At 45.7% G+C, this 288,358-nt stretch overlaps 1 protein-coding gene across 1 annotated transcript; it reads left to right on the forward strand.

Annotated features, from left to right (window-relative positions):
• Positions 1-86,266: 86,266 nt before the first annotated feature.
• On the forward strand, positions 86,267-218,805 carry BLOC1S4 (biogenesis of lysosomal organelles complex 1 subunit 4). The gene is made up of 5 exons (XM_086965188.1): positions 86,267-86,671; positions 112,144-112,215; positions 150,649-150,750; positions 196,509-196,643; positions 217,906-218,805. The coding sequence occupies exons 1-5, from the start codon at positions 86,291-86,293 to the stop codon at positions 218,005-218,007; spliced, it is 792 nt and encodes a 263-aa protein (XP_086821314.1). The 5' UTR covers positions 86,267-86,290; the 3' UTR covers positions 218,008-218,805.
• The last annotated feature ends 69,553 nt before the right edge of the window (positions 218,806-288,358 follow it).

Raw genomic sequence — 288,358 nt, forward strand, 5'->3', positions numbered from 1 at the left:
ATAGTTACAAGCGGAACTCTGAGCCCCTCTCATTGGAACTGTGTCCATACAGTCCTCCTTCCACACCTTAATGATGGCACGCTCAAGAAAGCAGCTACCTTACTCAACTCACACCATCCTCCATTATGCGCCTGGCCCCCTCTGACCTCCATGGCTCGCTTTCATTCTCTACAGCCCTGACCCTGCAAACGGCTTTGATTTAGTCCCAGAATTAGTTTGGACCTACAAGCCACAGTACTACATCCAGTCAGAAGTAGTCCTGTATCTGCGCCTTCACTCAGGCTCCATCAGTAAGTAGATCCCCGTGAGAAACTTCTGACATAACTTCTCCACGCTGGCCTACCTTGACCCTTTTGGCTTCTTTCAGATTGGAACAGCCTTACTCACGCAAGCTGCACCTCCTGAATCCCTGTTGAAATTACATTCACAACCTCTCCTTGATCAGTACCGCTGTTACAACAATTAGAGAGTAAGTCTGCCAGTAGGTATGCATGACTCAGATTTTGCTTGTTACTGAGACCTCCCTTAAAGCACTTGGCACCCCACATGCACCACCGCACAATGATCGGTCATTGATTGTCCACTGCGTACCTCAAACAGCCTTGGAGGTTTCGCGCTATACACTGGGAGCACCTAATTACTATAAATAGTCCAATCGTAGGGTGCCTATCGTAACAATACATTGTTTCCCCTTTAGTTTCAGACTGCTCACTATACGTTCTGAAGATGATCTTAAGTTCCTAAGATCGAAATGCCGTCGACCCCTGCAACAGGAACTCCCTCTACTGTATACATTCATGTGGGGTTCCAATGTGTGTTGTCAATGCGATGTTATGTTTTAAATGCATTATCACCATGTCACATCACACCCACTTTTCCCTTTGTGTGAGCACCTGAATACCATTTAAAGTACTAAGTTAAAGCGTGTGTAAAATAAATAGTCTATTTTACACTACAATGTTCCCCTACTCTTATGTTCCCTGTATGATTAATTGAAACTTGAATCTCAGTGTCCCCCTTGGGGATCAACCTTTTGCCCTGGACCCATCGTGGCCAACATTGAACCAATGTCTTTTCTTAAACATAAGTCCTGCACTGCACTCATCTCAGCGACTTGTTCTATACCTTACTACTGCCACACCTTGGATTCACTGTATTGTATCCTCCCGGCACCTCTGGGCATCCCTCCCTTAGACTCTTGGACCTCTCGCTTTTGTAAAATGTATATATTTGTTTCCTTGGCCCAAATGTTCCACCCCCTTACTAAGTTCTTGTATATACAAGTTTTAATCTTGTAAAGCGCTCTGATACCCTAACGGGTCAAGTTTACGTTCTATAAAACACAAAAATAAATAAACTAACTATATATATTGAATCCTAATGATCCTGTTGTGTTATTGAATTTTTCCATTTTAATCCTCTTTTTGTATTAATTTCTACCATTATTTTCTTTGGCCGCAATGGATCCCCATCACACTAGACTCCAATGCATGGTAGTTTTCCCCATGGATGGTTTCACACTCAGGTAAGTATTAATCATTATACATTATGTACAGTTTTATGTAGCAGCTTATTAGCTAGACATCTTGCCAAATTAACCAACGTGCCTAAATATTCTCTAATAATGGGTTGTGCTTCCCTATTGTTCAGTGAGGATCTAATTCTCCCTCCTACTCTAGTCACAATTTGTGCACTCTTTGAGTACTTTGTCCGATTTTTAATAAATTCCATACATATCCTCTACTATAGGGCATCATAGGGCATTAGATCAGTGATTAGTTGAACGAGCATTAATTTCACATCCATGTCCCCTTTTAGATTGACCTTGTCATAATTTGGCCTTCTCTGATTTTTTAAATATATTTAGGGTAAAGACTGATACACAAAAGCCTCATCAATGTGAGACCCATGGACCTTTCCCAGCTTGGTTGAAATGTCAATATTTTTATCAGGATTAGATCCCTAAAATAATTATTCACAGAGCACAAATATTCTGATTCTGGTTACTATTTTCTGTTTAAAGAGATCCAGCGTTTACACTCTATGTATATAGATTCAATATATGTACGGTGTACATATATTCACTCAGTCACTATGCTAGGAACACAATGTATATTTAAAATGTATCCACTTATTTGAATACTCAAGAAAGAAAGAAAGAAATACTTTATTGTTTGATTAATAAAAATCATTACAGTGGGGAACATGCATCCATAATAAAAAACGTATATCAAGTAAGATTATTAAGATATTTGAATACTCAATATATGTGAATACATAGGATTTAGGAGTTGAGTATACAATATCTAGATTTACTTACCTGTTGATATTTTCTTTACATTTTTTTGTCCTCAATATTGTGTCCTATCTATATTCTGGTGTCAATATACAAGATTGCACACCCTACATATCATTACTGTTGTATGTACCATTAACATCATACGTACGGTTATTGTCGTATTGTGCCACAATGTTAAAACTGCTACTACATTTTAAAAAAGGGAATTTGTGAGATAATTAAGCCATACAGCGGAGTTGTCACATGGCAGGATCACATAAAACTCCGTAAATGGACTATTGAGAGCATCTACTTCTTCATTTCAGGTAGGGGTTAGGATGCTGTGATATGGAGTCGGCCGTGAATAAGGTCTTCCAGTAGTGAAGGAATCCCTCCACACTATGATCTTGGAGAAAACTATACAAACCATCTGTAAAAAGATTGAGTTTTGTGTCACAAATAAATTATGGATTCATCTAAATACATTACTACGTAGACATCAAAGTGCTCACGTAGCAAACAGCTCCCTACAGTGTTGATATGTCCCTTTGACTTTGCACAACCCCAACAACATTACCAGGGCTTCCTATACTACATGCATATTATACAAGCCTTGGCAAAGCCAATAGGTTCCCCTTTGCCAATGTTGAGATGTTGACGCAATTGCATTTGCCAGTGCTTGACCTGCTGGAAGTATTACTTTTAAGATGGCTGTTGCGTTATGTGATTTATTGTGCATTGCATTTTCATATGTTTTGCAGCAACCCCACAACAAAAGTTGTTTGTCACAATGTGACGGCTATCTTAACATTATAGAAAATATTGGAGCACGTTTACAACCCCCTATTGGTACAGGAACATCACTTTATTTGATGTTCCTGCAGTGATACGGGCTTCCCCTTATTTACAAGGCAGTGTGAAGCCACTTACTCTGGCTTATCGCTGCCTTGTAAATAAGGCAACCTTTCACTCTATACTTAGCATGAAAGGGGTAGGCAATGGATGTTGCGGTGGGCGTTCCGCCTCCACACACATTGATGTTGATGCTGCCCCAGTGCAGCCCTGCGTTTCAAAAGTGGCGGAGCGCGGCGTTAAGCCAAGAAATCTAACACTTTTCTTGTAAATATGTCCCAGTGTTTTCGTTTCTTTCTATACTTACATGGCTGGATGCCACTACTGGCTTTGCCAATGCCGGCGGAGTCTAAACAGCTCGATCACTGGCAAAGTCGACTGTTACTACCTTCAAGGAGAGGCCCAGCAGTGAATAAAGAACCTGGACAACGTCCAGGGCATCAGGAAGGTCGACATCCTGTGTGTAGCATGGAGCTGGATCCGGAAGAAGGGCGGGAGGAAAACGAAAAGGTAAAGAGAGCGTTTAAAGCATAACCAAGGTTTCCATCCATCACCTTGATGCACTGCTGAGGAGCATCAGGCATGAGGGTGAGATAAGATGGATGGGGGTACATGGGGGAAGCAATGTAGCAGCGTGAGCGCCCTCTGAAGACAAAGGAATGCACTGTCATTAGTGCTAAACAAGCGAAGAAATTAAGAAAATAGTTCCATGGCACCAGCAGTTCAAGGCTATACCCCAGCAAAAAAAATCAAGGGTAAACAGGCAACGTTCCAAGGGAGAGACAGACTTAGAATAGGGAGGAAATCCATCAACAAAAAGTAAGGAACTGAGGTTGACAAGAAAGCCATTTAATCATGAGAAAGGGCTGACTCTGTGCAGTATTTGATATACCCTTCAGGATTTTGGGTTTTGCAATCAAACACAAACTTAATGCATTTGTAAAAGGGACACACTTTTTACAGAAGCACCATGAAATATCAGTAATACAGTACTCACTCCTCCTTTCATTGGTCCCAGGACAGTAGCAGGACCAGATGAAAGGATCAGCAGACAGTGTTTATTCTTTCTTTCTTTCCTTTTTGTCAATTCGGATACAATTGATCCATCAACAATACACACATACGATCACATATTTACAATCCATATAAAATTTCATATAATTTACAAGAATAAAACAGAATTAAAACCTTCACAAATGCATCAATTAATATCTGTACATAGTAATGCATGTTAAGTTATTATCCTAACCTCAGTGCTTTGGCTCTTAGTTGCCAAGCCACTTGTAAAACTTTTGCGATAGAAAAAAAACACATAAGGACTAGTATCAAGTATATATATTCTTATAGAGTCTTGATAGTGCCTAAATTCCAACACCTGGCAAAGTGGCTTAGCTTATCTAGAGCTTGGCCTTGTACATCCCATACAAATAAATAAAACATGTTCCTCTGTTTCCTTAAATTGATGGCAAACGGGGCACAGCTTGCTTTCATATTTAAAGTCAGCCACTTACTCGTAAAAGATGCAAATGGAAGGATAAAGAATGTAACCTTTATAAATAAAGTCCTAGTTGAGGGAGGATTGATGTAATCTAGTAATTCCTCAAATTTATAGTCAGGTTAATTGACAATGATGTAGTCTATGGAAGAAATAGATGCAGTATTGGACCAGTATTAGCTCAGTCATAGATTTTCTAGGGTATTATTTATAATACTAGAACCAAGGAATCTTGAGAACTTGTGGTTTTACAATGACCTCACACAATCCCTCCATAAATGATTCCAGCTCTTGGATTGGCCACATTCGAATCCAGTAGGAGAGTTGTTAACATGAAGTTAGCAGCACAGCACGAAAACGTCATGCTGCTGAATGCACAGGGTGACTGAGCTGAGGCCTGGTACACTTGGTTCGTTTAGTGAAGGGGCGGGGGTGGCAACAAGCAGCTTACCTTAATCACTCTGCCTTCTTTTGAATGCTTACTCTCCATGTGTCCTTGTTTCTCTCCTCACAGGTACGAACTAACACCACAAACCCATCAATTCTCCCCCTATTTAAGCTGTTTTCAGTCTGTAAGTAGGCCTCCCCGAGAGAAATTGTTTTTCTGCCATAACACATGGACCAATAAAGTTTAGCACTGCCTTCATCTCCCTACCCCTCACTTACACCATCCCAATGCTGTCTGCACTGAGGAATGGACAGCTTCTTTCAAAAGACAAAAAGGCATATTTACACGCCCCTATCGCCACCGGAGTGTCACTTTTTTGGATGCTCCCGTGGGTTAGTACCATTTTCAATAGCAGCGTGCAAAAGCAGGCGTTTGAATGGCACGCGTGGAGAATTCGTTTATTTCTCCTCGTTTTTGCTTTTTCTATGTGTGCTGCATTCTGCGTTCAACGCTATCTCAACATTATATAGACAGCCTCTTATTACTCCTTAGCAAGAAACAAATGGTGCAATTTTCATAGTTTGATTATGACTCTTGGCACCCATGCTATGCACTCTTTAGAAAGCTTCACAATTTACCAACCACTGATGAGTCTACCAGCCACTGATTGCTGAGCACAGGCACAGGGATCCCATATATATCTTGTGGAAATGAAGTGTCCTGAGTAAGTGGTTGTCAACATCAATATAAATATGTTTGTACATTGTCAAGCCACTCGTATGGAAAAAAAAACCTTTTCTTTGATGAACCTGATCCCACGGTGTCAGCGCCTGATTTCATATACAAGCATCCAGGATTGGAATTTATTTTTATATATATATATATATTCACTGAAAAAACCATAGGTTTCACACCAGTTATAGTTAGGAATTAGCAATTAATAAACCTATTAAATTCACTGAAAAAACCATAGGTTTCACACCAGTTATAGTTACCTGGAAATTTTACTGACATAAAACCATTGAAATTCCACGTTATAGTTAGTTGGACTCACTATAACTTGCGCGTGTAAAGCACTGCTGATGACGTCACTTATTACATCACTCATGACATGGTCAGTGACTGACCATGTCATGAGTGATGTAATATGTGACGTCATCAGCAGTGCATTGCACGCGCAAGTTATAGTGAGTCCAACTAACTATAACGTGGAATTTCATTGGTTTTATATCAGTAAAATTTCCAGCTAACTATAACATGTGTCAAACCTATGGTTTTTTCAGTGAATTTCATAGGTTTTTCAAATGCTACTTCCTAACTATAACGTGTGTAAAACCTATGGTTTTTTCTGTGAATTTCATTGGTTTTTAAAATGCGAATTCAGAAATATGTCGTGTATGCAACCTATACTTTTGTCAATAAAGTTCTGGCAATATTTTTTTCGAAAACAAGCCGTTTTCTTCACTGTTCAAGTTGCATAGAGACTCCTTGTAAAGCGATACACAATTCGAAAGTCTGTACCTTGCCTTTTTTTGAACGCATTAAAATTTGTCTGTAAATAAAAATAGCCTTACTAAACTTTCGTGCGTGACCCGGTGTGCGCACTCTCGGCAACAGTTGTCAATAAAATGGATATCGCATTTTCAGGCTTTCGTGCGCGACCGAGTGCGCGCACCTGCCTATATATTTCGTGAAAACTTTGCAATTTGAACTTATTGAATTTCTTCATACACCCCTCAAAGAACTTATAGTACGTCAAAGAGACTGTACCTAGACTTCTTTTTTATTCTTAGGAAACTTTTCAGTAAATGGAGCCGAATGTCTTTTTAAACTTTCGTGCGTTACCGGATGTACACACCTTGGTATTTTTTTTAGAAATATAAAACGTTTCATACTTTAACAATTGTGTGCTTAAATCCAGCTCAGAAGATATACAAAATCAGGATGGTAGTTGGTTCAACCCGGACCGTTTATTAGAGGTAGATCGTCCGACTCCACCGGAGGACACCCCTAATAAAAAGGACATATATATAAAATGCGGACTAGCCGCTGTATCGTGCTAGCAAACTATAACATATAAATCGTTAGAAAAAACAAAAGGAATCGAGCAAAATCAGTAGGCCACTGATGGGATATCTTTTTGACTTCGCTAAAATAGAAAAATTAGGAACAACCCCTCATGAGAAATATGAAACTAGTGAGAGGAACCGAGCTCGACGCCATGATGGCTGCAAGACAGCTCGGCTCCGCCGCCCACCCCACCCAAAATAACGACAAACACTATGCAAATATTATAAATATATACAACACACCAGCAAAGTAACAGGGTAAAACGTTTTATTAAATAACTATTTACATGGCAGCCTGCTGCAACATGAAAACAACATTTTCAATTGGTTCTTAATAGTTTCAATTCTGGAATTTACACGCAGCACTCCACCCACTTCCCTCACTATCTTTTCTACTCTCAAGAGAGAACAACGTCCTACATCTTTCGGAAGACTTTGGTGAAATGGCTACCGTATCTTATTCATCTTCCGAATCTGACCAAAATGATCGACTACCTTTAATAAGAAAAAATAAATCTTTCATCTGGCAATTTTTCACTTATCCTGAAGATCAAAAGAAAGTGAATGCACCAAAAGTAACCTGCACGATATGTGACTTAGTTCTCTCAAAAAGAAATCCAGCAAAAAAATATTCCTTTTCCATACATACCATGGTGCGGCATGTCAAACAAGTGCACCCTGTGCAATTTGCAGAGGCAACGACAAGAGCCCTGGCCACGCTATTACCATTAGAGGTGGCCAGCACATCTTCTGATCGACGACCTGTATCTCCATCGAGTGCAGAGATGGACTTGAGATATTTAACTATATATGGTCTATAACCTATGGTTTTTTCAGTGATTTTTCAAGGTTTTGTAAATGCTAATTCCTAACTTTATATGGTCTATAACCTATGGTTTTTTCAGTGAATTTCTTTGGTTTTTTAATAGCAAATATCAAAAGCTTTTTTGTGGAAAATGACTAAAATTAGGTATACATAAGCGGCGTTCATTTATGTTCACCACAGCCACTGTTAAAAGTAAAGTGAAAGTCGCGAAACAGTGGCCACGCCATCTAGTCCCTTTTAGGCCCCATCATGCCCGTAAGTAACAGCCATTTTCTGTGTCATGGCCTCTCTGCCCACTGCCAATAGCCTATGATTGTTCGAAATTGGTTCTCTTTGGGTCATTCTCTGTTCACAAATAAGCACAGAGTCGCAATACTCTGTTTAGTTTTTGCAGATAGTGAAGGATAGGTAGTGCACACTTTTGTCCCCTTTGTAACCCGTCATGCCTATCTCTGCCCCGTTTGTTGGTAGTTGGTTCAACTCGGACCGTTTATTAGAGGTAGATCGTCCGACTCCACCGGAGGACCCCCCTAATAAAAAGGACATATATATATAATGCGGACTATCCGCTGTATCGTGCTAGCAAACTATAACATATAAATCGTTCGAAAAAACATGAAACTAGTGAGAGGAACCGAGCTCGACGCCATGATGGCTGCAAGACAGGTCGGCTCCGCCGCCCACCCCGCCCAAAATAACGACAAACACTATGCAAATATTATAAATATATACAACACACACGCAAAGTAACAGGGTAAAACGTTTTATTAAATAACTATTTACATGGCAGCCTGCTGCAAAATGAAAACAACACTTCTAATTGCTTCTTAGTTGTTTCAATTCTGGAATTGAACACCCAGTACATCCAGAGGTGATGTCCGACAAGTTGTGTGGGGGGATGCCTTGCTAATGTCGCCACCCCCACCACCTTCTGTAGGAAGGACTCTGGATATGCTTGGTCCCTGAGAGGCTTTGATGTCCCTGCCTTGCACAAATGTCATAAGTTCTGGATGTTGAGTGCCATACTTCAGGGTCCAAGAAACGGCGTGGGGTGCACTAGAAAGGAGAGGCGGCACGAACGAGCCTCTCCCACCTCCCCAGGTGGAGGTTTCTTAGCTACACCCCAGCGCTTCACTCGACAAGCTGAGTTGCGCCCGCTCCTGCAGCACATTGCCTCGCTCGGCCAGCTGAATTACGCCTGCTCTTGCTATTACAGCGTCTCACCCGCCATCCAGCTGAATTGCACCCACTCTTGCTTGCCGGTGAGAACAACTGATCTGAAGAACGGCTGCCTGCGGTGCCTCCCTGAGCCGCTTGACGGAGGCCCCTGAGAGGCGGTGTGGTGGCACGGACTCGGAGGGGGCGCTTGGCTCCTGCCCCCTTCCCAAGTCTTGTTCCCCTGGTATGGCCTGAGATCGCCCCCGACATAGGCGGCCGGCTCCCGGGGTCAGGCGGAACTTGTTGCCTTTTGATGCCTCTTCCATTCTGGACCTTGTCCCACAATCCGTTTGACCTGAAGACACGTCCTGCGGTGCCCTGGTCCTACCATCACATATACCTGCGCCAGGAGACGGCGTGGGGTGCACTGGAAGGGAGAGGCGGCGCGAACGAGCCTCTCCCACCTCCCCAGGTGGAGGTTTCTTAGCTACACCCCAGCGCTTCACTCGGCCAGCTGAGTTGCGCCTGCTCCTGCGGCACAGTGCCTCGCTCGGCCAGCTGAATTACGCCTGCTCTTGCTATTACAGCGTCTCACCCGCCATCCGGCTGAATTGCACCCACTCTTGCGATACAGCGACAGGCGGCTGCCACGGAGCTTAAGAAATGGCGGTCGGCTCCACAGACTTGGGCCTGGCCTGCAAGGATGGCTCTGGGCAACCCTGGAACTCGGACGCTTGACTGCTAGGGCATGGGCCCCATTCCCAAAAGCGTCCCCTCAGCCTTGAAGATTCTACAAGAGTCACCGAGGCCCCCGACTCCTGCAGACTTCCGGTGGGGAGCGACTGCCAAGAATGCTCGCGGAATGGCCACGACGTAGCCACGGGGTGCTCTCATGCTGACGCCAGCTTCAGTCTGAAACATCCAGAAACACTGTAGACTACCAATTCGATCAGTTCCGGTGGAGCCCCAACGAGGTATCGCGTTGTTGCGTAATGCGTCATATGACTCGCCGCGTTAGCGCACCCGGAAGTGCTCCGGTGCGCGAGGCGCGAAGCGCAGCTTCCCGGAAGCAATCCGGGGCGCGCCGCTGAGCGCGTAACGTAAGCATTTACATTTCAGTTGGTTCTCCCTCACAATATTTTCAATGTCACATAAAAGTCACCCATCACCCACTGCCATCTCTGGCTGTTTCCATGGTAACACCTCATTCTGCACCTGGCTGAAGGCACAGGTCAAAAGTTCATATCTCAACGTTCTACAGCAAAGTGACAACACTGTTTTCCCTCCAGAAACACCTGCCTATCCACAGCTCTGTTACATGTCATTTTTTTCACACCCAATAGTACTTTTAGTTTTACATAACATTAACATGCAACGTACTGTTCAATCTCCACTTATTACAATCAACCAATCATTTTTATTTTTTTAACCACACCCAGCCTCTTCCTTTTTCTTTATTTAGAATTTCAACTTCTAACTACCATTCCACTTCCAGAACCGATCGGAGGACGACTACAAATCCCTTGAAAATGAAGGTCTGGCTTATAGGACACAGTTATATTCACTGGAGTGAAAAATATGCAGTAAGCAGACGAATTTGCAACCTCGGCTTACCAAATGTACACATAACATGGATTGCCAAAAGAGGATTGAAATGTCACCAATTGATTCCAATTGGTGAGAACTTTTATGCATCCCCCAGAACCAGACCTTATAATTGTGCACTGTGGTGGGAACGATCTAGGCACAATCACTGGGGTAGGTCTGGAAATGCTTCTAAGACACCTTTCGACAATTGATGACACTTTTTCCTCGATCTGCCTTGGTATATTCCAATATATGCCAAAGACAGAAATGGAATTGGTCCAATCAACATTGTGCACAATTTGAGAAAGCAAGGAGACATGTAAATAAATCTGTTTCTGCGTTCCTCAGAGATTATAGCATGGGTTCTATTTACCACAACAACTTCTTAGTAGGTCGCGCACCGTAAAGACAGTTATACCACTGTTAACATTTTTTTTTTACTGTTACTAAGCACCGACACAGTTCCGCTTTACTCAGAGTTAATCACTGCTCCCACGCTTCTACAGGCCAGACGCTATGTCGTATTTCTCTCCTTATCACCCTTTCATCTCCACAATAACAAACAGTTCTCCGCCTGCCACCAGAGAACAGACTCAGATGCAGAGGCACCAAAGAGTGAACCCATCACCAACTGCCATCTCCGGCTGTTTCCATGGTTACACCTCATTCTGCACCTTGCTGAAGGCACAGGTCAAAAGTTCATGTCTTAACGTTCTACAACAAACTAAGAACACTATTTTCCCTCCAGAAACACCTGCCAATACACAGCTCTGTTACATGTCTTGTTTTTTCACACCCAATAGTACTTTTCGTTTAACATAAACATTAACATGGAACGTACTGTTCAATCTCCACTTGTTACAATCAACCAATCATTTTTATTTTTTAAACCACACCCAGCCTCTTCCTTTTTCTTTATTTAGAATTTCAACTTCTAACTACCATTCCACTTCCAGAACCGATCGGAGGACGACTACAAATCCCTTGAAAATGAAGGTCTGGCTAATAGGACACAGTTATATTCACTGAGTGAAAAATATGCAGTAAGCAGACGAATTTGCAACCTCGGCTTACCAAATGTACACATAACATGGATTGCCAAAAGAGGATTGAAATGTCACCAATTGATTCCATTGGTGAAAACTTTTATGCATCTCCCAGAACCAGACCTTATAATTGTGCACTGTGGTGGGAACGATCTAGGCACAATCACTGGGGTAGGTCTGGAAATGCTTCTAAAAGACACCTTTCGACAATTGATGACACTTTTTCCTCGATCTGCCTTGGTATATTCCAATATATGCCAAAGACAGAAATGGAATTGGTCCAATCAACATTGTGCACAATTTGAGAAAGCAAGGAGACATGTAAATAAATCTGTTTCTGCGTGCCTCAGAGATTATAGCATGGGTTCTATTTACCACAACAACTTGCGATACCACATGCAAGACGTCTATAGGAGAGACGGTGTTCATTTCACGAATGAGGGAAACAGAATCTTCCTCTGCAACATCAGGCTCTGCATCGGTACTTACTTATAAATGCAGAAAACACTCAATTAACACAAGGGCTCTTTTCAGAGCCACCTTATATCTAAGCACTCAAACTTCTGATTTATCTCCATTTTCACACTCTTGTAAATAGGTGTGCGCGACCGGGTGCGCGCACCCCCTATTTTTTTTCGGGGAAAAATTATATCTTTTTGCGTTTAAGGGCCTTACTGCACACCCCGAGAAAAGCTACGCAGCAAAACAATCTCTACCTTCTCCCCTTTCCATGTTTCAACGCTTTGAAATGAACAATATATTTACTCGCAGTGACAAAATGGCGGACAAAACTTCCTGATTTCCTTCGAATCGAACGTTAACAGACGTCACCCAGCCAAAAAAAAATTCCGCTCACGCGCAGCCGCTTGGGTGCGCGCACGTGTGCGCGCCTATAGATATATAATTGGCTTTAACTTTAATTTTCTCAACAACTACTGAACGGATTTACACCATCCCAAAAAAAGCGTAATCTGCGAACAAGACTCTACAGTTTTGGCAAATTTCTTATAAATTCATTCAGCCGTTCGACCTGTAGCCGAGTCTAAAGGTCCTATGGAAAATAACATGGAGAAAACACGTTTTGGGACCCCCCTTATATCTCAGCCCCCACTTGACCAATCCCCCCCAAACTTTCAGGGAAGGAGCGCAGCGGATCTAGCCATCTTCTTTGAGAAATTCGCAAAGACTCATCCACCAGGGCCAAAGTTATTCCAAATAGAATGTTGAGGATTTCCTATGGAAAACAATCCTAACTATAACAACCTACTGGCGACCGCCAGTAGGTAATATATATATATATATATATATATATACATATATATATATATATATATATATATATATATATATATATATATATATATATATATATATATATATATATATATATATATATATATATATATATATATATATATATTCACAGAAAAAACCATAGGTTATAGTGGATATATAGTTAGGAATTTGCATTTAGAAAACCTTGAAAATTCAATGAAAAAACCATTGGTTTTAGGCCATATATAGTTAGGAATTAGCATTTACAAAACCTTATTTTACTCGCATAAAACCATTGAAATTCCATATATAGTTAGAAGCGCTAACTATATATCGCGCACCCGCAATCCACTGCTGATGATGTCACATATTACATCATTCATGACATGGTCAGTGACATCACTGATGACATCACTGATGACATCTCAAATGACATCACTGATGACATCACTGATGACAACATCCATTGACTGTATGTTTCTGTAAAGTTAAAATATGTCTTACATATTGAATAATGAGTGGATGTATAAGTGTCTGGATGAAGGATTTAGTAGGTGCATGACTGACTGTATGAGTGAGTGATTAAATGTGTCTCACTGAGTGCATGGGTTAGTGACTAAACTGTCTTAATTTGTGCATCAGTATGTTTGTTGTTGTGTAAGCTGCTGCATGTGTTGATCAGTAGCTATAAGAGTGGCCATATGGGTTATTGATTGGTTGCCCAAGTATTTGAATGGGAGGCTGAGTGTGTGTGTGGGTGGCTGGGAGGTGCGTGACTCTGTGCATAGATGTGTAAGCAGTTGATTCACTAGGAGTATGAGTTCAAGAGTGCATGTGGAAACAGCTATATGGGCGGTTGACTATGCATGGGTGTGTTGGTGAGTGAATGGATTTCTCATTGCTACATGTGCAAGTAAGTACGTATGTAAAACACAATACATGTGAGAGTTGAGATATATAAATAACTGAACATAAGAGCCAGTGAATGTGTGAGTGGCTGTATCGATCACTGTGAGCTTGTATCAGGGATTATATAAGAGAATAAATATGTGTTATTATATGTTTGAATAAGTAAGATGTGTATAACTTTATAGTTGAGGAAATGGAGGTGTGATTGATTCTTTGCATGACTGACTAGGTGTGTGAGTAACTCCATGGATGAGTGACAGTCTGTGAGTGTCTGTTTATACTGAGTGTATGTAAGGTTATATTAGAGTCTGAAGAGGTTCATTGTATTATCACATAAGTGATGTGATCAGTGATGACAAATGAGATGTCATCAGTGATGTCATTTGAGTTGTCATCAGTGATGTCATCAGTGATGTCATTTGAGATGTCATCAGTGATGTCATTTGAGTTGTCATCAGTGATGTCATTTGAGATGTCATCAGTGATGTCATCAGTGATGTCACTGACCATGTCATGAATGATGTAATATGTGACATCATCAGCAGTGGATTGCGGGTGCGCGATATATAGTTAGCGCTTCTAACTATATATGGAATTTCAATGGTTTTATGCGAGTAAAATAAGGTTTTGTAAATGCTAATTCCTAACTATATATGGCCTAAAACCAATGGTTTTTTCATTGAATTTTCAAGGTTTTCTAAATGCAAATTCCTAACTATATATCCACTATAACCTATGGTTTTTTCTGTGAATTTCATTGTTTTTTTTTTTTTTAATAGCAAATATGAAAAGCTTTGGGGAGGCGCTAGGGGGCGCACGGCGACATGGCTGCCTGAGAAGCAGCTCCGTCGGGCGATCGCCAACTGTGGTGATTTTCGCCGCTCCCGCCTGAACAACCGGCCCCCCGATCGACTAGCAGGATGTGCGAAGCGGTGGAGCACATGTCGGGATGAGAGCCAGCCACCGGCGAACGAAGACAACCCTGCAATTCGCGATTAACCGTGGCGAGGGATCCGGGCGCCTGACAAGATGGCCGCCGTGTTGGGACATACACACAGCAGGCGAGCGGAGACAAATCGCCACACTACTGTCCAGGAGCAGGGACGCATGGCGGAGGTAGGACTCTGAGGGCTATCCTCCCCACTACCCCTGCATACGAAATTGTGGCGCTGCGAAGCCCCTGGTTATCACATTCAGGCATTGGAGGCACTGCCTGACAAAATGGCGGCGGCAAAACGAAAAACGCGGGCATAATCGAGTAATCCCTGACTCCTGTGGCAGTGGCGAGACACCAGCGGTGGCCTGATGCAGCGGAGGGGAGATCAGCTACCAGACGAGTACCCAGCGTTGTGCACAGTGCGGAGCGCTAGCGCAGAGGTGGACATCTCCGCGCTCCTGCAGGGTGAGTGCTGCTGGCTACTGGAGGTGAGCGCTATGAGGAGCGAGCAGTCTACGGTGGACAGTGCTGCATAATGATCTGCGTGGGCTAGCCCATAAATAGGAGACCTGTGGCCACTGCTGCCAGACCCCATCAGCCCAAGTGTACAGGTCGCTGCATGTTCTTGCGCCAGGGTTGGTGCCTGCTGTGAAAAGCGTGTCCTCCAAGGCGACCACGTGCGAGGCGGCCCCTCCTGGTGGGACACTCGCGGACCCAGAACCTACAAGCCGGCGCGGGCTGCACGGAGAGACAACGCCTGGCATACGTTTGATCTTAGGAGGCGTCGCACCAGCGTGGATGGCTGTCTACCCTAAACACTGAGTGTGAGGGGAGTGCGCTGACCATAGAACATCGACACGCCACCTGGGTGATCAGGAAGACCTGCGATATCCACTGCCCTGCGGGCTGCCACGCTGGGACCATCTCTCTGCACGGTTGGGAGGCCAGAAGTCCACCACGTGGAAAGAGTCTGCTAGGCGGAGATCGCCCCAAGGGTGGGGTTCAACACGGCGTCGGCGACCAGACAGACGAGGGCTTCGGGGTCCACGTACAGGAAGGCAACCTCCCCACCCGCGAGCATGGGCAAACCGGACAAACACCAACAGAAGCTGCCTTTTGAGACAAAGAAAACGCAGAAGTCCCCTGACGGGGTGTCGGAGGAGGAGGCAGGTCAGGCGCCCAACAACAACATCGAAAAGATCCTGCTAGCGATACAATCAAACCTGAGGATATTAATGGCAAGTTAGATAACTTAACTTGTAGAATGGACACCATGGCAGCGCGACAGGAAAAGCATGGGGAGAGGCTGGACGAGGCCGAAACACGGATATCCGCGGTCGAAGATGAGGCGCGGGCCTCCACCTCAAAGTGCGCAGATATGGAACGGCTACTGGAGGTTATCAAGGCGAAGGAGGAGGATTTAGAAGCGCGCTCGAGGCGCAACAACGTACGGATCACGGGCCTGCCGGAGTCCACCAACACAGGCCGCATGGAAACCTACGTGGAAACACTGTGCAAGGATCTGTTCGGAGCTGAGGCCCTGTCGCCCCTCTTTATTGTGGAGCGTGCTCATAGGTCGCTGGCCCCGAAACCACCACCCGGTGCCACGCCGAGACCGATTGTTGCACGTATCCTCAATTATCGCGACAGGGACACGATCCTTCGGCTAGCAAGAGAGAAAGGGAAGATCCAGCATCAAGGGAACTCCTTGGAATTCTATCCGGACCACACAGTTGCGGTCCAGCAGGCCCGGAAGGAATATACTGCAGTGAAGACCAAATTGCGTGAGATGAACATTGTCTACTCCATGATGTATCCAGCGCGCCTCAGAGTGGTATGGAAGGAGAAAGCGACTATACTACCGACTCCGAAAGCAGCACAAGAATTTGTCAAAAGGGTTCAGCGAGAGATCAGAGACAATTTGCAAAATGACCAACGACGAGACTCGGACTAACGATGAGGGGTTGTTTCATGGTATGCCACTGGTGAGTGTACAATTCAGTTATTAAATCATGCGTTCTAGCATGGCCTTTGATTTCCGCACTTGCTAGACTGCTAAGACTTGTTTTCCAGTATGCCCGGTGGTGGGATTGACTCAACATGCGCAGAGAGCCTGGGTGAAGAGGTCCAGTTGGGGCTAAGAGGCCTCTGTTCGGACATGCGGCTCACTACTAACTTTGCGCTGGGAATGCACTGCAACTCATGCACATCACATAGGGCGGTGTTGGCATACGCAATGGAGTGACACTATCACCCGGAGGCGATTACTTAATGCAGGCAAATGCACGATTGGCGAGAAACTGCCCCTTTATCTGAAGCGCTCTGCTCGGTATCATTGCACTATGGGAGGCCTCGGTCACTGACTGTGGGTGAGCCCCAATGCACTCTGTGCGGCGAGCAGTAAGGGTGTGAAGGGAGGAATAATGTGCCTTGATGACGAACTGTTGACATTGCAATGGGGACACACTATGCCAGACATGTTGCTCAGCCGGTGGCTTGGTTGTTGGTTGTTCGGGGGGTGGGGGAGGGGGGGGCGGCGGGTATACACCTGAACTGCGCTTCTTACAGCTTCTTTAGCATCGCCCACACCTGTACACCAGGTGGTGAGTTGTGCCCCTGGCGGACCTCTACAAGGGTATTACCCAATAAGAGTTTGGTTCTGGCACTATGTTACTGTTTATGGGAGTTTTGCATTGGTGCACTGGACGGGAATGGCTTCGGCAGGTTGGGGTTGCTGGAGTGGGTGGGTTTTGGGGGGGCGGGATGTATGATTGTACTGTTAGGCCGACAGAATGTGTAATGTCTTTTTGTACTGATTTCGAGTTGGTCCCCGCTACTGCTGGAACGACTGGAGCACCTAATAGGGAGATGCTCCTGATCCTTATGCAATTGATTTGTATGGAACGCTCATGCATTATGTCATTGGTAATTGATGGGGACTAGGGAGGTGGGTAGACGCAGTTTAAACATACTAACCTGGAACATTAGAGGGTTCTCACAGCCGCGTAAAATACGACAGATTTTTGCAAGCCTGACGAGGTGGAATGTGGATATAGCATTCCTACAGGAATCTCACCTGGCCCCACACTCACAAGCACACCTGGGGGCAAGATGGGCGGAGGAGGTTTTCAGGGCCTCGTACTCTTCTTACTCTAGAGGGGTGATCATTCTGGTGAAACGAGGGGTGGGTTTTGTGAGTCACACAGTCACACAGGACCCTGAAGGCAGGTTTTTAATGGTTTCAGGTACATTGAGGGGGCAGAAAGTTACATTGCTGAATGTATACGGTCCTAACACAGATGCCCCGGATTTCTTCAGGGAGATATGGGGACACCTACAGGAACACAATAGCGCACATATATTATCTGGTGGGGATTGGAACGTGACACTCTGTGATGGTTTAGACCGGTCAACCAATTCGGTGGAACAGCACAAGCACTCACGCACAATGGTGGGACACATGATGAAGGATCTGGGTATGGCGGATCTTTGGAGGTTGAGGTACACTGACGCGCCTGGGGCCACGCACGTTAATGCTTCCCACAACAGCTGGTCAAGATTGGACTACTGGCTGGGCTCCTCTGATCTGGCACTATGGGTGAGACACCTGCAGGTGCTCCCTCGCACGCTGTCTGATCACAATCCTGTCCTACTACAGCTGGACGTTCCACGATACACACCCCCCCCTTTCCAATGGCGCTTTAACGCACGTGCTCTAACTGATGCCATTTATGCCGACACGATTCTGAGGGCGATTAGAGATTACTTTGACCTTAATGCCCCATCGACTGATGATCCTGGCATCCTCTGGGAAGCATTCAAGGCCACGATAATAGGGGTCTGTATAAGCACCACAGTAGGGGTCCTGAAGGATATTAGAACTCAGATACGCAGATGCGAACAGCTAATGAGAGACCTGGAATCCCTGTATGAATCCACTCAGGATATCACGCACCTGGCCAAGCTTCGCGAAATACACACAGAACACGAGACCTTTCTAGACTCTGAAATGAAATATTTAAACCGCACGCATGTGGCTAGAGCTTTTGGGGAAGGAGGTCGGCCGGGGGCTGTGTTGGCTAGGAAGATCTGCACAGGTCGAGGCCAGACTACGATACTTAGGGTAAAGAACGGGGAGGGCGCCACACAAACCCATGCTAATGACATACTGAAATGCTTTGTGAATTCATTTGGTTCCCTATACAAATCCCAACCCACTGCTCCGGCGGATGACACCTACACATACCTGCACGACGTAGCGATAGGGTGGCTATCAGATGCACACAGAGAGTACTTAGCAAGGCCTATCACGGCGGATGAGGTTAAAGAGATAATAGGCTCACTTCCGAATGGCAAGGCACCTGGCCCGGATGGGTTCACCCCGGAATTTTACAAACAATATGCAGACATACTAGCGCCACATTTAGTAGATATGTATGGCACCTCCTTTGAGAAAGGCATACTTCCCCCCACGCTACGCGAAGCCATGATTATCGCTCTTCTGAAACCATCTAAAGATCCGGAGGAGTGTGACTCGTACCGACCGTTATCTTTAATCAACGTCGACTCGAAAATTCTTGCTAAGCTTATAGCCAAGCGGCTATCACCACTGATGACTAGTCTGGTACTACCGGATCAGTCCGGATTTGTGCCCACCAGATCAACAGCACATAATACCCGGACTCTATTTGCACTATCGCACTATCTACAACCTTCAGTCAAAGCTGTAGCGGTCATGCTAGACGCGGCGAAGGCGTTTGACTCTATTGAATGGAGGTATATGATCACTGTCCTCCATAGAATGGGGTTCCCTAAACGTTTTGTGCAATGGGTCACCCTGCTTTACACGAAACCGCATGCTAGGGTCAGAATTAATGGATACATTTCGGACCAATTTGCGATTGAGCGAGGGACGCGGCAAGGAGGCCCAATCTCGCCGCTATTATTTGCATTAGCACTAGAACCTTTGGCGTGTCTGATACGACAGAACTACAGGGAATCGGCACTGCACTTCATAGCCAGGCCGCTTCACATCTCCTTATATGCAGACGACATGTTGCTATACGTCCGGGACCCGGAGACTCATTTGAACGCCATACTCAGGGAATACATAAGGTTCGGGGGACATTCGGGTCTAGCCATAAATTGGTCCAAATCGTCTATAATACCCCTCACGGACACCACTTCTGAGTTTGTGGTGGACTTTCCGCTGGGTTGGCAACAGGACCCTATACGATACCTAGGGGTCATGTACCACAGAGATCCGGATGAGGTGCTCAGGGCAAACTACGGAGTGGTGCTGACGAAACTGGAGGACAGTGTACAACGCTGGATACGTCTGCCCCTTTCATTGGCGGACAGGATAGCGATTGTTAAAATGAACATACTGCCCAAGCTGTTATACCTGTTTAACAACATACCAATCACTCCACCGCAGGCTATCTTCCGACATATAAACTCCTTGGTGCGGACCTTGATTTGGGCGGGTAAACAGGCACGTGTGGATCTACAGACTCTGCAACTTCCACTTGCAAGAGGCGGCTTCGGGGTACCTGACTTTCTCCTGTATTACTTGTGCGCACAGGCACAATATGCGGCGTATTGGTATCACGCAGTTCCTTACCTCACCCACACCGCTATAGAGGAGAGCGACACACACCCTATTCCACTCACGGCAATCATCTCACACACCCGCCCCCCGCTACATGCTAGAGATATCAACACGGTAGATACCACGGTCAAAGCCTGGCATAAATTAGGGCAACTAGCACACAAGACCCCACTATATGCACCAGCCATGATGCTACACCACCACCAGGAGCTCTCGGTAACTGGGGAGAGCGTCGGAATGTCTCTACTGGCCAAAGCCGGTATCGATAGGATGGGTGACGTGTTCCGAGATGGGGAGTTCGTGGGCTTAGACAACCTGGGTTATGTAAATAACCAAACGTCCATGTTTCGCTTCACGTATTACAGACTCACTAGAGCCCTGAGGGAGCACTACCCTACGTTCCCTTCAGAGCCGCAATGCCTTGCACCACTGCAACTGTTAATCACAACTAATGATTTATCACACCTGGTGTCTAGGCTGTATTCAGCCGCACAACTGGAACTGGATGGACAAGGGTTGAAAGCGAAAGGGCGGTGGGATGCACTACTAGACGCGCCATTATCTGATGAAGAATGGGCTAACACATGCGCTCTGACACAAATACTCACACCGAATGGTAATCTGAGGCTGATTCACTTTAAATTCCTCCATCAAGTATATTACACACCAGAGAAATTGTTTAAATTTGGGCTTCAAGAGGAGGACAGATGTAAAAGGTGCAACAGGGAGGGGGCGGGCTTTGCACACTTAGCGTGGGACTGCGCCAAGGTGGGAGGATACTGGGGGCAGGTGACTACTACTTTATCTGTCATGCTGGAAGAGGAGGTACACTGCACACCCAAAGTCTGCTTATTGGGGATAGTACCGCAGTTCAGAGCCTTGAAAAAGAAGTTCTGTGCGATAGCACTCTTATTGGCTAAGAGACAAGTGGCACAATGCTGGCATAGTCGCAAAGTGCCGAAGTTAAAAACATGGTTACATGACATGTCCACCTGCCGTGACAAGTTACAAACTTACGAAGAACTGATGCCAGCTAAGTCACGACCAAAAAACATGTGGGTTTATCTAGAAGATTATCTGACCTCACAGCAGGATAATGAGGAACTTCCACACACGGACTGAATGGGTTGCAGGACTGCATGAGTGCTGATGGGACAGGTGTGAGATGGAGGCGGGGGGAGAGGGACCCTAGATGTATCGACGCGACTGCTGGGTAGTACATTAGGATTACACGATACGGCCGAATTGGGGTATGTTGGTTTAATGTTCTTGTTATAAAAAGTGAAAAAAGTGAGACTCAGTTTCGAATGCCAGCTATTAACCATACGTGCGATACCCTGCAATATTCTGGAATATGTGTAACATTGGATTACGATGATGGTTAATGGAATAAACGTAGCGAGCCGGCCTCCGGGTTGTAGGCTCTTGCTGTGTCAAATGCTTGATTTTCAATAAAGGTCTTGCGCAAAAAAAAAAAAAAAAAAAATATGAAAAGCTTTAAAATGTCAAGTACGTGATAGATAAAAACATTTTCGTATTTATGCACGCTGATGTGCTTTGAACGCTGCACCCCCCCCTCCCCTCTTTTGTCTTAGTAGTACTCTCTCTTTGCAGATACTGAAGGGTAGTTAACGCAGGCCTTTACCACCGTTGTAATCCGTCGTGCCTCCTTGTCTCTCCATTTGATTGATTGTTGTCCAAGCATTTACTGTTTTAGAATTGGTTCTCTTTGGATCATTCTCTATTTACAAACAAGCACAAAGTCGCAATACTCTGTTTAGTCTTTGCAGATAGTGAAAAATCGTGTAAAAAAATAAAAGTAATCGAGCAAAATCAGTAGGCCACTAATTGGATCTCTTTTTGACCTCGCTAAAATAGAAATATTAGGAACAACCCTTCATGAGAAATACGAAAATAGTGAGATGAACTGAGCTCCACACCATGAGGGCTGCAAGACAGCTCGGCTCCATCACCCATCCCGCACAAAATAACGACAAACCCTATGCAAATATTAAAAATATAGACAACACACCAGCAAAGAAACAGGGTAAAACATTTTATTAAATAACTATTTACATAACGTTGGTTTATAAGATGATGTCAGTAGTGGACCGATGTGTGAATAGATCGAAAACAGCACAAGGCTCCAAGATCCGGATGGCAAGCTCCTGGATGTTGGGTGCCATAGTTTAGAGTTCTGAATTTCAGCCTTTTTCAATGCCTGTGCTTTGTTGAATCAAAATAGCGGCTTGACACAAAGCTGACTCAAGCGTTGCTACTGATGCTATGCAGACCAAAACTGGTTTTCAGTTTGTACATTTTTCTAGATTTTTCAATCCAAGTTTGGTTGACTTTGTAGAACGATGGCTTCAGATTTTCAACATACGGTGTGGTGGCGCTGACTGGGAGGGGGCGCTTCGCTCCTGCCCCCTCCCCAAGTAAGATTTTCATACGTGAAAGTACGTTAATTGTTTTGGTCCCTGAGATGCTTCGATGTCACTACCATTCTCAAATAGCATAAGTTCTGGATGTTGGGTGCCATAGTTAAGAGTTCTGAGCAGTGCTTGTAACACTGTCTGAAGCTTATTTCCACCTACTGCAGCTTCACTATTCTCAAAGTAAGTGAGTGTCGTTTGTGGACCTGACTGCATTAGAAAACAATGTGATATGTTACCTTCCTAAACAGCTTGACGGAGGCCCCTGAGGGGCGGTGTGATGGCCATGGACTCGGAGAAGACGCTTGGCTCCGACACCCTCCCCAAGTCTTATAGCACTGGTGTAGCCTGAGATCGCCCCCGACATAGGCGGCCGGCTCCCGGGGTCCGGCGGAACTTTTTGCCTTTTGATGACTCTTCAATTCTGGACCTTGTCCCACAATCCGTTTGACCTGAAGACAAGCTGTAGTGGGGCGCCCCTTTATCGTTTTAGTTGCCATTCCGCCCGCTTTTGCTACACTGTGCCTCTTCCGCCATTCAGCTGTTTACCGCCCGCTCTTGCGCTACAGCGTCTCGCTCACCATGTAGTTGAGATGCGCCCGCTCTTGCGCTGCAGCGATAGGCGGCTGCCACAGGACTCTCAAAATGGCGGCCGGCTCTTCGGTTTTGGGCCTGGTCCACTAAAATGGCCCTGGGACACCTTGGAACTCGGACGCTTGTCTGCTAGGGCTTGGGTCCCATTCTCGAAAAGCGTCCCCTCAGCCGTGAAGATTCTACAAAAGTCTTGGGGGCCTCCGACTCCCGCAGGCTTCTGGTGGGGAGCGGCTGCCATGATTGCTCGTGGAATGGCCACGACGGAGCTACGAGATGGTAGTGGTCTCATGCTGACGCCAGCTTTAGTCTGAAACATCCAGAAACACTATAGACTACCAATTCGATCAGTTCCGGTAGCGCCCCAACATGACCCGGAAGAGAAGAACTTGCCCTCCCCTCTTTGACGGATGGTTCTTGTTGCCTGTCCCCTCTGTTGTCATTTAACAGAACTTTTTGGACTGCTGAAAGGGGTTGTGTTCTGAACGCTGGTTGGTGGAGACATTTAGACTATATTCTTGACCTACGTTGTCGCGTAATGCGTTTTATGACACGCCGCGTTAGCGCACCCGGAAGTGATCCGAGGCGCGGCGCGCAGCGCGTAACGTAAGCATAACAGGTCATGTGACTTGTTAATAAAACTTTTCATTGCTTCATTTTACTTTTGTTAATTTAATGATGAAAAGCTTGGTCATATGACCTAAAAATTACGCTTTTTATTATTTTCGAACAATATTTTTTTTTCAAACATATGTTATAATATTCCAGGCTAATGTACTTTCCCGGAAAATTTACAACTGTCTTGCAAGTAAAATATATTCCTTTTTCGAGAAAAAGGGCGTTTCTTCCTTCCATGACGGAGCCGTTGAGTAAAAGAGATTCGGCCTGCTGTCTTAGTCGCCGATACGCCTGATTATCAGATTCTTATCGATCACTTTATGTTGCAGACATGAAAAACACAACTGCCCTTGACCATTTATCTTTACTGCGTTCCTACATATTATACCTTTTATCCGTCATGTAATTGGACTGCTTTATTTCACTTGCCTTTTACTGATTCGAAAACAGTCACTAAAAGTAAAAACTTTACAAATGTAAATACTACTACCGTGTTTTGTTTTAAAAACCTTTATTGTGAAAATGTCAGTATACAAATACGGGCCTATAACCACGTGGGCCGGCCACGGAGCAAACTGAAATCGTATATGATGAGGAGACATTTACATTGTAGAAGAACGTAACGAGCGGGCCATTAGGTGACAAGAACAAAGGTGTCTAACAGTTGCGGAATCGGTGGACGTACATTTTGTAATTAAAATACGACAGGGCCACTTACAATAAAATTTTTTAGATATACATTTGCGGGCAAGGAGTTACGAGTCCCATTTATACCGGCGCCATTTTGGGCGAGGCCGGGCAGGTCCAAGATATAGTCAAAATGTCTCCACCAACCATCGGCCAGACCAGAACCCCTTTCGGCCCTTTATGCTACAAGATGGTGTCTTCCATTCAGAAAATATTGGTGGCAGCATTTTGAAAGGAAACAGAAACAGCCGTTCTCCTAGTGAGTTTCACATTGTTACATTTAGGAAGAATGTTGAAGAGTAGTATGTGGAAAATCTGAAGCCATTTTTCTACAAACTCTCAATCAGACTTGGATGGAAAAAAAAAACCTGAAGAATGTACAAACTGAAAACCAATTTTTGTCTGTATAGCACCAACAGTAACGCTTGAGTCAGCTTTGTGTCAAGCCGCCATTTTCATTCAATCAATAGCGTCCCCCTGCACACATTCAGGGACCTGGTCGTGTCTTCAGATGAAACGCATTGTAGGAAAAGAAGCAGAAAGGAAAAGGAAAAAAGTTCCGCCGCACCTAGTGAAGCTGCAGCAGGTGCAAATAAGCTTCAGACAGTCTTACAAGCACTGCTCAGAACTCTCAACTGAGGCACTCAACATCCAAGACTTGCCATTCGGATCTTGGTGCCTTGTGCTGGTTCCGACCTATTCACACATCGGTCCACTACTGACATCTCCTCATAAGCCAATGGGGCACCCCACGCCGACTTTCGGCGCAGCATTGTAGGATGGCCACACCAGTGCGGCAACTTGCTGGACACAACATCGGGGCCATCCAGATCTCGGCGCGTTCGACTCACTGTACCGCAACAGTGACCGCAACTCAGCTGGACACGCCGTCTTTCGGCGCAGCATTGTAGGATGGCCACACCAGTGCGGCAATTTGCTGGACACCACCTCGGTGCCATCCGGATCTCGGCGCGTTCGAGTCACTGTACCGCAACAGTGACCGCAATTCAGCTGGACACGCCGTCTTTCGGCGCAGCATTGTAGGATGGCCACACCAGTGCGGCAATTTGCTGGACACCACCTCGGTGCCATCCGGATCTCGGCGCGTTCGAGTCACTGTACCGCAACAGTGACCGCAATTCAGCTGGACACGCCGTCTTTCGGCGCAGCATTGTAGGATGGCCACACCAGTGCGGCAATTTGCTGGACACCACCTCGGTGCCATCCGGATCTCGGCGCGTTCGAGTCACTGTACCGCAACAGTGACCGCAACTCAGCTGGACAAGCCGTCTTTCGGCGCAGCATTGTAGGATGGCCACACCAGTGCGGCAATTTGCTGGACACCACCTCGGTACCATCCGGATCTCGGCCCGTTGTGCTGCCTTCGGCCTATTCGCACATCGGTCCGCTACTGACGCCGCCTCACGTGCCAACGGATTTTCTACGCTTTTTGTAGCCCTATGCCGCATAACAGGTCATGTGACTTGTTTATAAAACTTTTCATTGGTTCATTTTACTTTTGGTTTCCTAAAGATGGAAGGCTTGGTCATATGACCTAAAAATAACACTTTTCATTGGTTTAGAACATTTTTTTTCCCCAAACGATGAAAGCCCCACCTTGTTTCTGGATCATTCAGACTGAAGCTGGCGTCAGCATGAGAGCACCACCATCTCGTGGCTCCATCGTGGTCATTCCGCGAGCAATCATGGCAGCCGCTCCCCACCGGAAGCCTGCGGGAGTCGGGGGCCCCCAAGACTTTTATACAATCTTCACGGCTGAGGGGACGCTTTTCGAGAATGGAGCCCAAGCCCTAGCAGGCAAGCGTCCGAGTTCCAAAGTGTCCCAGGACCATTTCAGTGGACCAGGCCTAAAACCGAGGAGCTGTCCGCCATTTTAAGAGCCATGTGGCAGCCGCCTATCGCTGCACTGCAAGAGTGGGAGCAACTCAACAACATGGTGAGCGAGACGCTGTGGCCGCAAGAGCGAGCGCAACTCAGCTAGATGGCCGCCACCTGGGGAGGCCCGTTCACGCCGGCTCCCCCACGCCCCCCCCCCCCCGGGCCGCCGCACGCCAATTTTCGGAGCAGCATTGTAGGATACCAAAACCAGTGCGGCAGTTTAATGGACATCACCTGGGTGCCTGTCGTACATGTTGTGTCAGCCATGTGACACTGGACACAGACCGCTACTGACGAGGCCTCCCCCCGCACCACCCGGGACGCCCCACGCTGTTTTTCTGTGCTGCATTGTAGGATCCCTAAACCAGTGCGGCACCCAGGCGACATCACCTGGGTGCCGTCCAGAACTCTGCACGTTGTGCTGCCTTGGGACTATTCGCACAACAGACCGCTACTGACGAGGCCTCCCCCCGCCCCACCCGGGACGCCCCACGCAAATTTTCGGAGCAGCATTGTAGGATCCCTAAACCAGTGCGGCACCCAGGCGACATCACCTGGGTGCCGTCCAGAACTCTGCACGTTGTGCTGACTTGGGACTATTCGCACAAAAGACAGCTTCTAACCATTGTTGCTTTTTGTGTTGAGAAATGTTTAAATGTTTTTAGTTTTTGTTCCGTTCGTTAAAGTTAGTAGTTAATAAAGTTTTATAACCTTACTTTGTTGGAGTGTTATCTATTTTTTTAAAAACGGGTGAATGGGGCCTTGAATCGGGTTATTGTCATGTGTGGGCTTTGGAAGTGTGCTGCTGCAGGATCGGACATTTCAAACTCAAATGCACGTTCTTTTTCTTACCTTTCCGAAGCATGGAGCGCAATAGCAGGCAGAGAAAGGGTGATGCACGTGTTGAACACTACCTGACCTGGCAAGTTGCTGGCAGTGCCCCCCCGCCCGCTCCTGAAAGAGGACACACACACACCGCCGCCCCGAGTACTTCACAAATCTTTAAAAGACCATGCGCTTGTTCATGAGGCTTAAATGGTTTATCACCTCTTCTAGAACCCCTGCATCGACCCTCTGACGTTTCATGGAAAAATTACCATGTAACACAATACCAAGCCCTGTCAGCTGAAACCCCCAAGGAATCGTGGGGCATATTATCAAGGGGGTTTATCTCCGCTTTTTTGGCTTTAAAAGCCATGAAAGCGGAGATAAAATTATTTCCCTATTACCAAGCTGTCGCTAACACCAGTTAGTGACAGCTAAAAGGAGATAGCGACCATCTTGGGCCCCGCTTTGCATGTCAGTGATACTTATCACTAATGACATGCAAAGTGGCGTGCCAAGATGTTAGCGACTGGAAACAGTCCCTAACATCGCTACCTTCTATTACCAACTTTTGGAGATATTCGCGCTAAGCGCGAATATCTCCAAAATCTAACACCTGCCCTGAGCAGTTCTTAGCCATGTTATCCAATGGGAGGTGGATAACATGGCTAAGAGCATTAGATCGATAATACATGAATATCGCTGACTTTTCACCTGCCCTGAGCAGTTCTTAGCCATGTTATCCAATGGGAGGTGGATAACATGGCTAAGAGCATTAGATCGATAATACATGAATATCGCTGACTTTTCTGCGATAATAGCAAGGTTTATCTGCGATAAAAATCGCCGATGTGCGGCGATAATTTTTGTCTCTAAACAAGTTAGAGACAAAAATTATCGCTAGTTGTTCGTAATATGCCCCCGGGTTTTTGCTTGCAGAAATCGGGAGGCGGGAGACTAGCACTGAAATCAGTACTCACACGCCTGAATCAGGAGGATTGGCATGTCTGAATTCTCTACAGCTGGGGCCATAAACTACATCCGCAGGGTTAGGTGATAGCCTGGGACCAGCCTGGCATCTAAAATGGCTGCCGTGCACGACAAAATTGTGGCATTCGAAAAAAGGCAAGATGGCGCAGCCGCTGGAAGAGATGTATCAACATATATCAGCCTCCTCAGCCACCCTCAGGAAATATAGGAGATTAGGATACGTCTCCCGCACCCCCTTATACCTAGTACTTTAATTAACGAAGCACAAAATGGCGAATTCCCGTTTCGCTACCAGTTTGCGGCCCAGTTCGCGGCCCGTGAAGCGCTTCTACCGTGAAAAATAATTTTTTTTTTATTTTGCCCACGGGACCCTTTAATAACCCCAACAACATTCCTAGGGGGTCAAGAGGGGGATACCTTGCCCCCTTTCATTAAATTCCCCCTTAGTTTTTCACCTTTTCTTCTCTCTCGATCCTACCGAGAGGCAAGATGGCGGCCGCTCCGGACTGTCACGCAGCAAAAAAAAAAAAAAAGCTCACGCACAGCCGCTGGAAGAGATGTATCAACATATATCAGCCTCCTCAGCCACCCTCAGGAAACATAGGGGATTAGGATACGTCTCCCGCACCCACTTATAACTAGTAATTTAATTAACGAAGCACAAAATGGCGAATTCCCGTTTCGCTACCAGTTCGCGGCCGCGCTTCTACCGTGAAAAATCTTTTTTTTTTTATTTTCCCCACGGGACCCTTTAATAACCCAACTACATTCCTAGGGGGTCAAGAGGGGGATACCTTGCCCCCTTTCATTAAATTCCCCTTTCGTTTTCCACCTCTTCTTCTCTCTCGATCCTACCGAGAGACAAGATGGCGTCCGCTCCGGACTGTTTAGAATGTTGACAGACACCGGAGAGCCAATCAGCTTTCTGCGCGCAAAGTTCCGATAAGCGAAAAGTAAGCGGACCGGATCGCTGCCCAGAGCGCTGTTACAGATATATATCTTGGTTTGAACGTTAATTTCTCAAAAACTACTGGAGCACATATATTGAGACCTAGCAAAGGCACATCGGGCTAACAGTCCCTACAATTTTGCCAAGTTTCGTGCAAATCCATTCAGCCGTTCGAGCTAAAAGTGAGTCCAACCGCCCTATGGAAAAATGAATGGGAAAAACGCGTTTTGGGACCCCCCTTTTTTCTCAGCCCCCCCTTGACGAAACCCCACCAAATTTTCAGGGGCTGCTCAGAAACAAAATGTGCCATTTTCCTGAAAATTTCAGCCGATTCCGTCCACAAACGCCAAAGTTATTAGACATAGAATTTTCAAAAGTCCCATAGAGAAAAAATCCTAACTATATATACATATATATATATATATATATGCAAGACATTTCCTATTTGAAGAGATGGAGGGACAGAGCGGGGCTTCCAAGAAAGTTCTTTATTGCAGCAGAAGTATGGCATGACGCGTTTCAACATCAAATGTCTCGCACCAGTTGAACGTTACACATGCGGGCCTTTAGGGAACCACTCCTATGACTGAGATAAAAAGGTCTGGTCATAACTATAAGATCACTGAAACACAGTATGCTACCATCTCTGCTCTACATGCTACTACTTGTGATAGCGACATTAGCCCATTGTTATTAAAGTGTGTTTGGTGCACCCCTCAGGGTCCAGGACCACACTTGCATCAAAAAGACAAGCATAGGCCCTAGCACACACTCTAGATTAGTGTATTGCTGATGCACAAATCCAAAAATCATGATACCAGACACTGTCCATTGGGCAAGCCAGGCAGGGACATGGCTGTACACTGTGTAGGGGACATTCTTGTCCCATTATAGAGTATCTAGAAAATAGATATTACATATGTCGCCAGTAGGTAGTTATAGTTAGGACCTTGTTCCCATAGGAAATCCACAACATTCTATTTGGAATAACTTTGGCGCCGGTTGACGAATGCACGCAAAATTCTCAAAGAAAACGGCCTGCTCCGCTCTGCTCCTTCCCTGAAAGTTTCGGGGTAATTTGTGAAGTGGGGGCTGAGAAAATAGGGGGGTCCCAAAACGTCTTTTCTCCATGCAAATTTCCAGGGGGACCTTTAAGACGAGCTACAGCCCGAACTGCTGAACGGAATTATACCAAATTTGGCAAAAAGGTAGAGTTTAGTTCGCAGATTACGTTTTTTTTTAATGAGGTAAATCCGTTTAGTAGTTTCTGAGAAAATCTAAAGTAAATTCATAGATATATTTATAGACGAAGTACTGTACGAGTACTGTCCGAGGATAGTGTGCGTACCATTACGAGCACGAGCTGCATGCTAATTGGCTGTCGACTGTCTGTCAACACTCCAAACCAGGAAGTGTTGGCAGCCATCTTGTGCCTCGGTAGAACCGAGTAAGGTGTAAGGTACGCGTCTGATGTGAAAAAGAAGGGAAAAAAACGAAGCCGGCTTTATTGTTAATTAGCCCCCGGGGGGCCAAATCCCAGGGGGAATGTTTTTATTTATAATGGGTGGCCCAGAGGGGGGCCCACTCCTCTGACCAGGCCTTGGCCGAAATCCTCTGTAATGAGATAACTAGTCAAGAGGCACACCCTTCTTGTACATCATGGCCAAGACCTGAAAAGAACTCTCCCTCAGTATCAGTTGAACCCCCACACTGAAAGTAATTCAGGAAGAGCCATAACACCTGCCTTTTCGAATGACGAAAGCCGCACAAATCCCCCCACATACCCCCCCAGCGCTTGGAAATCCTCACATGTGAATAGTGAGGTCTATACATCCCTAATTGATTAATTCATACGCCACCACAGTTTGTGTTTGAGTGTTATGAAAAGGCCCTGCCATTGCTTTGGCTGTCTGTAACTCTTAAGGGTAGTGAAATGAGCAGTACTACCTTCTTTAATATACACAGAATCTCTGAGATTGGTTTGGTTTGGCTTCACGTCTGAGAGCTACTTTTAAGGTACTGGTGAGCTACCAGTAGTTCCCGAGCTAGTAGTTGGAGACCCCTGGTATATATAGTGAGTGGGGAATTGTAGTCCTGAAGCATAAATGTAAAGGTTATTACACCACAAAATGCATAATACATAGCACTTTGAATCAGTGCATTCCCTAAAGCCTGCCTCACTTCATGAGTACATGCTTACTGAGTGAATGATTACATTAATATACGGTAATAAAGAGAACTAAAAAAAAGTTTTAAAAAAGGGAAGTTACTAGAATAATAAGTCGTAAAAAAGAGGAATGAATGTTAATACTCCTATTAAAAAAAATAGTAACCTTAGGAAATGCTTTAATAATAAAATCAAGTTTAAATAAAGCATTTTAGAAATTACACGAAAGTTAACAAGCATGGAAAGAGGCACATTTCATCAACACGTGACATGCTAAAACAGTGGAAATAGGAACACCTGTCAACTGAAAAACGTGACTTAATAGTGGGAGGAGCAATACATTGATCCCATAGACTGTTAAGTACCCAAAAAAACATAAACCACACCCGTGGGATGATTAGTTTTGTTTTAGAGAATCAATACGGGCGAAGAAACTACGAGCAAAGGAATGATTCGGAACTGCAGAAACATCTTCACATTATCTTTCATTTCCTCAGAGAGTACATATTGTTAATGTATATTTAAAAATACATAAAACTTTATGTACTTTCCAGAGGAGTTGGATGAATTTCTACGGAGGATGGAAACAATATCGAAGAGAGGTAAATTATATGAATGGAAATATAGGTTATTTAATAAATTAGTATGTGCAAAGTATTGATTAGGAGCGATGTCATTATCTTCAATTTATTTTTCATTTCCAGAGAGGGATCATATTGTTAATGTATATTTTAATTTATATTAAACTGTATGATCCTTCAACTGGAGTTGACAACCGACAATTTGTTTTTTTTAGTATGCAAGTATTTCTTTATGATTGAAAAATGTACTAAAACAAAAACTCTTTATCTTCCAGAGTGAAATTGGGGTAAAAGTATTTATATTAAGTAGTGCTTTTTGCAAATTTCACTCGTGAAGAATAGGAGGATTATCTTCGGAAGCACTTTTTTGAAAAAAAGTAATATAATTGTGGTTCAAAATGTCATGATTGTAAAATGTAATAATGACATGAAATGTACATAAAAAAGAAAGATGAAGTAGTGAGGGAGTGTTTATCGTAGCACTTCTATTCTACTTTATCTGAAAGTAAAAGAAGCCCAAACATTTATTAACAGATGAAAAGGCAACACTTATATAATGTAAACATAAGGAATGAGTGCTTATGATAAAATAAAATAAATGTGGTCGAACGCGTGATACTAATGAATGTAAAAGAATTTTTGCATTTCACCCATATGATGAATATAAAAGACTTTTGAAAACATGAGCATTTTTTTTTCAAGGATGGTTTGAAAGTTATACATTTTTATAAAAGAACATAGTACTGCACGCTAAAGGAGAAAAGTCAGCACAATTGTGATAGAAAATAAAATAGAGTAATCTTTTAAATACTTTTACAGTCAACAAACTTGTAAGCAGAGTACACAGTTTAAGTTAAAAGCACCCTCCCACAACTAGTTTTTGAAACGCATAGTAAAATAATGTGCAATCCAAAATGGGCTACATACATGGTGACTGTATCGTAACGTCACATAGAAAAAAGAAAGCCAATCAAAATTAGCATGAGGAAGGTAGACGTAAGTACACAACAGTCAATCAAATTTATTTCAAAATCTGCGCAAGGAATGGGATTGGTCGCTAATACATTTTCTTACAATGCTTCCCAACCAATAAAAAAGAGGTGTTGAAAGTTTCTGTTTTTAACATATGAGTAAATGAGATCTCTTTGCATGTACAGGCAGCGACAGGGAATTATTAAAGATGACTTGCTTTCGCAAGACCCCAAAAGGCTTCTTCGTGCATAAGTACGCACTTCACTGCCAGACCCCATTTAATGAATATCCAGGCTCTCAAGCCTAAACACGTCAGAAATCATCTCCCATCACTTTCTCTTCTTTTTAGTGAATTGTGTGTGGCAGACTGCGTGACCCTATGCCCAGAGCCCTCGAAGGCCCTGGTGACTGCCACACCGAAGTCCAGCTTCTGCAGTGTCTTGGAGACGGGTGGCCCCCCTCCCAACATTTAAACGCCCCTGGGGGAGGTGTAAATTAATCGAGACTGAATATGTTAGTACAGCCCACTCCGCTTACGCTACCAGTAAAACACAACAACACTACATGGCCCAGATTTCCATTGTAGTGATTTGTTAGTTCCAGGTCTAGTTGTCAGATCGGCACACACACACTCCCTCATGGTTGGTATACACCCACATCACACCCATCCAGCGCATCCATCACTACACACCTGACCCTATCTATAAAAAAAGACGGAGCACACATGTTGTACGCCATTTTAGAGTTGTTCTCAAACTACCGAACAAGGGGGCCCACTATCGCATGCCTGGCCTCTTTGGTCACTGAGTAGTGGTACCCGAAGCACTGAGCGGGTGAAGAACCTGCAATAATGATGATTGGAGCATGAGTATGTCGTTAGCCATAGAGATATCAAGACTCGCCACCATATATGAGACTTCTTTGTTGCTGATCGGCACTACATGATGCAGAAGGTGTCTTTTCCACGAAAAGGTGAGCAGTGAGGCCTGGGTACGCATTGGAGGGAGTCAAAGGGTTGTTGCAGACTAGATACAAAAAGGCGAAGCAGCGATTTAGACGAACGCACTCCTATATAGTGTATCAATTTACATGTATACATTTTTTTCCCAATAGCAGGAACGTTTTTATAATCGCTGAAACGTCTGGAATATTACCTATACAAATAGTTCATATAAATGTGAGAAGGAACGTGTATGAAAGCACGATGTTATCTAACTGCACATTAAGATGACCAATCATAACATCTTCCTTTTACTATCTTTTAGATGTAGAGCATTATGTCCAGCACGTGGTGAAAAACACCGGTGACAGAAAGTTGAGCTGCAAATATTATTTTTAGTAAATCTCTTATTTCCTATCTCCTTTCATAAAAAAATGACACACAATGATACCTACCTTTTTATCTTACAGGTTGTGTTTTACAATTTGACGAAACCCCCGCAAAAGAAACCTACAAAGCTCTACGTTCGTGTATTCTGCGATGATGCGTGGTCACTGTAACAACGACTGAGAACCCTGCCTAAACACGTAGTGCATCCTCTTTGAATGACGCCAATGGCTCAAGGTGAGCAAAGAAGATTGTTTCCGTTACAACAACAAGTTATCTGTGAAAGGAGAGAATATGTCGTATGCAGCAGGAGCGCAATACCCATAGGCTAACGGTGCTTCAGCCCCCCCACCCATCGTGTGTGTCTCTTCCACGTTTTAATGTCCTTTTTTTTCTCTCTTTTTACTATTTCTCACATTGTTTTTCTTTCTTTTTTACAGTCATGGACGCTGCTGTGTCCACTGTGCCGTATAGAACCTTACCTGAGTTTAAGTGGTGAACTCTGTTGGCTACAGTGAAGCCTGCTTCGAGATGTAGAGCACCCTCTTTTAATCATGCCCATGGCACTAGGTGAGCAAAGAATTTTGTTTCCGAAAGAACAACAAATTATCTGTGAAAGGAGCTAGTGGGTTGTGTGCAGCAGCTTGACTGTGTAGAAATGTATAATTACCTCTGAGCAGTTACAACGGATATGTTACAACAGTCTTAGAAACAGATCTACAATCTTATTGCGCCACTTTTTTTGTCACTTTTAACATGGGAAAAGTGGTGCAAGGAGCTTGTAAATCTGCGACTCACTTTTCAAGAAAAACTCTCAACTCTAGACTGTGCGAGTCAATGGGGTGTCACAGTCTAGGTACGGAATATTAAGAGCTCACATTAAAATTCACTTTTGTCAGAAGTTTCGCAACTCAATTTACGGTGATTAATCAAATGTCCTTTTTTTGCTTCAGCAAACATCCTTCAGAAGCAATCACGGCATATTGAGCAACAGCAATGGAATTGTCCGCAACGCATTGAATATACTTTAACGTGTAGAAGCAGAGTTATATTCAAGTTGTGAACTCTGATGGCCGCAGTGTTTATACAAGGTAAGCACAGCGGCTTAGATATACAATGCCTCCAATTAAATGCATTAGAAATAAATCGGCGTATTTACAATCCTGTTGTGCCACTTTTGTGTCAGTAACGCAGTAGGCACTTCCATATAGACACCACTTGAACGCGGGACAATAACAGAAGTGAAATGTACCAGGCACACTGCACACGTAAAATCGTAGTGTTACCTTGACTTGTAAGGTTTCACCTCATTTAGTCACATGTACATAATTTTAAACTCTAATTTTCTTTTTTGTTTTGCAGATTACCTACGGTACATCTTTTGGAGTCCACATCACAATTTGTTTATAATATTGTTTTATTTAAGTTATTTTTCTAGTTGTTTATTATATTGTTATCTTTAAGTTACGTTTACAGTTATTGTTGTTTTAATAAAAGTTAATTAAAAAACTATATACGTCTTTTTTTTTGGGGGGGGTGACGGTCCACAATAGAAATAATATTTATAATTCGAAGTACTATGGAAAGACATTTGAGAGTAGGGTTGGAAAGTACTGGCTGTACAATAAATTATATTTACTCTGGATGCTCTACAAGACAGAAAGGAAATCAAAGTAAAACAAAACAATGTGTACCAGATTTACAAACCCCTTGCGCCACTTTCACAGGCAAAGCCACCCCCCTACAAAATGAAAAGTGTGTGGGCCTCAATGACACCCTTCAAACCACGGAAACAACAACCCCCCGGAGCTTTCTATATTGTGTAAGGGGGGCTGCGTGGCCCTCCGTCTGGTGCCCTGGAGTTCACCATGCTCAGACCCGGTTCCTGCAGTGTCCTGATGGGGAAACAGCCACTACAACGCGGTCATAACCACGCATGACCATCACCACGAAGCCATTAGCACGCATATGGCTTTACCACGCATGCTTTTATGACTAGTATGCATTTACCACGCATGATAAAGGCATAAGCATGGTAATGGCTTTGTGGTGACGGTCATGCGTTGTAATGGCTGTAGCTTACGTGCTTCAAATTAGTTTTTAGGTATTCGTGTGACCAAGTCTGATAAGATCGGAGGCCAAGGACAAACCCCTGTGGTGTCTTTGGTAGGAAATCTCATGGCTCACAGAGAAGGTAGGCGGGGGGTAAAATAAAAATGAAAGTGGCAGGTATAATAAAAATAACAGAGGAAAACTACTAAAATGGCGGAGGACGGAGTATGTAATCAAAGTTTGGCGCCCCAGGCAATACGTTTCAAATAAATATAGACAGAATATGATTATTAATATATTAGAAAAGTGTAGCAGCTGATGAGGCACACGGCCCGGAAGAAGAAAGCGGCAATGTAATACCTGAAATGAGGAGAGGTTTGCTTGGCGAACTTGCAGAAAAAGAAAGAAGCTTGGTCTTTGAAACTACGCTGCGCATGCATACAGACTACAACTGGTGCAGAAAAAAACCAGAAAGTTTTACATACTATCATAGAAATATAGCTCTTTTGTTGACCAGTGAAGTTAGTTCTGAAAATAACTGTTTTATTTGTCTTTTTTTTAACATAAAAAAATTAATTGGAAACAAAACAGTGTCCAACAGGAACAAAAAAATAAAAATAAAAATTTGCGTCATGAGCAATGGTACTCCTGTTTGCGCTGTTTAATTAAATTAATTGACTGCTCCCCGTAGCAGAGCATCTCATTTCAAAATTTGCAATGGATGATTAAGTCAGCAAAATCCAGTTCAATATTTGGATGCAGAGTCCATGGCTGTGTGGTTGGTGCGCTTGAAGTGCTGGGAACAGCAGGTGATGTATTGCCCCATAGCCTATCAGAGCAAGCTCTTGCATAATTGCGAGGATGGTCGTTTTTCACATGGCAAACCATACTTGCTGTCCCAAATGAGTACTTCTTGCTCGGATATCCTCTTGACAGTGTGGTGTCACAGATTTTGCAGGTGGCCTTTGCAGCATTTACCTTTTTCTGTCCTTCTGGAAAGGTGAAAAATGTCCAGATTACTGGTTCTTTTCTTTTTCCCTGTGACTCCTCAGGTATAACTTCCTCCTCTGAAGAATGTTCTGAAGTGGATTCCAGAAATGCAGCCATATTAAAATTGTTTTGACAAATGACAGGAGCTCCCGACAAGAGATGGTTCTTCTGAGAAAGTCAAAGAAGAATGATTAAAATGGTTGGGGTCTTTCAACAGTGGGAATTGGAAGTGTTATGACCCAATCAAATCTCTTATTTTAAAGTTACATGGCGTATGCGTAGGGTGCGCTTACGGTGCGTGAATGGACGACGTATGCCACCATTTGCGTAATTGCTTTTAAATGTAAGATACGCTTACTAAAAGTTAATAAATATTATTTTAATAATTATCCTAGATAATGTCTTCCCTTAATATTTAAATTAAATACATAGATATATCTTTATAAACATTAGGAAACTTTCGTGGTATGCATACAGTGGACCGTACAAACGTACATGACATCACGCGGAAGCGTCGATGCGATGCGGAACGTAAATGTAAATGTAATGACCACTTATATAGCGCTCCTATCACCCCAAGGAGTATCTTGGCGCTCAACCAACCCAGATAATGTAGATTGGAGGGAAGAAGGCAGCTCGGTGGAATATACTGTACACTAATACTCTGCAAGCAGCATCTGTGAGGGAAAACACCCAGGTTTTTAGGGCTTTCCTAAACTGAATTTCATGGGACAATGACCGAAGATATGGCGGAAGCTTGTACCCAGGCCTTAGCACCCAGAACAAAAAGGGATTTCCCTCCTTTAGTTGCCAGACTAAATCTGGGGGTTATTAGTAGGTTCTGACTAGCAGACCTCAGACAGCGAGTAGGATGGTACCGTTTAAAGCCATTGGACAAATATTTGGGCCCTTGCTGTTGAAAGGCTCTGAAAGTAATCAGAAGAATATTAAATAGGATCCTTTTGCCAATTGGTAACCAATGAAGCGCATTAAGCGCGGCCGAGGCAGATGACTTGCGGGGCCAACGTAGCACCAGCCGGGCAGTTGCATGCTGGACCATCTGTAGCCTGTGGAGTACGGACTTATTAGCTCCAGCATATAGGCCATTACAGTAGTCCAGCCTCGAGGTTATTAAAGCGACTCCAACCGTTTTCCTGGCTGACAGAGGAAGAAGATCAAAAAACTTCCTAAAAAGATTTAATTAAGTGAAAACACATACCAGCTACGGCCACCGCTTGCTGTTTAAAAGACAATTGGTCATCAAATTTGATGCCCAAATTTCGGGCAGACGAGATGGTATTAGGGGGGGCTTCAGCATCATCGGGCCACCAGTGTTTCGGGGAAAACAGATTTTGGTTGCTGAACGGCAGGATTTTCGTCTTGCCGGAGTTGCATTTGAGATGATTGCTGGTCATCCATTCAAACGTGGCCGTCAAGCAATTTTTCAGGTTTTCCTCGGCCCCAGGCAGTTCACTATCCAGCACCAGAATGAGCTGTGTGTCATCAGCATATGATATTGTTCTAATCTGAAATGACGCAATTAGCTCAATAAGGGGTACCATGTATAGATTGAAGAGTACTGGGCTTAACCTAGAGCTCTGAGGGACCCGAGAGCTGATGACTTTAGCTTCAGACTGGAATGGGCCCAACACTGTGACTTGGCATCTGTTGTTGAGAAAATTTCTGAGCCAAGTCAGAACCACCCCTCCTAATCCTGCGGTACCCAGCCGGTCCACTAAGATGGTATGTGAGACCGTGTCGAAGGCTGCCAACAGGTCAAGTAAAATCAGGACAGCCTTCTTTCCCTGGTCCATGGTCATTCGCAGGGTCTCTGCTGTGAACAGCAGGGCAGACTCGGTGGAATGTTTCGACCGAAACCCTGACTGGTTTGGGTGTAGGATATTATTCTCCTCCAGAAAGTTCGTAAGTTGGCTATTAACAAACTTTTCCGCCAGTTTGAACACCAATGGGAGCAGGGAGATAGGACGCAGGTTGGAAAGGGTGGTCGGGTCAGATAGGGCTTTTTTCTGGAGAGGCTTGACAGCTGCGAGCTTTCATTCATTGGGGATTTCTGCCGTGGCTAACGATGAGTTTATGATGCTGTTGATGGTGGGGTTAACCATCTCCACTAACGCCTGCAAAGCTAAAGGTGGGCTAAACGTGAAAACGTGTTTGTAAGGTATGCGCAGTTGAGCGCACAGTACGATTACCCGCACAAAGGATGGTGCAATCACCGTATGCGTAGCATACGAGTACTGAAAAATAATACAAAAACAAAATATATAGAATTTAATTTTAATATATTGAAAAAAAAATATTTGAATTTTGTTTTGTATTATTTGATATTAAAAGCGTGTAATGTAACTTAAAAAATAAAATAACTTAAATAATTATTAGAAAAATGTTGGAAATTACTAAAAAAAGAAATAAATATAATAATATAATAATTAATACATTTAAAAATTATCATTTACATAAGCTTTGAAATTTACTGAAAAAAACATGGGTTTCAGCCATGTTACAGTTAGGAATTAGCATTTAAAAAACCTTGCAAATACATTGCAAAAACCATAGGTTTCAGCTACGTTATAGTTAGGAATTAGCATTTCAAAAACCTTAGAAATTCACAGAAAAAAACATAGGTTTTACACATGTTATAGTTAGCTGGACATTTCACTCACACAAAACCATTGAAATTCCCCCGTTAATGTTAGTTCAGCTAATTATAACTCACGCGCCCGCAATCCACTGCTGATGATGTCACATATTACATCACTCATGACATGGTCAGTGACATGGGGTACATGGGTATTTTAAGGGTTCAGGGCTAGGTTTGGGTTTTGGGATACCGGGGTATTTTAGAGTTCAGGAGTAGGTTTGAGTTTTGGGGTACAGGGTTATTTTTAGGGTTCAGGGCTAGGTTTGGGTTTTGGGGTACAGGGGTATTTTTAGGGTTCAGGGGTAGGTTTGGGTTTTGGGATACAGTGGTATTTTAAGGGTTCAGGGCTAGGTTTGGGTTTTGAGGTACAGGGGTATTTTAGGGTTGAGGGGTAGGTTTGGGTTTTGGGGTATTTGTAGGGTCCAGGGGTAAGTTTGGGTTTTGAGGTACAGGGGTATTTATAGGGTTCAATGCTAGGTTTGGGTTTTGGGGTACAGGGGTATTTTTAGGGTTTAGGGATAGGTTTGGGTTTTGAGATACAGGGTATATTTATAGGGTTAAGAAGGGTTAGTGCAGAGGTCTTCAAACTTTTTGATGCCGAGACCTCCTTGTAAAACCATTTTAGGCGTAAGGACCCCCTTCCGACAAAAGTTTCTAGAAACTGGTACTCCTCATCATCAACTTTTGACAACCATAAATGCGCCTGTTAGACCTCATCACATCCCTCCATCATTCATCCACCCACACTTTCACACATCCATCCATTCACCCTTTCATCCTTCCATCCAAACATCCATCCTTCATCCATCCACCCTTCCATCCATACATCCATCCTTTACTCATCCACCCTTCCTTCCATCCACCCATCATTCATCCACCCACCTTTTCACACATCCATCCATCATTCATCCATGCAACCTTTTATCCATTCATACATCCATCCACCCTTTCATCTTCCCATCCATACATCCATCCTTCATCCATCCACTCTTTCATCCTCCCATCCATACATTTATCCTTCACCAATCTATCCTTCATCCATCCACCCTTTCATCCTTTCATCCTTTCATCCTTCCATCCATCATTCATCCATCCACCCTTCATTCATCCATTCACTCATCATTCATCCACCCACGTTTTCACTCATCATTCATCCACCCACCTTTTCACATATCCATCCATCCATACATCCATCATTCATCCATCCACCCTTTCATCCATCCATTCACCCATCCTATACCCATCCACCCTTCCTTCCACCCACCCATCATTCATCCACCCACCTTTTCACACATCCACCCATCATTCATCCATGCAACCTTTTATCCATTCATACATCTATCCACCCTTCCATCCTCCGATCCATACATCCATCATTCATCCATCCACCCTTTCATCCATCCATTCACCCATCATTCATCCACCCATCTTGTTACACATCCATCCATCCATCATTCATCCATCTACCCTTTCATCCATCCATCCATCCATCCTTCATACGTCCACCCTTTCATTCTTCCATCCATACATCTATCCTTCACCAATCTATCCTTCATCCATCCACCCTTTCATCCTTCCATCCATACATCCATCATTCATCCATCCACCCTTTCATCCATCCATTCAGCCTTCATTCATCCACCCATCGTTTTACACATCCATCCATCCATCATTCATCCATCCACCCTTTCATCCATCCATCCTTCATCCGTCCACCCTTTCATTCTTCCATCCATACATCTATCCTTCACCAATCTATCCTTCATCCATCCACCCTTTCATCCTTACATCCATACATCCATCATTCATCCATCCACCCACCTTTTCACACATCCATCCATCCTTCAGCCTTACATCCATCCATCCACCCAGCATTCATCCACCCACCTTTTCACACATCAATCCATCCTTCAGCATTACATCCATCCACATCCATCCATCCTTCAGCCTTACATCCATCCATCCACCCATCATTCATCCACACACCTTTTCTGTGCCTCTCTCATGGGGGGGGGGGGGGGTTCAGTATCTCTCTGCGTCGTCGTCCTTCTTCTTTCCCGCTCACAGGAGGGCATCTCTGTGCCTCCCTGCTGGGAGCGGGGGACGTGTCATGGGACCCACAGCTCCAGGTGCGCAACATCCATTGAACTCAAAGGGCTAAACTACAGCCACTCCCCCAGCCCCCCCCAGCTCCCCCCAGCTCCTCTATGTGAGCCCGGCTAAAACAGATTCAGGGACACACGGACAGTCACACCCAAGTACTTGAAAGGTCTTTAAAAGACCTTTTACTTGTTAATGAGGCATTGATGTTTTTCACACCTCGGTGTGAATTAGGCCTCCGCCGTGAGCACCCTCCATCAGCCCAATGCCAGGAACTGCACTCTGCAGAATCTGCGACCCCCTTTCCAGGACTCCATGACCCCCCTGGGGGTCGGGCCCCACAGATTGAAGACCGCTGGGTTAGTGTTTAAGGGTGTTGGAGTATTTTAAGGAGTACGGGTGGGTTATGATCATGGGGTGCAGGGGTATTTAAAGGGAGCAGGGTGGGATTAGCACACAATATGAGACATGGCATGAAGGCCGGAACGTACCACACGCCCCCAGTGTTTGTCACGTCCCCAGCACACACCCACAGGACAACGCAGACACGCCCACAAGCGACTACTTTGCTGGCACAGTTCTTTTAACTTTTAAATGTATATGGTGGGCGTCTGCATAGCCTATGTCCTTCTGCTGCAACTGCACTTTCCAACGCTGTATTGGGTGTTCTGATTGGTGCTGTGGTTCCTGAGATTACCCGCCTCAAAGGTTTGGGCTCTCTCTTTATTATATCAGTATGGATATATATATATATATATATATATATATATATCTATATATATCATAGCAATTCCTGTTTTCATTTCATTAAAGCACGCTGTTACCCTGAATTCCCCTCTGGCCTCTGATTTCTTCTTCGAGGGAATTTTTCGAGATACATACTGCGCCAGCCAGAGACGCAGCACAGCAGGCCCTGCTACATCAAGTGTCCCGGACTTTTTACTGGCTCTTCGCTGCTGTCAGCGGGTTTGTCATCGAGGTATCGATAAGTCCGGAGACAGCCAGGAACCTCAGGTGACTGTGGGCAGACGGAGGTATTTTATCTCAGCGGGGGTGAAATGTCTCCATTTGACAGCCCCCACCCACATGCTTACATGGGAGGAGCGGTGGCTTTAGTACGAGGGGACTAAGGGAAGCAGGTGCGGACTGTGATGTGACACGGAAGGCTCCTTCGCCACTCACCTGCAACTTGCACGGACCTACTGTTTTTACTTGCCCCCCCACGCCACCATCTCAGTCAGGCCGACACAGAGCTTGCTGGGAGGTGTAGTTCGATGAACTGAACACGAACTCTACACAGGTGTGCCAATTGCATTAGGGGGAGGAGTCTGTGATGCAAGCACGTATTTTACACGGGAGGAGAACAGAGGTGAAGGACTTTCTAAAGTGTTGGGCGCCGAAGAAGGCCATTATGCCTAAATGCATCCGCCGCAACTGTGGTCATTTCATTAAAGCACGCTGTTACCCTGAATTCCCCTCTGGCCTCTGATTTCTTTTTCGAGGGAATTTTTCGAGATACATACTGCGCCAGCCAGAGACGCAGCACAGCAGGCCCTGCTACATCAAGTGTCCCGAACTTTTTACTGGCTCTTCGCTGCTGTCAGCGGGTTTGTCATCGAGGTATCGATAAGTCCGGAGACAGCCAGGAACCTCAGGTGACTGTGGGCAGACGGAGGTATTTTATCTCAGCGGGGCGAGATGTCTCCATTTGACAGCCCCCACCCACATGCTTACATGGGAGGAGTGGTGGTAGCAGTACGAGGGGACTAAGGGAAGCAGGTGCGGACTGTGATGTGACACGGAAGGCTCCTTCGCCACTCACCTGCAACTTGCACGGACCTACTGTTTTTACTTGCCCCCCCATGCCACCATCTCAGTCAGGCCGACACAGAGCTTGCTGGTAGGTGTAGTTCGATGAACTGAATACGAACTCTACACAGGTGTGCCAATTGCATTAGGGGGAGGAGTCTGTGATGCAAGCACGTATTTTACAAGGGAGGAGAACAGAGGTGAAGGACTTTCTACAGTGTTGGGCGCCGAAGAAGGCCATTATGCCGAAATGCATCCGCCGCAACTGTGGTCATTTCATTAAAGCACGCTGTTACCCTGAATTCCCCTCTGGCCTCTGATTTCTTCTTCGAGGGAATTTTTCGAGATACATACTGCGCCAGCCAGAGACGCAGCACAGCAGGCCCTGCTACATCAAGTGTCCCGGACTTTTTACTGGCTCTTCGCTGCTGTCAGCGGGTTTGTCATCGAGGTATCGATAAGTCCGGAGACAGCCAGGAACCTCAGGTGACTGTGGGCAGACGGAGGTATTTTATCTCAGCGGGGGCGAGATGTCTCCATTTGACAGCCCCCACCCACATGCTTACATGGGAGGAGCGGTGGTAGCAGTACGAGGGGACTAAGGGAAGCAGGCGCGGACTGTGATGTGACACGGAAGGCTCCTTCGCCACTCACCTGCAACTTGCACGGACCTACTGTTTTTACTTGCCCCCCCACGCCACCATCTCAGTCAGGCCGACACAGAGCTTGCTGGTAGGTGTAGTTCGATGAACTGAATACGAACTCTACACAGGTGTGCCAATTGCATTAGGGGGAGGAGTCTTTGATGCAAGCACGTATTTTACAAGGGAGGAGAACAGAGGTGAAGGACTTTCTACAGTGTTGGGCGCCGAAGAAGGCCATTATGCCGAAATGCATCCGCCGCAACTGTGGTCATTTCATTAAAGCACGCTGTTACCCTGAATTCCCCTCTGGCCTCTGATTTCTTCTTCGAGGGAATTTTTTGAGATACATACTGCGCCAGCCAGAGACGCAGCACAGCAGGCCCTGCTACATCAAGTGTCCCGGACTTTTTACTGGCTCTTCGCTGCTGTCAGCGGGTTTGTCATCGAGGTATCGATAAGTCCGGAGACAGCCAGGAACCTCAGGTGACTGTGGGCAGACGGAGGTATTTTATCTCAGCGGGGCAAGATGTTTCCATTTGACAGCCCCCACCCACATGCTTACATGGGAGGAGCGGTGGTAGCAGTACGAGGGGACTTAGGGAAGCAGGTGCAGACTGTGATGTGACACGGAAGGCTCCTTCGCCACTCACCTGCAACTTGCACGGACCTACTGTTTTTACTTGCCCCCCCACGCCACCATCTCAGTCAGGCCGACACAGAGCTTGCTGGTAGGTGTAGTTCGATGAACTGAATACGAACTCTACACAGGTGTGCCAATTGCATTAGGGGGAGGAGTCTGTGATGCAAGCACATATTTTACACGGGAGGAGAACAGAGGTGAAGGACTTTCTACAGTGTTGGGCGCCGAAGAAGGCCATTATGCCGAAATGCATCTGCCGCAACTGTGGTCATTTCATTAAAGCACGCTGTTACCCTGAATTCCCCTCTGGCCTCTGATTTCTTCTTCGAGGGAATTTTTCGAGATATATATATATCTATATATATCATAGCAATTCCTGTTTCCTCGGCGATTCCACACCAAACAGAAAGAAGGACCCCAAGCAGCAGGTAAGTTCTCAGTGGGAAGATGTATTTGCTCTCAAAAAAATGGTATTCCTGGCATCTATATATATATATATATATATATATATATATATATATATATATATATATATATATATATATATATATGTTCACAGCATCTCCCCTTGCGGAAAGAAAATGAGCCGCACACGTTACTTCACTTTTGAGCCATTTTATTTAAAGGGGCCAGCAGGATTAGGACTTGTTCTGACGCGTTTCGTTTCCCCATGGAAACTTTTTCAAAGAAATTGTCCTGCACCAAAAGAACATGCCATAGGTTCCACAGCCCGATGTTTTTAACTCCTTTTTTATTCCCTCCGATGGCACAGATATGTGAAATACCTTCTTTTTTGTTGTTGCTGCATTCTGGGGCTTGTGGTCCGAACGGCTGCTCGCGTTTCAAACCCTCCAGTGGGTGGTGAATTTAATCCTGTTGCTCAGTAAACCGCTTTCTTTGGCAAGAAGTTTCCCCATGTCAGCCTGCTTTGGAGACTGACTTAGGACCAATGCCGAGGTCCAGTCCTCGGTGGCACCACTCTCCCGATCCGTTTTGTCGGGTCTATATATATATATATATATATATATATATTACCTTCCGGCGGTGGCCAGTAGGTAGTTATAGTTAGGACCTATTTTCCATAGGCAATCCGCAGCATTCTATTCCCAATAACGCCGGTCAACGAATCTTAGCGAAATTTTCAAAACTTTTGGCCAGCTCCTGTCCGCTCCTATCCTGAAAGTCTCGGAGTGATTCGACAAGCGGGACCGAGAAAAAAGTGGGGTCCAAAACGTGTTTTCCCCATGCAATTTTCCATAGGAACCTTTAGTCGCAGCTACAGCCCGAACTGCTGAATGGAATTACACCAAATTCGGCAAAGAGATAGTCCTTGGATCAGACTCATGCCTTTTTGTTAAATGGTGTAAATCCCTTCAGTAGTTGCTGAGAAAATCAAAAGTAAAATCACATATATATCTATGGCCGCGGAAAATCTGCGCACCCTCCCGATGACAAGCTGTATGCTAATTGGCTGTCAACACTCCAAACCAGGAAGTTTTGACATCCATCTTGTGCCTCTGTAGTTCTGAGGCACAAGAACCCTAAGAACAAAATGTGAAAAACACGAAAAGAGGGCAGAGTAGAAACTCCCTGACCTCCTAGGCCTGCTTAGGGGGTCCCACAAGGACCCCCAGGTCCCAAACAAATGTGTTATTTTTAAAGAAAATCGGCAAAAAAGCGAAGTGCGGGCTCTTGTGCTTCATTGGTAGTTAGCCCCCCGGCGGGGGGACAGTATTGTAATGTGACTGGGGGGCCCAGAGAGGCCCACCATCCCCGGGGACTGCCACCCCTGGGGCTTTAGAAAATTATGTGCGGGGGCTCACATCCCCCCCAGCCCCTGGCACCACCACCCCTCGGGCTTCAATGTGCATGGGAGGGGGGATTGAGCCCCCCCACACACCCCAGGGACCACCACCCCCTGGGGATTTGTAAGTGGTGGGAGAGGGGCCGCACGGCCCCCCTCCTGGAGCCTGTCATGACCCAGGGTACCGCCACCCCCCCAGGGCGAGCTCCTGCAGTGTCCCTGGGTGCCCACCCCCACGACACTGTAGTTTGCAATGACAGGGCAGGAGCCTTGCGGCTCCCACACTGTCATTGCAAACTGTTTTGCTTCATGGAAGCGAGAGCAGGCAAAGCAGATTGCTTTTTCACATGGAGAGCAGCATGTTAGCTGCTCCCCATGTAGAAAAACAATGTCAGCTCCCGCAGGAGGCGGGGAGCCGGCTGGGACCGTGGGGGAATTGGGGACCTCCTCACAGTCCCCAACTAGAGGCCAGGCCCCGGGGGATGGGGTCCCCGGGCCAGAAGTGGCCAGGGAGGAGGGTAACGCAGCCCCCCTCCACCCAAAAAAAAAAAAAACAAGGCAGAGCCCCGGGGTATGGGGTCCCTGGGGCTAAAAGAAGCCGCAGGAGCGGGACCAGTCAGCCCCCCTCCATAGTAAAAATATTAAAATTAAGGGGCCATGCCCTGGGGGATGGGGTCCCCGTGTCCATAAGTGGCCCGGGAGGGGGGCCATGCGGCCCCATCCCCTAAAATTGTAAAAAAAAAAAAAAGTGAGGCAGAGCCCTGGGGGATGGGGTCCCCAGGGCTAAAAGAAGCCTCAGGAGGGGGACCACGCAGCCCCCCTCCTTGGAAAAAATATTACACATTTTTTGGCCAGGCCCCGGGGCCGAAATGGCCTCGGGAGGGGGGCCATGCGACCCCTTCCCGATTAAAAATTAATAATTAGGGTCAGGCTTTGGGGGATGGGGTCCCCAGGGCCCAAAAAACAGTAAAGGAAGGGATGGCCACAAAGCCCACCTTCTATAAAAGAAAAAAAAAGCCAGCATCTCGCTGTAGGCCTCGCCCCCTCTCACCAACACTATTCAAACGCGCCCTGTGGTGCGTTTTAAGATGAGGAAGTTTTACACCTACAATCCTGAGGGTCCCTGGAGGCTAACTAGCCCACCAGGTACCTCTAGTTTGTGCCACGGGGCAGAGCGGTGGTCTGAGGCCACGCCCCTTTTTACACCTCTCTGCAACGCAGCTTACTGGAGGTACATGGTGGGCTAGTTGACCCCCAGGGACCCTCATGATTGAAGAGGAATCAATTCCCCAACTTTAAACGCAACACGGGGCGCGTTTGCACAGTGGTGAATGGAGGGGGCGGGCCTGAGGTGACATGCGTGCAAACACGCCCTGTGGCACGTTTTAAGTTGGGGAATTAATTCCTCTTCAATCCTGAGGTCCCCTGGGGGGCAACTAGTGCACCAGGTGCCTCCAGTAAGCGCCAGGGGGCTGCGTTGCAGAGTGTTGTAAAAAGGGGCATGGCCTCTGAACACCTCTCTGCAACGCAGCTCCCTGGTGCATACTGGAGGTACCTGGTGGGCTATGGTTTTTTTCAGTGAATGTACATATATATATATTCACCATACGTCCAGAACAGGAGAGTCGACACCGTGTCTTTACAACAAAATATTATTTATTGTCAGCTGTTAATGTTAGACGCGTTTCGCCTGCCCAGCAGGCTTGCTCACTAACAATTAAATAAAGTTTTTTCTGCCATTTTAAACTGTGCAAACAATCGTGTCACATGTGAACTACAATGTAATAGAGTGCAAAAACAGACTTGTAGTTTTTCAATAGTGCGTAAATATTTCAATTCATATACTACCGCACACAAACAATAATTGATCACATTTACAGTGTTCAGGCTAAAAGAATATATATATACATATATATATATATATATATATATATATATATATATATATATATATATATATATATATATATATATATATATATATATATATATATATATATATATATATATATATATATATAACCTACTGGCGGTCGCCAGTAGGTATATATAGTTAGGATTTTTTCTCTATGGGATTTTTGAAAATTCTATGTCTAATAACTTTGGCGTTTGTGGACGGAATTGGCTGAAATTTTCAGGAAAATGGAACATTTTGTTTCTGAGCAGCCCCTGACAATTTGGGGGGGTTTCATCAAGGGGGGGCCGAGAAAAAAGGGAGGTCCCAAAACGTGTTTTTCCCATGTTAATTTCCATAGGGCGGTTGGCCTCACTTTTAGCTCGAACGGCTGAATGGATTTGCACGAAACTTGGCAAAATTGTAGGGACTGTTAGCCCGATGTGCCTTTGCTAGGTCTCAATATATGTGCTCCAGTGGATTTTGAGTAATTTAGGTTCAAAAAAAGATATATATCTGGGCGGAGCCTAACCACACATCTGATCTGATTGGCTGTCAGCACTTCATCCAAGAAGTGTTGGCAGCCATCTTGGGACCAATATACATGATAGCACCTCATTAAAAAGCATTGTAGTTAATAGAGGGTTTTAGGACTTTAGTTACATTATAAATCATTTGTTGATGGTACCATACTCGTTTTAGGAATTGTGGTGGGTTCTAAGGTGATTTTACCATGTGAAAAAACCTTCTGCTGTGATATCATGAATATTGTTTGAAAGAAAACTAATATCTCATGATTTTCCCACAGTGGTTTGGAAGGGGATCTATAAGCTAAACTGAAAGCATATTTTCTGTAAATTCACATTATCTTTCTCAGTCATGTGAAAATGAAGTCTTACATTCTCAGTAAAACATGTACATCCAACAAGGACAGAGACTGTCAGTTGATTCCTTTGTGTTCTTCTGCAGCCTCCTAGAGTGTTCTAAAGAACAACTAGAGCGCTAACAGTCCTACTTATTACAAAGGTATGGCACACCTGAAGCCATCTTGATTGGAATAAAGTGGTAACTCTTAAAACATTTAATTTAAAAAGAAACAACATGAGGGGGTATATTTTGCCATATAAAGTATGATTAGTGCTGCAGAATGAAAAATTTGGGCACATTTTGAGTGACTTCTCAAATCCTTTTCTATTTCATTAAAACATTCTGACATGCAGTCTCCCAAAATGGCCACCAGAGACAAAAGAGCCCAAATGTAGCCCAAATATCACCCAGATGTAGCCCAAGTATAGCCCAATGACAGAATGTCCCAGAGTGTTCTAAAGAACAACTAGAGCGCTAACAGTCCTACTTATTACAAAGGTATGGCACACCTGAAGCCATCTTGATTGGAATAAAGTGGTAACTCTTAAAACATTTAATTTAAAAAGAAACAACATGAGGGGGTATATTTTGCCATAGAAAGTATGATTAGTGCTGCAGAATGAAAAATTAGGGCACATTTTGAGTGACTTCTCAAATCCTTTTCTATTTCATTAAAACATTCTGACATGCAGTCTCCCACAATGGCCACCAGAAACAAAAGAGCCCAAATGTAGCCCAAATATCACCCAGATGTAGCCCAAGTATAGCCCAATGACAGAATGTCCCAGAGTGTTCTAAAGAACAACTAGAGCGCTAACAGTCCTACTTATTACAAAGGTATAGCACACCTGGAGCCATCGTGATGGGAATAAAGTGGTAACTCTTAAAACATTTAATTTAAAAAGGAACAAAATGAGGGGGTATATTATGCAATAGAAGGTATTATTAGTGCTGCAGAAAGAAAAATTAGGGCACATTTTGAGTGACTTTTCAAATCCTCTTCTATTTCATTAAACAATTCTGACATGCAGTCTCCCAAAATGGCCACCAGAGACAAAAGAGCCCAACTGTAGCCCAAATATCACCCAGATGTAGCCCAAGTATAGCTCAATGACAGAATGTCCCAGAGTGTTCTAAAGAACAACTAGAGCGCTAACAGTCCTACTTATTACAAAGGTATGGCACACCTGAAGCCATCTTGATTGGAATAAAGTGGTAACTCTTAAAACATTTAATTTAAAAAGGAACAAAATGAGGGGGTATATTTTGCCATATGAATTATGATTAGTGCTGCAGAAAGAAAAATTAGGGCACATTTTGAGTGACTTCTCAAACCCTCTTCAATTTCATTAAAAAATTCTGACATACAGTCTCCCAAGATGGCCACCAGAGACAAAAGAGCCTAAATGTAGCCCAAATATCACCCAGATGTACCCCAAGTATAGCCCAATGACAGAATGTCCCAGAGTGTTCTAAAGAACAACTAGAGCGCTAACAGTCTTACTTATGACAAAAGTATGGCACACCAGAAGCCATCTTGATTGGAATGAAGTGGTAAGTCTGAAAACACTCAATTTAAAAAGGAACAACATGAGGGGGTTAATTTTGCCATAGAAAGTATGATTAGTGCTTCAGAAAGAAAAATTAGGGATCATTTTGAGTGACTTCTCAAATCCTCTTCTATTTCATTAAAAAAATTCTGACATGCAGACTGAAACATGCACTTTGAATACCAGCAGCAGACGTCCCTGGTGAGCAGTAGCTTTACTACAGTGATCTAATGTGCAACTAGAGTGCTAACATTCAGAATTTATGGCAAATGTGTGTCACATCTGAATGCCTTCTTGATGGAACCAAAGTAAACAAGCATTGAAAATGCAATAGATCTCGCCCTCGTTTAAGTTAAAGCCATTCTGTTTGTAATGAGGTGGCTTTTTAGCTTTGCTTTTATTAGTGTTTTTTCAACTTTCATGTAAATAACATGCATCTGTATGCATATAAGTATATGTATGCATGCATTTATGTTTGTATTTATATAGATATACAGATGATATATGTTTATATATGTATGTATATATATATATATTCACTGAAAAAACCATAGGTTATAGACCATATATAGTTAGGAATTAGCATTTACAAAACCTTGAAAATTCACTGAAAAAACATAGGTTATAGACCATATATAGTTAGGAATTAGCATTTACAAAACCTTGAAAATTCACTGAAAAAACCATAGGTTATAGACCATATATAGTTAGGAATTCGCATTTACAAAACCTTATTTTACTCACACAAAACCATTGAAGTTCCATATATAGTTAGTTGCACTAACTATATATCGCGCACCCGCAATCCACTGCTGATGATGTCACATATTACATCATTCATGACATGGTCAGTGACATCACTGATGGCATCACTGATGACATCTCAAATGACATCACTGATGACATCACTGATGACAACATCCAGTGACTGTATGTTTCTGTAAAGTTAAAATATGTCTTACATATTGAAGAATGAGTGGATGTATAAGTGTCTGGATGAAGGATTTAGTAGGTGCATGACTGACTGTATGAGTGAGTGATTAAATGTGTCTCACTGAGTGCATGGGTTAGTGACTAAACTGTCTTAATTTGTGCATCATTATGTCTGTTGTTCTGTAAACTGTTGCATGTGTTGATAAGTAGCTATATGAGTAACTATATGGGTTATTGATTGGTTGCCCAAGTATTTGTATGGGAGACTGAGTGTGTGTGTGGGTGGCTGGGAGGTGTATGACTCTGTGCATAGATGTGTGAGCAGTTGATTCACTAGATGTATGGTTTCAAAAGTGCATGTGGAAACAGCTGTATGGGCGGTTGACTGTGTGCATGAGTGTATTGGTGAGTGAATGGATATCTCAGTGCTACATGTCAAAGTAAGTACATATGTAAAACACAGTACATGTGAGAGTTGACATATAAATAACTGTGCATAAGAGCTAGTGAATGTGTGAGTGGCTGTATGGATCATTGTGAACTTGTATCAGGGATTGTATAAGAGAGTAAATATGTGTTAGTATATGTTTGAATAAGTAAAGTTTGTATAACTGTATAGTTGAGGAAATGGAGGTGTGATTGATTCTTTGCATGACTGACTAGGTGTGTGAGTAACTCCATGGATGAGTGACAGTCTGTGAGTGTCTGTTTACACTGATTGTATCTAAGGTATATTAGAGTCTGAAGAGGTTCATCGTATTATCACATGAATGATATCATCAGTGATGTGATCAGTAATGTCAAATGAGATGTCATCAGTGATGTCATCAGTGATGTCATTTGAGATGTCATCAGTGATGTCATTTGAGATGTCATCAGTGATGTCATCAGTGATGTCACTGACCATGTCATGAATGATGTAATATGTGACATCATCAGCAGTGGATTGCGGGTGAGCGATATATAGTTAGTGCAACTAACTATATATGGAACTTCAATGGTTTTGTGTGAGTAAAATAAGGTTTTGTAAATGCGAATTCCTAACTATATATGGTCTATAACCTATGGTTTTTTCAGTGAATATATATATATATATTTTTTTTTTATATAGTGATGTTCTACGATATCTCACATATACTTTAAACCTCAAATGGTTACACATTTTTTCGTACTTTAAATGAACAAAAGCTACTGCACAACACGGAATCCTGCCCCAGTGGGCTGACTAATCTTCCATGTAAAAATAAAGTGAACATTTACTTAATAAAATCACATATTAATTCAAAACTGTTGTGTCAGCAGATAGTGACATATTGACCACTTATTCTTCAAACTTTTCAAAGCCTTAAAAACACAAAATACAAATATATATATATATATCAAGGCTACACCTTTCATAGTAAAAAATAGGGCCAATTTTCCAGGTTGGATTCTTTTTTTTTTTTGATAGGGGGTTAGAGGCACACATTAGAGAAGTAAACCACTCTCCAGGGCACATCTCGGACCATTCAGCCATCAGTGTAATTGCCATCTCCTGGATATAGGCCCACCTTAAGGTGAACCCGGAAGCGCTCTATCCTTTTGGACAAGGATGTGGTGCTCGTATTAGGAAGACCCATGTATTAGTTCTTCTCGGATAATATAGGTTCACCTCCATTAGGAGTTGTGTGGGACACATTCAAAGCTTTTATTCGGGGGGTACTGATAAGCCTGGCACATTCAAAGAACAGTGAGGATAGGGTGGAACTGGCTGAACTAGAGAAAGAGTTTAGGGTTTTGGAAGCCACTTTTCAGATGCAGAGCAGATTAACTGATAGGGAAATGCCATTAAAGCAGCTAGGCTGCCACAGTTACATTATAAAATCAAGCTTGACTCCAAGTGCAGGGAAAGGTGGCAGGATGGATGCATGAGGCAGTTTGAGTATGGAGAATGAACTGGGGCCTTGCTGGCATGGAAGGTAAGAGTCGGGAGATCTAGGACTCTGATTAAGGAGCTGGTTGTAAGCCCCCAGATGAGGTTAAAAATAAACTGGAAAATATGCAGAGTCATCTAATCTCCCTCTTCTATGGGGATACACAGAAGATACCTCCCTGTATCCCATAAACTTAGAGAGTGGCGGGGAGATGTGGGCCTCCTCAAGCTTACAGAGGAAGGAAAAGAGTATATGGAGGCACCAATAACTCAGGAGGAAATAAGTGGGGTTTTGTCACACAGTAAGAATGGGAAGGCGGCAGGCCCAGATGCCATCCCTTCGGAACTAAATAAGCTCCTATGGGAGGAAATTGTCTCAGTCTGGAGACTCTGTTTAGCTCTGTGTATCAGGGGAAAGAGTTAGATTCCTGACTCATGGAAGGAAGCTACAATCATCCTGATTTTAAAACCAGCAAAATAACCTAGGCAGGCCAATTCATATTGACCACTATCTCTCCTAAATGCAGATTATAAGGCATTTACAAGCATCTTGGCAGGGGTATTGGCCAAACTTGTCCCCAGCTTATACACTCAGATCAGAAGGGCTTTGTCCCAGGGAGGAATTTTCATGATCTTACACAACAGTCGATATGTTGTATCGATCTTGCTACGGCCTGGTCGTTGCCTTTGGCTGTAGTCAGGTTAGATGCAGCCAAGGCATTTGACAGGGTCTGCTGGGCCTATATGTGAAAAATGTTGGCTGTATTGGGCTTTAGCCCCCACTATATCTTAATTTTACAGGGGGTCTATGAGCAGACAACTGCTAGGACCCTTCTTAATGGCTCACTTACTAGGAGTTTCCCTGTTTCTGGGGGCACTCAGCAGGGTTGCCCGCTCTCCCCATTATTGTTTAATATCTACATTGAGCCACTTGCCCAGCTCTTACGGAGGGATGATCAGGTTATCCCCTTTAGTTTGCCTTTGCTCAATAATAGAATTGCGTTGTATGCAAATGATTTAATCATTTATACCTCGGACCCTGAACATACTATTCCTAGGGTGGAATTTCTGGTAAAGAAATTTGGAGTCCTTTCAGGATATCTAGTAAATAATTTGGAGTCGGTAGTGCTGTGCTGGAATATGCCAGGTTAGAAGGGGGAAGTGCAGGCTGAGATTAGGTATCTTGATATTACAATTCTAAATCCATTGGAGGCTATCCCGAAGCACAACTTGGAGAGGGTGGTAAAGGAGGTAGATGTCTTGCTTAGTAGATGGAGGAACCTTCCCTTGGCAATATATGGGTGAGTCAATTTAATCAAGATGGTGATGTTACCAAAATGGACATACCGTTTTCACTGCATAACTTTAACATTCCCCGGATCTGTATTGTATAAGATTCAGGAAAAAATAGTAACCTTTATATAAGCATCTAGAAGGGCCAGGCTTGCATGGAAAAAAACGAGGCATAGGCTGGAAAAGGGGGTTTTGCCCTACTAGATTTCAAGGTCCACCGCATAGCTTTACAGTTAAAAAACCTGTAGGATGCTCCTGGGTAAACCAGTGGTCTCAACATGGGGAACTGTTCTGGGAGAGATGGTGAGAGAGTGTGGCTCTGAAGGATTCTTGTATAAGTTTGGGGCGAAGATTATTTTTTAAAAGGTCTGCTTGAAGGTTTAGAAGCCGGCTGGCTGCTTTTGTTCGGAGTAAGCAGCATAATGGGTATGGGTTATTTTTCAGATTTTTTACCGATCTGGGATTCTACAGGTACCCCTTAGTGTCTTAAGGATGAGTTGAGCGTTCCTTTGCGGAGAGCAGGGATTGAGGTTGGGGGAATTATTAACAGTGCAGGGTATTTTACCTTGGGACATCCTGGCAGCCAAGACTCAGAACTCCCTCTACAGGTTTAAATATCTTCAGTTGTCTTCTTGGTTCGTGGCCAATTTGATGGTAGGGGTGTCGGAATTTGACCCAGAATTGCAAGACGAATCTACTAAGGCTAAAGAGGTCGCTATGTGGTATTGGAAGCTGCATGATGCCGAGGAAAGAAAACTGAAGGCCTCCCACTCTGCCTGCGAAGAAGGCATTCACGGGTCTGACCCGCAAAAGGATGGCAAAGCTCTCTAAACCTACTTTATTCAGTGGTAAAACCAGCCAATCTGAATTGTAACCACTTCTTCACTATTATTAAATTGTATTAGACTCCCCAAAAGATAGCAATGCTTGTAAAAGAACCTATCCCCAGATGTTGCAGGCGTGGTCTCTTAAAAATTGACATTTTTGTGATGAACATAATGTTAAGCCTAACTTTCGTTTTAATGGGAGTGGAAATCTCTCCCAGACAACTCCAATCCAGATCGCATCAGGCCTTGTAGTTTTACTTGATGGCCTTAGCTAGGAGGGAGGTCTGTATACGATGGATAAGAGCAGTGGAGTGGTTCCGAGCAGTGAGATACAATTGCCGAATGGATATAGACTGAAGATCTGGGGAGGCCAAGCAAAATAAGATCTGGGCTGATTTCCAAAGGTGGAATGGTATGAGTGGTATGAGGGTCGAAACAGTAATCTAATCTATGATTACACCTGGTACAGCCAGGAACCAGGTTCCTGGTTTAGACTGGTGTGACCAGTGAAAGTAAGCAACAGGCAGGGGGCTGGAAAGTGGTTATAGAAGGTGCATGACTTTGCAGTAATGGTGATATGAGGACAAAAAAATTTGATAATACAATCGTAGGATTTCTTTTGTTTGTTATCCTATGAAACTGCTAAGCAGCTAAGTAGGCCCAGTTGCAACAGGTGATCTGTGCAGTTTCAGAGAGGCCACTGAAGCTTGTTCTAAGGAGGTCTGAGAACTGATCATTAGAGTTACGATAGGTTAGCCTGGGATGAAAGAAAGCAGATCCAGTCTGCCTTGTCAGGCAGCAAGGCAGTCCTAAAGCAGCAGGGCAATCCTCTGACAGTAGGCAGTATTTCTTCCGTAACTTCCAGGAGTATTCTGAAGAGTGGCTCCGGAGGTCCAATATGTATACCTGGTGCCAGCCTTTGTGTGGGTGGACTCGCTATCCTACCCTCTGATCTGGTTCTGGAAAGTTCTTCCCCTTCCCGGGCTCCCAATTGTCTAGGGTGACACGAAATGTCAGAGGGGGTGTGGGGTGTGTGTGTCACAGTTATTTGAAGTGCAGGTGGGGCTGGTGCAACTGTTCACACCAAAGCGCTCTTTGTGTCACGGTCTGGAATCTAAACACAATCCTGACAGCATAGACATGCACATTTATGTGAACCAGAAAAGTGACAGAAGGCACAAATGGTTCGCACAAGAAAATGATAACTTTCTAAGAGTGGTATTTTCAGAATTGTGACCTAAAATCCAACTTCACCAGTAAAGAAGATTTAAAATTACAATTTGAGTGCACATAGCATAACTCTATCTGCTCTGAACCCAAAGTTAGCATTAAAAGTAATAAGGTATTCCAGTGTTAGTCAAAGGAGAGACGTGGCTTGGCAGTTTGGGCTGGACTGTTCCCATGAGGAACAGGGTCAAGCCTGATTTGCATATGGCTGGGTCCAAACTGAGGTGGCATGGTGAACAAAAGAACAATGGATTCGAGTGCTATCCGAGTCTCATCATCTTTTCTGTTTTTTATGTATTGCCCAAAGTGGCATGGGTATGCCGAGATGTGGGCCCAGTGCTCACTGTGTCACTGGAATCAAGCTGCACCTGGCTGATTAGCCCACAACTAAGGCAAACCCGGTCCTGGGTTGCTTGTGTTCTGGTTCAGGGAGGACCTGCCTTGGCAATTTGGGCTGGAATGATTCCATGAGGAAAAGGGTCAAGGCTGATTTGCATATAGCTGGGTCCAAACTGAGATGGCACAGTGTGCAAAAGAATGGTAGGTTGAAATGCTAAACCGAGCTACTGCTAGTGGTTAGACTAATTGTGAGCAGCCTCCAATCACCTTTTGCGATTTGTTTTTCAATGGGAGAGATAAGTCTTACAACAGGTAAAATGACTTTAGGAGGTTTTCCCTGCTAGGACATGTAAACCATAAGTACAAATGTCCTACTTTTAAAATACAATGCACCCTGCCCTATAAGCCTTTAGAGGCTAACTTGGGGAAAAGTTGATCATCTCAATGGGGTAACCCAGTAACGTGCAGAACCTGGGGATAGGTACAGTATAGGAACAGGGGTTCTGCCACCTAATAACTTACACTTTTGTATCCCCCATTGCAGATGGGATTTACAACATATGTATAAGTGGCACACAACAGAAAAAATGGCAATTTAAATTCAACAAATCTGTTTGTATTTGAAAAAATCGTAGGTTAGACACAATAAACAAATGACCGTATGCAACATACACAACAAAGTGCATGTGAATATTTACAATAGTGACATGAACTGGTGACAGATTGTTACAATACACACCGCAATACTCCACAATTATTTACAAGGAAACAAAACAATAAAATGAAACATCTATGTTTTCATTATCCTACTAGCAATCACAAAACACCCTAGCAAGACCTCTTCAATTGTATAGATCTTGTTGGGCTAAAACATGCTAGTTGTGGAAGTAGCGGCCCGGCAAGCCTTTCTTGGCGGCCCGGGGAACTTGCAGACATCGTACCTGTGTTTTCTTTTTTTTTTTTTAAAGAGGGTCAGCAAACACCGCCGGTTGCAGCAGCATGGACTTCGAGAGACTCTGCTCTATGGGGACCGGGCGATTCAAGCGATAGTCAGATTGGAGATGCAGGGGAGCTAAGAAGAGGTGAAATGCAACAAAGTCTCATTTACAAGTAAATGGTCTTTTAAAGACCTGTGAAGTACTCGGGTGCGACTGTGTGTGTGCCTGGGACACTGTCTCATCCCGGGCTGCCACACACGCGGGTTGAGGTGACAGAGGACAGCAGGGTGTGAGAGTCGGGTGAGGTGTGGGTTAAGAGCCTGTATTGTGATGTTTCCCGCCAGCCTGTAATCAGACGGTTGAGTCAAGGCCATGGAGCGCAGGCCTGGTGTCCGCTCTCGCACCACAAATGCTCGCCGTCAGGTTGGCGCTATATATAATTGATGCATGCATACCTACACAGGAGGGTGACTGGCGCCAAAGGGGGGCTTTGATCTGACAGCTCGGGGTGAGAGTCAGAATTAAAGCCAGCGACAGATGTGACCCCGGCCCAGTGGTGGGACACAAACCCTGCGAAGCAGCAAATTCAGAGAGAAAACACGTTTGCTTTTACATTACACAGAGAGAGGTGGGTGTGGTGGGGCTGTCTCTGGGCTAGTGACAGGGACGGTTAGACAAAGTACGTGTGCACTGCCCGAGGCACAGAGACAGATAGAGACAGAAACAGACAGAGAGAGATAGAGATAGAGACAGATAGAGACAGAGATAGACAGAGACAGACAGAGACAGGGACAGATTGACAGATAGAGACAGAGACATAAAGAGGCAGTGACAGATAGAGAGAGGGGCAGACAGAGCTAGATAGAGGCAGAGACAGGGACAGACTGGCAGAGGCAGAGACAGACAGAAGCAGAGACAGAGGTAGAGACAGACAGACAGAGACAGACAGACAGAGACAGACAGTGATAGAGATAGAGACAGAGAGAGAGAGACAGAGGTAGAGACATACATACAGAAACAAACAGTGTTAGAGACACAGAGAGAGAGACAGAGCTAGAGAAAGAGATAAAGGCAGGGACAGATAGAGGCAGAGACACATAGAGGCAGAGATAGTGGCAGAGATAGAGACAGAGACAGACAAAGACAGGGACAGACAGAGACAGATAGAGGCAGAGACAGGGACAGGGGCAGACAGATAGAGGCAGAGACAGACAGAGATGGAGAGGGAGACAGAGGGAGGGAGACAGAGAAAGGGACAGACAGATAGAGGCACAGACAGACAGAGACAGAGAGACAGGGAGATGGAGAGGGAGACGGAGAGGGAGACAGAGGGAGAGAGAGGGAGCGAGAGGGAGGGAGACAGAGGAAGGGAGACAGAGGGAGGGAGAGGGAGGGAGACAGAGAGAGGGAGACAGAGGGAGATAAAGGGAGACAGACAGAGGGAGACAGAGAAAGGGAGATAGAGGGAGGGAGACAGAGGGAGACAGAGGAAAGGAGACAGAAGAAGGGAGACAGACAGAGGGAGACAGACAGAGAGGGAGATAGACAGAAGGAGACAGACTGCCTTGCACTAAGACTGGAACAGCCCGGGAGTTCGCTCATATGTGTGCTGATCTACCGCCCCCCTCAATCCATGCCTGACTTCTCTATTCAGTTCGGCAATTTGATCACCCAGCTTACCATCAGCAATTCCAACGTGCTAGTCCTAGGCGACTTTAATTACTGGCCGGCAGATACCCACGAAACTCCTGACTCACGTGCCTTTTCTGATCTTATGCTGAGTCTTAACTGTACCCAACACATACATGTACCTACGCATGTAAAAGGCCATACCTTAGATCAAGTCTGGACCTCCTCTCTTGTCATCTCTGCTCCCCTTGTCACTCCCTGTCTCTGGTCAGATCATCACCTCATTACCTTCTCCTTAGCTTTGTCCCTCCCTCCTACTGTTGCCTGCCAATCCAATTTCCTGGCACGCAACTGGAAAAAAGCGGATCTTAATAAATTTACTGCTCTTCTCAGTTCCTCGTCCCCACCCATCACTGGACCCAACACTCCCACCGATCCTCAGTCCAAAACCCTCACACTTTGGCTTACTAATGCGGCCGACTCTGTGGCACCTCTAAAACTCATCAAGACTAGGCGTAGGCACGATGCCCAAAAGTGGTTTACCGCCGAGCTTAGTGCGCTCAAACTCAGTCTTCGCCAAGCAGAGAGACACTGGCGTCGGGATTATTCTCCCGCATCTAAAGAGCTTTTCTCACTCCGGCTCAAGGAGTATAAGAAATCAATCACTGCGGCCAAATCCTGCTACTTTTCCTGCAAAATTATGAACTCCTCCAATAAATCTAAAGATATCTTCTCCATAGTGGATGAACTATCTAACCCGGAAAGAGTTGCCCTAGCCCCCCTCCCTTCCCAATCCCTGTGCGACTCCCTTAACCAATTTTTTATTGAGAAAATCATCAAAATTAAAACCAGCATTTCCGCTTCTCCACCGGCTCCCACTTTCTTTGGTGTTCCTAGCTATTCTCACACCCACACTCTTGCTCACATCCCTCTCATCTCAAAGGAAAACTTTTTGTCACTCCTACATAAAGTTTCCTCTGGCTCTCCCAGCGATTGTTGCCCTCCCTCGGTCCTCCGAGAAGCCTTCACCTCTTGCCCGGACCCCCCCCTCGCTCTTTTGAACAACTCGTTGACCAGGGGGGAGGTTCCCGGTCCCTTTAAACAGGCTGAGGTGGTCGCTATCTTGAAGAAACCCTCGGCAGACCCCTCCATCATGAGCAACTATCGCCCAATCTCCCTTCTCCCCTTCCTTAGCAAAGTTCTAGAATCGCACGTCACTCAGATTCTTAGCTCCTTTGTGGAAGATTCCGGTGTTCTGGACCCCCAGCAGGCTGGATTTAGACCCGCGCATTCCACAGAAGCCGTCATCCTTTCTGTCATGGAGGAACTGCGCAGGGGAGCGGACGGAAACACCTGTCAGGCCCTGGTTCTCCTGGACCTGTCGGCCGCCTTTGACACGGTCGACCATGATATTTTGGTCGACCGTGTCAGGGAGGCTGGCATCCAGGATACCGCCCTGGACTGGGTCCGCTCCTTTCTGACTCATCGCCACCAAGCTGTCAGACTATCCCAGTTCTCTGCTTCTCAGGTCAAACTTACCTGTGGTGTCCCGCAAGGTTCTTCCCTGTCCCCCCTCCTCTTTAATCTGTATCTCTCCCCACTTATCCGTGCCCTCCGGCAGTTCAATGTCACAGCGTTTAACTACGCTGATGACATACAACTGATCTTTAACATCGATTCCTCTGCTGACTCCATCTCTACTTTTCAAAACACCCTCTGCTTTATCAGCAATTGGATGAGCTCAAACCATCTGAAGCTCAACCCCGACAAGACCGAGCTGGTTCTTGTCGGTGGCCCTTCCAACCCTTGGGACTCCTCCTTCTGGCCGGTCAGCCTCGGCAGCCCACCTTGCCCCGCCAACCGTGCCAAAAGTCTGGGAGTCGTCATCAGCAGTGACCTTTCCATGACGCCCCAGATCAGTGCGGTAGTCTCCTCCAGTCATTTCCAACTGAGGAAAATTAGGAAAATCTCCCGGTTACTCACTGTCGAGGCCCTTACCCTAGCTCTGCTAGCGCTAGTGATATCAAGGCTTGATTATGCCAACGCACTTTACGTTGGCATTCCAGCCTACCAGCTCAGGCGGCTCCAGCTCATTCAGAATCAGGCTGCCCGTCTGATACACTCCCTCCCAAGAGATCAGCATGTTCGTCCCCTTCTGAAGAGCCTCCATTGGCTCCCGGTGGCCGCCCGCTGCAGGTTCAAGTTGGGCTGCACCATTTTCAAGGCCCTTGCCGGCCAGGGCCCCCACTTCATTTCTACCCTCCTCCAACCCTATGTTCCCCCTCGCACTCTCCGGTCTTCCCAACTGGCCCTGTTATCCACTCCCAGATACAAGAGGAAGAAACACGGTGGGCTTAAGTTTTCCTATCTGGCCCCCACTCTCTGGAATTCTCTCCCCCTGCCCCTCAGACTGTCCACTCTGTATCCCAAATTCCGATCCTCTCTCAAAACTTTTCTTTTCACTGAATTCTACCAATAACGTCCTCTGTTGCCTCTTCATCTGCTCTCTTCTTTCTGGCGCCAAGAAACCTAATGGTGTTAGCTGCGCCCTACAAATTTTTTTAACATAACATAACATAACAGAGGAAGGGAGACAGAGAGAGGGAGACAGAGGGAGGGAGACAGAGAGAGAGGGAGCTAGAGGGAGAGATAGAGAGAGAGAGGGGGAGACGGGGGGGGGAGAGAGAGGGAGGGAGAAAGAGGGAGGGAGAAAGAGGGAGGGAGACAACTAGAGGGAGACAGAGGGCGACAGACAGAGGGAGACACAGGGAGACAGACAGAGGGAGGGAGACAGACAGAGGGAGACAGAGGGAGGGAGACAGAGGGAGGAGGGTGACAGAGGGAGGGAGACAGATAGAGGGAGGGAGACAGAGACAGACAGAGGGAGGCAGAGGGAGGGAAAGTGAGGGAGTGAGACAAAGAGAGGGAGACAGATAGAGCGGGAGGGAGACAGAGAGAGGGCCACAGAGAGAGGGAGATCGAGGGAGGGAGACAGAGGGAGGGCGACAGAGACAGATAGAGGGAGACAGACAGAGATGGAGACAGAGGGAGACAGACAGAGGGAGAGAGAGAGAGGGAGACAGAGAGATTGGGAGACAGAGGGAGGGAGACAGACAGAGGGAGACAGTGGGAGGTAGATAGAGGGAGGGAGACGGGGTGAGGGAGGAAGAGACAGGCAGAGAGAGACAGACAGAGGGAGAGAGAGGGAGACAGAGAGAGAGGGGGACAGAGGGAGGGAGAAAGACAGAGGGAGTGAGAGAGGGAGACAGAGGGAGGCAGACAGAGGGAGGTAGACAGAGGGAGACAGAGAGAGGGAGATAGAGGGTGACAGACAGAGTGAGACACAGGGAGGGAGACAGAGGAAGGGAGACAGAGGGAGGGAGACAGAGACAGGCAGAGGGAGACAGAGAGCGAGGGAGACAGAGGGAAAGGGAGAGAAGAAGACAGACAGAGGGAGACAGGGGGAGAGAGAGAGAGAGAGAGAGAGAGAGAGAGAGAGAGAGAGGGAGGCAGAGGGGGGGAGACAGAGGGACAAAGACAGAAGGAGACACAGGGAGACAGACCGAGGGAGGGAGACATACAGAGGGAGACAGACCGAGGGAGGAAGGTGACTGAGGGAGGGAGACAGAGAGAAGGAGACAGATAGAGGGAGACAGAGGGAGGGAAACAGACAGAGGGAGATAGACGAGATGTGCATATGCCGGGTCTGGTGGGTCGGTGGACAAAGGCAGGGGCCTCTGTTCAACCTGATGGTCACAGGTTTTTTTGGCTCTAGCTCCGCCCCCACTGGTGCAGCCCTCGGCCACAAACCAGACTGTAAATTTGGCCCCCGAGAGAACGTTTTTGAGTACCCATGCTCTATCAATGTTTTATGATGCTGCATGGATGTGCCTACTATGTAACCAACCTTTCCTTATGTTGAATCCCCGTCTAAGATGATGCTAAATGCTTGAAGTACTTGATTGCACTTAGCTATCTATTCGCACTAAAGCAAGATACTAAACGTGCTCCTGGAATCTAAACAACGAGCTACTCATGATTAATGTAATGACTGTGAGCATTGTTATCGTTTTGAAGATGGCCAATTATTACATGTTGCATATGTTATGCAGTATTTCACTCCATGATCTGTACGCTAGAACATATATATAAGACATGGGACATATGCCATGCTCAATCAAACGATGAGTTACTCATTAGGAATTTAATGTGAACGTTGCTACCATTCTTTGTGTCAATGGGATTACCTATTGCGGTGTGGAGATGGAAATCATGCTCAAGAAGTGTGGCACTTAAATTGTAAGTGTTTATTTGATAAGTACAAGTTCATGGAAATGAACCCACACCGACTCCTGCAGCGTCCTCGTCGCAACTGCCTTCACAAACCGTAAAGGCAGTTACGACGAAAGCGCAGCAGCGAGGACATATTTTGAAGCATAACAGTGCACGAGATATACAAACATATGAGTATCAACATAGGAATTTTAAATAACAACAGAGTGTGAAGGCACGCTCAAGATGCAGGCAGAAATGACGTGGAGATTGCGAGCCGCTCTTAAAGGAGAAAGAGCAACCCACAACTCCAACACATCCCCTTTATTATCAAATAAAAGAAAAAGAAATTAATAACAAAATGAAATGTCTATTACATAGATACGAGTTTACATCAAATAAAAGTCCTTACATTTCTGGGGAACAGAAACATTGCGATGTGACCTTTGAGGACCTAAAGATGGAGAAGAAATATCAGATGATGTTCGCGCAGCCAGTGGAGAATCACAACTTGTGGAAGAAGTTGGTAATACAGCAGAAGGAACAATATTAGACATAGAATTAGTAGATGAAACATAATCACTATCAACATTAGTTGAAACATGATCCCTGTTAACGTTAGATGAAGATGACTTATTAACACAGAAATCCATACCAGAACTTGACTCATCTGAGTCATAATCATGAAGACCTTTTCTTTTGGTAGAAATGATCTTGGAAGCTTGATCATTAGTAATTTTGACCAAACATCTTCCATTCCACCATCCACACATAATCCACACTCTGGCAGACAACCCATACTGGAGACCGGAGTGAGGATTTTGTACATCCATTCTGTGCGATTTCACATGGCTATTTTAGAAATTGATCTACACTGGGGAGTTTGTAACTTTGTTTATTTTCGATGAGAGATATTTATACTTACATTTATTCAATGAGAATGTACTAATTTTTAACACACATATAAACCTATCAACACAAAGACTGATATCCGTTACGTAGGACCGGAGTGTGAAGGTTTGTGCCTTGGGTCAATTTTGATGGTGCGATTGGATGTATTCTTGAAACGAACCTCGGCTTTCCGCCCTCCGTGAAACCTGCATCTCTGGTGCCTTAGTGACGTGTCTTGCCATGCATTCCGAACATGCCTACGTGCACGCAGTTGCTGGGAGAGCTGCTTGTCTTTATCTAGCAGTGAGACGCAGAGGCTCACTTGCTATCCTCTGTACACTCCAAGCAATCTTGCCGGAGGTAAGTTAAGTTTTTTCTATTTTAATGATATGATTCAGAATATCTGGTGTTTTAAGCAGGATTTGATAAACTTATCCCTGCTTATTTTTCACCACAGATATGGAAGATTAACCTGACAAGTTGGGTTGAGATAGACCTTACGCTGGACCATGTCTGTCATAGTCGATGTTTATTGTGTTTATAGAACTTATAGCCTTTTTCTCCGAGCTTGTGAGCCGGAGGTAAGTGTATTTAATTTTTTTATTAACTGTTTATCTCACAACACATGGAGGAGGTTGGTATCACTTCTGGCCGGCAGGAGTAACATTCTTACTCCATGTCTTTTGGGCACGGTTCGTGGTTTTTCCTCTTCCCTCGTCCAATTTTCATAGCCACACACATGCAGCGGTAGTTTGGTGTCTTGCATAGGATAGAGTTGAAATACTCTATTGACCTTGTCTTTATTTTTCCAGCACACGGTCATGGTGGTGTTGGATTTAATTATAACTTACCGGTAGAGGTTGATATATGTATTATTTTCCAATACAGATTGAGGGGGAGCCTATGAGCCTCTGGTTATTGGAATTCTAATTGGACTCTTGATGTATAATCCGGGATACCTCCGATTACAGGTACAGATTACACCACATCTATATTGACTTATGAACCTGCTATTTGAGCAAGCCAGTAACAGGTACTGTTAGACCTGGCACCATTGGCGTGGGTCTCCCTTCCATTTTCTGCTGTTGCCTCATGTGTTTTTGCTGGTGTTAGATGCTTTGGGCACTGTGCAACTGCTGTCCAGTGCCACAGTGCAAGTGCTAAACTATTGTAAATTGATGTATGGATTAGTGATTCCATGATTGGCTTATTTGGTGTACTTGTCAGACCCTAGTACAGTGCCCTGAGTGGGCCCAGGGCTTGTATATCCAAATGCTGCTGGAGGGCTTGCAGCACCGGTTGTGTCACCCACAGAAGCAGCCTTGTAATATGTGTCTAAGGCCTGCCATTGTGGAGCCTGTGTGCAGTCTGGTACTGTCATGCTGACTGGGCAAGTGCACCCACTTGCCAGTCCCTAAACCTTCCCTTTTCTTCATGTCAGACACCCCTATTGTAGGCCCAGGGGCAGTGTGCATTGTAAGTATAAGGTAGGACAAGCCCTGGTGTGTGTGGCATGTTCTAATAGTGAATTACAGCCATTTTAGTTTTTCACTATTGCAAGGCTATATATAGAATCTTTTCCCCTTTAGGCTTTCTCTTCAGTTGTATTTGGGTGGTGGTCCTGTGTTTTTGTTTTAGCGCTGGGACGCTCGAGGGCAGCCATGCGCTTTATAAATCTCTTTTCATTTCATTCATTTCATTTCATTTCTACCTGTTCCCCATAGGCCAGAATGGGCAGTTAGATTATTACATTTTATAATCCTAACTGACTAAGGGAACATAGTAGAAATTCGAGTTTAGTATGCCTGAACTCAGAATGATAAAATGCATCTTTTAGTGAAGTTGGTTTTAACATTCTGTGTTTGAAAATACCCCTATTAGAAAGTAGGTATTTTCTTGTCCACCTATCCAGGCCTGCCTCTGCTAGGTTGTGTATTCCTTATCTGGAGTTTGAGTGACAGGGCTGGGGGATTCCAAGAGACAGGATGAGTGAGCCCAGTGGTGAATAGAGAGATCTGCATCGAGATGGGAGGGAGGAGTTGCACCTGGGACCTGAATAGGGCTGTGCCTTCCCTCCACAAATGCCGGCTCCACCCCCTGTGGTGCGGCTGATGTCTCTGCCCTGCACTGTGAAAGGAGAGAAGGAATCATGTCAACAGAGTGCTCCAGGGATGTGCATTTTCACCACAATGCTGGCTCCACCTCCTGTGGGGCGTCTGATGTTTTTGCCCTGCTCTGTGAAAAGAAAGGAGTCATGTAAACAGAGTGCTCCAGAACTGATTTGGACTGGGCAAAGGCACCTCTGTCCTCAGAGGACAAAGGATTTTGAGGCATAAATATTGGGACCCTGACCCCAAGAAATTAGATCACTTTTGGACTACAAGAAGAAACCTTTGCTGAGGAGAGGAACCTGGAGAAACTGAGGAGAGACTATCCCTAAGCTGAAGTGCTGCTTGGGAGATTAGCATGCAGTGGTTGCCTGACTGCCAAAGAAAGGAGAAAGGAACTTTGTGTGCTTTATTTCTACTTGTGAAGGATCTCCAAAGGCTTGGGAAAGAGCTTGCCCCCTGACCGAAGTCTCAGGACCAGCAGACTTCACCAGCCTTTGTGGATTGCTGCTGGAAACGCTGTTTCAGTGGCTACAGAGGCAGGGAGCTGTTACCGACTCTTACGACCGGCCCGGTGTCCCGTTGGCACCGCATCGAACAACGTCTGCATCTTGCAACGTAAGCTCGGAGCTCACCTATTCCGTACTGATGCGTCACTGAGCCGTTGCCTGCACTGCGACTTGTGGACACCGCGACGTGCAACGCCTCTCTACACGAACTCGTACTGGTCTGACCGACGCGGTCACTGCTGCTGACTTCGAGTCCTGTGAATGCACTGGAGTTGGGCACCGCTTGCACGCTTCGCGATGCACCGCCTGACTTGTACCGCTGTCCGTACAGATCGACACCTGCTCCCGAACTCCAGCTCTGTCACCGCACAGCAAGCTGCAAGCACAGCAACGAGGCACCGTCTCGCCCTGCAACATACACCTCGGACCCACCGACTCCGTCAACGGGCCGTTGCCTGCACCGCATCGAGGGACAACGTGTCCTGCAACGCTTTCTTTTCTGCAACGCGACGAACGCTGGAACCGGCTCGCAAGCCTGTGCCTGCCGCTTCAAGTAAAGGTACTGTGCCTGAGTATGTCGACACTTGAGTGGGCCTCGACCGACGCGGTCCGCTGGATGTGTTAGAGTCTGTGTTATTTCAGCAACGCTGTAGCCGGACAGGGCTACCGACTCGCACAGAACCTTGATTTAAGCCTTTTTAACAAGAACGCTTGATTAATAGTATTGTGGATTATTTTTGTCGTTTATGGTCTTGTGGTAACTCTATCTAAAAGATACTTATTTTTATAAATATACAACCTGTGTGGTGTTCATTTGTAGTGTTGTCACTTGATTACTGTATATGTTCACAAATGCTTTACACACTGCCTCTGAGATAAGCCTGTCTGCTGTGCCAAGCTACCAATGGAATGAGCAGGGGTTATTTTAGGAGTGTACCCCCTTACCCTTACTAGAGGAGAGGGTCCCTATTTGTCACAAGTACCTACCTGTGCCAACTAGAGACCCTCAATTCTAACAGGTACTCATATCCACTACAGGACAACAAAAAACCCACAGATAATATTGGGACTAATCTGGTCTAATTTTATCAAACGAACAGTGCAATCCATTGATTCATTCTAGGAGGTGAGCTTGTGGTCCAAGCACCTTTCCTACCCCTTTTATTTTACAAATCCACATACTGATATCTAAAACTAGCCATTCTCTTCCTTTTTAAACAGGCCATACACAACAGTTAACTGTCATGAAGAGGACCCCACTGTGATGTTTTCGAAACGCACATGTTAGTAGGGGTCGAAATGTCGACGTTCCAGAACTAGCATGTTTTAGCCCAACAAGATCTATTCAATTGAAGAGGTATTGCTAAGGTGTTTTGTGATTGCTAGTAAAATAATGAAAAAAATAGATGTTTCATGTTGTTTTCTTTCCTTGTAAATAATTGGGGAGTAATGTGGTGTGTATTGTCACAATCTGTCATCATTTCATGTCACTATTGTTAACATTCACATGTACTTTGTTGTGTATGTTGTATACAGTCATTTGGTTATTGTGTCTAACCTACAATTTTTTCAAATACAAAAAGATTTGTTGAATTTAAATTGTAATTTTTTCAGCTGTGTGCTACGTATACATATGTTGTAAATCCCATCTGGAAAGGGGGATAATGTGGCAGAGTTATTAGGTGGCAGAACCACTGAAACTTGGGGAAAGGGGCAGATAAGTATTAAAAACAAAGGTTTCAGCCAGGCAAAAGGTTTATTTTAACTGGTCGAAATGACAGTTTAAAATTGCACTGCAGGCAGCAGTGGCAGGCCTGAGACATGTTTTAAAGTGCTCCTTTAGTGGGTGGCATAATGAGTGCTGCTAGCCCACTAGTAGCATTTAATTTACAGGCCATGGGTTCATGTAGTACCATCCACTATGGACTTACAATTCAATTAAATGAACCAATTAGGTAGATGCCACTTGCACCCGGATTTAGGGGGAGAGCAGAAGCCCTTTACCATTGGTTAGCAGGGAAAAAGTGCTAATGCCAACAAAAACTGGGTTCAGCAACAGAGGGCAAAAATCTGCGGGGTTACCCGGCCAAGACAGCTAGGTCCAACAGGTCCCGATGGGACCCTTTTCCCTTTGACATTGATGAAAACAATATGTTTAAGAGAAGGCAGTGGTTGCATGGACCGCCACCTATTCTTACGCATCCCCTTTTCCTTTATTCCTCAGCCGTCCAACATCCCAGTGATGGCTGGGATTTCTAGTGGATCGCAATTTGCCACTAACCTTATTAATATTCATGAGGTAGATCGAATTCCGACCCACTAGGAATCAGTTTTTGGGAACCGACATATTAGATTAGGGTCACAAATTGCAACCAGAATTTTTAAACCAGTGCTTCGTACATCCTAGGTATTTACCACCATATTGCATCTTGTTGACTATACCAAGAGACTGAACACTTCCCCTTCCTCGTGTAAAATGCAGTTCACATACTTACTAACAGCTTTTATACTGATTCTAAATCCTTCCAATCTTGCCAGAAAGGGAGCAGAGGAAAATGTAATTGCCTGTGAGTACATAATTTGGCTAAATGTGTGGCTGAATTCAAACTTGTGTCTCCTGCTTACACATTTAAGACTAGTCTGCTAGACCACATCCGGGCAGCAGTGATTTTAATTGCAAGGCCAAAAGTCTGCTGTTCATACGGAAATATTACTCTGTTGTGGACCCTGTCCATTTTTATAACACACTATGTATCTTCAGGAAATTTAGATGAAGTGGAAAAACTGAGATTAGATGTCAAGTATCCTAGTTCCATAGCTAAAACGTATACACCGGACCTGGTCCTCTGGCAGTAGCTGGTCATTGGGCAGTATGCATTGTAGACATTGATATTTTACCATTGGGTTTTCAAAGTTTAGGACTGTTTCAACCCATTTTGATACCAGAGATGTTCATTTTCTAAACTGGTCTTTCCAAATGTGGTGTCCTGGGCCCTAGGCCCACATGCCGGGACAAAGACCACACAGACACGATAGTATGTTACTGAGACTGGCCACAAGCACGTGCACCCGGGCCCATTTATTAGCCGGGTCACGTCACTTGTGACACCGGTGGTGGATGGGTGTGGGGTGTGTGTGCCCACTCCCATAGGGAGAGTGGTTATTAAACTAGTGCCTGGCGAGATACTAGAACGTGTCTCGCAGGACACTTCATTCCTTTCCAACTTTATTAAAGTACAAAACAAAATGTTGGTCCAACCTGTGGGGACAAAACAATTAACTAAAACACCACAGGGTCCATCAGTCTTCTGAGACAGGTGGCAGGAAGACGCCAGACGTGGAATGATGACTCTGCCTGCAGCAGGACCTTCTCGGTTGGCACTCATAGTTTAACCTGAACGGTTCAGGACACGACCGTTGGCTTGGAGACGTCCACTGCATAGGGACAGCCCACTTGTGATGGCATGTCTTCCCTTTTGTTGACGTCGGTGTTCTGTGGTGATTTCAAACAGTTCTTTCAATGGGATGCGTCATGAGCATGGACGGAGTTCATGGTGATGGTTTGTGGAGGTGTTGCCTGATCACTTGTCTCTGTGGACCCTTTTGGCTGTAACCACTATGCTGTTGGTGGGGCAAGTCTCTTTTCACTCTCACGTCTGGAGAGGCCCATTGCCGGGGTTGCTGTGGGACTGCAGGAAGCCTAAGCTGGGGCCACTTGTGTGCCGACTGGGGCAGCTGCAGGACCACCTAGGAGCCGTTGCTTGGTCGCACGCACAACCCTCTAGGGTGGAGGTGTCTTGGCCGATGCTTGCTCTCGCTACCACGGTTCAGGGGTGTGCCCGGTTCACAAGTAGCCTCTGGTCTCTTGTCTCAGCTGGTGTGGCAACAGCGTGTGACTCCAACCCATCGATACTCTGGGAGTGGTGTTTGACGCATGTGGTGATGGCTGGCGTGATGGCGGTTGCCAGCCATGTAGTGACTCATGATGACAGGTGGTGGTGACGTGCTGGGAGAGTTGGATGTCAGGAGGGACTTGGTAGCCCTGTGCCTCCCCCTTGCTGAGGTTGAGTTTCAGAGAAGGCGTGACACATAGTGTGTGGATCCTCTCTTGCCTGGCTTGGGGCCACTGCCGACTACGTCTTGAGTTGGTGTGAGGAAAGACACTCAATACCGATCTTCAGACATGGCATCTGCAGTCAGGAGCAGGGATGCCGTTTGACTTAGACTGCTGCACTCTGGGGTGGACGGTCGTCTGGGGAAGCGTTTGGATGATACATGGTTTGCGTTTGCTGCGGCTTATATACGGCTCTCCCTTGAGGCTGTATCCAGGGACGCCAGTTCACGCTCACCTGGGGAAGATTTGGGATGATACTCGGTCTGCGCTTGCTGCGGCTTACTCTTGGTTCCCCCTTGAGGCTCTATCCGGGGAAGTCGATTGACGCTCACATGGGAAGCATTGGGATGAGACTCAGTAGGCGCTTTCTGCGGCTTACTCTTGGTTCTCCGTTGATGCTGTATCCAGGGACACCGATGGACGCTCGCCTGGGGAGGCTTTGGGATGAGACTCTGTTTGCACTTGCTGCGGCTCACGTGTGGTTCTCCCTTGGTGCTGTCGCCAGGGCCGTCGGTCCGCATTGGTGTCTGTCTGGTGTCTTTGAGGGGTTCTTGGGTTGTGTTGCTACTAGTCCTTGGGCTTCTCCTCTTTTTGTCTTTGACGCACCTGCGGGTGTCCAGCTCTTCTGGGTAATACGATTTCCACTTTTCTTCTTCTTCTGGGGCAGTGACATGCCACATGTTCTAACAAGGCCAACAGGCTTATTAATTTCAATGGTCTCGAGACCATTCAGGCGAACCTTCAGTCACTCTTCTCGGCTGCATGGCAAGCCGCTCGTCTTGGGTGCTCCTTCTTCAGGGATAGCTTCCACCGGCAGTGGTGAGCTGTGGTGGCGGCTGGCCACTTGTGGTGTACGACTCTCCTCTTGTCAGCCTTAGATCACGGATGACTTCTGCGTGAGGCGCTGTGAGGGAGGACACTGTGCTCCGTTGTGCCCCTTCCGGGCTCCGTTGCTGCTGTGGAGATGTATGAGATCTCCCTTCTGATTCTAGCAGTGCTTCTTTTCTTTGGAGATGTAGCCTTCTGTCCTGGGCCTTTACTCGTGCTGATGTGCTTCTGGGTGCTGGTGGCGCGCACCTTGGACTTCTTCTTGGGCGCCCTCTTCTGGCACCTTGTGTGCCTGTTCTACCTTCTTTCAGGGGTGTTTCTCTATGAAGATGTCTCTATCCCCAAACACCTGCCTGTGCTGTTACCTTTGCTGGGGCGTCGTCCTGCTCCCTTCTGGCTTCATGTCTCCTTGGAATTTGCTGCTCTCATCTATTTGATGCTTGTCCGCGCTGGTGCAACTTAGGGCTCCTTGGGGCTCTTGAGTGTGGTGCGACAGTCTTTCTCCTTCAGACGGAGATTCAGCCCATTGGGGGCATGTGGTGCATGCAGCGGAATCACTGGAGAGATTGCTTGAAACTCTTGGTTGCAGCCTAGCCAGGCGCCGTCCATTTAGAAGTTCCTGCTTCTCAGTGACTGTCTGCCAGAATTGATGCCTATACTGCAGGGTGTGGATGACTCTCAGCCTTCAGCACTGCATGCCAGGGGCAATAGGAGTATACCTAGTGGTGCCTTGCAGTGAGCACCGTGTAGCTCAGCAAAAGTCTGGTTGCACCAGCTCTTTTTGGTGGCAGCTCTGTCAGTGTGGCACTGGGCACTTGCTTGCTGTCACTCCTGCTATGCAGTTCAGAGGACACGTGTTTGTGGAATGAGTGATCCCTGGATGTGGTCACTTCAGGTGCTGGCTGGCTACTTGGAGTGTAGGATTCTGTACCGCTCACTACAGTTAGGAATGTGGTGACTACTTTTTGTGATGTGGCAGCAGTGCTGAAACTGTAAGCCACACTGGGCAGTATTCTTTTGCTGAATTGGGAGGATATCTCTATGTCCCTGGTTTTCGTTCTGGAGCCTTCATCTGTCATTCTTTTGGGGAAAAAAAACATTAGCTGCCATCCCTTTGACACAGATTGCAGGCTATAGCAATCAGTCCTCCATTTGCTGCAGGCCTGTCCATGCTAAGCATTGTCAGTAGTCAAGCGTGGTACTGCAAATGACCATTAGATGGCACTGCTACTCCTTTCTTTGCATTCAGCTGCCTTGCATTCATGTAAGTCCGTGTCCTTTTTAGGTCTCGCCTGTCGATGCGCATGCGCATCGAGCAAGCGAGACTATGGGGGCTCATCTACTCTTTATCCAACTTGCAAGGAATCGTGGCGATTCCTTGCAGTGCACGAGAAATTTAAGCTCAATGCGCATGCGCATTGAGCTTAAATGCGCGTGCACATGCCCCCAGCCGCCTGCCTTGCCTACTCTCTCTCACAGCCTCCCCCAGCTCCGCCCCCTCACTACTTGATTGCACGGCCGCTAGGCCGTGCCTCCCCTACTCTCCTCCCCCCTCCTCCCCTGCCTGCCTGCCGCTAGGCCGTGCCTCCCCTACTCTCCTCCCCCCTCCTCCTCCTACTCTCCTCCCCTGCCTGCCTGCCGTGTCGCACCTCTCCCCTCTCCGCCCCCTCCCCTGCCCGCCGTGTTACGGTGAAAGGCTTGTTTGTTTATTTTACCCGCCGTGTCTCTGCTGCTTGCCCCTGTCCTGTCTCTCCTCCTCTCCCTCTCTATACCCTCCCCCTCCCCCCCACCACTCCCATCAAGTCCCTCTGGCCCTTCCCTCCTCCCCGGACCCCTCCTCCCCTGCCCCCTCCACCCTTTCTTGTTACCACTTGTAAAGAGAAAGCGGACTGAGCTCCCCTATTTAGTCCTGTGGGCCCATTCACAGTATGGCGTGCAGGCACAGGCTGCACTTTGGGGTCGACCAGATCCACCCAATCTGTTTAATCCTGGCGGCAAGCGGTTGGTGTGTCGCAGGGGTCTCCACAGGTCTCACCAGGTAGGGTTTACCACTGACCGCAGTTCCAGGACGCGTTCAACTTGCAATTGCATCATAGCACGAGCACCGCAGTGTGCTGTTTTCCCTGCATCCCATACTTTGGCCTCAGTGATGACAGTGTATCCCCGTACGCGACTGTTGTGCACGACAGGCCCAGTGCCATAGCCCTACGTGGGCTGGATCCAGCAGCAGCCTCCGTCACAGCTGGTTGGCGGACTCGAGCCGACACGTGTCTCTGCTGCTTGCCCCTGTCCTGTCTCTCCTCCTCTCCCTCTCTATACCCTCCCCCTCCCCCCCACCACTCCCATCAAGTCCCTCTGGCCCTTCCCTCCTCCCCGGACCCCTCCTCCCCTGCCCCCTCCACCCTTTCTTGTTACCACTTGTAAAGAAAAAGCGGACTGAGCCAATATCTCAGACCAGACGGGGCAGGCCAGTTCCGGGTCTGAAGCTGCATGAACAGCATTCGAGGTGATGCGCAAACTGCACTGGGACGGCCCTGGGGTTCAGGGCCAGACCCCCCGCCCACGCCTTGGTTAATAAATAGCTCCCCTCTACCCTCCCCGGATCGTCTAAAGGACAAACAGTAGAATAACCTTTTTTTTTACTGAAAGTAGTCACACAAGCACAGTACACAAAGCTCCCCGGCCTGTAGTTCAAGCCCCACCCCACGCAGCACCTGCAGGGGGCTGCCTGATAGAATCAGACTGCCCACACCCCTCCATAGGCGGTATTCCGGTGCTATTGTGCCCACTCTGGTAATCATGACGCCCCCTGCTGCGTGCATTTACAATGTGATGCGTTCCTTCCGCTGGAGGGCAGATTCGACCACACACTGTTCACAATCACAAGCAGGCTCTGTTCTGCAAGGTGCCGGGGGACCTTCCTGCAGCCCACGCGTTTCTAAAATGTCAGTTCCGTAGGTGTTTCCGACAGCCCTCCCCGCGGCTCACAGCACGTAACTTTCCTTAAGGGATGTTGTTTATCTCGTGTTTTGTTTTCTTTTTATAGGGATATGTTTTTATGCATTTATGACAAGGTCTCGTGGCGGTGTCACCTCGCATCCCAAAATACCTACCCCCTCACCCTCAACCCCTCACCCTCACTCACCCTCACTCACCCTCAACCCCTCACCCACCCTCAACCCCTCACCCTCAATCCCTCACCCTCACTCACCCTCACTCACCCTCAACCCCTCACCCTCACTCACCCTCACCCACACTCACCCTCACCCACACTCACCCTCACCCACACTCACCCTCACTCACCCTCAACCCCTCACTCACCCTCACTCACCCTCAACCCCTCACCTACCCTCACCCTCACTCACCCTCAACCTCACCCTCACTCACCCTCACCCTCACTCACCCTCAACACCTCACCCTCACTCACCCTCAACACCTCACCCTCAACCCCTCACCCTCACTCACCCTCAACCCCTCACCCTCAACCCCTCACTCACCCTCACTCTCACTCATCCTCACTCACCCTCAACCCCTCACCCTCACTCACCCTCAACCCCTCACCCTCACTCACCCTCACCCTCACCTTCACTCACCCTCAACCCCTCACCCTCACTCACCCTCAACGCCTCACCCTCAATCACCCTCAACCCCTCACCCTCACCCACCTTCACTCACCCTCACCCTCACTCACCCTCACTCACCCTCACTCACACTCACCCTCACTCACCCTCACCCACCCTCAACCCCTCATCCTCACTCACCCTCAACCCCTCACCCTCACTCACCCTCAACCCCTCACCCTCACTCACCCCCACTCACCCTCAACCCCTCACCCTCAACCCCTCACCCTCACCCTCACTCACCCTCAACCCCTCACCCACCCTCAACCCCTCACCCTCAACCCCTCACCCTCAATCCCTCACCCTCACTCACCCTCACTCACCCACACTCACCCACACTCACCCACACTCACCCTCACTCACCTTCACCCTCACTCACCTTCAACCCCTCACCCTCACTCACCCTCAACCCCTCACCCTCCCTCACCCTCATTCACCCTCAACCCCTCACCCTCACTCACCCTCAACCCCTCACCCTCACTCACCCTCAACCCCTCAACCTCAATCCCTCACCCTCACCCACACTCACCCACACTCACCCACACTCACACTCACCCCCACTCACCCTCACTCACACTCACACTCACCCACCCTCACTCACCCTCACCCTCACTCTCACTCACCCTCACCCTCACTCACCCTCACTCACCCTCAACCTCATGCTAAAGATTTACAAAAAACCCCATTAACAATTCTAAAAGCACTAACTCTAATGCTGCGAGACCTATTGCATTTCTAATGCTTGTTGATTCAGCACGTTTTCCTAGCTCCGGTTGCTCTCTCCGAGCTCCTGACTCATGGATGGGGCAAGTTCCACCTGGCCGCCGCTCGAGATTATTCACCAGGGCACCTCCAGGCAGCAGGACAGTTCTTTCCAATGCAGTAGTTTATTAGGGCGAGGCCTGCGCCACTTCGTCAGAAGTGGGCGGAGTTTCGAAGCCCTCTTTTAAGGGCTTGCAGAAAAGCAGTTGAAAAATTCCAGACATTCCATTATGTGCGAGAGTTTTCATGGTGTTTTGGTGGCATATGCTTTGCGATAGGTCCTGGCAAGGCTGTGTTATAGTAAGGCAGCACGCCATAGGCCGTAGGAATTTCTCAATCTAGACTTCCTCCATATTCTGTGCGGTTACGCGCAGGGGAGCGCAATTAATTATCAATTACAGCTGTCAGGGGGCCCAGGTAATGGAATCCAGATGTTCTGGGCGCGTTCACCAGTCTGCAGTGAGTGGAGCGCATTCGTGCTTGTTCTGTGTTCTCCTTCTACCAAAGACATTACTCGGGTTTCCTCTTGTCATGCAGATCTGGTTTTCTTTACTGACTACAGCTGTGTTTATATAGACGGTGGCTTCAGTTGTGCAGCAGGTGCAGTGGCACCTCTGTGGCATAGCTACCATTGTGCAGCAGATGCAGTGGCACCAGTGTGGTGTAAGTATCTTTGGTGGAGCAGGTGCAGTGGCACCAGTGTGGCATAGCTACACTTGTGCAGCAGGCGCAGTTGCACCAGTGTGGCATAGCTACCCTTGTGCAGGAGGTGCAGTGGCACCACTGTGGCATAGCTACCATTGTGCTGCAGGTGCAGTGGCACCAGTGTGGTGTAAGTATCTTTGGTGGAGCAGGTGCAGTGGCACAAGTGTGGCGTAGATGTAGCTATCATTGGTGGAGCAGGTGCAGTGGCACCAGTGTGGTATAGCTATCATTGTTGCAGCAGGTACAGTGGCCCCAGTGTGGCGTAGCTACCATTGCTGTAGCAGGGGACCGTAGAAACACAGGTCTGTACTGATTCAGAGTGCAGATTGATTCATAGTGCAGATTCAGAGTGCAGATTCAGAGTGCAGAGTACAGATTCAGAGTGCAAAGTGCAGATTCAGAGTGCAGAGTGCAGATTGGTAGTGCAGAGTGCAGATTGGTAGTGCAGAGTGCAGATTGTGAGCGCAGATTGGTAGTGCAGATTGCAGATTGAGAGTGCAGAGTGCAGATTGAGAGTGCAGATTGAGAGTGCAGAGTGCAGATTGGTAGTGCAGAGTGCAGATTCAGAGTGCAGATTCAGAGTGCAGATTGCAGATTGGTAGTGTAGAGTGCAGATTCAGAGTGCAGAGTGCAGATTCAGAGTGCAGAGTGCAGATTCAGAGTGCAGAGTGCAGTTTCAGAGTGCAGAGTGCAGATTGGTAGTGCAGAGTGCAGATTGAGAGTGCAGAGTGCAGATTGAGAGTGCAGATTGAGAGTGCAGAGTGCAGATTGAGAGTGCAGTTTCAGAGTGCAGATTCAGAGTGCAGATTCAGAGTGCAGATTCAGAGTGCAGATTCAGAGTGCAGATTCAGAGTGCAGATTCAGAGTGCAGATTAAGAGTGCTTGGTAGTGCAGAGTGCAGATTCAGAGTGCAGAGTGCAGATTCAGAGTGCACAGTGAGAATGCAGAGTGCAGTTTCAGAGTGCAGATTCAGAGTGCAGATTCAGAGTGCAGATTCAGAGTGCAGATTCAGAGTGCTTGGTAGTGCAGAGTGCAGATTCAGAGTGCAGAGTGCAGATTGGTAGTGCAGAGTGCAGATTAAGAGTGCAGAGTGCAGATTGAGAGTGCAGAGTGCAGATTGAGAGTGCAGATTGAGAGTGCAGAGTGCAGATTCAGAGTGCAGATTCAGAGTGCATTTGTGAGTGCAGAGTGCAGTTTCAGAGTGCAGTTTCAGATTGCTGATTCAGAGTGCAGATTCAGAGTGCAGATTCAGAGTGCAAATTCAGGGTGCAGAGGGCAGATTCAGAGTGCAGATTCAGAGTGCAGATTCAGAGTGTGCAGAGTGCAGAGTGCAGATTGAGAGTGCAGAGTACAGATTCAGAGTGCAGATTGAGAGTGCAGAGTGTGAGTGCAGAGTGCAGATTGAGAGTGCAGATGCAGATTGAGAGTGCAGAGTGAAGATTCAGAGTGCAGAGTGCAGATTCAGAGTGCAGAGTGCAGATTGGTAGTGCAGAGTGCAGATTGAGAGTGCAGAGTGCAGATTCAGAGTGCAGATTCAGAGTGCAGATTCAGAGTGCAGATTGAGAGTGCAGAGTGCAGATTGAGAGTGCAGAGTGCAGAGTGCAGAGTGCAGAGTGTGAGTGCAGAGTGTGAGTGCAGAGTGCAGATTCAGAGTGCAGATTGAGAGTGCAGAGTGCAGAGTGTGAGTGCAGAGTGCAGATTCAGAGTGCAGAGTGTGAGTGCAGATTGCAGATTCAGAGTGCAGAGTGCGAGTAAAGTAAAGTAAAGTAAATATTTATATAGCGCACTACATACCCAGAGGGTCCCAAGGCGCTTGAGGAAGGGGGGGGGGAATGTTACTTATCGAATATCTAGGTTTTTAGTTGTTTTCTGAAGGATAGGTGGTTTTGTGTAAGGCGGAGGTGGGTGGGAAGGGAGTTCCATGTTTTGGCCGCTAGGTAGGAGAAGGATCTTCCTCCCATGGTGGTTTTGAGGATGCGTGGAACAGTGGCGAGGGCTTGATTGGACGATCGCAGCTGGCGGGTGGGGGTGTAAAAGGATAGGCGTGTGTTGAGGCATTCGGGTGAAGAGTGCAGATTCAGAGTGCAGAGTGTGAGTGAAGAGTGCAGTTTCAGAGTGCAGTTTCAGATTGCTGATTCAGAGTGCAGATTCAGAGTGCAGATTCAGAGTGCAGATTCAGGGTGCAGAGGGCAGATTCAGAGTGCAGATTCAGAGTGCAGATTCAGAGTGCAGATTCAGAGTGTGCAGAGTGCAGAGTGCAGATTGAGAGTGCAGAGTACAGATTCAGAGTGCAGATTGAGAGTGCAGAGTGCAGATTGAGAGTGCAGATGCAGATTGAGAGTGCAGAGTGAAGATTCAGAGTGCAGAGTGCAGATTCAGAGTGCAGAGTGCAGATTGGTAGTGCAGAGAGCAGATTGAGAGTGCAGAGTGCAGATTCAGAGTGCAGATTCAGAGTGCAGCGTGCAGATTCAGAGTGCAGATTGAGAGTGCAGAGTGCAGATTGAGAGTGCAGAGTGCAGAGTGTGAGTGCAGAGTGTGAGTGCAGAGTGCAGATTCAGAGTGCAGAGTGCGAGTGCAGAGTGCAGATTCAGAGTGCAGAGTGTGAGTGCAGATTGCAGATTCAGAGTGCAGAGTGCGAGTAAAGTAAAGTAAAGTAAAGTAAATATTTATATAGCGCACTACATACCCAGAGGGTCTCAAGGCGCTTGAGGAAGGGGGGGGGAATGTTACTTATCGAATATCCAGGTTTTTAGTTGCTTTCTGAAGGATAGGTGGTTTTGTGTAAGGCGGAGGTGGGTGGGAAGGGAGTTCCATGTTTTGGCCGCTAGGTAGGAGAAGGATCTTCCTCCCATGGTGGTTTTGAGGATGCGTGGAACAGTGGCGAGGGCTTGATTGGACGATCGCAGCTGGCGGGTGGGGGTGTAAAAGGATAGGCGTGTGTTGAGGCATTCGGGTGAAGAGTGCAGATTCAGAGTGCAGAGTGTGAGTGAAGAGTGCATTTGTGAGTGCAGAGTGTGAGTGAAGAGTGCATTTGTGAGTGCAGAGTGCAGATTGAGAGTGCAGAGTGCAGAGTGTGAGTGCAGAGTGCAGATTCAGAGTGCAGAGTGCAGATTCAGAGTGCAGAGTGCAGATTCAGAGTGCAGAGTGCAGATTCAGAGTGCAGAGTGTAGAGTGTGAGTGCAGAGTGCAGATTCAGAGTGCAGAGTGTGAGTAAAGTAAAGTAAAGTAAATATTTATATAGCGCACTACATACCCAGAGGGTCTCAAGGCGCTTGAGGAAGGGGGGGGGGGGGAATGTTACTTATCGAATATCCAGGTTTTTAGTTGTTTTCTGAAGGATAGGTGGTTTTGTGTAAGGCGGAGGTGGGTGGGAAGGGAGTTCCATGTTTTGGCCGCTAGGTAGGAGAAGGATCTTCCTCCCATGGTGGTTTTGTGGATGCGTGGAACAGTGGCGAGGGCTTGATTGGACGATCGCAGCTGGCGGGTGGGGGTGTAAAAGGATAGGCGTGTGTTGAGGCATTCGGGTGAAGAGTGCAGATTCAGAGTGCAGAGTGTGATTGAAGAGTGCATTTGTGAGTGCAGAGTGTGAGTGAAGAGTGCATTTGTGAGTGCAGAGTGCAGATTCAGAGTGCAGATTGTGAGTGCAGAGTTCAGAGTGCAGGGTGCAGATTCAGAGTGACTGAGTGCAGAGTGAGTGTAAAGTGACAGTGAGTGCAGAGTGACTGCAGAGATAGTGTGTAAGGGTGCAGGGTGCACACTGTGTTAGTGTGCAGAATGAGTGTGCAGGATAAACAGTATGTGACTATGCAGGGTGACATTGGGAGTGTGCGGGTGAGCAGTGTGTGAATGTGTAGGGGCAGTGTGTGAGTGTGCAGAAAACACCACATACACATACCAAACACACACCCACCATACACACACCACATACACCACACACACATAACACACACACAAACCACACACCTCACTCTCTCAACACCACACACTCGTCACCACTCACCACAACACACTCACCACCACACACTCACCCCCACCAGGCTCACCCCCACAGACTCACCACCACACACTCACCACTACACAGAAAACAACACACACAACAACACACCCCCAGCCGTCAATGAATGCTTTCACCAGGCACAAACACCAACAACCATCAATGTACGCTTTCACCAAAAACAAACACGACCATGCATCAGTGCCGCTAAACACTCACTCACGCACACAACAAACAATGTCAGTGCAACTTTAACACCAACAGCTGACAGTGCACCAGCCACTCTTTCAATTGGCACAATCATCAACAGCTGTCAGTGCACCCTTTCACCAACCACATGCATTACCATCCAGCTCTGTACGCTTGACAGCCACACTCACTAACAGCTCTTACTGCACGCTACCACCAGTCATACACACCTCAAGCCACCACTACACGCTTCCACCAAACACACACACCAACAGCCATCACTGCACAATTCCTACAGGCACACATATCCACCACACATCAATGCACACACCAATTGATAACGCATCCACCAATTAATATTGTACCTATCGCACTATGCTGCACTTTACCTTTTAAAGATATTGCGTTAAACTGCAGCATGCCACCATTGATAACATTCCAATCCAACACACATATCTCCAACACACACCACATGTTTCCACTCCAAAACACATGCCTAAAACACATTGCCATTTACAATGCCATTATCTCTAACTCAAACAAACCCGAGCCCTAATGCATTCCTAATGCTTGTTTCTTTATTGGGAGTGTGTAGGGCCCTCACTCTGCCTGGTGTTCAGCAGCTCACTCACTCACTCACTCACTCACTCACTCACTCACTCACTCACTCACTCACTCACTCACTCACTCACTCACTCACTCACTCACTCACTCACTCACTTCGGGTCTCTCGCGTGACCCGAAACAGCACGGGGCTCTCCCTTCCAGCCGATGCAGCCTCGCGGCCAGCCCTGCGCTTCTTCCAGGCACTTTCTCTACACGGCTCCCTGGGGTAACACGTCGTCTGCAGTGCCAGGATCGGTTAGTCTACACGGACTCACTTGCACTGCCACAAGTGCCTCGGACAGTTAACCCTTCTTTCCTCTACCCCGCCACCGCAGCCTCTCTCGGTTCTCACGCTGCGCGGGGGAAGGGGGCTGGAGGTAATGCATGGAATCTCCAGAACTATGGTATGGGGCAGTGTTCTTCACAGGGTGGAGGGAGCGGGTCGCTGCTCAGCTTTCGTCCTCCCCCGTCAGGTTTTCTTCACTGTCCGGTTTCCCCACCTCGTTCTTCGCTGCCCCCGATGTCTTGCAGTAAGGGCTCACCTTACGCCCACCAGGCTTTGTAGGCAGATGAAACGCGGGGTGGGCTCCCGCTCTGCTCCATTGTCTCTCTCTGCCCTGGACAGGCCTTCACTCCCTGCGAGTCTCGCTGGTCGCTGCTGGTGCCCCGGTGTTTCTGCGGTCATCTACGGGCCGCTTCCGCTTACTTTGCGGGGCTTCATGACCACCCGGTCCAGCACTTTTCGCCGTGTATGGCTCTATCACTTTCTCAGGCGTCTCTCACCTTGTCTCAGCAGTCCGGCCTCGCTCACATTACCTCTGCCATCACGGAGCACACTTCATGCAGGATAGCGCAGCAGCAGGTTCTTCGATGCGGGGTGGGCTACTACCACCTCACTTTGACAAGCACTGCGGGTCCTCTGATACTTCTTCACCTGCTGCAAGTGGTGCCCTCGACACGGGCAGCACACATTCCCTCTTCAACCACCAAATGAGGCGGCTGCACACGCGGGATTAGCCCGCTGGTCGCTAATGTGGTGTCCTGGGATCCTAGGCCCACATGGCGAGACAAAGACCACACAGACACAATAGGTTACTGAGACTAGCCACGAGCACGTGCATCCGGGCCCATTTATTAGCCGGGTCACGTCACTCGTGATGCCGGTGGTGGATGGGTTTGGGGTGTGTGTGCCCACTCCCATAGGGGGAGTGGTTATTAAACTAGTGCCTGGCGAGACACTAGAACGTGTCTCACAAGACACTACACCAAAGTTGAAATAGTAAGAGTCAAGACTTACTTACGAAGGTTTTGAAGGGATTAGAACTCAAATACACATAGCTGCCAAGGTTTCAGATTGCTATGTGTGACATTTTAATAATTTTAGAGTAATTATGAGTGACATTTCAATGACTATGAGTGACACTGTCTTGTGAGCAAAATTAAGCAATGAAGAGGAGGGAAACAATAATATCAGAAATTGCACACATTTGAGGAACGAGAAACTAAGTTAACTGCTGCAAAACGTAAGAAATATAAACAACTTCCATTGATCAGACTCTAGCTAAAATTATAGAAATTAGATAAAGCAGCTTGGAAGTGGTTGAAAATGTCATTATAATCAGCTGAGTGACTCAGTCTCACTCAGCAGCCACCAGTGACCTGAGCTATAACGAAACTGAAAAACAAAGCAGAGACGTACTGTGTGAGTGACAGGGGCATAGGCAAACTCAGAATAAGTCTAGAATGGAGTGCATTTGCTAGTAGGTGTCTGGGTAGGCACGTGATTGAGATGAGCCACACTTCACACATAGAACTGGGTACGCTCTCAGGTATGTTTGTACTGTCTGTTTTTATTAGTTTAAATGGTTAAAGTTCTCTGTAGTTTAAAATGACCATATAAATCGAAAGTAATCAATGGCATTTATTAGAACGACGTGAATAAACACGGCACAGTTTGTTCTATTTAATAAGAAGCTAGTGGGGTTTGATGTGCTGTGCTAGCTGCCCTGACCCGGGCAGACTGAGAGTTTCTGAATAAGTGAAAGATCCGCCGTGGCCTTCATGTGCTGCTTCTTATCTCTTTTCCTCTACTTGTGAGGAAGAGTGACGCTCTGAACAAACAAGAAGGCCTAAAAAAACCTTTCCAGTCGCTTCAAAGCCCCGCGACCTCTCCCAAGGCTTCACCGAGGAGAGATAACCGAGGTACGGTGGAAGGGAGCTGCACGTGGGGGCTCAGCCAGCATCTCAATTTCGCGCACACAGGCTCTCTCTCCCACTAACCACGACCAGTCGTACATATGGCATTAGCAAAATGTCACTAACCTCACAGAAGAAGGGCCCTCCACCTCCAGTCTGTCCAGGCGGCCCCGGTGTCACTGACTTCACTCCGCGACGATCGGCTACAGTAAGATATTTCATGATTCAAAGGGGGCGGTAATAACAATAGCTAGCACGTGGTGCCCGAGCAGATTAAAGCCGGCGGACGGTGCCGTAGTTATAGACAGCACTACCTCTAAAGATGATGACATGCTGCGCCACATGCAAACTATCCAGCCGCATCGAGCGCCCAAAATAAACTGCGTGCGCTTCTGCAGTGACGTCTCACCGTGATGACATCAGCCTGCCAGTAAGAGCCGAGCCGGGGCAGTTACATTCAACCAGGATACATTGTACTAAAGCTGCGTTAGCTCAGCTGAATCCCAAGCCTGCTGGAGCTGCCACAGACTCTGTTTTAATCAGGCTTGACAGTCAGGCTTAGTACTAGCAGAAATATTCTCAATCTTCGTCGAGTTACATCTTTTAAAATGCCTTAACATGTCGGAGGGGGATATAGAATGAAACCTTCGAAATGCACTGCACAACTATTGTCTTCTGCGCATAGTTTCTACATGCACGCCATGCCAAGCGATTTGCCTCAGAATAACTTTATATTCCGTTTTTTTATGTTGACCACGGATGTAATTTTAGTATTCCTCAGTCGAAAATTCGTGCCAAATTACAGTTCTTACATCTTTTGCACGTCCTGTTTTCATGTTTTGCCTACATAAGTGCTTTTCTCTTCGTGCAGGGAAAACCCGGTTAGAGTATGAGGGGCGGGGCTCGGGAGCGCCTAGATGCGTCACGTGACTGTTAACGCCTCTCTGGGGTCATGTGACAACAACTTCTCTCTGGATTCAATTTTGCAGTTTCTAGTTGTAGTTCCCTTAGTATTAGTTTCGAGATATCGGCAAGTAATCGAGAGTGGTGGCTCTGCTTGGGGGTGTCACAAGATGGAGCGTGAAGACAGCTGCCCGGTGGAAGAGACTGAAGAGGAGGGAGAGAGCGAGGACAGTGGCAACGTCTCCCAGAGCCTCAGCAATGCCTCTGGGGTGGGTGACGCACCCGAAGAGACCCCGGGAGTGAGCCGAAGCTCTGCCTGGGCTTCTGAGCCGCTGGTGGAAGCAGCCGCGGAAGAGCTGGCTTCGTATCTGCTGCCGGGCTGCGGCGCACAGGAGGTGAGAGGCGGGCTGTTAAAGGGATCAATTTGACGTCACTTACGGTGCTCTAACTGACGTAACTGGACTCCCTGACTTTTAATAAAGCCTTATACGGGTTCTTCACGTTAAGCAGCGGTGACATTCACATGACATTTTTACAGCGCATCCTTGTTTGCGCAGAGGCGTGACTGAGTCACAAATGTTGTCCACGTTTGGTTCAGGCAGCTGTATGGGAGGCAGCCGTAGCTGCCATGTACCTTATTGATGAGGCAGGATGTTTTTGCCTGATTTTAATATGGCCACCCATCGTGACTGTCTTTGACATGTCTTGAGCAGTAAATGCCAAATTCATACGTTCCATCCAGGTTGTCAACAGACAACAGTGTATCCATGTGTACTTTTAAACACAAAGTGAGTGTGATATTGAACACAAAAGTGAGCGTGATGTTTAGCTGGGGTTGTTCCTTGTGTTGTAAATGGACATGCAGTTTTTTAATTTGAAAAAGAGAGTGCAAGCATTTCTCAGGTGGTGTACAGTACTTGCAATGGGAGAACAGCTGCACTTCAAAGGAGTAAATCGGTACGTTGAGAACTGGTGTATAGTTATCCTTTATAAATCATATGCTTTAAAAGATCACGTTAGGCTGTTCTTTGGGATGTTCTCCCCTGCCAAATACGTTTTTGGCAATGTTAAGGTAAATAAAGAAATTAGGATTACAGTGCAAAGTAAAATAAGTAATACGTCACCATAATAGGCAGACGAAGTGGCCTAAACGGCAGAGCTGCAGACTTTGGAGCTAGGTAACAGGTTTAAGTCCCAGTTTTGGCTCCGCTTCCTAATATTTAATCTCCTGTGATTTAGGGGGAAAAAATAGCTCTTGTGTGCTAATGTAAAGTGTTCTAATGCTCTTGGGCCAATTTCCCGCAAAAAACTGCAAATAAAATAGTTAATGATTTAAGAGGCTGTTGTATTTTGAATATGTGACTGTAGTTATGAAGGTCAGGTAGTCGAGGTGTAGTTTGTAGGTTATTTATTAAGTCTTAGTTGCAAGTTAGTAAATCCAGAGCGCAGCCCCACCAGGAGCACCCTGCCCCCTGCTCATCCCTTTCTCCTACTGCTGCACCTCGCTGGTTCCGAAACATTCAATTAGTCATCACCACTCCAACATTCCACAGAGCACATTCAGACTGGCTGAGCAGCTAGGGACAAAGCAACAGGGAAGATGCATTAATACATATACAAGATATACCATGTTCCCCCTTTATACAACACAAAATTATAAGAATGCAAGATGGAATAAAGCATTTACACAAGGAAACTTGTAAAGAGCAATTCAGTCAAAATAAACAAATGCTAGGTAGAACAAAGCATTACTTTAAGAACCTTGCAAATAAAAAATAGGAAACGTCGTGCATAGATAAATACAGAAGAAATATCGCACAGCCTCCCCTATATAAAAACTCAAAAAATATCGAGACAGCAAACTGGTGAAACAGCATTATCTTCAACATCACACATTGCTGGACAGCAGACTGAGGAAGAACCCTAGAAGTCCCACAACAGCATACTAGACAAAAATAATACTGATCCAATTGTCACCACCAACTGGCCAGGAAAGCATGACCGGAGGCATAAACACAGCACAGCAGTAGGCGGGGTACATTATATTAAAGGTGTGGACAAATAAGAACAAGCTTATATGTCCCTATAATAGCCTCTATTCATTAGGGGCTACTATAAGTGATCAGCAGTCCATAAGATATTATGTACTGGCACATGGACACCCCAGATGAAACCGCTCCATTAAGCTTAACAATCACCCCTGTCATGATTCCAGTGTTAGAGACGATATGGCATGCACCCAGGTAACTACCTTACAGGTTGCCTACCTTGTTGACCCAGCCTTTCCAGTGGCCTGCCTCACTGCCTGCCGCCACCAAGACATTAATATGTCCCCCTGCCAGGAGGTGTGGATTCTTGCAGGAGTCTGTAACAAAGACCTGTACTGGAAGGAGGTAACTCCTCCCTTTCTGACAAGATGGCTAGTGAAGTGGCTCATCAAGGTGGTGACCTTCACAGCTTACACTGCCTCTGATATGCAACCAGGCTGCCTCCCAGCAGAAGAAACAACTGTGCCCTTGCTCCAAGGCACATTTGCATCTGGGCAAGCGGGATAATTATGTAAAGTGGCAGAATAGATGGGTCTTGGTTGCAAAGGTGCCCCCCTGAATGTGCTCACCTCAGGGGTGGATTAGCTGCTGGGCTAGTAGCCCATTGGCTCCTTGCACATACAACCCAAAAACCCTTCAATCCAGGATTTAAGGGACACTCCTGGCACCAGAACCTCAGTTCTAATTCGAATTGTAACAAAGGACAAACAAGACCAGAGTCTGTGACTTCAGGACCTACATAAGACGAAGGAGTGATACTTTGCACCTGTGGCAACTATTCTGATACTGCTTGACTGCGACTCGTCCTGGACCAAAGACCGACTATCCCAGATAGAGGGACCTGTTTGAGAGCCTAAGGCAACTCCAGACTCCCTTGGACTAGTAGCACTAGCCCCCTGCGGTTCGCATGGGAAAACAACATTGGTGTCCTTATCTTCTTCCTTCAGAGCGGCTCTTCGGTTATTCTTCTTCTTGTTTGTCTGAGGAGGCAAGGTTCGGGTTCGCTCATAAATAATACATTTATGAGTATTTTAGGTAGGCACAAGCCGGGACCAATGGGTCCCTTTTTTGGGGTGAGTACACCCCGTATTAGGCCACCCTACTGTGGGAGGGGCGGTGACAGAGAGTTGTGCCTTGCCTCGCCTCCTTCATCTGAGGGGTGGAGTTGGCAAAGGTGGGCACACCTCTCCTCCTATCTTGGATTTCCTGCTGATTCTCCTTCCCAAAGTGGAGGTTAGAACCTGTAGTGGCCAGTTGCTGGGAGCAGCAAAAGGCAGGATTTACTAACAAAGGCGGCAAGCCTTTGAAGCTTCCCCTTCGTGGACCCTGCCCATCTTGGGGATGGAGGCTTGGCACCTCTGCCCAGGATGTGCTTTGTTTCAGGACCCAGAGAGCGGGAGCTCTTGACCCAGGGGTCCACAAACATTTCTGGGGGTATCAGCTGGCGAGCAGCCACTCAGTCAGGACACTAGAGTTAGGTTGTTTTTCAGGGAGCATCTCTAGGATGTCCTCTGAGTGCATTTGATATTAAATCCAACACTGGCACCAGTGTGGGTTTAATGGGCTGAAAAGTTTGATACCCGACTTCTCAGTTTTCAGTAAAGCCTTCATGGAGCTGTGGCGCTCTAGAGTGCCAAACTCCCAACCCATGGTTTAAAATAGCTTCCCTGCACTTACAATACCTGTTAATGGCACTGGTACTGTAGGAGCCCAGGGCTCGTTCCATTGTCCCTTCACCTGTGGTATAGTGGGCCCTGCCTTAAGGCTGTAAGGCTTGTTAGAGGGGTGACAGACCTATTCCACAGGCAGTGTTTTGGTGGGCATGGCACACAGGGATGTGCGTCATGTCGGCTTGTAGTTTTAGGGTATCCCACTGGCACATAGACTGCACTGACAGGGGGTATGGGTCAGGAGAGGAGTCTCTGAGGATGGCAAAATATATGCTTTAGCCCTCACTCAGAGACTTTCTCTGGCTACAAGGCCCTTTTGGACTTATGTGTAGGCCAGAGGAGTGCCAGTGTGGGAGTAAAGTTTTGGGGAAAGAACAGCCCCTGGGTACCTGGTTAGCAGGAACCCAGGGCACACTTAGTCAAGAAGCATCAAGCAAAAAGTGGGGGGCAACCATGCAAAAAAGCGCACTTTCCTACACACCTTCAACCCTCCACCTCAGTGGCCCCATTGTCAACTTTTTGCATCTGCCTCCTCACCAGTACCTTGTAAGCGGTAACTCCATCTCCCTGCAGCTTCCGCTTGAGCACCAGGGACTGCCAGAGCAACTCTGCACCCGGGCCCAGTGAGCTAGGTAACATTCAACTGAGTGTAGAGGTCTGGTCCTGGGACCAGCATCACCTCAACCACCAGTTGGTTCCGAGCAACTCGACCTGTAAGTAACAGATTGTCACTAGTGCTTTTTAGGTCGAGCCTGGGCAGCGCATGTGCTGCTCTGCGAGGTATTGCTGTATTAGAGTATGCTCTTGAAGCTCCGCCCATATTTTTCATTGGCTTGTGTCATAGTCCTTCGTAAATGCCAGCTTCTGATTCGTTATAGGCTTGTTACTTCCTCCTTAGTCCCGCCTTGTTTTCATTTGTAACCTCCCATGAGGACTGGCCCTTTTAATTCTGTTGTTACACCTTATGTGTTCTTTAGTCTGTAAGCACTATTTCTTTAATGAGTTTTTCCTGCTGCTGGAACTAAATGCTGTACTGCAACATCTAGCCCGCCATGCGCGCTTGCACTTTCCAAGCAGCCGGGACAATTGTCTCGCATTTAGGAGAGTTTGAGATATTGGCAATGTAAATGACAATAGCTTAAACTCTCACAAATGCAACACCTATTGCTTTACTAAAATTTTTGGGTCGTTTTTTTCCAAGTGCCCCATGCTGCGCTTGCACTTAACTCCTTGGGCGCGGCCGCGATTCTGCGCCTGTGCGGCCAATTTTAAGAGTGGCCGGGACATGACGGCCCCCAGCCGTCATCAGCACACCAGCACTGTGATGCATGACGGCTGGGGCCGTCATCAGCATGGAAGGGGTTAATAGAGGCTACGCCCCTTTCTTTAGACGTGGCTCGTCTAAAGAAAGGGGCGTGGCCTCTTTTAAGTGCAAGCGCGCATGGGCGCTTGGAAACAAACAATATTTGCAATTCAGTCAGTCTCGCGTTTGCGAGAATTTAAGCTATTGACATTTACAGTGCCAATAGTTCAACTTCTTGCAAGTGCAAGACCTATTGCATTGCAAATGCTTGTTACCATTGACTTCAATGCTAAAGTTCTGCAGTATTGAATTGCACTGATTTTATTTTTCCTTCTAAAATCCATACCTACAGTTATACTTATCTGATTGTTTCCATTTTGGTGTCTCAATTTATTTAAAAATATACTCTATTTTTATAAATTGGTGTCGGATTTCCTTTGAGTTATGTTATGCCAAATACTTATTGTCCATGTTGGTACCGCCACCACAGCACATCACCAACTCATCAAATCCACAAAGAAGAACTTCTTCCAAGACTGAATCCTCTCCAACGCCCACAACTCCAAGGAACTCTTCTCCATCATACAGGAATTTGCCAAACCATACAGCGAAACAACAGCCGTCCCTCCATCCCAAGACCTCTGCGACAGACTCAGCTCCTTCTTTCACCTCAAGATCAGGACGCTCTGTAACAACTTCGATGACCAAGACCTCTGCACTGCCTCAACCCCAACCCCCAGTGACACCACCTAACAGACCTTACTTACGACGACCTCCCTGACAACAGAAGACACCCTAAAGACCATGAAGAGCATCCACGCCGGAGCTCCTTCAGACCCCTGCCTACCACACATCTTCCACTGGGCCACCACGGCCATCGCACCCGAGTTACGCCGTACCATCAACTGCTCCTTCAAGACCGTCACATTCCCCGACAACTGGAAGCGCGCCAAAGTCAACCCCCTCCTAAAGAAAACCTCTGCAGACACGACTGACCTCCAAAAACTTCAGGCCCATCTCGCTGCTTCCTTTCGCAGCCAAGGTCATCGAAAAAACTGTCATCACCCAGCTAGCGTACTTCATCAAAGCCAACAACAACCTAGACACCTCCCAATTCAGATTCCAGAGCAACCACAGCACTGAGACCGCCCTCCTTGACGTTATAGACGACATCTGCGCTCTCTTTGACCGAGGCCAAACGGCAGCCCTCATCCTCCTGGACCTATCAGCAGCCTTTCACACCATCTCCTACTGCCCACTAGCCTCCACGATGTTGGCATCCAAGGAAAGGTCCTAGACTGGATAGGCTCATTCCTCATGGGCAGAACACTGAGAATATAACTCCCGCCCTTCCTCTCAGAACCAACAGAGACCAGATGCAGAGTGCCCCAAGGATCCTCCCTCAGCCCCACCTTCTTCAACGTCTACATGGCCCACTTCGCATCCATCGTCAGAAACCATGGGCTGAACATCGTCTCCTATGCCGATGACACCCAGCTCATCCTCTTCCTCACCAAGTAACCTGACATCACCAGGCACAACTTCCAAGAAGGGATGAAAGCCATTGCAACCTGGATGAAGGACAGCTGCCTGAAAGTCAACTCAGAGAAAGCAGAAGTCCTCATCCTCTGCTCCCCCCCTCCGCATGGGACGACACCTGGTGGCCCCCCGCACTTGGAAACCCACCCTGACAGACCATGCATGTAACCTCGGCATCATACTGGACTCCTCGCTCACTATGAATCGCCAGATCAACAGCTTCTCCTCTACATGCCTCAACACCCTCTGCATACTATGCAAAACATTCAAATGGATATCCTCTGACTCCCAGAAAATGATCACCTAGGCCCTCATCACCAGCATACTGGACTACGGCAATGCCCTCTATGCTGGAATCAACAAAAAACTCCTCTGCATACTCCAGACAATCCAGAACGCCGCAGCCAGACTAATCCTCGATATCCCATGGCACAACCACATCACCCCACACCTCCGCGACCTCCACTGGCTCCCCATCGAAAGAGAATAACTCTCAAGCTGCTTACGCACACCTACACGGCCCTCCACAACATTGTACCACAATATCTCAACAGCCACCTCTCCTTCCATGCCCCCAAGAGAAACCTCTGCTCAGCCGACCTCTCTCTGGCCACCATCCAATGCTTCTATAAGGAACAGAGCGGGTGGAAGGTCCATCTCCTACCTGGCTCTTAGAATTACCCCAACGGAGCTGCCCCCGCCTGCGCCTTGAGACCCTTGCGGGTGAGTAGTGCACTTTACAAACCCCTGATTGATTGATTAGTTGATTGTATTCTGAAATGCTTAACACATGTTCCTCTAGTAAAGCCTTGCCTCTCTTTGCCACATTACCAGGACTGAGCTAAAGGTTTATTATTGTGAGTCCAAGGACCATCTTAGGCATATTGTGAGAGTATTACTTAGTGAACCTTAACCAGCATCACTACATACTACTGCACCTTTCTACACCCTGGAATCACAATTTAACATCCACATTTTAAGTTGCAATTCTGTGAGTGTAATTTGGGCTTTGCGTACCCCCAACCCCCCCCCCCCCCCACACACACACACAGCCAGCCTCACATAATGCAAGCTTAGGTATGACTTGATGGGAGAAGGAGCTGGAACCAACCTCATTTACACCAGAATAGGTTGTGTCCCCACACAAAGGGCTACATACCTCCCTGTAGTTAGTCTGAAGCCAGTGCAGGAAGGGCATGGCTCTGTGCACGTCAAAGGCCCACCTTTGAAGTCTCCCCCACTTCAAAGGCACCACTGGGTATAAATACAGGACCTCGGACACCACCCCTTCAGTACACTTCTGGACCAAGTTGTGGATACTCTGCCAGGAAGAAGGACTCCAATGCTGCTGAAGGCCTGCCACTCTTCTGGCCTGCACTCTGCGAGACTCCTGCTTTCCTGTGCTGCGCTGCTACATGCTGCACTTTTGCCTTGGTGAGAAGTACTGGACCTGCATCACTCCACTCCAGAACCCAGAGTGACGCCAAGGACTAGCTGGCTGGCGTCCTGATCTGAAGCCTCGGGGGCATAGCAGGCTTCCAAACCCTGCACCTGGACATCTTTGAGTCCACCCTGCCAAGTGGTGCCACCCCAGTCCTGAATGCTTGGAAGTAGGCCTGTGGTGCTTGCCAGCTAAACCAACGCATCTTGTCTGCTGAGCGAGGTATCCCTGAGCATAAACTATGCATCTCCTCTGCTGAGCTATGCAACCCCGAGCAGAACCGATGCATTACCACGGCAGTGTAGATTAGATCCATCGCAAAAGACATGCTTCGCTACCACCTTCTGCATCTTGGGCCCGACGCATTACCTTGGGAACCGTCGCTGTGCAACACTTTACCTGGTGCAGGCTCCTTGCATCCTTCGTCTACGGGAGCCTCGACAATGACACTAACACCTCATCGCAACTTCACCGCTCATTGATGCATCGCCTCTGCTGCTCCTCTCATCTTTGACACCGGGCTATGCAGTGCAAGCCTCATTGACAGGATTGTCACCACAGCAGGAACTCCCCCTGCTGCCTCATTGTAGCTTGGAACTGACTCATTGCTTCTCCTGCGCAGCGCATCTTCGACGCAGCTCCACATGATGCTCCGCAACCAGGATTAAAGGAACTGTGTTCAGCAGGCTTCACCGGATCCCTGTAGCCAGCCACACTCAATCGTAGTGGGCCTGAACTTGTGACTTTGTCCCAGTCCAGCATGACCAGATATCCCCAATTGCGCTTGGTGTTATTTTACTTAAAAACTTTGAAATCCAATATTTCCAGTTCTACTAATTGAACTTTTGTTCTTTTTGGTCTTGATGTATTTATTAAAATCATAGCAATTTTTTTCTAAACTGGTGTGGAACTATTTTGTGTGGTGTTTCCACTGTTTTACTTTTGGAAGTTTTGCAGTGCAGTGCAGTGTTTAAGCCTCATTGCTGTATGCCAAGCTACCATGGTGCGAGCACCGGTTAATGTAGGGTTTGCCTTCCTCTTATCCTGACCAGAATTGTAGTTGCTCCTTGACCAGATTTCATATCCCCGTCAACCAACAACCCAATTTCTAACCTATTTATTCATTTTAAAGGTTTTATATAGCGCTGGCTAGACCCGGAGGTATCAGAGCGCTTTACAAGAGCATCAGATCATAGTTACAGGTTACATCATTACAAAGGTTACACAGTTATTAGAGCATGGCTACATAGTTACTTGTAAGATCGAGATAAACAATAAGCAAAAATTTGAAGGGAAAAAGCAGGCAGGGGGAAAGATGGAGGGGAAAGGAGCTGGAGAAGTAGACCGGTAGAGAAGGCGGGAAAGAGAAGGGGAGGGCGAAGGACATCGCATGGAAAGAGGAGAGGAAAGGCGATGGGGACACAAACCGGTAGACGAGTCAAAACAACGTCCAAAGTCCAGTAAGCAGTGATCCCAGGGGAAGAGGTATCACTTCTCTATCTCAGTTGCGAAGACTCCCTTTACGCAGTGAGCTCTCTCAGAGGGGTCTCTGAGACTCCAAGGCCTACATACTGGATCCTACCCCAAAAAGGGGAGAGGGAGTGCTTTGGCAAGGGGTGCCATACCATACCTCAGCTGTGAGTGGCTCCCTTGGCACAGTGGACTCTCTCAGCGGGTTTGCTGAGACTCCAGAGTATAAATATTGGATCTTTCCCCAACAAGGGGAGAAGGAGTGCTTAGTCAAAGGGCACAAAGGACAGGCGGCTAGGCAGACTAGCAAGCAAGATGAGTGATTCAGGGGAGAGAGGATAGGAGCTAGGGAGGTAGACAAACAAAGAAAGAGTACTAAATGAGAACAAATCTAATTAATGAGTTCTTATATAGCGCTGGCTAGACCTGAAGGAATCGGAGAGCCTTACATGAGTAATAATAGTGTTGCAATTTACATCAGATAAAAATATACATAAGTATCAAGAAAAGCATTTAAAGAACATAGGGGACAAGGTGAATGACCAATTGTTTTCCCAGGTAAGTAAAGCAACGTGTGTCGGGCCACTATGGAAGCCATCTTGGGGTCAGGGAGGGGACTGTACTGTACACTGGTGGCCATCCTAAGGTCAGGCAATTGGCAGTTAAAGTCAATACCCAGTACAGCGGCCGCCAGAGAAGAACAAATCCAGCGTGCACACACCATCACACGCACAGACATGCCCAAGCACACACAAATGTGAACGAACACTCTCATATGCGCACTGACGCACATACCCAAGCACATAGAAAACATCCAAGAACACAAGCACACATAAAATCCCATGCTCTAATACAGAAACACACAAATACATCAGCACGCAAACATCATCACATGCACAGACATGCACAAGCACTCACAAAAGCGCTCACACCATCATACATGCAGACACGCACACACAAAAGCACACATACAGAAACTATCAAAGGGGCTATCCCTTCCCCCAAATTGAGAACACCCCCGCGGTTAACACCACTTGGGTTTATGGCACATCAGGTGGGCAGGTGGCGAGGGGCTGCCTGACCCTGGATCGCCCGTAAGATAACCCAACATGTTGGCATAATGATATGCAAATAAAGCTGCAACAACTTTCTCCACCAAAACATCTGTCTTGTGTCTGTTATTCAGATAATGTGTTGTGAGCAGGCTGGGGTATGGGCCGATGTTGGCACTAAGCTCACACTGCTGTATGCACTGCTGCCCATGATATAGCCTGGACCACAGGAGGGTTGGGACAACGTTTAAGCTATCCATGTTTATCAGGCAAATCTCAGTCTCTGTTGATGAATGAGCATTTGGTGCATGCATACCAGTCCCTTTCAGTATCCACATGTGTAGTGGTGTTGTTTATCATTATTTTAAAACCGGATGTGTTGGTGAATTTGCTAGATTTCGAAGGTTGTTTAACTCATCACGAGGGTCATTCACTTGACCAAGTCGGAGGTATTACACTCACAAAAGTTATTAGGATACATGTGTATACAGAAACTTTGCATAAAAAAAAACATTGTGACTGGGACAACGGTGTCCCTCAGAATGCTGTACTAGAGCAAATACGTAAACCGTGTAACTGGCCACGTCCGCTCTCATACAAACACCAGACCGTGTCTTCTCCCTTATGATTTTATCAGCCATATTCATGTGACGGGAGTGAGAAATAGTAATGTGTACTAGTGCGCATGTGGCATATTTCAGTATCACAAGTGGTTTTAACACTAGCTTCTTAATTTAACTAAATTGTGCGATCCTGGTCAAAAGTCAGACCTTGCCCCTAGTATCTTGGTGAGAAACAACACTGGGTATGGGTTTCTAGTATCTTGGTGGCAAGTACATGGATGTAGTCTGATTGGAATTTTGAGCTGAAATGGTTATGTTTTGCTTGTGAAGATGGATTCATTCTTCATAAATGAAATCTGAACACAATATTAATTTATGGGCAGCACTTTTTTCAAGTAATATTTATGTTTATACTTCTGAGACATGGCAGTATTATGCTGGAATAGCCACTGTGTAAAGAATATACTTTAACAAAACATCAATGTTGCCTGGCATGTTAGTTAGCGAAATCAGCGTACTGGATGCAATATTTTTATGTACATTTTATAAATTGTTTCTAGCTGATGGTACTTACAGGTGCCACATTGTAAAACATATATTACATTTGTACCTGGCATGGGTTGAAGGAAAACAATAGGAGCTCAGTCAGTCAGTCAAGTTTCTTTATTTCGGTTAATTAAAACCATAAAAGTAATACAAAATTCATTGTTATACATGGTAAAATTATAAAATTATACACATGATTGCAGTTCAATGGTTACACAATAAAACAATTAAAATAATTAAAATCTTTGATACAAGAACAGGGTAAAATGAATGTCATGAGACCATAGACCAACCCCAATTCTAGACAATCCACAGTGCATTATGAAATAAATAAGATTGGTTTAGGGGCAATATAGCCCTACAAACAAATTCAGCTGTGTGAGTCTCATTTCGTTTAGGCGCACTGCCGCTATCAAAAAGCTGGCTACACTATAGGCGACCTGGACAGAATCAAGCATTTGTAAGTGTAGACGGGCAGGCCTCACCTGTACAAAATTTAGTTCCTTCAGGATTGGGTTTAAGAATTTTTTACGGGGCACCGAGTAATGCTTGCAGAACATTACTAGGTGCAGCGTATCCTGTTTGGAGAAACTATTGCATGTGCATGGTGGAGTATCTTCTGGAGTCCCCCATTTAGGGTAAATGCCCAACGTAAAGTGAATGAGGTTAAACCTGAATCTAACCAGAAGGTAGCGATGGTAGGGCTTAGTCACATACGTCAAGTACGGTTCCATACCGGGGGAGACTACCAGACCATAGATTGATCTCACTGTGGGTTTCCTAAATTCAGCCTCTTCCCTTTCTAACTCCAGCAGATTGCGAAAGTTATGCTTAATCCACCCTACATCCTCAATCCTTAGGCCCTGTGGTGATGAATACATTTCTGGGCGCCCTAGCCTATCGACAACATGATCCTGTGAGGAGCTAGAAACTGATCAAATTAGGTCGGATCTGTCTCTTTCCTTTGGCAGACCAGAAGTAAGTACAGTACTGCCCCATCGTAACAAGAACAGGGCGTAATATTAACTGTATCAAACTCGTAGTGCGCTGTGTAAAGCTTGTTTTTTTGAGCGTAGAATGCCAGATCTAGTACACTGTTCCTGAAAAAAAATTCTCGGGCTATTCAACCTTTCCCATCTCCCATGATGTTCCTGAACTGAAACTTCATGCCTGGTGGTCTTAGTATGTGGCTGATGAAGAGCCATCTTTGAATAGAGCAGTCCTAACACAGCGAGGCCTTCACTTTGTTTAAATGGGATGTTTTGAGGTATGACAAACCACAAACTGTGTCGCGTTTTTTGAGACATTAAGTTAAAAATGTATGCTTTAAGCCTATTGGAACGTACAATTAATGGAAAAAGGAACTGCAATAGCATTTTCTGGTTTCCTTTAACATCATCTTTGCTTTGTTTCTCTTGCTCACCTGGGATGACCTTTCCAGTCCCTTCTTTGAATCGGTTATGTTGATGTATCTGGGCAGGCAATGGGTTGAATAGACCGCGTCTTCATTTCTTCAGATAGATATCAGCTCCTTTGCCCTTCTAAACTGAAACATCTTGACCCTTGGTATCCATATGTTCTAAACCAACAGTTGTGTAACCTATCAATTACGTCAGACAGATTGAATACACGAAGACCAAGTGAGACCCACTGATACTGTCTGGTCACACCCGTGATGCATCTCAAAACAGAGATGGCACAAATTCAAGCCAGGATACCCAAGATGGGAAAAAATGAGGTCAGATCGAAAGGACAAGAAATTGCACTGCAACGTTCCAGCTTCCAGCCGGACAATAGTACAATGAATATCGCTCTATCTCCTCATAAGGTCACTGCAGTATAGTTCATTAAGCATGGTAACCTAATAACCTCCTTCACTATAGATTGGTAACTTTGTGATTTTTACAGCCTTCTTCAGTGATACACGTTGCATGCAATCACCCCCTCAACACATTTAATCTAAAGCTGTACTAATGCACATCTCCTCTGTCCCACAAGAAAAATGTTCACATTGAACTTTCTAAAAGCTTGCAGCATAATTCAGCTATTTTTACCCTCGGCCTCCATCTTGGCATTGAAGTTGTGGCACAATTGGAACCATCTTCTGGACACCACAATTTGTCATTGTTTCCAGATCCACACCAGTTTTCTTATTGTCAGTCTTACATTCTCTATCCTTTCAACATAAATGCTTGCAGATTGCCACTTTTTAATAGATTACATGAGATTCTGTACACCATGAGCTCTCCCCACACTTCCTCTTATCTTCGTGCAACAACACACCTTTAATTACTCTGTTATTTTACTTCTTCGAGCAATGCCAGGAATTTCTTCAGCATGCTGAACAAGGTGTAGAGGTCATCTTATTGCAATACCAAAACCAAGCTGAGGCTTTATCAGAGCTGCGTTTTGTCATCACTCTTGTATGGATCAGAATGTTGACAGATGACGAAAAGTAACATCACCATACTATCATTCATCCACAACAGAAACCTGAGAAGACTCTTGCATATTTTCTGGTCACCAATCATCTCCAACCAGGAATTGCTCACCAAATTCAAGCAAGAGAGTATGGATACCATCAATATAAGAAAAAGATGGTGAGAGATAATACACACCATCAGAAGAGAACAGGACTTCATCACAAGAACTGCTCTCGACTGGACCCCAGGAAGCTAACAGAAGAGATGCAGGCCAAAGAACACCTGGTGGCAAACTGCTGAAGCAGAAATTAAGGCCCCCGGCCCACACCTGGGCCACCATACAGAAACCTACCTAAGACAGGCAGAAGTGGAGCATGCTATTCAGCATATTGGGCAGTAAGTATGTTACTTCTCTCTGCATTCTTAACTTGTGGTCATAGTGGCAGCATACTCTAGGTGATGTACCGTCTATATCTTTTGCCATTGGCCTTTAAGAGTAAGTTCAGCTTTTCTCTGGTTTCTCATGGGGTGTGGGTGTTGGGTTCAAGCATGCCTACGATGCCAACTTCCAGCTAATGTTAGAGATCCTTGGACTTTATTAAGACTGGCTGTTGCCAAGGATGCCTTTGCACAACTTGAACACAGGTATGTCTGACCCAGATCAAGGTATGGGTGGGTCTCTGTCCTTCACCCAAGCATTGATCAGGTTCATCCTCTGCGTGCACTTTGAAAACACAGCGTATTCTGACCCATCACATATATCATTCTTCTCCTCTGCATTGATTTCCACCTGCTTTGTGCCATTTATACACAAATACAAAGACCCTCCCCACCCAGGCATCTGCAGAGAGACACTTCACCCTATCTTCATAACTTGATCTCACAGGATCATGTCGAGGACCAATGCCTTCTCTCACAGAGTCAAGTCACAGACATCACCTAGCCCTTTGGAATTGCCACATATCTTCAGTTTGTGTGGCTGTGGTTGTCCTGGTCCTTGTGCGGCTCTCTTAATCTATTATATCTTCTCTGAACTCCATAGCTCAGCTCTTCTCTTATTCACGGATGGTGACCGACCTAGTAGAGCTTGCTGGATAGATCTGGGAATTAACTTGTCATTCGCTCATACCCTTCTTGTCTTCTGCATTACAGTGGTGTACTGGTTGATAACTTGTTGATTGTACCATGCACTCATCACACTTAGCACTAACCTACACTGTCACTGGGGCTGGAGTGATCGCCATTGGTTTCTGACGTCAGCCACTTGCTCTGAGGACTTAAAAAGGGGCTTCTGTGGCTACTGCGCTTGCTTGCTGTTCCTCTTGATGATACGTGATACATAAACTCTCTATTAGAGTCACCTGCTGCTGTCTATATTTTTATGGTCATAGCTTGTTTCATAAATTTTAAGAAATTACTTCCTGGATTTCATTGTAAACATTCTGAGATAAAACTGCCTATGACCATGTTTACCAAACTATAGGTGGAAACCCACTGGTGGGTCGCAAGCCGAATATTGGTGGGTCGTGAAAGACCTAGCCGGAGTACGTTTATTTGTAATTATTATGCTTGTTCTTATTTTTACTGAAATAGTTTCTAAACTTTAGAAACTATTACAGTAAAAAATAGGAATGTGCATAATTTTAAATACGCTTACATTACAAATCTTGAAACAAGGCAGGCATCTTTGCCTGCATTTCAGCTCCTCCGAAGAAGCAGGAAATTACATTTTTTGGAAAGAAGTGTAGTTGGTGCAGGCTGAGTGCCCACCTTATCTCCAGCTTAATGCTTTCCACCTCGCAGAAAAGTAATGTGTGTGTTCTCAACATTGTCCTATTTAAATCATGTTAGAGCAGATTTAAAAATAATTAGATACAAAAATAATTACATTCAACAATCGCCCTTGTGTCCTTTCAATGAATTCTAGGTGGGTTGTTCTACAAATTGAGTTATGGTTGTAAAAAGTTTGGGAAGCACTGGCCTAAATAGATTGCTCCGCCCTCCCACAGCCCCCACCCCTGCTCTTTCCCAACCAGCCTCCTAGGTGGCCCTGCATTCAAAGACAGCACACCCTCACAACGAATATTCACTCGCTCCTGTAAGGAGCCTTACTTGTATCCAGTTACCACCTATTCATTATTGCGAGTGACCCCCTAAAATATTTTTTTTGTCTGAGTTTTTTTTTAATATGTATGTATTTTTAGGTCTCGTGACCCATAATGCGCGCAAGCGCATTGAGGGAACGAGAATTCAAGTGGCGAAAATCATTGTCAAACCAAGGGCTTTCAGCCCCTTGGTTTTCATGCAGTTCACGTGAATCACGTGATTAAACATGCACGCGCATCGGCAGCATTTCTCCTGCAGGCTCGCAAAAGGCTCTTCTCCCTCCCCACATCAAAGTCCTCAATCACCCTCCCACAGGCTTCCTCAGCGCTGCCCCGCCCCCTGCTTCACGGCCAAGAGGCATCCCTCCCCACATCAGTCATCAATCACCCTCCCACAGGCTTCCCCAGCGCTGCCCCACCCCCTGCTTCACGGCCAAGAGGCATAGGTGTGTGACATACTTACACACCATTGTGCTCTTATTTTTTGTCCGGTGTGGAACTGCAGCAGCAATATCAATAGCACATTTCTTTTTTTGCGATGCTCAACATCGACACAAAGCATTGACCTCTGCCAAAGGAAACAAGCATTGTCAAAAACAATAAGTAGCTGTTCATGTTTTTTCTTTTTTTGTAAAGCAGATGCCAATAATTTACTTTCATACCTATGTTTTAGCTTTCTCTCTCCTCTACCCGTTCGTGCACCAGGAACTTGATGTATTTTCCTTTGTTAGTCTCTCACCGCCCCCTGCACAATGAATAAACGTCCTCTTAGGCCCTCGCTATACCTTTTCACACGTCCCCTCTTTTTGCCTTTTCTCCCGCTTGCCCATCCATATCCCGCTGACTTGTTTTCATCGTTCTTCTCCCTCAGCCTTTGCCTTGCTCTTCACCCCTTTCTCTGTCCATCCCTGCCGTTGTCTTCCGCTCGACCCTCCTTTCTCTCCTCCTACCACATCATTCTTCTCATCCCTCCCTCTGCTCCCCTCTTCTTTGCCCTCACCCCCAGTGATTGATGCTGGCCCCCGCCCTGCTGCCCCCTGCATGCCTCGTGCCCTCATTAGCAGTGCAGAGCAGTGTAATTGTCTCTCGATAAAAGGCCTGTTTACGGGCGGCCAGCCTGATGCTGGTGCTACTGTAAGCGTATTGATTACACTGACGATGTAGTTCATCATTTTCCTAGCATTGGCTGCTTAACTCCAAGCCAATAAGAGATGTAACAATTACAAATAATAATCACACTCCATTAACCAGTGTCTCTTGGTATCCTGCTTAACCTGATGCGACAGTCTTTTTCCTGAGCAGTTGTTTCCCAACAAGGAGTTCACACATTTTTAATAGGCAGCCAGGCAAGTGCCTTTCCAAAAGCAATCTCATTTTTTAAAGACTATAACAGTTAAAGATTTCCCAAATCTTAGTTCCCCCGCCTTTGCATGTCTGGTCTTGCAGGCGAGGTCTAGAACCCCTATTGCTCGGAAACCTGGAATAACCCTTTTACCCATTGGTAGGATTCTTTCAGGTTTAAAAAATCGCAGCCCTTTACGTCCTATGACTTGTTTAACTAATGGTCCTATCCCAAAGTCTGTGCTCCAGCAAGAATCGGTCCACATTCCTTTTCTGATCTTTATGGTAGAGGTTGCCGAAATGATTTTTTCAGTTTCGAGAATTGGGTTGCCTGTACTGTTTCACTAGATTGATCCTGGCTACAAAGGTTTTGGCGGCATCTTTCACCCATCACCCCATTTCATCATGTTCCAATGTTAGAAATCTGTCTCTTTGGGATAGCATACAGGGATAGAATTTCTCTTCTACAACAGGGCATGTTTTCGAACGTGCAGAACTAAGATACTATTCGCTGGGGTACTTTCTACCAGTGGCATCCATAGACTTTTTTCTTTTTAATATCTATGTACCCCAAACATTTACTGCATTCTCAAATGCAACGCCACTCACACATGCAACGCCACTCACACATGCAACGCCACTCACACATGCAACGCCACTCACACATGCAACGCCACTCACACATGCAACGCCACTCACACATGCTACGCCACTCACACATGCAACGCCACTCACACATGCAACGCCACTCACACATGCAACGCCACTCACACATGCAACGCCACTCACACATGCTACGCCACTCACACATGCAACGCCACTCACACATGCAACGCCACTCACACCCACGCAGCACCACTCACACCCACGCACCGCCACTCACACATACAACGCCACTCACACCCACACAGCGCCACTCACACTCACGCAGCGCCACTCACACTCACGCAGCGCCACTCACACCCACGCAACGCCACTCACACCCACGCAACGCCACTCACACCCACGCAACGCCACTCACATCCACGCAACGCCACTCACACCCATGCAACGCCACTCACACCCCTCACACCCACGCAACGCCACTCACACCCACGCAACGCCACTCACACCCACGCAACGCCACTCACACATGCAACGCCACTCACCCACGCAACGCCACTCACTCAAAGCCACTCACACCCACGCAGTGCCACTTCCACCCACACTGTGCAGTGCACAATAGGTCTCGCAGTAGGAAAGTTGGAGCTATTGGTTTTGTAAATGACAAAGCCCTTTATGTTTTTAAAATGAAAACAAAAATAAAAGGAATTGTTATTTGCAATTGTAATAGCTCCAACTTTCCTACTGCGAGACCTATTGGCAACGCCAGTGCTTGTTTATTATGCATCCCCTGAATATCATCTCCCTTCTGTCATCACACACACGCTAGTTTAAAGTACCTGTCTGTGTGCATGTACCAGTCTCAGAATTCTCCCCCAGTCGTTTGGAGATTGCTATATTATGTCCTATAGTATTTGCGCAGTGAATATCTTTCAGTCTTATTTCACCTTGGGCTGCATGGATGTTATTTATGTACTGACTGTAATGGGCATCATTAGTAGGGAACCATGTGCTCGCCGTGGCTGCTAATAAAGGACGCTACGCATGCAGTTGCGTTCGGAGATCGGTTCCAACTACCGCCGCTGGGCCCTGCCTCTTTATTTTATACAAGCGCATTACATCATGCACCAGTGTCCAAGCGTACGCTGCGTGCGGAGGTGAACTGGACCGTCACCTCGCACTGAGAACATTGCACTGACGCGAGCTTGCATGGTTTTCCCTCTGTCACCTTTCTGGCTGTAAGCCTGAATACATTTTCCGTCATTGCCCCTAGTGTAACTACGGGCCCCGTTAGTGACCAATCCCTGTAGTGCGCCTCATTTGTTGCAAGCACTTTAGGATGCCAGGGCAGCCAATTCTTCCGGGGTTTAGCTCCGTGACCATGGCTGTGTTCTAGTGGGGATCTGATCTGAACAGGCGCCCCTCCTCGCCTAGGGGAGGGGCGCCCTTAGTTGCGCCGCATGACTGAGCCCGGGTTGGGTAAGAAGGGGGTGTAATGCGATAACGGAAGTGGTGTAATCAGGACATGTTATTGCCGCTAAAGTGTACGGCCAAAACTGAAGTTCAAGTAATGTCGTGCTTAATTTACTTAATGCCTTGACAGGTTGATGCGGCTAAAGCATGATGCTGTGAATAATGTTTATATCCAAATAGGATGGTTTTCTCCTATTGGTCTGTGATGAATTTACCTGGTTTGATGTGAATAAAAAAGCTACTCCCTAGACAACATACTCCGACTCTGAGAGTTATTGGGCATAGCGGGGTAAAATGTTGAAAAAGGTGAATGTCATGTTGTGCGCATACTATGTCTCCGCCGTCTGTGCGATTTCTCTCATGTGCCAAACTTCCCCGTTTCATTTAACCAATGTATAGTATGCCATGTTTGTAACTCGTGTGACTGGGGACACCTATAATCTTACAGGACGGTTGGTTTTCGGATTTTTATAGAGTGCAAACTTAGCTGCAAGTTGGGCAGAACACCGTTATTGGAGCAAATGAAATGTGAGAAGAGGTAACAACAATGATGCATGGTTAAAAAGTTAGATAGGAAAGAAATTAAAAAAATAAGAGACTAACGCAGTTTAAAATAAATGTGAAAAATTGACGTGCAGGCTTTGATGAAAAGAATAAGTTTGAAAATCCATAAAACTGTAAGCTATCCAATTTGTACGTGCTAGGCTTGAAGTGACTAAAGCAGCGCTGCTTGAAAACCAGACTTGATTAGAAAATGCTAAATACACTTAAAAAGCTTGATTCTTGAAGTTTTCCATCTCCTTGTTTTTCATAACAACTAGCAGTTACTTATGTTTTCAAGTATTTACGAAAAATGTTTCTATATACACAAAGGCCACTGTTAACACATGATTACATTTTACATTTAATGGGGGAAGGAAGAGTTCATATATTGACATGCATGATTTAAACTGTGAACTTGACTTCCTAACCTTTTTTTTAATTTTTATTTTTTTTATCTGGTAATTTTGCAAAAGGTTTTCTTTTTTATTAATACAGATGTTTCGATTTCTACATAGACCATTGTTTGGAGTTTTGATAATTGAAGGTTAAAGATGTAGTAAATATGTGGGAAAGTGGGCCTGTATGTGGACAAACACACATGAATACATAATAGTTATAATTTAGTTGCAAAAGTAACATTGCTCTCTGTGGCCTATTGTATTCCTGTGAAAAGATGAGGAGTGATAGTGTTCCCAGGAGGGTATCGGATGCTGATTGGCTGACGAGAAATGAGAGGATCAACATGGTACAAAGCTTCATTTGAACCAATTGTAAATAGTTTTTGCATAGTTATGCAGATGTGTATCTGGTACAAACGCACACAATTAGCAATATCATATCAACCGTTGCTGAAATAATAAGAGGGTCTGAGTGTACTGAGACAGAAATATTACACAGCAGGAGGCATTGGTTCTAAACAACACTGAGGTGTACAATACGTTAAAGCAACATTAACTGCAAGGTCATAACAGAAAATGCTATTTGTGACATAGTAGGAGTGTCCGCATGTATAGGGAGATCCTAACATAGTTTCATCAGATCTAATAGTATGGAGACGAGACGATTGACATGCGCTATGCAACTAGCAGTGTTATTTAAAGGCAATCAAGCTAAGAAAGATAAAGGGGGGTGCAGGTTGGTGGTACGTTTATAAATGTATGGGTTCAGCATCCGTCAAGTGTTAGCTGAAGGTCAGGGTTCGTCTAAAAGCTCCTGCAACTCATTTAGGAGAGTGCCCCACTCCAGTGCTACAGAGACCCTGCGTAGGCGCTGGCTTCTTCTTCCCTTCAAAGAGCCACCAATTCAGCCTTGCCTCATTTGAGTGTAGGTGTGCGCCACTGAGTAAGCCCCGATACAGAAAAGGGGGTGGTGATGAACAGAGTGTCTGAATTAAGCAGACCACTCTTACCCAGTCCAAAGATCAGGGCTAGATCCATCACCGTTATTTATCTCACTGCCCCATCCCAGCTCAGAACCTGGCTATATGCAAATTAGTCTGTCCCTGGCCCAGTGCATCATGGGAACAGGGCAGACCAAACTACCAAGCCAATTCTTCACCAGAAAGGAGACAAGCTACCGGGGACCGGAAGCCCCAGCATTCTACTAGCCTTCCAATGCATTGCAATGGTCCCACGGACCATTAATTAAAGGCAAGTAAAGAAAGTGGTTGGGGTGCTTCTATTTTTGTTTGAATATTCCCAGGAAACTGATTTCCTTGGAACACAATCCCTCCCATCCCGTGATATTAGTCAGCGCGTCTGCGATTTCCTGCCATAATGTCCTCACTACTGGGCAACTCCAAAACAAATGAGCTAAGTCAGCGTTTCGGTTGCCACATTGAGGACAGCTCAAGATGGAATCATATATCCTGTGTAAATGCCCTGGTGTGAAGTGCGCTCTGTGCAGTATGTTGTGCTTAATATATTGACATTTCATGTTCAGATTTTGCGAGGGTGCACTAGGGCCCAATCCCATTCCTTCTGTGTTAGGGCACAACCAATGTTGCGTTCCCATGCTTGTCGAGTGGACTGCAGCGGGTCTTTTGAGGTGCAGGCTAAGACTCGTCAGAAACGCCCATTTCCCATGATGTTGAATTCACGCATCAGAGGATGCATGTCTAGTTCAGTGTCCCTGTGTGCCAATGTCATTGCATTTGTGCTGTTAGTGTGTTATATGCCAGAAAGTGGCCCATCGTTAAGTTGTGAGCTGCTTGTAGTTGCGCAAATAGGATATGGACAGCGTTGTGGAACAGAGCGGCGAGTGTGTCCACCCCACTTTGTTGTAAACGTATCTAGGACCCTAATTAAATATCCCTGATTTATGCCCTTATGTGGTTATAACAAATCATATCCTTATACAGGCTTAAGAATTATATCCATATTTAGTAATAGCCAATGCAGTCCAAATACGGCAAGGCTACTTCCTTAGACTCCTAGAAAGTACAACGGGTTCTTTAAACAAACCAAACCTCCAGCAACCTGGGAATTCCCCATGCTTTTGTTTTGATTTGTCCTAGAACTCCTGTGAGTCCTGAAAGAACTGCCAGTTCCTAGTGACGGTTCTAATTGACGTCTTATGTCCAACCTTACGTCAAACACGGCACCTTCCAGGTATAAATATACCAGCATTTGCCTTACGCAACACACGGTGGTTTGGAGCAGAGCGGCTATCTACTTACCCAAAGCCCAGCTGATGCGAGTGCCGAAGGAAGCCGTCCCTCCCATTTGACGCACTGAGAAAGACGCTGTCTTTTCTCCTGCCGAGAAAATCCAACTCCAGTGTTTCCAGTCACCCTTGCGGGTAACTGGGAGATCGAGTCCTGAGAACGAGATACAAGACCTCCTTCATTCTAAAACCAAGGTACGGAGCTGATTAGACCCTTAGAGAATTCTTGATTCAGATTCTTGGCAAAACTATCTTAACTTAAACTGGGACTCCCTTACTCCGTGCAACGTACTAGGCTTAGGTTAGGTACACCGGGGTAGGCGTATTTAGAAGCACCAGTTGAGGACGTTTAGTCAACTTTTATCATTGTATATATTTTATCCATTTCAAGTATCATATGGCTCCGAAACCATATCAATGCTTTTACAGTATTATTTTATAATACTCCTTTTACTGTACGCACTTTACTTTATGACAAGTATTGCAATTGTGGTAATTCACTTCTCTTGCATGAGAAAGAGGACTGCTCAATAAATAACTCCTTTTATTGAAAAGGCCCGTCTCGCTATTTCTCTGCACTCTGGTGAAACTAAGTATGCACGATTGACTGAGTGAAATAGCTATCTATTGTTTTCACACGACTCTGGAGATATACTCCTTATTCTGGAGGGAGCAAAGTTGTCTTGTTTATGCGGTTGTCAGAAGCGAATCCCTTCTTGTCTAATCAGGGAAGTTAACTCCTCCCTGTTCATTCGAGAAAGTTTCTAGTGACCTCTGAGCTAGCTGGCATACCTAATTAAGTCGAACATATTCAGTAGAGACCTAGTCAACCCTAGTTCTACGTCTAAACTGCCGTTTATGTTATTCCAATGCGCAGAGCCTATTGGGAATATAGGAACTACACTACAACTTCATCACATGTCTCCACAGCCTCTCTCCCAATTAGTTCCCTAAAGGGACGGATAAAGTGAAGGTGTATCTTCAGTGCATACGGATTGAAGGCTGGGGACAGTAATAAAGAAGACGAGGGAACATCACCATCTTGGACAGTGATACCCGGCCCCGAACTGTAAGCAGGAGGGTGCTCCAGAATGACAGTTGCGAGCGTAGGGAGGCGATGGCTCTCTTGAGGGTGCCGTCAATCATGTCCTGCACATTATGATAAATGTGGATGGCAAGGTACCAAAAGGAGCGCAGCTCCCAGCATATAGGATGGCGGTCCACCATCAAGTTTTGCGCTTGGCAGTCTGGACTGAGGGGAAACAGGCATGATTTAGCCTAGCTCACTCTCAATCCGAAGGCAATGTGGAATTCCTCCAGGGCCACCTCGATCTCCCCAGTGCCCTGCTGAGTATCACTAATGAATAACATATCTTCTGCATATAGAGCGATCTGCAGTTCATCCCCCTTGGGGTTGCCCCATGTTACAAAGCTTCAAAATGTGATGTCTATAATAATAGAGTAGGTTACCACTTACATCTCTCTACTACTACTTTTTTTCACTGCCCAGACCCAATTTTCCAGACCCGGACTTTATGTCCCATTGCTTGGAGACTCTACGGAATTTTTTAACCTCTCTATATGGGATGTTCTGCTTTGATATTTTGATCTATTTGAGCGGATTTTGATGCTTTTCACACTGTCTTGAACTAGAACTCCTTATGGGTTCTGACAACATCATTTTTACCTGATTCGTAGAATACAGGTTCTTTCCTTTTGGAATGCACTTTAATGTATTTATGATATGATTTGATTAACCAATATTGATATTATATTTCTGTCATTATTGATGATTGAGATTAATCTGAATATAACTTGTGATTTGCCATAAAGATGATTTAGTAAAATATTTATTTATAAAACCCTTCAACTCCTACCCATCATTATTGACTGATAATCGTACTAATGATTGTGTTTATAATGTATGTGGTATTCAGCTGTCTTCTTCTCTAAAACAAAGACAAAGATCCATCACATTTGAAAGTAAAGAGCAGAGGGGCTAGATCTGATGCCGGTCATCCGTGACTTTTAATCCTCCTGATTTTCTGCTTCAGCAAAGGCAAGACACTTTTGACATCTCTGCATCTGTTGAGGTACAGAAAATGCAAGGAGACAATTTGCAGATGTCCAGGTTTTTTTGTACCATTGATCTGACCGTAATTGCTTGGACTAAAGTGGCGGACCAGCATGTGTGCTGCATAGGAAACAACTCGTATTGCTTTGGGACTGTTGAAGAAGTTTGCTTGTAATTTTGCAGATATTGTGGAGAAGTTTTTATGCAAAGTTGGCTGATGGAGATCACACAGACACATTAGAGTAGCAGCGGTGGAGTAGTGTATTTGAGCAGACCTGCTGCATTGTTGCTGACCTCTTTGAGTAGGAAGAATAGTTCTTGAGCTATGCTCCGACAACCAGAAAGACAAAATATAGATTTTGATATTGCATAGAAGGTGTAATCGGTAGTGTGCATTCTTGCTAAGTTTGCAGGCTGTAGCACACACAGAGTGCTTAGAATCAAGTGAGTTTTGGGTGAAAGCGTTTATTTCTGTAAACACAAAGTTACTGATTATTAGAACCCAAGCCACTTCCAAAGAGCTGGAGGGACACGGCCTTCTCTAAAATAATTTTGTGTCAAGTGAAGGTTGGAGATAGGGTGTTCTGTTTTTTAGTTCATCATTTAGCTTTATCACAGCAGCATTTGAGGTAAAGAGACATTCACTCTGCCACTGGTCAAAAAGGTAATAACGGTCAAAGCAGAGGGTGCCATAAATATGTCCAAGAGAGTGAGGAATCGGAGAGTACGTGGGTGGAAATGTTATGTTAATTTGATTATGGTGCAGCAAACCTTTTAGAACCATTACCAAAATATTGATGGAGCGTGTACCTGCCCGAACCAAATTAACTTGCTTTAAGTTTTTGTTGCATGAGCTGAACCGATGCATGCATTTTGTCTTTAATGGTAAGCCTTCAACGTATTTTTGCTGTCATCTGATCATAAAAACACCATCATCCTTTTGCAGTATTCTTGAATCAAGTTCTTCTTACTCGCTTTTAATTTTACTTTGTGCTACGTATATTTACAGATGGAAACAATGGAAATGAGTTTAGAAGATTTGTTGACCAGAGTTGATGAATTTGTGGGGATGCTGGACATGGTATGTATTCCATTCCATGACCAAACTATTTCGAATCTCAACCATGACTAAAAAAAAACCTCAATATTATGTGGATGATATTATAGTGATGTGAATGGCAGCACGCATTGTGTTCCCTATGTTGTTCTAGTTTAAATGTATGCCACTTCTCTTACCTCTGCCAGTCAAACACTTTATTAGATTATGGGGCCAATCAGTGGTATGTATTTAAAAAAAAACTATTGTAATAGGGTTTTCCTGAATCTATTGTGAATTCTTACCCGTTTGTTTGAATATTTACAAAGGCCTCACAAAGTGACTTAGTTGGAAGATTGCATAACGATTCTTAAGCAGAGAAAATAACGTCAAGTTGATTGTAAAACATTATTGGACTGCAAATGGCTGTTCTGCTGACAATACTAATAAACTGAGCGTGTAAAAGAGCAGTAACAGAATCTTAAAGTGAAATCTTTTCACAGAAATGGGACATGGATGATGCATTATTGCAAGGTGACATATAAGAACAGCAAACATACGTAGGGTTTCCAGGTAATTAATTGTCACCAGGACCTCTTTTCTAGTCCCAGTGGCAACTGCCTAACTTATGTAGGTATGATATATAGCGCAAGCCGAGCTCCAAAGCAACAGATTGCTGTACTTAAAGAGCAGGGTTATGCATGACTGGGGACATAATAAGGGAAGGGGTACCATGGTGAAGAGTATTGTGGGTTTTGGAGAGGGTGTTTCAATTGAAAGATGTTGGAGTGTGGCGAGATGGTGTGCCAAGAGGTGTCTTCATTTGCTTGTGGAAGTGGAGAAGGGAAGAAGGTTGTTGGATCTGAACTGGAATCTTTTTTTTAAATTTTTTTATAAATCCTTTCATTGAACATACTCGATAACATGTACAGTTACACAAAGGTCAATACAAAGGGTACAGCGAAAGTAAGCATACATACAGATACAATAGGATAGCGCATTGGAAATCACGGGGAGGAGGGGTCATCACTGTCCAGGTCACGAGGAAGGGTACAAATGTTTCCACAATATGAATTCCAAGGTGCCCATATCTTGGACCATTTTCGGGGGCAGCCTCGGGCCGTATATACAGTCTTTTCTCTTAGCAGGCACCAATCAAGGTCTTTTTTCCAATCTGCAATTATGGGTGCATGCGAGGCCCCCCAAAGCTGTGCGATGTTCCTTTTAGCAGTCATAGATCCGAGTGTGACCCATTGTGTGCTGTATGTGTTTCGGTCGGTCGGTTCCCAGATGTTAAGAAAACATCTGGGCGCTTCTGGCTTAATCTCGACCTCCAATGTTTCGCTCATGACTGTATGTATCTTACGCCAATATTCCTGGATTGGTTCACAGTGCCATATAATGTGCATGAAAGTGCCTAGTCGAGTGCATCCCCATCTACACGACCCGTCTGTAGGAGAGTATGGTCTGCTATCCTATGGGCACCCCAGATTTTTGCTTTTTACTTCACTGGTTTTCGACTTAATGTGGCTGTGGGCCTGCCAATCAGACCCTCTGCCTGCTGTTCTCTCTCTAAATTTATGCCAAGGCACTTTAGGTGCCTTACCAATTGGAATATGGATCACCTTGTGAGCTCCTGTACAGTGTACCCTAGGTACCCAGGGCATAGGTGCATCCAATGCCTACCAGGGGCTGAAGCACGTATTGTGCCACCCCTGGCCTAACTTTACTATTTGGCACAACTGGCTGATCACACAGCTGGGGCAAGGTGGTGTAATCACCCTTTGCTTATATATAGATATATTTGTATCTCTATATCTAAAACATACAAGGACACACAGTAACCTATAAGTCACTCCTATGGCAGGCCTTATCAATCCTGGAGGCAGAGTGCTTGGTTATGTGTGAGATGGTGCTCTAGCATGAGCTGAGCCTGTCTGCAGCTTACGGAACCATGTCCTTTAGCTGTTTCCTAATAGCGTCATACCATATACTCTTAAGTGCATTATGAACCTCTCGGTTAAATGCTAACTCTGGTTTGACATTATCAAAACATGTCGAGTAAGGTGTTATACGAATTGGAATACTACCCCCTCGCCAATTCTGGCAATGGGGGTAGCATTCCACACTTCTAGAGGGACACGACATGTGCAGAACCTGAACCCCGGTTAAAGTTAAACAGAGCCTCAGCATCACAAAATGGATGCTGCCACCACAGACACAAGTCTGACCTCCTGCTGCTGGGAGTCTTTCCAGCGAGGGAGGCTTGGACAAAGGGTTTCCTGCCTTGGGAGGTGCTAGCACCACCCCAGACAGGATTTTGTGTATCTGGTTAGGTAGGGCTGAATAGAATCAGACATGCCCGGGGCACACAAGGTGTCCCCGTGCATAGGCCAGTTCAAACTAGTGCTGGGGCACTTCAGCCCCAGCTCTGGCGCGAAACTGGACAAAGGAAAGGGGCTGTAACCACCCCCTTCCTGGTCCCACCCATAGGATGGACCTAGTAGGTAGTCCAGCCCCTAGATTTGGCTTAAAAGTAGGAGCTGAGCCCCAAGACGGCAAATTACCCTGAAATTCGACTACAAGAAGAAGAAACTCTGGACCTTCGACGTTCTGCTGCTCAGAAGACTGAAGAATGTCCCTTGTGGCCAAGGAGTGGCCACCCTGTGAACACAATGTGCTACAAGGGACATGTTTGAGAGTACTTAGTTTGATTGGTGAGCTGTACAGAGGTAACACACTCAATGGTGTCTAAAAGATCACAGTCTTATTTTACGACAGTCAATAAATTGATGGAAGGGAAGGAGAACACATAGAGCAGATGATTATTTTTCAACCATAGTTTTTACTACAAACCAATTGTTTGGGAGACAGATACAAGCAAATTAATTCGAGCAGAAAGTCCTGAACAAAGATACAGTAGTTTCTCTATAGTTCATAACTAGTAACATCAACTCCGTGTGGGTAAAATAAACAACCTAGATTAATTAATAATGAATGGTTGTAGAGTAGTGTCGAAACAACATTTAAGGAGATGATGGAGTGTCGACGTTTCGGTCTAGGGTGCTCTCGTCAGATAGACCATCATCAGGACGTTATTTTTCAATGCTGAAAGAACTCCCTGGAATCACTGAAGAAATGCCAAGATGAAATAACAACGTGGGGAACAATTTTTAACCACAAGTGTAATCTTTGGTATTCAACAGTCCGACCACTTCTATTGGTCAAATGTCAACTTCTTTTAGGATCAAGTTCAGAGCATAACACGTTTGAGCAAAGATTCGTCCGGCATCAAAGGTATCCTGGCGGGTTCGTATGTCCCTGCGTTTGGGGGAGGGGGGTTTGTGTAGGAGAGTAAGGTCTGCTATCCTATGGTCACCCCAGATTTTTGCTTTTTGCTTCACTGGTTTTCGACTTAATGTGGCTGTGGGCCTGCCAATCAGACCCACAGCCTGCTGTTCTCTCTCTAAATTTATGCCAAGGCACTTTAGGTGCCTTACCAATTGGAACATGGATCACCTTGTGAGCCCCTGACAGTGTACCCTAGGTACCCAGGGCATAGGTGCATTCAAGGCCTACCAGGGGCTGCAGCATGTATTGTGCCACCCCTGGCCTGGCCTTACTATTTGATCACACAGCTGGGGCAAGGTGGTGTAATCACCCTTTGCTTTAGGTATAGTATCTCTATATCTAACACATACAAGGACACACAGTAACCTATAAGTCACTCCTATGGCAGGCCTTATCAATCCTGGAGGCAGAGTGCTTGGTTATGTGTGAGATGGTGCTCTAGCATTAGCTGAGCCTGTCTGCAGCTTTCGGAACCATGTCATTTAGCTGTTTCCTAATAGCCTCATACCATATACTCTTAAGTGCATTATGAACCTCGCGGTTAAATGCTAACTCTGGTTTGACATTATCAAAACATGTCGAGTAAGGTGTCATACAAATTGGAATACTACCCCCTCGCCAATTCTGGAGACGGGGGTAGCATTCCATCCTTCTAGAGGGACACGACATGTGCAGAACTTGAACCCCGGTTAAAGTTAAACAGAGCCTCAGCATCACAAAATGGATGCTGCCACCACAGACACAAGTCTGACCTCCTGCTGCTGGGAGTCCTTCCATTGAGGGAGGCTTGGACAAAGGGTTTCCTGCCTTGGGAGGTGCTAGAACCACCCCAGACAGGATTTTGTGTATCTGGTTAGGTAGGGCTGAATAGAATCAGACATGCCCGGGGCACACAAGGTGTCCCCGTGCATAGGCCAGTTCAAACTAGTGCTGGGGCACTTCAGCCCCAGCTCTGGCGCGAAACTAGACAAAGGAAAGGGGCTGTAACCACCCCCCTTCCTGGTCCCACCCATAGGAGGGACCTAGTAGGTAGTCCAGCCCCTAGATTTGGCTTAAAAGTAGGAGCTGAGCGCCAAGACGGCAAATTACCCTGAAATTCGGCTACGAGAAGAAGAAACTCTGGACCTTCGACGTTCTGCTGCTCAGAAGACTGAAGATTGTCCCTTGTGGCCAAGGAGTGGCCACCCTGTGAACAAAGGCACCATCCAGCAATCAACGACTGCTTTGCCGCCGCCGCCTCCTGCCGGAGCCGGAGCCCAGAGCCTGACAAGAACCAGACTCCCAGACATCTAACAGCCTGATCCACAGTCCCTGCTAAGCTGAGACGAGTGGAGGCGACCTGAGACGCGGGACTGGACCTCTTGAAAAGTCCACGAGAAGCTGACTGCGCAGCCCCTGAGGTACCCTCATCGCTGTGCTTGGGGTCTTGAGAAGCCCCACCACCGAGCTACATTTGCACCAAGGAACAGCCCTCAAACTCTCACAAGATCTGCGTAGGGCCCTTCTGCTTTGTTCCACTCGACGCGCCTATCCGGTTACTAGTCCGTTGTCTAGTGGCCATTTTGGCGACCAAACAACAACTTTCCACCGCTGGTCTAGTTGCTCCAGACTGGCCCTTGTTGCTCCCAAAAGCAGCAACCCCTCTGACCTTACTGGTTAGAGTGAGAAGCCTTCTCTGTTTCCTGCGTGGCTTGCATTAGCCAAGGCCTGTTTGCTCCGATCAAGAAGCCGACACCGCCATCAACTAGAGCCTACGTGGGACAGCTCGTGAGTGACTCCTGGTCGTCGTCATCGTCGCCTAGTCCACGCTGCAGAAGAGACATGCTTCACGAGATCACCTGTTGGCACCCGACAACGCCTGGTTCCTTCTTGTTGCCACGCCGGTCACTGGCTAGTGACTGTGAACATTGTCCCCTCTGCTTTCAGGTCTTCACCTATTCAGATCCACCCTTGGATCCACCGGAACTCTTCAGATCAGGTCGCCTGCAGCATCAACACTCCAAGGCTCCATCCGCACTCCTGCAAAATCCCGACACACTTTGGCACCACTGCACCCGCTTCCTGTGGGTGAGGTAACGCTGGCACTCTGGTGCCCCCGAGTAGTTTAACACTCCTAGTGTCCAGATTACAAAGGGTTAAGTCCTAGACTGACCGGAAGACTTCCTACCTTCACCTTTTTAACTTTTACGCATCCATTGGTTCCAATGTGAACTGCTTCTAACTTTGCGCACTGCAAACCAGATCCCGTGGGCCTCCTAGTTCCTAACCTGTGTTAGTCCAGCGTAGCCCCAGCGATTCCCAAGGCCCTAGGCCTTACTTTCTTTCGACTTGTGGTACTTATACCACTTCTTTAGTATATGGTTTTAGGGGCCACCCGGGCCTTTCCATATTTGTGCTTCTTTTGTATACTTATCAATTGAATTGTTTAACGTGTTTGCTTCTGTGCTCATAAAGAGTTCTGGGGACTATTTGTAGTAATAAATACATATATATTTTGAATATATATCCTGTGTGGTGTCCTTTCACTTGGTGTTCAAGGGGGTTACATATGGTAATACAGCTGGCTTCACATGCCAAAAGAGTTTAGCCTAAGACTGCTTTGTCCACGCTACCACTAGGATAGCTGGTCTATAAGGTTGACTTACAACCAATCACCATAAGGGTTGTTTGGACTGATACAAGGTGGTCACTAGAACTAGTGAACATCATATATCAGGCCAACTTCTCACACCGTCCATCTGCCCACCCATGTGTACCAGTTGGGGACCTGTTACATAGATATAGATTCTATGCAGGATCTTTAGCTGCACAAGCCGAAGCCGTGCCGGAATAGCAACCGTTTTGGGGGAGGAGACCGCCGTCTGACATCTTTTATCGTCCAATTTGATGCCGTCTCCTGTCCATTTCTCTCTCAGTGATATTAGGGGATCGCCCATATTGTTGATGAGTTTTCAGTAGGTTAGGGAGATAGCCCTTTCGGGCGGGTGGCCATCTAGCAATCTGTTCTTGAGTGGGGAGCTATCTGGTGGAGAGGAGTCACCGGGCAAAACTGTCTGTAGTGCATAGTGGACTTGCAGATATCAGAAAAGCTCCAAATCTGCCAATGAGTGTTGACTTTTGAGAGCGTCAAAAGGCTTCATGCCCCCTGTACCCCATAGGTCCCTAATATGGGAGAAGCCACTTAGGTCCCATTTATCGAAACCTTTGGAGTTACCAAGATCATCTAGCTTTTGTGAATCCCACAAGGGACTGGCGAGGGTCAAACTACTGTTCCAGCCTAGTGATTTGGTTGCAGCATGCCAGATCCTGACTGTGTGATTGGTAGGTCCAGGATGTGGATATCTGTCTGGTTTGGAATAAAGTGCAGAGTGTAGGCCCCGTTCCAATGATCCATACGGAACCCCGGGTCGTCGGGCGGCCGTAAGTGCTGTGGTTTATTGCTGTAAGGTGTGCTGCCCAGTAGTATTTATTAATGTGGGGTAGCCCGATTCCACCATCATACCAGCTGAGTGTGAGTTTTGGTAAAGCTATGCGCGGTCTCCCACTCCATAGAAGGTCCCGTTGGAGTCCCTTAATTTCTTCTTGAAGTAAGAGTTTGGGACAGGATCAGCCGAGTTTTGTAGGGCATAGAGGACACGGGGCAGGGACATCATTTTAAAAAGGGCCGCATTGCCTAATAGAGAGAGTGGGAGTGACTTCTAAGTTGTGATGTCACATTTGAGTCTCTTCAGGGGAGGGACAAGGTTGCGGGCGTATCTAACCGAGGGGTCAAGAGAAATGAATATGCCTAGGTATTTGAAGCCTTCTGAAACTATCGGTATGGGGCAGTCTCGGGGTGGCGGGGGAGGGCCCACACAGAGGACATATAGGAGAGATTTTTGCCAGTTGACTCGAAATCCAGAATATCTGCCGAAAACGTCTAAGATATCGAATGCGGCAATCAAGGATCTCTCTCTCTAGGTGATTTAGAGAAGGATATCATCCTAATATAGGGAGATACGGTCTTCCCGGTCTTCCCAGTCTTCGGACCATCTCATCCCTTGGATCATTACATCCTTCCGGATCCATGCCGCAAGGGGTTCGAGAGCCAGAGCGAACAGTAAGGGAGTGAGGGGACACCCCTGGCGGGTTCCTCTACTAAGTGTGAAGGTCTCAGATTTTTTATTGTTTACAGCCACTTGTGCCATGGGCACACTGCACACCATAGCCTTCCCGGAACTAGGGAAATTTTTATTAGACCTTCCAGAAGGGGATCTTGTAATGGGTGGGGATTTTAATGCAGTGGCACAGGACTCCCTAGACCGACACCCAGTGCGTACACAAACACCGGGACACTCCAAACTACATGACTTCATGGAAGCGCAGGGCTTAGTAGACATAAGGAGGCGATTCCACCCAGATGACCGGCAATACACATACTACTCGGCAGTCCACGACAGCCTATCGCGGATTGACTATTTCCTGACGTTGGGAGGGGGTCTCCCCACTGTCACGGACTCTCAGATTAGACCGCGAGGGGTCTCCGACCACTCCCCGCTGACACTGACACTGTCCAATCAGGAACGGACCCTCAGACGAGTTTACCCTATCTACCCGGGTTACCTCAGGGAGCCGGGCATAGCCAAGGCTTTGAAAAGAAATACACGATCCTACCTCACCGAGAATGTGGGATCAGTGGCGTCGCCTACAATCCTGTGGGAGGCCTACAAAACAGTACTCCGCGGGCAGGCGATTTCAGTGATCACACAGCACAAACACAAACAGCGTCAGGAACTGATGGGTCTAGAGGAACAGCTTGACAAGGCGACACAGGACCACAAGGGGAACCCGACTGGGGACACCCAGCATGCGCTCCAACTAGCCCAGCAACGTCATACCGGCTTTCTGCGCCGTAGAGTGAGGGAAAATATGTCAGCAACTACGAGCAGGGTGTATGACGTAGGCGATAAAGCAGGGAGGCTCCTGGCGTGGCTGGAGAAGGCGCGGGGAGGTCAGAGGGCCATACTCCAACTGAAGGACCCTAGTGGTGAGATACAAACCAGTCCGGCACGAATAGTGGAACTCCTGGCAGACCATTTCCACTCCGTATACTCCCCTGAATATGAGGTCACACGGGAGATGGCAGAGAGCTCTCTCATTGGAGTGCCGACCCGCACTCTCTCCCCAGACCAACGGGACGAGCTTGACTCCGACCTGACGGCGGAAGAAATACAGATGGCCATAACTGCACTACACCCGGGGAAGGCGCTAGGCCCCAATGGTGTGCCGATAGAGTGGTACAAACTCATGTCCGAAACGCTATCCACACCATTGCTCGATATGTTCCAGGAGTGTCGGGTACAGGGGCGATTGCCTCCTGACCAACACACGGCCGCAATTGTCGCGATACCTAAGCCCGGCAAACCCCCTGAGGAGTGCGGATCATACCGCCCGCTCTCCCTCCTTAACGCCGAAAGTAAAATTCTTGCGAAACTGTTGGCCACCAGGCTACTGCCCCATCTGGCACATCTGATACACCCAGACCAGTCGGGCTTCATGCCACACCGGAGTACAGCGCTGAATTTGAGACGGCTGCACGGGGTACTGGCCCGAGCCCCGCAGTTGGAGGAACCAGCAGCGGTACTGTCATTAGATGCCAAAATGGCGTTTGACATGGTGGAGTGGCGCTATCTCTTTGCGGTCCTGGAACACGTGGGTATTGGCCCGACGTTCATATCGTGGGTCAGACTACTGTACACCGAACCCGTGGCGCGGGTAACCGCGAACGGACATATTTCAAGGGAGTTTCCGCTGGCAAGGGGCACGAGACAAGGATGCCCACTCTCGCCACTACTGTTTGCCCTAGTACTAGAACCCCTGGCCACGATTATCAGAACCACCCAGCTGCTGAAAGGCATACAGTGGGGAGGTGGATGGGAGGATAGGGTATCCCTGTACGCCGACGACATGCTCGTCTACCTCATGGACCTCGTGAACAGTATCCCGGTCTTACTGGCACTGTGCGAAAGCCACGGTGCGGCTTCAGGTTACAAACTTAACTGGTCCAAGTCCGTACTCTATATGGTACAGGGTGACCTTCCAGCCTTGCCGGAGGATTGCCAATTGCTCGTAGAACACATCTCCTTTAAGTACCTAGGGATACGGATTACGAGGGACCACTCAACCTTCCTTGAACTGAATCTTAAGCCCCAGCTGGACAGACTGAAGTCAGACGTGCGCCTCTGGAAAAATCTCCCCTTAACACTTCTAGGTAGAGCAGCGCTCTTCAAAATGATGGCGCTACCTCGCTTCCTCTATGTTCTGGAAAACACGCCGGCGATGGTCCCCGTATCATTCTTCCGCCACGTGTCGGCACAACTGTCCGGCCTTCTGTGGGGAGACAAACCGGCCAGGGTTGCACAGTTGAAATTAACTAGGGACTGGTATAGTGGGGGGATAGCCCTCCCCAACCTTGAACTGTACTACTGGGCCGCACACCTTAAGGTGATCAACCAGTGGGTCCACGCAGCGCAGGACGACCCGGCATATGAGGCGGATAGACACCAACTGGGCACATCCACCCTTCTGGCCCCACTCTACAACAAAGGAATGGCAAGGAAGTTGGAAGGGCCTACCAAACACACAGTAGCCATCTGGCACAAAGCGCAAAGACGGCTGGCATGGGAGGGAGTGATTACTAAACTCACGCCACTATGGGATACCAAAGCCCTCGGTAACCTGCGCAGTTCAAAAGGGTTTGATCAATGGGATACCATTGGGATCTCTACGGTGGGCGACCTGTGGACAAGGGAAGGCGTGCTCTCCTTTGCGACCCTGAGGGAGCAATACAACCTTGAGGTGACCGAAACATACAGATACATACAAATTAGACACGCACTCTTGTCAGTGTTGGAACCAGGCGTGACACTTCCGGAGTCGGCTCCGTTAGAGGACCGATTGCTTACGGACTACATGGAGTCAAGTGCAACCTCCCTCACTTACCGCAAACTGTTAAACAACCTGCCGGATCCCCTTGGAAAGCTGAAAGAATATTGGGAGGATGAGATTAAGGACCTGGACGAGGCAGACTGGAACCCAGCCCTGGCATCACCCAGGGAGGCAGGTATTTCCACCCGATTCAGGCTGGTCCAATTCAAAATACTACACAGGGTCTACTACACCCGCACGACACTATATAAAATACACAGAGCAGAACACCCATATTGCCTGAGAAACTGTGGGGAGGAGGGTACACTGTTCCACACTATATGGACCTGTCCAAATATACAGGACTACTGGAGGCGTGTCACACGCACGATCAGCCAAACCCTCCAGAACCCGTTCACGCCTGACCCCAGAGTCTGCCTCCTAAATGTGTGGGGCCCAACAGACTTGTCACTACATGCGAAGAGTTGGGTGGTCATTGGCGTAATGATGGCAAAGCGTGATATTGCGGAAAAACTGGGGGGCACTGGAGGCACCAACTCTGGCGCAATGGTGCAGGAATATGGACGTGCTTATGATGACAGAGAGGGCAGTGTATCAACAGAGACATAATCCGCGAAAATGGAATAGAATTTGGACACCATGGAACACCTATAGGGGGGACATTTGTGAGCCTCTTCCTGAGGAAGAGGATGGGGACAGCTCAGGGGATGATGAGGATCTGGAGTAGTGGGGGGGAGGGAGGGATGGGACCCAGATGCAGAGCCTGTCACAAGGACCTGGGAACTGTAAGTACAGGCGAGAGTGTTATTACCAGTAACTGCGTTCAGAGTGGCTAGATGCCCATGGACACACCAATGTTGCAATAGACTACTGTGCCGAATCGTGAACTTTGACCCTTGAAGTAGCAAGTTTTAAGTTGGGGGGGTAAAATGTAAAAGTTGCTCTATTGATCGTAAGCAGCTGAATGTTGACGCTGCTCTGCAGAACGAATAACTGTCATTTTATACCATGTGATAGCAACAACAAAAATAAAATTTAAAAAAAAAAAAAAACAATACCAAAATAAAAGGCATAGCAATTTACAATGCCACTAGCTCAAACTTGTGTAACTGCGAGACCTATTGCATTGCAAATGCTTGTTTGGTCATGCTATTAGAGAAAGGGCCTGACCCCGTACCACAGTTTTAAAGGCTTCCCATAGTATTTGAGGGGACACGACAGTGTGTTCATTTTGAACGAAGTAGTCGTTGATAGGCTTAAATCTTGACATATTTTGGGTTATTTGAGGTGCCAAGGATTTATAGGGGCAATGCTTCCTACTTGCGTGTGATCTAGAACTACGTGGACCCATAGGGGAGAGTGATCGGAAACACCCCTAGCAAGATGCCTGATCTCGTGGACGTTCGTGACTTGGGAAGCAGGGACAATTATGTAATCAAGACGGGAGAGACTGTTGTGTGCCCCTGAATGAAAGGTGTGCTGGATTTTGTCTGGGTGTAAGTCCTCCATCCGTCCACTAATCCCATTGCCTTTTAAAAAGCTTGAAAAAGAGTGTGCGGCCCTGGGGCAGTGTGCGAGGGGGGTGTCTATCTAGCAAGCTCAATAAGACTGAGTTAAAGTCACCACCGAGCACAAGGTGCCCATCAGGTAGCGTCAGCAGCATAGCACTGAGGTCTGTGAATGTACCAGTTTGTAACCAACAGGAAAGTGATAGTTATGCCCTCCCAAGGGCCCGTGACCCTGGCATACCTCCCTCGGTCATCTACATAGGTGGACGTAATAGATAAAGGGAATGCTTTTTTTTTTTGCATAATGCCCACCCCTCTTGAGTTGGATGCAAAACCCGCGTGTGCCACCATGGAGTATCCCCACCTGTGCATTGCTTTACACATATTACCGATAAGGTGAGTTTCCTGAAGCAATACAATGTCCGGTGATAGTCTCTTGATATATTGCAACACCACACTCCTCTTAATTTTGTCCCCCAACCCGTTAACATTCCAACGTAAGATTTTGACTTCTTTGTTCAGCTGCGTACTTATTGACATACATGTAGAGCACAACAATTTGCTTCACAGACAGGGACTATACCATCGAGAGAATGCAAAGGTAATGTCTGAATTGTCCAGTCGGATCAGAGGAGCGATCCTTGTGGCTTGGAGAATCGTGTCCCTGTCTCTGTAGTTAAGCAGCCCGGCCGGTATCGGACGGGGTGGCGCTCCTGGCTTCGGGCGACCTCCGGGCGACCTCCGGGTACCCTGTGTGTTCTCTTGATTACAAACAGCTTGGACAGTCCCATCGGTTGTAGTTTCATCATGATCAGGCCTTCAAAAAACCGGGCTGCAGCGGGACCCTCCGATTTCTCTGGTACCTCAAGAACACGTATGTTGTTGTGTCTTAGGCACCCCTCATAGTCGTCCAGCTTGTCCTCTGTGAATTTATGGAACTCTTGAAGTTCCTGGATGTCAGTCTGCACTTGCAAAGTGTCTTCTACTAGACTGGCAGTGGTGAGCTCAAGTTGTTTGACCTTTTCCCTATATTTTGTGAGGTCCACCCTGATTAGTGTAACTTCAGAGGATAGGGCATCGATGGGCGTGCGAACCCCTTTGATTGCCGCCAGTAAGTCTTTCATTGTGGGCACAGAGGGATCCTATCCTGTTCTGCACCGCTTTGTTGCTTGTCGCCTGTTCCCTTCCATTCAGGTAGGTCCGCCTTTGGACAGGTGTATCGGTTAAGCCTGCTCTGTTGGGACGTCTTTGCGCCTTTCGTAGTAGACCTGGTGAGGTCTTTGGTCGCACAGAAGGTCAACGATGGGCCGGTCGATGAGGACACCTGGTCAGTCTCGCCGCTCCAAGGCGCCAACACAGGATAATGTTCAGAGAGTTTCTTGAGGCAGGTCGCCTAGTGTGTAGTTCACTATTAAGGCACTTTATAACGGGTTCTCGCAGCAGTCCACGCACTCCTCGTGGATTGTGGGGGCCTCCTCACCTCCAGCTAGCAAACCTGTTGCAGCAAGCGTCGGATGTATCCCCTCCAGCACGCAGGGGCCCAGGACACCTGGTCAGTCTCGCCACTCCAAGGCGCCATTACAGGACAATGTTCAGAGAGTTTCTTGAGGCAGGTCGCCTAGTGCGTAGTTCGCTATTAAGGCACTTTATAACGGGTTCTCGCAGCGGTCCACGCACTCCTTGTGGATTGTGGGGGCCTCCTCACCTCCAGCCAGCAAGCCTGTTGCAGCAAGCGTCAGATGTGTGCCCTCCAGCACGCAGGGGCCCAGACGTCGGCGCTACTCCTCTCGGAGCGTGCCACCTACAGAGGCCCTGGCGGAGAAGCCGGAAAGAGTCAAGGGAGGAAAGGGGGGGGGTGGTGGTGCGGGGGGACCCCTGCGACCGGCACCGTCCAGGCACAAAGAGCGATGGGCGCCCAGGCCTGCCAAAACATGTACAGCCTGCACCGAGAGTGGTTTGCTGCGTTCAATAGAGCAGCGACAGAGAAGGTCTCAGGGTCCAGGGCAGTCAACGTCACCGTCCAGGTGCTTTACTTGATCCCTGTGGCCCTTCCAGGAGGACTCAAAGGGGGCCTGCCAGTTCTTTAAGGGCTCACCGCCGGGGATATAGCCTCGCCGGGTGTCCGTATAATCAGCCAGGGGGGGGGCTGAGCAGGGCGCGCCTCACCCTGGTCAAGATGAGACAGCCAGTGCACACAGTGTAGGTCCGGCTCCGCTCCAATAACAATCTGTAGGTCTCCACCCCTGCTGGCAGCTTCACGAAGCTCCCGGGTCAATACAGGGACCCCTCCCTGTCACATCAGGTCTTCAGGATCGCAGGCGGGGTTGCAGCGTTGCAGCATATGGGATGTTGCGAGGCGTTGGCGAGCCTCGCATGCACAATCCACGCCAGCACCACCACGCAAGGTCCCGGCTTCTCCCACGCCTCAGGCCTCAAACGCCAAGAGGAAATCTCCGGCCCACGACGTCCGCACCAGTGAGGGTTGCAGCGCTGGGCACTGCTACTTCTCCGGTTTGCGAAGCAGCACCAGAATGTTGGATTTGTGCAGCGGATTTACAGGGTAGGGAAGGAGGGCTCCGAAGAAGCCCTAGCTAGCGGCCATGTTGGTTCGCCGTGAAGCCACGCCCCCCCCTGAACTGGAATCTTGTTCCTGACTCCTTGTGCATAGCTTTCTCAGTGCCTAAAGCCTGCTTTCTACTTATGAATACTAACCAAGGAGCATCTAAGTATACATATTCAATTCAAGCATTAAATCATGCAATTAATCAAGAATCTACAATAAAAGTTAAAAGCAGGCTTCCTTCTTCAATTTGTAAATTCTTTAATTATATCATTTGATGACGACATCCACTGTATCGGTGTTCATATCATATTCACAAACAAATGTTGCATAGTCTGTACAAATTCCACTGCTACAGCCTACGCGTTTCGTCCGATCTGGGACATCATCAGGGCTGTGAAAAAAATAAAAAACAAAAAGTAACCATTATAATCCAACGCACTCTATATACAGTTTCCCTTCAAATACATATAATTCGACCTGCCTATATACCATTCTAGACATTCTTCTGTCCCTAGCACAGCCTGCCTATATACCATTATATTCCCATGAACAGTTTTAAACTGCCTATATTACAATCTATGTTTGAATCCAAAAAAGCAGAACCCTAACCCAGGTGGTCTAGAGATTCTAATTCATGGAAGTGCATCATTTCATTTCACATATTAACGTAGACAACTCTATATCTGCAATTATGCTAATATGTTCTTGATTCATTTACCCTGGCGTCATTTTTCACCTTAAAACATTTTTTTCTCTCCAGTCCAAATTACTGATGTATTATATAATCCCCAATATTCTTCTTCCTGGTCTGGTTTCCTAAGACTATTCGTTATTACCTATGATACTTCAAAGAAAACAAAATAAATGTAAAAAACCACAAAGCAAGTAGCTATAGAATCTCATTTCTTTAATCTGACCACATGCAACCTCCTACGATCCCTTTATTATTAGACTCACCTATTATTTCAAGTGCGTGTGTTCATTAGAATAATATTATTGCCACGGGTCATCAAAGATCCTGAACCCAATAGTTGTTCGTCCAACAATTGTAAACCGCCACTAATCCGTTGCCTGTAATTTACCCAAATAAGGATATGTCTTAAACTGTACCCTTGCTTAGGCCCAAACTACCATGTCAATCTCCAATCGTAGCTTACTCCCAGATAGGATATAACGCCCAACAGAATTATCTTTTGAACCTTATCCTGCTCACTATTACCTGTCTTAGTTGCCTAAAGATCTCCCCCCCCCATTCCTATTCTTGGTCTATATACACATCATGAATAATTACTGTGTATTCCTTTTTTCCAGTTTATATAATTTCATCCTATCGATCACCCTACGTTTTGAGCCAATATTCTCATTGCTCACCTTATTTCCAATCACCACAATCACCCTGTCCTCTTATCCTAAACTAGCACGAGTCCCAGTCATTTCTATCTAGAAGCCATATCCAAAAACCCCGTCGCAGTGGCCTGTAATGCACCATAAACACAAAGAATTCAATTACCACTCATAACTAATCGAGTGACTTACTATTATAAAAACGCCCGTCTCGTAATCCCACCTTTTTCAAATCGACCCGTTCTAGCGAAGCATCGTTCCGTCTTGACAGCTGGTGTGATAATTCCTGCTGTGCCTCGTATGTGTTGGACCCCATTATTTATGGCCAAAAATAACCAATCGCCTCGATCCGTGTTCTCTAACGTCATCGGGTGATCACTCCACCCGTTTCCTCTGTGGTTTGCACCTTACTCCATATAATCCAAATCGCGCATATTCCAAAAATCTCGGACCGGAAATACTACAAGTCGTATCCTGTTAGCGAAATCAGCCAATCACCATCCTTTATATTGCTTTCTGCCTTCACTCGACAGGAAATACTTAAATTTATTTCCTGTCAAAAACGTTTCCTCCATGCAAAAAATCACCGGAAACATTTCAAAGCATATCCTGTAGATACTGACCACCAATCACGGGACCCGATTCAATATATATCCATTTAAAACGATCAACCCATCACAGGACCCGATAATCATGCGCTGCAAACAGCAAAACTACCCATACTTAGTTTATCAATATTGGAAACTTTTATATTAACAAAAAAGTCATTATTTTATTATCTACGACTGGAGCCTCCCTACATTAATCAATACGTCATCATCCTTCTCATTTCTACCTTATTACCATTTCAATCATAAGTGTCATTTCATCAAGATCCTTATAGACAAAGCTGGCCGTGAAACTATATTCACCATCTATTATACTTGTTAAACTAAATAATTGTCCACTCGGCAAAACTGCAGTTAATGTACCTCAAACATGTATTTAACCGGCCCTATTTAAATTTGCCTATTCTTGAATCCGTGTCAAAGAGTCTCGTTCACAAAGACCCTGAAACTCTAACCTGTAATTGCCCAATATACCACATAAATCATTAAGCCCAGATATCAATTTTTTGTCCTCTAATAACAGAATTAAACTGTATCTTTCAGGTTTCATGCCCACAGATGAATATAATTAAAAAAATAAAAAATGTATTCTGAGATCTAATTCACCTCACTCACTACACCTTCTACTATTTACAAACCTTACAGAAACTTGATTATACGTCCAAACTCTTCACTCACAAGTCATATGCCCCTGTCTGAGGATCTCTATATTCATCAACCCGCTGAATACTACTCAAAACGAGCTATTCCAGATCAACCGATTATTGCAAAAAATAATGTAATTCTGAGTCTCTATTTAAACCCAACTTGACCGCTCTGCAGCGGCTGATCCACCTCGCTTCTTGCTTTCTTATTAGTAATTCCCAATCGCCCCCTCTACTCTTATGTTCAATTTTCTGAATCCCATGGAACTTGAATTCCTTTAGAGTATTATGACTCTTCTTGATATGTTGGAAGATGGGTGATTTAGGATCTTGGTTTAAAATGGCACGTTTGTGCTCTTGTAGCCTAATTTTGAGATTTCTTTTAGTACTGCCAATATAAATTTTTGTGCATAAACAAATGATCACATAAATCACCCCAGTGCTGTTACAATTGATAAATTCCTGAATCTGATAAGACTTTTCAGTATTATATCGGAGTTCCTTGATACGATTGATGCCTAAGTGGCAAATACTGCAGGATCCACAAGTTAAAAAAGCCTGTGGGTGGTGAGGGCATCCACCCAATCGTGGTATTTTTTGGTGGTTCAATGTAATTTCTCATGATTATGTTCCCTATAGTAGGGCTCCTTCTATAAATTATTCTTGGTTTCTCCCCGATATTCTCGAGTAAACCTGGTACACCCTGAAGCATATGCCAATTCTTTTTAAGAACCCTATAAATCTTATCCGTCTGTGCATTGCAGGTCATTACAAGTGCTTTCTACTTGCAACTTTTGTTTGTAATCTATGTGATATTGCTGCTCTGGGAACTTTGGGCACCACCTGAGATTCTTGTTTGAAAGGCCTCGTAAAACATCCGTCATTGAGTGGAGTATTAGGTCTCGCCTGTCGATGCGCATGCGCATCGAGCAAGGCGAGAGTATTGCGAGTTATCCACTCTTTATCTGCACTGCAAGGAATCGTGGCGATTCCTTGCAGTGCCCGTGACTTTTAAGGTCAATGCGCATGCGCATTAAGCTTATGCGCATGCGCATTGACCTTAAAAGTCACGGGCGCGTGCATGTCCGTCTTCCCGCCGTCTCGCATTTCCCCTGTCGCACTTCTCCTCCCCCCTCCCCTCTCTTCCCTCCAGCTTGTTTTTTGTTTATTTGACCCGCTCCGCCCCCTCCCCTTCCCGCCGTGTCGCATTTCTCCTCCCCCCTCCCCTCTCTTCCCTCCGGCTTTTTTTTTGTTTATTTTACCCGCCGTGTCGCCGTGTCTCCGATCCTTTCGCTCTCCTCCCCCCTCCTCCTCCCCTCCCATGCCTGCCTGCCTGCCTCAACTCTCCGCCTCCCGATCTTTTCCTAGCTCCTGATCTTCTCCTGCCGGGGTTCCGATTTCCCTTGCACCCCCGATCGTCCCCTGATTTCCTCTTGTTTAAGTTTGAATTTATTTCCACGAATTTCTGATAGGGACCCCAAAGAGTTTCCAAGCAGATCTTCCAATGTGCGCGAGTTTCCTGGACTATATGTCGCCGTCCACTGTGCAAGATTTAAACCTTAGTGCAATTGTTTCCATAGAGATCTCTCTGATCCAACGACCGTGCAAGGGAAGTCTTTCTTCACAGAGATCCGGAAGGGTCGCGACGGTGCCTCGGTTTCCGGTCCCAGGGGCTCGAGCGCCTGCAGCCTCTGCTCCCTCCGCGCTCCTCGCACTCTCCCCGCCCGTGCGCGCGCTTATAGGGAGCTCGCGGCGGCCAGGCGTGACTCAGCGCGCGCAGACACCCACACGCTCCGCCGCGGCCCCTGAGGAACGGGATCGGAATGCACCCCTTAACCCCTTCGTGACACAAAGACTTTCATCCGCAACACCAGCTTTCACTATCGAAGACCAAGGGGTGTACGGTGGAAAAGGAGGTTTACTTGAAAAAACATACTTTACTTAATGTTTTTCGCACTCAGCGAGATCTCAGATTACCCAAAGCAGCTGGATACCTCAGCGGGGTAATGCGCCAGCTACATATACGTTCGGTTTGAGTGTGATCTGCAGGTCAAAGGTTCAAGTTCGAGCGTGACAGCTAGGGAAAGAACACCTGCATGTCCAAGGTCATGATCCAAGCTAGGCAGCTCCTCAGTGAGGTACCGTGCAGCTATATGGTTCTGTTTCCGGTTAGCTAGCTCACTGTTGCAGTAACCTGCAGTTAACTTGCGAGTCCATGTTCCAAAATCGGTGAGATAGCTCAGTAGACTAATGTGTATGCTGCGGAAATCTTTTTCTAACCTGTCAGAGCTGGGTTTGCATGTAGTGACGTAGCTCAGGGGTGACAAGCTCAGTGGATTTATGGACTTGCCGCAGAGATCTGCACACAACTGAAGTTCTACGGTTAAAATCTAAGTAAAACCGCACAATAAGGACGTAAGTTAGGTGCAGAGAATTTTGTAGTATGCAGGTTTAATGTTTCAATCTCAGTGACATTAACGTATAATTAATTGTATCAAGCAGCCAAGGAATTCGAAGTCGCACCACCTAAACAGGGTGAAACGCATTGGCTGCGCATGTATTGAATCCACACATTAAAAGAAGGATGCTGCTTCAACAATGAAGGCTTAAGAAATCCTTTGACTCCACTGTTTTTGTTATTATTGATGCCTCTGTGTCCGCATATTTACAATAAAATACAAAATAGCCCTTCCCTGCCCTCCGTTTTGTTTCAGCCCTTCCCTGCCCTCAGTGTTGCTTCAGCCCTTCCCTGCCCTCCCTGTTGCTTCCGCCCTTCCCTGCCCTCCCTGTTTCCGCTCTTCCCTGCCCTCCCTGTTGCTTCCGCCCTTCCCTGCCCTCCCTGTTGCTTCTGCCCTTCCCTACCCTCCCTGTTGCTTCCGCCCTTCCCTGCCCTCCCTGTTGCTTCCGCCCTTCCCTGCCCTCTGTGCTGCTTCCGCCCCTCCGTGCTGCTTCCGCCCTTCCCTGCCCTCCGTGCTGCTTTCGCACTCCCCCTCACCCTCACTCACCCTCAACCCCTCACTCACCCTCACTCACCCTCAACCCCTCAACATCAACCCCTCACTCACCCTCACTCACCCTCACCCACCCTCACCCTCACTCACTCACCCTCACTCACTCTCACTCACCCTCACTCACCCTCACTCTCACTCTCACTCACCCTCACCCTCACCCTCACCCTCACCCTCACTCTCACTCTCACTCACCCTCACCCTCACCCTCACCCTCACCCTCACCCTCACCCTCACTCTCACTCTCACTCTCACTCACCCTCACTCTCACTCTCACTCTCACTCTCACTCTCACTCACTCTCACTCTCACTCTCACTCACTCTCACTCTCACTCTCACTCACCCTCACCCTCCCTCACTCACCCTCACCCTCACTCTCACTCACCCTCACTCTCACTCTCACTCTCACTCACCCTCACCCTCCCTCACTCACCCTCACCCTCACTCTCACTCACCCTCACTCTCACTCTCACTCACCCTCACCCTCCCTCACTCACCCTCACCCTCACTCTCACTCACCCTCACTCTCACTCACCCTCACTCACCCTCACTCTCACTCACTCTCACCCTCACTCACCTTCACCCTCACTCACCCTCAACCCCTCACCCTCACTCACCCACACTCACCCTCAACCCCTCACCCTCAACCCCTCACCCTCCCTCACCCTCACTCACCCTCAACCCCTCACCCTCAACCCCTCACCCTCACTCACCCTCACTCACCCTCAACCCCTCACCCTCACTCACCCTCAACCCCTCAACCCCTCACCCTCAATCCCTCACCCACACTCACCCCCACTCACCCCCACTCACCCTCACTCACACACCCTCACTCACCCTCACTCACCCTCACTCACCCTCACTCACCCTCACTCCCTCACCCTCACTCACCCTCAACCCCTCACCCTCACTCACCCTCAACCCCTCACCCACCCTCAACCCCTCACCCTCACTCACCCTCAACCCCTCACCCTCCCTCACTCACCCTCACTCACCCTCACCCTCAACCCCTCACCCTCACTCACCCTCAACCTCATGCTAAAGATTTACAAAAAAACCCATAAACAATTCTAAAAGCACTAACTCTAATGCTGCGAGACCTATTGCATTTCTAATGCTTGTTTAAATACTGTGTACTCCTTGAAATAAATGTGGAATGACTAGGGTAAATGGGTGATGGTGGAGGTCTCTGACCGTAGGTTTGATCCAGTCGCGAACCTTCAGAAACCTGTCATTGGGTAGGCTGCTGTGTGAAGGATGCTTTTCCGGGAAATGGGGTAAGATTCTGACAAATCTGTCAATTGGGTTTGGTCTCCATCAATATGCAGGAGGACCAGCGCTTCTAAAGAAGTTCTTAAATCTGTTCCAGGAATGAAGATTTTTGCTTTCCGAATGGGCAATAGGTGGTGCCAGTTGGGTCTTGAAACTGAGGAAGTTGATAACGTAGAAGCTAAATGACCTGCCACTATTTACCAGACTCAGTTTAAATTCATGCAGGTTCATATTTGAAAATATAGATATCTATATTTATCAGGTTTGTAATTTTCACTCATCTAATTATAACAAAGTCAACCGCAACATATGGTATCGGCTACAATACAACTGTCTGCAGAAAGTCAAAAGTTGTAATCTGCACTAAGCACCTATTGTAATTGAAACACAAGTACAGTTTTATCTAGATTCCTTAATGAGCAAACGTTGATTTTGATTTGGGTTTTTTATTTGCCATTTTGTTACAGGTGGAATGATGACAAAGTTTTTTTTGTTTATTGGACTGAGTTTTGGGTACTGTTTAAAAATCTGGGTGTGGATGGTATGAGGTAGTTCTTAAAACAGTCAACGTTGTATGCACATGTAATCTTTAGGCACACTTGTCTACCATTCACATAATAAAGTCCATTTCTGCAAGAAGAACTTACGGTAGAGGTTGAAGATCACAAGAGAAGATTAAACCTTGATAGAGGCCGCAGATCACAAAGGGACACAAACTCAGCCTGACTCCCAAAGCAACACAAAAAAAGGGGACAGGGTAGGAATACTCTGACCCCTAGGCCTGGTGGTGGGGTCCCACAGGGACATCGTCGGGGGCCAACCCTTTGTTTTAAAAAAATAAAACTTTCCTGAAATTCTTGGCGGATCCGCATATCTGCAGGAAAAAAACACAATCACGGTTCCCAGTACTTTGGTTTTACTAACCTCCCCGGTGGGCCAGGTCCCGGGGAGAATGCTTTTTATATAGCTAGGGTGAGGTGGGGCACGCAACCTGACCGGCCGATTTCGGCCCCGGGAGCCCCACTCCTTGGGGCCCAGCCATAATACTAATGGTGAGGGGACTGCGCTGCCTCCTCCTGGGGCCATTAATTGCCCCGGGAACCCATCCCCCAGAGCCAGCTCCTGCTATGTCCCAGGGTGCCCATCCCTGGTACACAGCAGGCCATACTCCTAGAAGCACAAATAACTCATGAGGAGGTGTCATATCAAGGACCATTCACTTGAATTCCAAGGACTTCTGCGGAAGCAAAGATTTTCCACCACTTCACCCTGAGGTTAATCCTTAGTATCAGAAGAGACGACTGACACCAGCGACTGTTCCTGTGATAAGAACAATTAGGGAGAGAGACACACAGCGGTAATTCTGGTATACCTGGATCTCCTGTGGGAAGAATGACAAGTGTGTGATGACCTTTCAACTTCTAGTGGTAAGGCGCACTCCTACTGCCTGAATGTTACTCTGTGATAAAATAACACAATCACTTTTGGCAACCATACATGAATGTTCTACAGTCAATTTTAACATGCTTTTCTTGCTCCCCCTTCAATTATGTGTGGTTTATCTCCACAATCCTTAAACCCACTTGTTGAGACCATCATTGAATTTACCAGTCTACTCTCAGTAAGGAAAAGTTAGACTTGGGCGAAAGAATGCTCTTTTTTAAATAAGGTTCACTTAGAGAGTTTTTTGACTGTTAGTCCTTGATGTGCTATCGGCAAGAATTAATGAAAGAAATCAGAGTCCACTGGGGGATCCTTTGACTATTAATTCTTGCACTGAATCCTAAGTGTGTAATTTTAGTTTCTTCACGGAAGATAATGATCTTATTAACTGTCTTTTACGGTGTGTAACTTCACATAATTTGTCCTTTTGTTTTTTACTGTTTCTTCCGCTAAATGTTCCTCATTTAAACTCCAACTGTAAAGGTGTCCTTGAAGAAAGGAGAAATCAAAAATGCAATGATCTGGCGGAATTCTTCTTCCAAAAAATTAATAAAATCTATCTCTCCTTTCCCAATCCCCCCTCTGATTCCCCTGGCCAGAACCCGCACCTGATTTCAAACTCAACCAAATGCCTAGAGTCTTTCCCCCTGATAACTTTGGAAACCGCACAGATACTGGCACAAAAAATAAAATCCGGCTCCCCGTGCGACCCTGCCCCCCCAGGTTCGCTGAACCTTGCCAGCACTGCTATTCTCCCCACGCTCTTGGAGCTCATGAACTCCTCCATAATCAGTGGGACAGTCCCCCCAACATGGAAGCATGCTATGGTGCGGGCCCTGTTGAAAAAGCCTTCTCTAGACCCGACTAACTCTAGTAATTATCGTCCGATCTCGCTACTCCCCTGGGCATCGAAAATTCTGGAGAAACATGTCAATACCACTCTGACAATGTTTTTTGAGGAAAACCATCTCCTCGACTCCTCCCAAACAGGTTTCCGTACCAAACATGGGACTGAGACGGCCTTACTGGCTGTGACTGAGGAGGCAAGACGGCTCCTGGATCGAGGAGGATCAGTGGCAGTGATCCTCCTCGATCTAAGTGCCGCATTTGATACGGTGCATCACAAAATCTTGCTAACCCGTCTTGCCAACTTAGGAGTGACCGGAGATGCCCTGACATGGTTCAATTCTTTTTTGTCCAACAGAACCTTTCAGGTCTTCGATGGCACATCACGCTCATCCATTCGTCCCTTGGGATGTGGAGTTCCCCAGGGCTCTTCCTTAAGCCCTACGCTCTTCAACGCTTACATGAGGCCACTGGCTGAGGTTGTCCGTCCGCATGGTGTAAAGATCATCTCCTATGCGGACGACACCCAGCTGGTGGTCTCCCTGGCAGAGAAGAGCGGCCTCCAGGCGCCACCAGACCTAGCGGCTTGTCTGGAGGATGTAAAGAAGTGGATGATGAGCTCCTGCCTAAAGTTGAATGACGATAAAACTGAGCTGATGATCCTGGGCACAGCCCCCCCCGTCTCCATAGAGGCGAGTTGGCCACCAAGCATGGGAGCGGCTCCACCCCCCAGAGACAACATCAAAAGCTTAGGGGTCTGGCTCGACAAGTCTCTGAGCTTTAACACACAGGCCACTAAGATCTCAGCTACCTGTTTTGGCCTCCTCAGAGTGATTAAGAAAGTCCTTCCCCTCCTCTGCTTCGAGGCCAAACAGATAATTATACAGGGCCTTATCCAATCCCGCTTGGATTTTAATAACGCCCTATACCTGGGAGCCCCGGACTACACCCTACAGAAACTTCAACGCACCCAAAACTGTGCTGCTAGAGCATTGCTGGGCATCCCCCGGAGGACCTCAGTGAGAACCAGCTTGAGGACCTTGCACTGGTTACCTATTAGGGACAGAGTAAGATTCAAATCGCTCTGCATTGCCCACCAGACTTTCTGGGAAACGGGCCCAGACATTAATCGACCCCTGATCTCTCCCTACAGGCCGAATAAATCCCTCCGCTCTTCTACAGCATTCCTGGCCGAGATCCCCAGAACTCGCAGAGTCAGAGCAGGAGGTCGCTCCTTCTCGTATAACGTTTCCAAACTCTGGAACTCACTCCCTTTGCAGCTAAGGAACAACCCCAACCTGACCACTTTCCGTAAACAGCTAAAAACCTTGCTGTTTAATGCATAGCAAAGTAACCTCAAGAGGGCCCCATCTGTTTTTCAGCGCCTGGACGCCTCAGGGCAACTGTAGCGCTTTATAAATCTCAAAAAAAAAAAAAAAAAAAAAAAAAATGAGAGGTGCTGGGCTAGTGCACTAACCTGAGGTCCGTGTAATGGGTCTCAGTACCTGGAGTCCTGAGCCGCATTGAGAGAATGATAGTCACAGTCGAAGCGAGGGAGGCGCAGCGGCACCAGCTGAAGAACCAGGTTCCAGAGTTCAAGGTTGTATAAAGTTGTCTCAAAAGGATTGGGATTCCAAGAACATTGCAAACCTCCTGCTTCAGGCGACAGTGTCCAAGTTGCTCTGGTCGCAGGTGGCAGGGTTCGGAACCCATGGACAGTGCGGACGAGAAGCACAGCTCTCTCCTCAGATGGACTGACAAAGCCAAGCAGACGGCCACACTTTAAATATCAATTAGAAGACAGTCTCCAGTATGAAACCGGGGCAAGAAACAGAGGCCCTTAGTTAGTAAGCAGCTGTTGTACGAAGAATAACAGAATACGATATGCTCTGGCAGGAAAGGAGAGCAGCAGGGAACAGAGGTCTTTAATTGCTTAATAGTCTATAATTAGACAGAAGCTGTTATGCAAGATAAAATATCAGACTTTCTATCAGGAAACCAGGACTGCAGGAAACGGGGGCCTTTAATTGATTGCTCAACAGTGCTTGGTGTTTTAACAAAAATACCAGGCACTTGTACTTCTTTAAACAGACTTGTTTATAGTGTACAGCATGCCTTTTAAATTAAATACTGAGCAGAGATTACAAAATAAAGTACGTAGCAGAGTACATGGCAGCTACATAATTGGAAAATAGTGATGACAACAGGGTTCATACAGCACAGGCAGACGGGAGTATGACAGGACGTATATTTGGCCATTCATAATCTTAAGACAGAGTAAAGACCATGGCCCAGATGGCTTTACAGGTAACTTTAAAAAAACATTTCCGCTGCTTTTACTTCCTAAAGTTATGACTCTCTGTAACCACTTTACAGTCTTAGAGGTGGCTGTCACCCTCCGTTCATGAGACACGTATCAAATTATCCTTAAATATGGCAGGAGCCCTTTCCTTTGCTCCTTATGTAGCCTAATAGCCCTCATAAAAATCTATACAACTGTCTGTCTATACAGTTTAGAGGTTTTAAAAAAAAAGAATTCCAGATGTAATCCACTTGTATCAGTTGGGCTTGTTAGAGACAAGCAGGTACATAATAATATCAGGCACATAGTTCACCTGTTTCAAAAGGCTCAGAGAAATAAAATATTGGTATCTCTAGTTGATGAAAGGGTCTCTGGTGAGGTGGAGTGGGAGTATTTGTAGGTCTAGGCCCAAATTCCCTTAAAATAGCAGTGACTTTCTTCTGTAGTCTTATAACTATTGGATGTCAGGTTTAATAAAGCCCAAAAGGGGGATTAGGCAGAGCTGCCTCCTGTTTTGCCCATTCCTAATTCTGTAGGGTATCTAACTTCTTATGTTTACTATCAATCTCATGACGTTCAGAACTTGACATTTGTGTCAGAACCACATAGGTTAATCTGGTTCACAGATGATTCACTCTTGCTAGGTAGCCCACTGGCCTTCCTTCCAGCACTGATTTCACAGCTCCAAATATTCTAAACCTATCCGGATATGAAACTTAAATTGGGAAATCTGAAAGTACATTGTGTGTCGAAATTAAAGTTACACTGTTAATATCAGAACTAGCTACACCCAATTATCCTCTTCTTATTGAAAATCCCCATAGACCGGAGAAGATTGACCTCTATTGTTTTTGTTTTCCACTAAATAGAGCTCAGAGTACAGATTGATGTACTGCTTGCAGTCCTGTTTTTTTTCTCTATCAACTCATGATAAAATTATTGCAGTAAGATCACAGCTGAATTTATGGCATATATCTTTGGGCAACCCCTCTCCCCCCTACCCCCTTACCCAATAGTTCCCAAAAGGGAGAACGTTTGGCTTTGCTTGTGCTTGTTTAAGAAAAGATGGCAACCCTGTGGGCATTCATATTTGTAAACTTCGTCTAATTTTCGGTCAACAGCTGTCTTTGGATCCTTGGGTGGTGGATGTAATAAAATAACGTAACAGGATCCTTTCTGTTATGGACCCATGAAAAAGTTATCCCCTTATTTGGAAACTCCTCAGAGGATTCTTTCAGTCATAGGGTTGGTACTGTTCAGCATCAAATGCATCAATGGTAGTATGTTTGGGTCTACTGCCAAAAAATACACCATTTTCTGGTTTAGTGTAGAGACAAATGCCACATATCCAAAAAAGTTAGAAATGTTCACTATGGTTCAAAATAACCTTTGAACTTGTGAGGACGTAATCTGCTTTACTTTATTCATAAATCTATCAGTATGGTATGTAATACATCAAGTATTCATCGTTAGTTCATTCATCATCAAAATTCATCCTAATGCATTTCAACTTTTATTACTTTCTGTGATTTTATACAGTGAGACAATTAGCAAGTCAGGCATGTTTCTCCATGCTTCAAGTAAACTGTATTGTACGTTGAATGTGATCTTACCTCAGACTTACTTGCTTCTAGGAAGAAATGAATGCTTCTCTTATACTCCTAGATGTGAGACCTAGGAATGTCCGTAGTGAGAGTCTACAGTGTCTTGCTGCATGTTTTTTATTTATTATAAATGCAACGAAAGCTGTTTAAACAAAATTAATGCTATTGGATTGTGGACACAATATTGTTAATCAAAATAATTTGTTTCACTGCAATGGTTAGACATTAACATTGTACTCAGTTTTTGTAGTCTTGGAGGCACACCATCAAAACAAAGTACTTCGTTTTACTGTTCATATTGTGTGGTTTTGTAATACGATTGTCAAAATCATACTGGAAAGGTGAAATATTGAATTGCTAACAGATATTGAAAAATGAGAACACACCGCCATAGTTGTTCACAAGCCTTCCAGTCATACACCTGGCAGAATAGTTTCATTGTCATACTCCTTTCATCCCTACGTTGTCTCTAGAGTAGATAATACATCGATTTGCCTGGAAAGAGCATTTGCATTGGGAGCAGTCTTTCCGGTGCTCCACCTGAAAAAATTAGATCTTTTGGGCATGTTCCCCACTTATTGTAACACCTGTGCCCAAATGAAGTAACTGTACATTTGGAAATGTGTGAAAAACTTTGCAAATGTCTGACTATAACCAAAGTTACTACTTTGTGTGTGTTTGCTGCATTCGTGGTGCCATCTCCAATGGCATTTCACGGGTATACTATCTTTCCTGCTGTTACTTTAAATTTAGGGCTAAGGAAAAACTACATACTACTCAGTTGTAAGTACAGCTTTTACTCAGAAAAACAGAAATATAAATGTATCACTCTGGGTCTGCCAGTTTATGCAGATGTGCAAGTATGATGTGTGTGTGCAACATGTTTTGTGAATTGGGCACTTGGCTGAAGAGATAGGGCATTTTTAGGTCCCGCTGATCCAGCGCGCATGCGCTGTCAGCGAGGCATTTAGTCTGCGCTTTTGGAAATGCTTCCAAAGCGGTGACCAGCTCACCCTCACCGCCACACGCACAAGCATGCACTCGACATGCACATCACCTTTTTCGTCGCACGCGCGTGTGCACAACTGGTGGTTTATTTTTTTTAAATATTTTAATTCGCGGCCCGGCCGCGTAGCCAATGCCCCTTGTATTAGCGTAGAGCGGAGGCTCCCCGAGGTGCCGAGTTTCAGCCTTCCCACCAGGTACCCGCTCCTAATGCTTGTTCTTCATGGTCTTTTTCACTCTGAATCATTCCCCATTTCGCTTCCATGTATGCTTACCCCTTTAAGATTAGTTCACCCCTCTTTCTTTTCTGCTTCATATGATTCTTTTTCATTCTCCTTTCACACAGCCACGTTGACCAGCAATCCCTAGCTACCTTTTATCTCTTTGCTTTCTCTTCTGCCGTCTGTCTTCAGTTTCCTGTTTTTATTTACTTTTCAATCCTGAACCTCAAAGTCATTGCGCGCGTGCGCACAACTCACGTTTAAAAAAAAATATATTTTATTTCGTGGTCCGGCCAATCCTTGTTATTCCCCTGGTATTAGCGCAGAGCGGCGGCTCCGAGTTTCAGCCTTCCCACCTGGTACCGCCTCTTATGCGTTCTTTCCTTTAATCAGTAGTCGCTCCGCCTCCATCTTTCCACTTTCCCTACATTTTCTCTCCCTCCTTCTTCCACCCAACTTTGGTCGAGGCAAGAGCAATGTTTATACGCTCAAAAAAACTGTGCTAAAGAGATCTCAACTGCAGAACCAAGGCATACTCTCAATGAGGCTTTCAACTCAATTCAATTTCAAAGTCCCCTGCTTCTTCACCTGTTACGTTACTCCACTGCAAACAAAAAAACAGAACTTACATATATTACCATTTTTCACAATGTAACGCACACCACTCGTTCACTTTCTTGTGTTTTGGCAGCAAGGGACTATTTATTAAAACTCCTCTTAAAATGAGTCTGCCGGAAAATCAGGTATTTGTATGTCTCATCAAAAGGGGAAAATAATTATTTATTTGGAATTACTAGGCCCTGTTAAAGCACAGTGGCTGCTTAGTGCTGCTCTCCTCATTTAATATTTGTGGTTGCAGTGTGTAGCGTTCATCTTTCTTTAAAGTGGCAGCTTGTGGCGCCACACACTTATTGGGTATGTTCTGTTGCAGTGAACAGCCTTCGTGTTTAAAACACAGCGGCTGCTTAGGACGCCACTCTCTTTATTGATCAGTTACAGCTGCAGTGCACGGTGTTTGTTTTAAATTACTGTTTGTTTTAAACTACAGTGGTGGTGTGTGCCACACACTGTCTGTTGATTATCCACAGTTTGAGTGACAGCAGCTGGCTTTGGCGCCGCACAATTGTGGGTTATTCTTAGCTGCAGTGCACAGCATGGAGAGTATGTGGCATTGCAGTGAGGGCTGCGATTTTAGTATGATTTGGGAAACTAGGTTGCGATCTCTTGGCATCAACCCGACGTCCTGTAATTCTGGACACGGCCTGCGTGGGAAACTTCCTGCAAGTCGGTCAGTGCACATTCCATGCCAACAGTGCTAACTGGCCTTTCTTAAGAGATCCTCTATACTGAACACATTAAAATTCCCTGCATGACTCGCAATGTAAAGAAAGCTCATTATCTGATTTTTGGTTTAGACCTAAATCACGAATGTTGCACAAAATGTCGACACCTCGTTTAGCCTATATACGACCCCTTTGCTGTGAGCCAGCCGACTGCAGAGGTGCACCGGTATAGCCATTTGCCCTTCTTCATAGTGTAAATAATGCACAGACTATCCCTTAACCTAAACAATCTTGTCTAAATCGCGTAGCTGCTGTTGCACATTCCATCAAGCAGTGCTTTCATCTTACCTCAAACCCTCTTCCATTCCTCCACACACTCCAGGTCCAATCAAAGTCCTGCTTCTAAAAACTCAACAATGTATTTTCACCAACCCAAGCAGTCATTTTATATGGTGCCCACCCCCTCCTAAAAAAAACTACATACTACTCTACCCTCATTCACCATTTTAGGTTTAAATCTTTTTATTGGAAAACAGTGCAGCAAGATACATGGTTCACAAGCATTACACAGGTCAGCGCCCATTGGGCTCGGTAGGAGGATCAAAAGGGGCCACGGGGCCCTAGCAGTGTTAGCAAAGTCCGACCTGTCTGGAAAAAGGTAGCTGTAAACAAAATCAATTCCAGTAACTTCCCAAGGAAAAATCCCCCCACCCTCAGACCCCTTCCCCCCCCTCGATCCCCTCCCCCTCCCTCCTCTCGTCCAGTGCTCAAGTCTTTTCTCTGAAGGTTGTGTTTCTGAGCCAGTGAGATCAAGTCAGTATCGTGAGTCTCACAGATCTGTGGCCGCTGGCGCGGTAAGACGCAGTAGTCTGAGATAGGGTGGGCATGTAATTTCTGTGAATTCGGTGAGCAGCAGAGACCGGAATGACTGCCAAAGTTCTTCAAATTGGTCTCTATCCCCGGTTAGGGTGAGGGATAGCTTCTCCATACCTAACACGTGCCACAGCCGGTGGAGCCAACCAGTGGTAGAGGGGACCGCGGCTGTGCGCCAGTGTATGAGAATGTTTTGCAGTGCTGACCCCAATGCAATGGCTATTTGACGCACTCTGCGAGAACGCAGAGGATACGTCAAAGCAATAGGGAGTCCCAACAGGACGTATGCGGGAAAGCGTGGTATGTTAGTTTTGAAATGGGTGTCCACTTCATCAAGTATATGCGTCCAATAGGATTGGAGGTGAGGGCATTCCCATAGCAAGTGTACTAGGTTACCAATTTGGTTGCAGCCTCTCCAGCAGCGCTTGTCCTTGGAGTGGTCCATCTCATGCAACCGTTCCGGAGTGTAGTACCAGTATGTGGAGATTTTCGTGAAGGTTTCAGTGAGCCCCATGTGGTACACAGAATGACGTGCCCTGTAGGAGATCCCTTCCCACTCTTTGTGACTGAGAGCCCTGCCCAGCTCCCTCTCCCAGCGCTCCCGACCCGGGTTGTGGACATGTGTGGGTGGTGTTTGGACCATCTTGTAAATGTCAGAGATAAGTTTGGCATCGGAGGTGCGCGTTACCAGCCACCGCTCATATGGTGTAAGGCGTCTGTCCGCGGTCTCCCGCACCTGCGGCTGAAGCGCCCAGTGCCTCATCTGGAGGTAGCGCATGCGTTCGGTCTCGGGAAGCCGTATTCCTGCTTAAAGCGTGGAAAGGGGAGCACTCCGTCTGGACCGTATACGGGATATAAGACCCGGCAGCCCGCCAGGCGCCAATGTGCAAAGGCTCTTTGGGGTAAAGTATGGGTTGTCCACCAGTGGCGTCAGCGGGGAGGGAAAGGTAGTCAGCTCCTGAGAGCTGTTGGTTGTAACCCAGACTTTCAACGGGACCCGAGTTACGTGGGAAGCGTAAAGGTTTGCGGGTTTATGTGGCTTTGGGAGAAAGGGGACCTCTTATAGAGGACTGCCGCCACCGCCTGGTCCTGGAAAAGCCAGTGTTTCCCAGACTCCCACCGGCTCCACTCGACCAGGTAACGAAGTTGCGCCACCTGGTAATATTTATGCAGATCTGGGATGCCTAGCCCTCCAGCTTCTGGTGCCATCATGGCGATCGCCCTCTTCATTCGTGGCTTCCAGCCCTGCCAGATAAACTGGGCTAAGTCTGCCTGTGTCTGTCTAATCCAACCGGTGGGTGGTCGTAGTGGCAGGGCTTGGAAAAGATAGAGGGCCTGTGGCAAGATGGTCATTTTGACTGCGGCTATTCTTCCCAACCAGGAGAGGGGGAGATGTTTCCAGCGGCTCAGTTCCTCTCTGATCCGTTTGCGGAGGATAGCGTAGTTCGCTGTCGTCATTCCGGCGAGCGTCGGGCCAGCTGAATCCCTAAATAGGGGACCGTGTCAGTCGCCCACTGAATGGGGAGGAGACCCTGCGGGAAGGCCTTGGTGGAGGCGGAGAGAGACCAGTCCAATGCTGTGGATTTTTCCACGTTCATTTTGAATCCTGCCACCGCCGCGAAGGCGTCGAGCTCGGCGATGCAGAGCGGTGCGCGGATGCTCTAGGGAGATCAGTATGCCATCAGCATAAAGACTGTTGGTATGCACGTCGCCGCCAAACCTTATGCCGGTGGCCTCCCGATTTTATCGTATTCTTTGAGCTAGTGGCTCCATGTATAAGGCGAAGAGCAGGGGCGACAACGGACACCCCTGCCTCGTCCCTCTTTCAATCTCAAAACTGGTCGAGCTGTAGCCATTAACTCGCACTACTGCGGTGGTGGATTTGTAACAGTTGAAGATCAGGGTACGGAACTTTTCCCCGATCCCGACCGTGGCCAGAACTAGTTCTAGATAGGGCCAGTGTACTCGGTCGAATGCTTTCTCGGCATCGACTGCCAAAATCATTCGTTCCCCCGGTATGCGGAAGGCCTTTTCAATCAAATGGACCACCCATATGGTGTTGTCTACTGTCTGCTGTTCGGGGATGAAACCGGCTTAATCCGGGTCGATGAGGCCCGGGAGATAAGGGGCTAGCCATGCGGCCAGTATGCCGGTATAAAGTTTAAGGTCGACATTAGGGAGCAATATAGGCCTGTAGGCCCCGCATTTGTTTCTGTCTTTTCCCGGCTTCGGGATGACAGAGGGATGCCTGGAGGAGATCCGGTGGGATGGCCCCAGGCTCAGCAAAGGTGTTAAAAGGCGGGGGAGGCGGGGGGCCAGCGGGGTGCAAAAGGTTTTATAAAAAATGGCAGAATAGCCGTCCGGGCCAGGGGCTTTCCCTATCTTGAGCCGAGCGATAACGGCAACCAGCTCCTCAATTCGGATCTCCCTCTCTAGATATTCCGTTTGTACCAGGGCGAGGGAAGGGAGCGCGACCGTGTCTAAGTAATGTGCAGCTGCCATTACATTAGGGGGGTCGCCAGAGTACAAATCGGCATAGAAATTGCGGAAGGCCTCTGCTATTTGGGAGTCCCCCAGTGCTGTGGATCTGTCCGACCGGGATATCTCTTTGACATTCCGTTGTTGTTGTGCTACCCGCAGCCGGTTGGCTAGCAAGAGGCCGCATCTGTCCCCCCCGTGTAATAGGTGTGTTTGAGGCGCAGCGCGGCATATTCAGCGCGATCCATATCTAGAGCCGTTAGAAGCTGCCGTGCCACCATGAGTTGTTTCCATATTCGGGGGGCCCCCGTCCGTTGGTGCATTTGTTCCAGTTCGTGCACTCTTTGAGTAAGCTCGTCCCGTTTAATTTGCCTGGCACGGTTCTCCGCGGAGGAAAGGGCGATTAACTCCCCCCGAAGCACTGCTTTCAAGGCAGCCCATTGAGTCGCGAGGGTGGTGTCAGAGTTGGCATTATGGGTCAGATAGTCTTGGATGGTGGTCTGTATGTGTGTAACCACGTCCTTCTTGTGTAGTAGAGTGTCTCAAAGTCTCCACACCCTGGGGGGATGTGTTGTAGGTGGCAGGGTTAGTGTAGTGGTGACCGGGGCGTGATCCGACAGTGAAATGACCCCAATGTCAGTGGATGTCGCGAGGGCGCATACTGGACTTGTGGTTAAAAGATAGTCCAATCGTGCATATGTTTTGTGTGCGTTGGAGTAGCAGGAGTATACCTTCTCCCGTGGGTGGTTTAGGCGCCACAGATCATGTAAGTCGAGCTCTGTCAGTCTCTCTAAGCAAGAGGGGGAGAGTGTCCCTGCCTGGTGGGAGCGCTGTCCTGATCTGTCCAGGACTGTGTCGAAAACCATATTCATGTCCCCTCCCAGTATGATATGTCTATCTGGTGTGGTAGTGATGTCAGTGAGAGCTGAGTGGAGAAATCGGTCCTGTCCCTTGTTAGGGCAGTACAAGGAGCCAATCGTGAATGTGAGGCCGCCTAAGGCGACACGGTATGCCGTAGTCTACCCTGTAATTCCGCACTCTTATGGAGGACTTCCCCCTTGAAGTGGCGCGCCACCTGGATCGCTACTCCTGCTGTTTTAGTATGGCTAGAGGAGAAGTATTGACCAGGAAATTTGCGAGAGCGGAGTCTGTGACCGTCTCGGGCCAGCAGGTGTGTCTCCTGGAGTAGACAGATGTCCGCCTGCGTGCTTTCTAGGTAGGAGAGGACCGCCCTTCTCTTAACTGGGTTATTAAGACCCCGCACATTAAGGGTCAGTATCTTTAGGGTGGTGGGCGTCATGGTGTGTGAATCAGTAAAGCTCGGCTGTGGTGTTGGTCAGTTGACCACTTGCACGTATGGGGACGGAAAGTCCCCATGGGGCGCCCATCGATGTGAGCGGAAATGAGATCTTGAGCAAAAAGACATAAAAAAGAAGAGCACTGGACATTCCTCCTTTCCCGCCCGTTCCCCCCCCTCTAGCTCCCACCTCCCGCTCCACCCCTCAAACACCTTACTGCAATTCCCTCCTCCCCTCCCGTCCTCCCCTCCATCCACAACCCCAACAAACCCCAGGTCCCAGTGACCAGTCCCCCACTTCCCTCCACCCGGATCCCAACTTCCCAACTTTGTGGATACAGTGTCCCAGTCCTGTCAATCCAACACAGGTCTGTGGTAACAATACGTATTGGGGTGACATCCAATGGCGACCTCCGTGGCCCCCCGCCCGCCCACCCGCTTAGTATGCAACAATGCTGTGATACTTCCCCCCCCCCCCCCCCCCCCCAATCAGAGAAGTCAATCAGAGGACGATGTCTCTTTGGCCACTTCTAAAATGGCCGTAGCGCTCTCCTGTGAGATGACGTGGGCTTCAGGCTTGGAGCGTAGGTCCGAGGATCGTCTTCGGCCCACCGTTTGCCAGCCTCCCCGGGAGGGCCCCTGGGAGGGCCCCATTGGCGATGCGTCATCTACCATTTCAATGCCCAGTAGTGTGCAGGTGTCCTTGAGGGAACACAGCTGTTGTAGGGCCCCATTCCATTTGAAGATCAGACGGAACGGGTGTACCCAGGAGTAGGGGATCTCTTGTTGACGCAGAAAGTCCGTAGCCACTCTGAATGCCTTCCTCTTCTGGAGAGTGATATCAGAAAGGTCCTGATACAGGGCGATGAGGTGGCTGCGGAATTGAAGGGGTTGGTTCCGCCGAGCTTCTCGAAGAATTCTTTCTTTGAGCGGGAAATCAGGGAGGTACGCGAAAATGTCCGGTGGCGGGGCAGATGAGCGCCTGGGGAGCCCCACTCTGTGCGCCCTGTCTATCTTAACCACATCCGCGCTAGTGGAATTCTCCTTCTATGCTGGGATTTACTAAATCCCATGCTTCATGACGAGCTGGGCTCGTCATCAGTGTGCGAGGAGGCTACACCATGACGAGCCCAGCTTTTCATGAGCCTGGAAGGGGCTAATGACTAAGTCGGAGGGTTCTCCCAGTATCGCACGGAAAAGATCTTGTAAATAGCCAGTGACGTCCGTCCCTTCTGCTTTTTGAGGGGCCCCCCGGACGCGTATGTTATTACGGCAGGACCGATTTTCTAAGTCCTCCGCATGGGCCTGGAGGTCCATCTGTTGATCTTTGAGCCGTAGGACCTCCTGCTGAAGTTGCTCGACCTCTTCGCTTCTCGTTTGATCGGCTTCCTCGATGGCAACCATGCGCTCTCCTAGGCCCTCCACATCTCTCCTAAGCTCCCTAACCTCTCCGGCCACCTCCTGCTTCAGGGCCTTGAAGTCGTCTCTAAGAGAGTTAAACAATGACTCCAGGAAAGATTGTGATTGGCACATTATCTTCGGCGGGCGTTGGTCGCGATATGGGGACCTCGGGGGAGGGTGGCCCTTTGTCTTGTTTGGCGTTGCCTTTCGCGAGCATCTCCGGAAGTGTGCGCTCCCCTTTGTTCCTGAGACCCGCCATGCTGTCCGCTGCGCTTCTGTAAGATCAGTGGCCCTGCCCGTCTGGGCCCCTAGGGCAGAATTGCGGGTGTGTGGGTCCTCCAACCTAGTTGTCCCCGGTTTCGCGGCAGGTGACGGCGCCGGTCAAAGGCAAGGTCTCCGACCTCCTGATCTCAATGGCCGTTGATGAGTGGTCCTGGCGTGAAGCTACCGGTACGGAGATCCGGCTTCCCCCGCTTCGTGTGTCCAACTATCCGCAGGCCAGAGGGTGTTGGTGGTCGGGCAATGTTATATGGTGGTGATAGCCCCAGGACCCTGCCACGAGGAGTCTGTGAGGGGCTGTTTGTGCCCACTGAGGCAAGCGGTCACTGCATCAAGGGCAGGTCCCTCACTATGGTGCGCAGGACCCCCTAGTTCCACCTCTTTGGTCGCCCAGCGGAGGTTTGTGGGGACCCCTCCACTCTCTGCCCCCCACCTCGCCTCTCAGTGGCCCTGTCTTCAGGCGTGCGCTCCTCGTCGTCTCCGCGGTCTGTGGGCCTAGCTGGGCCCCTCGCCGGGGGCTCGATCGTGCCCCCCGAGCTCTCTGCTCCCACCAGCCTCGAACGGTCCTCCGTGTGGGCTTGAGCCCGTTGCCTCCTCGGGCCTCCGAGGTGCCGCCAGGGGTCCCGTGTAGTGCTGGCTCGGTGAAGGTTTTCCGCCACAGCTCCCCCAGGGAGCCGGGGCTTCGAGGGCTGCTCCTCCCGGCGGGTTCCGCTTCTCACCTCTGGGGGTGACGCGTCGGCGGGTGTTCTCCCCGCTACAGCTGTCGCGGGTCTCCGGCTTCAAGCAGGTGGGCCGGGAGCACGGCCGGCGATGCGACGTGGGTAGGCTCGGTTGACAGCAGGGAGCCTGGCCGGCTGCTGTTACTCAGCAGAGTCAGCCGCCATTGTGATTGCCCTCGGCAGCGAGTGTCACACCGCTTGGAGGGAGTACGGAGATCGCACTGGACAGGACCAGGGCTCACCGGAGCAGTTGTAGGGTGCCCCCGCAGGACGGACAGATTGTGTGGTGCAAGGGGGGGATTAAACCGCAGTATAAAGTGCGGTAATGGGGATCGAGACCGGGAGCTACAGAGATCGCCGTCCGGTCAAGCCACCATCTTGGCCACGCCCCCCCTCATTCACCATTTTAAATCAAAACGATACTTCAACCCCAAAATGTTAGTACCAAATATAGAATTTACTAGTTTCCTACTTTCGCAAACCAAACTATCCCTGTTTCTCATCTAATCCATGGACGTACACAGCCAAATCATTATTAGTTTTGCAGTTGAATATAGTGCAAACTCAGCCCAAAGGTATTTTAGCACTTTACTCGAGCAACTGCTGCATTACACAAGGTTGTATTCTTTTGTATTGATTTTTTTAGGCAGTGGAGTTACACAGGATCACAAGATTTTGAGCTGACGCCCAGACTCGAACCCGGTTCTATTTTAGAATCCTGCTTTGTTCTTTTTTTATACATTTTGTCTTTCCTGCTGCCATAATGCCCTTTCTACGAAACAGAAAATAGAAACAAATAAAGGGGTAGACCAGAAAACAAGTGTAAATCAGGGCTTCCCTGATTATACTGTGTGCTTTTGGGCTACTTGGCTAAAAGGCCTTAACATCGCCTAGACCGATTGATCAGTGACTGGGTGCAAAGTGGGGCATTATTATAATAAAACATCGTTGAGGTTTGTGTTTGAGTCTAAAGACTTTTCTAGCAGGTACCTTTATATCCCACTCCTATCGTTACACTCTGTATCCAGATGCTTTAATGACAGAATACAGGCAGAACCCTGCTTTATTTGAAGTTGCTGTTTACTTTTGAACGTTATGTGTGTTTACTGTGCATCACTGCAATTAAACGTTTCTTGTTACATAAAGCAACCGCATTTCAGTTCTCTGTCCTTATGTACTGTGCTGATGGTACACTTTAGGATGTGCTTTATTTTTTGCCGTAGTTGCATCTCTTCTTGTTAAGGAGAGAGATTCCGTCGAAGGCTGAAGTGGCTACCTCTAGGAACTGCAGTTATTTGGTAAATTAAATGCCGAAACTTCCTTGAGTGTCCAGTCTTACATGCGCTTATACGACCCAAACACTCCTTTTTATTATCTCTAGAAGCTTTCTTTCTCATATTTTGTTAGATGTAATGTTCATTTTTGTACATGGGTGTTATTTGATTGCCTTCTAAAAATTGCTAATTGGTTGATATGAGCAATATCTTTATCATTTGGTACAGGTTCGAAGTGACTCGTCCCAAATTGTCAATGAAAGTGTACCTCAGCTTCACACAAAAGCAGCTGAAATGAAACAGATTTATAAGAAGATTGATGTGCTAGAGGTATGTAAATTGATGTATCAATGTCTTTCTGTATTGACAAAATCCCCTTCTGCACATCCTCCTCGTCATTAGGTCATTTCACATGGGTGCTTCCTTAAACGTGCATTGTCTGTGAGGAATCACTTCTTTGATCAATAAACCTAATGTCTTGTATGCTCATATTACCTTGAGTAAGATCACACGAGAACGGATGTTTGTTGTATTTAACCCATCTGTAACCCCTCTTTTGTCTGAACCTTCGAAAGAATGGTGGTTAGCCTAATGCAGTGCTCTCTGAATGATTAATCTCCCTATAACTTGCTGGACTGCTGATCAAACTATGGTTTAAGCACTAATCTTTCTCTAACTGATCAGCCATCTTCACCGCAGCAGACCATGTGAATTACAATAATTGCCTTCAGTTATTATTGATTGTGTTGCATGATCCATAAGACGCATAAGGTCCTTACTTTTGAACAGAGTGGGGTACTTTTTATTTGTTCCCTAAGGACGTTTGTGCTACCCCCAGTATTGTTTTTCTGTTGGTGGTGTATAGAATGACGGAGTGTGTTTTGATATGGTCTCCCCTCGTTCCTTCAGAAGCCTCTCCTTCCTAGGCAGCACATTCATATTTGACCCCCTAGGAATAAGTGCAGCGCTGACTTGGCTGTGCTGAGTGAAGTTAAATATTCCTCTTAGTCTTGTAAAGTAAGTACATCTGTCTTGGAGGCTGCTGAGCCCTCAAAATATCTTAAAAAGGACATGCTTTGGAGTCATAAGAAATGTGCTGCCCTTGGAATTATTCAAAATGTGATTAATAAATAGTACAATTGGCCAGAAGATTATGTTTATTTATGATAATTAGCACCGTATTGTCAGGCTTGAATTTTTTATATTTCAAAGCAAAGTATCATAGCAAGAGTCCAACAGTCAATGTATTTGGCAGTCAAAAGCAAGCAGGTGTTCGAAGTGAAGGCGCAGAGTAAGTGCAAAAGTGTGAGCCACTCAAAACATATATCATAGCATCGATATTTACAATATGAACAAAGCTCCATACCCAAAGGGCAATTATAGTCCTTAGGAACCCAATGATATAGGCATTTGGAGTAGCACTGAGCAATAATCAATGACACGGGTGAAACTAGTGAAGCTGACGTTTCAACACCTTAACCGCATGCGCGCTAGCGGGTTTTCCCGCTGTGCCTACTGACTACTGGGAAATATCACAGCTGTTGTTTTACAATTAGTTCAATAGCCAACAGAAATAAGACAGAAGCACAAGAGACAGTATCTTTCTTTATTATTATACAGTTAGTAAAAACCGTAATGTACAAACATAGCAATGCATGTTAAAATAAGATTTTAAAATGTATAAAATCATGATCAGATGCTTAATGCTAAATGTTTATGCAGTGCTGTTAAAATATTATTAACGAACTTCCCAGCTCTTGCTAGGGCCTGGGCTGAATTGTTGCTAAAACACAAAGTCGATGCTTCCCTACAGTGTCTCGGTGATTGTTCCCGAAAGACCGGGATCAGTAGGCGGCGTCGATCCGTAGCAAAGAATGGGCAGCAGCAAAGCAGGTGGAGCCAGGACTCATGTATGTAATTGCAAAACCTGCAAATGGACTGCTCATTCCACCAAGCTCACTGTGGGTTAAAGCCAAAGATTGGTAGGGCTAGCAGCCTCTTGTGTAATATTTTGTTGCGAGTCTGGGGGTTGAGGGAGTAGTTAAAGTATAGTTGAGGTTTCCCCTTGATATATGATTAATTCAAGGCGGTAAAAAGTTCGTTTTTAGATAGCCCGGCAACGTCAGTCTGAAATGAAACTAAAATGGTTTGTTTTGTTATTGTTTTTTTCCACGTTGACAGAGTGATAGTTGGATTAGTGAGACAGGTTGGTTCGATCTTTAATGTGGGGATAGCGAGGTGCAGCTGTTTATGCCAAAGGGAGTGTTCGTCCTTAAACGCAGCTTGTAGTTGCTCTTTCAGGGATTGTCCTGGTGCTCGTAAGGTGTGTATGTAGTATTTGATTAGGTCTCCCAGGCAGTAGAGGTTTGCTTGTGTCAGGCCCAGCTCAAGTCTCAACTTCAACCTCCTCGCGTGCTGCAGGAACGGAGAAGATTTTCTTGTAAGCTTTGATTTGTAGGTTTTCCAGAAATACGTCCATTTTCCCGGGAAAGGCCAAGTGGCCGTAGGTCACTGCTGGTAGTAGTTTGGCCCGTAACACCCTTAGGATTGGTTCGGCTGAAGGGCTGTGCAAGTGACTATTCAAACGCCTCAGGCTGTGAATGATCCCCATACCCTTAGGCCTTAAGTATCTAAGGTGTGCTGCTTGGTTTGCCCTAGCGTTGAACCAAACTCCTAGGTAATTGTAGCTGGTACAGGTTGCTATTTGTGATCCCCCTGCTCTCCAGATAAGATTTTTCTTTTTATAGCTCCCAAAAATCAAAATTTTGGTTTTGGATTTGTTCATCACAAGATGGTTCTTTGTATTATATTTGTTGAGAGCAGTGAGCGATCATTGCAATCCTATTTTCGAATGGTCCATGATGATGATGTCGTCATATTGCATTGTCTGTAGTCGCAGCCCGCCCAGTTTTGGGGCAGCCAGGGCTGCGTCTGCCAGTTCCTTTGGTAAATCAGCGGTGTAAAGGTTGAATAGTAGCGGGGCAAGTACACAGCCTTGTTTTAGGCCGTTTTCGGTTGCATTTTTTTGGGATAATGTTTGTGTGCTAGTTTTAATCCTGACCCAGGTATTGTGGTGCAAGGATATCAAGGCTGAGTGAAGAGGAGGTGGTATTCCCCAGGAATTTAGTTTGTTCCACAGCGTTCCTCGGTTGACTCGGTCCAAGGCTGCGCTGTAGTCCACGAAGCAGCAGAATAAAGGTAGCTGGTCAGCCAGGGTAGCTTTCCGCGACAAATAGGACAGTGCTATTATGTTGTCCATCGTGGAGCAGCCTGCTCTAAAGCCTGACTGGGAGTGAGGCAGGATGTTATTTTCGTTGGCCCAGTTTTCTAGTTCCGCCAGTAAAACCCAGGCGTATGCTTTGGCTTCAATGTCCAGCAAGGCTATTAGTCTGTAATTGGCCGGATTTGAGAAGTTTCTCTTTTTGTGGATTGGATTTAGAATTGAGCCCTGCCAGGAAGGTGGAATTAGTTCATTATCCAACAGAAATAAGACAGAAGCACCAGAGACAGTAGTTCATCTCTCCTTGTGACTGGAAGAGATACAGAATATGCTCTTCAAAATAGCGTGCAAGATAGGCCACAGAAAGTGAAATCAATTAATTTGCGTTGTATTCTTTCACATTACAAAGGTAGACGTAGACTTTATCGTAGGTCAACGAACAAAGATGTCAGGCCATCAATGTTCAAGATGACTGCCACTGGAAATCAATCCCCACTAGAAGGTGTGACAGTCCAGCAAAGTTATCTCTTAAAGATATGTGTTTCAAATTCCTAATGCACCGCAGACACAACATATAACTGAGATTTGGGCTGAAGTAAGCTATCAATTCAAAGCTTAACCTTCGTTGCATATAGTTGTCCTCGAGATATTCTCAAAATGTCTAATTGTAGTGGCTGCACGTCGAAGGTGGCAAGCCAAACATGTGTATTCTTATTTGAACTATTTGCTGGTAAAGTGGAATTCCTAATAAACCAGAACAGTGTAAACAAGGTTATCCAAATAATTTAGGCTCCTCAATCAACTTGAATATGAAATTTTGAATGAATATGAAATGTTGAAAGCTCTGACTTAGCCCAAGGGCATCAAGGCGCTACAATACAGACCAACATGCACGCAAAACCGATTTCCTACTCAAAACCGTCTCTCAGGAAATAACCACGTCTTCAGAGTCTTTTGAAAGATTGAGTGTTCTCGTTGCCCCGAAAGAAAATCCGGGAGAGAGTTCCAAATGTTTGCAGACGCAAATAAAAATGCCCTCCCACCCCATCTCATTTTTTTACCCTAGGAACCACAAGGTGGTTCTTTTTTACTGACCTCAGGTTCCTAGAGGGCACATACTGTTGGAAAATGGTCTTAATGCCCGAAGGGCCCAGGCCATAGTATGCGTTGTGAGTGAGGCAGAGGGTCTTAAACACAATTCTGCGCTCCACCGGGAGCCAGTGCAACGAACCAAGAGAAGACAAGACCGCCTCCAGAACCAACCAAGTAGAAGACATTTCTGCAAGCTTAGATGGACACTGTGAGCATTTGCCATCCCTTCTCCCAGGAGAATACTGAAATTTAAAGTCATCATACCATATTTACCAGTCTTTGCAGGCTCTGACAGAACATTGCTGAAATTAGTGGAAATAATTACATAACGTATAGATTGAATACCATGTGCTTATTGACATTTGATAGCGGTTATGGAGTGGCTAAGGAATCATGGGAGAAAATTGAAGTTGTCACTTGCACGTTGGTAAAGGCATAACCTGGTGGGCATATCCGAACCTTACGAGGCGCAGAGCTTTCACAGATCCAGCACCAAATGAGAATTTCACAACAGATGGTTCACACACATGGTAGGGGACTCTTGGATAGTCCACGTTTGAGGTTTTTGGACTCTGGAGGAGGTGATAAAACATACATTGTTTTGGTTTTGTGGCAGTTAATGTTATTCAGACAGATATACTAGGATCAGCGATACCAATCCTAACATGCAGCACCACAGCAATGTATTACTTAATCGAACAGAGCTACAAAATCTTATCCTCTCTCAAAACCGACACAAGACACATGCAGTGGGCAATACAGCACAAGACTTACCTGCTTGCTTTCTACTTAGGGCCCAATTCCGATGCGGTTGGAAACAGTTGGAGCCATTCTGACCGCATCGGGATTGCCTTTACGGATTCCTTTCCGACCAACCCATTTTGATGGGGTTGGTTGGAAGGGAATCCGAGTCCTTTTTCCGAATGGCCTCTGACCGGCTCACCATTCAGAAAGCCTGCAGTTCTCCCTCGGCTGGCTCTTTCCGGCCAAGGGATTACGATGGAAGCTTCCTAGGGAATCTGTCTTTGGGGGCCCCCAGCTGGGCCCCCATGGGTGCAAGGCCACCGATTGGTGGCCTAGGGGCCACTTATGGTGCCCCCTGTTGATCCCTGCACCCGGTGGGAGGCACCTTGAGATGCCTGCCACCAGGCGCAGGGATGAACTGCACCTCTCCTCTTTGCAATGAGAACATGAATTCCGTTCGGATTGCATACTCCCATTGTAAAGAATAGGGTTGTGACCGAACAGGGTTAGGTCACATTCTACTTCCTCGACTGGAACCGACAACAGGAGGTTGTTCGGTTCCAGTTCCAAACCTATGTCCGACTTACTCCGGTCTGTCCAACATCGGAATTGGGCCCTAAACTGTAAAAAAAGAAAAAAAGGTAATCACCAACACCTTAAGCAGGCAAGTGAAATATCCTAAACAGGAGTTTAGCAACCACTTGTAAAAGAGATATTTACCCAGGGAGGGTAAGGTGTGTGGGGGGGGGGGTTGAGGGGGAGGAACTGAATACTATATAACCCAGCGAACACTTCCAAGACTGCGCCCTTGCGCCTGCCTCTCCCATCCAATGGGATTGTACTGTCAGTGAGTTGGTCATGGATGCTTCCATACATTTTCACTCCACTCCCTAATTTTTACTGCTACTTCAAGTAATCGAGAAGTGCAGTCTATTAAGCATGTCATTAATAATAATTGCACCGCGTTGGGTATGCCAGTTATGGTTTTAATAGGTGTCCGAAGATTCTCGAAATTCAACGAGAAGAGAAAGACACCTAAAACTACACGCACGTAAAAATAGCAGCGTGTTGTCTGTAGAAGTGTTGTGGCTAAATGGAGACAGTTTTTTTCTTGATATCCTGTCATTAACCAACAGGTACACCCACTCAATGAAATTATTAGAATTACATTTTTGTTTGTGTTGCTCGATAGCAGTTTGAAATACATTTGAATCATAGTACATTTGGCAGCCATTTCGTCATACATGAGGGGAGGTGTCAAAAAGTCACTTTTTAGGATTGCAGTAAATTATACTTGTTTGGCGTACGAAAGGGTATATCCTCCTCACTCTGTAGGTGCGTTATTTCTTAGATAATATGCATTATAGTGGCACCTAATTTGCGGAGTAGGGATCGGTGTTGAACTAGGGAATTAGGAGATAATGTGTCCCTGGAGAAAAGATGCAAAACAGCATTACAGACAATTAAAGGATTAACTGAAAATGGAGTTTGAGGTCGGAAATTTGGAAAACCATGAAGGTTTATTAACATTTCATTTGCATTACAGAAAATATGGAAAATGCAAATGCAGCAGTAGTCCCATTCAGTAAAGATCCTTAGAAATCAATTGCCACTAAGTGGCTCACAGTTACGGGAATTATGCAATAATAAGCAAAGTCAGAAAAACTGACTAAGTCCCAAAAGTGCAACAAATCAGTCGAGAATCGCGCAATATCCATAGTAGGCTCCCTAAAGTCTGGGCTCACCCCTAAATCCAGAGGGGTTTCTTTAGCTGATTTCAGCATGGAAAATGATGGAAATAGATAAGTCAGCATGGTGTGACAATATACCTTTTAGCTACTCCTCATCTCAACATATATTACTACAGTATTTTAAAACGTTGTATAACTCTACCATTTTAGCACTATCTCACTACATGAATATTGATTCGCCCATTCTGACCTAATGTCATCCAGAGGTGTCTGAACGAACTAGATATATAAACAATTGTGAGTAAATGCAATACAGCTAGCAGGGAGTACCTTGGGAACCAGCAAAAGACTTCCTCCATCGAGTTCTTTAATAATAATAATTCCAAAATACTATTGCGCAACTTTGAGAACCATATGTGATACAAAGATAACAGTGCACATCTTGCAGCTGGTGATTTCAAGCAATACATATGAAAATACAAGAAATATCATGGCATAGCAGCCAAATTAAAAAAAAAGATGGAGTCACGACCAAACTGAGGCCTAGATTAGCCTAAGTCAGGAAAAACACTAAGTCACATCACTTTGATTTAATTTCATTTTCTATAATTTCATAATAATACACATACATGAATGATTGATACTTCCAATTGAGGAATAACTTCCATGGCTCACTAACACTTAAAACATGAAATCTGAACAGTGTTAAGTAGGTTAATGTAACCTCATTTTCACCCAATGACTAAAGCTAACCCAAAACAACATCCAACATTGATAGCTGTTTTTTTGTTAGCTCCTTCCCCCTCAGTCAGTAAGACACAGTCACTTACAGTTGGAAAGCTGTACTTTTGGCTACAAAGGGATAATGTGACTATGAAGACAAATCGAAAAGTCCTACCAAAATAGTTTCTACAATTCAGATTAGTCAGACTAGTCATTTACTGACTTCTCAAAATTGAATGTCTGGAGAAGAAGGGGCTTCACCCACAAAGGATGTCAGAAAGGCAATAATTAATCACACAACATCACACCCACATAACAATTGTTTTATATTGCTTGCCTCATTTAATGGGAAAGTCTTTAGTGCACTTTATCTGGAAAGACTTTCCAGGCAAAACTAAGCACACCCTTCAAGCAACAAGGGTCCTTTTCTAGCATTTAGTGGAATTGTATCCATATACACAAATCAGTGGCCCCATTACATGGTGATTGATTGAACACTTGTGCAGCACTACTGTGTAGCTCTTAATGTTGTCATGAAACAGTGGTGGGATGATATTAAGATAGACATGTTTGTAGCTATTTGTTTAATTTCAAAATCTTTATTTCAGGACTTATGAACAAAGTCCATAAAAGAGCTAATGTTAAAAAACTGTACATTGTCAAACAAGCTACAACATTAAAATACTTTTAATAGCACACAAAGAAAACAATGCTAACATTTATCAGAAACGCGTTACCTTGCATGTATTGCACTCAAAATTCAAGAATCAACCCTGAAACACACTGCATGAGACCCCATAGTGCACAAGTAGCACATTGCAACATTGTGGTTCCTGATATTATGTGCAAAAAGCAAAGGTTAAAATATAATACATCATGAAACATACTTTTAAATACATCCAAGGCTTAATGAAACACAATGAGAAAAATGCTAAAATTAATCAAATTCTTTTCCTCGCACGTATTGCACTCCAGATATGAGGGGCAGCACTAAAACACACTGCAGGGGACCCCCAAGGAGCACAAACGCATTGAGCCACTGCGATTCCTGATATTATGTTCAATAAAAATTGGTTTTAAAAAAACTTCAAAGTAAAATTGGCAAACAAATGTTAAAGTGCAAAGTGCTCTGTTTTGATGTTTCGTCACACGGACACGGGCACGGAACGGACACTTGTTGCCATTGATTAAAGGGATGTACAGTGCCCAGCCGTAATCTAGTCAGAACAAAACAGTGTTGCGTATTTGTCTTCAAGGGCAAGTAAAGTTGGAAACCCTTGGGCAGATTGTGCGAAGGGTATATGGCAACCATTGGTTTCCTGTCGGCATCTATGCCTCTTTCCAGGCAGCACGTTGAAAAAAAATGCCTTCATCTCTGGCTTCTGGAGCTTAAGAATTCTGGGTGGCTCCTGAAGCCCCGGAAATTAAATCCCTTCTTAAGGGTATCATTAATGTAGGACAGCCACCAATTTCGAAAGGCAAAGTCTCACATTAGGCAATCCCGTATGATTGCTTTCGTAAATTTAGTCCTCCTGTCTCTAAAAACCAGCCCTTCCAAGGAGCTTTGCAAATCAGTCCAGGAGGGAAATTGGGCGGTAGCACCTCGGGTTAGACCTATCCCCTTCCTTGAAAATTGGAACAGTGATGGAGTTAACCCATGTAGAGGGTACATAACCCATTGGCAACTCATTAAAAACTCTAGTCAAAATGGGACCCCATAACTCACTCAAACCAGTAAAAGCATCGGCCGGGATCCAGTCAGGTCTGGGGCTTTGCCCTTGGCACAACCTCTCAAAGCAGAAAGAACCTCTGAATTCCAAGGGCAAGGCTACTCTCAAAAGTGGGACTCGTGTCTGCATTCTGAGGGCTAGGCCTTGACATATTATCTGAAAAGGGTTGAAGATCCCTTTAAAGTAATCTACCCAAGCTTGCAAAGCCACATAGAATAACTTAAAAAAGGTGTATTTACAGTATTCCAGAACATGATATTATAATTAGTCTCTGCTGCACAGTCAAATTTGACCAGGCCTTGTCCCATAAATCCTTTTTACTAGAGGCTAGCACCTCGTTATCATATTTCCTTAGGGGCTATAACGACACAGTAATACCTAGGAACATAGTGAAGTGCCACCCCCAACATTTTGGAACGTCTTTGTAGATGTGGAATTAAACCAACTATATTTATCCCTTGTCCCTTTCCTGGCAGGGTGCAATAAAAGATAATTGATTTAAAAGTGGAGACCAGGCTATCATTGCCCAGAAGAGGGGCTAAACAAAGATCAAACTAATTTTCCTTAAGGATTAACAACTTCTGCAGAACACACATAGGGTCAACACCTGACCACCTGATGCAAACCCCATTCGGCCTGACAGGGATGATATTAGTTACACAGATAGAGGCATTAGGGCACTCTGCGTAAAGAGTCATCAATAGCACTACAGGGTTATGATCGCTTACATCTGTTTGCTTAACCCTAATATTTAAGACTACATTATTAACAGAAGAACTAATTAGAAAATGATCTATTGTTGAATGTGTGCCTCTCCCTATAAACATATATTTTTATTTATTTTTTATTTATGCAGTTTTATATAGCGCGGACTTTACCCGAAGGCGTCAGAGCGCTTTACAATAGGATCAGAAATGATACAAACTGAGAACATTACACGAACAGCAGATTGCAAAAGCATACGTTACGTTACATACGGTAAAGTGATCATTGTGAGCAAACAAAAATACATGAGGTAGTAAAAATTGTGAGCAACCAAAAATACATGAGGTAGACAAGGTAATAGTGACACTTCTGAGCAAACAAAATACATGAGGTAGTAAAAATGTGAGCTACCAAAAATACATGAGGTAGTAAAAAGTGCACAGGAGGAAAAAGTGACAAGTGTGCAGGCTACAAGAGAAAATAGAGTATAATTTGAGGTATAATACTGCAATATATGCTAGACACTCAAGCACAAGAACAAACGTTACGTAGGCGAAGGTGGCACTTGTGCAAGTATCCAAGGTAAAAAACATGTGAGAGGAAGCAAACCGTGTGTTACAGGGGCAAAGTGGTGAGTGCAAGTTGCAAGAGGGTACCAAACACAAGTACATGGATAATACTGCAATAAAAGGCAAACACTCTAACCACAAGAACACACTGGGAAGGCACTTCCATGGACATGAAAAGTAGAAATTTTCCGTAGTGGGAGGTCTTCCTTTATATAAAAGAGAGGACGTGAATTACTTTTGGAGGTGTCTCTGGAGGAGGAGAACTTTGAGGTCCCTTTTAAAGGCCTGGGAGGAGGCGGTGGTCCGGAGCTGAGGCGGGAATGAGTTCCAGATTCTCACTGCGTTGCCTGAAAAGGATTGGGCCATCGTTCTTTCCTTCTTGAAAGTGGGAGGTTCAAGCAGTAGATTCTCCGCATTGCGTGAAGGTCTAGAGCCTCCAGAGAGTTTCAGTTTATTCGCCAGGTAGCGAGGAGAAGAGGAGTGCAGGGCTTTGTGGGTGATACAAGCGTGTGATATAGCTCTAGCCTCAAAGGGAAGCCAGCGGACGGTGGATAACATCGGTGTGATGTGATCGCTTCTTTTGGCCCCATAAATGAAACGAGCTGCTGAGTGGAAAACAGACTTAAGTGGGGACAAGTGGAATTTGGGGAGGCCAGTAAGAAGAGAATTGCAGTACTCGAGTCTGGAGAGGACAAGTGATTGCACCAGGGTTATAAGGTCCCGCTCCGGGAAGAAGCGACGGATGCCCCAAAGAAGGCGCAGTTGGTATCGAGCAGATTTTGCAATGGAATTGATGTGGGGACTTAGATTGAGTTTTTTGTCTAGTATGACACCAAGGGATTTGGCGCTGTCGACAATGATGGGTTTGTAGTTTAGTAGATTCATCTGATCCATCCATGATTGAACCGGGGGAGGAGAGAGTGAGGAGAAGAAGAGGAGGAATTCTGTAGGTTGCAAAAATATTATTGTGTTCTAGTAGCAACAAATCATTTTTGTGAATCTGAGTTTAAAGCCTTACCATAGGACCAGCGTAGGAAAAGAGAAGTGTCAACCACCGCACAGTTTGAAAAAAAACACACACTCGACTGGCTGAGTGACTGCATTTTTTAATGTTAAAATCACCAGCCCATATAATTACAGGTAAGTTTTGTTAATGATAAAAATGCATCTGAATCAACCTCCAAAGTGTTAACCACATTGCTGCGAGTGGAGTCGAACATGTTCTTCTAAAAGTCAATCGGGACCAAATCAACCCCCCCCCCCCCCCTCCCCCAATGATGATAACGCAAATTTATAATAAGGGGAACAGGTAATGGCTATACTGATAGTAAAAGACAGCAAGTTAGAAGTGAACATTTGTAACCCACCTTTAGCACGGCCTGTGGGTGACAGTATTGCTGCTGCAAATATGAAAGAAAAACCTTCAACATGCAAGGGGTCCATCGACAAGGGTTCCAGGGTCCAAATTATGTGGGTGTTAGCGATAACATTGAGCCAATCTGGGGTAGTTAACTTGTTCTAAAGCCCTGAGATGTTCCAGGAGACAAAACCTCATAACCCATTGTAGCCAGATTGAAATAAAGGGGAGTTTGGACCCGGCTGGTTAGGACTCCTCACCAATAACCCATTGCCAAGCAACAGGGAAGTACTACAGGTAGAAGAAGCATTAGACACTACTGGGGATATGTCAGTAAAGCAAGTAGATACATTGGTTGGGGCTGGGGGACCATTTGGACCCAAAATACAGGGGGTGACCACTACATCTTGAAATCACTCTACCATTTGCAAGTCATTCAAAACACTGTGCCTATTTGTGGTGAAAAGATGGTTACCTAAAGTAAAAGGAGCACAGAGTCGAGAATCGGGCCAGCAGGCTCGTGAGGTAGATGCCGATAAAGGAATCCTAAGGGGAGAGGTATAACGAGGCCATCTCCAGGAGTTGTCAAAGGAAACATTATGTAAAATCTCCCCAGCAGACCTAGGGTACCTGAAATTGATAACACACTGGTGACTCAACTGAGCACTGGGTCAAAGTTGGCACAGTGGTCATTATTACTACATTGGGGCAACAGGCGGAAGTAAATCAATCACATCGCTGTTGGGACCTCCAACCTGTCCATTACACATCCGACCATCCCAATTGCCCCACCGTGTTCTTCCAGTAGGGGTTACCATAAGGGGTTGGTTATTGAATGAGACAACTGTGCTGGGAACCACAGTGGGTCAGAGGTGGTGTACATTGCTCGCAGAGTTAGAGAACATACCCACAATCAGAAACTCCCCCCCCCCCCCCCACCCACCCGAACTATTGGCATTGCCTTTCCTCCTGTGCTCTGCTGAGGCCCCATCGTGTGAGTAGGGTTGAAGAGGGTGACAATGTGGTTCTTGGAGGGGGAGGGTCAACCGTCTGCCTAACCCAGAGGTCACTAATGGTTGTACTACAATCATGGGTGGAGGGCGTCTGATGTAATGGCAGCCTACCATCCACCTGTGGACCTGTAATATGTGAGGTAGCAATTGCTAACAGCGTAATGACTACGCACAGAAGGGCTTAAGGACAGGCAGAAATAGAATTAGCAAGACCTCGCCACAAAGGAAGACTGCAATACCGGAGAGGTAATAATGGCTTTTGTCAGGAAAAGAAAGCAGCGCCCAGGACAAGTGGGATGGCTCTGTCCTGCCTCTTCCTGGCGCTGATGGGTTCAGAATTGGCCGGCCTCGGCCAAGGCTCTGCCCGGGCATCTCCAGCGCAGCGGGTATGAAAATTGCACTAATGAGCGCCGCAGTGAGGCAGGAGGAAGCACGTGGCCACCCTCCTGGTGTGGTGGGGGCTGGAGTCTGCGAATTCAGCCTGGTTTCACTGCGGCGGAGGTCATGTGCAGTGGGGAAGAAAGTGCGCAAATTAGCACATCGGTGATGCAGGAGAAAACACGTTGCTCCCTCCTGGCACGGTGAGTGGTGGGAGCTGAAGTTCCCAAATTCAGCCCGGTTCTGCTGTGGTTGAGGTCCCGTGCAGCGGAGATGATGTGGCGGTGAGGTGTGAGAAGGCACTCCTGCCGACTGGAGTGGTGGGGGCTGCAGTACCGAATTTAGCCCAATTCCTCTGTGGCTGAGGTCTCGCACATTGGGGGTGAAAGTGTGCTAATGAGCACAGCAGTGAGGCAGAAGAAAGCACATCAGCGCCTCCTGGCAGGGTGAGTGGTGGGGGCTGGAGTCCTGAATTCAACCAGGTTCCACTAGTCATTTTTCACATCCCTAAACTGAGAGGAAATAATACTGTGTAATTGATGCACTGTATTTAGATCTAGAATAGGTTCATCCTGCAAATAAAAATAGTTACTTAATTATGATAGAAAGGTTTTGCATCTAGAGGACGTTCTAGTTTGGCAAGCAACTCTCCCATCTCCTTGTTAAAGAGTAATACTGTAAATAAGATCAATAAACAAGACCATGTTGACAGACATCCCATTGGTAGAAAATAATCTAAAGATGGCAGTCACCAACTGAATCATTGTGACTCAACGTTGTTGCAATCATACTGACTCTTCTGGTTAACATCCAAGGAAAAACTTTATTTTTATAAAGAACATTCCAAACGTATCACTTTGATGGCTCAAAAACTGAATGTGATTCTAAAATAGCCTCAAGTTGCAAAATTGCTGTTACAGGAATGCTTAATTTCACTGAGACAAGGTTTGGTTTCGGTTACATTCATATTTTGGTCAAAGAAATGTGGTCATACTGTCACATCTATGGGGAAATTGTCCTTCCAGTATTTAATGTGATATTATTATTCCTCTGCAGCATAAGAGATTTGTCAGCCTCTAGTCTGTTATTTAAATGTTGTCACATCAGGACATGGAAAGTCTATACCATAAGAAGATCGAGTAGGAGTATATATCATTACTAGCTACAAAAGTTGCCTACTGTATTTTCTGGGTGGCATGAAGGCATACTCTGCTAGAAATTTCAAGAGTTTTTCCTTCCATGTGCATATGGAGGTAGTTTACAGGGCAGTTTTAAGGGTTATTCCATAACCTCTCTGAAGGCATTTTCTGTGGATGCATCTTGTAGAAGTTAGTGATGTTTATTTTAACCAGAAGTTTCAGAAAACCATTTTTTGAGGTTGCGTCTAGGCAGCGCTTGCGTTCTCTCTTCCAGACTTGTGGTATTCAGACTATGGGCTTTTAAACAAACCCAGCACTTTCCATTGGTTCTTTCCTCTGCCATTACACATTCTTTTGTTTTAGCTGGTCAGTTGCAAACATTTGTCCCGCCTTTGGGCTGTTTTGTCCCCCCTTTGGGCTGTGTTGCCCCCCCCCCCTGCAGACTGCCCCTGCTACATGGATCCTTTCACTATGGCTCATATGTTTTCTTTCAGTACACTACTTTGTCTTTTTCTCTGTCCTCGCTGCTGTTCCCAGTTCACTTAATCTCTCTGCCTTCCCAGAACAACGGCTCCTGCCCCTCTCAGCTTTTTTAGGTCTCGCCACCTATCAATGCGCGCAAGCGCATTGAGCGGAGCGAGAATTAAAGTGCTCAAAATCCTCGTCAAACCAAGGGCTTCTTGGTGCGGTTTTCTTTAAGTTCACGTGAATCACGTGACCAAACAAGCACGCGTATCAGCCTCCCTCCCTCCTAATTGCATTTTTTCACGGCCGCACAGCACATCAAAGGGCTTCTCCCAGCGTGTGCTGTGCGGCTTCTCCTCCCCTAATTATTCATGGCTGGCCACTGGCCGGCCGTACTTTCAGTTTCCCTGCCTCTCTTGTTGTCTAATTTTCACAGAAAGAATCACGTTTTTGAGTCACCTAATAATTAGAAGCATTGTGTAAAGGATAGCCTACTTGTCACTAAAGTGTCTCTTGTTTGTTGTATGTTCATGTTGAAAGCATTCGCCCGCTTCAGAGCACCACGCTCAGTTTATTTATTTTACTTTAATTCGGTGCGTGCGCCCGATTTAGGGACACTGCTCTGTTTATATCTTTATTTGTACTTTAATTCAAAGCGTGCCGCCCGCTTCAGGGACACCGCGCTCTGTTTATTTATTTATTTTTCTACTTTAATTCGGAGCGCAGCGCCCGCTTTAGGGAAATTGCTTTCTGTTTATTTTTTCATTTTTTTACTTTGGCTCATTGTTTTTGTTTGAAGGTAGAGACCGGATAAGAACCATTGCATTTGGTGAGGGGAGAGTTGAGGGGCGAGAAAGGGGTTAATTAAGGACCGACTAGTTCCTATGTTATTAAAGTATAACCCCCATGCCAAGCCTCTTCCGCATCTTTATTAGCCACTGACTTATCCGTGCAATAATAAGGCGCTATCTCGCCGGCAGGAGTGGGAAAGCTGAGGACTGTAAATGAATTCAGGTGTTTGGAACAGGCACAGTGAATACCTGTGTTACGTATAAAGCCAGAGCCCACATAGACAGTGTCTCTAGCGCAGGGAGGAGTGAGAACCGAAGCAGCTGCTGGGGTCATTGTCTGAAGCTAACTTCTATGTGAGGAAGCAGGGCTAACGAAGGATAACGCAGCTGAGAGCTGGCTCTTGCAGCTGGACATCATCCACTCCTCCACAAGGCTGTCCGCGGCTTCAGTACTCTCCTTCCGCTACAAGATCTCGCCCCACCCACACTTTTAGCCCTCTTCTTCTGAGTCTTTTACTCAATTGAAACTTTCTTGCCAGACAATTGTTCTGCCTACCCAGCTGCAGACCACAAGAACCCTGCCCTGGGGCAGTGGCATCTCAGACCCCATTCCGACACAGGGTCATCCGAGCGTGGACTGCCCCTTTCATTTGCACTAATATCACATGCTGAATGACTAACATGTACAAAAGCTCTTTTCATTACACACCGCAGGGCGAGTGAAGAGTTAAGGGCCCGGTGTTACAAATCTTTACTAAAACAAGAGGCCTGACCCCTGGTACATCAGGAGGGGATGGTGTGAGAAGGTGTCACGTGTAACAGATGCTTGTTTGACACAGTGATCCCCCCATGATGTCGGTTTTTGTTCACTCTGTTAAACGCTTCCTTTGTTCATTAACATGCGCCCGCCTAGTTTGGGACTCCCTGCACAGTGGCGCATCCAGTGCTCGTGCCGCTTACCGCCCCCGGGGTAAAGCCAGTGTATGCCAATGCCGGCTCGGCCGGGATCGGGTGCTTAAAACCCTCGCAATGCGGTCCTTGTCTAATTTGTTAAAAACGCTTCGCTTGCACTTCACTTGGTTGTTAACATGCGCCGTGCCAAGTCTGTAACACCCTGTACAGCGGCGCATTTGGCGCCAGTGCCACTTACCACTCCAGAGCTGCACTGGTGTGCCGTTACCAGAGGGACCGGGTCGGAGTGCTTAGAATAAGCCCCCGCATTACGGTGCGACCCAGGCATTAAGTGCTGCTCGTGGCTGTGGATCGCACTGGAATGGCTCTTCTCTCAGCGCGGCAGAGAATGCGTGTCGTGATCTGCACAGTTGCAGAGCGTCAGGAGTTGAGTTCAGCGCTTTCAAGGTGTGTAGGCATGTAGCAGTGGCCCCCTCCTCACTAGACTTGTGGCGTGCCTCTTGTGTGAGCCACTCCCGTCCTTTCCAGTGCATCCCTTAATATCAATGGGGGCTTTGTTGCAAATACAATATGTTCACTTTAATGAGGGATGACGCTTGCCAAGAAAGAGCACATCAGAAGAGTAGGCTCTTTTCGCCTATGGAAGCTGTGAGAGTTTGTGCAAATTCAACTACATACAGACTTTTACAGGTACGCAAATCTCTCCCTTCAGTTTATTATTTAAGAATGCATTAATCGCGCTGTGAAGTTCATTCATCAGCAAGAGATCTGCCACCAGTTTACAAAATAAAGCATATTTCAAATATGTTTGGTACAACAGCCAAATGCACATCCCAGGAAATAATTAATTTGGCATCTGAGTGTCTCTCAGTGTGATAGGATTTCACAGTGCGAGAGATAAATGAAAATTAGGACTATTCTAAAGCCCAAAGTGTTTCTACCTGTAATGGCAGCAGAATTTGCAAAATGCATGGAAAGTCAAAGTAGATACTTTTCATTTTTGTACAAGCGCCCAGCTGACAGCTCGGGGATAATTAACAACATAGAAAAATTGCACAATGTGACATCTCAGCAGGCATTACAACAAAAAATAAACAAGCATTTGCAATGCAATAGGTCTCACATTCACGAGAGTTTGAGCTATTACAATTGCAAATAACAATGCCTTTTATTTTGGTTTTCATTTTAAAAACATAAAGGGCTTTGTCATTTACAAAACCAATAGCTCCAACTTTCCTACTGCGAGACCTATTGGCAACGCCAGTGCTTGTTTCATTCAGAACAGCTGCTCTTCCCTCCCTCTCGGGCTTCAGCTACCGCCTCCTCCCTCCTGCTTCTATGGCTTTTTTTCTCCCCTACAACCAGCGGGGCGCTGCTGAGTCCCCTCCTCTTGTTTAGAAGCGAGCAGTTACAGCTTCCAGAGCACAAGTTTCTCTGCTTTAAGAAATGAGAATGAAAGCTGGGCTTTATCTTCTTTTAACTTCCCGCCTCGTGTCTGTTTTTCCTCGCAAAGTGGCATGAAGGCTGCAGTTCCATGATGGCATATTTGTACATTTAAGAAAGGAAAGGAGCACCCTCTGTGCCCCCTGCCTTCCTGACAGACCACCCAACCCTGCTCCCCAGGAAAAATGGCTCCATGACCTCTGTGACTACAGGTGCATTTTCATAGCAGTCCTTGTCCACACATAGCACAAGCGACAGGGAAAGGAAAGCATGCTTCAAAGTGGCCAACCTATCTAGCATGTTAGTTTCCAGATGCGTTCATTTTATGTCATGCTCCTAAGTATGATTATATATCTAAGACGCTTGTTTGTGTTTTCATTAGTAACATGTTTTTCTTACATTTTTGAGTGTTAATAAAATACCGATTCTGAATGCAAATAAAAAACCATAAGTAAAAAACATCGTCATTTTTAACGCCAACAGCTTTAACTTTAACAAATGCGAGACCTATTGCATTGAAAATGCTTGTTTAACCTGAAACCATCTGTACAGTTCCATTTCCTCCCTCCATTAATGTGTTTTGGTTGAAAATCTCTTCCTGTGAGGTGGGAAGAAGAGTGAGTTGGATATAGCAGTGGTATTTTAGGTATTGCGGTCTCTATTATATCTCATTGCGTTCTGTTATCCTTTGAAAAGAACTGAGATGGCTGAGCTTCATGGTTGTAATACAGTGGCGAATGGTTTGCAGCTAGAGATTTTGGTTGCTGAGCATTTCAATGTTTTCATGAGTTAGCAGTAGGCGACAACCTAGAAGCAGGAGCGTTTGTCACTGAAGTATTAACACTATCTGTTTTAGAGAGGACAAAGGACCGTGCTCCTATGTGTGAAAGGATCAACTGCTCTATAAAATAAAATACTATGAGTTGATACTGCCTAATTACTATGAGTTGATACTGCCTAATTTAAATATTTAAGTCATTGGTTTTGTTGCTCGGGGGAAATGGCATTGTATTGCCATTGGGGCATTTACCTTGAATCTGTTTGTTGTTCGTCTTAGCGTTCGGAGCTTGTTACTCCTAAAGTCACTTTGGCTTTTTTAGCCCGGTTAAATTTTTCCTTGCACGTTGCACTTTAACCCTCCCCTTCTGGCTGGAGGAAAGCCCGTTTCGGGCAGGCATCTTGGTGCTGCTGCGCTCTAGTGGTTAGCAGGCACCAGTTTTTATTGGACCTACCCCTGTGGACACAAAGCAGATGCTCGCAAGGGGCACGCCGAAGGCAAGCCCGTCTGCACCCGTCCATGTCCGAATCACAGCCAGCGCCAACCACGATGCCTGTTTGGCATCAGGTATTCCTATGCCAGCAGAAGTTTTAAAATCTTTAAATACCTTTCATAAATGTATGTGATATTTGTTTGTCACCAAGTAAAACCAGGTCCCCAAATCTGCACTAATTGCAAAACAGCTTTGATTTTTCCCGATACTAGCTCAGCGCTTACTACTAATACTCCCCTTGATAGCTCATTGAAGGGAGGGCTCATTAATGCTCACTCTCATTGCAGACTGTCTATCGCCTTTAATTAATAGACTGGCAGCTATCGAAGCAAACCTACTGACGCTAACCAATGCCTTAGATCAGAACTCTGGGGTCTTAGCTAGCCTTAACAATACTAACAATAAACATCCACCACCAACTCCCCCTGGCGTTAACCCCGTAAGTGGAGCAAGGTCACTGCTAGTCAATCAAAGGGCCCAGGTGGCGGGAGTTTACAACCAGCTAATCCTGGGCCAGTTGCGAATGGGTCGGACAGGGATTCCCAAATTAAGGACAAACCTAGAAATGATCTTTACAGACCTGATACAACAAATAAGGTAATTCAACCCACTAATACTGCTCGATCAAATCCAGAAATTCTGGATCTTCCTCCAGCATCATGCCCTTACGTCCTAATTCTAACAGTGGTCCCGCCTTTGAAACATGATCAAACCGAAACCTGGCCATCGCTTCGAAACAAAGTAGTGGATTGGCTGACAAAGTATAAGCGCTTTAACCCCTGTAATTCAAAAGAAATTCTTATGGTCCGTAGGGTGGGCTGGTTAGGTTCTTCGCAGAAAACAATTATGGGCGATTGCATCGTCGTAAATTTCAGGTCTCCACGAATGGTTCATTCACTCCTAAACATCAAAGAGCTCATTTCCCTATCTGATCCAACCATTATGGCTGTCCCCTTGGGATATTTTTACAAACCCACAGTTAATCTCAGGGAAGAAAGGAATGGTTCAGTCATAACTACAAATAGGTTTAACCAGTTTTCCTCTCTTGAAGAAATATATTGACCACCAATTCATGATCTAAAAGTTGCATCGGGACAAACTGAAATAAATAGTTGGATCGACCCTTCTATTTTAATACAATCCCCGTCTCCATATGCACTTCTCGATGTATCCAGGGAAATAACCAACTCACCCGTATTATCAGATTCAAATAGTCTAGGACAGCTTAGAATTGATCCTAAACCAAATTTACCCACTGATTTTATTTCTCAGATTCTCCCCTATGACACTTACCCCCTGTTTAACATGGTCCCCGTGACTGATTTTACACAGGTTAACGGAGATCTTAGTCACGAAGTAACTCCCATACCTGTTTCGTTCAAAATTATCTTTTGGAATATTGCTGGCCTCAATACAAAGGTCGCCGTGGGCGAGTGGCTTACCTTCGTCCGGGATTATGATCTCATCTGCCTACAGGAAACATGGGCAGTATCTCCCGCTCACTTAACTGGTTACAAAACCTATTTTTCCCCCCTCAATTCCTTCCCCAGCGGGACACGCAAAAGGAGGCCTAGTGGTGTATGCTACCAATCTAATTAACTTTCGGAAAATTATGATTTTAAAAAACGAGTCCAACTATCCTACAATCCAAATAAATGTAAATAATTTGGAACCCATTCTGATAGTAAACTTTTATAATAATTTACTTCAAATGCAGCTGATTGTTATTTTTAAGGAAATCTGAACCTACCTTCTAGATTTTATCAATAGACAACAGGGAAAAAATCCGGTAATCGTTTGGGGAGGTGACTTTAACTTGACCCTTTGCCACCAAAACAAAAACAATATATGCGGTCTCACAGACGAAAATGATCTAAATATCACTCACTTTACACACTCCCAAAGTGGGGTCTGTTTAAACGAGACGATTGCGAGTCTTTAACTAACCTTGGCAAATGATATGGTCTCGCCCATGGTACCTCTTAAACCAACTTTTCATGGAAATGGCGCATCTACCTGCATTGATTTTATCCTTTTAACAAGCGCTGCTTCCTCCCTGATTGTAAATTTCCAAACTCATGACTCTGCATTTAGTGACCATTTTCCAATATCAATCTCTCTCTCTCCTCCTATGATGGGAGAAAGACATAAACAGTGGAATCTTTACCGGGAAGAAGCCATTAGTTTGGCTAGGCCTAATGGTTACGTTCTGAAGTGGGCAAAAATTGACCCATTTAAAATCACCGAAAAGGTTGTCAATGACTCCCTCAAAGAAATAAACATCTGCTTAGCAGATACTGCTACCTCTAGGGAGATTATCAATAACTTTTGTTAGTAACAAACTCCATTCAAAAAGCCTTAACCTCCAAACCCAAAGGAGCAAAAAACATCCAGGCAGGGTGGTTTGATTCCACTTGTACAAAAGCATTTTCTAATTTAAAAATCGCACCTAATGCTCCAGTCAGGGACAGAAAAGAGATCGCCCTCCTTAGAAAAACCTATAACATAGCTATAAGCACAAGAAACCTGGCAATTAAAGAACAACTATGGGCGGAATTGCATAAAAGCTGCCGCTTAAACGATAGTGCCGCCTTTTGGCAAGTGATAAACTCACCCTTTTTGACAGGCTTTAGAGATTGTAACAAGATAGAGATTACTATAGACGAACAGTCTTGGATTGCCCACTTCTCAAAAATATTTGGAATAGAGGAAACTCAAAACACAGATCAGTCCCCTCGAACCTTGAATCAGGCTCCCAATACTCCCACATTCATTCCACTTGACCTGAACTTCTCTGTAAATGAAGTTGAGAACGCGCTAAAAGCCAGCAAAGGAGGGAAAGCCCCGGGCCCAGACGGGGTTCCTGTAGATTTGTACAAATTTAATCCAGACTTTTGGGCGCTTATTTTATTAAGGGGTTTAAATGCAACCTGCAAACTTGACCTTTTAGACTCATGGTCAAAATCTATACTCATCCCAGTATTTAAAAAGGGTGACCACTCTAACCCAACCTGTTACCGTCCCATCTCCCTACTGGATTCATTCGGAAAAACGTTGAGTCGTATAATCTTAGACGGCCTCCAATCCTGGTCCATAGATAACCAGATTATATCGAACATCCAGTACGGTTTCAGGGAAGGTCTGGTCACCGTTGAGCAGGTTCTGAATTTATCTTTAATAAGAGGGAAATACGTAGATGCAAAAGGTGGTAGTCTTCGATTGGCCTACGTAGATCTTACTGCCGCGTTTGACTGTGTGGGCCACTCGAAGCTATGGACCATCCTAACTGCTCTGGGTGTTAGATGAACCCCTAGTAAAATTTCTGCGGGAAATGTACTCGCATGCTGCAGCTGGAGTGAGATTTGGCATCGGGGGAGAATTGACGGATTCATTTAAAGTAGAGCGAGGGGTCAGACAGGGCTGCGTCCTGGCCCCCTTCCTCTTTATTCTATATACCAATGGTTTAGAACTAGCAATGTTGGAAGGGGCAAAGGACATACCTTTAATTCAGCACCGTCCAATCCCCGCTCTCCTTTATGCGGGCGATGCTGTGATAATAGCCCGTCCCGCCAATGATTTACAGCACTCCTTGTCCCGCTACAATAAATTCATGTCCAACCTTGATCTAAAAATGAGCATTAAAAAAACATACGTTATGAACTGTGGCTATAAACGTGGTAAAGGGAAGACGGTAATTCCAGTGTAGAGAACATTCCTATTTACCCATACCTGGGAGTATTGATAGACGAGAAAGGAACCTGGAAAAAAGCCATTGAGGCTAGAAAATTTCAGTTCTTAAAATCTACTATGGCACTGACTAATTTCTTGCAGAGACTAGGAAAAAGAGCGCCAGAGGAACTGATTCGAGTCTATCAAGCCAAATGTATTAGAACAGCAACCTATGGGGCTGGGGTGTGGGGCTGACTCCCTCCAAAAAGTGGAGATACCTTTTAGCTGTTCCCCAGGGAACACCTACAATCAGCTCCCACTTTGAGCTGGGCCTGCCTTACATTATTGATCTCATTAAGGCAGAATCCATACTCCTATGGCACCACCTATGGACCTCAGACAAGTTGTTCCTCACCCAAAATATCGTGAGAGGTTGTCTTTCATTAGAAAATGCCTCTAAGATTGGATGGCTCCATTATGTCAAAAGGTTTTTATACAACATGGGCCTAGAGCAGTTATATCTATACCCCCTAGAATCGAGCCATATCAGCAGGAAAGCGTTAAAAATCAAATGGCTATCCCACTTGGCGGAGCTTCGCTTGTCTGCTGAAGTTCATAAACCTTCAACGCAGCACGCCTTAATGATCCAAACATCAATGTGGATTCAGCCTTACCTAACCTGGCCCATAAGCAGCTATGATAGACTCTTGCTGACTCGTTCCAGGCTAAATATTATTTTCAGGATGACCACATATCCCGAAGTAAACGATTGGTCCCGGCCGCTTCCCCAGTGTCCCTGCGATGTTACCTCCTCTCAATCCACGCTACATATGACCCTTTTTTGTAAATGTTATCTAGAACCTAGGAAACCATACCTTGTACCTATATTAACAAGCATTTGCAATGCAATGGTCTCGGCATCATTAAAGGTAGAGCTATTGGCATTGCTCATGACATTTTTTTTCTTTAAATCAAAAATAAAACTCTGCCCTCACCACTCTGCACTCACCACTCTGCACTCACCACCACTCTGCACTCACCACCACTCTGCACTCACCACCACTCTGCACTCACCACTCACCACTCTGCACTCACCACTCACCACTCTGCACTCACCACTCACCACTCTGCACTCACCACTCTGCACTCACCACTCTGCACTCACCACTCTGCACTCACCACTCTGCACTCACCACTCTGCACTCACCACTCACCACTCTGCACTCACCACTCACCACTCACCACTCTGCACTCACCACTCACCACTCTGCACTCACCACTCTGCACTCACCACTCTGCACTCACCACTCTGCACTCACCACTCTGCCCTCACCACTCTGCCCTCACCACTCTGCCCTCACCACTCTGCCCTCACCACTCTGCCCTCACCACTCTGCCCTCACCACTCTGCCCTCACCACTCTGCCCTCACCACTCTGCCCTCACCACCACTCTGCACTCACCACTCTGCACTCACCACTCTGCCCTCACCACTCTGCACTCACCACTCTGCACTCACCACCACTCTGCACTCACCACCACTCTGCACTCACCACCACTCTGCACTCACCACCACTCTGCACTCACCACCACTCTGCACTCACCACTCACCACTCTGCACTCACCACTCACCACTCTGCACTCACCACTCACCACTCTGCACTCACCACTCTGCACTCTGCCCTCACCACTCTGCCCTCACCACTCTGCCCTCACCACTCTGCCCTCACCACTCTGCCCTCACCACTCTGCCCTCACCACTCTGCCCTCACCACTCTGCCCTCACCACTCTGCCCTCACCACTCTGCACTCACCACCACTCTGCACTCACCACCACTCTGCACTCACCACCACTCTGCACTCACCACCACTCTGCACTCACCACCACTCTGCACTCTGCACTCTGCACTCACCACTCTGCACTCTGCACTCTGCACTCACCACTCTGCACTCACCACTCTGCACTCACCACTCTGCACTCACCACTCTGCACTCACCACTCTGCACTCTGCACTCTGCACTCACCACTCTGCACTCTGCACTCACCACTCTGCACTCACCACTCTGCACTCACCACTCTGCACTCACCACCACTCTGCCCTCACCACTCTGCCCTCACCACTCTGCACTCACCACTCTGCCCTCACCACTCTGCCCTCACCACTCTGCCCTCACCACTCTGCCCTCACCACTCTGCCCTCACCACCACTCTGCACTCACCACCACTCTGCACTCACCACCACTCTGCACTCACCACCACTCTGCACTCACCACCACTCTGCCCTCACCACCACTCTGCCCTCACCACCACTCTGCACTCACCACCACTCTGCACTCACCACCACTCTGCACTCACCACCACTCTGCACTCACCACCACTCTGCACTCACCACCACTCTGCACTCACCACCACTCTGCACTCACCACTCACCACTCACCACTCACCACTCACCACTCTGCACTCACCACCACTCTGCCCTCACCACTCTGCCCTCACCACTCTGCCCTCACCACTCTGCCCTCACCACTCTGCCCTCACCACTCTGCCCTCACCACTCTGCCCTCACAACTCTGCCCTCACCACTCTGCACTCACCACTCTGCCCTCACCACTCTGCACTCACCACCACTCTGCACTCACCATCACTCTGCATTCACCACCACTCTGCATTCACCACCACTCTGCACTCACCACCACTCTGCCCTCACCACTCTGCACTCACCACTCTGCCCTCACCACTCTGCACTCACCACTCTGCACTCACCACTCTGCACTCACCACTCTGCCCTCACCACTCTGCCCTCACCACTCTGCACTCACCACTCTGCACTCACCACTCTGCACTCACCACTCTGCACTCACCACTCTGCACTCACCACTCTGCACTTACCACTCTGCACTTACCACTCTGCACTCACCACTCTGCACTCACCACTCTGCACTCACCACTCTGCACTCACCACTCTGCACGCACCACTCTGCACTCACCACTCTGCACTCACCACTCTGCACCACTCACCACTCTGCACCACTCACCACTCTGCACCACTCACCACTCTGCACCACTCACCACTCTGCACCACTCACCACTCTGCACCACTCACCACTCTGCACCACTCACCACTCTGCACCACTCACCACTCTGCACCACTCACCACTCTGCACCACTCACCACTCTGCACCACTCACCACTCTGCACCACTCACCACTCTGCACCACTCACCACTCTGCACCCACCACTCACTGCACTCACCACTCACTGCACTCACCACCACTCTGCACTCACCACCACTCTGCACTCACCACCACTCTGCACTCACCACCACTCTGCACTCACCACCACTCTGCACTCACCACCACTCTGCACTCACCACCACTCTGCACTCACCACCACTCTGCACTCACCACCACTCTGCACTCACCACCTCTCTGCACTCACCACCTCTCTGCACTCACCACTCTGCCCTCACCACTCTGCCCTCACCACTCTGCCCTCACCACTCTGCCCTCACCACTCTGCCCTCACCACTCTGCACTCACCACTCTGCACTCACCACTCTGCACTCACCACTCTGCACTCACCACTCTGCACTCACCACTCTGCACTCACCACCACTCTGCACTCACCACCACTCTGCACTCACCACCACTCTGCACTCACCACTCTGCCCTCACCACTCTGCCCTCACCACTCTGCCCTCACCACTCTGCCCTCACCACTCTGCCCTCACCACTCTGCCCTCACCACTCTGCCCTCACCACTCTGCCCTCACCACCACTCTGCCCTCACCACCACTCTGCACTCACCACCACTCTGCACTCACCACCACTCTGCACTCACCACCACTCTGCACTCACCACCACTCTGCACTCACCACCACTCTGCCCTCACCACTCTGCCCTCACCACTCTGCACTCACCACTCTGCACTCACCACTCTGCACTCACCACTCTGCACTCACCACTCTGCACTCACCACTCTGCACTCACCACTCTGCACTCACCACTCTGCACTCACCACTCTGCACTCACCACTCTGCACTCACCACTCTGCACTCACCACTCACCACTCTGCACCACTCACCACTCACCACTCTGCACCACTCACCACTCACCACTCTGCACCACTCACCACTCACCACTCTGCACTCCCCCTCACCACTCTGCAGTCCCCCTCACCACTCTGCACTCACCCTCACCACTCTGCACTCACCCTCACCACTCTGCACTCACCCTCACCACTCTGCACTCACCACTCTGCACTCACCACTCTGCACCACTCACCACTCTGCACTCACCACTCTGCACCACTCACCACTCTGCACTCACCACTCTGCACCACTCACCACTCTGCACCACTCACCACTCTGCACTCACCACTCTGCACCACTCACCACTCTGCACTCACCACTCTGCACCACTCACCACTCTGCACTCACCACTCTGCACCACTCACCACTCTGCACTCACCACTCTGCACCACTCACCACTCTGCACCACTCACCACTCACCACTCTGCACTCACCACTCACCGCACTCACCACCACTCTGCACTCACCACCACTCTGCACTCACCACCACTCTGCACTCACCACTACTCTGCACTCACCACCACTCTGCACTCACCACCACTCACCACTCTGCACCACTCACCACTCACCACTCTGCACCACTCACCACTCACCACTCTGCACTCCCCCTCACCACTCTGCACTCCCCCTCACCACTCTGCACTCACCCTCACCACTCTGCACTCACCCTCACCACTCTGCACTCACCACTCTGCACCACTCACCACTCTGCACTCACCACTCTGCACCACTCACCACTCTGCACCACTCACCACTCTGCACTCACCACTCTGCACCACTCACCACTCTGCACCACTCACCACTCACCACTCTGCACTCACCACTCACCGCACTCACCACCACTCTGCACTCACCACCACTCTGCACTCACCACCACTCTGCCCTCACCACCACTCTGCACTCACCACCACTCTGCACTCACCACCACTCTGCACTCACCACCACTCTGCACTCACCACCACTCTGCACTCACCACCTCTCTGCACTCACCACCTCTCTGCACTCACCACTCTGCACTCACCACCACTCTGCACTCACCACCACTCTGCACTCACCACCACTCTGCACTCACCACCACTCTGCACTCACCACCTCTCTGCACTCACCACCTCTCTGCACTCACCACCTCTCTGCACTCACCACTCTGCCCTCACCACTCTGCCCTCACCACTCTGCCCTCACCACTCTGCCCTCACCACTCTGCCCTCACCACTCTGCCCTCACCACTCTGCCCTCACCACTCTGCCCTCACCACTCTGCCCTCACCACTCTGCCCTCACCACTCTGCACTCACCACTCTGCACTCACCACTCTGCACTCACCACCACTCTGCACTCACCACCACTCTGCACTCACCACCACTCTGCACTCACCACCACTCTGCACTCACCACCACTCTGCACTCACCACCACTCTGCCCTCACCACTCTGCACTCACCACTCTGCACTCACCACTCTGCACTCACCACTCTGCACTCACCACCACTCTGCACTCACCACCACTCTGCACTCACCACCACTCTGCACTCACCACCACTCTGCACTCACCACCACTCTGCACTCACCACCACTCTGCACTCACCACCACTCTGCACTCACCACCTCTCTGCACTCACCACCTCTCTGCACTCACCACCACTCTGCACTCACCACCACTCTGCACTCACCACCACTCTGCACTCACCACCACTCTGCCCTCACCACCACTCTGCCCTCACCACTCTGCACTCACCACTCTGCACTCACCACTCTGCACTCACCACTCTGCACTCACCACCACTCTGCACTCACCACCACTCTGCACTCACCACCACTCTGCACTCACCACCACTCTGCACTCACCACCACTCTGCACTCACCACCACTCTGCACTCACCACCTCTCTGCACTCACCACCTCTCTGCACTCACCACTCTGCCCTCACCACTCTGCCCTCACCACTCTGCACTCACCACTCTGCACTCACCACTCTGCACTCACCACTCTGCACTCACCACTCTGCACTCACCACCACTCTGCACTCACCACCACTCTGCACTCACCACCACTCTGCACTCACCACCACTCTGCACTCACCACCACTCTGCACTCACCACCACTCTGCACTCACCACCACTCTGCACTCACCACCACTCTGCACTCACCACCTCTCTGCACTCACCACCTCTCTGCACTCACCACTCACCACTCTGCACTCACCACTCTGCACTCACCACTCTGCACTCACCACTCTGCACTCACCACTCTGCACTCACCACTCTGCACTCACCACCACTCTGCCCTCACCACTCTGCCCTCACCACTCTGCCCTCACCACCACTCTGCCCTCACCACCACTCTGCCCTCACCACCACTCTGCCCTCACCACCACTCTGCCCTCACCACCACTCTGCCCTCACCACCACTCTGCCCTCACCACCACTCTGCACTCACCACCACTCTGCACTCACCACCACTCTGCACTCACCACCACTCTGCACTCACCACCACTCTGCACTCACCACCACTCTGCCCTCACCACTCTGCCCTCACCACTCTGCCCTCACCACTCTGCCCTCACCACTCTGCACTCACCCTCACCACTCTGCACTCACCACTCTGCACCACTCACCACTCTGCACTCACCACTCTGCACTCACCACTCTGCACTCACCACTCTGCACTCACCACTCTGCACTCACCACTCTGCACTCACCACTCTGCACTTACCACTCTGCACTCACCACTCTGCACTCACCACTCTGCACTCACCACTCTGCACCACTCACCACTCTGCACCACTCACCACTCTGCACCACTCACCACTCTGCACTCACCACTCTGCACTCACCACTCTGCACTCACCACTCTGCACTCACCACTAGGTAGAGATAATACTAGCACCCTAGCCCGCTCACTGCCTTTTGTATCTGAAACCTGCAGGGACTTTTGTACAGGCTGCATGCAAAGCTTGACATACATACATCTTGGAGCACCTTGGAAGTGTTGCAGCAGAAAGAGCAGTCGTTTTAATTTAAGTAGACTTAGGTCATTTAATATTTTGAAAATGGTTGTACGTCCTGAAGTAGAAGCAAAGATGCTTTTCATTTGCATCAGTTAATGTAGTAGATTCTGCCTGTGCAATGTACCAGCGTGTTTGTGATTGGGTTATTTGCTGTTGTGGGTCTCCAATCACGCTCCTACATAGTTTCTGAAAAAGCTTTCTTAGTATCGCGGCAGCAGCAAGCACTGAACGGAGGTCTCTCACTCACAGGACAGCACGGGCACCCCGCACCCCCTCTCAAGAGCAGGCACCGCGCGCCGGGGGAGACATGGAACATCAGCTGCTGTGCTGCGAGGTGGAAACCATCCGAAGGGCTTACCTGGATGCTGGAGGTTTGTGAAGAGCAGAAATGTGAAGAGGAGGTGTTCCCATTAGCCATGAATTACTTGGACAGATTTTTGTCGGTGGAACCGCTGAAGAAAAACAGATTGCAGCTGCTGGGGGCTACCTGCATGTTCGTGGCCTCAAAAATGAAAGAAACCATTCCTCTAACGGCGGAAAAACTTTGCATTTATACTGATAACTCCATCGGACCCGACGAATTAGTGCAAATGGAGCTGTTGACGCTGAACAAACTCAAGTGGCACTTGGCCTCTGTCACCCCTCACGATTTCATTGAACTCGCGGCCGCCCCGGAAGTCAGGCACGGTCGCCTGTGACGGGGGCGGGGCCACGTTCACACCGGAAGAGGAGGCAGGCGGAGTCGTAACGTCTCGCGGCCCGGGGCTCCTGTGAGCGGTGTAGAGCCCCGGGGCCGCGCCAGCAGGAGGTTGGGCGCCGCGTGCTGAGGTAAGGTAAGTTCCAAAAGGCTGGAGCGCGATTGGTGCACTTGTGTGTGTGTATGCTCGTGTGTGTGTGTATATGTATGTGTGCGACAGTGACGGCGGGGGAGGGGGAGGGGGGGCCTCGGTGCACTTGTGTGTGTGTGCGCGCGTGTGTGTATGAGTCAGGGGTGGTGTCTCTGTATGTATGTATGTGCCTGCGTGCATGGGCGCGTGCGTGTGTGTGTGTATGCGCATGCGTGTGTGGTGCTTGCGCTTCCCAGGAGACAGCGCCTGGCCGCAGCGCGCGTTCCAGTTACAAATCGCCTGGAAGGATGCGCGTGGCCAGGACTGTCTCCTGGGAATGATAGTCGCTGACAAAAGATCTCGGCGGAGACGCGCTTCCGCGCGTTGACGCCGAGACCTAAAAAGGCTAGGCCTACGTCAATGTGGCCCGCCCTTTTGATTCTTCAACATTTAGACTCTTAATTTTATGTTTTATCCATTGCTAAGTGTTTTACATTTTGTATTAGACATAGGAAGACTCTTTAATTATACCCTGGAGGTCTTCTCCCATATTTTTTTTAAACTTACTGCTGCATACTTTTTAATCATACCAAAATTGGTAGCTTATAATGTATATGTATGTTCCTTTTCTTTTTTTGATGAAAGTATTTAACTTGTTTTTTAAATATGTACTTTTATGGTTTTATGTATGCTGAAACCGAATAAAGTTTATTACTTACTTACTTACACTCTCTTTGTAAGCATGTCCAAGACATTAATGAAATGATTATGGAAATGCAGCTGGACTTTTTGTTTATTGCAGAATCTTGGCTTAAGAAATGGTGCAATCGCGATATTGTACTAGCCCTACCACCTAACTATACTGTTTGTAGACAAGATAGAACGGAGATAAGAGGAGGAGAATTGGCCATTATTTACTGTGATTCTCATCAGTGCACAAATTTTGACTTTCCCTCCTTGATAGGCTCGGAGTGCCTGGGTTTTTGTTTTAAACTCAATGGCTCTACCTCCTTTATAGGAGGTCTGATTTACCATCCCCATGGCCATAATCAAGAGTTCATAGTAACTTTAGGAGATATATTAGGACACCTTATCCCACAATACTCCTAACTTTACTCTCTAAAGCAACGTCAACTTTTATTTAGAATGTCGGAAAGAACCAGGAGTGGACAACTTCCTTGAAACACTAGAAACCCTTAGACTTCACCAGTTGGTCTCAGGTCACACACATCAGGCAGGCCATGCCCTAGGTGGGGTTTGCTCAAACTTCCTTTCCACAACAGTCAATACCCTAATCCCTCAAGTTTGGTCTGACCATCTATTAATCCGTTTTAACATGAACTCTTTTATAAAATAAATCCCTTCCCTGAATTCTAATTTAAGCTCATTACCTTGTTGTAAATGGGCAAAGATTATAGCAAATCCAGAGCTGCCTTCTATAGCACAAGCTTCTATACCAATTATGACAGAAAATACTGTAAGTGATTCCCAGCGCTTTTATGCATGGATCACCTCTATCAGTAATGAATTATGTCCCATAGTTCAAGCCACGACCAAACATACTCTCAAAACTCAGCTCCCTGGTGCCGTGGATGACATCCAACCATCTGAAATGTAATACGAAAAAGACTGATATAATGTTAATAGGCAAAGACAATCCCTTTGATCCACTCAAACGGTGGTCAGAAGATAGGCCTGCCCCTCCTAATACAGTTGAAGTAGTCAAGAATCTCAGAGTAAAATTTGACGCCTCCCTGTGGCAGGGATATGTTTTAATCTAATCAAATCACTCATACAGTTATTTGATCTCATCCCTTATGCTGCAAGGAAAACAGTAGCAGTATCCCTGATCTTATCCAGACTGGATTATTGTAATAGCCTGTATGCAGGGGTAAACAAACGGGTGCTAAAAAAGCTACTGTTGATACAACATGCCGCGGCCCGGTTGGTGTTAAAATTACCTCGCCGCTACTTGGACTCGCAGAGGCCGCCGCACCCCCCCGCAGGGGGGGGGGGGAGGCTTAGAGGCCGGCGCCATAACCCACGCGGTGCCCACCGGTGGTGAAACTGGTTCTGGGCGCCTTAAAGCGCCCAGGAACCAGCGGAAGCGGAGTGCGCACCATCCACTCCGACCGGAAGTGACCCGTGACCTGGTCGCCCCTAAAGGGCGGCCAATGGTCACCCTGGCTTGTTTTTAAACCTCTAATCAGGGGGGTCCACCTGAGTCTCCTATGGAGGGGTCAAGGGGATTTAAGTCGCCGCCTCTCCCAGCAAGGACATAACTTCTTCGAGGAGCTGGGAGAGCGGCGCAACAACAACAACAATTGCAGCAGGAATACTGCTTCAAGGCGAAGCCCTGTCGGTCAGACACCGGAGCACAGAGGGAAGAAGAAAGCGGTGCACCGAAGCTCTCCCGGCCCCCTCGGGTTCATCAGAGGCAGCCTCCGAGCGCGCAGCTGGCCGCTCTGAGGCAGAAGTAACTGCTGGTCGGTGGGGAAAGCGAATCTTTTGCGTCAAGAGACGCGGGCCCGATACCCAACGAGAAGAAGTAGCCCGCTCAGCGCTAGCGCTTCCATCTCCCTCGCGTATAGCGTGCACTGCGGCCGCTACGAGGAGGGGAAGACGAGACCGGAGGCGGTCACCGTAGCTGAACGAGAGCGGGACGGCGAACACGCACAGATCCCGTCCTCAACCCACAACCCCGTGAAGACAGCGACCCAGAAGAATCTTGAGTCCGGAACCCAAAGGAGGGCAGCGTGGCAGCGACGATGGAAGAAAACTCGCACGGGCGCATCCAGTTTCCGAGGTGGGCAGAGCGCCGGAGGAGACGACGACGAAGAGCAGAGTGACTCCTCCCTGCTCCCCAGACACCGATGAAAAGAAAAGCTCGGCTTCGGCGACAACCAAGCGGATCAGGACAGCTGTAGTAATGAGGTAAAGTAGCAAGGGGAGGGTAAACGCGTGCTACAGTGGGGCGGGAATAAGTCGCTGACAGAATAAAGTAGTCAATTAAAACAAGCATTTACAATGCAACAGTCTCGCCTTTGCAAAAGTTAGAGCTATTGGCATTGGAAATGACACATTTTTATTTATGTGTTGGTTTTGAAAACAGATATATAAATGGCATTGTCATTTACAATACCAATAGCTTGATCTCTCGCAAATGCGAGACCTATTGCATTTGCACCCACACACACACACAGAGCCACACACACACACACAGAGCCACACACACACACAGCCACACACACACACAGCCACACACACACACACACAGCCACACACACACACAGCCACACACACACACAGCCACACACACACACACACACAGAGCCACACACACACACAGAGCCACACACACACACACACACACACACACACACACAGAGACACACACACACACACACACACACAGAGCCACACACACACACACACACAGAGCCCCACACACACACACACACACAGAGCCCCACACACACACACACAGAGCCACACATACACAGAGCCACACATACACAGAGAGCCACACACACACTGGTGGTGGATGTGGTGGATGTGGATTTGGATGTGGTGAGGGGGGGATGTGGATGTGGTGGGGGGGATGTGGATGTGGATGTGGTGGTGGTGGTGGTGGTGGTGGTGGATGTGGATGTGGTGGTGGTGGTGGTGGATGTGGATGTGGATGTGGTGGTGGTGGTGGTGGTGGTGGTGGTGGTGGTGGTGGTGGATGTGGTGGTGGACTAAACTAAACCAAACGACTGATAGGAGGCTAAACTCTGAGAGAAAACTGTGCCGAGGGTGAGGATATGGTTATTTAATAGAAAGAAAGGATGGGGAAATAAAGAAAAGCTTTAACTCAGTCAATTTTTCATGCACCGTTTTAGGAATTTAGTGCAGGAGGCTTTTAGTAATTTCATGCAGTTTGAAGATATGAAACTGTAGCAAAACATTTACATTTCGGCTCACATTCTGTAGCGTTTGTATCTCTTACCACCCGCAAATGTGGTACCCAAGCACCAATCCCAAAACTGATCGCATGATACACCAAGTAATTAACACCATACAGACAAATGCCTGCCCTGCAACAAGAACTTAAATATAAACTTGCACAAAGCACTAAATTAGGCATGCAAGTTAAAGAATCAACTAGATGTCAAAGAAGAAGCACGCAAATGAGGCAGATGACATGCATTTAAATGTAGCTACCTTAAAAATATATATTAAATGTCTCAAATGAAGGGCACAAATTCCCCTTCGCTAAATACTGAAGTCACAAAAAAACAGAGAACAGGAAATAGAGGTAAAGAAAATTCTCTCCCATCATCAATAGTCATGTAAAAACACTACTTTATACAATTTATATGGTTCATTATATTAAAAATTGTGTCTAGACTTAAGCTTGCAACAAATAAACAAAATATCCCCACTCTGGGGAAAATGGTCACAAAAATATGGTATACTGGGTACATGAGCACAGTCTTTAAGTTTAAGGCAAGTGTCCAACACTTGTAAATACATTTGGTGGGACTTTCCTTCCATGTTCGCTTACCAATGCCTTTCTAATTTAATTACACACCACTATGAAGATACTTCACTGGCCTCATGTTATTAGATGGAGGGCCTTTAAGTAGGCACAAACAATACGCAGCAATGTCTTTCAAAGGACGAAGAGAGTGGCCTCAGTTGAATCTCAAAGAAGGATGCCTCAAACAGGAAGTGGATAAGCATAAAGGGAGAAGGTATTCAACCAGTGTGAGGTAAATGAAAATACTGACTCAACTAGACGGAAAGCATTCTCAGATCACATGAGCGTTTAAAGAAACAACAACAAAAAACACCACCAAAAGTAACCGACTCGACCTGAAAGCACGTTTTAATTGTACTATACGAAATGCAGGTGGGCTTGTGGAAGCATACTCTCAAAACAAGCTGCAATTTCACACAAGCATTAGAAATGCAATAGGTCTCGCAGCATTAGAGTTAGTGCGTTTAGAATTGTTTATGGGTTTTTTGTTAATCTTTAGCATTTTTATTTTTTGTAGCCAATGCTAAAGAATTACAAATCAAAAAAGCAATAAACAATTGTAAAAGCTTTAACTAAAAATCCTCTGAGACCTATTGCACTGTGTGAGGGTGAGGTGTTGAGGGTGAGTGAGGGTGAGGGTGAGTGAGGAGTTGAGGGTGAGTGAGGTGTTGAGGGTGAGTGAGGTGTTGAGGGTGAGTGAGGTGTTGAGGGTGAGTGAGGTGTTGAGGGTGAGTGAGAGTGAGAGTGAGTGAGTGAGGATGAGGGTGAGGGAGGGTTATTGTGAGTTAGGGTGAGGGGTTGAGGGTGGGTGAGGGTGAGGGTGAGGTGTTGAGGGTGAGTGAGGATGAGTGAGGGTGAGTGAGGGTGAGTGAGGGTGACTGAGTGTGAGTGAGTGTGAGTGAGGGTGAGTGAGGGTGACTGAGGGTGAGTGAGTGAGTGAGAGTGAGTGAGGGTGAGGTGTTGAGGGTGAGGGGTTGAGGGTGAGGGGTTGAGGGTGAGGGGTTGAGGGTGAGGTGTTGAGGGTGAGGTGTTGAGGGTGAGGTGTTGAGGGTGAGGTGTTGAGGGTGAGGTGTTGAGGGTGAGGTGTTGAGGGTGAGGTGTTGAGGGTGAGGTGTTGAGGGTGATTGAGTGTGAGTGAGTGAGGGTGAGGTGTTGAGGGTGAGTGAGGGTGAGGTGTTGAGGGTGAGTGAGTGAGGGTGAGGTGTTGAGGGTGAGTGAGTGAGGGTGAGGTGTTGAGGGTGAGTGAGTGAGGTTGAGGTGTTGAGGGTGAGGAGTTGAGGGTGAGGGTGTGAGGTGTTGAGGGTGAGGGTTTGAGGGTGAGGGCGAGTGAGGGTGAGGGGGTGAGGTGTTGAGGGGGTGAGGGTGAGGTGTTGAGGGTGAGTGAGTGAGCGTGAGGCTGAGGTGTAGAGTGTGAGTGAGAGTAAGAGTGAGGGTGATTGAGTGTTTCAGTGTTAGTGAGGGTGAGGTATTGAGGGTGAGTGAGGGGAAGGGTGATTGAGGGATTGAGAGTTAGTGAGGGTGAGGTGTTGAGTGTTAGTGATGGTGAGGTGTTGAGGGTGAGTGAGGGTGAGGGTGAGTGAGGGGGAGGGGGAGGCGTTGAGGATGAGTGAGGTGTTTAGGGTGAAGTGTTGAGGGTGTGGGTGAGGAATTGAGGGTGAGGGAGGGTGAGTGTGGGTGAGGGGTTGAGGGTGAGGTGTTGAGGGTGAGGTGTTGAGGGTGAGGTGTTGAGGGTGAGGTGTTGAGGGTGATTGAGTGTGAGTGAGTGAGGGTGAGGTGTTGAGGGTGAGTGAGTGAGGGTGAGGTGTTGAGAGTGAGTGAGGTTGAGGTGTTGAGGGTGAGGAGTTGAGCCTTGCTCGATGCGCATGCGCATCGACAGGCGAGACCTAAAAAAGGGAAAAAAGGCTCAGCGAGGCTCCCCCTCTGTCTGAAACAAAGAAAAGTGACATTCGCTAAAGTGTTCGGATACAGGGTTACTATGAGGCGGCATAAAACTGCAGCATAGCACACAGCGCCAAGAAGTGTCAGTAACAGACGGAGAAACAGTGACGTAACCGTAAGCATCAGTAGGTTCACAAGTAGAAAGATAAAATCACAGTTACAATTGGTCTTATCCGTGCATTCCAATACACACGCATACTTACACAATATTTTGTTTTGTCCAAAAAACATAAACGTGATCTTCCAGAGGTGCTACTTTCATCACACGCACTTGTATAACACAAAAAATAGCGCTACGAGGTAACTGCAAAATGACAATCCTAGCTATAGAAAGCACCAAAAAAGGGAACTATAATTAAAAGTGTAGCTTTCAAGGCCTCGTAGATCCAGGGCTCGTCCGTTCTGGACTGGACAGTAAACTGTCCAGAATATGAACTGTGTCAATAATAGAGGGGTCACATCTGAAAAAAACAAATGTACCTTTGGGTGGGTTCCAGGGTACTCCCACCATGTTCACACTTTTCTACCTTTTGTGTCCAGGGTATACATGTATGTTATTAGTGATTTATAGGGCACAGTGGATACCTATGAGGGTGTCCTGGCGCTAGCAACAGACATGTCTTACTGCGCGGAAACCCTCCACAGCAAGTTAAAGAGCATAAAGACAAGTCTTGAAAGATTTCCTAAATGGCCGAAGTTCCACGACGCATGCACACATTCCGTGTTGGCGGTCCTATGACTGGCGCCTCTGTAACTAAAACCTTGAAAACAGCATGCATTGTCTCTCGCACAAGAAAGGCCAGAGCTAAAAATACACGAAAACAATTCATGTGCAACACCCAAGCCAGGAATCCGGCACATGTTCTGCCGGCACTTGGAGAAAGCGTAGCACAAACGGGGGCATAGAGGCCAGATTCTTTGCGCAAAACGTGGTCTTTAATGGTTTAGTTGTGTCATCCCACCACTGCCCCTCAAAAACATCAAAGTTGGTCTGCAGCCAGAGCGAGGAAGCCCCTCAGCTGAGCCCTTGAGCCCCGAGCGGCTCCCAGCATGGGCACAGAGCCAGCTTACTACTTTTTCAATTTTTTTTTCTGTTTTTGTTGCACGCTTCTCCTTGGCAGGGGAGCGAGGAGGGGGGATGGGCTGAGCTGTAAATCCACACTCGCTGCGAGTCACAGGGTCTTAGACATCAAAGGGTAGGGTGGTCAGAGGCAGGAAATGGATATTAAGGGGACAGAAAGAGTAGAGTGACTTTCTAAAACAAGAGGAAATCAGGGGACGATCGGGGGTGCAAGGGAAATCGGAACCCCGGCAGGAGAAGATCAGGAGCTAGGAAAAGATCGGGAGGCGGAGAGTTGAGGCAGGCAGGCAGGCATGGGAGGAGAGGAGGAGGGGGGAGGAGAGTAGGGGAGGCACGGCCTAGCGGCCGTGCAATCAAGTAGTGAGGGGGCGGAGTTGTGGGAAGGCTGAGAGAGAGAGTAGGCGGCTGGGGGCATGTGCACGCGCATTTAAGCTCAATGCGCATGCGCATTGAGCTTAAATTTATCGTGCACTGCAAGGAATCGCCACGATTCCTTGCAGTGTGGATAAAGAGCGGATAAGTGCCAATACTCTCGCCTTGCTCGATGCGCATGCGCATCGACAGGCGAGACCTAAAATGCCCCGCTTGACGTCGCACAATATACAGGCCGAATGCGACATGTGCGTAGTGTCCCAGAAGTTAGCCCCGGTGTTCATTGCCAAGCGCGCCTCTGCAAAAACACCAGCGCCCAGCCCGCACATTTCAAAGCTTTATTGTGAACACGGATCTTAGTGACGGCCGCGGGCGGGTGTAAATGGCCCGCGTTGGGAAAGAGTTAACGAGGCCAGCAGACAGCAGCAGTGGCAGGGTTTTAACTCTCCAAGGCCAGACACGAGGGACCAGCGATGCGGGTGCCGTCCGAAAAGGAAACTGAGCCCAGCTGCCCGTGGCGGAAACGTGCAAAAGAAGGACGGCGACAAAGGCGAGGTCGAGGTGAGCACGGGCACGGAGCAGGCACAGAAGGTAGAAGGGGAACGGAGAGCGCGAGTGCGACTGTGCTCCATGTGAAGTTTTGGCCTCCGAGCTCGGGGTTAACTGTAGGCATAGATACGGGGACTGGCAGAACGGGGGCCTTAACAGGGACAGCGCGCGATCGAGTGAGAACTGAGAGTTCCAGGCGGGTCTCACATTGCCCCTACGGCTGGTGATAGCTGGATAATTCCCCGAAACAATTCCTAAAGGAAGAGATGGAGGGTACACAGAGGCCAGGGCTTATATTTTCCTCTGCAATGTTGTCAAAATTGTTTAGGAGCATGATTTAAGCTGTTAATATCTTTTAATGCACTATGCTATAACACGTGCGCCAGGCCTCAGGGGGCCCCAAGCTATTTACAAGCAGTAAAAGAAAGTACGAGTTGGTGGCACATGGCGAGTACGATGATGAGGTTGAAGGACCCCGGGCTTGTTAATGTTAGCGACAGGCAAATGCTAATGGAGGACCAATGTCTGGTTGTGGTTAAGGGCAACATGGAGGAGCGCTCCTGTGTGTAAAAAAAAAAAAAAAAAAAGTAGAAGATAACCAGTTCGGTTGGGCGTGAAAAAGGCGGAACTAATAGTGGTACCAGGTGGCTGTAGGTATCGGAGAGCCTGTCTGGGTTGTTAAGTTTACTGCCAAATGCACCCGAGGACCTGGTCACCCCGCGCTTTGAGGAAATTCAAAAACACAGTACACAGCCAGGCCCGTTTGTTTTGCAAGCGGGGCTTAAATTCGCACACTGTGGCTTTTGCGGTATTTGCCTGACCGGCGCGTGCAGTATTCTGTCCTACAGTTTGACCGGCTATATTTCACTTTCCAAGCAATAGCAAATACCATCATAGCTAGCCAGGGAGATACCTCGGTTCCCGAGTTCCTTCGCTACCCTCATGGGTAAGTTACACATTAGGTACAACGGCCACGCACTCGAGGAGGAAATCACCATCATTAATTAGAAGAAACTTTTTATGACATTTGGTAAGCCCAAAAAAGAGTGACCCTTCAAAGGCATCCCCGAAAAGAAAGCCCTGCATCCAGATGTACAGCAAAAAAAATGCACTGCAGGCGATCGAAAAACTGTGGCGGCTCTGTGGACTAAAGCATCCATTGCCGGGGCCTGGGTTCGACCTCATGGTCACAGGTTCGAATCCCGGCAGGTCCTCTCAGCCTTGCATTCAACTGGGGGTCGAAAAAATGAGTACGATTTGGTTAACAAGAAACATCTGTTATTCAGCACTAAGGTGAACGCGCGTTTAAAAATACATATGTTCGGTTATGTTAGGCGAATGAATCTGAACAACCGGAACCCCGGCCTAAGACCGCCGGCCAAACGTGAGACTATGTGGTCCATCGGTTAGAATGCCGACTTTGGTGCTGGAAACCAGGGTTCGAGCCTCGGGGCAGTGTCTACATCCTGTGATTCTGGGCAAAGCTCCCCGTGCCTAAAATGTGTCCTTGTGTTATGTACCAGGTGCTCTTGTAAAGTGCTTCAATACCTTCGCGTCGAGTACGCGCTATATACATATGGATTTTAAAAAGCTCTTAATGAGAGCTGTAAATACGTTTCTTCACCGACGGCGGTTTAGTAATTCAGCGAAAATAAAATGAGAATCTTGTTTATCGTTTTACGCTTTGCTAACTGACTTTTTAAATGTGGCGTGACTCTATTCTACCATTAGGTATGAACCGCCCCAGAAGACAAGCCACCAAAGATGCATATCAGCTAACAAATGTAATACCAAATATGATACATTTACAATGAAAACAGTTATTTTCCGAATTTTGTCCTAAGCGAAAGGCTTACAAATACATTACTGATTTGCGTGGTATTTATTGAAATAAATAATTTTTTCTAAACATGAAACATTCAAGGATACCGGTATGCCTTGAATATATTGTCACAAGTTGACTACAATGTGCCAACTTTCGGTTTTATCTTTTTAAACATCCTGTATAGCTATTAAATGTGAAGCAAGGTCATTCTATGCTAGCCATATTGACGTTTAGAGCGTAGATCATGTTCCCAATGAGGTTGTGCAAATCTCGTGCAATTTTACTGTCATACAATTACGGGAAATTGCAGAGCAATTGTTTGCGTGACGATGCATTTTACAAAAGCACAACAGCTGCTCATATTCTTAGCACGAATGGGGCCTTTTGCCGTAAAATTATAGTTTGAATGGCACACAATTACGCAAAGGAGCATAGTGGTGTTATTCAGGAATTTCATATAACAGGCAAACGCAAAATCTCACACTTACAGTAGCACACTTTAAATTTTACCAAGGCCTAGTTGTCTTGGTTCTCAATTGTCTTGGTTCTCAGGCTGAACGGTTATGGAAAACGATACACTGGGAAGTAAACAAAGGGCCTTAGATCAGACAATTTCTTCAAGTGGGTAAGCTGGGATTTGAGTCCAGGACTGCACGCTGATTGTTGAGCATTTTGAGACTATAAGAGTATAGCATTCTCTCTTCCATTTAACACCAGGGCTTTGTGTTGCGCCCAACAAGACAGACCCGGCACAACAATGCCTGCAGGCTAGGGACATCAAACCAATGGCAAGGGCCGTGGAGATCACATTAAGGCTCGAAAAGGGGTGACGATACGTCTGCATTGCATTCCAGAGGCTGGGCTCTGTGCGGTATGCTGGCTATTCAATTACATAGGATAGAAGGAACCTGAGCAGGTTTCAATTCAAGGCCGGCCGGGTTTCACCCGGCGCCTTTTGCCACTCAATCTTTCAGGATCGGCGCGGCTACCACGGCATCGCAGCATGGCGTGCCGGAGGACAGGATCCAGGCCGTGGGCAGATGGCGATCCTGGGCTTACAAGGCATACATACGCCCACATCCCAAAAAAAAAAAAAAGGGAAAGAAATGGAAAAAAGGGGGAGGAGGGGGGGGCAGTCACTTTGGGATGCCATACTGGAGGGCCACCCCTCCCTTCTACACGCCTCCACATTACAGACAACAAACCAGGTGCGCAGCATGCCACCATAACTTAATTATTTCCCTCAGCAGGCGACACAAACCCGGTGCGCAGCAGGCCACCTTAACGAAATTATTTCGCTCAGCAGGGGGACGCCTGCGGCTGGTTTGGGAGGTGGGTCATTCATTTGTGTCCAGAATGAAGTCTTGGTGGCGGCGGTCAGGGCACAAAGCGGCGAGCAGACCCAAAGCGACGTACATCCATTGGATAGGGCAACCAGGGATGAGACTGGAGCAGCTACGGCCAACGATGGACAGCCTCCTGGCGGACTCGGCGCGGCATCCTGACGCCCTGATCATTCACCTCGGCGGCAACGACCTAACGCGGCTAGGGCGCAAAGCAGGGGGCAGGCCATCCAAAGGAATCTCACCAAGGCGACGTCAGGGTTGGGCCTCACGAAGGTGGTCTGATCAGAAATGATCTGCAGGAAGCACTGGAGAGGTGCTGACTCCAACAAGGCGGTGGATAATGCAAAAAAAAAAAAAACTGAACATTGCAATGCACGAGTTTTGCTCCACCAACGGCCTGGAATCAATCAGGCACGGCCCCATCCACCCGGGACGCCCGGAGATTTACGGCCAGGAAGGGGTGTACCTCTCTAACAGAGGGATGAAGGATTTCTGGGATAACCTGTGGGGTGCATTGGTGCTCGCAGGTTGTAAAAAAAAAAAAAAAAACGAGAAGCCACAAACCAGGGGCAGGGGGGGAGCCGCAGAAAGACGTGAGCCTCCCTGCGGCGTGGCGGAAATCCTACAATGGTTGGCTAAGGAAACACACCGGGGGGTGGTGTGTAGGAGGAGGGCCACTCACTTTTGAATGTCGCACGGCAGGGTGACGTGGCCCCACTAAGGAGGGGAGTAACAGGAGGAGACGGCACTCGCGGCCCAGACCCGGCCGGACGGCAGGGCGCAAATGGTAGCGAGCTGGGGACCTAACTCCAGAGAGAAAAGCTCCCCTCCATGACACCCAGAAGGCGTGGGGGACCAACCACTGGAACACCAATGGACTGACAAGGAACTGGTTTTGTACAGTGCCAGTTACGAACTGAGTACACAAAAGACTGACACCTGTTATCACAAGATGGTGTCATGGATTGTATATGACATGTATGATTGATGGGTACAGTTCGCAAATGGAAAATTGCATAACCAGTATGTGTTTTTAATATTAATAAAACTGCGGCCAACAACGACCATCACTAATAACCGGTATTGTTGGCTAACATTATTTTAAGAATCGCATGCGGGCATTCAGAGGGGGGAGAGGCCGGGGAGTTGCTGTTGGGTACCCACAGAATGGGCACGTGCAGGGGTTATCGCAGAGGCCGCCGCACCCCCCCCCGCAGGGGGGGGGAGGCTTAGAGGCTGGCGCCATAACCCACGCGGTGTCCACTGGTGGTGAAACTGGTTCTGGGCGCCTTAAAGCACCCAGGAACCAGCGGAGGCGGAGTGCGCACCAGCCACTCCGACTGGAAGTGACCCGTGACCTGGTCACCCCTAAAGGGCGGCCAATGGTCACCCTGGCTTGTTTTTGAACCCCCCAATCTGGGGGGTCCACCTGAGTCCCCTATGGAGGGGTCAAGGGGATTTAAGTCGCCGCCTCTCCCAGCAAGAACATAACTTCTTCGAGGAGCTGGGAGAGGGGCGCAACAACAACAACAATTGCAGCCCCACCCCCCACACCTAAGGGACCGCAAAGTCGCAGTGCTGGACAATGGCAGGGGCGTTTTGCAGAAATCCTACAATGGTTGGCTAAGGAAACACACCGGCGGGCGGTGTGTAGGAGGAGGGCCACTCACTTTTGAATGCCGCACGGCAGGGTGACGTGGCCCCACTAGGGAGGGGAGTAACAGGAGGAGACGGCACTCGCGGCCCAGACCCGGCCGGACGGCAGGGCGCAAATGGTAGCGAGCTGGGGACCTAACTCCAGAGAGAAAAGCTCCCCTCCATGACACGCAGAAGGCATGGGCGACCAACCACTGGAACACCAATGGACTGACAAGGAACTGGTTTTGTACAGTGCCATTTACGAACTGAGTACACAAAAGACTGACACCTGTTATCACAAGATGGTGTCATGGATTGTATATGACATGTATGATTGATGGGTACAGTTCGCAAATGGAAAATTGCATAACCACTATGTGTTTTTAATATTAATAAAACTGCGGCCAACAACGACCATCACTAATAACCGGTATTGTTGGCTGACATTATTTTAAGAATGGCATGCGGGCATTCAGAGGGGGGAGAGGCCGGGGAGTTGCTGTTGGGTACCCACGGAATGGGCACGTGCAGGGGTTATCGCCAGCCCTTAAAACCCTCCATTGGCTGCAGAGCCATAAAATAATCATTTTTAAGCTTCTTTTAATTACTTAGAGAGCTTTTAGGAAATCAGAACCAGTATGTTTAACGGTTAGGTTCACACCTTATGTCACTGCCGTGACACTTACATCCTCCTCAGCTAATCTGCTACAGCCCGCCCCCCCCACATACGGCCCCCATTTCAATACAAAACTAAAGGAGGAAAAGCCTTAGCAGCTCTAGGAATGAGAGCAAGGAATCTGCTGCCCACAGAGCTAAGTTTGTTAGAATTTGAAACTCTCGTCCAGAAGGTCCTTAAGACCTGGATCTTTACAGCTTCTGACACACTTTGCTTCTGTCTGGTGTAACTATAATACAAGCTATGCCGGCCTGATCTTTCTGCTTATTCCGCTCAACGCCAAGATGCTCCTTTTGGAGTTATGCTTGCGCTTTATAAAAATATAAATCAAATAAAACATGGATAATGTTTTGATGGCTCAAGCTAAATTGGTGTGTCTGGTGCTTAGTTCTGAAAGAATTTATCTAAAGCATGCCAAAGAAAACATTCTTTCTCTTTTGCATGTTTTTCTTACCTTTATCTTGAAATCCAACATATGGTTCAATATGTTTATACTGTTGAATGCTATGCTCTCAAACTCTACAGGTTTTTACAGACATCACGTTTGCAGTATTGCTAGTTGTGGCATAGTATTCCTTTTATCTAAGTTGCTGACGTAGCAGCGGTGATGTGCATGGTAAGCCTCTGCTTTGCTACGCTCATTTTTCAGCCTGAACCTGTTCCTGAAAAGTTTAATTTACATGAAAACCTACGAACCAAACTGTTCTAGTGAAGGTCATTTGTTCTTGTCCTTACAATCATTATTAGCCCCTGTCATGGCTATTTTTCGATTTACAATATTCAGTCTAAATTTTCATTAAGAAAGTTTAGAGGAGACCTAGATTATGGACTTCCTGTGGTAGTTCACACATGTGCGCTAAGGTCCGGCTTCCTTTGCCGGTAAACATCCTTTAGTATGAAGCCGGAATCGTGCTGTGCCGTTACAACGGCGGCAATAGAACAAACGCATTCGTTTAGAAGGCAAGTCTTTACAACGACTTGCTTTAAGAGGGTGCATTGTTGGAGTGATTTTTATTTTTTAAGTCCAACACCTACCCTATTGTTGCGCCACCTGGCGTTGGAATAGTAGATTATATTTCCCAAAGTCCAGAACCCATGCGACCCCACCATCCCAGGCAAGGCGTATTAACGACTTGCGTGCTAAAGAAAAGCGTTTGTTCTAATGCCGGCGTTGTAAATACATGCATGCTAAACGCATGAGGGATACTGTCATAATGTCTATGCCCACTTGGTAAGTTTAGCGCTCTAGAATTTATTCTCAGTATTTATTCTTTGAATTTCATTTCACTATTTTGTCTTTATCAGACCTTTGTGAAATCCCTTGGGGATACTGTTGCTGTAATGGAGGAACATGTCACCAAGGCAGAAACAAACCTTGGAGCTTTTCCAAATCCCATCAAAAAATTCCTGCGCACCATCAGTGCACCATCCTTCCTCACTGTAAGTATAATGACCAACTGAAAATGATATTTGTAAATGACACCAGTGGCAGTTTCAACTGTCTGAAACAGACGCATACAGCTTACCTTTGCCATCAGTCTGCACTTTACAGCTTGCGTTGTTTTCTGTCTTTGAACTTTCTTCAGTGGCCCCCCAAATTTGAATGTGTCCCTCTGTAATATATTTCGCAGGAGTTACAAGTATGGAGTCGGTTGAGGCTCCTCTGACATTAGGTGAGCGTACCCTTATTTGGACAGGAACGCAGACTGGGTGATCTGTTCTCCCAGACAGTTAATGTCGTCAATAAAAAAAGGGTTTTTGAGCCAAATTCGATTCTGTACACGAGCAAGCATAAACATTCCTCTTCTTTCTCTCATCACAGGTCCAGACGAGTGTCTGAGCAGCGCAAAAGTGATGTTCATTATTTCACAGATTAGAATAGCTGTTTTCCTTTACTTCATTAAAAAAGATTCCTGAGCACTGGATTTGTAACTGTCTTGCACTGAGGAGAAATCTAACCTCACGCTTGAAGTACTACCCCCTTGTGGCAGCCATCTGAGCTTATACTGCCATTTCATGAGCCCCTCCTCAACATTATCATAGTGGCATGGGAAATACCAAATTCTGCTCTGGTTGTACCGACAGGTGGCGAGGAAACAGTCTGGCCTGCAGTTCTTCAGGGCGCACTAGAATCATTTGAGTTTGATGGTGCAAACCTCAGCTAAATCTTGTCCCAGTCTTCCTAATAAAATCGAAGAATGTTGACACTATTGGAGAAATCGTTTGTACTTGGGAGTTTGACCCTAGTAGCCTTTAATGTATTTTATCTTCTATCCAGTGTACTTTCATGCCTATTGGGAAATGGTTGAGACAGATGCAAACCATTTGATGTGCTATTTTCACAGCTGCTTTGCCCAACCAGTTTGCAATAGGATGGGTGCATCAAAGCAGGCCCTTCATTAGTCTGAACAAGGTTAATCGGTAGCTCACTGGATTGGCACTGGCATGGTCTTCGGATGTTATACTTAGATGAAGTATTATACATTTGCTTTACCACACGTGAACATTGCTTTGGGAATTTAAAGGCTGTTGGAGATAAAGGCAAACAATTACTTGGAACACTTCAAAAACCTAGCCACAGGTCGCTTCTTGGAACCGTGGGCCAGATGTAGTATCATACTGTCTGCAATCTCCTTCCCTTTTGTTTGCAACTAGTATGGAATTTTGCAAACTTACCTATGTACTAGTGGTACACACAACTCCAAATCAGATTGAGTTGCGATCCGATATACCTAATAAAGATTAATGTATGTAGTAATGTATTTATTTTTTGAGACAGCCCAATTTCCTAAAGGAAGAGGGTTGCTTTAACCCCATGGCTGCTAGGCGTTTTCCCGTCCTGCGCTGAGTTTTATTGTTTTCCTTTATTTCATGACGAGCTGGCCTTGTCATCCGCGCACGGCAGGTAAGCGCCATGACGAGGCCAGCTCGTCATTAGCCTCGAAGGGGTTAAAAAAATATATATTTTTACAGTTTTTGTTTTTCAAGGTTTTTCTGAGAGTTCACAATGGTCCCCTCTCAGAGTTCACAAAGGGGAAGGGGGCAAAGGGGACCCCTTTCCTTTTACAAATTAATAATCACCCTACCTTGGGAGTCAGTAACTTTTCAGGGGCTTGTGAATGGAATGCCGATCTCAAATCATTGATACATAGGATTCACAAACGCGAGAAACATCTTGACCGACAATTATTTCACTAACTGGCACACAAGTAGGAGACATTACACTCCAATGAGTGCCGGCTTCACTGTTTTTAACTAGGGCAGGAGACCCCCAGAATAAAATTAACCTTTCCCAGGTACTGCCAGCCCCATTTTAAACTCACTCGCACGTCTACACCCTTCTGGCCCCACACCTGCACTTCACCATATGGCTGTTGGATAAAAGATCTCCGATAAAGCGCCCCTCTTCGAGGTGAGCCCGTTGGGTATTGCACCGCAGACCCAACTAGGAGCAGCCCATATAATGAAGCATGACACCTGAAAGGGTGTGTGAGGGCATTAAAATCCAACTAATGGATGCCCAACTGTAGATCTCTTTGAGACACAGTTGTATCCAGCCTTAATGTGACTCCCCCAACCCTTTCCTCTTGAGAAACTGCACAACAAACCCTTCTTGAATTGTTGACAGGGGCACCTGTTTGTGCTGGACCTCCCATTCCTTGTGAGTGGAAATAGCCCTCTCATCCCCTCATTTTGAGTAATTGCAGGCACAGCTAACCACCGTGGGATCCTTCCTTGGAGGGTAAGATCTGTTCTATCCCCCACCCGTATTCTACACCCTTACCCACTACTCTGGAGTGGCGACCCCTCACATGAGGGTCTATTTGACTTTCCCACACTCGTCCCTATCAGCAAGGCCATGGAGGGCCAAGGTCTGAGTTATGGAGAGGACAAAGCAGCTGAAATCCTGAGGACTCCTTCCATTCTAGGCATCGAGAGCGATGGTGCAACTGGAAGCCAATCGGCAGACTGGCAATCTCTATCTGAGATGAAGAGAGAATGGGTGAAAATTACCCTACTCAGTGCACTCATGGCAGAATATTTCAGGGCAAACATTTCACCCAACGGACTCCTAGTCAAAATCTTCCCCAGAATTTTCTGGGAGGATGGGCAGTTTAAGGTGGAATGGTCACAAATTTCTTGGAAGTACACCCGTGACCTATTAATCTTGATCGTGAATATGGCTAAGAGACTAGCCGACAAACTACTAGCTCGTATTCAAATCACTGAAAGCGCCCTCAAAAGCGCACTTCCTGGCCCGAGCTTCAAATCCAAACTTACCAAGCTTAACAACGAACTGGCAGAGCATAAGGAGTACCTTATGAAACAGAAAGTCATGAAATTACAAAAAGAAATTAAACGTTTTGACAAGGAGAAGGTATACCCTTACCTTAAGGTGGACTATGTCCCACCAGGCATAGGCTACCTATCAGATTCTAGTGCAGCCTCCTCCAGCAATAGTGACTCTAGTACAGAGAACTGGAGACCCAATCAACCGAGGGGGAGACGTGTCAGACAAGGCCATAACACGTATCCACCACCCCACTTTCAAGATCCGGCTTTTTGGCAATACCCAATGTTTCCACAGCCCCCAACCCATTTTGGACCTCATTACCCACCTCAATTTGGACCCCAAGGCACAAGCCAGCCTTTTTTAGGCAGAGGTTGGGGCAGAGGGCGCGGGTAAAAAAGAGGCAACCAGCAAGAGAAGAGAGTGCAGTGGGAGGAAACCCAAGCACGGGGATGGAAACCAGGAGCCGAACCGGCAAGAAATGAACTTGGTAGTCAATTTGTCTACATGCCAGCTTAATGAGACTAAAGAAAAGGTTCTTCAAAGAGGACTTGGCTTTGTCCCCACACCTAAAATAGACAATTTCCAACAGACATGCGAATTACACCAATTCTTTCACAAGATACGCCTCAAAGCATTCTTTGAGGGCAAAATCCGTGAACCAACTGAAGACTCAAGTCTACACAACCCATCCACTATTTCCCCACATAGTGGAATGGTCCCAAATGAAGTACTTACTTATGAACAGGCAGTACTCAAGGATGTGAAAGACCTTATGGGATTGAAACATTACAGCAACATTTCGAGACAGGAGATGCTTGCACTTGAATCCTTAGCCAACGACCCCACCATTACAGTGAAACAAGCGGATAAAGGTGGCGCCATGGTCATTATGGCTACAACAGACTATGAGACAGAATGTCTCTGACAACTGAGTAATAGGCAATACTATACTCCTATCCCTACGAACCCCACTGAGCGCCTTACTAGAAAAATCACGGGACTAATGAATTCCACAGAGAGCCAATGCTGGTTAAGAAAAAAGGAAGCAGCTTTCCTTGTGAAAAAGAACCTAAGACCCCCTATTTCTATGTACTTCCTAAGATTCACAAGGGGGTCTCACCAGTCCCAGGCCGCCCAATAGTCTCAGGAATAGACCCTGTTTTAGAACCGCTTTCACAATTTTGTGACCACTTTTTACAGCGATTGGGCAAACTCATTCCCTCGTACATACAGGACACCACGGACGTTTTACGTCTGCTGGAGCAGTTCCAAGACACAAACCAGATCAACTTCTCATCACCCTAGATGTGGAGGCCCTCTATACCAACATCCCACAGAGGGCCACACTAGAGGTGATTGAGGAGGTGCTGAATGCCACCCCTTGGGAGTCCACTACCCCTCAAATTTTCATAATTGAATGTGCCACACTGGCCCTAACCAAAAATTTCTTTGAATTTAAGGGACAACTTTACCACCAGACACAAGGTACTTCCATGGGGAGTACCTTGGCTCCCAGTGTGGCATGCCTTTACATAGCAGCATTCGAGGGTGAGCACATCTTCCACAACTCCAATCCATACCATGAAAACATTTGGTTGTGGAAGCGTTTTATAGATGACATCCTAATTTTCTGGACAGGTGATAGTGAGTCATACGGGGAATTCTTTCAGTGGATTAATAATCTAAATCCATATCTGAACTTCACAATAACTGCATCCCCATCCCAAATTGCCTTCCTGGATCTAATGATCCGAATTGAGGGCGGGAATCTAACCACGACTATGTACAGGAAAAGCACAGACCGCAACAGCCTCCTGCACTTTAACAGCCATCACCCTAAAGCACTGAGAGAAAACCTGCCTTTTGGAAAGTTTTTAAGAGTGAGGAGGAATTGTAGCACCATAGAGGAATATAAAACTGAGTCTACAACTCTAGAAAACAATCTAAAGGCTAGAGGTTACCCCTCACAGGAGTGTTTCTCTCGCTAGATAAAGAGCTCGTAACAACCACAGAGAGAGCCTCTTGGAACATAAGGCATCTGAACAAACCAACACTGAACTCATGAGATGTATTACCACCTTCACACCTGCTTCTAACAAATTAAAGAAAATACTGATGAGACACTGGCACATCCTAAACACAGGAATCCTGAGATTTGAACAATCACGCTTTGCGTTCAAACGCTCAAAAAATGTCAAGGACGTGCTTATTTAAACCAGACCAAAGAAAAAACCTGTGGATCATCAAACAACGCTATGGCAACTACCCGCGGTCAAGGGTCACTACCCTTGTGGTACGTGCAGCGCATGTGCCTTCACCACAGTGCATAAAACTACCACTCTAAATGACTTCTTCACCTGGGAAATGAGAGGACACACAAACTGCAATACAACTAATTGCGTCTACCTCCTGACCAGGCCTGTGTGGCCTCCACTATGTGGGGATGACGACCCGCCAGATAAAAGTACGCATCTCAAAGCATCGCAGCAACTTTTGATGCAAAAAAAGCAATACCAAAATGTGTGCTCACTACCTGGAAAAGAACCACTCTCCAGATTTTATGAAATGGCTTGTTCTAGAAGCCAACCCTAGAACATCAAAACAGGACCTTTTTACAAAAGAACAAAGATGGATACATCGCCTATCCACAGACAGCACTGGCCTCAACGTAGAAATACCCTGGAGTTCCATCAAGAGCTAACATAGATTCCTTTGGGGGTCTTCCCGAACCTCTGCAGCAAGCTTCCACGTACTACAGACCACATGGCAAACCCCCCTCCAGCACAGGGAATAGCCTTTGGCACTGTATTTCGCTACTGTCCAAACAAACCTACTCCTAGCCAGATGAAGCACTTAACTGACTACACAGAGAATTTACTTATTAATGACCAGGAGTGTTCCTCATCCATAATGAAAACGCGGGATACCTTCATCCATCCCAATCAGGCTTTCGCGCTAATTATTCCACCGAATCCGCACTCCTTGGGGTGACTGAGCGACTCCGACACGGTATCGACAGCGGGGAGACCTTTGCGCTTATTCTTCTTGATCTAAGCGCTGCTTTCGATACCGTGTCCCATTCCATCTTATTGGAGTCTCTCTGCTCCCTTGGTGTTGTTGGATCAGCGCTTGCCTGGGTGGCCTCATTTCTCAATGAGCGCACCTTTCAGGTTTTCTCAAACAAAGCTGAATCTGCGATTCACTCTTCTGCTTACGGCGTCCCTCAAGGGTCTATATTGAGCCCTCTGTTGTTCAATATTTACATCAGACCACTTGCTTTCATTGTAGAGGACGCCGGTCTGTCTATATACTCATATGCAGACGACACGCAGATTGTGTTTTCTTTGTCAAGCAGCAGGGTTCAGGACACTTCTGCCCTTAAAATTGGCCTCTCTCATGTTGCAGCTTGGATGCAAACGCATCTATTGAAGCTCAACGGAGACAAGACCGAGGTGATCGTTCTAGGCAAACATAAAGATCTGTGGGGTTCTAGACACTGGCCCAGTGATATGGGTCCGCTGCCTACCCCCGTGCCTGTTGCCCGTAACCTCGGTGTCCTGATCGACGATAAACTCTCGATGAGGCAGCAGGCAACTAAGGTCGCTGCAATCTGTTTCAATACTCTACGCTGGTTGCAGAAGATCATATGGATGTTGCCTGAGTCCACTCGAAGAACTGTCGTACAGGCCCTTGTAATGTCCCGTATCGACTACGGCAACGTGCTTTATCTAGGAGCAGATAAAGCCACCATCAATAAACTCCAGGTCGTACAGAACTCAGCTGCTCGCCTGCTGCGCAATGTTCCACGGAGAACGTCTGCAATGCAGGCTTTGCGTGACCTTCACTGGTTAAAAATTTCTGATCGTGTGGTCTTCAAAACTTTGTGCTTCCTATTTAAGATACATCAGGTTTCTGCTCCCATCTACCTGCACAATCTTGCCCAGCCATATCAGCCTGGCCGCTACCTCAGGTCATCCAATAATGGCAATCTCGTGATTCCTAGAATCCGACTGGCAAAAATGGGAGGCCGGTCATTCGCATATCTGGGTCCCAAGATGTGGAATGCTCTCCCGTTGGCGCTAAAAACAGAAACCAGTCTTCTGGTTTTCCGCAAAAAACTGAAGACTCTGCTGTTCTAAGTTCTTTTGTTCTGTTTCTCTTTTTCTCTCAGCAATGGTTTGTTTTCTTCTTCAGTCTGTCCCTGGCGCCGGGAAACCCACTGCGGGTAGCTGCGCGCAATCTAAGTACAATAAAATAAATAAATAAAATAAATAAATAAAAATAAAATAAATAATATATGCTTGTTGACAATCTAGAACACCAGCAGAACTAGACTTTACTAGTTTTCACTCTCCATTAAGTAACCAGTGGGCACACTGGAACGACTTATCTTATTTTATTACTTGGTCATGGCCGCAAGGTAAACCTCACCAAGCTAAGGAGCCATTATGCAATAGGTACCGCATTAGTCACGTGATACATACTTGTGCTGACCTGGTGAATTTCTGAGGAAGTCTTAAAGGATTTTTCAATAATTTCTGATAAAGGGTTGTTTTAATAACTGTCAACCGATAAGATATTGATAGGATCCAGCCGATAACATTAGTATTCACAGCTCCTACTGGTCCATTACTCTAAAGAGATACAGAGTTAACACACAGACAACTACGTAGAACACCACTCTGGATGGCCGCTATGTATGCTTCAGTAGACCATGTGACCTGAAGGCAATAGACACGGCCCGGTCACGTGATACACACTAATGCAGAAATACATGGCTACCCGGCCTCCCACCACCTCCCGGACTCAGTGGCGTGGGTAGGTCAGGAAGCACCACACTTGGCGGAAAAACGTGAGTACTACGATCAGGCTCCCATGGAGTGCCCGACTACCGACTGGCTTTAATCCGCGCTAATGGCTTGCGGATCCCCTACTAACGTAGTTAATTTCCTCTAATTTAATGGATAGAGGTACACTGGTGCGAATTTAGATATATTTTTTAGGCACCGATTGCACCGCATGACTCGCTGTGCACGCAGCACCTCTACGCCTACACCCACAGACGCAAATGCCGGGCCAGCTCACGGGTTGACCACACAGGTTACACAACCGAGGGCATTTTTATCATGAGGGCCATTCCTGCACGCATATCCTCGAGTTGCAGAGTGTCATCACGCCGGCGTGGGCCTAATATGGTGTCGGTGACGTCAGCGGAGTCGCGTTCGATGCTGTGCCTCTGTGACATCGGTCCACGTCTGCGCGAAGCTACAAAAAAAAGAATTTCCGAATGCTGCCGACGCAGGGGGATATTCACAATTTCAGGACTCCACAGGCAGATAATGTATCTACCAGAAAAAGCGCTACCGAAGGTAAGTAACTTGTTCTTCAATTATAAGTAAATAGCTGAAAAGGAAAGCATGAGAATGTTTGATATTCCAGACCTCCTCTCTGTTGTGGTACTGTGGCAGGACCAAAAGAGAGACAAATGCTCTCAGACATCACTTAGTAACCCCTTCCATGCTCATGACGAGCTGAGCTCGTCATGAGGCACAGTTGAGCTGACTGATGACGAGCTGAGCTCGTCATGAATATAGCCTAAGTACAATTTCCAGCACAGGGGAAAAATAACCACAGCAGCGATGTGGTTAAGAAGTTTGTGTAAGGAGCTGTGGGCCAGAATTCCTCCCAGGCATTGTGAGACTGAAGCTCTTACAGGAAACATGTTCTTCATATTATTGCTTCTAAACGTGCTTCCATGCATTAATATTAATGACATTTTTTCCACACAAGGTTTCTCAGTGTTCGCTGATGTCTTTATTCAATAACTGATGACAGTTACATGTGTGTGTGTTTGATTTATGGAGTTAGGTTTATCTACTTTTAGGACTTGGTAATGGTCAGAGGCCCACTGCTTATTAAGAGGGTTACTTTCATTATCGCTTCACTATATGAGTGGCTTCTGTATCTGCAGTAGATCCTCAGGATCCTTAGCCAGCTTCTGGAATCCATGGACAGGCTGGTGGATACAAAGCAACCCCGGAATGTAAGTGCAAGTAGTAACACTAATAATCTTACTGTTGGATAAAAGAAAAAGGATCGACTTTGTGTTGCACATGGCAAGGGATCACTTAGCAGTTATTTTTTAATTTTTTTTTATTTTATTTTTTTAATTTTTTTTTTTATCCTCATTTGCCTGGCCACCTCTTATTTAGCCTCCAACTGCCAACCACTCTTTCCAGGTGCAGAGTTCCCTCTGCATCTTATATTGTGTTAGGTGGAATTAGGCAATGGATGGCCCGAAGAGTATCGTGGAAAAAGACTCCAAACTTGAAGTTCTATTCAGTTGAACTAGCCGTTCTGAACCGACTGGGGGGGGCCTAGTTCTTGGAGTTTCAAGGCATAATCATAGGACCGGGGGGAAAAAAAAAAAAAAAACCCGGTTATTGTCTCCAACGAATCAGAACGTCCCAAAAGATACGACTACGCTCACCGCCTGATCTCCTCAAGTCAGTTTTAGAGGTTGCGTAGAGAGACGACAGCCAACTTGCATGGGTTGGTGCTGAATTTTCAATCCAAACCTTACATATCTCTCTTCTTGCAAGCAGTATGGCGAAGAACAGAAATGTCCTAGCGTGGCCCTTTATATTGTTGTCCCATCCAAATATAATCAAGGAAAGTGTGATGGAGATCGAAGTATTAAGGATGGAGTCCAGAGTTGCTTTAACTTCATTCCAAAATTGTAATATGTTGGGGCATTCTTTGAACATGTGGACGTCTGAGGCTGCGATATGGCCACATTTATTGCATTTCTTCCCTGGGATAAATTTAGAAAGTTTTAGCGGAGTAAAATATGCACGGTGAATTGTAAAAAAGTGATTGCGTCTTAGCCATGCAGGTTTGACACACTTATATAATAGGGTACAGGAATTCTGCCAGGTTTCGATGCTCTGGGCCCCCAGATCCGAGCCCCATAGTTGTTCCGGGAGGGTGAAATCTCCATCTATCTCTTCTAGCAGGCACCAGTACCATTTCGAGACCTCTTTACCCCCTGCAGGTTGCGCTACCAATTTCTCTTCGGTGGTACTATACTTCCCTAATGGTGGCCCAGATCTATTTGTTGCCTTAGCCCAACTATCTAATTGTAAATACTTAAACCTCGAGAGCTCTATCCCCCGCTGCTCCCGCAAAACCTCCCAGGGCCTCAGAGAATCACCTGTCAACACATCGCCCCATGTTAGTATCCCTCCTGCTCTCAACGGAATAGTAAGCCGATCATCCCAGCAGGAAGGGAGCCCTGGGGAATCCCAAATGGGCGCAAGGTTGGAGTAGTATGACAAGCCCAGGTTCCTCCTTATATATGGCCATAGCTTCGCTTGGGACATAAGAGTTTTTAATTTGACTTTCTTGAAGTATTTCTGTTCTCCAAACTTGAACATGTAGCCGTTAGTTGGTAAGCCAGCACCAATCAGCATTGCCATGAACATGAGGCCTATTGATGTATTGGATGGCACTTTTAAGAGCATTCTCGAATGGGAAAGTTGGAATGCCCACGCATAGTATTGTAGATCTGGTAGGGATAGGCCCCCCTTTTCCCTTCTCCTCCTCAGCTTTTTCCACGATATTCTTGCTGACTTGTATCCCCAAACGAAGGAGTTAAGCTCTCTCTGGCATTTCTCTAGCGCTATTTTATCAAAAGCGAGGGGGATCGTATTGAATAAGAAGGTGAACTTGGGAAGAATTGACATTTTTAGCAAACTTACTCTACCTAGAATAGTTAGTGGAAGATTAGACCAAGATTTTAAAGATTTTTTAATTTCCTTAGAAATTCTCTCAAGATTGACATGGGCAATTTGTGCGATATCTTGCACTATCCGGATTCCCAAGTATCTCATTGAGTTTGATGTGTTTAGCGTTAGGTCAGGTATGTTCCATGCCATAATGTCTGTTTTGGAGGCGTTTATCTCATAGCCCGAGATGCGGCCGAAATCTTCGGCTCTCTCGATAACTACTGGTAGAGCGATCTCCGGGTCTGAGGTAAAGACCAAGATGTCATCTGCGTACAAGGCTACTCGCTTTTCCCACTCCCGAACCTAAAAGATGGAATAGAGTCTTCTCGTCTGAGAACTTCCGCAAACGGTTCTATGTATAGATTAAAGAGGAGGGGGGAAAGCGGGCAGCCCTGTCTTGTGCCTCTAGAGATCCTGAACGATTCAGACAGCTTGCCATTTATTAGAAGCCGTGCTGTTGGCGATTTATATATGTTTTATTGTTCGACAGAGTTTCTCCCCTAAGTTGACCCTCTTTAACACGTCGTTTAAATAGGACCAGTTTACCCTGTCGAAAGCTTTAGCTGCGTCTAGGGTAAGGGTTGCCAGTGGGATAGTAAAAGCTGAGGCGATATCGATTGCCCCCACTAGATCATATGTTAGGTCAGAAAGCTGACGCCCTTTAATGAATCCCTTTTGATCTTGATGGATTATTTCCCCCATTACTGATCCCAATCTAGCTGCTAAAATAGAGGCATATATTTTGTAGTCATTATTTAACAATGATATAGGGCGGTAAGACCCACATAGTGTTGGGTCTTTTCCAGGCTTTAAGATCAAGACTATAGTTGCCTCACTCCATGATTGAGGTGGGTCGTTACCGTCCTTCAGAATACTGTTAAAAAGGGCCGTCAGCGTAGGGACAATTGTATCGGCCAAGGCTCTATAGAGTTCTCCGGGGAGTCCGTCAGGACCTGTAGCTTTTCCATGTTTTAGTGCGGATACGGCCTTTTTGACCTCTGCCTCTGAGATGTCCAAATCCAATGCCTCACTTTGCGCTTGCGATAACTGTGGAATAACCTCAGAAGCCTGGCCCTTTAAAACAGATTTTTCTATTTCATTGTCCAACTGCCTTAAATACAATAACTAAAAGAAACAAAGCAATAAACATTAAACCGGGTGGAATGAAAGGGAGCAACGGGAAAGAGAAATGACATTGATATCTTTTTTATCTTGGAACGTGAATGGTCTGCGTGTGCAGGGGAGAAGAGAACGCATTTTTCAATATTTGCGTGACTCCCCGGCGCAGATCATCATTATCTAAGAATCACATCTTTTAAAAAACGAGGCAGACGCAATTTTAAAAAAGCAAAAATGGATTGACGTATTCTTAAGTACTGACCATAATGCAAATATAAGAGGAATTCTCTTAATCTGCAAAAAACCAGCTAACGTGCGGATTCTTGAATTCAGAGAGGACAAATCTGGAAGATGGCTCATAGTTAATCTTTCTATACATGGGCAGAAATACAATTTAGTCGGGTATTATGGTCCTAACTCTGATGACCCATCCTTTCTAGAAACAATAAGGAACGATTTAATAACCACTTCTGACCCCATAATTTGGACAGGTGACTTTAATGTTATTTTGAATCCAAAACTTGATAAAACCACTAATAGCAGCAGGTACAGTTGTCAACCACCTTCAAAATCTAGACAGTCTCTAAAAGGGATTATGGAGGACCTGGGTCTGGCAGATTTATGGAGAGAAAGAGCCGGCACGAAACCAGGGGTATCTTATCGGAATCTAAAATACAAACATACTTCACGAATAGATTTTGCCCTGTTTAGCTACTGTCTCCAAAACTCTATAGCCAGTATAAAGTATATACCCTCTCACTTGTCCGACCATTCAGCTCTCTCTTTTACCTTAATACTTCAGACTCATAAAAAACATCCCTCCTGGTCATTTGATCGAACTATTCTAATGGTCCCGGAGGAAGTGACATACCTCAACTCCGAAACTGGGATGTTTTTAGATAGCAATTTGCACTCAACCTCCCTTGCCTTAGTATGGGAAACTCTTAAGGCATACCTGAGAGGCTGCATCACCAACAGAGCTTCCTTTAGGAGGGAAAACTATCTATCCAAAATCAAAAACCTAGAACAGGAGCTAGAGATAATCGAACAAAGGCTTAGGGGCACAACTGGCTCATTACAAGATCAAAAAAATATGTCAGACCTCAAAAGTCAGATAGAAGATATCCTACAAGAAAGGGTCTCAAAGAAATGGGAGGCGAGCAAATTGTCCAATTTTGAATTCGGAGAAACCGCAGGTAAGATTCTAGCCTGGAAGGTCAAAGCAGACCAAGCAAAAAACCACATAAGAGGGATCATGGCAGAGGGGGAAAATCAGCTCAGGTCATCAGATGTAGGAATCAGTACTGCCTTCACGCAGTTTTTTGCCGAAATATATAGGGATGATATTATAGATGACCAACAGGCAAGGAAGACATGGCTAGATAAGATATCTCTTCCACAGTTATCGCAAGCACTTAGCAGTTATGTGAATGCCATCATTTTCCACTCTTGTCATCACTTCTCTAAAATGGATCAAAGGGTGGAATAAAAATACAGTTCAGGATCATGTCTGCAGGGATTTACCAAAAATCTGCTTTAACCTACCCGTAAATTGAATGCAATTATAAATAACTGGTTTCTCTTCACGGAATTTCATGCATTGGCTCTTTACAAGATCACCTGTTTGTACAACTTTAACGGATTGTATTTCTTGCTTCTGGGTCTCCATGAATTCAAAGTTTGTTTTCATGGAAAATATGTACCAGTGGAAGAACACTCCTTGCTAGGTGAGTAATTTCCTCTTATTCCAATAGGTCACAATTTTGATCCTGAATTTTGGTGCAGTATTCATCAAGGATTCAATTGAGAGTTGCACAGTATCAGAGGCATAGCAATACTCGGGCTGGAATAATCATTTCTAGGTAGTATTCCTGACTTTGTACAGTGCAGTTTTGAGTTTGGATGGCTAGAGTGAGCAATAACAATGGGACCTGGGATCTTCAAACCGTTAACTTCCTGTTTATTTCGGATTATGGTAATGGTTTTGCACACTGGTTTCCTCTACTCTCAATAGGAGCAATCTGTGAGCAAAAAACACTGGGGCAGACGCCAGAGGCCCTATTGCGTATAGGGCGCCTTTTTCCTTTTTGGGCCATGGCGCACATTCAGACAGGTGCACCAGGCACAAACAGGGAAGTGTACCCTATTAGGTTGACTGCGCTGCCGTGAGGGCAACTGCGAACTTGCGCTACCCTGAGTTCAGTGCATTCAAGTGAAATACTGAGCAGCTGCTCCCAAGCCACTCTGTGTTTCACCGTGCAGACAGCACCCACCTGCAGTTTAAAGAGAGAAGAGAGATCCCCTTGCAGGTGAGTGCAGTGAGTGACTGCACCAGCCTGCAAGGGCATGTCTAGTGTGTCCATAGGACCCACTTCGCTGGCACAACGTATGCGCCAGCGATATCTGTATTGCAGAAAGGGCTACACAAGCATCTACAGCGCCTTCTGTAATACTAAAGTGTCCGGGGGTACACAAAGCCCCCTGGGCAATTCTGTAACACAGGCCCAGATGTGAGTCTGCTCTTGGTGAACTCAGAATCATGCTAGATGGTATCTCCTATGGCAGCGGTTTTTAACTTTTTGACTTCTTGTGACCACCCATCGAATTATTAATGGAATCTAAAGACCCCTGCTGAGATATTACTGGAAACCTGGGACTCAAGCCAATGCAATTATTACGACTTGAAGTACAACACAATATGCAAAAATACGGACAGGTGTATATCAAATAAATACACAAATAATGAAATATTTAATTAGAAATTTCATTTAGTTCACAAATGTAGAAAAATTCAAATAACATTTTAATGAGAAGGTTGGAGCTTTTATGAACTTGATTTCTAATTCTAAAAGACGAAGTACTAAGCTAAACGCTGGCATTGCACTGACTTTTTTGCTTCTGATGCATATTCTATTATTGGTGGTGCTTCATTTGAGGCGACCCATTGCCCATACCATATTGTGTTTGGTGTACTTGCGATGTTCCAACAAGTCAAGCAAACCATACCAATTTAAATTTTAGTCTCCAATTTCAAATATCTTCACATTAACAGAACGTTTTACGTTTTTCAGTTTTGCAGTTGGTTTCAGTTGATGCACACTGCTAATATTTTATTACCTCTACATTTGAAGACCACCCTGAGTACCCTGAGTGAGGGCCGCAGATCACAGGTTAAGAAAATAGAAATATCGCACTGTGTAACTCTAAATAAGCCATAAGTTGCTAAAGCTTTCCATTGGTTAAAGTTGTACCATACCCAGTCCTGCTGTGCAGATATAAGGTTTCAGTAAACATTAAGATTAAATATTGCGCTGTGTAAACGCCAGCTCCCGACTGCGCCAGAAATCTTGCTTGGGGGAAGCCACAAGTTGCTGGGGAGACTACTACCCCCATGAGCCACAGCAGCACCTGTGCATAAAAGCGCAGACCATCGGTCATTGTTCTGGAGTAATCCAGCTCTGTGTTCATCGCGGGAAGGAGTGTCCCCTATAATGGGTAAGAGGAAGGCAACAAGCAAGGTTCGAGGAGGGGGGTGGACAGTGAATACACTTGCTGCATTTGTTAGACGGGCTGCTAATGTCTTGTCGCATGAAATAGAGCTCATAGAGCGTCAGCACCGAACTATGCAATGTAGCCCCCCTGATTTTCAAGCCTGTGGTGATCTGCACCCGTCCTTTGACAAAATCAATCCCCATTGAAGAGGACAGGACAGGACAGAGGAGGTTCCATGATATTAGTGTTGTTGGACCTGTCTGCGGCCTTTGATACCGTGTCCCATAACATCCTTCTCAACCGCTTGCAAGGAGTAGGGATCGGAGGCTCAGCACTATCTTGGCTGGAGAGTTTCCTTTCCGGGAGATCGCAATCTGTCAGCTTGGGCCCCTATCGCTCCACCTCGAAGGCGCTCACAAAGGGGGTGCCACAAGGCTCATGTCTTAGCCCTACATTGTTCAATGTATATGTGGCCCCCCTTGCTGAGATTGTGCGGAAGTATGGGTTCATACCGGTTTCCTACGCTGACGACACCCAGCTCCTCTACCCTTTCAGCTCCCTTGGTCCTACAGTCAAGGAAAATTTTGCTGAGGGTATGAGGGCAGTGTCACATTGGATGGCCGCAAATTGCCTCCAATGTAACGTTGCAAAAACTGAGGTTATGCTCTTCGGCAGGGCGAGCCTCCTCTGGTCTCCTGAATGGTGGCCGCTGGACTTGGGCCCAGTTCCCACATCTAAGCCTCATGTTAAAAATCTAGGGGTTAAGATTGACCAAAAATTGACCCTTAAGGAGCATACCAATCACATTGCAGGACTATGCTTTTACACCATCGGCCTCCTAAGACGAGTATTCCTGTATCTTCCAGATACTTACAGGAAGACACTTGTGCAGGCTCTGGTTACTAGCCGCCTGGACTACTGCAACGGCCTGCTGACGCTAGCAAACGCTGATGCAGTAGGGCGTTTGCAGGTGGTCCAGAATACGGCGGCTAGGCTGGTCATTGGTGCGCCGGCCAGGACTCCCTCTAAGCCTTTGTTGGTAGAGCTACACTGGCTCCCTATACGGCAGCGTATCAGTTTTAAAATATGCTGCACGGTCCACAAATGCTGATATGGGGATAGTCCTAAATATCTCTCTCAATCTCTTGAACTGTACCAACCCAGCCGTTCACTTCGTTCAAGTAACCAAGCACTCCTGAAACCCCCTGCAACAAAAAGAGCTAGGCAGGGAGACCGAGCATTTTCATCGGTTGGTCCTGCCTTATGGAATCAACTTCCCACAGAAATGAGGATGAACACCAACCACCTATCCTTTAGAAAGGCCCTGAAAATACTCCGCTTTCAGGAAGCATTTCAGTCCCTTTAATGCACTTTGAAGACTACGACAACTTTCTGGCTGGCAAAGCGCGGAGATACCCTTATGGGATTGAGTCCAGCGCGATATAAGAAATTAAATATAAATAAATAAATAAGAGTCCAACACTGAACCAGCTGCTAGGAGGAAAAAAATTTGGGAAAAGAGTAAAACCATATCCAATAAAAACTTAAAATCAAAAAGACTCCTGATAATAAGTGAAGGAGAACCAAGCATGTCACACATACCTTCCACTAACCCATGTTCTGTCATGATCGACGAAGCGAGATGGAACAGACTGGAGAACCTGGTGTCCCTTCTTTTGCAGCCGTAAATATACAGACTCATAAAGATAGAGTGTATAGGTTCATTTGGGTCAGTGGGTGCCCCTGGGGGAGAGTTTATAGTAAGATCGGGAAATCTTACAGGTCCAGTAAGCGGGTGAGCACAAGGAGAGGGAAATATGCCCATGGAGCCAGAGCCCCCCCTCTTTAAAGGTACCCCCTGTTCGTATTTCCCGCCCTGCTGGTCTTGAGCAAGCTCCCCGTGGGTCCATTGGGGGCCAGCTGTAGGGGGGGGGCCGCAGACAGACAGACCGTCTGTTCATATGGATGAGAGGGAGGGAATACATGAGGGGAGGGCAACACTTTTGATGGAAGACAAGAGAATGACTAATGGGCAGCAGCACCACCTATTGTTAGATCTCCCCCGCAGCCTCACCTCTGGTGCTGGTTTTGGCAAATGTCCTGTACTGAGGGAGGGTCAGAAAAAATCCACAGAGCAGTTGATGGATAAATCACTGTTTTGGTTGAATAAATATGGGGGATGGGGACAGAATGAAATGGTGGTTTAACCCGCAACAATATAATGGCAAGAAGAGTGGGCTGGTGGGTACCTCACATAAAAATGTAAAAGGAGATTGTATAGTGGCCAATTTTAACAATAGACAAGTGGTGGACCTTTTGAAACATCAACTTCATGACGTAGCTTTCCCTGGCACTCAGATCTTTGCTTTGTCTCTGGACTTTTATACTCCTGTTCCCCATAGTAATTTAGGTCCTTACAGCTATGCACATGGAAGGCATAGATTCCAACACATGACCTCAAATGCTCTGGGCTATTTGGGAAGCTCTAAGTGGTAAACAGAAAACAGATTTGTTCCTTTAGCAAGGCTTGATTCCTGCGATTTACAATGGACTTACTGCAAACAGGCTCGGAGCACACTTGAGAGAAAAATACACGAGGAAGTAATTTCCCCAGGGGACATAGAAGGGGATGATGGTAGCTGGATAAAACTGGCTTCCTGGAATGTTGCTGGTATTAAGGGGAAGGTGGGTAACACGCACTGGTTGGATGTCTTGCAAAAATATTATATAATTTGCTTACAGGAGACCTGGGCAATTGATCAAATCACTGTAGACTGGCATCGCTCGTTCCAAACGGAGGCAGTGCCTGCACAGTCAGGTCGAGCTTTGAGGGGAGGGAGGTTAATAATGTTAATATCCAATACCCTCCCAATAAGATTAAAGACATTTTTGAAGGTACCCGTTTTTCCACTTTTTGCTATTAGGGCGTTCGGGTGGCAGGACTGGTTATTGATAAACTTTTATAATAGCTTTGGAGCTGATATGCGTATGGTGGGGGCACAATTTGAAAACGAGCTCGATAAATTTGGGGGTGGATTCCGGGCAAACTTTATTATCGTGTGGGTGGGTGACTTGAATACAAATTTGTGTAGATACTCCACCAAGTCAATTTGTGGTATTGTGAATGTAGAAGGGTTCCCAGTAAACCATTTTACTCACCATCAGATTGTGAACAGGATACTCGCCATTGGAAATCTGGAGATAAGAAACAACACTGGCAGTATCTTCCAGGGAGTTTATCAAGACTTTCATACGCAACAATTACGAGTCAACTATTGACTTTGTATTGACTTCAGAACCTCTTGGTGGGAAATTGACACAAGTGGAGTCAACATTTACTACCTATAGTGACCACGCTATCCTCTGCCTTTCCATGGCATTGGGCCCCCCGGTATAGGCAAACTAAAGTTATAGTGACACTGGTCTTAGGAAGAAAGAACGGATATCAACTAAAATGGAATAGTATAGATAAGGAAAATATAACCCATTAAATAGTAACTAAGAAGATGGATGAAGCCCTGAAAGAAGTACCCAGAGATCAAGGGAAGTTAAAGTTACTGCATAAAGCATATAAAGAAACTAGGAAACAAAGAGAAAAGGCCCTGAAAGAAGAGACCGGGAACAACTAGAAAGGGCAGCATTAACCAACAATAGCAGGGACTTCTAGAGGGTGGTATATAACCACCATTTTAAGGACGCCGGGGATCCAACCTTGGAATCTCATATGGGAGAGGACACCTGGGTGTCCATTTCAAGACGATTTTTGGGTCACTGACAATTTATTTAATCGAGCAGTTGCCAGTCCCTTTGGTTCATTCAGACCCCAAAGGGGTTGGGAAGGTGCAGCAAGGCAAAGACCCTGGGCCGAGATGGGTTCCCAATAGACTTATTCTTGGAAGATCACTTTCTATGTACCCACCTATTGCGGAACGTATGTTATAGCTATGGTTGGCACGCTTAGTTCATGGGGCACAAGCGTTATTATTCCAATCTATAAAAAAAGGAGCTAAAAATGACCCAGGCAACTACAAGCCCATATCTTTGCTAGTCACACCTAAAAATTAATGTGACGGTTACTATTACTTAGGCTGGAAGAATGGGCCCTTAAGAGAAACATATTGATTCCGGCCCAATCGACCAATGCTTGAACTTGAGCCTCTTTATAGAGAAAAATACCAGGGCAAAAGGGGAACAAAATCTACATGGCCTTCATGGATCTCACCAAAGCATTTGACTGCGTGAATCATTGCAAACTATGGGAGATAATGGAGTCCATGGGGGTTGATCCCCTAATTCTTACATTCATTCGGCAGTTATATTGCCAGACTACCTCATCTGTCTGGTATGGCAAGGAAGGGGAATGCGCCAGTTCTTTTCAGATTTAAAGGGGCTAGGCAAGGATGTGTCCTTGCCCCATTCTTGTTCTCATTATATATGAACGGGGTCGAGACAGCATTGGAAGGTATGACCCCGGACATTCCAAAATTTGACTCGCTAACCCTCCCACTGCTCGCCTATGCCAACGATACTATCTAAGTCGCCAGAACAGGTAGGTCCTTGCAATGTATGATAACTGCCATTGCCTCTTTCATGACTTCCCTCGATCTAAGGGTCCACGTATCGAAATCCTTTATATTAATAGCAAATCCTACAGGGCATGGGAAAGCACGATTTTTCCATCTAGGGGCCCGCAGATTAGAGGTAGTAGACTCTTTCTCTTATTTGGGAGTCATGTTTGACAAAGGTCACACCTGGGCTAACATGGTCAAAAACAGGGCGGAAGTGATGGAAAGTAGCATGGCAGCCATCACAAAATTTGCCAAGAAACTGGGTACAAAACATATAAAAGTTATAAAGAGCATATAGCCAAGACAATCTCAGCTACTACTTTTGGAGCAGGGATATGGGGGATGTCTCCAATTGAGCACTTACAGATTCTTGAGGATACATTTTTGAAGCGGCTGGTTTCTTTTCCAATACATGTTCCAATTTTAATTGTCATGTGGAATTGGATTTCCCCTATATCAGTGACCTTGGAAGGTTTGCGCCATTAGCTTTATGGCATTCAACTTGGAGGATGAACACAGTATTTTTAAAACAATCCATTATAAAGGATTGCCTTAAATCAGACAATGTGCACAAAATAGAATGGCTGCATCATGTAAAGTCAACTTTGAATTCTTTGGTTTTGGAGGATTTGTTTAGAAACCCTAGTGAATGCCTTCAGTTGTCCAAGAAGGATCTAAAGGAAAATATTTTGGCATAGGTAGTGTGAGAAAGAACGGAGATAAAGACAAACCAACAGTTAGGATATATCAAGATCTCCCGGCTTTAGCAGAGGGAGATTATTGCTACTTAAAGGAAATTCAGAATTTACAGCACAATTATATTTTAGTAAGATTTCACATGAATCTTTTCCATCTGATGGCGAGCTATCCGGCGGGTAATTTAAGCACTGTGACTTGACTGTTTGCCCTTGTGATGGAGTTTCGAAACAATCAGACCTTCATATTATTCGATTCTGTGACTTGTATGAAGTGGAAAGAGTAAAATGTATACTACCGACTCTGAGACATTATAATTTTAGACCATGCAGAGTGGCTCTTAGATTTCTTTAAATACGTAGTAATCCGTTTATTAGCTGTGTAGTAGCTAGTTTCCTTTGGGCTTGTATAAAGAAAAGGAAAATTACTTCCTAGTCATTTTTAGCAAGATTAAGATGCACTTGCAATTTCTTGTATTTTAGGCTGTAAATTTTAATGAAATGTAATGCTTTTAATATTGATGTACTGTGCTTTTATGATCTTTTATTTTTAAGATCGAATAATGTTTTACGAACGAGCGCTGTGAAACTAATCTTTTGTTTCCCTTGTTCCCTACTCTAAGAGTTTCATCTAGTGCTTAAATGCTGAGGGTATTAAAGCACTAAACAAATCCTAAAATTAGGCATACAAGCTTCAACTTTTAATCATAGAATGGAACTAACTCAATCTTATTTTTCTGATTACAGAGATCGACCTCTGCAAGACACCAACAGACTCCGTACAAGCCCCCAGTCGTTTTTAGGACTGAAGATTATTTCCCTACGTGCAGTGATGCACCTCACACATGATTGGGCTTTCACATGGTCATGGGCTAAATAATAATAATGTCGGTAACGGGAAGAGAGCTTACTGGATAGTGCGACGAAATGACAGAGAATCCATGCTGTTGCGCTGATTTTGAGCGTGCCTTACAACCTTCCGGCAGACTTTAACTACTGTTTCATATAGAAAGGAGCAACTTACAGAGATCTATCTCGTAGCAGAGGACCACAAATGTTCAGCCTAGAAATGCTGTTGGAAAGCAGTGTTTTGAATTTGTCTGAAATTGGATGTTTTTTACTATTTTCAGAATAGTAGGCGCCTGTTGCTTTCAAAGTCTCCATTTCTTTAAAGGCAATCTGGTCCTTAGAAGACCTGATTTTTAACACTAAGTGTTTGCATGTCTTTGTGAATCAAAATATAAAAATACAGGCAACCCATATGAGGACAAAATATTTTTAACATGTAGAAATGGACACAATTAAAAAAATTCTTAACATTTCTGCTGATTCTTTAATGTATGTATTCTCGTTCCTCTTTTGCCAGAATTGAATGTCTTCCGTTGCTGTGGTTACTTGCGCTTCCATTTAATTGAAAAAATTTCAATCCGAGGTTTATTCATATCTGCTTGCAGAAAAAAGAAAATTATGCAAGTCTACAACAGAAGTAGATGGTGGTTTAATGTATTGCAGACCACACTTTTGAATGCACTTATTAAAAGTTTGTCATTTGAATTCAGGGAGCTTTGATATAATTGCCTATAATTTTGGAATGCTGGCAAGTAAAATCACATCTGTGATATAAAGTGAAAATTGATGAAAACAAAATGTGTATTTATTCCTTGATAATTGATATGTTGTGGTAGTCTGATGTAGGGCATTTTCCCTATTAGTTCTTTATTGCTCAAATTGAGGACATGAGCTATTTTGAAAGCATTGTCCGGTATCTGTTCATTATAACCATGAAGTCAAATTAAAATATTTTTAAGACTCTATGGCGGTTGTATGATGTTACAACGCATTCCGTTGCAACGCATGCCTTTTCCACGCATGCGTTACAACACGAATGCCACTACCAAGAATATGCTTTACCACGAAAATGGCTTTACCACGCATACCTTTTCAACTTTGTTCGTTGTATAAATATGCATGATAATGGCATTTTCATTGTAAATGCTTTCTTCGATCCCTGCCCCAATTCCTTATGTTCCCTAAAATCATTAAAAGTTAGTATATTAAAAAAAAATACTCAGTTTTCCATGGATAGACTTCTCCTTCTTCAAAGTTGTGGTCCTTTTTCTATTTTTGTGAAAAGTCAGTACGTAGACGCACGTACGTTATTACGTCGTAAGGTAGGCATACCCACGAAGGACAAGAGGCACAGATGAGCGTCTTTAAGGTAAGAGTTTTCTTTCTTTTTTTTAAACCCACTCTTTTTTTTGTGGGGGGAGACCCCCCCCAAGCCACCCAGCCCCCTTTTTTAATTCTACCTTTACCACACATTCCTTTACTACGTATTTCATAGTAATGCATTGCGTGGTAAAGGCTTTACATGGTAACCACGCATGCGTTGTAAAGCATGCGTGGTTAAGTTTAGCATGGAAACAGCAGCATTGTAATGGCTGTTTCCCCTCTAAGACATGCAGAGCAAAACAGAGTAGCACATGGTTGAGGTCAACAGGATGATTTCATTCAGGCAATCAAGAAAGACTGCTGTAGATGGTCTGTGTGCACGTATTATATGATATTAAGGATAAACTTTGAGGGATTTTGGTATATAAATGGAAATTGATAGTAGGCACCTTTGGAAAGAAAGGCCCCTTCTTGTGTTACCACAGTACAAAAGCCACCACTCCGATCATTCACAGTGAAGAATGACTGAGGTTTAACATTAGTTTAATTTACAAAACCCAAGGCACAATATTTGCATACAGATAAACATTTCATCTGAGGAAACGTGCAGCCAGAAGATAGTGTTTGCAGGAAAGCCCCAGTGCTACCCCAAATACTGGATTCTAGGGAATGAGCAAGGTGTGGACTTTAGAAGGACCAGACACAACCACAAGAGAGTAAAGAGAGTCCGATAGAAGAGGGTTATTGGTTGTGGGGGAGGAGGGTGGAAGCCACACTCCTTGTGAGGGTGCCCCACAACAGTCACTAAACAAACCTTTGCTTAACACTCTGGTGGCTCAGAACAAAGCAGTCAGGCTTAACCTAGTGGCAATTTGTAAAGTATTTATGCAACACACAAATGGTATAAAGTGAAAGAACACACAAGAGAAATCCCAGACCAATTTAGAAAAATAGAATACATTTTAATATATAAAATGATACCAGAACAACATAAATCCATGCTTTAGCAAAAAATAGCGGCTAAAAGCACAATGAAAACCTCCTGGTCTTGCTATACTGGGGGAAAGTCACAAGTTAAGGTTGGCCGCGAGGGAGCACAGGTTGGATACAGGGACCGGATTAGTCACCCTGAAAAGTTACTGTCAAAGTCCAGCTCAAAGAGTTCTATTTGCAGTGGAGAATGCTGCAAGGAGCAGGTAGAGCGGTAGAGCATTGTGGATGGTCACCACTGGAGCGCGAAGAGCATGCCGGCCATCACATACGGTTGCTGTTGTAGCTAAAAGTGGATAGTCATTGCTGTAGTGCAAAATGCAGCTCTTGTGTTGCTGGTCGTCCCTGGCGGATGCTGTTGCGTGAAGAGCAGGTTTCACTGGAGCGTCGCATTGGTGTGAAGTGGCTCGATTGCGATGAGTGACTTAGAGATTTGTCACCTTTTCTTTGGGATGAGTACACTCTGATGACAGCCAAAGATCCAAGATCTGGGGGACGCTCCTTTTGGGGATAAATGACTCACTCTAGCACAGTCCAGTAGAGGTAAGACAGGTCCAGTTGCAGCAGGTCAGCTGGGCAGTTGTAGGAAGGCATTTGAAGCTTATTGTGTACTTGTAGCTCACACTTATGGTCAGTCAGCTGACCCTTGGAGATACTCTGGTTATCCCGGGATGAAGACAAGTGTGCCCAGTCCTCTTTACAGACAGCAAGGCAGTTCTTCAAACAGCAGCTTTCACATGTCCATGAATGTTCTGTGGAGTGGCTCTGGAGGCCCATTATGGGGGGGGGGGAGTTTTTTTCCGAATTGTCAAAGCTCCAAACTGTCTCGGGTATATAATATATATTCACTGAAAAAACATAGGTTTCATAAATGTTATAGTTATTTGGACATTTCACTCGTACAAAACCATAGAAATTCTGGCGTTCTAGTTAGTTCAGCTATGTATAACTCAGGCACCGCAATGCACTGCTGATGATGTCACATGACATCATCCAGTGACTGTGTTTCTATAAAGTTTAAATATGTTTTATATATATATGCCTAGGTGTATTGAAGAATGAGTGGGTGTATAAGTGTCTGGATGGAGATTTAGTAGGTGCGTGACTGACTGTATAATTGAGTGATTAACTCTGTCTTACCGAAAGCATGGGTTAGTGACTAAACTGTGTGAATGTCTATCAGTCTGTCTGTTGTGTAAGCTGCTGCATGGGTTGGTGAGTAGCTACATGAGTGTCTATATGGGTTATTGATTGGTTGAGGAAGTATTTGTATGGGTGCCTGTGTGTGTGGGTGGGTGAGTGGGAGGTGTGTGACTGTGCATAGTTGTGTGAGTGGACGATTCACTGGATGTTTGGGTTCAAAAGTGCACATGGAAAGCTGTATGGGTGGGTGAGTGTGTGTATGGGTGTGTTGATATGTGAATGGATGTCTCAGTAGTACATGTGCAAGTAACTACATATGTAAAAGGCAGTATATGTGAGTGACGGTGTATATAAATAACTGTGGGAGTCAGTGATTGTGACAGTGGCTGCATGGATAAGTGTGTATTTGTATCAGTGATTCTATAAGAGTAATTATGTGTTACAATCTGTATGAATAATTGAGGTGGTGTCTGTATAATTGTATAGGTGAGTAAATGAAAGTATAATTGATTCTTTGCATGGCTGACTAGGTGTGTGAGTAACTGTGGATATGTGGCGATGTGCGAATCTGTATAGGTGTATGAGTGCACACTGTTGTATTGATGAGTGACTGCAAGTACGAATGACTATGGGTGAATTAGTGGATGTTTGTGTAGACCTAGGAATCAGTAAGTGTGTATTTAGTAACTGGTTTTGATGTGTCTATTGTTTCGAAATGGTAGCCTGTATTTTAGAGTGGGTGTATCAAAGGTTATATTCAGGTGTGAGTAGGTGCATCAGATTTTCACGTGGATGATGTCATCAGTGATGTAATTTGAGATGTCATCAGGGATGTCACCCACCATGTCATGAATGATGTAATATGTGACGTCATCAGCAGTGCATTGAGGGGCGCGAGTTATAATTAGCTGAACTATCTAGAACGCTGGAATTTCTATGGTTTTGTACGAGTGAAATGTCGAACTATAACGTCTATGAAACCTATGGGGTTTTTCTGTGAATTTCTAAGGTTTTTTTAAATGCTAATTTCTAATTATAACATGCCTGAAACCTATGTTTTTTTCAGTGAATGTCAAAAGTTTTTTAAAGGAAAATTTGTAAGTCTAGTGTACCTGAATCCTATCTTTTTTATTATTTAGATATATGTATGTATTATAAAAATTTAGAATATTTTTTAGTTACGAAAACTATTCATTTTTTGCACAATGGCTACGCGTATTCCGGTAGCCATTTTAAAAAGTCACGCTGGGGTTGCGACTTTGCCGTACTTTGTAAAGTATGAAATATGTTTAAATTAATTATAAATAAAAGTTTTCCTTTGTGTGTTTGTCTAGATTTATTTATTGAATAATTTTTAAAGTTAAATATTTTTAATATGATTTCTGCAAAAGTAAAGTAATGAAATCCAGGGTGTAGCCGCTTACTGTGCGCAACCTCTCCCCGCACGTCTTTCTGGGGTCGCGCCGCGATTGCAGCGTTTTTTTAAAGCTGAAAAAATTACTATAGAAAGTTAGAATAGGATATTACACTGAACAGTTTTGCTAATATACTTATTAAAGGTTTATAGAAATTTCATTTATAGTATATGATATATACGATTTTCGCCGGTGCGTGAGGGATGCGCGCATTCTACGCGACTTGTCAGCAAAAGAGAAAAGGAATCTGATTGGTTCAAATCAATTTAAATATGACAGAGGGAGAACCCATCCTTCTGATATTTCCCTTATTTGTTTACCTTCACAGAGAGAAGACCTGTTTCTTTATTCTCTTGGTAGTTTTTTGTGTGTTTCTTTATTTTGACTTTAACTATGGCTTCAAATTTTGCTGAAGTGGATGAACTTGCAGTACAGGAAGAACAACAGAGAGTGCTGCAGAAAAAGAAGAGAAAGGAGAGCATTGTTTGGACCTGATTAAGTGTACCGGAGGGGGGGGAGGGGGTGGGGGATAAATGCTAGAAAATTAACATGCATTTTCTGTAAAAAGTGCTATCCAGAGGGTCCTATAAGAAGTACTCTTGTGGAACAAGTAGCATGAAAAAACATATGGAAACCATCCACTCTGTGCACCTGGCAAGGGAAGAAAGGAAGAGACACTTGGATGCTGCTACTCAACAGGACCCCAGTACACCTTCAACTTCTGCGATTCCAATGCATCACATCATGCCAGAATTTTTAAATGCATCTAGTAGCTGCATTAAGTGCACCACCGAGCTCTGTGTTGGTGAACAGTGCATAGATGTGATCTCTGCTGCTCTTACAGCACACAAATGTAATTTTTTTTAATATTGCGCTTTTCTTTTTCTTCAAAAGATAATTTCCTGATCTTTTCATTTTTGTTTGTTGTTTTTAAAATAAAAAACACAAAAAAAGGTTAAAAATATATTTTTTTAAAGAATTCTACAAAAACGGTTCTTACGGAACCACATCTTCTGGTTAAAAAAAGAAAAATTACCAGAGTGATTGTATGAGAGTATGGACAGTATGTGGGTGATTGGAGAAATGCAAGTGTAGTGCATGGGTATTTTACGAATGTTTAGAAGTGGCAACGTGATTGAATGAGCTCAATGGTAATAGCAGGGTAATTGGAGGAGTGCATGAGTACTGGGTAAGTGATTAGATGAGTGCATGTGTAGTGCACATGTGATGGTAGTGAGAGAGCGCAATTTGAATGTAGAGTATATCGTAGCCATATTTAGACGTATATGTTATAAACGTAGGAATGAAATGCATATTGTAATGAAAAGTTGGCGATTATAGCATAAAGGCCAACTAACGTGATAATATGGTATAGGAAATGTAAATGTATTCACATGTTGAAAATGCATTAGATTTAGAAGGCCCGTATACATGATGGGTAAATATAGGAATGGGTAGAAGTGTTTACGAAATGTAGAACTTGCACAGTAGAATTCGTATACGTGTGTAACTTTAAATTGAAGAAGCGGCGAGAAATATAACGTGGAAAGACATAAACGTGGAGTAATGTAGAGAACTTACATGACAATGTAACCAAGGAAAATGCATAAGTTATGCAGTCGTATTCTATGTATTACATATATTTGATGTAGAACGTATTTAAGTATAACTAGGGCTTTTGCTAAAATACGAATGTATAAATGTATGCCAAAGGTTATACTGTGTAGAGGGGTTTCTGTAGGGATGCTGGAAGAGTTTAGGTCATTTGTGATTGTAACCTGACTGACCAAGAGTTCGCAGGAGCATAGTCAAATGTATGTAATTTAGTGGGCTTGTAAAAGTCGTAAATAGCTTGATGTGGACGTGAGAGCCAAGAAGTCTAGCACTTGTTAGATTTAAGGTGACAATGCCGGACGGAGCTTATTGTTCGAACGTGAGGAGAGACACTTTTGAGGTGGACTATGTTTTGACAAGACCATTCACAGGATCTAGAAGGTTAAAAAGTTGTACAGATAAGTTAAAGCCTTGTCTAAGTTCATATGACATTCGATCTGAAAGAGTCAATAAAAGTCGACGATGAGATGGTGAAGATGACATCTGAGGAGAAGGGTCAACTTAACGGACGACGGACGACGCAAGGAGTGGACCAATGGAAGAAGCAGGAAGTTGACATCATCGGGGAAAGTCCGTGGTGGGCGTCAAGGGGCGTTTCACCCACACCATGATTGTGTATTTTAGGGACAGCACCCCGGGGAGGAGGTAGCAATTGGGAGATTAGGAACAGCGAGACGAATTGCTCAGAGCAAGGGCGAAGGTAGATGCCTTGAGCAGATGCGCTGAGACATCAGAGCGCAAGGGAGCAGTAGGCCGAGGACCCTTAGAGAGAGCAGATGGGTAGGCAGATAGGGTACTGTTTCTGAAACTTAAGATTTCCTTTAGAGGCTAAGAGAGTTTGAACTTCTTTGGGAGTCAAACTGCTGACACCTTTTTAGGGAAGAAACTTGCGAAGTAGGGTTGTCACGTAGTATAGAGTAGGGACAGATTAACTTGATGATTTTTATCTTACTGTAGATGACGCAGAAGGAACCACTTCACACCGAAGCTTAAGCGGCTGATATTGTAACTGATTTTGTATTTTGTATACTTTGAGATTTTATCCTGAGTGGATTGTATCGCATTCAAAATAACTTTATATAAAACTCTTAAAACTTTATCAGTTGTAAGTGATTCTTCAGAGTGGCGTCAGTTAATGGGGTTTGTCTAACCTATGTGGGGTTGTCTTTTACTCAATGACAGATATAAAACGGTCCAAAAATGACGAATGAGATAAATTATTAAATTGATCATAATCATAATTTGATATCAAAATCTCATTCCCCGCAGTTGGTAGCAGAATTTGATGGTTATCTTCTTGTGGAAGACGACCTAGGCCAGGTTAGTTTACCCCAAGGTCCCTAGTCATCGTCGACCAGAAGAAGAATTGCAGCCGAAGACGGTGCTGACGATGTATCGAGAGAAAAGCAGCAGAATCGGTCGAGAGTGAGTATAAGGGTCATGCGTTGTAAGATTGCGGTGTTTCATGTTGTTCCTGTGTTGTAATGTCAAGCGGAGTTGAATGTCTGTAGTGTGATTGGGGGAAGGTTGTGAGCGCGCGCAACCGGATGAAATCTTATGTCCAGAGGACTTAAGTGGTTCGGGTGTATCGAACACCCAGAGTAATTTGTCTACCATTGAAAGGGGGTCATGAGGTACCATTGATTTCCCGACAGACCGATGATAGGGGGAGCGTATGTGTGAGTGAATGAGTAGCGGACGCTGGTCGTACGCTTACTGTGTGTAAGTAACCTATCAATTGAGGCAAGTGTCCGACCGTAAGAGGAAAGACGCTGTGCCAGTTGAGGTAGCAATTACAGTTAGACTGTGGCCGTACAGTCAGAGAAAAGTGATCGCTTGGACGGAAGTAGTCATTTTTCAATGTATGAATGAAAACGCATGTGAGATCGTGAGACGAGTTGAGAAACGAGGGAAGCTGCTGAAGAAGAGACAAGTGACGTCAGCGTAGAGCCGCGCTGAGATTGGTCGGTTAGCATAGAACTGTGCTGAGACAGGCTGATTAGCGAGAGTCGTACAGGGATTGGTGGTTGTTATCAAGACGCAAATAAGTAAGAAATATCGTACGTGACAAAAATGAAATGTTTCAAGGGTTTAGGAAAAATCTTTAAAAGAAAAAGGAGAAATTTATATGCCGGAGAAGAAGCTCCACCAGAAGGCACACCAGCATATCATATGGCAGCCAACGTAGGCTTACATTCGATATTATGGATCTCCGAGTGGCATAGGTTAACTGAAGGGCAAAAAGAACTGGCGTTTCCAAGATTCGGAACGTTTAAATTAGAAGTGTTGAACCAACTGAAGGCGACGATGCTTTCAATGAGACCTCTACCGAGGCCAACACAATTTGAAGCTCTTGGTGTGTGGTTTAGAACAGCACACGAAAGGGGCGTAAAGAGGCGCCAAGAAAGAGTGAGAAGATCGGTAAAGGCAGTGCAGGATGCTAAATGGGACGAGGAAGCTAAGAAATGGAGGGTGCAGAAGATAGAAGCGGACAAACTGTTCACCATGATAGAGGCTACGGGAGAAAGGAAACCTCTAGAACAAGAAGATGAGGAAAGCGAGCAGGAGGAGGATCTAATAGAAAGGTTGTTAACAGATAGACCACCTCCATATAGCGGTGAACTTGCGAGTCCCATATTACCACAAACGGACGGAGCTAGGTGGGGGGAATATAAGTCGATCCCAGTAACCGAGTGGGACGCTACTAAGGCTGAGGAGATACCCCAAACTAGTCCTGAACAGAGAGTAGTGGGAAGATTTGTGGTCCAGAAGGTGCCAGAGACGCAATGCGCTAGGTCATACCAAATGCCAGACGCCTTGCAGGTTCCGGTCACCATAGGCCCTATTGTGTCAATCTACAACCCGGAAGGGGTCCAGCAGGAGGAACAGGCACGATGGGACAATGAAAGAGCAGAAGTGGAGAATAGGAATGCCACAATGAATCCCCACAGGCAAATACGAGCACCAATAAGTCGGAGTACCCCATTAGATTCTGCAACGGGTCCCAGGGTAGAACAGGGAGGTCGAAGAGGACCAATGGATTTGAGGGGTCCTAAACCGAAAACCCATAAGGAATTAAGGGAATACCTGAGAGAATGGGACGCTGCCGAAGAAGCTCGGAATAGAAGTTTAGAAACGGGATCCGAGTGGAGAGAGCAGGATAACAGGATTCTCTCTCATTGTGGAGCTGGAGAAAGCAGCCCCGAGTGGGAGAGAGGAAGCCAAGAGAGTAGAAGAGATACTTATCCTACTGATAACAGCAATAGGCTAATGTGCGAAGACAGAAGTGCAGGGTGTGGCGAAGTGCCTCGCGTCACCTTCAGTGAAGGGGAACGTAGGACACAGGAGTACCGGAATACCTTTAGGTGCACACACCATGCCCCAGGTGAAGATGTGAGACACTGGAATCGCGGAAACGTGGAGAGTCGCGAAGCGTCTCGACATGCATCCGGTGATAGTGGAAGGAGTCATGAGAATTTAGGGAGTCGCGAAACGTCTCGCCATGCATCCGGTGATCACGAAAGAGATCACGGGAACACGGAAGACCGGCGAGGGCCTTTCATTTTATTAAGCGACACCAGACAACAAGCAAGTTATAATGGGTTAGAACAGAACGGTGGATCCTATCTCACATCTGGAGAAACCGAGCCTAAAAATCGGAACCTAGGGTTGGGGGACGGAGCATTATTCCACCATACCCCGCGCGAAGATGGAAAGGCTTGGGATCTAGAGGGGTGGGAACGAAGAGAAGAGAGGAAGACTCCTCATAACTCACCTGTGCTCAGGCGTAGGGCGCATAGTGGAGGTGAGAGGGATATGAGAGAAGAACACAGAACTGGGATGCTGAAGGCGGAAATAAAAGCAAAACGGCTTGATGTAATGAGTTTGAAGGCAGATTTGGATGAATTGATTGATGGTACAGTGTCATTAGAGAGATTAGCCTCGTATACACCAGATGAGATACTGTTCCTATCCAAAGATATTACTCGAAGAGCGAGGTCAGCTCATGAGAACTTATCTAATTTGGCAAACAGGTATATGGTAGACCTGTCACAAACTAAGGCTTTACAGAGTAACCATAGGCTAACTTGCACGGATCAGGATCTGGATGATCGCAGAACGATCGCGCTGAAAGTACACATAAGGGAATTGATCGTAAGTATCAGAATATGGAGAGATCTGGATAGATGGGAGGAAAGATGGTCCAGAAAGGGCTCCGTTAGACGGAGTGTGCTTGAGGAGTCCCAGGACGCAGGCTTGATGCGCATGGAAGCCTTCCCTTTGCGAGAAATCGCGAATGGAAGCTACGTTCATGTGCCCTGGAGTAGGGGGGATTTGGCGGCATTCACCAATTCCTTCCCAAAGCTTAGGGATAATCCCGTCGAGTGGTATAAGCAGGTAGAAAGATTCGTGAAGATCTCGAAGGTACTGTGGATCGATTTGAACACACTGTTCGATATCGTAGTACCCGGAGACTTGTGGACGGCATGCAAGCTCAGTGTTGAATGGCCTACTTGCGAGCCGCCGAGAAATATTCGGACAAATGGTCCATCAGTTAGAGTCATGGAAAAGTACGAGAGGGTAATAACATGGCTAAAGGAGAAAGTGCCGGTGCAAGACATAGACTGGGTAAAGATAGATCGAACTACTCAGGAGCCGAAAGAGACAGTTCATGAGTTCTACGAGCGATTGCTGAAAGCATTCAAGCAGTACAGCGGGTTAGATGTGATGGATCCCAAGGATATAGGACAGTTTGTTTCAAAGTTTGTCCTAGGATTGAGACCAGAAATATGCCTAATGATCCAACAGCATCTGATCTGTTGGCAGAACAAACCTTTAGACGAGATTCTGAGATACGCAAGGTACTGTAGTGACGAGATAGACTCTAAGGCAAAGAAGCTCAAAGAAAAGTTAATGCTAGTGCAAATGCAAGCTGCTGGAAAGGATAAACCGCGCCAGCAGGGAACAGGAACGCAAGCAAAGAAACAGAACAATCAGAGCAGAGATGAGGAAAAAAGACCGAGACCGAGAATGGATATCGCGACACTGAAAAAGACGACGAGATGCCACCAGTGTAATGAGGTGGGACACTGGCGACGCGAGTGTCCTTACAATGTTGAGTCAGGAGAATTTGAGCAGGAGGAGGAAGAGGTTCAGAACAACGTGGTTAAGGGAGCCACAGTCCCGAAGGGCAAGTTTGTCAAAGGGGGGACTCAGACTCCTCGAGCCCCGTTTCCTCAACCACCTCGCATCTCAAACGGAGGGAAAACCTACAGACAGATGCCATTGTTTGTAGGAGGAGAGGAATGCTACTACGTTGATCCACTTACAGGGCAGCGGGCGAATAGGGAGGAAGATTGTACTCTAGGAGCCGCTTTGGAGGTAGATCAGAGAGGACCATACGTAGAGGCTGAAATAGCGGGATGTCCTACAACCTTTTTGGTGGATACGGGGGCCACTCGATCCACGTTGAGATCTGCGGTCGTCCCGGGTCTGCCAATATCAGGAGAAATGGTTCAGGTGGTAGGAGTCGCGAACAAAAGGATGACGAATCCCCTGACCGAACCAGTGTCAGTAAGGATAGGGAATTACAGTGACGAACATCAGTTTGTGATCTGTGATTCTAGTCCTGTGTGCTTACTAGGGAGAGATTTGCTGTGCAAACTGAATTGCACGATACATTGCACACCAGAAGGAGTAGAAGTGCAGACCAATGATGAGGATGCTGATTTTAAAGTCGTAAACTCAAAAGAGTGTGTGGAACTTTATCCTACCTTAACAGTGGAGGAGCTTCCACAAGACTTGAGAGAGAAAGTCTCAGCTGAGGTATGGGATTTTACGGGAGAAGAAATAGGATTGATCAAAGGAGTAGAACCGGTAAAAATCTTGGTAAGACCCCATGCTGAGTATCCAAGAACACCACAGTATAAGCTAACGACAGAGACGATTGCAGGAATAAAGCCTGTGATCGAATCCATGATTAAGCAGGGAATACTGAAGGAGATCGTGGGTAGTCCATGTAACTCCCCGATCATGGGTTTGCAGAAGCCTAGTGGAAAATACAGAATAGTGCAGGATCTTCGAAAGATTAATAACATTGTTGTCTCATGTTGTCCAGTGGTACCGAATCCATCAGTGATATTATTTCAGATACCGTTCCAAGCTGAATGGTTTACCGTGATAGATTTGTGCCAGGCTTTCTTTTCGATACCGTTAGACAAAGAGAGCCAGTATCTTTTCGCTTTCAAGCTGGAAGATCGCGTCTTAACATGGTGTCGTATCCCTCAGGGGTATACAGAAAGCCCGTCGATCTTTAACCAGTTATTGAAACGAAATCTTGAGAGTCTAGTACTGCCCAAGAAGTCAGTTCTGGTCCAGTACATAGACGACCTCCTAGTTGCGTCAGAAACTGAGGAAGCTTGCAGAGAAGACACCATCACCTTGTTAAATCACTTGGCCGAGAACGGACACAAGGTGTCTCCAAGTAAATTGCAATATTGCAAGACTGAGGTGCAATACTTGGGCCATAGGATTGAAAAGGGAAAGCGGAAGGTGTCTCCAGACAGAATAGAGGCAATTATGAAAATGAACGCGCCTACGACACAAAGAGAAGTCAGGATGTTTCTAGGCATGGTTGGTTATTGTCGACAGTGGATAGTAAACTTTTCACTGAAGGCCAAACCGTTATTACAACTGACGCACAAAGGAGTAAGTGATCCGGTACCATGGGACAAAGAGTGTTTGATGGCATTTTTGCAGCTGAGGGAGGACTTGTGTCGCGCCCCGGCTTTGGGAATGCCAGATTACACCAAACCTTTTTTGCTTTACTGCTGCGAGAGAGAGGGATGCGCTTTAGCGGTTTTAGCACAGATCCACGGAGATGCGCGCAGGCCAGTGGCATACTTTTCGGCTACCTTAGATCCAGTAGCCGCAGCGTTGCCCGGATGTCTCAAATCCGTAGCTGCAACGGGTGTCAGCATTGAACGATCTGAAAGCGTAGTTATGGGTCATCAGTTAGAAGTGTATGTACCACATTCTGTAGAACTGTTAATGACCAGGACGAAGACTCAGCATCTGACGAATAGCAGGCTCACACGCTACGAGCAAGTCATACTGGCTGCCGAGAATGTGACCCTAAAGAGATGCTCTGTCTTGAATCCTGCAACTTTGATGCCACTTCCGAATGAAGTGGACGATGAAAACTGTACAGATCATGACTGCCTCGATGTGACTGAACTATGCACCAAACCAAGACCTGATATCGTAGATGAGCCATTGACAGACCCAGACGAAATTTTCTTCGTCGATGGTTCATGCGTAAGAAGCGATGTCGGTCAGCTGAGAGCAGCTTATGCAGTATGCACGATTACCAGAGTTATAGAAGCCGCTTGCCTGGAAGGAGTACACTCCGCACAGGTAGCTGAAATTGTGGCTTTGACTCGTGCTTGCTTAGCAGGCGACAGACTTCGAGTCACCATATACACCGATAGCCAGTATGGTTTCGGGGTAGTTCACGATTATGGGCAGTTATGGTCTCAAAGAGGTTACATGACCTCCTCGGGTTCTCCTATTAGGAATGGAGAATTCGTGAAACTACTGTTAGAAGCTTTGCAAAAACCTATGGCCATAGCCGTGGTCAAATGTGTAGCGCATACAAAAAATTTGGATTTTGTATCACTTGGAAACAGATACACAGATGAAGTAGCGCGTTACTGCGCAGAGCAGGGATATTCTCACACTGATGCAAAAGTGGGGGGAATCCAGGAAAAAACTGAATTGACTATGTTACTAGATACTGTAGATACATGGGATGAATTGAGAGCAGTACAAGAAAATGCACCAGATGAGGAGAAAAGGAGCTGGGAAACAGCAGGTTGCGGGAAAAGTGAGATGAACTTTTGGGTTTCTGCCGACGGAAGGGCAGTTTTACCAAATGAACTTGTTAGTCCAATGGCAAGGAAATTGCATGGATCAGCACACATAGGGAGAGATGCTATGGTGAGAGTATTCAGACAAACATGGTTTAATCCTAAGTTTAGAGTAGCGGCAGAAGCAGTGTGTCAGCGATGTACGATCTGTCAGCAACTAAATGTGGGAAAGAGAACACCAGTTACCTTGAGTCACATAGGAAGGTCTGGGGGGCCTTTCAATAGGATGCAGATTGACTTCATAGAAATGCCTCCATGCAACAGACTCAGATACGTGTTAGTGATTGTCTGCATATTTTCTAGATGGGTTGAGGCTTACCCTACACGTAGGTGCGATACACTTACAGTAGCGAAATTGTTACTTAGGGAGTTGATACCGAGGTTTGGGGTGCCATCCTCTTTGGAATCGGACAGAGGAACTCATTTTAATAGCGAAGTGGTGAAGATGCTGTGTTCAGCTTTGAATATCGATCAGAAGTTACACTGCAGCTATCGACCAGAAGCTTCAGGGATTGTAGAGCAAATTAACAGTACTATCAAGTCCAGATTGGCTAAAGTTTGTTCATCGACATCCCTGAGTTGGCCAGACGCACTTCCAGTAGTTCTTATGAGCATACGTAGCACACCAGATAGAAGAACAGGCCTCTCTCCACACGAAGTGCTAATGGGGAGAGCTATGAGATTGCCATCGGTTCCGACTGCAGCACTAGTGAACATCACAGACGATCTGATCTTGGACTACTGCAAGGGACTATCTGATGCCGTTAATTCTGTGTCCCTCCAGGTCCAGGCTGCAGAGGTTCCATCAGTACAAGACTTGTGCCATGACCTGAGTCCAGGAGACTGGGTCCTGGTGAAGAAGCATGTCAGGAAGAACTGCTTAGACGTGCGTTGGCGAGGACCATTCCAAGTCATACTTGTAACGAATACCGCAGTGAAGTGTGGAGGTCTGCCAAACTGGATACATGCCTCACACACCCGAAGAGTGCCAACACCTCCAGAAGGAACAGCTCCTCTCTCGGATGAAAATCCGACGGGAAGCGGAGAAGCCATAGAGGGGGAAAGCCAAGCTGTGGAGTTGATCGAAGAAACTGAAACTTTGTTGGAACAGGACGACGAAGGTCAGGACACTAGTGGGACCGAAGTCGCCTCAGGAGAAGAAAGTAATTGGGAGTCCGACACAGATATCGAGCAGACTGAGAGTGACCAAGAGACAGGTCCTAGAACAAGGAGCGGAAAGACAAAGAGTGACGAAGCCAGTTGGCCGGAGAGAAGGAAAAGGCCAAGTTCGGAAGGAAGGAAAGAAAGAACTCTTGCCCCGATCGCTGAAGAATCGGATCAGGAGGAAGAAACGGCAGACTCAGGAACGGAGAGTCCACGAAGATCGAGAAGGGTACGTGTGCCCTGCAGAAGGTACGCCACCCCAGAGTGGACTTATCTAGCAGATGTATTGGGGACAGAAATCTGGGAGAGTGAAGAGCGTGAAAGTAATCGATCTCGATCCATTTGTGGCAGTGGAGATATGGATGTTGGCGCCTGGACTCGAGACTGAGGGGTTACTGACTTTCACACTTCCCATACCCCCACGTTTGAGTAAAATTCAAGATCTAGTGCTAAAAAGATTACAATTTCCAACAGTTGGTCAGCAAATGTCAGAAGAAGAAGAAAAAGTTATTCGCTTTGAACTGTTGATAATTGTTGTGAAAGCTGCAGGTCCGAAAATAATTGTTGATGCATAAAAGACTTTTGTACGTATGTTATGAAGAAGAAGATAACCTAGCGCCGAGTGGAAAGAAGAATAAAATTAGGGATTACATTTAGAGGACGGAGAAGGGCTAGGGTTGTCTGCTGCTAAGAAGAGAAAAGACATTGTGGTGAAAAAGATACCTGTTGATAAAAAGGCACTTTAAAGACTGTGAAAGTAAACAAGCAACCAAAGACTGGAAAGAGAATTTTCGCTAGAGAACGAGGGACGCTGTGTTTGATAACATGGAGAACGGCAACCCAAACAGAAAAGCTAGATGTATAGTAGGTACACTTATAGCAATAGTGATATTCCTCATAATCATAGTAGTAACGATATCTTACATGACAGGACATGAGAATGATAAAGAAATAGCGAATGTAAAAACTTTAACGACTTTGAAACCTGCTCTTGTGGGAAAGAAGGAGGAGAGCACTGTTATACGTGAAAAGGCGTTACTTGCGGATGAAGCTCGTAGATTACATATAGACGAGTCACAGGGAAACTTTAGGTCAAATGCATATGCCAAATTATTGTACGAATATATCGATGCCATGGAGGCCAAAGATTGCTACGTTTGTATGCAATTGCCGGCTTCTGTAGACGAAGGCATTAGGTATCACCATCTCCCATTAACTTATGGGATAACATGTAGTTTACTGCTTAGTATATTTTATGGTAGAGAAGGATTTGAGTACTACTTTTCAAATTATGATTCGGTACTGCCTGAAGTTCCGAATTATAAGCAAATGAATAAGTGGGACTATTACAAAAAGGAGGATAGACTGGCTAAGTTCTTTCTTCCTTGGGATACATTAGATACATCATATGCACGTAGAAATAATCTGACTTGCAAAGTGTCAGAAGTAGAGAAAAGGTTTATAGCACAAGTAGATGATCGATGCAGACGGCAGAAGATTCTAAAAATGTCAGGACAATGGAAAATAGACTGGACAGAAGAAGAGAAGGCACATAAAAGGAAAGGTAGCAATGGTCCAATAGCATTGGATAGAACGCAGAAGGGAAAGTTATGTTTAGCTCGAAGCAAGACATATTATGAGAGTGAATTTGTAGGTGAAGTTAGTTGCGAGCACTCTTTTAAACTAGAGTACTACACGAAAGATTTTATGAAAGGGATGCAAGCTATTCCGAATGTGTATTTTGTATGTGGGAGAAATGCCTATGTAAAACTGCCAGACAATTGGTATGGTTCGTGTTACTTGGCAATTGTCTTCCCCAAAATATATCATGCAAAGGATTTGGCGATAATAGAAGGAAAGGCTTCGACGAGAACGAAAAGGGAAGTAGGAGATGCGGAAGTAGTAGGAGATGTATTTGGAGCGATGTTTCCATTGTTAGGCTTGATTCTTAACGATGTTAAAATTAGAAGGTTAGCGACAGTCGTGGATAGATTGTCTGCCAGTACTGCAAGATCATTAATGTTAGTAGAAGGTGAGATGCAGTCGATTAGAGCAATGGTTTTACAGAACAGACTTGCTTTAGATGTGATATTAGCAAAAGAAGGCGGAGTTTGTAAAGCTTTGAAAGTTCAGGAATGTTGTACTTATATTCCTGATAATTCAAAACCACTTGAGAAAGTCATACGGAACATTACACAGATTCATCAGGAAATCGAAGATTTATCAAAAGTAAATGTTTGGGAAAAAGTAGGAAATGGAGTGGGAAAGGTTGGAAGTTGGTTTGCTAATCTTGGCGAAAGTATAGTTTGGTATATTTTAAAGCCTGTATTAATAGTATTAATTTGTATAATTACATTATTAGGATTAGTAAAATTGTATAAGTGGTATAGGTCGAACAAGTTACAAAGATCGATGAGAGACCAGGAAAGGAGACTAGCTGTTCTACAAGATCAACAGTATAAAAGTCTGAGAGCACTTGAATCGATAAAAAGAGGAACTGATGTAACGAGTTCTGTATAAAAGATATTCAAATTGCTTTTAGTGATGACTCCTAAAAGTCATCAAAGGGGGGAACTGAGAGAGCGCAATTTGAATGTAGAGTATATCGTAGCCATATTTAGACGTATATGTTATAAACGTAGGAATGAAATGCATATTGTAATGAAAAGTTGGCGATTATAGCATAAAGGCCAACTAACGTGATAATATGGTATAGGAAATGTAAATGTATTCACATGTTGAAAATGCATTAGATTTAGAAGGCCCGTATACATGATGGGTAAATATAGGAATGGGTAGAAGTGTTTACGAAATGTAGAACTTGCACAGTAGAATTCGTATACGTGTGTAACTTTAAATTGAAGAAGCGGCGAGAAATATAACGTGGAAAGACATAAACGTGGAGTAATGTAGAGAACTTACATGACAATGTAACCAAGGAAAATGCATAAGTTATGCAGTCGTATTCTATGTATTACATATATTTGATGTAGAACGTATTTAAGTATAACTAGGGCTTTTGCTAAAATACGAATGTATAAATGTATGCCAAAGGTTATACTGTGTAGAGGGGTTTCTGTAGGGATGCTGGAAGAGTTTAGGTCATTTGTGATTGTAACCTGACTGACCAAGAGTTCGCAGGAGCATAGTCAAATGTATGTAATTTAGTGGGCTTGTAAAAGTCGTAAATAGCTTGATGTGGACGTGAGAGCCAAGAAGTCTAGCACTTGTTAGATTTAAGGTGACAATGCCGGACGGAGCTTATTGTTCGAACGTGAGGAGAGACACTTTTGAGGTGGACTATGTTTTGACAAGACCATTCACAGGATCTAGAAGGTTAAAAAGTTGTACAGATAAGTTAAAGCCTTGTCTAAGTTCATATGACATTCGATCTGAAAGAGTCAATAAAAGTCGACGATGAGATGGTGAAGATGACATCTGAGGAGAAGGGTCAACTTAACGGACGACGCAAGGAGTGGACCAATGGAAGAAGCAGGAAGTTGACATCATCGGGGAAAGTCCGTGGTGGGCGTCAAGGGGCGTTTCACCCACACCATGATTGTGTATTTTAGGGACAGCACCCCGGGGAGGAGGTAGCAATTGGGAGATTAGGAACAGCGAGACGAATTGCTCAGAGCAAGGGCGAAGGTAGATGCCTTGAGCAGATGCGCTGAGACATCAGAGCGCAAGGGAGCAGTAGGCCGAGGACCCTTAGAGAGAGCAGATGGGTAGGCAGATAGGGTACTGTTTCTGAAACTTAAGATTTCCTTTAGAGGCTAAGAGAGTTTGAACTTCTTTGGGAGTCAAACTGCTGACACCTTTTTAGGGAAGAAACTTGCGAAGTAGGGTTGTCACGTAGTATAGAGTAGGGACAGATTAACTTGATGATTTTTATCTTACTGTAGATGACGCAGAAGGAACCACTTCACACCGAAGCTTAAGCGGCTGATATTGTAACTGATTTTGTATTTTGTATACTTTGAGATTTTATCCTGAGTGGATTGTATCGCATTCAAAATAACTTTATATAAAACTCTTAAAACTTTATCAGTTGTAAGTGATTCTTCAGAGTGGCGTCAGTTAATGGGGTTTGTCTAACCTATGTGGGGTTGTCTTTTACTCAATGACAGATATAAAACGGTCCAAAAATGACGAATGAGATAAATTATTAAATTGATCATAATCATAATTTGATATCAAAATCTCATTCCCCGCAGTAGTAGTGGACAGTTATTGCATCAGTCATTTCATGAGTATATGGCTACTGACTGGTTGATCAGAGTGTTGTAATCCGAGTGCATGGTGACTTTATAAGTGTTTGGTTTTGGCGGAGTGATTGGACAAGTACATGGTGCTGGATGGGCGATTGGAGGAGTGCATGGAAAGTCAGAGGTGAATTGCTGGAGTGCATAGGTACTAGCTGAGTAATTGAGTGAATCAGTAGTGTGTACGTGGTTAGAGGTCTGTATGAGTTAAGTGTGGAGGATTGTAGAAGTGCATGAGTTACTGCCTGTGTCATTGTAGAAGTCCATGGGTAGTGACTAGATTATTAGAGTACTGCAAGGAGAGTGTATGGGGAATTTGTAAGTGGTTGTATAGTAATAGACTGATTGGATTAGTATATGGTACTGGCTGGATGACGGGAGGAGGGAATGGGGAGTGACAGTGTAATTGCTGGACTGCATGGGTAATACCTTGGAAAATGAAGGTGTGAACGAGTAGCGTGTAGGTGGTTAGAGGACTACATGGAGAGTGCACGTGATTGTAGCACTGCATGTGTTAGTGTCTGGGTCATTGCATGAGTACATGGGTAGTGACTAGATTAGAGTACTGCAAGGAGAGTGTATGGTGAATTTATAAGTGCTTGGGTATTGGTGGAGAGATTGGATTAGTATATGGTACTGGCTGGGTGATTAGAGGCGTGCATGAGGATGTACAGTGTGTTTGCTGTACTGCATGGGATGTACCTGGGATAATGAAGGTGTGAATGACTAGCGTGTATGTGGTTAGAGGGCTACATGAATAGTGCACATGTGATTGTAGCACTGCATGTGTTAGCGCCTGGGTCATTCCATGAGTACATGGGTAGTGTCTAGATGATTCAAGTACAGCAAGGAGAGTGTATGGTGGATTAATAAGAGGTTTGGTATTGGCAGAGTGATTGGATTAGTACATGGTACTGTCTGGGTGACTGGAGGTGTGCATGGGGAGTGACAGTGATTGCTGGACTGCATGGGTAGTACCTGGGAAATTGAAGGTGTGAGTGAGTAGCGTTAAGGTGGTTAGAGGACTCCATGGATAGTGCACAGAATATTGTAGCAGTGCATGTGTTAGTGCCTGGGTCATTGCACAAGTACAAGGGTAGTGACTGGATGATTAGAGTACTGTAAGGAGAGTGTATGGTGAATTTGCAACTGCTTGTGTATTAACGTAATGTTCGGATTAGTATATGGTGCTGGGTGATTGGAGGTGTGCATGGGGATTGACAGTGTGATTGCTGGACTGCATGGGTAGTAACTGGGAAAATGAAGGTGTGAATGAGTAGCGTGTAGGTGGTTAGAGGACTACATGGATAGTGCACATGTGATTGTAGCACTGCATGTGTTAGTGTCTGGGTCATTGCATGAGTACATGGGTAGTGACTAGATTAGAGTACTGCAAGGAGAGTGTATGGTAAATGTATAAGTGCTTGGGTATTGGCAGAGTGATTGGATTAGTACATGGTACTGGCTGGGTGACTGGAGGTGTGCATGGGGAGTGACAGAGTGATTGCTGGACTGCATGGGTACTTCCTGGGAAAATTAAGCTGTGACTGGCTAGTGTATAAGCGGTTAGAAGACTGCATGGATAGTGCACGGTATAGTAGCACTGTATGTGTTACTACGTAGGTCATTTCATGAATACATGGGTAGTGACTGGATAATTAGAGTACTGCAAGGAGAGTGCATGGTGAATTTATAAGTGCTTGAGTATTGGTAGAGTGATTGGATAAGTACATTGCTGGATGGGTGATAGCAGGAGTACGTAGGGAGTGACCATGTTAATACTGGACAGCATGGGTACTACCCGAGTAATTGAAGATGAAAATAAGTAGTGTTTAGATGGTTAGAGTATTGTATAGATAGTGCACAGTTGATTGTACCAGTGCATGGGTAGTGCTTGGATGAGTTAATCTTACCTGTTTTCAAGTAGATATGAAATTAATTGAAAACATTTTTCACTTCTTTTTTTTGTGATGTAAATGAAGTAGAAGTAGAAGAATTTTGTAAAGCGCCCTACTACCAGACGGTTTCTTGGCGCTGCAGAAGGGAACTGAAACTGAGGAAGGAGGGGATGTGAGATTAAGAGGAATAGGCAGAGGAGAAACAAGCATTGGAAATGCAATAGGTCTCGCACTAGAAAAGTGACAGCTATTGGTATTGTAAATTTTTTTTTTTGTATGTGTAGTTTTTCCAAATAGCTACATTGATAGATTAGTCATTTACAATGTCAATAGTAAGGAGAGTGCAGCAGGGGATAGAAGCACAGCCCTGCAAGCTGAGCGTCCTCCCATCGCATACCCATCTGTGGCTTGAGTGGTGTGAGGGTGAGGGGTGTGAGAGTGAGGAATGTGAGTGTGAGGGGTGTGAGCATGAGTGTTGTTAGTGTGAGGGGGTGGGAGTGTCTGATGGTGAAGTTGAGTGAGTGTGAGGCTGAGTGTATGTGACGGTGTGTGTTGGTGAGGGTGTGTGAGGGTGAGTGAGGGTGTGTGACGGTGTGAGGCTGAGGGTGTGTGAGGGTGAGTTAGGGAGTGTGATTGTGTGTGAGTGGGTGAGTCTGAGAGTTAGGTGTTGTGATGTTAATTGAATGTGAATGAGGCTGAGGGGATGATGGTAAGGGTGTGTGAGTGTGAGGCGTGTTTATTGTGACAAGTTGCAAGGCTGAGCGTGAGTGTGTGGGAGGGTGTTTGATGGTGAGTGTGCGAGGTGTAGTGAGTGTGAGAGTGTTGTGACGGGTGTCAGGGGAGGGTGTGTGTGTGAATGTCATGTGTTTGAGGGTGAGGGTGTGTGTGTGAGTGTGAGAGGTGTTGTTACGCAGAGGGTGTGTGACGGTGTGTGAGGGTGAGGGTGTGTGAGGGGGAGTGTGAGTCATTGTGAGTGAGTGTGAGTGAGGTGGTGTGAGGGTGTTGTTGTGAGGGTGAGGGGAGTGAGCATGTGTTAGTGTGATGGGGTGTGAGAGTGAGGGGGTGTGAGTGTATGAGGGTGAGGATGAGTGAGGTTGTTTGCGGCTGAGAGTGTGTGAGGTGTAGTGAGTGTGAGAGTGTTGTGATGGGTGTTAGGGGAGCGTATGTGTGTGAGTGTAAGGTGTTTGAGGGTGAGGGTGTGTGTGTGTGAGTGTGAGGGTGAGTGAGGGGGTGTGAGGTTTCGGGTGTGTGACGGTGTGTGAGGGTGAGTGAGGGTGAGAGAGGTGTTGTTAGGCAGAGGGTGTGTGACGGTGTGTGAGCTTGAGGGTGTGTGAGGCTGATTGTGAGTGATTGTGAGTGTGAGTGAGGGGTGTGAGGGTTTTTGAGGGTGAGTGTGTGAGGTGTAGTGAGTGTGAGAGTGTTGTGAGGGGTGTGATGTTGTGATGGGAGTGAGGGTGTGTGAGGGTGATGGGAGTGAGGGTGTGTGAGCGTGATGGGGTGTGAGAGTGTGTGAGGGTGAGTGTGAGTGAGTGGGTGTGAGGCTGAAGGTGTGTGATGGTGTGTGAGGGTGATGTTGTGTCAGGGTGATTGAGGGTGTGTGAAGGAGTGTGAGAGTTTTGGTGTGTGAGGGTGATGTTATGAGTGTGTGTATGTTAATATTAATTATTTAATATGTGTCGTGTAAAAAAAAAAAGTGATAGATCTTCCCTTTGTAATTGTCCTGCCTTATGTGTATTTTTGTATGTAATAGAACTGTGTGTGTTTTTTAATTACTGTGTGGTGTTGTGTGTTTTAGGTGTCTGTGGAGTCTCGTATTAATTTTATTATTTTAAAAATGGCCGACGCAATGCGTCACCTTGACGTTCCCTACGTTAGCGTTTTAGTTTAATTTTTGTGTTGTGAGTGTTTACGTTTCCTTGACGTTTTTTTCTAGCCAATCGGAGCGCGACGTTTTTGACGTTGCGTTCCGATTTGCTTACGTCAACGGTGGAATTCCCCAGAAGATCGAGAATGTTGGTGCGCGGAAGGCGTGTTCTTGTTCCTGTGCTGTTGCTGCGTCGTTTGACAGGTAAGAATGTATTCCAAAGTGTTTTTTTATGTAATGTAATGTAGTATCTATACTATCTTTAAGTTAACGACTGAATAGGAGTGTGTTTTTATAACTGTTGACAATTTTTTTTTCGATCGTAATATTTGTAAATGTTTGTAATGTAATGTAAATTAAAGTTTTGTTTTCAATTGTCGATATGTAATGCATATGTTTTCTAAAACTGTAATGTAATGTATTTTTTGCTGGTGTTTGTTATTTGACGTACAAGAGCTGTTATTTGAACTTTGAAGTGCAATTTAGTTTATAATATATTTATGTATGTTGTGTTTGCATTGTTTTTTTCCTGTGATGCTGAAGTAGCCGGATTATATGTTCTTGAGGTACTCGATGTATTAAAGGAAACTTTGTGTATTTGCTGAATTTATTTTCCCTAGCAATGTATTAAGAGGATGTACAGTGATGTAATGTGTGTATTTTATGCGTTGTGTGAAATAATTGTTTTATTTTCCAATCCCTGTTTGCATATTTGTGTATTAATAGCTGCACCCTCCTTGTGTTGCTTTAAGTTTGCATTTTGGACTAGCTGCAAGTGTGTAATCCTCTTTTTACGTATAATTCAAATAGTTGCTTAACGATATGTATGTGTACAGTTGGAGGCTGGAGTTGTATTTGGAGTGTAGAGTTGTATTGTAGTTATAGGGTGTAGTTGGAGGCTGGACTTTGACGGTGTGAGTGTGAGGGTGAGTGCATGTGAGCCTTTTGGAGTTTGCCACAGTATGTGTGAATTTGTAGTACTGTATGCAGTCTATTTTCTTCCCCAAACGTGTTTTGTGTTTTTTAGCTTAGTATGTGTTAGATCAGAATGTGTATGTGAACTATCTTTGATGTATGCAACAGTGAGAATAAGGGTGTTGCTTTTAATTTATGGGCATAAGGGTAGACGTCTTAGGATGTTTTTGTATTTTCTGTACTTCCCTAATTTTTTGTGAACAGCTGCGTGGGCAAGGGGCGTTGGCTGTTGTGTTGTTGAGTAGTGCTCTTTTGATGTTGTTTGATGCTGTTTTGGTGTACGGTGTTCCTGTGGTTGTGCACTTAGCACCACCAAAACACTTTGTGCAACAGCAGCATCAGTCAGAGCAACACCAGAGTATTGTGCTTTTGTGATGACGCATTTTGTTTGTGTTTTTTTTTTTTTTGTCCTCATATTTGCCACCAGAATATGTTTGCTCTAGATGGGTCTCACCGATGCCTCTTATACTGTCGTTTTTCGAGTCCGCCATGGAGACAGTATCATAGCATACAGGGAAGTCCCAGAGGTAGGCTGCTTTCCTTATCCCACTCCTCCAAGCCTATATTAGGCGCCCTAGGCCTGGTGGAGGACAGGACCGACTCAACCTCTGGCATAATCACAGGACCGTTCACCTATTTATCCAGACCACCAGTTTAGACCAGACGTTCTCAATGTTCTCTTTTCGACCAGCCAAATCCATTTTACAGACTTCCATTATATACCTCAGGCATTCTGCAAAACGGGGTGGAGACACTGACTTCCACTCCATACAGATTTGTCTCCTAGCAATAATTATTATATAAAAAATAAACTGTGAGTCCAGACTATTAATATCATAATCTTTCGATAAACCGAAAAAAACCAGTCTACGGGAACATATAATAGTCATTGATAGTACGTCACACAAAAAATCCATAACCGCTTTCCAAAAGTCTTGAATGGCTGGACATTCTAAAAAGATATGAATATCGTCAGCTGCATTATGTTTACATTGGGGGCAATAGTAGTCCTTTCGTGTGATCTTGTTCAATTTGGCAGGAGTCCAATATACTCTATGGGCCGTAAATATATGGTTACGTCTTAAGTTTGCTGGCTTAATTAGCCTCGATGACAACAAAAAGGAATCTAGCCATACTTTGTTAACTTCATCAGGAGTGTCCGGTATACAATGACCCCATAAATTTATAACCTCTGAATTGGTTTTACTCTCTTCTTCTTTGATCAACAGTTTATACCAGAATGAAAGTTCTTTTACCCATTTCCCCCTCCTTCCTATATAGACAAAAATATCTGTGTCTTTCTCTTTTTGCATATTTTGACTGGACCCCCAGGAAGATAGTTGATAATATTTGAACCTAGTCAACTGCCCATCAGTAAGTTGTACTAAAGAATTCCAGTCCACCAGGCCCAAATCCCTTCTAAGATCGCCCCATGTTTTTAACCCAGCATTTCTCAAAGGTTGTGACAGATGATCTTGGAGGCATAAAGGTGTACCAGGAGAGTCCCAAATTGGGGTGTATGTATGGAAATATGGGATATCAAGTATCTTCCTGATGAACCCCCAGTTTTTTAGTGCGGTCGATAGGATTTTAAAGCGAATTTTTTAAAAAAAATTCTGGTCTCCAAATTTAAACAAAAAATAATCATGGTCATAGGGTAGGTCAATTAATAAGGCTTGAAACAAGCGGCCCTGTGATGATGCGTCTAACTTATTTGCAAGTATCCTAAAATTTCTGAAATGAAATGCGTGACAATATGACAGAAGATCTGGGAGGGCAAGCCCTCCTAAACTTAAACCCCTCCTCAGTTTCTTCCATGCTATTCTTGCAGACTTACAGGCCCATATAAATGATCCAATTTTACCCTGTAAGGTATTAATATCCTTCATTGAGAATGATAAGGGGATACAGTTGAATAGGAAAGTGATTTTTGGGAGAATAGTCATTTTAATGAGGTTCACTCGACCGTATATATTCAAAGGCAAGTTTCCCCATCTTATCAATGTTTTATTAATATCTTTAACCACCATGTTCCAACTGAATGATGTAATATCTTTTAATGATTGGGTTAAGTAGATTCCCAGGTACCTCATTTTCTGATTAGCGCCCAATATAGGTGCGTTGTTATTCCATCCCATGATCTCAGTTTTCTCCTTATTTATCTGGTAGCCTGACAGTTTCCCAAATTCTTCTGATAAATAAAATAACCTCGGTATTGCTACTAGAGGATCGGAGGTATATAAGAGAAGATCGTCTGCGTATAACGCCACCTTCAAGGACAGGTTTCCGAGCAAAAAAGGTTGGATAATATTGTCCTCTCTAATCCCACAAACAAAAGGCTCCATATAAACATCGAACAGGAGAGGGGATAAGGGACAACCCTGTCTGGTACCTCGAGATATGTCGAACCATTCAGATAGAATTCCATTAACTAAAACCTTAGCCTTTGGGTTGTAATATAGGGATCTAACCGCCTTTATAAAAATTTGAGGGAACCCAAAAGCCGCCATAGAGGCCCAAAGATACTTCCAATTTACCTGATCAAAGGCCTTAGCTGCGTCTATGGCAACCAGGGCCAGTGGGAGATTTTTAACGTTGGCGTAATCTATAGCTCCTATTGCTTGAAATGTTAGTTCGTTTAACTGTCTCCCTGGGATAAAGCCTCTCTGGTCAGGATGAATTATAGACTTAATAACCTTCGATAGTCTAGTTGCTAAGATACCAGAGTAGATCTTCATATCTGTATTCAGCAGCGAAATAGGTCTGTAAGACTCTATTCTTTTAACATCCTTATTTGGTTTTGGTATGAGCGTTATAATGGCTTCTCCCCATGAGGGAGGTGTTGAGAAACCCTGAATTAATAAAAGGTTGAAAAGTTCCTTTAATGGAGACATTAATTGGTCTTTATTATCCAAATAGATCTCCACTGGCAACCCATCTGAGCCTGCCGCTTTCCCTTTTTTCGTTTTCTTCAATTGACTCAAGATTTCCCCTTCTGTTATCTCGCTATCTAGGTACACCTTATCTGTTTCAAGTAGTTGTGGCAAATGTTTTGTTATCAGCCAGGAGTCTAACTCTTCCCCCTTAGGATCTTTATCCTCGGTATAAAGACTTCTCATAAAAGATCTTGCTTCTTCTCTGATTTCTATGTCCGTTTCCAGTAATTCTCTTGTCTGTCTTTGTAATAGGGCTTTGACGTTATTTCTAGTTCTCTCTTCTCTGGCTTTCCAGGCTAAAAGAGCTCCACATTTTTCTCCATACTCAAAATTTTTTAATCTACTTGAGTCCCATTTTTCTTTAAGAATTCTCTCATCCGATACTTTTAATTGAAGCTGTAAATCGATGAGTTCCTTCTCTATCAAGTGTACTCTGCTGGAGTTCTGTAAAATTGCATTCTGTAATTCTTGATCTTTTCTTGTTATTACTGCCAAGTCTTCCCTTCTTTTTATTTTTATGCTCTTTCTCTTATAACTCATTAGGGAACTTAGAACTCCCCTCAAATAGGCTTTATATGTTTCCCAAACAACCTGGGGGGCGGAAGATCCTAAATTTATCGCGAAGAACTCTGATGTTTTTCCATTAACTTCTTCTTTTAATTGATTATCTAATAAAAGTGATCTCTCCAGAGTCCACCTAGGTTTTAATGAGGTTATGTTCAATTCAATAACCCCTTCCAGTACAGCATGATCTGATAAGCCTGTAGGTGTGAAGGAAAGGTAATTAATGTCCTTAAGGAGGTGCTGATCAACTAGAAGATGGTCTATTCTGGAGTAATTCTTGTATTTTTTGCTATAAAAAGTGAAGCCTAACTTATTTTTGTATTTTTTTCTCCAAACGTCTACTAGGGTGAAATCTTTCATTAGGGCGTCTAAGAGGGCGAGTGATTTTAAGGGAGCATGGTATTTCGCCTTAGAAGTTCTATCTAATTTTTGGTCAAAAACCAAGTTGAAATCACCACCTAAAATTAAAGGGCCAGTTGTCGTAAATAGTGCTAACTCCAATTTAGACAGTGGAACCGGATTGTCCTCATTTGGACCATAATACACTGCAATTGTATAGGTGGTATTTTGAATAAATACTTCCGCAATTAACCATCTTCCAGATTGGTCTGTCTCGAATTTTCTCAGGCTTATCCCGCTATTCGCTCGAATTATAATAGAAACACCCCTTGTAACGCCTGATTGCCTAGAGCTGATTATGTCTTGAACCCATCTTAATTTCTTAAAGAGAGAATTGCATAGTGCCTCCTCTAAGTGTGTTTCCGGCAACATTATAATTTGAGCATCTGAATTTTTTAGGAATTCACAAATTCTGTTCTGTTTTACTTTTTCCCCTATACCGTTGATGTTCCATGACAGGACCTTAAGTTTGTATAGGTTAATCATGGGTCTAATATTGGTTCATGCCCATCCAAGCCTTTGTTCGGTGTAGAATAATTTATATATGAGGATTTTTTGTTTTTTATTTCCCCCCTTGCACCCCCCACCCCTTGAACCTCTCCCCCCCGAGGAACCCCCCCAGCATACCTGGCGATGTCTTCGCCTTTCGGAGCGACCGTGTGGTGCCCGTGACCTTTTAACTGTATTTAGGTGAGACAAAATTAAATCACAACTAAATCATCAAGTCCCTCTGTTTTGTCATACAGCATATTTATATTTATTTTTACCTAACGTTATTATTTTTTAATTTTTTTTTTTCTTTTTTTTCTTTCTTTCCCCTTTTTTTTTTTTTTTTTTTTAATTCATCCTTTAAAGTAATTGCCAGTTCTACCCGTTGCTATTCCTCCTGCTCGCTTTTTATTCGGTCCAAAAAATTATCGACCTCTTCTGGTTGTGTGAAACTGTATGTCTTATTTTTCCACATGATCCTGAGCATAGCCGGAAATCTCATCTGGACATGCGCTCCCACTAATCTTAGATCTGGCATTCTGGTGCCCAACTCCCATTGTCTTTGCGCAGTTCTCGCGCCAATATCGGACCTTATGATATAAGGACTAGATTTATATCGTAGGTCTGACTTTGATAGGGATCTTCCTAGAATAAGTTCCTTTACGCTGTAAGTTTGAAAATTTACTAGAATTTTCCTTGGTGTTTTCCTATCCGAGCGTCTCTTGTATGGGTCTCTATGTACCCTTTGGACTTCTGCCTCCAGGTTTATATCCGGGCGATCTTTTAAAACACCTTCCCTCAAAAGTCCACAAACAAAGCCCTTTATGTCCTCCAGCTCTTCCCCTTCCGGAATCTTTAGGATCCTTAGATTATTCCTCCTAGCATGAGTCTCCAACCTCTCAATATCCATAGCCAGAGATCTGTTTTGAGTTTTAAGAAGTTCTATGTCTTTTTGATTACTGTGTACAGTTTTATTCAAAGCAGCTGCTTCTGTTTCCAGGTTCCCTGTACGCAAAGTGACTTCCTCTAACTTTGTCTCTAACACATCAAATCTGTCCTGGATTGTTTTCTGGTTATTTTCCGATATTTCAAATTTCATCATCATATCACATCTTAAGGATCGAAAAAGATCCCCTAACCGATCACTCTCCTGTTCACTTAAGTCCTCAGACCTTCTCCTTGTACCTGGAGTCTGAACAGAGTCTGATGGATTATCTTTGCTTACATCTTTTCTTCTTATCCCGACTTCGCCTTCCTTAAAGCTGCTATGTGTAGCTTGACTCTTAGGTCTAGTATCTTGCTTCCCTCTCGCTTTATCTACTGGGGGTGCTTTAATTAGGTTACCCTGAGCATTTGATCCTTGAAGTACTTTTATGCTTTCAGCCTCTGATAGATTTGGCTGACTCTTGTGCAGCTCTGAACTTGCTATGTTCGGCGATTCTGTTCCCTCCTCTGCATTTTCCATATTCCCCAAATCCTCCAAAACCCCGTAACGATTTTCTAAAGGTATGATGCCAATATTGTCTTCTGACAGAATTGGGGGACGTTTAGCCAGATCTAGAACTTTGAAAAAAGATTTAAGGGAGGGGGTACTTTTCACCGCTTGACTTTCGTGAGATGCTCCCTTAAGTTTTTTAATTAAGGTAATCTTTTTCTTTTTGCTTTTACAAGGGGTTAGTGGCATAGGTCGCTCTCTCTCCTCAAAATCTAAAGCACCCTTCCCTTTTAATTCTACCCTAGATCTCAGCTGGTACCTATTTCTCTTTGCAGGAGGGAAATTTCCTTGTTTTACCAGATTTGAGCCTACAGCAGCATTAGCCGACCCAGTCGATTCCAGTGTAACACTTTCCTTCTGCTTCAGCTTTCGCCCTTCAGACCCCGAACATTTTGGTAAAACCCACTCTTGTATTGGGGCTTTACTGATCTCATATGCTGAAAGATCCGGCTGCGTTGGATCCATACAACCCCACCTCTCAGTATTGGATGCCTGGGTTTCTACCACATTGCGCCCCTTCTCCCTACCCCTTACTACGAGGGAGTACAACTTCTTTCTCTCAGCCTCCGTTTTGTGGGGCTGTTGCTCGGGTATATGAGCTGCCAGGCTCCCTAACTTGAGTCTAGGTAGTGCGGAGCGGAGTCTGCTCCAAAAATACTGTCTACGTTCTTCCAACATAGAAAAAAAAAAAAAAGGAGAGCACAGATCTGTAGGTGTCCTTGCACTCCCCCTTTTCTCTTTCTCTTTCTTTTTCTTTCCCCCCTTTTTTTTTTTTTTTGAATGAACCTAACCTCGAGGAAAGGAATATCAAGTGAATTACAAGATGCAGCTGGTTAATGTACGAGGTAGAGGGGACTATTACCGTTACACCCTCCTTGTTTTCCCCCTTACCGGGATGTGTTGCTCTTAGTCCGAGGCGTATTTAAATCTGCCGCCTGCCGATATTTTAACCCAGCTTTAAAGTCAAGTTGAAAAAGAAAAAGAAAAAGCATCCAGCTTACGACCTTCAGCAGCACGCACGCTCCAGTAAAGCTGCTTTCGACACGCTTGCATTAGGAGTTTTCGGAACCCGATCCGTCCATTCTGACCCCCAGTCCTAGGATAGACAGGTTAGACAGGTCCTAGCGCCGACTGCTGCTGCTGCAGCGTCCACGGGGACAACCGGTAACCTCGGCAAAAGAAAGCAAAGGGAACAGCTTAGTTACCGCTCGGGCGGTTAAGGGAAATCGCGCTTCGTAGGCTCACCCTTAGGAAGAAATGCGGCGTCTTTACTCGGTCATCAGGAAACCACCTCGGTGCTGCCGCGACCGGCACTCAGCCCGCCGCCATGTTCCTCGTGGGCGTCTCCTCGAGTCTCCAATGTATTCCTTTGTGACTTTGTTTGTGTTTTTGATTATTTCTGGCATTGTTTACTTGTTTATTTTCCCTTACTTTAGTAAGTGCTTTCTGTTGTGAATTTTTTTCCTTTAGCTCACTTTGTCCACTTAAAAATTGTTGTATTTTTTGCTGTGTATTCATATGTTTGTCTATTTTGTGTGCATTTATGATCTTTGTGAAAGAACTGTTTTATTTTACAATCCATTTCTTTATTTTTGTGTATTAATTGCTGCACTGTCCTTGCGTTGCATTAAGTTTTAATGTTTTAATAGCTACAAGTGTGTAATCCGAATTTTACGTATTAAAATAAATGTTGCCTTACGTTATTTATGTGTGGATTTGGAGAGTAGAGTTGTAGTTGGAGTGTAGAGTTGTAGGGTGGTATTGTAGGTATAGGGTGTAGTTGGAGGGTGGACTTGGACTGTGTGAGTGTGAGGGTGAGTGGATGTGAGTCTTTGGGTGTTTGAGGGTGCGTGATGGTGTGTGAGAGTGATTGAGGGTGACTGTTTTAGTATGAGTGAGGGTGTGAGTGTTGTGAGTGTGTGTGTGAGGATGAGGGGGTGAGTGTAAATGTTGACTAATGTTATTTTTGTGTGGAGTTTGAGGGTGGAGTTGTAGTTGGAGTGTAGAGTTGTAGTGTGGTATTGTACTTTTATGGTGTAGTTGGAGTGTGGACTTTGAATGTGTGTATGTAAATTTTGTTGTGGTGTGGCAAAGTGGTCTGAACGTAGTGTGTGTAGTAAGAAAGGATCCGTTGCTAAAGGAGCAACATTTCTAGTGAGTCTGGATGTATACTGATCATCAGTAAAGTATTGTCTTTGAGTTGAATTGCTGCACTGTCCTTGCTTTGCATTAAGTTTTAATGTTTTAATAGCTACAAGTGTGTAATCCGAATTTTACGTATTAAAATAAATGTTGCCTTATGTTATTTATGTGTGGATTTGGAGAGTAGAGTTGTAGTTGGAGTGTAGAGTTGTAGGGTGGTATTGTAGGAATAGGGTGTAGTTGGAGGGTGGACTTGGACTGTGTGAGTGTGAGGGTGAGTGGATGTGAGTCTTTGGGTGTTTGAGGGTGCGTGATGGTGTGTGAGAGTGATTGAGGGTGACTGTTTTAGTATGAGTGAGGGTGTGAGTGTTGTGAGTGTGTGTGTGAGGATGAGGGGGTGAGTGTAAATGTTGACTAACGTTATTTTTGTGTGGAGTTTGAGGGTGGAGTTGTAGTTGGAGTGTAGAGTTGTAGTGTGGTATTGTACTTTTATGGTGTAGTTGGAGTGTGGACTTTGAATGTGTGTGTGTAAATTTTGTTGTGGTGTGGCGAAGTGGTCTGAACGTAGTGTGTGTAGTAAGAAAGGATCCGTTGCTAAAGGAGCAACATTTCTCGTGAGTCTGGATGTATACTGATCATCAGTAAAGTATTGTCTTTGAGTTGTGTTATCTGATCAGCAGTAAAGTATTGTCTGTGAGTTGTGTTTTCCTGTGTGTATGTGTGCAAGCTGCAGAGTGGTTGCAAGCTGCCGTGAAAGTGTTTTTTAAAAGTTATTTGTGGTGTGGCGAAGTGGTGTGAACGGAGTGTGTGTTGTACGAAAGGATCCGTTGCTAAACGAGCAGCATTTCTAGTGAGTCTGATAATGAACAATAAATTACAATGCCAATAGCCAGCGTTCAAATGCTGTTGAGCCCACCCAAATCAAAAACAATGGCAGCCCTCTATCTGTTTCGTGTGGGTTGATGGGGTGGGTGGCTGAGGGGGCTTTCAATGCGGCTTCCCTTTGCTGGCTCAGTTTGAAGCCCTGGTTTTAAGTATGCAGGCTCGGCACTCGATACAAAGTAAGTATCAGCAGAAAGGAACGGGCTGCAACTTGCAACCAGCATTTGAACACTGCCGTTCACTCCCACACATGTACATGTGTTAGTACTCAATGCGAAGCTGTGAAATGCGTGTTTAAAACGAGACACGTCCGTGATACTACAGGGAGAGAGAGGGGAGGTGCTGGCGGATGGGGAGGGGGAGGAGAAATGCGAGGCTGGCTGTGTCCAGGGAGAGAGAGGGGAGGTGCTGGCGTCTGGTAAGGGGGAGGAGAATTGCGAGCGTGGCTGTGTCCGGGGAGAGAGAGGGGGAGGGGGAGGAGAATTGCGATCCTGGCTGTGTCCGGGGAGAGAGAGGGGAGGTTCTGGCTGCTGGGGGCTGGGGAACAGATGTCGAAGGCTGGCGAATTTTGTTTTAAAAATAGTGTGTTTCAGTGTGTGAGTTGTGCATGGTTAAGGGAGACGAGACAGAGGAGCTGGTGGCTGGGGAGGGGGATGAGAAATGGCAGCCTGTCTGTGGAGGAATGCGACCCTGTCTGTGTGCGGGGAGAGAGAGGGGAGGTGCTGGCAGCTGGGGGTGGGTGCGAGAGAGAGGGGAGGTGCTGGCGGATGGGGTTGGGGTTTGCCGTGGGAGGGAGCCTTGAGGGGGAGGAGAATTGCGAGCCTGGCTATGTCCGGGTAGAGAGAGGGGGAGGGGGAGGAGAATTGCGATCCTGGCTGTGTCCGGGGAGAGAGAGGGGAGGTTCTGGCGGCTGGGGGCTGGGGAACAGATGTCGAAGGCTGGCGAATTTTGTTTTAAAAATAGTGTGTTTCATTGTGTGAGTTGTGCATGGTTAAGGGAGACGAGACAGAGGAGCTGGTGGCTGGGGAGGGGGATGAGAAATGGCAGCCTGTCTGTGGAGGAATGCGACCCTGTCTGTGTGCGGGGAGAGAGAGGGGAGGTGCTGGCGGCTGGGGGTGGGTGCGAGAGAGAGGGAGGTGCTTGCGGATGGGGATTGCCGTGGGAGGGAGCCTTGTCGCTTTCATGTGCACGCGCTTTTAATGTCAATGCGCATGCGCATTGAGCTTGAATTTCACGGGCACTGCAAGGAATCGCCACGATTCCTTGCAAGTTGGTTAAAGTCTGTTTAAGCCCCCATAGTCTCGCAAGCTCAATGCGCATGCGCATTGACAGGCGAGACCTAAAAATGGGTTTTCAGAGCTGACCGAAAGTCCAGATAGAAGGGAATGGACCTAATTGCTAGAGGGAGTGCATTCCAAAAGAGAGGGGCAAGTGTCGAGAACCTGGAACCACCCGATTTCTTCTTACGGAAGTGAGGGCTAGTGGAGAAGGAACTGGGTGGAGGAGCGAATATTTCTAGCTGGAACATAAGCATTGATCTTAGATCTAATGAATGCTGGAGCAGTGCTTTTTTTGTCGAATTGCCGGATACCGCTGAAGCGCCGCTGTGTGCGGTCCGTTTTGAATAATACTAACACAGACTACAGGAACCGCCCAACCGCTGCAACTGCTCGCAGTCATCACTGAAGCAGTTCTTTGAAATACGAAAGACCATCCCGATTGCAAGTACCGCTTATCCGCCGAAAATACCTAAAAATATCATGTGAAGCAGTGCGTGGACTGCAACCTATCGACAATGGATGGGCGACTGTAGCTAACCATATCGTCAGAAGATATATTTATAACACGGCTTACGAACGGACGAAAAATAGGAACATCTAGAAATATATGTGGCATTTTTTCAACTTTACTAAATTGATCCTGCGCTGTGATATGAAGTAGCCAACTATATCTAGTAGACTATCCGTACTATTCACCAGAAAACCCTGTCAATCTAAACGTCAGACTAGAATCAGACACGACGTTCACCAATATTTAAACTGACCTAGATGGCACATTGATCCCAATCTCCCTCGTATCAATCCGGTTCTTTGCTTATAATAGTGTGATGGTACAGTCCTGAGGAAGGCACATAAGTGTCGAAACGCGTAGACAAAAAACAGGAAACCATCTAATCTTTTATACCAATGAACTACTTACATGATTGAAAATATGCATATGTTTAAATGCTATTAACTTTTTTATCTTTTGTGTATAATTATGTATCAGTTTTTATGAATATCATGTTATTAAAATTGTATTTTCATATGTACATGCAATAGTGTATTATCATTTTTTTTCTGTATTGAGTTACTTTTCATGTGCTAGTTGGTTCAAGAATTTGCCTGGGTAATCTACTCACACTTGCAGTGCCGGCCAGAGACATAAAGGTCAGACAGCCCATCTTGAAGAGCGAGCGTTCTCTAATGGGGAGCCAGTGCAGGGTTTTAAGCAGAGGGGTGATGTGACTCGATTTAGGGAGTCTATAGATAAGGCGAGCAGCTTGGTTCTGGATAAGCTGCGACGGCGCTCGTAAGGAGGGATGCCCACATAAAGGGCATTGCCGTAATCTAGGCGAGATAAAATCATTGCCAGGACAATGACTTTGAGGGCTTCAACCGAGAAGTAGCGCAAGACTTTGCGAATGGTTCTCAGGGACAGGAAGCAAGAGGAGACTGTTGAGCTTATTTGGGGGCGCAAAGAGCGGTCTTGGCTGACTTTAATGCCCAGAGTTTTAACGGAGGTAGGGGGAGAACCAAGGATGGGGGGCCAAAAAGCAGAGGACCAGGGATTAGAGGGACCGTCGATGAGAACCAGCTCTGTCTTGTCTGGATTCAATTTTAAATGATTGAGGTTCATCCAGTTGTAGATGAAAATGAGAGTGGAATGGACCCTAGAAATTGAATCAGAGGAAGAGGAGAGGTTGAAGATGAGCTGGAGGTCATCAGCGTAATTGAACGCCATGACCTCCATGTCCTGTAAAGCAACAATGAGGGGATGTATGTAGAGGTTAAACAAAAGGGGGGAAAGGGAGGAGCCTTGAGGTACCCCACAAGAGACAGAGCGGATGGGAGCAAGAAAGCCCTCCAATCGAACCGCCTGTGTGCGGTCTGCTAAAAAGGAAGTAAGCCAGGTCAGGGCCGACCCCCGTAGGCCGGCGCCCCTGACACGGTCGAGGAGGATGGAGTGGTCGACCGTGTCAAAGGCGGCGGATAGATCAAGAAGGACTAAGGCCTGGGGGAGTTGGTGTCGGCGCTGCGCCGGAGCTTATCAACCACGAGAGGACAACAGATTCCGTAGTGTGAGCAGGCCGGAAACCGGCCTGCTGGTCCACCAGGAGGTGATGGGCCTCAATGTAGGTCGAGAGTGAGGAGGTGATATGGCTCTCCAAGATCTTGCCCAGAAGCGGAAGGAGCGAGATGGGTCTAAAGTTGGAGGGGGCAGTGGGATCGGCACCAGGTTTTTTTATAATAGGGATTACCGTGGCAGATTTGAACGCATCAGGTACAATTTCTGAGGTGATGGAAGTATTAAGCAGGGTAATAGGAGGGGCTGGACAGTGGGAGAAGATCTCCCTCAGGATATGTGCAGGGCAAACGTCAGCGGGGGAACCCGTTTTAACTTTTTCCAGGAGAGTGCAGAAGACCTCTTCTGTGATCAAGGAAAATTGATCCAGAAAGGAGGGGGGCGGAGGCAACGAGGGGCAAAGGAACACAGGTGGTGCCAAGGGAATGTTCTGCTTTATAGTGGTGATCTTCTCAATAAAAAAGTCATTGAGGGTGTTGCAGAGGGGTTGGGAGGGAGTGGGTCTGGGCTCAACTCTGTCGGAGGCAGCAAGCTCATGCACGATCGTGAAGATCTCCTTAGGTTTGTTAACTGCCTGATGAATTTTCTGGGGGAAATGTTCTAGCTTGGCGGTGAGTATAGCCTTTTTATAGGCACGAAGGAGAGTCAGATAAAGAATCTTAAGGTCAGGCAGTATCTGCAGCGCCACTGACGCTCAGCCTACCGAAGTGCTAATTTCTGGGTTTTTAGGGCATTGGAAAACCATTTGTTGGCATCGTGGGGGCGGCGCGTTCGGACCCGTCTTAGAGGTGCAACTTGATTAGAGGCCTCTTAGAGCCAGTTGTCGATAGTGGCTATCTGCCTATTAGGAGGCGTGTCTACCAAGGTGGGAGCGGAGGAGGCTAGAGAATGGACTAGGGCAGTCAGATCCACCCTGTTCCAATTGCGAGCGTAGATGTCTTTGGGGAGAGAGGGGGTATTAATCACCCCCAGGGGGGCAGAAAATGTAATCAGAGTGATCGGACCAGACACAGGGGGATATGGTAGGCATGGAGATAGACAGATTGGCAGACCAGACTTGATCAAGAATGTGCCCATGAGTATGGGTGGGGGAAGAGATGTGAGGGGTAAAGTTGAGGCAATGAAGGGTGTCAGAAATCTTTAGACGTGGTGTCTTCGCGTGGGTCACCCGGCCAGAAGTTGAAGTCACCCAATAGGAGGACAGTGGAATTGTTAACCACCAGAGTAGCCAGCAAGTCCTGTATGGCTGGAATGAAATGGGGCATGGGTTGAGGGGGACGATAGAGGAGCACAAAGGTAAGAGGGATCGCAAGATTAGTCGAGCGTGCCACCAGAAAGTCAATAGATGTAATAGGATGGTGGGAGAGGAGTTGAAATTGGAGATTAGAGCGTACTATCATAGCCACTCCGCCGCCGGTCTTCCCCTCAGGGCGGTCGGCGCGGAGGATGTAGTAAGGCTCAGGGAGGGAAGTAAGGATATCGGGTAGGGAAGCGGCAGTGTACCAGGTTTCCGTAAGAAACAGGATATCAGGTTTGGTGGTATCAAGGAGGTCAAAGAGCTCCAATCGGTGCTTGACCGTGGACTGGTTGTTAAGGAGAGCGACTGACGCCGTAGGAGGGTGACTTTCAGGATGCTTAAAACGGGAATGAGAAGAGGCAGGGCATGACAGCACCTTGCGTGGATCAGAATGCAGTCATAAAGGATTGGAGCGATCAGGCTGGGCGATTTCAAGGCAGTTAATCCGAGCCAAAATAGATGGGCTGATAGGCCAATCGTCGTGGCATTCCAGGAGTTGGTTAGGTGAGTAGGTAAGGAAACAGGCAGGGTGAGAGGCACCAGGACCCTGCCTAGCGCGGACGGGCGCAGACGGGCTTGCCTTCGGCGCGCCGCCCGCGCGCCCGCTGCGCGGCCGGGGAAAACACATCGGTTTAGAGAGGACAGGAAGGGGCGTGGCCTAACGGCAGTGGGCGTAAATGTATAATATTTTAAACTTTAGTAGTAGGGTCTGTAAAAGAAAAGATACAAATTCTGTTATTACATATAATTGTATAGTTTTAAGAACACAACATAATTATACAATTGCATCACATATTCAATTTGCCGTTTTTTCTGTCTTCTGATTCTATTGAATTTCACCATACACAGTGATTTCAATGTTGATCATCAGATGACTGCGGGCAAAAAAATACAATCAATAGGATTGTTTAAAAAAACATATTTTTCTTCAAAATATTTACAACAAACTCAACTCTGTATTTACATTTTCACAAATGAACATCCTTAGTAAGATAGTGTATAATACAAAGATCAAATATATGACCACCTTCTTTCAAATACAATGTTCCAAATGCAATATCAAAAAACAGATTCAATAATTCAAACCGTAATTATCAACATCTTCCCAATAGGCCAAATGATGTTTCTGAAATCATTTGTAGTGAAAATATCCAAAATGTACTCATGAATTCATGTGGACATCTTCTCAGCATTTTGGCATCAATAATATTAGGTATGAATTTGATAATTCATTAGGCAACCCATATTTGAACTCTAAATGTGCATCATTACATAGTGTCCATCCTTTATTACATTTTAAATACACAGTATAGTGTCCAGATGTTGAAGTAGGTCCATCGTGGAAAACAATAGCCACGGTTTTAAAAGTTCTTCCAGAAATTGACACTTGACCTGCCACAACATTTTTAAATTTGGTTTCCAATTTGTTCCATCTGCTCTACAACGTTGCAGCATTAAAATTATATATTGTCCAAATCTTTCTATAAATAATGTTGACACATTTCCGATTTCGACTGAGTACATTCCATATCTTGATTACCTGTTTTCACTAATTTGTTAAAAGACACTGTTTTGCAATCTGGTATCGTTAAATATATGAATCGTTCAGTGTCTATTTCAGTGGTAGATGAAAATAAACAGCTGTCACATGTATGATCCCATTTGTAACTTTGTCCAAACAGATTTTCAATTTGTATTCCTTCATCTTCCAATACTGCAAGCATAAACATAAGAAATTCTTGAGCCTCTTGCTGTATATTTTGTGTAAATTGTGAAGAACCAGTACATATATTCAAAAGATGCCAGAAGCAGTATGGATTTTCGTTTTATCAGTTCTCAACTTTTCAAAAATGTACTGTAACAAAGAACAAAATCTTTTGTCTCGATTTTTCATAATTGTATGCTGTAGATTTTCTAAAAAAAAAAACAACGTTCAAGATTACATTAGCATAGCAGTTGATATCTGAACTATTTTTTAACTGATATCCTACAATATTAGCAACCGTGTCCACTTCTATTTTCTTTTCAGACTCATTGTTCTTTTCAATTATTTTTTTCTTCGCAACCTCACTAAAAGGTTTATCATATTTTCGTTTTGGACGTATCAAACGTTTTTCATAAATTGGATATTCACGTAAGCTAGGAGCTTAGAGTCTTCTTAACCTATTGTACTCTTTTACACAATTTACATCTGAACTAACCTTTTTCTCATCAAAATCAATCAAATACAATCTGGGTAATGTTCTTACTCGAGACAATGAAACATATGCAATACCCTCTTTGAACACAGAACTTCCAATATTTATCATAGCACTGTCTACACTTAAACCTTGAGATTTATGAATGGTCACTGCATATGCTAAACAAACAGGAAACAGTTTTCTACGAACATACAAATATTTTGCAAGCAAGAAACGAACAGAACAACGTGCAATCTGTTTCACCTCTTCAATCTGATCAAATTTAATATTCAAAAATTCAATTCCATCTCTATTTGCATAACTAACAGTCAACAACTTTCCCCATTGCTCCATGTACTAAACCTTTCTTAACATCTAAATCACGCCGTAATATTACCCGACAGTTTACAGATACATTTGAGGTATTTTCCAAACCAGCAGCCTTGGATATTGATTTTTCTAAAGAGTTTAATTTTAACTGTAATTTGTCTGACAGAAGAATAGTTACTCCTTTCTTGTTCTATGTTATCAGTGGCTACCATTTTCATTATCGGCTCATTCTCCAGTTTCAAGGGTTCTTCATTGAATGTAGAGCATTCTTTCAGTGTTGGCATAAGGCAAATAAAAGATTTCTTTTCTGCAATTTTTCGGTAGATTGTTACAGGTGCAATATTTTCTTTTGGAAACAAGTTTCTTAGTAGCCGATTTTCTTAAGCATTTTTTCCATCCTTTGTTAAGACACCAATTCTAATATTTTGAAGAATGTTTCCATAATCTTCGTCATTTGCTTGTCTCATGTTCAAAATAAGTCCTTTATGTTCAAAATAAGTCCAATGTTCACATTTCTAATACTTCCCAATGATTGTTTAGTGTCTTCATGAAGAAGGGTCTTAAAACTGGTTGGCCTTTCACAGGTGTGAGTTGTAGTAGACCACCAAATACAATTACATGTTTTCCTCCAAATAAAACATCATAATTTGTTTTTATAATCTGCTGCATCCTCAAATGTACAAACGCAAGCATTAAGTTTAAGACCATGCTTACCTGATCAGTTATCAGAAGTTTCATTTTCTTTAGTACTCTTGAAACTTCGAAACAAGCTTCTCCAAATAGCTTGTGACATTCCAAATTATTTTCATGTTCTGCTGGTAACATAAGTAGATGATGTAATAAAATCCCTTTAATGTTGTGTGCTGCTATCCCAGTTAGAGCAGTTACAACACAAAACAAATGTGAATCAGTTGTTTTCTGTAAATAACTTGACAAACATTTAATCAAGAAACGTTTCTCCATTCCAGCTTGTCCACTGATGTACATAAGATTTGGTCTAAATGATGTACATTGACAATCCTTCTTTTCATGCTGTAATCCATTTTCTATCTGTTGTGTAACTTGGTGATATATTTCTTTCTGTTCAGTATTCCGATGTTTTTCAGTTTTTCAAATCCTTATTCTCCTGTTGTGCTTGTTGCATCACCATTTCCACTTTACTCATTGCTATTGCCGCTTCATTTTTTAAGTATTGCTTCTCCTAGTGGATGTTGACTTTCTGCAGCAGAACTCTGACTATCTTGAGAACTATCTCTAGCTATTTCTGCTGCAATAGTACTTTCTTGATTAATCTCTTCGTTCAACATTTGGGGATAATTTGGAAAAATGGTATATTCAATCTTTACATACATTAAAAGAATCTTCATAGTAGTCAAAATCTCCCAAGTAATTCAATTTCAGTCCGCCAAGGTTTGAAAAGTTGCTGAAGAGCTAAATAGAAAAACTCCCTTTTATCTGGAGTATCGCAACTTAGTTTCCTGTGATTAATCAAATTTCTTTTTGCATGTTTTACCAAACATCCTTTAATCCACTTACAGCATATCTTCCTTCATTTACATTTTCCATAAAATTTTTCTTAAAGCTGTAATGTTGTAGTACTTCATTTAGACACATCTTTTCCAGTTGTGGACTTCTATTTTATTTTGTTTTAAGTATATCTATACTTTCCGATTCATTCAGTGCCAAGTATTCAATTTCTTGTACAGATTTCAAAACCCGATTTCATGTTGCAGCCAGACCTAGACTTATCCAGATGATTCCTCTTGACTTTGAATATAAACTTGCAGATGTCAATCGATCTGAACATTCATACAATCCAATTTCTTGATGTGAAAGCATCTTCAAGCTGAAGCTGTACAATTTTTTGCTAAGTGTCTTTTCCTGTGAAATTTCCTCCCACTTTTCTTTCAATTCTGTCTTCTCAGATATTGTTTATGTATGACATGACCTATCGAGCACCAGAAATTGAGTTATCTGCAACATATTGTATGTCCATATTCGCATTCCACATCTTCAAAATCACTGGATTGTAATCATTAATGTACTTCGATTCTTCTCTTTTTTTTATATTATAAGTATTTTTGGGTGATTTTCGAGTGATAGTATGCCTCACTGCTGACATAAAACGTTTCACTCTTCCTTTGGAAATTACTGGACGTGGAAAACCAAATCGACATTTTGTGTAAACTTTTCCTTTGCCTTGTATTTCCGTCGACAATATTTCCAACATCTATGACTTTGAAACCGTAAAACTTGCTGTCTTAAGGTATTTTCTCCTCCTATTTTTGGATTTGCACAGGTAACATAGTCTTCAATAAAAGTCTCATCCGAATCAGTTCCAAATTTGGGTGCATCCTTGATCCATAAAAGCATATGTATATGAGGAGCACTTCTAGCTTGGTATTCCTTTCTCCTCTCCAAAAGAAATCAATACCTTCGCCAATAGGTGGATTATTTTTATTACAGATGAAAGGCATCATAGCTTCAAACCTATGATTAACATTTCTGCAAACATTTATAGGATCCAGGGAACACAGTTCTCCAGCTGTCTTCAATTCAATATTTTCTATATTTGAATTTGCTTCTCCTAGAAAATCCAGTAAATTATCCCATGCGTACCCACCATTAGGACTCTGACCAGATTTATCCCTACTGCCATGGTCCCCAAGTTGTCAGCAGCCATCCTGGGCTGGCTGCCAGTTCATCGACCCAAAAAACTTTCAAATACATTTCTTCACGGGGCGCAACTAATCACGAGAACAAGCGTTTTGATGAACTGCCTCACCTATTAGTTTTTATTCCTCCGCAATTTTATAGAACCACTGCACATCTGCAATCTCTTAACAATATTTAATTAAGCTGCTTTTTGTGAATACATGTTTTACCTGTTTGCAAAGGTTTTAATTAAGCATGCAATAAAGCGATTATTATTATTATTACCATGCATACTCAGCACAGCTAAGTGTAACAAATAATGTAGGGGTTCCTAAGTTCCTTAACATTTATTTTAGTTCCCCATGACGTCGATACCAATATTCATTAGTGCCACGTTGACATGCTATCATATAATTAACTGTGATTCTAAATGTTCGTCTCTTTCTTCAACTTAGTCTATAAATTCCTTTGCAGAATCATGTGAAAGATGAGTTTCTGTTTTAATATATGGTTGACTGCCTATGAAAGTGCAGAGAGGTCACTTTCAAATAAAAGATGAAACAAATATGGAATACTTTGGCGAAATCTTGGTTCTTCTGAGTATAGTCGTAAAGTACGTTATTCTGAAGCTGGAATCTGAACTGGTCGTTCATCATATCGTCCACCTTTTCCAGTAAGGAACAGCTGTGGAAAACAACGAACTTCCAAACTTTTCCCATATACTCATGAGAGTTCCTTTTACTTTTTATCTGGAACAATTCAATAGTATCTCCTATCAGTTCTTTTGAATGTAGAGGGTGTATAGTAAAATGTTCATAAATGTCTCCTTTTCTTGAGTTCTCCACTTTTTCTATTTGTCCACTTGAAATGTGTGTTTCATCTTCTACAGTTTTATAGTAAATATTGTTTTGCATCAGATATAATGTAGCCTTTTGGACTTTCGTGACATCTACTAACTCTTGCCATATTCTCCTTCTTTTTGTAGATACACCATCAACAAGAATGTCTACAGGTTCAGTATCCTCTCTGTCTACACCAACTGTTTAAAAAATGTTCTTAAAATCTAAACGTAAATACACAACTCTTCCTTTTAAATCTCTTTGTAGATCTTTTGGAGGCAACTTACCTGTTTTAGGCTCCATACCAATTATACAAATCAATCAATCTGAGAAGCACTCCTCTTTCTAATCTGAATTTATAACCTCTACTCAATTTTTGTGAAAAGGTGCTGCAGTCTGGCACATTTTCTCTGAATCTTGCTCTATTTTCTAACCCTCCTAACACAAGTCACTGAGACCTGGCCTCTGCGCACTGTTGCAATGGCAATTACCTTAAAAAAATTGAAACATTCATTATATGCTGTTCATGACAATGTTTTTTACAAATATTGTTATTCATAAAGCTCAACAAATAATAAATAAACGAAAACAATACAATCTGTCGCTTTTCCACCAGCTTCACTTCATGAAAAATAACGATTCTTCACAAAATATATACATAAAAGTTTTGCAATATGAAGAGTTCAGGAATTCATTCCAATCTTTCACAGAATGCCCAATGATTTCGGACCGGGTTGGCCCTTCTTCGGGGGGCTTGAATTATGGAAACTATGATCCTTGACTCTACCGAATTTTCATAAAAATCCTGCTTTGTATCAATCGCCTGGAGAAACAGTGTATTTCTTCTTAAAGCACAGAAGCTTAGACCTCCTGTACATCCTCAACCGCAACTGCCCAACAGTCCTTCTCGGTATACGAATTATAGCCTGAAACGGGCGCACAGATTGAATAAGCATGGACTCCTATGTATTTAAATCTTTACGTTCTGGAGGTATAGCTACTAATTATAGGTCATTATGGACATCTCTAGCTAGCATTTTGTTCGCTTCTAATTTATTGTAACAATATTTTCAAATACATTGTACAGTACCTAACTCAAAACGACCTTCCACAAACAAATAAGCAGCAAATTCCCTCCATTTATCATTGTTTTCCTTTTCACTTTTTAAAAACACATCTACATTCCTAGTTTGAATTTTATAGTGAGTACGCCGACAACAAATACAAATGTATTTTTCAAACTTCACATCAGTTGTATATTCCATCTCTTCTTCAACACCTACACTTATCAAACTCTCACTTTCTCTACACTCCTCTTGACCAGCAAAGACACGTAACTCTATATCATCACAAACTTTTTTTACATCCAACAATGAGCCATGCAAAAGAGCTGTATTAATTTCATTTAGACATAATGAAGGACTTTTCACATAGTATAATCTTCTTACTAACTTCCACATTTCGGAATGATGTACTGCTAACATTCTTAAATGATGAAAACGACTTTGCCACACTTTCCTAGAAAAACAAGCCAGAGAATGACCGTGCAACCCTGTATTTTTTCTCAATTTGCAAGGATCCAGTCCTTGTAATATCTTAATCTTCTGTTTCACAGTTTTTCTTCCATATTCTCTTAAGAAATTTAGTAAAATATCAACAGATTTCTGACGTATACTACAAATACTATTACAATCCTGTGTAAACACTGGAGCCTGGGTACGTCTCCCTTGAACTTCCTCAGCTATTAGTTCTTCCACATTTCTAGGAACTATCTTTTCTTTTTCAATTGGACAACCATTTTTCAGTTTGTAACAACAACCACAGGTATCCACATGCATGTATTTTGTTGAAAATAGCTTTTTTCGTTAAAAAAAGGTTCTGTACTAGAAGTATGCTTCCATTCCCCAGCAAATATTTTTTTTTAAATTGTTATATTTTCAATTCTTTTTGTTTTACATTTGTCCAAACAAACAATAGATTTGTTGCCTTGACAGGCATGAGGGAATGCGATTGACTGCGGCGCCCTGTATTTGCTGGGCCCGAGCCGGTCGCAGTGACTCAGGATCTAGGGGAGGTAGCTGTAGGGCTCCCAAGGTCGAGCTTGAACAACTTCCTATCGTGTAACATAGCGGGGTTGGCTGCTAAGTTTCAGGATCTAAGATGGGTGTCTTATGTTAAGCAATTTACAGTAATTAGCCTCCTGGAAACGTGGTCGGTAGATTGCGACCTTTTCCTGGATGCCTATAAGGCCTTCTTTGTTCCAGCCAGATCATCTATGAGTGGGAGACCAAAGGGAGGATTAGTCACATATATTTCAGTGGCTATTGATTGTAAATTGCAGGTTAGGCCCACTACACACCCAGGAATTTTAGTATTAATGGCCTGAAGGGGGGACATCAGTTGGGGAATTGTCAATTTTTACAATTCATTCTCCTCCCCGCCTGAGGCTAGTAATATAACTGCCCTGGAAGTAATTATAAAACAATCCTTGGGTTCAAGCCTTCATAGCCTTTTGGTCACTGGTGACTTTAATATACATCCCTGTGGTCAACCACTAACTGGGTTGTCCCCGGTTGAATCTTTTTCATTTTGAACATACTGTTCAAGGAGAGTTGCTAAACACCTTGACAAATGAACTAGATTTGGTGGCGACGATGATCTTAACTGATCCACACACTAACTTTCCTGTGCCCACATTTAAAGGACACAGGAGGGGGTCTTTTATTGATTTTATTTTCACCTCGTCCTCTCTACAATCTTCTATTAACAATTTTAAAATTGTAGAGTGAATTTAGTGATCATAACCCCTTAACACTTCATGTGACAGGCCCATTGGCATCGAAACTTGGGGATGCTCCAAGGAAGGGTCTACTGCGACCAACAGATGGGAAGCTCAGACTAAAATGGTCTCAGGTATCCCCAGAAATATTTTACAATAAGGTTAAAATAGCATGTGCTGATGAATTGTCCCTATGTATAATGGAGCGGTCCTCTCCAAAACAGATCCTCAGCGCATTTGAGTCTATTTCACAAAAAGTCGCTGAGCTGTCATTTGCTCCAGCTAGAGGTCAAACCTTGTCTGGTCCCAGATGGTTTGATTCCCATTGCTCTAAAGCAGCCAAAAGGTTGAGGGAAGTCCTGTCAATAAAACCTAGAATTCAATCTGATGTCTCCATTCTTCGCAGGGAATATAAGGCAGCCCTTGCTGCACGGAAGGAAGCATTGAAGGATAAAGCATGGACGGAGTTGATCGATTCTAGCACTCTCAGAAATAGCTCGAAATTCTGGAGCATTGAGAATAGGCCCCTGTTTGACACGAAGGGGGGGTGGCCTTGAATCACATATCACTGAGGAGGAGTGGGTACTTCATTTTAAAACTATGTTTGATTGTTCTCCTGAGCATAATTACAGGAAGTCCCAGGACATGAAGAACCCAGAAATAACATTTGAGAGGGGTGAGATCCTGGAAGGCATCGCAGGGTTATCTGTTGGAAAAGCACCAGGCCCTGGCGGGATCCCCACAGATTTGTTCAAGTCAGACCCCCCTTTTTGGGCACTGATACTGGAGTCAGTTTTTAATGCAGCGGCAAAGTATGGTTGTCCCCAGTCCTGGGCAACCTCTACCATAGTTCCTGTTTTTAAAAAAGGCGACAGAAACAGTGCCCACTGTTATAGACCTATTTTGCTCATTGACTCCGTGGTAAAAGTGGTGAAGACTGGTCCTCCTTCAGAGACTATCATCCTGGGCAGAGGACAATAAGATTCTGTCAGGTGTTCAGTATGGGTTTTGACAGGGAGGTTCTACCATTGCTCAGTGTCTCAATTTATTTTTGATATTGAGCAAATAAACTGTTGCTCGCTCTGGGACTATTCGCCTTGCCTTCATGGATCTGTCATCGGCATTTGACTGTGTTAACAGGAATAAGCTTTGGCAGTCCATGAGGGAAATGGGTATGGAGAATAGTGTTGTTAATTTACTTGAGGACCTGCACATGTCCACCAAAGCTAATGTCAGGTTCTCACAGGATTTGCTGGTCACAAGTGATTTTAACATCAAAAAGGGAGTCCGGCAGGGTTGTATTTTGGCCCCTTTTTTATTTAATTTCTATATTAATGAACTGGATAGTGTATTAAGGGCAACACGTGTTGATTACCCAAGTGTAGGACAGGGAGGGATCCCCGTCCTGTTATATGCGGACGATGCCATTCTCATATCCAGTACTGAAGTGAGGCTCCAATCGCTTTTATCTGCCTTTTCTAGATTTATGTCAGACAGGGATTTCACAATTGATAATTCCAAATCATATGTCATGCAAGTGGGGCATTCGGGGAAGAAGAAGTTCCAATTTAGAGTGGGTGACTCTAAGATCCCCAGTGCAAATGTTTTTTCTTATTTAGGGGTTCTCTCTGACGATAAGCTCAAATGGGGGCCCCCTATTACAGAAAAAAAGGGGACCTGGTTAGGGTGAAATCAGCAATCTTTAATTTTGCATCTAAATTAGGCAAGACACCTACAGGAGCTATGCCGCAAGTGTATCAGGCCTAAAGCATGGCCTTAGCTTCATATGGTAGTGAAATATAGGGATTCAATGTTGTAGAAATCCTCCAGATAGCAGAAAATGATTTTTTGAAACGCTTGCTATGTGTTCCCCGGTGTACATCTAATCTAGTGGTCCATGAGGAACTGGGGGTTCCCTACGTAAAAGATGCACTTTCCCTGCGACCCCTGACTTTTTGGCTAAAATGTTGGCTGAAAAAAGACCTTCCTCTTACCCACCTGTTTTTAAGAGATTTTATGTCACTTGACAGCTCGGCTTGTCATTCGTGGCTGAGGTATATTAAAAAAAGCTTTGAAGGGTTAGTGCGGGGGACTTATTCATTAATCCCGAAGGCATCACAAAGAAGGTTGTGGAAGCGACCAAAGTAGCCTTTTTGTCACTAAGGAACATGGAAAGGGAAGCCAAGGTGGAACTGAAACCTACTGTGCGGACGTACATAATGCTTAAACCAACCCCAGTGGCAGAACCTTACCTTAATTTGTTAACTAGGTTTAGGCTGAACGTTTTTCTCCTTTTGCTCGCCAGACCCAAAGGTTTTACTAGAGGTAAAGAGTCAGCACCCTGCGGCTGCGACGGACAGTCTTTGCATGATATGCTGCATTTTATGTTTCTATATAAATTTCCTCTTAAACGCTATCTGGTTCCTATTTTAAAAAGAATGAATTTTAGACAAGCTTATCCAGCACTGGTGTACCTGCAACTTCTGAAAGAGGACTGTATATTTTTTATAGTGGGGTTTTTAAAAGCTACTGTTAATTCTAGGAGATATATGGATGTATAAAGAGTGTTGCCTCGGGTTTTTTATCTATTTATTTATCTAAATAAATAAAAACATTTTTTTTATGTTTCTCCTTCATAGACTTCATTTTTTAAAACATTTTTTTAGTACATTTTGGAGTACTTTACTTTTATACCATCTTTTTCGAATTTCTGAAAATTGTTTCTTCCTGCTTCCAGCATAATTCTTTTTCTGATAATCCAATTTTGCACTTTTTTGTACATTTTTCTTTTCCTTTCGTTTCACTGTTCTTGTTCTATCTCTCTCTTCTTTATTTTCAGAATTTGAAACACTCTTTAAAAGTTTAAAAATCTTTACTTCTCCTACCAGAAGGCTTTTTATTTAAGGATCCATGTTGTACTTGATCTAATTGCTCTTTTGCTATTTTTTTACATAGGCCTCTTTTCCTCGTTCTCTTTTCCTTTGCTGTTTTCTTGTCATTGTAACTCTGTCTTAATAATTATGCAAAATATCTGTAAAAAATGAAAAGTTTTGAAAAACATTTATTATAATTAAAATAACTATATAAAAATTTTCACATGTAGAACTATAAAAATACATGCAAAGAAACTACATCAATGATTAGAGCAGTGGAACAGTGCTACCTGCATAATTGGAGGAGTGTATGAGTAGTGTGTAGGATATTAGACCACAGCATTAGTAGTACACATGTGCTTGTGGAATTGCATGGTTAGTACCTATATCATTGCATGAGTACATGGCTAGTCACTAAAAGATTACAATACTGCAAGGAGAGTGTCTGAGTGTATTTATAAGTGCTTGGATATTGGCGGAGTGATTGGATAAGTAGCTAATGCTGCATGGGTGATTGGAGAAGTGCATGGGGACTGACAGAAGGGTTCCTACACTGCACAGGTAATACCTGGGACTAGAGGAGTTAATCAGTAGTATATAGCTGGTTAGAGATATGCATGGATAGTGCACAGAGTATTGTAGCAGTGTTTGTGTTAGTGTCTGGGCCATTGCATTAGTGTGTATCTAGTAAATGGAATAATTACAGTCCTGCCAAGAGAGTGCATGGTGAATTTATAAGTGCTTCAGTATTTGCGGAATGATTGCATAGGATAGTGCTGGATGGGTGATTGGAGAAGTGCATGGGGACTAACAGGGGGATTTGTAGACTGCATGGGTACTACCTGGGTAATTTGAGGAGTGAATCAGTAGTATGTAGCTGGTCAGAGGTCTGCATGGATAGTGCACAGAGTATTGTAGCCATGTTTGTGTTAGTACCAAGGCCATTCCATAAATACATGACTAGTAACTGGAATGATTACAGTGCTGCAAAAAGAGTGCATGGTGAATTTATAAGTTCTTAGGTATTGGTGGAGTGATTGCATAAGTAGATAGTGCTGGATGGGTGATTGGAGAAGTGCATGGGACTGACAGGAGGATTCCTAGACTGCATAGGTACTACCTGGGTAATTAGAGGAGTGAATCAATAGTATGTAGCTGGTTAGAGGTCTGCATGGATAGTGCACAGAGTATTGTAGCAGTGTTTGTGTTAGTGTCTGGGACATTGCGTGAGTACTTGAATAGTAACTGGATGATTACAGTGCTGCAAATAGAGTGCATGGTGAATTTATAAGTGCTTCTGTATTGACAAAGTGATTGCATACGTAGATAGTGCTGGATGGGTGGTTGTAGAAGTGCATGGGACTGACAGGGAGATTCCTAGACTGCATGGGTAGTACCTAGGTAATTAGGGAAGTGAATCAGTAGTATGTAGATGGTAAGAAGTCTACATGGATAGTGCACAGAGTATTGTAGCTGTGCTTGTGTTAGTACCCAGGCCATTGCATAAGTACATGACTAGTAACTGGAATGATTACAGTGCTGCAAAGAGAGTATATAGGGAATTTATAAGTTCTTAGGTATTGGCGGAGTGATTGGATAAGTAGATCGTGCTGGATGGGTGATTGGAAAATCACAGAGAGCGTTGTTGCATTGTTGGACCAGGAGCTTGCTGAGGGAGCGGAGCGGGCACGGAGACGCGGAGCAGAATTTATACTGCTGCCTTGGCAGTTCGGCAGGCAGGCAGTCCAGTAGAATGTACTTTCGCCCGTTTCCATTTCCCGATTCCCGTCTTCTGACTCCTGACTCCTGGCTCCTGACACCCGACTCCCAACTCCTGACTTCCGATTCCCGGAGGTGACGGGCCATCATAGGCTTTGCGGCTCTAACCTGCCCACTGCTACCAGCCCCAGCTCCAGCCGCCAGGTGGGTTCTGAGAGGGTCGTGACAGCAAACTCGGGGGATACAGGACACGGGATACACAGGACATTACACCGTGCCATCATCGCTCCCCTACAATTCTGCAATTACTACAGGTGAGCTAAGAGGCGAGCGCAGGGAACCAGGAGCCATACGACAGGGGGTGGAGGAAAATAGGCGAGGTGTGGTACTCTGCATTTTGTGCTCTGCCTGCTAATACTCAAGCCCGCGCTCTTCACATCAGCCTATCTTGGCCTCCTTTTTTGTTGGTCAGTTGGACAGTTCTTTTAGCCTCTGATCGCCACCTGCTTGCCTGCTTGTCTGGTTGCTTTTCTCCTGCGAACATTTGGAGGGACTGCTGTTGATGATTTTAACGCCCCGTTCTGCTGCTTCAAGGTGGCTACTTCGCCACATCTCGCGGCCCCCGCTCAGCGGGGGCCGCTCGTGCCCTGAGTCCCAAGTGAGTGTGGACTTTGTAACGGGGCGACTTGAGGAGCTGATCATCTGCTACCCCACCCACAGCCTGAAGCGGGACTGCGAGGACCAGCCTGCTGTGCGGCGCTAATCGGCCACAGCTGGTCCTCTTCCCGCTCCTCCCTGCATTTAAGATCCTGTGGAGTGTACCTGTTGGGTTGCTTTTCTCCTGTGAACATTTGGGGGGACTGCTGCTGTTGATTTTAACGTCCCGTTCTGCTGCTTTAAGGTGGTGCCTAACCTCCTGCGGGCTACTTCGCCACAGCCTGAAGCGGGACTGCGAGGACCAGCATGCTGTGCGGCGCTAATCGGCCGCAGCTGGTCCTCTTCCCGCTCCTCCCTCATCTACTTAATCTGTGGGTAGTCTTTACGCACAGCTGGACGATACCCGGACGAAGCCCGGGCAAAGGGCGGGTCGTTTGAGGCCGTTCGAGAACGGTAGAGACCGGGACTGGGCCATCTCCTTTTGCTCTCGCCATCATTTTTCACTATCTCTTCCTGCCCCCATATTCATCGTACAATGACTGCCAGAGAGACAAGGAGCAAGGGCACGCTGGCAGCCGGACCAGCAAAAGGTACTCTGGACAATTATTTTGTCAAAGCGGGGTCTCTCCTGATTGACGAAATTTCGGTCCTGGGAAGGCGTATATCCCAGGAAATTGAATGGGTGAAAAGATCCTCTCTAGGCCCTATAGCTCACACTAGGACACCCAAAAATAGACTAGTACGCATTGAGTCAGACACAGGGGAAAATGGGGCTAGCGGGACGTTAGCCATGTCTGATATAATCAATTCTACCCTCCATAGCAATGTTAGCCGTCCTGATGAGCTAGGTTTACTAGCCCTACCCAGGTCTCAAGAAAACCCCCCTCCCCCCACACCCTCTGTCACTATAGGCAACACGGTTGATACTAACAGTATAATTAGCGATCCTACACAGGGGGAAAGGGAAGGAGCTATACCAAAGAGAAAAAGAGGGGCACAAAATCCGGGGGGGGGGGGCGCAAAGCTAAAGTTGCAAAGCGCAATCCTGTAAATGTGTGTAATGTAAACCCCCCTCGCCCAAATGCAATCAATGGCGATGATGACACTACTATGTCTAACATTGCCGCTCTTCTGAAGTCACTAATAAGCCCTCTAGAAGCACACCTAATAAAGATTGAGGCCAGGCTTGTGATCATAGAGAAAGCAATGGTGCAACTAGCGGACACTTACAAAAAAGACAGTAAGGTAGCTGGAGGAAGGGTGGAGCCTAGGAACAAGAAGACCACACTAGTGCCCCCAGGGAAGGATGGTAATTTAGCTCCCATAATATTACAGAGTCAGCAGACCACACCACATACTGCTATCCCTCAGTCAACTGACTGTGCCGCACCTCCCAGTAACACCGAGAGGGAAGCCACAGGGAGCACATGTCACCACGAAAAAAATTAGGCCGGTTAACTTGCCACCGGAGGCAAGCCCATATACAGTTATTCTAGCTGGCGTCCCCGAGCTAAAACCTGACTATAATGAACCTGTTTTGGCACTAAAAAATAAGGTGGTTAGTTGGCTCAGCACATATAGACCACTCCCTCATGGAGTAATGAGCGAGGTTCTTATGGTAAGGAGAGTCCCTTGGTTAGGTTATTCAAGGAAATCAATCACTGGAGATTGTGTCCTAATTAATTTTAGGGATCCCAGGACCGTCTCCCATATATGCAGATGGTGGCACCCGGACCAGGGGACATCTATCCAGGCCCTACCCCTATCCTTTTTCTACCCACCAACGGCATGGACACACGAGGAGGCAGGATGGGAAACAATACCTAGGAGGGGGGAGGGATGGGTCGGCAGAGAGAGAGGAGCCTTCCACCATTTTAGACCCCCGCACTTTTCCCACTTTCCGACATTTAACAGATGTAGCTGTTTAGACATGGTCAACTGACAATATCTGGCCGGGATGGGGGAGGCCGGCGGCCGATTGGGGGTCCCAAAAAAGCGAAAATTACCCACCCCACCGAACTCTGTGATAATTTCCCGAGGGAAAAAATTTCATGGTGGCTCAATTGACTACTGTAGGGCCCGACCCGTTTTGGCTTATACTATGGTTGTGCAGGAACTATTGCCAAGTATATGCGAGACGGACACTCCATCTTTAAAAATTTCGGATCACAGACCACCTTCTTTAAAGATATTATCGTGGAATGTGGCTGACCTGGGGAACAAATTGAACTGCCCGGATTGGAGCTTATTTACAGAGGGTATGGAGTTATGTATGTTCCAAGAAACCTGGGCCAGAGAGGAGGTCTATCATCCAGGCTTCGTGACATTCTCCATCCCGGCAAAATGGGGGGAAAGGGCCGCCCCTCAGGAGGTCTTGCAACGTGGGTGGCGGTCGACCTGGGTTGTAAAGCAAGATTACTTGACACAGACTCGGAGGATATTCTGGGGGTCCTGTTGGAGTGGCCCAACCTGAGAAGACTGGCTGTAGTAAACGTCTACTCCAGGCCGGTAAACATCACAAAGGAGTCACGTACCATCGACAAATTATCTACTTTCCTCAACGACATTCCCCAGGGTACACTTTTTCTGGTAGGAGGGGACTTAAACTGCCATTTTGAGCCTCTTCTAGGCCTACTGGATGGACTTTCCCTAGAGGAGGATGCAGTGTGGTCTGTACCCCCACGTCAGGCCCTCCCCCCAGAACCTGGACCCCTCTTGCCGTCCAGATCACTAGCTTAACCCTGAAACATGGTGTGCGGGGGTGCAATGGACGTATAATCTCTGACACCCGCCCCCAAATGTACATACAATAGAGTGGGCAGGGAGTCTAGACTGGACTACATGTTGGTCCAACTCGCTTTATGGTCGCATATTATTGATTTTAATGTGATCCCAAGGGAAGATAGCGACCACAATACGCTCGTACTGGTATATGCACTTCCTGGCTTAGATGATAGAGGGGTAGCAGCACCCGCACCAGCATCTGCGCTGGCACTGATGAACAATAGATGGAGAGTGAGGTGGGAGAAGCTAGCAGTGAATGCAGAGAAGATTTCAGGGCTTTATGCCCGGGTCGTCCCTACACTTGATAAGGTATGCGCAATACTGGAGCTTCCTAGCATCCAGGATATACATGAGCAACTGTGGTTGGCGCACAAGGATCTTATCAAGTCCGTAGCGGAAGTCCTATTTACCACAGGAAAGAGAGGGGGCTGCTGTTCCAACCGCCCAACCTGGTATAACGTTACATGCCGTAAGGCCAAATCAGATCTGCTGATTTCAATTAAGGCGGGTACTGATAGATCTGAGACTCAGGCCAGAAGGAGGGATTATAAGCATCTGGTCACCTACGCAAAGAGGGAATGGGACCAGGAGAAGTGGGAAAATCTTGCCTCCTCATTAGCTGGCAGGGATTCCCGCGAATTCTGGCGCATTGTCAACACGGGGTCCGAGGAGCCAGTTTCGGCTATTGAACCTAATATCTCACCAGAGGCTTGGCAGGACCATTTCCAGTCACTCTACACGGTTGATGAGGGGGCTTCAAATCAGGCACAACTGACCATTGGTGGCCCACCGGAGGGGGAACCCTTCACAGAGTTGGAGGTGTGAGCCGCCATTGCAGGGCTGACACCAGGTAAGGCGAGACTAGACGGTTTACCTGGCGACTTATTCAAGCAGGAACCTGACGTGTGGGCCCCTTATTTGGTGCTGTTATTCAATGCCGTCCTGAGGGGTATGGAGGTCCCGAGTACTTGGCTGGGCGCAGAGATTGTGCCGATATTTAAGAAAGGGTCACCTCTGCTCCCAGCCAACTACAGGCCCATCAGCCTCATAGATGTACCCCAGAAAATATTTAGTAGGGTGCTACTCGACCATATCCAAAGTTGGATAGAGGAATTTGCAATCTTGAGCCCCTACCAGGCAGGATTTAGAAAGGGGATCTCAACCATGGACCAGATATTTTGTTTAAATCTACTGTTTTGGAAGACAGCGGTAATCGAGGGTGGCAGTTTGTACACAGTATTTGTGGACTTACGAGCCGCCTTTGATTTAGTGCCCAGAGCTAGACTATGGACTGTGTTGGCGGAGTCGGGCATCCCAGCTGATATCCTCTCGATCTTGATAAGATTGCATATGGGGAATTTTCCGCGTGTCAGGTGCGGTAGGAACGGGGCACTTTCTGGAAGATTCCCCGTTGACAGGGGGGTGAGACAGGGTTGTGTGCTCGCACGGACCCTGTTCTGCCTCTTTGTCAACGGGGTAATCCCCCATTTGAATAGGATAGGTGATATCGATGCTCCAAAGCTCAATGGCAGCAGGGCGCCCGCCATTATGTTTGCGGACGATACCCTGCTGCTGTCCAAATCCCCTATGGGAATTCAACGGGTTTTGGATAGGTTCACGATTTTTTGCGTGGAGCGGGGGCTTGAGATCAACGCCCTCAAATCCAAATATATGATTCTCAACCCCCCCCCTCCTTAGTCTACACAGCCCAATCCCACTATAGGCACCCTGAGACTTGAGAGGGTATCTAGTATTGAATATCTTGGGGTGAATATCCACCAAAACATGACCTGGGATACACATCGGACTAAGGCGACCATGAAATTAGCACAGTTAACGGGTGGCATCTGAAGGATGGTAAATAGGTCAACTTACAAACCCCTTGGTCCTGTGCTCCAAATTTATAAAACGCAGGCAAGGGGGGCAGTCACCTATGGGGGGAATTGTGGGGTCATACACCAGCCCAAAACCTGTTGTCCACCAAAAATAAATTAATTAGACAGCTGGTAGCTCTACCCTCAAGTACCCCGCTTCTCCCGATGAGATTAGATCTGGGTCTAATACCAATTACAGAGGAGTTGGGACTGAAACCAATCACTTTCTGGCGTCGAATTTGGAGCACGCCTGAACTTATGAACTACAGGACTGAGCTCCAAGAGATCCTATCCCTACCAAATGCCTTACACATTCCCTGGTTGAGATATATTAGACAAACTTGTGAGAGCCTAGGAAGACCAGAATTATGGCTAGACCCGGGAAATGCATGCTCTAGGATCCCACGTAAACTCCTGTCAAGGGATTTCTATGAGTAAAATTTACATGCAACAGTAATGAGTACACGGGAGAGGTCCCTCACTAACTCGTTCATCAAATTTAAAGACTCTTACTATCTAGAGCTTGTCCTTGATGGCATCAGTCCAGTTTTGACGAGGAAATTGTTTCTGCAGTGGTGTTATGGCACACTCCCCCTTAGGGCTTTCACCAAACGCTGGGGTCAGCCCTCGCCCACAGAACAGTGCCCGGTATGCACACATCCTCAGGAAAATTATTTGCACATCATATTTTTCTGTAAAACCTGCCATAGAGCTAGGAGGTACTGGCTCATCCCACTTTTAAAAAACCTAGGTTTTAGTGATCATCTTTCAGCGTACAGAATCTTAAAGACGAATTTATCACCCCCGATTGTGTTTGCGGTGGCAAAATTCCTAACAGCGATGTGGCACATTCGAACTCGTTTTATTAAGTCAGTTACTGATTCGTGAAAAATGAAATGCACTGTTGATTTTTTTTTTTTATTAGAATGCATTGTTATTCTTTTAAAATGTTTACCGTAAGGTTTTTATAATCTATGTCTTATTCGCTACTGATTGTAAGCTGATTTTAAATTGTATGTACATCTTTTATGATCTAAGTAGATCGAAATAAAGATTGAAAATTGAAAAAATTGATTGGAGAAGTGCATGGGGACTGACAGGAGGATTCCTAGACTGCATGGGTACTAACTGGGTAATGAAAGGAGTCAATCAATAGTATGTAGCTGGTTAGAGACCTGCATGGATAGTGCACAGAGTAGTGTAGCTATGCTTGTGTTAGTACCATGGTGAATTTATAAGTGCTTGGGTATTATCAGATTGATTGGATAAGTAGATAGTGCTGGATGGGTGATAGGAGAAGTGCATGGGACTGACAGGAGGATTCCTAGACTGCATGGGTACTACCTGGGTAATTAGAGGAGTGAATGAATAATATGTAGCTGGTTAGAGGTCTGCATGGATAGTTCACCGAGTATTGTAGCAGTGTTTTTGTTAGTATCTGGGCCATTGCAGGAGTACATGATTAGTAAGTGGGTGATGACAGTGCTGCAAAGAGAGTGAAAGGTGAATTTATAAGTGCTTTGGTATTGGTAGAGTGATTGGATAAGTAGATAGTGCTCGATGGGGGATTGGAGAAGTACATGGGAACTGATAGGGGGATTCATAGACTGCATGGGTACTACCTTTGTAATTAGAGGAGTAAATCAGTAGTATGTAGCTGGTTAGAGGTCTGCATGGATAGTGCACAGAGTATTTTAGCTATGCTTGTGTTAGTACCAAGGCCATGGTGAATTTAGAAGTGCTTAGATATTGGTGGAGTAATTGGATAAGTAGATAGTGCTGGATGGGTGGTTGGAGAAGTGCACGGGACTGACAGGAGGATTCCTAGACTGCATGGGTACTACCTGGGAAATTAGAGGAGTAAATCAATAGTATGTCGCTGGTTAGAGGTCTTGCTGGATAGTGCACAGAGTATTGTAGCAGTGTTTGTGTTACTGTCTGGGCCATTGCATGAATACGTGAATAGTAACTGGAATGATTGCAGTGCTGCGAAGAGAGTCTATGGTGAATTTATAAGTGCTTAGGTATTGGTGGAGTGATTGCATAAGTAGATAGTGCTGGATGGGTGATTAGAGAAGTGCGTGGGGACTGACATGGGGATTCCTAACCTTTATCGGTACTACCTGGGTAATTAGAGGAGTGAATCAATAGTATGTAGCTGGTTAGAGGACTGCATGGATAGTGCACAGACTATTGTAGCAGTGCTTGTGTTGGTGTCTGGGCCATTACATGAGTGTGTGACTAGTAACTGGATGATAACAGTGCTGCAAATAGAGTGCATGGTGAATTTCTAAGTGCTTCGTCATTGGCGGAGTGATTGGATAAGTAGATAGTGCTTGATGGGTGATTGGAGAAGTGCATGGGGACTGACAGGGGATTCCTAGACTGCATGGGCACTACTTGGGTAATTAGAGGAGTAAATCAGTAGTATGTAGCTGGGTAGAGGTCTGCATGGATAGTGCACAGAGTAGTGTAGCTGTGCTTGTGTTACTACTTAGACCAATGCATAAGTACATGACTAGTAACTGGAATGATTGCAGTGCTTCGAAGAGAGTGCATGGTGAATTTATAAGTGCTTAGGTATTGGTGGAGTGATTGCCTGAGTAGATAGTGCTGGATTGGTGATTGGCGAAGTGCGTGGGGACTGACATGGGGATTCCTAACCTGCATTGGTACTACCTGGGTAATTAGAGGAGTGAATCAATAGTATGTAGCTGGTTAGAGGACTGCATGGATAGTGCACAGACTATTGTAGCAGTGCTTGTGTTGGTGTCTGGGCCAGTGCATGAATGTGTGACTAGTAACTGGATGATAACAGTGCTGCAAAGAGAGTGCATGGTGAATGTATAAGTGCTTCGGTATTGGTGGAGTGATTAGATAATTAGATAGTGCTGGATGGGTGATTGGAGAAGTGCATGGGGACTGACAGGTGCATTCCTCGACTGCATGGTTACTACCTGGTAATTAGAGGAGTAAATCAGTAGTATGTAGCTTGTTAGAGGTCTGCATGGATATTGCACAGAATATTGTAGCTGTGCTTGTGTTAGTACCAATACCATTGCATAAGTACATGTCTAGTAACTGCAATGATTACAGTGCTGCAGAGAGAGTGCATGGTGAATTTGTAAGTGCTAAGGTTTTGGCGGAGTGATTGCATAAGTAGATAGTGCTGGATGGGTGATTAGAGAAGTGCATGGGGATTGACAGGGGGATTCCTAGACTGCATGGGTACAACCTGGGTAATTGGAGGAGTGCATCAGTACTGTGAAGGTGGTTAGGGAACAGCAATTTTAAACCAAACACCAAAAATTAGATGGCATATTTCAACTGTACCCCTCTAGAGACTTATAAATACTAGTCTCATCAGAAATACCTTAACTCAACATATGAAAGTACAGACATACTTCACACACCAGTCCATGCACATTTTAAAACTTGTCAGACTCCACTTCTATTTTGAAATGTATAGTTACTGCCTGGGTCATTTTATGAGTACACACATACTGACTGGATGATTAGAGTACTGCTAGGAGAGTACATGGTGAATTTATAAGTGCTTGTGTTTTGGCAGAGTGATTGGATAAGTACATGGTCCTGGCTGGGTGATTGCAGAAGTGCATGGGTACTGACCGGATGATGGCTGCACTGCAAGGGTAGTCCTCAGAAGATTTTAACACTGCATGAGATAGTATCTGGGTCATTGCATGAGTATGTGGATACTGACTGCATGATTAAAGGAGTGTAAAGAGAGGGCATGGTAAATGTATAACTATGTGTGTATTGGCAGAGTGATTACATAACTACATAGTGCTGGATGGCTCATTGTAAGAGTGCATGGGCAGTGACCGGGAGATTACTGGACTGCATAGGTACTACCTGGGTAATTGGAGAAGTGAATCAGTAATATGCAGGTGGTTAGAGGTCTGCATGGATAGTGCACAGAAGATTTGTAGCAGTGCATATGTTAGTGCCTGTTCATTGCATGAGTATGTGTGTAGTGACTAAATGTTTTACAGTGCTGCAATGAGACTGTATGGTGAATTTATAAGTGCTTGAGTATTGACGGACTGATTGGATAAGTGTATGGTGCTGGATGGTTGGTTGGAGGAGTGTATGAGTCCTGGCAGGGCGATGGCTGCACTGCAAGGATAATGCTTATGGGATTGAAGTAGTGCATGAGTCTATGCTACTACTTTACCATTTTACAACTACTTTTAATGTTACACCTAGCCAAATACAAAGCAGGAACCAATCACATTTCTCTGCTATAAGCCTCACCATATTCCTGAAAAACATACATGGATATCTCTCTACCACAACACTATCTACACCTCATAAATTCACAGAAGAAACTTCAATTTTAAACCAAAGACCAAACATTATGTGACATATTTCAACTGTACCTCTCTAGAGACTAGTCTCATTTCTAATACCTTAACTCAACATATGCACTTCCAATTTGAAAGGAACACCTAAAATTATGTGGTATACTACAAATGTACATATCCACACACTGAAACAAACTACCATAATACGCAATCCCTATTCCAAAATACACATAATACTATCTAGAATCTATATTAAACAACATTAAATAAATTAGAAAGCACTGCAATAAACATTTTAAAATATATCTCAATCTTCGAATTTCATGATTTATATTTTATCTTTAAAAGCAAAGGCGCCACATAATACATCTCACAAATTTATAACTCCCCTTTCAAATTGATTTGTAGACTATGAAGTATCAGAAACTCAGAACAAATTTTCGTATGCACACAATCAATATAATGCACTGCTCATAGCAAAACCAGTAATGGCAAAGTTTCCCTTTCTTTCTCTACACATATAGATGTAATTACAAATCACATTGCTTCCCAGATTATTTCAAATTCTAAAACACATTTATATTGGTTACACATATCAACCTTTGCCAACTGACTTCTAACTGAACCCAAAATGCTTCTGGAATTTTCCGGAGTTGCGCCTGCGTCGTAAGCGATGGTACCGCAAATCCATACACGAGTTCAAAAATATATTTCAAATAATTTTACCACTTTTTTTTTTAAATAATACACTTCTTCTAAAGATGACACTGACTTGGGAAATCTCACTGTAATAACATATTACTCTAATATTTATAACAAATTCACATTTTAATGCCACAGTTAACTTTCAAACCTACCCCCATTCTCCTTAATGCATGTCTCCATAACAACAGTTCATGGAACACTCAACTGAACTCACAGGTCACAAGTTCAGCACACAATGTTACAAATACAAAAAACAAATGTGCTTGACTTTCCAAAATATGAGCTAGTCCTATCTAATGTACCTTTGAAACCATTGTTACTAACCAATAAGAAACGTGCTTTATAAACACAGAAACATGCACCCTATTTTTTGACTATATAATGTACTTCAACAGCCAATCATTTCTCTTCTTTTCTTTAAACTGCATCTTGTCCACCATGTTAGATAACTCTCGTTCTACCAACTGCCTACTTCAGCTACAGACATCTTTTCAGTGCATCCAGACTTCCCTTCAAGATGCTTAGATTGTGGCTTTGGGACACAGCTGTGTTTTCTGGTGCAAAAGGTGTGCTGAACACAGAGGTATTGACAAAGATCTAGCTTTGCAAAATGTGGACATTAAATGGATTGGACAAACAGGAATAAAGTGACACCAATTGATGCATTTGGTTAAAACCGTTTTACATCGCCAACCCACTGACCTCATTATTGTCCACTGTGGAGGCAATGGCATGGGCTCATTGACTGGGGTAGGGTTGGAAATGCTAATGAAGGACACCTTTGCAGAATTGATGTTGCTTTTTCCTCAAACTTTCTTTGTATACTATAACATACGCCAAAGACAGATATGGTAGTGGTCCAATCAATTATGTCCACAGATTGAGAAAGCTAGAAAAAATGTAAATAAAGCTGTTTCTGCTTATCTCAGAGACCAAAGGATGAGCTCCATATACAACAACAAACTGCTTTTATATATGGATGGCATCTACATGAGTGATGGTGTACATTTCACAGATAAGGGAAACAGAGTCCTTCTTAACAACCTAAGGCTCTGCATCAGAACTTACGTACCGTAACACCATCACAAGTATATAAAAAGATGAAGCACTCCCATTGTATTTGACAAAGGAGCAAGTAGCGTCTATAATGCAGTGCATTGCAGTTGGGAAATGGCCCTCTCTGAAGGGTCACCTAAACTTTTTGCCCTTCTACATTTTTACTGACCTTCTTTTTGTTGGTTTTAGTACTTTAGGTACTTTTCTACTGCTGACCAGTGCTAAAGTGCATGTGCGCTCTCCTCTATTCATGATATGATTGGTTTACACATGTGTGGCATATTTGATTTACTTGAATGTCCTTTGTAAAGTGGTGTGGTATACCATATACCAAGGGCCTGTACTTAAACTGCTACTAGTGGATTTGCAGTACTGATTGTGCCACCCAGAGAAGTAAACTTTCAAACTTATCTCAGGCCTGCCACTTCAGGGCCTGGGTGTGCAGTTTACTGCCACTTTGACTGGCATTTAAAATTACTTGCAAAGCTTGAAGTTTCCTTTCATTACACATAAGTCAGCCCTAAGTTATGGCGTAGGCACCCCTAAGGGCAGAGTGCTGTGTAAATGAAAGGTAAGGCATGTACTAGTATGTTTTGCATGTCCTGGTAGTGACAAACAGCCTAAACATGTTTTCACTTCTGTGAGGCCTTCTCCTCTCATAGTTTAGCATTGGAAATTATTTAATACCCTTTTAAGCTATAATTCCTGATCAGAGAGGAATAGCTTTTTCATGTTTCATACGTTTGGAATGATAATTGCAAATCTCCTTACTAGTTAAGTTATTACTGTTTTGAAATGCCAATTTTAGAAAGTGGACATTTCTCTGTGCTTATAACTCTGCATGTCTTACATCTTGTCTCCAAAACATGTCTTGGGTGGGTGGCAGCTAAAATGTGTTCATTCCCTCTAGACAGCCACACACAATGGAAGGTGAGGCTCATCTGCATTCCCAGCACTCATTTGCATTCTGACTGGTCTTCCTGGGGAGGGAGGTATGGGAGGGGCTGACACACTTCAATAGGCTGTGCCTGTCCACACACAAAGCACTGATCTACCCCCCACAGATAGCCTGGCAGACAGGACTAGGTTGAAAGGGATCAGTATACTCTTCAGAGAGTTGTTTTGAAGTCACTGTCTACATCAAAGACACTTTGGGGTATAAGTACTGGGTCTCTGGTCCCCTTAAATCAGACACTTCTGTATCTTGAACTGAACCTCTGCCAGAAGGTCTGTTGTGCTGCTGAAAGGACTCAGCTGGACTGCTTTCCTGGAAGAACTGGTTTTCTGCATTTTGCGCTGCTGCCTGCTGCTCCCTGACTCTGCTGCAGGAGAGCTGGACTCTGCCTTCCCTCCAAGTGATCTCCAAGGGCCTGCCGGCTTGCTTCCTTTCTTCTGAAGTCTCAGGGATACAAAAGACTTCATGTAACTCTGCCGGTGCTGCTAGACTCTGCCTTCTGTGAGTTCTACCCTTGTTGCGGCGAACTCTCCAAGTTCTGGTCCTCAGAAAGGGTTTCTGCAGCTGTTTTGGTACAAAACTGATGCATCATCACCTTTGTGCTGATTGGAACTCGTGCATTGCCCTTCAACACAGAGGCAGTCCAACAACAGCGTTTCTACAGCCTGTGCGGCTCAACAACGATGCATTGCTTTCTCCTCAGCAAAGCTGGATGAAGTTGCAGCGGCCCGACTGTGTGGAAGAGATCAATGCATTGTGCCCTCCGCATCGACGCTTTGCTCCATCCAAGGTACTTTCTCAGTGGGCCCTGTAGCCGGCATCCTATCCATCGCAGTTGGCCTGAAATTTGGATTTGCATTGGTTCCTCTTGACCTCAGGTAACCTTTGGACTGCTACTGACTTCTAAGCACTCTTTTACATTTAATCTGTAAACATTCCTATATCAGCTTCTACTGATTGGATTTTGTGGTGTATTCATTGTGTTTGTGAGTGTGTTTGTGCCCTTTGAAGTGTAAATGAGGCAGAAATTGTTGGGACAAGAAAATCTAACTTTCAAAGAGTAAGAAGAGCAAATGATGGACAGAATGCTAAACAATTCAAACATTCACCCGCAGTCACAAAGATCTGGGTTTAATCCATTGTTTTTTTGCTCACCAAAGCATCCCAGTTTGTGCCCAGACATATTCAAAGCAGTCTTGACCTTGCTCCTCATGGGAACAGTCCAGCCCGAACTGCCAAGCCAGGTCCTCCCTGGACTGGAAACAAACATCCTTGGACCTGTTTCAGGGTATCACCCCTCATCAGCCAGGCTAGCTTGAATCCAGAGGAACAGTGAGCATGGGACACATGTCTGGGCATACCCTTCCCACTTGGGCGACAAATGCAAAAAGAACAAATGATGGACGGAAGGCTGAACAATTCTTGAATGGGGGTGAGTGGTTAAAAAGTGTCAGCACTCTGTCCATAATCTTGTTGTGTTTGCTATTTTCGCCCTAAGTTTCAAATGATAGATTCCCTGTTCTCTAGAAACAGTTAAGAAAGTTTGCGAAACTGTTGAAAAGCGAAAAACATACATCCCTCGTGGTTCAAATGCAGGATCCACAAGGGAACACAGTTTATAATCAAGCAGCAATATTGGAGGTGCTAACTGCACATATGTCTCTGTGGTCTCTTCCCCCACTGGAGGGAATAAATGAGTTCCTCTCGACGCTGAAAAAACTGCCATGCCTGGATGAGGTGGCGGGAGGCGAACTAGAAGACCCAATCACTAGAGAGGACATCCTGAGTGCAATGTAAAGATTGCAACCCCCCAAAAGTCCAGGTTCTGATAGTCTACCAACAGAATATTTTTTAAACATATGCTCCCCTTTTGGTTGACCACCTCTTGGAGGTATATAATGAAGCTCTGCAACAACGGATCCTGCCAGATAGTACGAGGGAGGCTATGGTAATCATGATCCCCAAAACCCGATAGGGACCCCCAGTTGGTAACGTCATATAGACTGATCTCACTTCATAATATAGATCTAAAAATTTTGAGTAGAGTGATGGCACAACGCCTGTTACTCATATGTCTTTCTTGATCCATCCTGCTCAATCAGGATTTATCCCAAAACGTAGCACTGCAAATTATCTTAGGAAAATGGCTTTGGTGTGGCACTCTCTTAGAATTGAGCAGGAGGAACATCTGATTAAGTTGCTTGATATCGAACAAGCGTTTGATTCTGTGGACTGGAGGTACAATTGTGCAACATTGAGGGCAATGGGACTGGGTCCAAGTTCTTAAGTTGTCTCCAACTAATTTATACGGCCCCATGAGCTAGGCTGCGCTAAGGGTGACAGATATTTGAGCTGTAAAGAGTTACCAGACAGGGTTGTCCCTTGACGACGGTATTTTTCGCGGCAGCTATGGAACCAATGGCGGAGACCCTACGACGGCGCTTTGAGGTATGGGGGATACGATTAGGAGACACAAATCACATGTTGTCCATGTATACAGATGACACTCTAGTATATTTGCGTCAACCAACCCAGACAGTCCAGAAAATGCTGGATATACTGTACCAATTTGGGGAGGTTTCAGGCCTGAAAACTAATCCCAATAAGTCCAGGTTGCTACCGGTGGGATGTCTGACACAACAACTGAGGGTGGCACTCCAGGAGGCGGGGATCCTGTGGGTGGATTCAGACTAGTAAAGGACCCCGTGAGATATTTGGAGGTCAATATAGGGCAGGTGATCGAAGGTATAAAAGGATCAATTTGCTTTTGGAAAAAGTTGCCGCTGTCCCTCATGGGGAAAATTGCAATTATTAAAATGATAATACTTCCTCGATGTCTGTATGCTTTACAACCCTGAACACATTCCTAATAGAATTATTATGGGGACCCAAAAGGAAAAGAGTGAGTCTTGAGACATTGCAGATAACATGGCAGGCAGGTGGATTGGATGTCCCACACTTAGAATTATATTAAATGGCAACCCAGCTTCAGCATGCAATACACTGGTTAGACGAGGGTGACAACTGGCAGAAAGGATTAATGGCCGGCACATATGGAGGACACTCACTAGCAGCAATATTGATGCTGGGGGCGGGCACCCCACGGTCTGTCCCATACATAGTCCGGCATGTAGCACGGATATGGGAGCGAATTGTTAGAAAAGTTGTGACACGCCCCTTATGTCCCAGACATGCCCCTATGGGCGGTAGAAGCATTTGCCAAAATAGAGGCCTAAATGTCGGTCCGAAGATGGAAGGAGGGAGGGTGCCTGTTGATGGGGGATCTCTTCCACAATAAACAATTCATTACTAGGGAAGATGCGGGGTCAATGTTTGAGCTGGAGACAGGCCAATTTCTCCAATATGGGAAGATTAATCAAGTCACCAGAGAGATGTGGACTTCCGCCCCAGAGGAAACTGCGGTAACCAGGGTGTTGCAGGTTATGATATATATAGCAAAGGGGAGATGTTTCATTACGCATTTGTATAGGGCGTTGCGAGACGATCTTACAGTTGCACCCCTACTGGTCCAAGCTAGATAGAAGGAGACACTTGGGGAACCCCTATCCGAAAAAGACTGGATTAAGGTACACGAAGGGGTCAAAGCTATAAATTCGAATGTTAGGTTTAAACTAGACTGGTATCACTTTGTACATCAGGCATACCTCTCCCCAAGAACACTTAGTAGGATCTTTCTGACAAGATCTAATAGATGCACCAGATATGGTGCTGCTTACTTGGATTTTATCCATATGGTATGGAAATGCCCGAGGCTATCTCAGTATTGGACCTCGATATTGGAGAAAATAAAGGAGGCGCCGGGATGGTCCGCACCCAAAGGTATACAGGAGGTATTACTGTGTCTCCTTCCTTCTCCCAAGAAAAAGAAACTGAGTATAACATTTGTAATGCTTGGGTTAGCATTGGCCAAACGACTAATTGCTATATCATGGATGGGTACTACTCCCCTGAAAATTGAGTCTTGGTAGAAAGATATGGGCGAATGGGCGGTAGCGGAGGCGGAGGCGGAGGCGGTAAAAATGAGGAGAGAGGGACCAGATGAGAGATGGGAGGATGATTTGCAGGCATGGGCGGCCATGTTAGCCGATATAAATAAAGGACCTAAAAACACCGACAATAACATCCCCTATAGCAATCCCCCACAAGACGGATAATGACGCACAGTAACAAATTAGACACTAAAGGAAGTGACGCTGAAGAGTTGGGGTTAAATATGAAGCTGGAAGGGGGGGATAGGGGTAATTGGGGAATTGCATAGTTATCCTTTGCTCTAGGAAACAAGTTGGTGTATTGGAACGTATATGAACCTGATGTAACAATGTTTAGAAATGTAAACAGACTGTACGGAATATAAGCAGATGTCTGATGTATGTAAATTGAACATTGTAAGTTCCTAAAATGCTAATAAAGAAATCTAAATTAAAAAAAAGTTCAGAAAGAGTTTGGTATTGCTGTTAAGCCAAGATCAATTCACTGGAAGTTAAAAAAAGACTTATTAGGGACCTTATTGGATGCATTTTGGGTGCCTTTTTTTAAGTTTGCACCTGGTTACCACCAGTTCAGAATCGATGATAATTGCATTTCCTAAATGCCCATTTTGCGGTTAGTAGCAATTAGGAATATGCACATGCAGTAACAGAATTGCAAATAGGTAATCTCTATTTGCGATTTCCTATTTTGCAATTCCCAAAATGCTATATCTATTGTGAAGAAATCCATTTTGCGAAGCTGCATATAACTTTCGTTATAGCAAAAGGCTCTTTTGCATCTCCCAACAGCCCAAAATAGCGATTCAGAACATCAGGAAATGCAAAATCCATGTATACATATGGGCCCTATCGAGATTAAAGGGAGTTCCTTTAGCCTTACTAAAGGTAGAGAACTTTGAAAATCCTCGAAAACCTTAGAACTAATGAATAATTGTGTCAAATGTTTAGATTCCTTCAATCTTCTGATGCTGTTGTTCAGAATTTCTCTGTCCCTACCAAATTACTTGACTCGCTGTGAAAAAAGTCAATATTTTAACCTGCTACGCAGCATTGTTCGGCTATCCTCTGGGAATGGAGTGGGGGCACCAGAGTATGTAACACATATGCACTCAGGAGGACAGTACTGTTAATGTTTCTGGCTCTTCATGAAGAACCAAGAAAAATTCATTTTGGGTCTTACCCAAAACGTGCCCCTGGTCAGCAACCAAGGTCTAGATCATGGGTACACACAAACTTTCTCTCGGGGGCCAAATTTACACTGTGATTTGTGTCCGAGGGCCGCACCAGTGAGGGCGGGGTCAGTGGGGGAGGGGGCGGGGATAGAGAAAAATAAAAAAAATTGACCATGAGGTTGATCACTGGGCCCTGCAGCGGACACCTTTGTCCACTGAGCCACCAGACCCAGCATACACACATCTCTCTCTCTCTCTCTCTTTCTGTCTCCCTCCCTCCCTCCCTCTCCCTCCCTCTCACTCTCCCTTACTCTGCCCCCCTCCCTCTGTCCTCCTCCCTCTGTCTACCTCCCTCTGTCTCGCTCCCTCTGTCTTCCTCCCTGTGTCTGCCTCCCTCTGTCTCCCTTTCCCTCTCTCATTCCCTCACTGTCTCCCTTTCCCTCTCTCACTCCCTCACTCTGTCACTCCCTTTCCCTCCCTTCCTTTCCCTCCCTCCCTTTCCCTCTCTCACTCCCTCACTCTGTTACTCCCTTTCCCTCCCTTCCTTTCTCTCCCTCCCTTTCCCTCTCACTCCCTCACTCTGTCTCCCTTTCCCTCTCTCACTCCCTCACTCTGTCTCCCTTTCCCTCTCTTACTCCCTCACTCTGTCACTCCCTTTCCCTCCCTTCCTTACCCTCCCTCCCTTTCCCTCTCCTACTCCATCACTCTGTCACTCCCTTTCCCCCCCTTCCTTTCTCTCCCTCCCTTTCCCTCTCACTCCCTCACTCTGTCACTCCCTTTCCCTCCCTTCCTTACCCTCCCTCCCTTTCCCTCTCCCACTCCCTCACTCTGTCACTCCCTTTCCCTCCCTCCCTCCCTCTGTCTCCCTTTCCCTCTCTCACTTCCTCACCCGGTCTCCCTTTCCCTCCCTCCCTCACTGTCACTCCCTTTCCCTCCCTCCCTCCCCCTCCCTTTCACTTCCTCCCTCCCTTTCCCTCCTACCCTTTCCCTCTCTCACTCCCTCACCCGGTCTCCCTTTCCCTCCCTCACTGTCACTCCCTTTCCCTCCCTCACCCTCCCTTTCCCTTCCTCCCTCCCTTTCCCTCCTTCCCTCTCTTACTCCCTCACCCGGTCTCCCTTTCCCTCTCTCACTCCCTCACTCTGTCTCCCTTTCCCTCTCTCACTCCCTCACTCTCTCTCTTTCCCTACCTCACTCCCTCACTCTGTCTCCCTTTCCCTCCCTCACTCTGTCACGCCCTTTCTCTCCCCCTTTCCCTCCATCCCTTACCCTCCCTCCCTTTCCCTGCATCCATTTCCCTCTCTCACTC

Source organism: Lissotriton vulgaris, chromosome 4_1, assembly GCF_964263255.1.
Source record: "Lissotriton vulgaris chromosome 4_1, aLisVul1.2, whole genome shotgun sequence".
In the NCBI taxonomy this organism is placed as follows: domain Eukaryota; kingdom Metazoa; phylum Chordata; class Amphibia; order Caudata; family Salamandridae; genus Lissotriton; species Lissotriton vulgaris.

Bases quoted from the DNA above. Each gene is read 5' to 3' on its own strand.
- BLOC1S4 (XM_086965188.1), top strand. From the start codon at position 86,291: ATGCGTCACGTGACTGTTAACGCCTCTCTGGGGTCATGTGACAACAAC. The intron at 86,672-112,143 runs GTGAGAGGCGGG...GTATATTTACAG, and splicing joins CGGGCTGCGGCGCACAGGAG to ATGGAAACAATGGAAATGAG. The intron at 112,216-150,648 runs GTATGTATTCCA...CATTTGGTACAG, and splicing joins TTGTGGGGATGCTGGACATG to GTTCGAAGTGACTCGTCCCA.